The sequence below is a fragment of the Lithobates pipiens genome, unplaced genomic scaffold (genome assembly GCF_037356315.1).
Source record: "Lithobates pipiens isolate NorthernLeopardFrog02 unplaced genomic scaffold, aLitPip1_a1.2 Scaffold_16, whole genome shotgun sequence".
Classification (NCBI taxonomy): Eukaryota; Metazoa; Chordata; class Amphibia; order Anura; family Ranidae; genus Lithobates; species Lithobates pipiens.
The window spans coordinates 268,137,499-268,425,856 of NW_027507748.1; positions in this window are offsets into that span (position 1 = coordinate 268,137,499).

Below are 288,358 nucleotides of genomic sequence, written 5' to 3' on the forward strand. Positions count from 1 at the left end.
CCTGCTCTACTCTATGAGCGACTGGGTGTAAACGGACCCGGCTGTCTGTTTACACCCAACTACTTCTAATCCGATTTGCCAACACAGAAGAGGACAGATCCCCCTCCATTTTTTTAGAGCAAATCGGAGAGGAGGTAGGCAGGTATAAATAGGCCATTTACACCTGCCTGTCTATAGGAATGCATTGAGCTTTCCAGTCAGGTCCCCCTGAAAAACTGACCGACAGACTTGATCATTGGAACTCCTGACAATTTTTTTTTATTGCTGTTGGGCACTGATAAGGCTGCATTTAATGGGCACTGGTGAGGCTGCATTGATCTCTTGTATCATGTCTGCAGTCTCTGATAAACTCCTGTATCATGTCTGCAGTCTCTGATCATCTCTTGTATCATGTCTACAGTCTCTGATCATCTATTGTATCATGCCGACAGTCTCTGATCATCTCTTGTATCATGTCTGCAGTCTCTGATTATCTACTGTATCATGTCTGCAGTCTATGGTCATCTCTTGTATCATGTCTGCAGTCTCTGATTATCTCCTGTATCATGTCTGCAGTCTATGGTCATCTCTTGTATCATGTCTGCAGTCTCTGATTATCTCCTGTATCATGTCTGCAGTCTGTGGTCATCTCTTGTATCATGTCTGCAGTCTCTGATTATCTCCTGTATCATGTCTGCAGTCTATGGTCAACTCCTGTATCATGTCTGCAGTCTCTGATCGTCTCTTGTATGATGTCTGCAGTCTCTGATCGTCTCTTGTATGATGTCTGCAGTCTCTGATCATCTCCTGTATCATGTCTGCAGTCTCTGATCATCTCCTGTATCATGTCTGCAGTCTCTGATTATCTCCTGTATTATGTCTGCAGTCTATGGTCATCTCTTGTATCATGTCTGCAGTCTCTGATTGTCTCCTGTATCATGTCTGCAGTCTATGGTCATCTCTTGTATCATGTCTGCAGTCTCTGATTATCTCCTGTATTATGTCTACAGTCTATGGTCATCTCTTGTATCATGTCTGCAGTCTCTGATTGTCTCCTGTATCATGTCTGCAGTCTATGGTCATCTCTTGTATCATGTCTGCAGTCTCTGATTATCTCCTGTATCATGTCTGTCTGCAGTCTCTGATTATCTCTTGGATCATGTCTGCAGTCTCTGATCATCTCTTGTATCATGTCTGCAGTCTCTGATTGTCTCCTGTATCATGTCTGCAGTCTATGGTCATCTCTTGTATCATGTCTGCAGTCTCTAAATTATCTCCTGTATCATGTCTGCAGTCTCTGATCATCTCTTGTATCATGTCTGCAGTCTCTGATTGTCTCCTGTATCATGTCTGCAGTCTATGGCCATCTCTTGTATCGTGTCTGCAGTCTCTGATTATCTCCTGTATCATGTCTGCAGTCTCTGATTATCACCTGGATCATGTCTGCAGTCTCTGATCATCTCTTGTATCATGTCTGCAGTCTCTGATTGTCTCCTGTATCATGTCTGCAGTCTATGGTAATCTCTTGTATCATGTCTGCAGTCTCTGATCATCTCTTGTATCATGTCTGCAATGTATTCTTGCATATTTAAATCAGTTCAGTTATTGTACATGTACATGTCAACAATGTGTGTGCAGTGCTGTGCTGTTCTATAAAGCCAATTACTTTATGTAGTGTGCACTTTTGTACTTTAATTATAGAAACAGCAAAATGAGTCAGAAAAGAGTGAACTGCAGGACTATAGATTCTTTCTTCAGTGCCAGTGCAAAAAAGTCATCAGGAGAACAGCCAATAGTAGAAAGCACTTCACGTATGGAAATTGACACTACCCTCCCATCTGGTTCTGGTGCATTTGCAGAGAGAATATCTGGTAAAACAGATCCTAATGTGTCGCCACTGTCTGTTGATACCCCGCCTGAAACCAGCAGTATGTTAATTAATGACATTGGCACACATCTTGGGAAAAAATCAGTGACTACACAAAATGCTTGCTATTGGAAAGTCCATGGCAACCTCATCCTGGATATGAATTACCTTTCTCTGTTCAGAACATGACTTCCAAAAATGGAGAAACTCAGGAAATAAAGAGATACTTGTCAAAACAACATATTGACAGTTTTCCTTGGCTAGTATATTCACCTGCCAAAAAGGGATTGTTTTGCAAGTACTGTGCATTATTTGCACAACATCGGAAAGCTGGTCATAACAAAGGCATGGCCCTTGGAAAATTGGTCATGGAGCCCCTTACTAATTTTAAAAAGCTTAAGGGCAAGGATGGAGATTTGGAAGTCCATGCAAGGCTTGTTTATCACCAGGAGAGTGTATTTGAAGGAAATGCATTTTTAAAAACCTACCATGCACCGGAAAATGAAATTAATAATCAAATAAACTTGCATTGTCTTCAGAAAGTGAAAGAAAACCGAGAGCGAATTCGTCCTATCGTTGAGTCAATTATATTCTTGGGTAGGGATGAGCCGAACACCCCCCGGTTCGGTTCGCACCAGAACTTGCGAACGACCCCCGCGTTCGGCACGAACGTTAGAACCCCATTGAAGTCTATGGGACTCGAACGTTCGAATTGGAAAGTGCTAATTTTAACGGCTAATATGCAAGATAGTATGCTAAAAAGGGTTTGGCGATCTGCCTCCTGCCTCAGGGGACATGGGTCACTGCAAAAAAAAGTTTTAAAAACTACCGTTTTGGCGGGAGCACTGATTTTAATGACGATTAAAGTGAAAAAAAAAGTGAAATATTCCTTTAAATATGGTGCCTGGGGGGTGTCTATATAGTATGCCTGTGAAGTGCCACGTGTTTCCCGTGTTTAGAACAGTCCCTGCACAAAATGACATTAAACGGAAATAACACCATTTAAAACTGCTTGCGGTTTTAATGTTATATCTGGTTCCTGCAATATGGTTGAAAATCATTCAGAAAAATGGCATGGGTAGCCCTCCCTGCCCATTACCAGCCTATTTGGGTCTTGTACGCACATTAAGGGGAACCCTGTACCCATATTAAAAAAAAGGAAATGCGTGTGGCCCCCAGGCCCTATATACTCAGAACAGCAGTATACAGGCGGTGCAAACAAGACAGGGACTGTGTAGGTTTGTTGTGTTAAGTTGAATCTGTTTGTCATTTTCAACCGCTACATTTTTAAAGTGTAGCTCCAGTCAAAAAAAATATCTTTAAGCTTTTTGGAAAACATAGGGAAGGGTTATCACCCCTATATAATTTGTTTTGTCGTCCATCTTTTTTCATCTCACTTGCTGTTGTCTCCTTCCGTTTGCAAGTAGGAGATGTTTGTAAATTGGATGTTTGAAAGTAGGGGCCTGCCCTATATGCTCTGCAGAAATGGCGGAACAAGGTGTTGGTTTTGCAACAACATTGTAAGCCCTCAAAGTGACTCTTGGTGGCCGCTGGAGCGCCCTGCTGTGAACGATTATATCAAGAATTGTAATTACATGCCATTGTTGAACAGTGGTAGAAAAATTGACCTTTGGTGGTTGTGGTGCTGGTGCCACAACACTATAAGTCCTCACAGTTACTCTGGGTGGGCACAGGAAGGGGCCCTCCTGTGAAATATTATATCAAGAATTGTAATTACATGTCCCTGTTAAACAGGGGCAGAAAAATTGGGCCTTAGGCACTGGTGCCATCACACTGCAACCTCTGCCATACACTCTAGTTTTTTTGCAGGAATTAGCCCTGCTGCAAAGCATTGCATCAAAAATTGTACTTAAACGCCCCTGTTAAACAGGGGCAGAAAAATTGGGCCTTAGGCACTGGTGCCATCACACTGCAACCTCTGCCATACACTCTAGTTTTATTGCAGGAATTAGCCCTGCTGCAAAGCATTGCATCAAAAATTGTACTTAAACACCCCTGTTAAACAGGGGCAGAAAAATTGGGCCTTAGGCACTGGTGCCATCACACTGCAACCTCTGCCATACACTCTAGTTTTATTGCAGGAATTAGCCCTGCTGCAAAGCATTGCATCAAAAATTTTACTTAAACGCCCCTGTTAAACAGGGGCAGAAAAATTGGGCCTTAGGCACTGGTGCCATCACACTGCAACCTCTGCCATATACTCTAGTTTTTTTGCAGGAATTAGCCCTGCTGCAAAGCATTGCATCAAAAATTGTACTTAAACGCCCCTGTTAAACAGGGGCAGAAAAATTGGGCTGCTGGCATCACCCAGAACCAAAAATGTTCTTCCAACATATCAGCGGAGGAGGAAGAGGATAGACAATCAACATAACAGGACAGTCACTCAGCATCAGCATAGGCAGTCTTGAAGGGATGTGGTATTTCAAAAAAAATTATTCGGTTACATCAGCTTCAGGTGCTTGGTAGCTGTGGGTGATCCAAGACTGATTCATCTTGATGAAGGTCAGTCGATCAACTGATTCGGTGGACAGGCGCACCCTGTGATCGGTAACGAAGCCACCAGCAGCACTGAAGGTGCGTTCCGAAAGAACGCTGGATGCAGGACAGGCCAGTAGCTCAATTGCATACTGTGCAAGCTCTGGCCAGTGATCCATCCTCAAGACCCAGTAAGCCAGAGGATTTTCAGTGGGAAAGGTGTCCAAGTCTGACCTTGCCCCTAGGTATTCCTGCACCATGTAAATTAGACGCTGGCGATGGGTGCTGGAACCAATCATACCTTGGGGCTGCGGACTAAAAAATTGTCTGAAAGCATCAGTCAGACGGCCACCTTCTCCACCGCTCCTTCTGACTGATGCCTCAGCAACACGTTGTCCAGGACCAGGAGTTTGTGACCTCCCAGTCTCTGGGAACGCGTTGCACAGAGCTTTCTGCAAGGCCTCCCGGAGATGTCTCATCCTCTGCTCCCTCTGCGATGGCAAGATAAGGTCGGCAACCTTACCCTTGTACCGTGGATCAAGGAGAGTGGCCAGCCAGTAATGGTCCCTCTCCTTGATCCGAAGAATACGAGGATCCTTCCGCAGGCTTTGCAGGATCAGGGAGGCCATGCAGCGTAGGTTAGCTGAGGCATTCGGTCCGGAGTCCTCTGGGTCACTAAGGACAACATGATCCGCAGCTACCTCCTCCCAGCCACGTACAAGTCCACGTGTTTCTTGGGACTGTAAATCATCCCTATAAGACTGCTGCTGCTGATGCTGAGTGCCAGCCTCCACCTCCATGCTGACACAATCATCCTCCTCCTCCTCTTCCTCCTCCTCACCCTCTTCCTGTGTGATGGGTGGCACAGCAGGAACACTGTCTGGATAAAGGGGGCCTTGAGAGGCAAGGAAGTCCTCCTCTTCCTGCCTCTGTTCTGCCTCAAGTGCCCTGTCCATTATTCCACGCAGCGTATGCTCCAAGAGGTGGACAAGAGGTATAGTGTCACTGATGCATGCACTGTCACTGCTCACCATCCTTGTGGCCTCCTCAAACGGTGACAGGACAGTGCATGCATCCCTGATCATGCCCCACTGGCGTGGTGAGAAAAAACCAAGCTCTCCTGACCCTGTCCTGGTGCCGTAGTCGCACAGGTACTCATTGATGGCCCTCTGCTGCGTGTGCAGCCGCTGCAGCATGGCCAATGTTGAGTTCCATCTGGTGGGCATGTCACATATAAGGCGGTTCTTGGGCAGGTTCAACTCCTTTTGGAGCTCAGCCAGCCGAGCACAGGCATTAAATGATCGGCGGAAATGCACACAGACTCTCCTGGCCTGTTTCAGGACATCCTGTAAGCCGGGGTACCTGCCCAAGAACCGCTGCACCACCAGGTTAAGGACGTGAGCTACACAGGGCACATGGGTCAGTTGTCCCTGTCGGAGGGCGGAGAGGAGGTTGGTGCCATTGTCGCAAACCACCATTCCTGGCTTAAGCTGGCGTGGCGTCAACCACCTCTCGGCCTGCCCCTGCAGAGCTGACAAAACATCCGCCCCAGTGTGGCTCCTGTCCCCCAAACAAACCAGCGCAAGCACGGCATGGCATCGTTTTGCCTGCGTACTTGCGTAGCCCCTGCAACGCCTACGGAGCACCGCTGGTTCTGAGGACAGAGCACTGGAAGAGGCCATGGAGGAAGAAGAAGAGGAGGGGGTGGAGGAGAGAGGTGTGTCACAACCAATAGTAGCATTTTGGAGGCGTGGTGGCGGAACAACCTCCAATACTACTGCACCTTGTCCTGCATCCTTCCCAGCAGCCAGAAGAGTGACCCAATTGGCCGTGAAAGACAGGTAACGTCCCTGTCCATGCCTGCTGGACCATGAGTCAGCGGTAATATGCACCTTACCGCTGACCGCCCTGTCCAGCGAGGCAAGGACATTGCCTTCCACATGCCGGTAGAGAGCCGGAATTGCCTTCCGTGAGAAAAAGTGGCGTTTGGGGACCTGCCACTGAGGAACCGCACATTGTACAAACTCACGGAAGGGGGCCGAGTCTACCAACTGAAAAGGCAGCAGTTGAAGTGCTAGCAATTTAGCCAAGCTAGCATTCAACCGCTGGGCATGTGGATGGCTGGGAGTAAATTTCTTCCGCCGGTCCAGCAGCTGGGGCAGGGACATTTGTCTGCTATAATCGGACGTGGATGTACCACTAGCAGAGTTCCCGGAAGCACTTGGCTGTGACACACCTAATTCTACACCTTCATTCCTCTCAGAGCAGGTTTCAGAGAGGACTGAAGGTCTAGTGGGGTTGGAGATGCCAGCTGATGAGGAGCAAGGAGAGGTCCGCTTTGTTCTTTGGTGTGGGTCTTTGAGGTATGCTTGCCAACGAGCTGCATGGCAGGTCAACATATGTCTGGTCAAGCATGTGGTGCCCAAGCGGCTGATGTTTTGGCCACGTGAGATACGCTTGAGACATATGTTGCAAATAGCAGCGGTGCGATCTGATGCACTCGTCTCAAAAAAGGCCCACACCAAAGAACTTTTAGAATAACGCGCAGAGGAAGCGCTCTGCGCAGGCGGAGCTCTGCGGTGTGATTCAGTCGGTGTGCTGCCCCTAAGCTGGCCCCCGGAGGGCATCCTGCCTCGTTGGACATGTGCCTCCTCCTCCTCCTCCTCCTCCTCCCTCCTTCCAGGCACCCACGTGGAGTCAGTGCCCTCATCATCCCCTCCCTCTTCATCGCTGTAGCAAACCTGGCAGTATGCTGCAGCTTGTGGAACATGACTGCCAGATTGCTGTCCTTCTTGAGCATCCCCTCTCTCTGTGCTCACGCTACTGCCTTCCTCTAGCTGAGTGTCATCATCAGAGCCCACCAAACACTGGGCATCCTCCTGGAGCATGTACCCAACACTGTGCTCAAAGAGTTCAGGAGACTCCTCAGGAGGACGTGGTGGGTCTAGGGAAGGAGTCACTGATGATGACATTGAGAGGAGGGACGACGATGTGTTAGCAGCTGCTTTTCTACTACCCTGAGACTGGGTGAGAGAGGATGAGGAGGATGAAGAGGGCTTGGTCATCCACTCTACCAAGTCGTTGGCATGTTGCGGTTCAACATGTCCAGCTGCAGAAAAGAAGGACAAGCATGTCCCATGGCCACGTGCTGATGACAATGCACCGCGTCCCCGACCAGCACTGTTGTCTCTAGACACAGAGCCTGCTTGCCCTCTTTTATCGGCTCGCGCCTGTCTGCCTCTCCTTGCTGGCCTTCCAGACATGGTAATGGCCTGAAGGGAGTTGGGTAAAACAGTAGTTGGGTAGTTTATATTGTGCTGGAGGCACACAACACCCACTAACTCCTGCAGATGCCTTTTTTATAGAACAGCAGAGTTAAAGGGGTATATACAGATGTATACTGTGCTGTGCTGGAAGCACACACAACTTCCAATAACTCCAGCAGATGTCAATCGGGCCCAAATAGAGAACAGCTATGTAGGTGGATAATAGCGGTATGTACTGGGTACAGAGCAGGCACACAGCACGCACTATCTCCTGAGTGACACTGCTGACTGCAAGCTCTATTGTTAAAGATGGACCACTAGCTATATAGGTGAGGTGAATATCACGGTGTATACTGCGGTCAGGGCACGCAGACAATAACCAGAAAACAGCAGAGTTAAAGGGGTATATACAGATGTATACTGTGCTGTGCTGGAAGCACACACAACTTCCAATAACTCCAGCAGATGTCAATCGGGCCCAAATAGAGAACAGCTATGTAGGTGGATAATAGCGGTATGTACTGGGTACAGAGCAGGCACACAGCACGCACTATCTCCTGAGTGACACTGCTGACTGCAAGCTCTATTGTTAAAGATGGACCACTAGCTATATAGGTGAGGTGAATATCACGGTGTATACTGCGGTCAGGGCACGCAGACAATAACCAGAAAACAGCAGAGTTAAAGGGGTATATACAGATGTATACTGTGCTGTGCTGGAAGCACACACAACTTCCAATAACTCCAGCAGATGCCAATCGGGCCCAAATAGAGAACAGCTATGTAGGTGGATAATAGCGGTATGTACTGGGTACAGAGCAGGCACACAGCACGCACTATCTCCTGAGTGACACTGCTGACTGCAAGCTCTATTGTTAAAGATGGACCACTAGCTATATAGGTGAGGTGAATATCACGGTGTATACTGCGGTCAGGGCACGCAGACAATAACAAGAAAACAGCAGAGTTAAAGGGGTATATACAGATGTATACTGTGCTGTGCTGGAAGCACACACAACTTCCAATAACTCCAGCAGATGTCAATCGGGCCCAAATAGAGAACAGCTATGTAGGTGGATAATAGCGGTATGTACTGGGTACAGAGCAGGCACACAGCACGCACTATCTCCTGAGTGACACTACTGACTGCAAGCTCTATTATTAAAGCTAGATCACTAGCTATATAGGTGAGGTGAATATAGTGGTGTATACTGCGGTCAGGGCACAGACAGTAACCACTACACAAGAGCAAAATAGTAAATCAGCCAAAAACGATTGGTGTGTAACTGTGTTGAAGGTACACAGAACACCCACTGCTTCAGATGCTAACAAACACTACACGAGGCCGCCTGAAGTGTGGGGCGTGCACTACACAGTCTGAGCTATGATTGGCCACAGGCAGGATGCCTGTGGCCAACCATTGCTCTTCCCGCTACTGGCGCCGCGTTTGGCCAAGCATGCGGGGTCACAGTGCATGCTTGGCCAATCGTAAGACAGCAATGCATTGCGCCATCGCAGTGCATTGTGGGCCACACAAATTTTGCCGCGAACGGCCCAAACGTTCGGAATTCGGCGAACGCACGAACGACCGATGTTCGAGTCGAACATGCGTTCGACTCGAACACGAAGCTCATCCCTATTCTTGGGTAGACAAAATATACCTCTGCGTGGCCACCGAGATGATGGTGCTTTAATGGATGACTCCATCCCGGAGGTGAATGAAGGCAACTTTCGGGAATTGCTGAGGTACCGTGTTGCATCTGGAGACAAAGTATTAGAGAAGCACCTCCTTACTGCATCTTCTCGCGCTACATACATTTCAAAATCCACACAAAATGATATAATCGGGTGTTGTGGGGATGAAATCAGTAATATCATTGTAGCTAGAATTAAAGAGGCTTGCTATTTTTGTATAATATTTGATGAAACTACAGACATTTCCCATACTGAGCAACTTACACCGAACTTTAGATATGTCTACAATGGATCGATTCGTGAGGATTTTATAAAATTTGTAGATGCTAATGAATTTGCAACCCAGAACGAATCGGGAATGATAATTCAGAACCAAGGCTTACAGGAAAGGTTTTAGGCCAGATGGTTATCCAGCTAATTAAAGACCTCTCCGTGGACATCACTCATTGTGTTGACATTGGAACAGACAGTTGCAGTGTTATGTCTTCAGAGGTGGTTGGTGCTGTATCAGAGATTCTCCGTGTAGCACCCAACAGTTGCAGATGCCCTTGCTACAATCCATGTCTGAACAATTCAATTTCAAAGTCCTCACAAGTGTCAGCAGTTCACAATGCAGTAGCAGTGGTCAAATCAACCATTTCATTCTTTAACCAATCAGCAAAGCGTCATTTTATTTTAAAGCAGGAGTTAGGCTCTCAGCTTACCAGTCTTTGTGAAACTAGATGGGTAGAGCGCCATGATTCTCTCATAAGATTTCGAGATGGACTTGTAAAAGTGGTGAGCGTACTATCTGCAATATCTCAATGGAAATGCTCAAGCACTAGCTCAACAGCATCTACTCTCATCCATTCTCTGTGCAGTACAGAATTCATATTTTCCTTGATTTCACTCATCAGTGTTCTGAAAGTAACCCTTCCTCTGAGTTGTTTCCTTCAATCCCCAACAATTGATTTAACAAGCGCATCTGACTGACTGATACCATGGCAACCATGGAGAATATGCGATGTAACGCTGATGGCACTTTTTCCACTTTGCATATGGAGGCTACAGAATTGGCATCGGAACTTGGAGTAGAACTAAAATTGCCACATCTTGTAGGCAGGCAGGCAAGTGCACAGATTCAATTGCAATGTAGAATCAACTGAAGAATACTACAGGAAATCGTTGTATATTCCCTTGCTGGACAACATTATTAATGATTTAAAAACTCGTTTTCCAGAAAATTTGATGCAGTGTTTCCAGATTCAAATCTTGATGCCAGCAGTACTTTTTGGTAAAAAAATGGAAAGCATGGTTCCTGTGGCTGTGCAATCATTATCAAAGCGTTTCCACCCTCTTCTAGCTGATGGTAAGCAGAAGATAATGGAGACATTGCTGCAGGGAGAACTAAGTCTATGGCTTACAAAGTGGAAACGAGAGTTATCACAACATAAGGAAATTCCAAAAACAGTTCTTGAAGTGTTGGACTTGTGTGAACAGGACCTCTTCCCAACCATCAGAAGTTTACTTAGCTATTCTCCCTGTAAGTGTGGCCACAGCAGAGAGATCTTTCTCAACCCTCCGTCGTGTTAAAACATGGCTTCGTTCACGAATGGCGGAAGACCGGTTAAATGGCTTGTGTTTACTTTACATTCATAGAGATATTTCTGTGAATACTGACCGAGTTATTGAGCTGTTTGCCAAACAAGGAAAACGAAGACTTGAGCTAATTCTGTGACTTTTTCATGTTATGTAAATTACAAATAAAATGTTTCTGTGTGTGTTTGGAGACAGAGGAGAGTGATAATGTTTGGGTTCTGCTATTTGTTTTTTTACACATAATTTTATATTGTTTGTGAATATTTTGTCTGGTAATATTCTGTTATAAGTATACAAACTGCTTATGCTTTTTGTAATAATAAAGTTATATGTGGTTAAACCTATCTTGTCTGTTTGTAATGTAATAATCTAATCTGGAATGATAAAAGTATCACTGTTTTAAACAAGTTTAGGGCTGTACCATACGTTAGAGTTCTGTAAGCAACACCTTCGTTTCTGGCAGTGGCCCTCCCGAGACTTGACTCTGGATCCACCCTTGCCCTATACGCTGATGAAGTCCCACCCCCCGGGAATATACATGTGTGAAAGGGAGCTACGTCACCCGCAGCCATCTTCTTATGCTGAGTTCATGTGGTTTTATGTGATAGAACGCTTGTTCTTTGAAGAGGTAGATTGCTGCTCTCCAGGATTTTGCCCTTATGGGAAAGCCTTTTTGACCCTTTGTTAATTCAGGGGTCCTACTGTTGAGGGGAGTGACACAGAGTCTTATGGTGGAGGATACACTTTTGACATGGAATTTCAGTCTTCATTTATGCACATTGTTGACTTTATTTGGAATCCTGATTTTATATTTTCATGAACTTCTTATGAATTTATTATTGGTTTTATCGGATGACGAGATTAATCATTTTTGATAATGAGAAAAAAGTCTGACAGGGGTTATAACTCCCCCTTGCTCTGTCCAAAAAAAAAAAAAAAAAAGTTTTGCCTATAGTTCTACTTTAACTATTTCACCAAATAATGAAGGGTGCAATAGGCTTTATGTCTTTATGGACCTTGCTGTGCACACCGGTCCAAATCATTTGGTGGAGGGGCATTATAGTGTGGGGTTGTTTTTCAGGGGTTGTTCTTGGCTCCTTAGATGCAGTGAAGGGAACTCTTAAGGCGTCAGCATACTAAGACATTTTGGACAATTTAATGCTCCCAACTTTGCTGGGAACAGTTTGCAGATGGCCCCTTCCTGTTCCAACATGACTGCACACCATTGCACAAAAAAGGGCCATAAAGACATGGATGAGAGAGTTTGGGGTGGAGGAATTTGCCTGGCCTGCACAGAGTCCTGACCGCAACCTGATAAAACACCTTTGGGATGAATTAGAGCAGAGACTGCGAGCCAGGCCTTCTCGTCCACACCAGTGTCTGACCTCACAATACACTTCTGGAAGAATGGTCAAACATTCCCATAGACACACTCTTAAACCTTGTGAACAGCCTCCCCAGAAGAGTTGAAGCTGTTATAGCTGCAAAGGGTGGGCCAAATCAATATTGGACCCTACGGACTAAGACTGGGATGCCTTTAATGTTCATGTGCATATAAAGGCAGGCAGGCCCAATACACCACCCCTGTGTTTCCAACCACACACATCTAGTGCCATAGGACTGTGTGGTCCCTTGGTTGGTAAGGTGTTATCACCAAAGCAGCACTGTATCTTCCAGATTAAGGCAGTATACTACAATGAACGCTCATCTAACAGCATACTTAAAAAACCTTCATCTTTAGCAAAGGAATAGATATAGAAAACCACATAAAATGTGATAACGTTACGTTCTGTGCTGTATATAATTTCTTGTGGCTAGTAAAGAGTTTTACACATATAAAATGCATTGATTTCCATAATTTTTTAAACACGTTAACAAAAAGTATGAAACAAAATATTTGTTGCCTGTATGTGTTTTTCCAGTTTATAAATTCTTATGAGAGAAGTAATTTAGTTGTTCAATTATTATATTTAGTTTATTTCAATGTTATTAGATTTATTTTTTAGAACATACATTGGTTGCAAAATATTTATGTAAAGGAGACCTTTTGTTAATGATATTTCAATTCATGGTTACTTTGGGGGACTTTCCCTAATATATTCCTTTCTCTCTTCCATCCTGCACTGGACACATCTGCCAGTAAAGATTCCTACATGCTACACTTGTTTATATAGGAAAGTAAAATCTCCTGTACATTCAAACATTCTGTTCATCTTCATGCATAACAGACACAAGAGCTGTTATCTCCCAAGCTGTCAGGATATGGATTGTTTAAAAAGCTGAGAAATGTTTTTCAGTCATCTAGCAAGGCTGGCATCTTGCTTCCACAAAAACCCATAACATTTCCACACAAATATTATTGACACCATACCTAAGACAAGGTTACCAGATAATGGCATTCTACTTTATTTATATAAGATATAAGAGTAAAGCATATCATTTATTGTGTGATATGTATGTTTATGGTTTAGTAAAAACTAAAAAATGTCCTTGCAGGGTTTAATCTTGCCTTGGTATTAGCTATTCAGCTGCCTCTTCCAACTGTTCATAAAACAAGATAAAGAACAGTGATCTAATAAAATTAGAGGTAAACAATTGAGAAAAGCAATCTACTGTATGTACGTCAAGTTTGCATGAGCCCAGTTCCGAGCAGACCACATCAGATTTAGGTTCAATTATTTCTACCTTTTAAATTTATGGTCCAAAATATATACATGTAATATTAATCTGCATGCTTGGGCTAGAGCACACTTACCATGAAATAATACTAGGTGCAAGCTGTTTTTTTTTAATGTAAACTAACAAAAGCATGTCCATTCTTTGAGCAGGCAGAAATTCCACATTCCTGGAAAAAGGATTTAAGGGTTTCAAAGTACAGCATAAAGTAAAAAGTAGAACACAAAGTAGAACTAGCAACAGCTTGGGTTATGTAGTGTATAGTACAGGACACAGATAACAGTGATCCACAATATGATATCCCACTTATATACAGTATACCAGTGGTCTCCAAACTGCGGCCCGGGGGCCAGATGTGGCCCTTTGCTTGCCTTTATGTGGCCCTTGGGGCACTTTTTCATCCACTGATACCAACAATGGGGCATAATTCCTTCCACTGACACCATAAAAAGAGCACAACTCTTCCCACTGACACCAACAATGGGGCATAATTCCTTCTACTGACACCATAAAAAGGGTACGATTCTTCCCACTGACACCAACAATGGGGTACAATTCCTCCCACTGACACTAAGGTTAGGGCATAATTCCTTCTATTGACACTAATGATGGAGCACAGTTCCTTCCATTAAAACCAGCAATGGGACATAATTCCTTCCATTGATACCAAAGATAGGGCCTAGTTGACTCCATTTTCTACTTCCGCTAGCCCTGGTTTGGCCCCTCTAAAGTCTGAAAGACATCCAAACGGCCCTTTGTTTAGAAAGTTTGGACACCCCTGCAGTATACCATAGTAATTTCAAAACAATTTCATAGAAAATTATTTATAGCTAGCTGTGAAAACAATTGGTTTTTATTAAACCTTTTTATAAACAAGCTAGGAGATTTTTTTATACCTCATCATGTTTTAATCTGATCAAAAACTTTAGATTTATCAAAAATTATGTAGTGTGTGAGTATATTGCACATAGGCACTTTTTTTTTACATAGTAAAATATAAAATGAATTGCACAATCAAATTGTAAAGATTGCATATCTTATTGATGTAAATTAAAAAAGTGATCAGCGCAAACTATATATCAAATATTACTACAAAGATGGAAAATCCTTGTTTGATATGTAATCTACTTAATAGATAAAGTGCAATAAATCAATAATTATATCAATACTAATGGTGAATCCTAATGTAAATTGCTGCTGTGCATGCAATTATTTAGCTGCTGTGCAAAACTGTTACTGTGCAAACTACATAAATAAATTATTTGGTGAGCATGCGATTATTTAGCTGCTGTGCAAAATGCTACTGTGCAAACTACGCAAACAAATTATTTGCTGTGATGGACACCCGCTTTCCAGTCTTTTCTGTCAAACATTCTTATATCTTAAAATAACATATTTTGATTGTAATACTATTTTTCCTAACCTTAGAACGTTGTCCAATTAGTTTGTACATGTGGTCAGCTTACCAATTGCCAAAGCTCAGTGCATCAATTTTCATGATTGTTAAGTAAATGACTGTCAGTCTAGGGCACAAAGGAAGACTCACATGCAGTGACTCATACTTTTGCATTACAAGCAGTAATACAAATGTATGTGGCGCTAAGTGCAATATATATAAGTAGGTAAGGTAATAAAGCATGATGCAGGACATCCAATAGAAGGACAAGAGTCAATATGTGATAGAGGTAAAAAAAAAGGGGGGGGGGTAAAAAAGTGATTGTAAACCCATACTTTTTTGCTTAAATAACAAACATATGATACTTGCTCTGTGCAATGGTTTTTCACAGGGCAGCCCTGATCTACCTCTTCTCAGGTCCCCCCCAGAGCTCTTGGCTCCCCCCTGCCGAGTGTCCACTATAGTAAGCCACTTGCTATGGGGGCACCTGTGCGGACTCACTCCCAAGTGGTGCACACAGACATGGTTCAGCCACACCCTCGCTCACTCCTCACTGGCTGTGATTGACAGTAGCAGAAGCAAAGAGAAAGCCACTGATCTCATGCACAGAGCTGGATCAAGATTGGGCCTTTCAGAGGGCCTCTCGGAGGCTGCTGGGAGATTTTGACGTCACTTCCTGCTCAGTGAGAATGAAGCTTGGAACACACATGGAGTGGGAAATACACAGGGGAATGCACAATGGCATTCCAGACCCCGCATATATGGCTGGAACAGCTTGGTGCTAGCGTATGGGCAGATAAATATGTGAGTGCAATAGTCTTTTTATACCTAAAATAAACAAGTTTAGATATACTACACCATGACAGCCATTTATTTTCCATGAGAATTGGTCATCTGAAGAGGGTGCAGATTGATCCATAGTGCAGAGTGGTTATCCAACTATTGAATCAAAGGCACATATTCACCTGTTTCTTAACCGGTAGTCTGAAGAGGGTGCAGATTGATACATTGAGTGGTTATCCAACTAATGAACCAAAGATTGGCCACCACCTGTTTCTGGTGAGTGGCCAATCTATAAGTGGTGGTGGAATCATATATTGGTGTTATTTAGGTGCACAATTAAGAAGACTAATATATAGGAATTGGTTGATCACCCACTGTGGCGACTTATTTGGGACTTATCAGTTACTTGGAACCATTCATTGCACTGTATTGAACTTTTTCACAAAAGACATTTATTGAATGGTTTATTTATTTAACGGAAAATTGTTATATACGTTTTTTTATTTTTGTTTGTTCTCTACACATGTTCACGTTGGTAAGGTATTGTGTGCATGGTTTTGAATCCTATGGCTTAGGACACATATTTATTATTTAGTTTTTTTCATTTGAGCACATGAGCATGGATACATAATTTTTTGAAGGGCATAAATAATAGTGCCTGACACTGAATTGATAGTTGTCTACACAGTACACTGGTAGGATATTTTGTTAATAATATATACTATTGAGGTCTATGACTATATATAGTAGTGGTGGTACACCTATTTAATTTAATAGTTGGATCAGCCCATAAATACATTTCTTTCTTTATAACTCTACCCAAGAGTGGATAGGCCCCCTTTTTTTGACTGCAGCAGACACAAACGATTGGCATAACATATATGTTTGATTATTTGTGCCGGTACCCTGTATATATACTTTTACAAAAGGGAAAGTTCCTGATCGCTTATTTTTTGCTTTATAAATAAAAAATACCGAAAAAAAAAAAAAAAAAAAAAAAAAGTTTCTTAGTTTCTGTTAAAAACTTTGCGGATAAATAATCTTTCTTCATAAATTTAGTATTATTTAGTATGTATTCTACTACATTTCTTTGGCAAAAATAACCCAAATCAGTGTATATGATTTAATCTGTGTGAAAGGTATAAAGTCTACAATCTATGATATTGTATATATATTTGAAAATTGATCATTCCTGATGTACTGACTGCCTATCTCATTTCTTGAGGCCCTTAAAATTCCATGGCAGTACAAAACCCCCCAATCAACTTCTTTCTGTAAAGTAGACAGTCTAAGTTGTTTCGTAAGAGGTATGGTGAGTTTTTAAAGTTGTAATTTGTGTCACAATTTTTTTGAAAATTAAAAAATTTAATCTTTTTTTTCATACAGTTTTCATTTCAACAAGTTATGTCTCACACACAGCTTAGACATACTTAGAACTACACCTCAAAACACATTCCACTATGTCTTCTGTGCATACCACATGTGTGAGACTTTTCGACAACCTAGATCTGGCTTTCAAGGAGCATAAATTACATGTCTAATTTCCTGACTACCTATCACATTTGTGGAGGACCTGGAGCATCCAAACAGTAGAAACACCCACAAAATGTTCGGCATTTTGGAACTCAATCTAGCCGCACAGAGGGGCCCAAAATCCAAGGAGCACACTCAGGCTTTTTAAGGATCTACATTTGTATCTAGTTTCCAGGACAGTGAAAACACCCATAAAATGACCCCATTGTGGAAAGCAAACACCACAAGACATAGTGGGGCTTATTTACTAAAGCTTTAGAGTTCAAAATTCTGTCTCACTTCTGCATAGAAACCAATCAGCTTCTAGGTTTCATTCCCAAAGTTTAATTGAACAAGCTGAGGTTAGAAGCTATTTGGTTTCTATGCAGAATGGAGCCTGATTTTGCACTTTTCAGCGTTAGTAAATAAACCCCACTGAGTATTTTGAAAACCACATTTTTTTGCCATGTTTTTGGAAAATGTGTAATGAAAATGAAAATATTTTTTTTTACACAAAGTTGTCAATTTAATAAGATATTCTTCACACATAGCATTGGCAAACTTAGAATTACAATCCCAAAACACATTTGGTTATTCCTTTTGAGTATGGCGATACCACAAATGAAAATTAAAGTAGTGGGTGGTGCTGCGCTCCTAGAATTAATGTTTAAAAAAAATGTATAAAGTTGCCATAAATACAGTAAAATAAATGGATAGATATAGATGAAATCCACATGAAAATGGGCAATAAAGGTTAAAAATCTCTCACAATAAAGTGCTGCTGTTCAAAATCAATGTGCAAATAAAAGCAAACGTAATAAGCAATGCTACTGGGTGCAGTAAATAAATGTGTAAATATGCAAAATATAGGCTAAATAAATCGCCGTAAATAACATTAAATAAAAAGTCCAAAGTGAGAAGTCGGACACTCTTCAGGGTCCAGTGTGCAAAAGTGCAGATGTGGGGGTGTTTTACAGGAACACCAGGTGGTAATTCAATAATGTCCAGTGTCACTGTGACTTTAAGTGCAAGGTGTTTCTTCAGTGTCACTGACACCCGCGAATGTGCTAAATTATTACCTTACTGCTGTAAGGTAAACAGCATGTAGAGGAGAGAGGGAGGGGGAATCCCTTTGGGTTGGTGTATTCCTGTGCGTTCCTAATGGGTATGGAGCAGAGCCAGAGGGGATCGTTTCCTTTCCTTCCAGGGAATGGATATCAGGGATCGCTCTGATGCTCAATATACCAGGGTAAAGAGAGGGGATAAAGAGCCTACATTAGTGTAGTACGTTAGAATAAAAGCTTAAGTTTATTAATAAGTAAAAAACTCACATTTCAGTGTATAGATCGCACAATGTAAAAACGAGTGCCAAGCTCGTACCCGACCGTCGTTTCCGGTGTCCATATGCCTCTAGTATCCTACGCGTTACGTCAAAACACACGTGACTTCAACTGGGATAAGGCTATAGGCAATAGGATGTCCTTAAATAGGTTAGATGGAAAATTGTGTTGCCAATCGGCCATTTTCTTGGAGACCATAGTAAAACAAATGGAGCAGCCATTTTCCTAGAGATTGTCAGTTGAGCTACAATCACAGCCATTTTGTTGTGGATTCAAGCTGTTTAACATAATGGTATCAATATACTTAGAGCAGGAGTACCTACTTTTCATTTCTTCTTATACCACAAATGAGACTTTTTTATTTACTGTCTACTGAACATTGTATCTTGTGTATTATACACATCGACTAATTGTATCTAAATGTACTTGAATGGTCGCCTCTATATGAGTGGTGAGCTTAGTGTAGTGTCACCGTTAGCAGTCCATGTTCCTATAACCAAGCAAGCCTAGCCTACTGGTATGTGACTGCCCACAGGAATGCCATGTTCACTGGCCAGGAAGTAAAGACGGCTAAAGAAAGGAAGAACAAAAGAGTTCCTGTGGTTCCAGGAGTTCAGTTGTCCACTGGGCATGGCTGGGACTGGTGTCTGCAAGAACATAGTTAGCAGAATGTGCAGATCAATGGGTCAGTTCAGGCACAGGCAGAGAAACAAAAAAGCGCTGCCTATTTAAATACTAAATTAAAGTCCAATATAATGTTCCGATGTAGCAGCGATTAGCAAGTCACCACCGCGAGTCCACACACAACTGTAGATCTGTGCCCGTCACCAGATAAGTGATGCGCTTACCAGATATAAAAACAGTAACAGCCTTATTGGTATTAATCCGAAGCAGAGTGGTAGAACACATCAAATCAAGGTTCTTGCATCCAGATAACACTTAACGTAGGTATATGGCAATACCTCAGCCTTTAGAGCCTCAATGGTCAATGGTCACGTGTATCACAGGTAACAAACATCAAAGAGAAAGAGATGCCTCCATAGCGTAAAACCATTCGGATAGTTTATTAAAATAAAAATATCACACTTACATAAAATAACTTTGTGTCAGCATCGAAACAGAGCTAAACAACGCCGGCCGGCATTCAAACAAGCGTCCCGTCCTCCCCTCGTAGAGCGTGGTGGCGTCACTGCGTACCTTCCCAGACGCGTTTAGTCATAGATGACGTTATCAATGGGGAACGGGCAACGCAGCGACGCACCACCTTTTATGCCCGGACCTCGTTCTGAGATGCGAGATCCGGCCTCCAACGCCATCTTAACTGATGGCAAGAGTAACTAATATTCCCATATAATGAAAGGGAAAAGAAAAAAAGAGAGGAAAAAAAGAAAAAAAGGGTATTGCAGATCCGTACCCAATGAAAAAGGTTAGCAATAGTAGTGGTACTAAGTGATAGTCACGGAAACTTCCACCATAAATGCGATATTGGAAAAACCAGATCGTAAGTGGGGATATGAGTTCCGATATATAAATAAAAACTACATACTTATATATGTCAACAAGACAATAAAAATGTATATATATAAGTATATAGTAAATTACTACGAAGATGTGCATATGATGGGAGTACACATCACCAGAACATATAAAAATGATAATATATAAGACATGTAAATGTCGAACATATATGAAATCAGAAATATGTGTATAGAGCAAAAAAGTGTATGTGGTGCAAAAAAATCTGTAATAAATATGGAAAAGCCCTAAATTAATTATGTGAATGTATACACCTAAAAAATATGTATATGAATTATGTGAGAATTAATATAACTAAAAGGGAAAGTTGTCGGTGCTACAAACCATTACGAGCATATACCCATAATTAATAGGTATAAACCAAAATAAAAATAGGAATAGGAATAAACCAAAAGAAGAATAGAAAATAAATTAATGATATACCCATCTTACAAAGAATGTGCCCATAATTAATATATAATCCATAATTTAAATAGAAAGTGATTACCACCCCCAATTCAATTATATACTCCATTAGTAATATTTTAGGCCTATTCAGCATCTCAGAGCAGGTTTACACCAAGGAACACTAAAAATAAAGATATAAATCTACCCATAACTTATACAGTAATACTCTAAGTAAAATGATAATAATAAATGAAAATACTACACTATATATTAGAATAGAAAGAGCAGGTTCAGGAATTGTCAATAAAGGCGTTAATGTCGGTATCGATGTTCAATCCATGTGGAGTATAAGATTTTAAACAATGGATCCAAGACATTTCAAGTCTTGAGATCCCTCTCACCAAAGGGCTACCGCGCCAATGGGGCTGAAATTGATCTATTCCCAAAAATAGTGTATTTGACAAATCTTTATTATGGGCAACCAGGTAATGCTTGGACACAGAGTGCTTAGGGAACCCTATCAAAATATTGGTTATGTGTTCGTTCAGGCGCACCTGTAGTGGGCGCTTGGTCTGACCCACATACTGTAACCCACATGGGCACTGGAGCAAATAAACCACCCCCGTAGTGGAACATGTGATACAAGGTTTTATAACATGATTCTGCCCCATAGCTGTACCAACAAAAGAGGTAGTACGTCTGCGTGGGCAAGAATTTAGGGCGCAGACCCTACATCTTCCACATTTATAGAAGCCAGTCAACTGATCAAAAAAACCTTCACTCTTCTGTGGTGGATCAATGACATTAGGGGCCAGTCGATTTCGCAGTGATGAGGCACCTCTGAAGACTATTCTCGGTCTCTCTGGGACTATCTTTTTTAATACCGCATCACTGCTGACAATGTGCCAGTGCTTATTAACAAGTTGTTTGATCTTCCTTTGTTGAATAGAATAAGTAGTCACAAAGGGAACAAACCCTTGGACATTGTCAGCTCGTGGGCCTTTCTCAATAAGTAGTTCCTGTCTGTTCATACTGGTCACCATCTTAATAGTGTCAGATAAAAAATCTGGCTGGTAACCCTTCTCGAGGAACCTTGCAGTAAGAGTCTCTGCCTGAGACAGGAATTCCCCAACTTCTGAGCAATTCCGTCTCAGTCGTATATATTGGCTCTTCGGGATTGAATTAAGCCAAGGGGTGTGGTGACAGCTGTCAGTGGGGATGAAGGAATTCCTATCTGTATCCTTGAAAAACGTAGAAGTGACAAAACATTCGTCCTTCACGGTAATGACAAGGTCCAAGAAATGAATCATAGATTGGCTAGTCACATAATTAAGTCGTATGCCCCTCTCGTTCATGTTCAGAGAATCCAGGAACACATTCAAATCATGTTAGGTGTATACATTCACATAATTAATTTAGGGCTTTTCCATATTTATTACAGATTTTTTTGCACCACATACACTTTTTTGCTCTATACACATATTTCTGATTTCATATATGTTCGATATTTACATGTCTTATATATTATCATTCTTATATGTTCTGGTGATGTGTACTCCTATCATATGCACATCTTCGTAGTAATTTTTGGGTTTCATCACTATATACTTATATATATACATTTTTATTGTCTTGTTGACATATATATGTATGTAGTTTTTATTTATATATCGGAACTCATATCCCCACTTACGATCTGGTTTTTCCAATATCGCATTTATGGTGGAAGTTTCCGTGACTATCACTTAGTACCACTACTATTGCTAACCTTTGTCATTGGGTACGGATCTGCAATACCCTTTTTTTCTCTTTTTCTTTTTTTCTCTCTTTTTTTCTTTTCCCTTTCATTATATGGGAATATTAGTTACTCTTGCCATCAGTTAAGATGGCGTTGGAGGCCGGATCTCGCATCTCAGAACGAGGTCCGGGCATAAAAGGTGGTGCGTCGCTGCGTTGCCCGTTCCCCATTGATAACGTCTTCTATGACTAAACGCGTCTGGGAAGGTACGCAGTGACGCCACCACGCTCTACGAGGGGAGGACGGGACGCTTGTTTGAATGCCGGCCGGCATTGTTTAGCTCTGTTTCGATGCTGACACAAAGTTATTTTATGTAAGTGTGATATTTTTATTTTAATAAACTATCCGAATGGTTTTACGCTATGGAGGCATCTCTTTCTCTTTGATGTTTGTTACCGGTGATACACGTGACCATTGACCATTGAGGCTCTAAAGGCTGGGGTATTGCCATATACCTACGTTAAGTGTTATCTGGATGCAAGAACCTTGATTTGATGTTCTACCACTCTGCTTCGGATTAATACCAATAAGGCTGTTACTGTTTTTATATCTGGTAAGCGCATCACTTATCTGGTGACGGGCACAGATCTACAGTTGTGTGTGGACTCACGATGGTGACTTGCTAATCGCTGCTACATCGGAACATTATATTGGACTTTAATTTTTTATTTTCAATTTCCAATAATAGTTTTTATTTCACCTTGATTACCGTATATACTCGAGTATAGGCCGACCCGAATATAAGCCGAGGCCCCCAATTTACCCCCAAAAAAACTGGCAAACTTATTGACTCGTGTATAAGCCGAGGGTGAGACATGCCTGTCCATCCCTGTGTGTGTGTCCGTCCATCCCTGTGTGTCCGTCCATCCCTGTGTGTCCGTCCATCCCTGTGTGTCCGTCCATCCCTGTGTGTCCATCCATCCCTGTGTGTCCGTCCATCCATCCCTGTGTGTGTGTGTGTCCATCCATCCATCCATCCCTGTGTGTGTGTGTCTCCATCCATCCATCCATCCATCCCTGTGTGTGTGTGTCTCCATCCATCCATCCATCCATCCATCCCTGTGTGTGTGTGTCTCCATCCATCCATCCATCCCTGTGTGTGTGTGTATCCATCCATCCCTGTGTGTGTGTGTGTGTCTCCATCCATCCATCCATCCGTGTGTGTGTGTCTCCATGTGTGTGTGTGTGTGTGTGTGTGTGTGTGTGTGTGTGTGTGTGTGTGTGTGTGTCCAGCCTACCTGTGTCCCGAGCCTTTGTCCCGAGCCTCCGTCCCGTGTCATGCCTTGCCTTCGTCCCGTCCCGTCCCGTCCCGTCCTGTCCTGTCCTGTCCCGTGCCGTGCCTTGCCTTGCCTCCGTCCCGTGCCCTCTTCGTCGGCGGCCATTGTAAAATTCAAAAGCCGCGCCTCCTCCTTCGCCTGTGATAGGCGGAACACTGAATTTCCCAGCAGCCTGTGTTCCGCCTATCACGGACGTCGTATCATCCTCGTCCGTAGTACGAGGATGAGAAGATGCCCGTGATAGGCGGAACACAGGCTGCTGGGAAATTCAGTGTTCCGCCTATCACAGGCGAAGGCGGACCGGAGGCGCGGCTTTTGAATCATAGAATGGCCGCTGTCTGTCTGCTCGACACACTGATCGAGCGGGCAGACAGCGATGACTCGAGTATAAGCCGAGGGGGGCACTTTCAGCCTCAAAAAAGAGGCTGAAAATCTCGGCTTATACTCGAGTATATACGGTATATGTTTCCTACTCAAATATTTCTTTGTGATTGTTATATGCACGATAAGTGATCGTTTTTTGGCAAGTAGACATTTATTTTGTAAGAATGCCATTTAACCCTTCATTCACCTTTTATCTATGCAGTTAGTTTAAGTACATATTGCTAGTGGCGCAGCTCTCCACATTTTCTTCCATTTATTTCAGTGCTTGTATCCCACTTAGAGCTGCTGCCTATAGTTTATGTGTATTATTTATTTTCTATGTTTTAGTTATAACTAATTTATATATTTCTCTCATGTAATTTTCTCCTGAGCGCAGTTTATTATTTTTTCTATTTAAATACTACCTTGCATAAATACCAGAGGAGTAATATAGTCCAAGCAAAAGCAGAACAACTGAGTATGAAGTGCATATGACTCTTTTCTCACATCCACAACCGTTGGTGAGTGAGTGGGGACACTGAAGGGGAGCACCGCATGAAAATATTTTACACTTCATTTAAAGGAATAGCACACAGCACTACTAACAAACTGAAATTGATGTTCATTTCTGGAAGATACATGTGGCTATGGCCACATGGTTTTATCCCATAGTTTCCTCTCTTCTCTGCTAGAATGAAGGTGTTCCAGGGTTTCCACCTTTGTTGAAACTTTAACCTCCATTTCATAAATTGATTTCACTTTTGTAAGCCAATCTTTGATTGTTGGGATATTTTTGGATTTCCAGTTGGCTGGGATTAGAGCTTTGGCGGGATTGAGTCTTGTAAGAGAGTTTTTCTATTGTCGGTAAGAAAGAATGTTAATATGTAGTAAGCAACATGCTGCATTTAGTTCTAACTAAGTGCCCATGATGAGTTCTATCCACTTTTTAAACTGGGACCAGAAGGTTTGGATGAGGGTGCAATTCCACCATATATGAAGGAAGGAGCCCCTTCCTTTGTTGCATCTACAGCAAACGTCCGATTCTCCGGGAAACCATTTTTTAAGTTTTGTTGGTGTGATATACCACTGAGTGCGGATTTTATATGATATTTCTTGCATATGTAAATATAGAGAGAAAATATCAAAAGAGGTTGCAACATTTTTTTCTAATTTCTCTGTATTTACTTCTCACAAGGGGTGAGCAAAATAACTAAACATCCACATTAAAATGAAGTCTAAGGCCGCGTACACACGGGCGGATTGTCTGCCCAACTTAGTCCGCTGAACCGTGTTTCAGCGGACAATCCGCTCGTGTGTGGGCTTCAGCGGACTTTTTCAGCGGACAGTCTGATGGACTAAGTCTTTCGGAATTTCCGTAATTTTGTCCGTCCAAACTTGGTTTCAGCGGACAGTCCGCTCGTGTGTAGGCAAGTTGGACGGACTAAGTATGGCGCATGCTCAGAAAGGATTTACACGCCGAAGGTTGCATTGCAGTGTATTGGACGTCGAATTTAGTCCCGTCGTACGTGCCGTACACGTCATCGCGCAAGCTTTCGGCGGACTGTCTGCTCATCGTGTGTGGTCAAGTCCGTTCATTCAAAAGTTGAACGGACTGTCTGTCGGATTGTCTGACGAACTTAGTTGGGCAGACAATCCGCCCGTGTGTACGCGGCCTTACTTTGAAGTGACTAAATTACAATCACACAAAACTGAATCTGGTTGCAGCAGGATAATTGCCACTTAGCCATGATAAAAATATGTGCTTTAATTAGCTCCTTTTTACTTACTTAGATAATAAAGTAATACAGGTGTTTTTTTTTTAGGAAAAACAAAACCTTTTTCGGTGATATTGTCTTAAAAATTATTTTATTATTTATGCAAACCATAGACAAAAAATCTTTACAAAACATAAAAAGTTATTTTTTTTCTTTGATCAGTATAATTTAAAAAAAAAAAACAGTTACTGTAGATTAAAAAAAGTTTTTTTTTTCTTTTTCAATTAAATGGGTTTCTTTTTTTTTTTTTTAAGCAACACTAAAAAGATGAACAATATAAATGTCTAAACAATAATAGTTAAAAAAAGAAATGGAAATAAACAATAAAAAATAACCAGGAAAATAATAATTAAAGGGATTGTAAACCCTCGTGTTTTTTCACCTTAATGCATCCTATGCATTAAGGTGAAAAAACTTCTGACACTGACCGGCCCCCAGCCCCCCTGTTTTACTCACCTGAGCCCTTCGTTCCCTCGGCGGAGGCTCACTCCTCCTCTCTGCCCAGGGTTTTCGGCTCTTGATTGGATAGATAGATAGCAGCGCAGCCATTGGCTCCCGCTGCCATCAATCAAATCCTATGATGCGGGCACCGGCAACAGGGCCAAGTCTGGCATTCTTTGTCTATAAACGCAAGTGCTGGTCTCGGGAGCATGCCCACAAGGTAAACCCCCCCACCCCGGGTTTGCAAGGACAATCCACGAGAGCTGCCCCAGAAGACAATGCCACACTGCGCAAAATTAACTGCACAGTGGAGGTAAGTATGACATGTTTGTTTTCTGTTTTTTTAAACATTAAGGATAGAAGGAGAGGAATAAGGTAATTAGATGGGGTAAAATAAGGGTTAATACGGGGTTAAATAGAAACAATACATTTTTTATGTTAGGTTGTTTAACCACATGCCAACCAGCACACAAAGATGTACGTCGGCCAATGGCACGGCTGGGCAAATGAGTGTACAGGTACGTCCCCTTTAATTTACAGCATTGTGGACGCACACTCCATGACTTGATATCCACCGGGGGCCCGCGATTGTGTCACGGAGTGGCAGAATCTGGAGATGCCTTTTTAAACAAGGCATTTCCCTGTTCTGTCTAGCAACATGACAGATATCTACTGCTCCCTGTCATCAGGAGCAGTGATCTCTGTCATGTTCTAGTGAGACAATCTCCCCACAGTTAGAATCACTCCCTAGGACACACTTAACCCCTTTATCACCCTCTAGTGTTTAACCTCTTCCCTGCCATTGCATTTTTATAGCACTGATCACTGTATAAATTACAATGGTCCTAAAATAGTGTCACAGTCACGATAAAAATCGCAGATTGCTGCCATTACTAATAAAAAAAATTAATAATAAAAATGCCATGAATCTATCCCCTATTTTGTAGGCACTATAACTTTTGTGCAAACCAATCAATATACGCTTATTGTGATTTTTTTAACGTAAAATATGTAGAAGAATACATATCGGCCTAAACTGAGAAAGAAATTAGCTTTTTTATATATTTAGGGGGGGGGGGGGGGATATTTATTACAGCAAAAAGTAAAAAATGTAGCTTTTTTTAAAAATTGTCGCTCTTTCTATGTTTATAGCGCAAAAAATAAAAATGCAGAGGTGATAAAATACCACTAAAAGAAAGCTCTATTTGTGGGGAAAAAAGACGTCAATTTTGTTTGGGTGTAACGTTGCACGACCGCGCAATTGTCAGTTAAAGCGGCGCAGTGCCGTTTCGCAAAAAGTGCTCTGGTCAGGAAGGGGGTAAATCTTTCCGGGGCTGAAGTGGTTACCTGGCACCTTATGCAGACCTAAGTTCATTAATTCATTCATCTGCACTACTTCTGTCTGAACAGTGTTTAAAAGCAGCGTGTCAGGTGCTGCTTCTATAGCTGTATTTACACAGCATTTCCCAGCTATCATTTCAACTGTCAGAAATTGCCAGCAAGGGTCAGAAGGGTTGAATGAGAGGGGGTACTACACATGCCCCATGTATTTTATTGAATTTTTTGGGGGTGGATTGTAGCCAATGTCTTCAGTTGGTTACACTTAGCATGTGCCTTCAGAATTTATTTTATTGTTATCTCTACATTGGGATCAACTCAAGTTAATAATGATCTGTGCATTAACACTTATGCCGCGTACACACGATCGGAATTCTCATCGGAAAATCTCTGATGGTTATCCTGACAGAATTCCGAAGGAATTCCTCTCAAGCTGTCTTGCCTACATGCAGTCACACCAAATTCCGATCGTTTAGAATGCGGTGACGTATAACACGTACGATGGGACTAGAAAAAGGAAGTTCAATAGCCAGTAGCCAATAGCTTCCGTCTCGTAGTTGAATCTGAGCTTGCGTGATTTTTGGCGTGTTGGAATTGCATACACAGGATCGGAAGTTTTTCCATCGGGAAAATTGAGAACATGCTATCAATTTTTGGCTGGCGGAAATTCGGACAGCTAAATTCCGATGGAGCATACACACCGTGGCATTTTCCAATGAAAAGCTCACATCTGTCTTTTTCTGGCCGGAATTCCGATCGTGTGTAAGCGGCATTAGACCCCTTTCACACTGGGGTGGTGGGTCCGTTAGCGGTAAAGTGCCGCTAGTTTTAACAACGCTTTACTGCTATTATAGCAGCACTTTTCGGCCGCTAGTGGGATGCTTTTAACCCCCGCTAGGGGCTGAGGAAAGGGTTAATTGCACCCATTTTGCGGGGCTCCCGAAGTACTTTGCAGGCACTTTGGCAGTGCTGCTCATTCATTTCAATGGGCAGGGGTGGTGGAGGAGCAGTTAATACACCACTCCTGCACCACCCCAAAGAGGCTGCTTGCAGGACTTTTTTTTCTGTCCTGCAAGCGCACCGCCCCAGTGTGAAAGCACTCGAGCTTTCACACTTGGGTGGCTTGAGGGGCGCTTTTCAGGCACTATTTTTAGTAATAAAACACCTGAAAAGCTGCCCAGTATGAAAGAGGTCTTATACTCAAACAATACAGATTTTCATGTTTACACTATGATCAGTCTAAAGAATTAATATTTAGTAGTTAGGTAATCTAGGCACACAGCTAAATCCACTGCTAAAATAAATATATATTTACTGCTCTACCAACTAAAGGATTTGTAATTCCTTGCCTAATAATTATAGTTCACCCGTAATTAGCCAGTCTTATGATTTAAATACATCAGCCACACTGCACAGCCAGGCTTGTGACATACATCCTTTGTCACCTCTCTGTCTCCAACCTACTTATTGGACAAAGAATCAACTTCATCATCACCTCTGTCCAACTTACAGATGATTCAGCAAGTAAACAGTAAATCTCAAAGTTGAGCCAGGAAAGGAGTAAAGAAGGTATAGCTGAACCAGTCAGTAGCAGGGTTTCCTAACTGTGAAGTATAGCAGAGAAGGACAAAAGACAAGACTAGCTAAACAAAATTGCAAACCATTTTAAAATAAAATAGTAAACACGTGTATTTCAACTATTTCCTTGTTACCTGTTTGCCTGGAGTTCTACTTTGCAGTAATAACTTACTCTCCACGTCTTCATTTTTCCAATATTTCAATTTTTAATGGACTTGGATGTTTTGTTATTGTTTTTATTTTATCGCAATGTATATGACTTTATTTTACATTGGCTGACCATGAAACTATTATCTTGTTTAATTAAAATTCATGCATTAACGTAGCCTTAAAATTATCACCTTCTTTCAGAAATGATAGTTACCAAACTAATAAATATGATTAGTTCAAGGGCTATAACACAAGGCTTCAATGTTCCAGGTCTTATTATTCCTCTATGACTTTAACTCTAGCAAGTATTCAGTCGTTTGTAATGCAGAGAAAATGCCATGTGCTGCTGGGACTTTACTGCTTATTGTTTTCACTGACTCTGCTTCCCCTAAGAACTGGGTCTATGGATTCACGGTTTGTGATTATTATATGGAGGGCAGACAAGGGAAATATTTTTTTTATTATTATTATTCTTATGTTCTTGTTTCCTGGCCCAGAGCCTCATCATATTGATTGATACACCATTATCATTGATAAGACTGGGTTGCTTATGCCATAGCCTCTGAAAGCTAGGATGCATTGGAGAACATACTTTCCTCTCTTGAGAGGTCCTAGGACAATAGGTAGTACTAGACCCAGCAATATTAGGGCTCACTAACATTACTGATGGCATGGATAACACACCAATGCTGTCTTTTCTGAAATAGAAACAAAAATAATTGCCTATTCGTGTCTACCTTATCTCCATATTTTAGGTTTTACTTCTGTCCTGTGTCATCATTTTACAGGTAATTTCATACTTCTAGGTGTAATTATTTACAGTATCAAGTGTTAAGGGGAAAATCTGTTATCAGCTTCTCCAAGACAGATACAAAGACAAATAACTACAAAAATAAGAAAGCAAATTAAACTTTGCTGTAGTCAAAGCCAGCTCAAACTGTCAGAACATGTGTATTTATTTCAAGCTATGCATCAGCCTAGTTAAAATGCTGTATTGCCTGTCCTTTTTCACATTTAATCATATCTGTATCACAAACCAAGGACGGCATTAGAAATGTGTGGTTGCACATAATTTATCATTTTGTAATGTATTCATACTTTCATATCTTTCACTTTTATTTCAGGCAAGTTTGTGAACCTTAAGCATGTTTAAAACCTGTTTTAAAATAGACATTTCTTTAAAAATTAGTTATAAGAAAATTAACCAAATTTTTTTATTTTTATTTTTTAATGGATAATATCTTGTCAAAGTTCATTTTAACATGCATTTAGTGTTCACTGTTGCTACTACTGGGCATACAGTATCTATCTATCTATCTATCTATCTATCTATCTATCTATCTATCTATCTATCTATCTATCTATCTATCTATCTATCTATCATAATGTACCTCTACCATCATATATAAGAATATTAAAGAAGTTGTATACAATATCAAAGAGGAGTTATATAAAACTATGGGGGCAAAGACCGAGTGCTTTTATAAGGATCATATTATTTCTCTATGATTACTTTGACCAAAACGTAAATCTCTGTTTAAAACAAGATTGTGGATTGCTCAAAATAAACTTAACATCTACAGGTTTACCTTCAACAACAGTTATGCATTCCAGCCCAGAATGCATTTGCAATGAGTCATGTGTCTCAAGTCATACAATTAGAAGTGAAGACTCTATTATGGAGTGCTGTCTGTGTGTCAAATGTGTTAGACATTGCTTCTAGCTGCACCTGTTATCCACTTTGAAAGTAATGAACACATATGAGATTGCAACAAATGGTACACATTGAGCTGCTTTGCTCAGATGACCTTGGGCTTGAGTAGGTTTTCCATCAGCATGTTACAATTCTTGTGAAGACCGGGCTAGCTTTTTGCCATAAGCAGCATTTATTCTACCAAGCCATACCTATTGTTTTTCAAATAAAAGCAATAGTATTAACAATAATATTACCTTTTAATAAATATGCTAAATGTATACAGTGACAATTTTACTTATTTGACAGAAGGTTGTAGGGTAGTTTACAACCATAACACACAGATATTTTTGGCCTTCTGTATAACAACTCTTTACCTGATGAAGTGCCTGTGTGCTAGCCATATAATGTGATTTAGGTGATAAGGTTTTACAAGTACTGTGGCCAGTTGGAGTAGAAAATGCCCAGAGCCAGTGGAAGTAGATAATGTCTCAAAGTTGGTGGCCAGTGGGAGTAAAAAAAAATATATTGGGTCTAGACTCAGTAGGAGGAGGAATAGTGCCCCATCATTCGTTTTCAGTGGGAGGATCAGTTCCCCATCATTGGTGTCAGTGGAAGGAAAGGTACACCATCATTGGTGTCAGTGGGAGATTCAGTACCCCGTCATTGGTGTCAATGGAAGGAATAGTGCTCGATCATTGGTTTCAGTGGAAGGAATGAGCCCCACTATTGGTGTCAGTGAAACAAATGAGCCCCATCCTTGGTGTCTGTGGGAGGAATAGTGCTTTGTATTGGTGTGAGGAACGGTTCCCCAAAGGCTGCATACAAGCAAGCAAAGAGCCGCTTTTGGCCCACAGGCCACAGTTTGGAAATCTCCCACTGCAGCTATTGTCATTTGACAGCCAGAGCCAGCAGGTTATCTGAACAGAGGCTACATCAGTTTCTTTGACAATTTTCCATCCAGCTACTTTTTTTTAATTTTTTATGTCAAAGAATGTCAGGTGGACAGGGACTGTAAAGTTTGCTATTCAAACAGTGTATGGCCAGCTTCAGCATCTCTTTTTTTCTTTAAATTCTTTACAACTTTGCTGTCTTACAGCACTGGGACAATTGCTTGGATTTCTATCAAATTCTCTTTCTGAATAACGTTTGCATGAGATAAATCAAAGGAATTTAGCAATAGGAAATGATAGATCAAGAGGTACTGGATATGTGATATTTTCTGTCTGTGCAATACCTTCACAGGCAGAAAATCAATTTAACAAACATGTTCATATATATTTGCTGATAATCATGGGCATAGCTAGCACCCTGGGCAAGTGCCCCCTGTCTTTCATGGGTTGCCTTGGGTCCCGACCCATAACTGCCTTTGATTATTTAATTTCAAAGTTCTAGTGTATCAGTGCTAATTGCACTGCAGCCATCGGCAGGTCAGCAGTTTATATTCAAGGGGGGCTCCTACTTGGCTCTGATGTGTGATATGTCACGGCTAGGGATGAGCCTGATGTTTCGGACTATATATATATATATATATATATATATATATATATATATATATATATAATTATATATATATATATATATATATATATATATATATATATTACACAATATAAATATATATATAATATAGTTTATCCCTGTGCCAAAATGTAAAAATAAATTGGCGTGCCCCCCAAGACCCCCCCCCCCCCCCAAAATCCATACCAGGCCCTTCAGGTCTGGTATGGCTTTTAAGGGGAACCCCACTCCAAAATAAAAAAAATGGCGTGGGGGTACCTCCAAAATCCATACCAGACCCTTATCTGAGCATGCAACCTGGCAGGCCGCAAGAAAAGGGGGGGATGAGTGAGCTGCACTCCCTCCTGAACCGTACCAGGCCACATATCCTCAACATGGGGAGGGTACTTTGGGATCCCCCCAAAGCACCTTTTCCCCATGTTGATGGGGACAAGGGCCTCATCCCCACAACCCTTGCCCTTTAACAAGGGGACCCCCAGATCCCAGGTGAATGGGTATGGGGTATATTGTACCTACCAATTCCCAGAAAAAAGTGTCAAAGGAGTAAAAGTGATAGGATGCAGTTTTGGACAATTCCTTTATTAAAAAAAGTGTCCCGCAATGTCCATCCATCTTCTATCACAGCGCTGATGGTCCAGGAAAAAAATGGAAGAACTCTGCCTCCGTGACTGCCGTCTTTTTCTTTGACAGCTTTTATATAGTCAAGGGTGGGACCACCTGGTGACATAAATGGGGACCCCACCCCCCTCTGATGTCACAAGATGTCAGAGGGGGTGGGGTCACTCGGTTACGTCAGTGGATGCCTCCGCCTTTGGCTATATAAGAGCTGTCAAAGCAAAAATACAGCAGTCGCAGGGATGTCTCCCACTGAGGTGGAGATTTTCCCTTTTTTGGGACCTTCAGCACTGTGGTTGAAAATGGATGAACATAATAGAGCAACTGTCCAAAACTGTCTCCTGTGAATTCTACTTTTTTTGACACTTTTTTTGTGAATGGGTAGGGGTACAGTGTACCCCATACCCATTCACATAGGGTAGGTGGGATCTGGGGGCCCCCTTGTTAAAGGGGGCTTCCATATTCCGATAAGCCCCACCCATAGACCCCATAACCACCGGGCAAGGGTTGTGGCGATGAGGCCCTTGTCCCCATTAACATGGAGACACGGTGCTTTTGGGTGTTCCCAAAGCACCCTCCCCATGTTGAGGGCATGTGGCCTGGTACTGTTCAGGAGGGGGGCACTCTCTCATCTCCCCCTTTTCCTGTGGCCTGCCAGGTTGCTTGATCGTATAAGGGTCTGGTTTGGATTTTGTGGGGCCCCACGCCATTTTTGTAAAAACTGTGGCATAGGGTTCCCCTTAGAATTCATACCAGACCAAAACAGCCTGGTATTGATTTTGGGGGGACCCCCCATGCCCCCACACCATTTATTTTTCATTTTGGAGTGCGGGACCCTTTTTTTCTGTGATTTTTTTATGTATATTGCCGGGATCCGGCAATACATTACAGCCGTGAGCAATTTTAAATTACATTTTTTTCCTTTAGAAATGTCATTTTGCTGCAGGACTGTTATGAACATGGGAAAAATGCACTACTTTACAGGCCGACTTGGGGGACCCGCCAGGCACAATATTTAAAGGAATATTTCATTTTTATTGTTCAACTTTAAGCATCAATAAAAACCACTTCTCCTGAAAAAACCTTGGTTTTTAAAACTTTTTTTTTTGCATTGATACATGTCCCCTAGGGCAGAACCCAGGCCCAAAAACACTTTTTATGGCAATAACTTGCATATAAGCTTTTAAAATGAGAACTTTGGATTTTTAATGTGTAGTGGTTAGCACTCTCACCTAGCAATAGAAGGGTCGCTGGTTCGAATCCCAACCACAACACTACCTTCCTGGAGTTTGCATGTTCTCCCTGTGCCTGCGTGGGTTTCCTCTGGGTACTCCGCTTTCCTCCCACATCCAAAGACATCCAGGCAGGTTAATTGGCTTCTGTCCAAAATTGGCCCTAGTATATGAATGTGGACCTTGGATTGTGGTCTCCTTGAGGGTAGGGACCGATGAGAGTGTGCGATGTACAGGTATAGGGACAATTGTAGACACTCACTCAGGTTGAACTGGATGGACTGGTGTCTTTATTCAACCTTACTAACTATGTAACTATGTTGCTCATGCTCAACAACACTGTAAGCGTTCGCCCAACATTTTTGCCTGCTCGCATGTTCTGCTGTGAACCGCACCAGGTTGGGGAGTTTGGCTCATCCCTAGTCACAGCCATAGAGAAGAACTACCCTTTACTCTGAAGCGTTGAAGTATCTGAGGCCTGGAAGATTGAGAATATGGAGTAATCCAGGTATGCCTATTTTTTACTCAGATTATAGTAATTTTTTTGTGGAATGAAAATATCTATCCATCATATAAGGTATAGTGAATGTTAGACATGTGCAGAGTAAAATATTTTGTTTCGGAATTTCGTTTTCGTCCGAAAACTTAATTTATTTAGTTACTCCCGAAATTCGTTTTTATTTATTTCATTTTTCGTTCAAAAATTGCATTCGTCCGAAAATCCACATGAATTATGGTCGAATCTGTCTTTGAAGGCTCATGGTGTCTGTCGAATGTATAAAGAAGATTCGACGGAGCTAGTATATACTTTAGAACCCCTGTTAAAGTCTATGGGACTCCAACATTCAAAACCTAAAGTGCTAATTTTAAAGACTAATTTGCAAGTTACTGTCCTAAAAAGTGTTTGGGGACCCGGGTCCTGCCCCAGGGAACATGTATCAATGCAAAAAAAAGTTTTAAAAACGGCCGTTTTTTCGGGAGCAGTGATTTTAATAATGATTAAAGTGAAAAAATAAAAGTGTAATATTCCTTTAAATTTCATAGGGGGGGGGGGTTGTCTATAGTATGCCTGTGAAGGGGCTCATGTTTCTGGTGCTTAGAACTGTCCCTGCACAAAGTGTCATTTATGCAGGAAAAAAAGTCCTTTAAAATCACTCGCAGCTATTATGAATTGTCGGCTCCGTAATACAGAGAACACTCATTGAAAGTCATTGATAAAAATAAATAAATAAATAAATAAAAAAGCGTGGGGGTCCTCCAAATTCAATTACCAGGCCCTTCAGGTCTGGTATGGATATTAAGGGGAACCCTGCCTCAAATTTAAGAAAAAATTTGACGTGGGGTTCCCCCTAAATATCCATAACCAGACCCTCCAGGTCTGGTATGGATATTAAGGGGAACCCCGCGTCAAATTTAAAAAAAAATTGACGTGGGGTCCTCCTAAAAATCCATACCAGACCCTTTGTCCGAGCACGCAACCTGGCAGGCCGCAGGAAAAGAGGGGGGGACGAGAGAGCGGCCCCCTCCCTCCTGAACCGTACCAAGCCACATGCCCTCAACATTGCGAGGATGCTTTGGGGGTCTGTGACCCCTCAAAGCACCTTGTCCCCATGTTGATGAGGACAAGGGCCTCATCCCCACAACCGTGGCCGGTGGTTGTGGAGGTCTGCGGGCGGGGGGCTTATCAGAATCTGGAAGCCCCCTTTAACAAGGGGACCCCCAGATCCCGGCCCCCCCCTGTTTGAAATGGTAAGGGGGTACAAAAGTACCCCTACCATTTCACAAAGAAAGTGTAAAAAATAGCTAAATAAGACAAACACACTTTTTGAAAAATTCCTTTATTAACCACTTTCAGACCGGACCAATTTGCTGGTCAAAGACCAGACCACTTTTTGCGATTCGGCACTGCGTCGCTTTAACTGACAATTGCGCGGTCGTGCGACGTGGCTCCCAAACAAAATTGACGTCCTTTTTTTCCCACAAATAGAGCTTTCTTTTGGTGGTATTTGATCACCCCTGCGGTTTTTATTTTTTGCGCTATAAACAAAAATAGAGCGACAATTTTGAAAAAAACGCATTATTTTTTACTTTTTGTTATAATAAATATCCCCCAAAAATATATAAAAAAACATTTTTTTCCCTCAATTTAGGCCGATACATATTCTTCTACATATTTTAGGTTAAAAAAATCGCAATAAGCGATTATTGATTGGTTTGCGCAAAAGTTATAGCGTTTACAAAATAGGGATAGTTTTATAGCATTTTTATTAATAATTTTTTATTATTTTTTTTTTACTAGTAATGGCGGCGATCAGCGATTTTTATTGTGACTGCGACATTGTCGGGGACCCATCGGACATTTTTGACACATTTTTGGGACCATTGTCATTTATACAGTAATCACTGCTATATAAATGCAGTGATTCCTGTGTAAATGACACTGGCAGTGAAAGGGTTAACCAGTGGGTGGCAGTGTAGGGGTTAAGTGTTCCTTGGGGTGTGTTACTAACTGTGGGGGGTTGGGCTTTCATTTAGTGTACACTGATCTCTGCTCCAATCACATGGAGCAGAGATCAGCGTCACTAGTTGCTAGGCAGAATGGAAAAATGTTGTTTACACAGCATTTCCTCCATTCGGCCGCTCCGTGAGACGATCGCGGGGATGCCCGCGACGATCGAGTCCGCGGGTCCCGCGACCGGACTCACGGGGGTCCCGACCAGCGCGGGAGCGTGCCGCCGGCGGCGCGCTCCCGATGGCAGGGCGGCATCGAATATTGGACGTACCTGTACGCCAATATGCCTGCCCGTGCCATTCTGTCGACGTACATCGTCGTGCGCTGGTCGGGAAGTGGTTAAAAATAAAAAAAATTTAAAAAAGATTCCAGCGGTGGTAATCCACTCTTGCTATCCAGCGACGGACGGTCATCTCTCCAGCGATGGCTCATCTCATCCAGCGCAGCGTATCCATCCTTCTTCTGTCTCCACGGAGGAGACACTGCAAGGATTTCGGCGGTCTGACGTTTCTTATATACGGAGGGCGGGGCCACCCGTCACCTGACCCCGCCCCCCTATGACGCAAGGGGAAACCCAGGGTTCCCTGTGACGTATAGGTGACTCCGCACCCCTCTGATGTAACACAGGCAGGTTTCCGTTACATCAGAGGGGGGCGGGGTCACCCATACGTCACAGGGAACCCCGGGTTTCCCCTTGCGTCAGAGGGGGGCGGGGTCAGGTGACGGGTGGCCCCTCCCTCCGTATATAAGAAACGTCAGGCCGCTGGAATTTCTGAAGTGTCTCCACCGCAGAGACAGAAGAAGGATGGATACGCTGCGCTGGATGAGATGAGCCATCGCTGGAGAGATGACCGTCCGTCACTGGATAGCAAGAGTGGATTACCACCGCTGGAATCTTTTTTTTATTTTTAATAAAGGAATTTTTCAAAAGTGTGTTTGTCTTATTTAACTATTTTTTACACTTTCTTTGTGAAATGGTAGGGGTACTTTTGTTCCCCCTTACCATTTCAAACAGGGGGGGCGGGATCTGGGGGTCCCCTTGTTAAAGGGGGCTTCCAGATTCTGATAAGCCCCCCGCCCGCAGACCTCCACAACCACCGGCCACGGTTGTGGGGATGAGGCCCTTGTCCTCATCAACATGGGGACAAGGTGCTTTGAGGGGTCACAGACCCCCAAAGCATCCTCCCAATGTTGAGGGCATGTGGCCTGGTACGGTTCAGGAGGGAGGGGGGGCCGCTTTCTCGTCCCCCCTCTTTTCCTGCGGCCTGCCAGGTTGCGTGCTCGGATAAAGGGTCTGGTATGGATTTTTAGGGGGACCCCCACGTCATTTTTTTTTTAAATTTAATGCGGGGTTCCCCTTAATATCCATACCAGACCTGAAGGGTCTGGTTATGGATATTTAGGGGGAACCCCACGTCAAATTTTTTCTTAAATTTGAGGCAGGGTTCCCCTTAATATCCATACCAGACCTGAAGGGCCTGGTAATTGAATTTGGGGGACCCCCACACTTTTTTATTTATTTATTTATTTATTTTTTTATCAATGACATTCAATGAGTGTTCTCTGTATTACTGGAGCCGACAATTCAGAATAGCTGCGAGTGATTTTAAAGGACTTTTTTTCCTGCATAAATGACACTTTGTGCAGGGACAGTTCTAAGCCCCAGAAACATGAGCCCCTTCACAGGCATACTATAGACAACCCCCCCCCCCCCCCCTACGAAATTTAAAGGAATATTACACTTTTATTGTTTCACTTTAATCATTATTAAAATCACTGCTCCCGAAAAAACGGCCGTTTTTAAAACTTTTTTTTGCATTGATACATGTCCCCTGGGGCAGGACCCGGGTCCCCAAACACTTTTTAGGACAGTAACTTGCAGAATCTTTTCTCTCTGTCAAATCTTTTTTCTCTGTCGAATATTTTCTCTGTCGAATATTTTCTCTATATAATCTTGGACTAATAGAAGTAAGGTTAGGCACATTCGACCACAGGTTCTATAGACAGATTGTTATTGTCAGAGTCATGTCGAATCTCCTATTCTATATCGAACTGTTGTAACAACGAAAACGAAAATAAAGCATGTATTTATGTCGGATCTTTCGTTTTTCGGATTTTGTGCTTTCGTTATCGTTTGTCAAAACGAAAACGAAAATAGCTGAAATTCGGACGAAAATGCATTCGGACGAAAACGAATGCACATGTCTAGTGAATGTCACTGATGTTGTTGATTTTGTATGTGCTACTAAAGTGAAAAGAGGTAGGAAGTGCTTCCTCATCAGGAGAAGAATTCAAAGCCATCTGCTTTCTGAACATTGCTATATGCAGAGAACATTAGCGTGCATTTAGAAGCCTTCAAAATTATTTGTACTTTTATAGAAAGTCTGAGAGGGAATTATGCTGTAATAATCCATTTGTTTAATATACATTTTATGATCTATGTTTAACAATTTATGAGAAAGCAAGCATGCATGTAATGCTTACCTAATCTCATGGATTTGAGTTGGATCATTTTTGCCTCCTCCTCCTAATCCCTAATCATGATTTTAACCTCCCTGGTGGTATGATTAGTTCTGATTTTAGGTGCTGAAAGCGGTACAATTATTTTGCATGGAAATTTGGCATTTTAGATTGTAGGCCTGCAATTCTTATGAATAACTCTCTTAAATCTGTTCAAACCAGAGTCTAGCAGACATCCCGGGTATGATAAAATTGATAATATAATAAATAATGATAATAAATAATAATAAAAATTATTCAATAATGTAATCAAATCCAAAAACACTGAAATTTGCTCATTTGCAGAATTGTCGCTGTCATTAGATTTAGTGTTTGATGATGAATTTCCCCACAAATCGCTATCGTTCAATTCTTCAAGTGATTATAATTTATTAACGCTGCTTTCTAGTTGGTCTAAAATTACTTTTGACATAAAGGGACAGTTTTTGGTTGCTATGGGCAATCTCCAAATTCCAGGCAGAAAAAACAGTATTTATAATTTAAAAGTGCATGCAGGGCTACTGGACAGACCACTAGGGACAAAGGGGGTGTGTATTTTTTTTATACAGTACTGTAATCTGTAAGATTACAGTACTGTGTGTGTTTTGTGTGTTTTTACTTTTTTGAATTTGGCGCCGATCTCCGCTCCCATGCGCCATAACGTCGCAGGGAACGGAGCTCGGCGGCACTCGGGCACTGTGTGAATCGAGCGGAGGACAGCTCGATTACACAGCACGGAGGACATCGCTGGATCCAGGGGACAAGGTAAGTAACGTCTCCCTGTATCCAGCGATGCGATCCCGAGTCTGGCTCGGGGTTACCGCTTATGGTACTGAAATCCCAGCCCGAGCCAGACTCGGGATCACCGCCAGGGAGGTTAACTGCTGTCATGTGGTTGTCAAGTCCCACCTTGAAATTTTCAGGAAAGTCCTTTAAGAAAAAAGACTTTACTATCCTGCAAACAAATGCAGTATACAGTGAGCAGGCTCAGGTCTGACAATGCCCCCTTCAGCCCCTCCCACTGTTAGCTTAATTTGCCCACACCCATTGTTCAACTCAACTTCCTATATGGGCTGTCTTCCCTCCTCGCTTGAGTGCCCAAGGATGTCCAAGGTTTTTCAAAATCCTAGCATGGCTCCTGGTAATAATCATACACATCATATAATACTAAATCCTTGATCTGGGTGCAGAATAGTTCTGTTATTGGAGTTGAATGCTTACATAGCTTAGTAAAAATTGTTAAAGCAGTATTACACCCAAAAACTAAAAATATTAAATTGCAGTTTACCAATCTTTAACCACTTCAGCCCTGGACGGATTTACTCTCTTCCTGACCAGAGCATTTTTGCGATTCTGTACTGCATCGCTTTAGCTGACAATTGCGTGGTCATGCAACGTTTTACCCAAACATTTGGGACCATTGTCATTTATACAGCTATCAGAGCTACAAATAGCCACTGATTACTGTATAAAGGACACTGGCAGGGAAGGGGTTAAACACTAGGGAGCAATCAAGGGGTATGTCCTACGAGTGATTCTAACTGTGGGGGGTGGGCTCACTACAACATGATAGAGATCGCTGCTCCCGATTACAGGGAGCAGTAGCTCCCTGTCATGTTGGTAGGCAGAACAGAGAAATGCAGTGTTTACAAAGGCATCTCCCCAATCTGCCTCTCCTACCGCCAGAGAACATAGATTTTGCGGGACCCGCGGGCATGCTCCCCGGCAGGCGTGTGCATGTGCCCAATAGGTGGCAAGTTCAAAGAGACATAAAGGTATGCCCATTTGCCTGCCTGTGCCATTCTGCCGATGTATACAGTGGTGTGAAAAAGTGTTTGCCCCCTTCCTCATTTCCTGTTCCTTTGCATGTTTGTCACACTTAAGTGTTTCGGAACATCAAACCAATTTAAACAATAGTCAAGGACAACACAAGTAAACATAAAATGCAATTTGTAAATGAAGGTGTTTATTATTAAAGGTGAAAAAAAATCCAAACCATCATGGCCCTGTGTGAAAAAGTGATTGCCCCCTAAACCTAATAACTGGTTGGGCCACCCTTAGCAGCAACAACTGCAACCAAGCGTTTGCGATAACGTGCAATGAGGCTTTTACAGCGTCCTGGAGGAATTTTGGCCCACTCATCTTTGCAGAATTGTCCTAATTCAGTTACATTAGAGGGTTTTCGAGCATGAACGGCCTTTTTAAGGTCATACCACAACATCTCAATAGGATTCAGGTCAGGACTTTGGCTAGGCCACTCCAAAGTCTTCATTTTGTTTTTCTTCAGCCATTCGGTGGTGGACTTGCTGGTGTGTTTAGGATCATTGTCCTGCTGCAGAACCCAAGTTCGTTTCAGCTTGAGTACACGAACAGATGGTCAGACATTCTCCTTCAGGATCTCTTGGTAGACAGCAGAATTCATAGTTCCTTTTATCACGGCAAGTCTTCCAGGTCCTGAAGCAGCAAAACAGCCCCAGACCATCACACTACCACCACCATATTTTACTGTTGGTATAATGTTCTTTTTATGAAATGCAGTGTTCCTTCTACGCCAGATATACTTGGACACACACCTTCCAAAGAGTTCCACTTTTGTCTCATCGGTCCACAGAATGTTGTCCCAAAAGTCTTGGGGATCATCAAGATGTGTTGTGGAGAAATTGAGACGAGCTTTGATGTTCTTTTTGCTCAGCAGTGGTTTTCTCCTTGGAACTCTGCCATGCAGGCCATTTTTGCCCAGTCTTTTCCTGATGGTGGAGGCATGAACGCTGACCTTAACTGAGGCAAGTGAGGCCTGCAGTTCCTTGGACATTGTTGTGGGGTCTTTTGTGACCTCTTGGATGAGTCGTCGCTGCGCTCTTGGGGTAATTTTGGGCGGCCGGCCACTCCTGGGAAGGTTCACCACTGTTCCATGTCTTCGCCATTTGTGGATAATGGCTCTCACTGTGGTTCGCTGGATTCCCAAAGCTTTGGAAATGGCTTTATAACCCTTTCCAGACTGATAGATCTCAATTACTTTCTTTCTCAATTGTTCCTGAATTTCTTTGGGTCTCGGCATGATGTGTAGCTTTTAAGGATCTTCTGGTGGACCTTACTGTGTCAAGCAGCTCCTATTTAAGTGATGCCTTGATTGTGAACAGGTGTGGCAATAATCAGGCCTGGGTGTGGCTAGAGAAATTGAACTCAGGTGTGGACAACCACAGTTATAGTATGTTTTAACAAGGGGGGCAATCACTTTTTCACACAGGGCCATGATGGTTTGGATTTTTTTTCACCTTTAATAATAAACACCTTCATTTACAAATTGCATTTTGTGTTTACTTGTGTTGTCCTTGACTATTGTTTAAATTGGTTTGATGTTCCGAAACACTTAAGTGTGACAAACATGCAAAGGAACAGGAAATGAGGAATGGGGCCAACACTTTTTCACACCACTGTATGTGTGTGCGGCGGGCAAGTGGTTAAATGTGGTGGCTGCATTCATTTTCTTTTTTAATCTATTTCCCTTTTCACCTTGTGATCCAGCCAGTAACACACTTCCTGACTTAAGATGACTGCTCTATCTATGGAGGAGCAACAGTGTCACCCTTGGGCAGCAGCACTGTTAGGAGAGGGCAGTGTTAGATGGACTAGTAAATTCAGATGGACTTTATATAAGTGACTAAAAAGTAATATTTTTTGGATAAAGATTTAACTACATTTCTTGCACACAAATGAAATATTTAAATAAGACATTCACTAAGATTAAGTAAAGTGAATTGCACAGTTACTTTGCAAAGCAAACAGTCTCTACTCCTTTAATAAATCAGTCTTATTCTGTGTAAATACAACATATTAAGTACAAGCATAAGGATCACTAGGGAATCAGAGATGGTGACTAGGGGGCATACTTATTAAGAAAATTAGCTCTATTAAATCTGCTATGAGGCAGGAGTAAGACAGCTTTAACAGATCTGAAGGCTGAGACTTAGTATTATTATTATTATTATACAGGATTTATATAGCACCAACAGTTTATGCAGCGCTTTACAATATAAAAGGGAGATAATACAGTTATAACACAATAAAATACAAGAGGATTAAGAGGGCCCTGCTCAGAAGAGCTTACAATCTAATAGGGTGGGGCAGGTGGTACAAAAGGTTGTAACTGTGGGGAATGAGCTGATGGAAGTGGTAAAAGATTAGTTAGAGATGTGATAGACTTCCCTGAAGAGATGAGTTTTCAGGGATCACCTGAAGGTAGCAAGAGTAGGGGATAGCTGGATAGGCTCTGGAGAAATCCTGGAGATGAGCATGAGAGGAGGAGATGAGAGAGCTTGAGAGTAGGAGGTCTTGAGAAGAGCGGAGAGGACGATTTGGGTGATATTTGGAGACAAGATTGGTGATGTAGCTCGGGGCAGAGTTGTCAATGGCTTTGTCAGAGTTGTCAAAGGGGCAATGGAGAGGAGGAGACAGAGTTGTAGGCAGGGCCGGCGCTACCACTAGGCGAAGTAGGCAGTCGCCTAGGGCGCACTACCACCTAGGGCGCAACTACGGCCTCTGCCCAGTGTGAGCTCCTCTTCTGCTCTCTCGCCCCCCCTGTGGTGTTCCACCAGCGCCACCAATCCCCCATGTTTCCCGCTGAGCGCCCCCACCGTAGTCATCTCACAGCGCCGCCCCGGGACTCCTTTGCTCCAGCCTGTCCCTCTGGAGCGGCGCTGTGTGTCTGTGTGAGTGCAGCGGAGGGGCGGGGCTCAGCTTCGAGAGGTCGGTCAGCTGACCTCCTGCATGGAGCTGGGTTGACGGCGCTGCCTGGCCTGGTCCCGGCGGGAATATGATGGAGGCGGAGCGGATGGATGGCGCTGGTGTGGCCCCGGCGGAGCGGGTGGACGGCGCTGGTGTGGCCCCGGCGGAGCGGATGGATGGCGGCGCTGGCGTGGCCCCGGCGGAGCGGATGGATGGCGGCGCTGGTGTGGCCCCGGCGGAGCGGATGGATGGTGGCGCTGGTGTGGCCCCGGCGGAGCGGGTGGACGGCCCTGGCAGTGCGGAGGAGTCGGAGAGGCCCGGATGATGGTCGCTGAAGGAAGCATCAAAGAGCAGAGGTAAGGAGGAGAATGGATCCATTGAGCTGTATGGAGGGGGTTTGTGTGTGAGTAATGCAGGAAGTAGGAGTCAGGTAGGTCAGTGTGATGTGTGTCAGTGTCATGTCAGTGTGGTGTGTCTGTGTATGTGTCATGTCAGTGTGATGTGTATGTGTCATGCCAGTGTAATGTGTCAGTGTATGTGTCATGCCAGTGTAATGTGTCAGTGTATGTGTCATGCCAGTGTAATGTGTCAGTGTATGTGTCATGCCAGTGTAATGTGTCAGTGTATGTGTCATGCCAGTGTAATGTGTCAGTGTATGTGTCATGCCAGTGTAATGTGTCAGTGTATGTGTCATGCCAGTGTAATGTGTCTGTGTATGTGTCATGTCAGTGTGATGTGTCTGTGTATGTGTCATGTCAGTGTCAGTATATGTGTCATGTCAGTGTGATGTGTATGTGTCATGTCAGTGTGATGTGTCTGTGTATGTGTCATGTCAGTGTCAGTATATGTGTCATGTCAGTGTGATGTGTATGTGTCATGTCAGTGTGATGTGTCTGTGTATGTGTCATGTCAGTGTCAGTATATGTGTCATGTCAGTGTGATGTGTCTGTGTCATGTCAGTGTGATGTGTCTGTGTATGTGTCATGTCAGTGTGATGTGTCTGTGTATGTGTCATGTCAGTGTCAGTATATGTGTCATGCCAGTGTGATGTGTATGTGTCATGTCAGTGTGATGTGTCTGTGTATGTGTCATGTCAGTGTCAGTATATGTGTCATGTCAGTGTGATGTGTCTGTGTATGTGTCATGTCAGTGTGATGTATCTGTGTCATGTCAGTGTGATGTGTCTGTGTATGTGTCATGTCAGTGTCAGTATATGTGTCATGTCAGTGTGATGTGTCTGTGTCATGTCAGTGTGATGTGTCTGTGTATGTGTCATGTCAGTGTGATGTGTCTGTGTATGTGTCATGTCAGTGTCAGTATATGTGTCATGTCAGTGTGATGTGTCTGTGTCATGTCAGTGTGATGTGTCTGTGTATGTGTCATGTCAGTGTCAGTATATGTGTCATGTCAGTGTGATGTGTCTGTGTCATGTCAGTGTGATGTGTCTGTGTATGTGTCATGTCAGTGTCAGTATATGTGTCATGTCAGTGTGATGTGTATGTGTCATGTCAGTGTGATGTGTCTGTGTATGTGTCATGTCAGTGTCAGTATATGTGTCATGTCAGTGTGATGTGTCTGTGTCATGTCAGTGTGATGTGTCTGTGTCATGTCAGTGTGATGTGTCTGTGTCATGTCAGTGTTATGTGTCTGTGTATGTGTCATGCCAGTGTCAGTGTATGTGTCATGCCAGTGTATGTGTCATGTCAGTGTGATGTGTCTGTGTATGTGTCATGCCAGTGTAATGTGTCTGTGTATGTGTCATGTCAGTGTGATGTGTCTGTGTATGTGTCATGCCAGTGTGATGTGTCTGTGTATGTGTCATGCCAGTGTGATGTGTCTGTGTATGTGTCATGCCAGTGTGATGTGTCTGTGTATGTGTCATGCCAGTGTCAGTGTATGTGATGTGTCTGTGTCATGTCAGTGTGATGTGTCTGTGTATGTGTCATGCCAGTGTCAGTGTATGTGTCATGCCAGTGTGATGTGTCAGTGTATGTGTCATGCCAGTGTGATGTGTCAGTGTATGTGTCATGCCAGTGTGATGTGTCAGTGTATGTGTCATGCCAGTGTGATGTGTCAGTGTGATGTGTCATGTCAGTGTAATGTGTCGTGTCAGTGTAATGTGTCGTGTCAGTGTAATGTGTCGTGTCAGTGTAATGTGTCGTGTCAGTGTATGTGTCATGTCAGTGTATGCCTCAGTGTATGCGTCAGTGCCATTGTATGTGTCAGGGTATGTGTTTTCAGGGTATGTGTAGGTGTCAGCGTGATGGTCAGTGTAGGTGTCAGCGTAGGTGCCAGGTGGGTCGGTGTAGGGGTCAGTGTGATGTGAGTAGTGCAGGAAGTAGGAGTCAGGTGGATTAGTTTATGTGTGAGGGGGTCAGTGTAGGGGTCAGATAGGTCATGTGTAGCAAGGGCAGGGTAAGGTGGAGTCATGGGCGCAGCCGGGGGGGGGGGGGGCGGCAAAATTAGGTTTTCGCCTAGGGTGTCAACGATCCTTGCACCAGCCCTGGTTGTAGATGACACTGAAGGAGCTCTGTGATAAATAGGCAGAGAACCAGGATAGAGCAGAATCTCGGAGGCCAAGGGAATGTAGTTTATTGAGAAGGAGCAGATGGTCAACAGTATTAAAGACCGCAGAGAGGTCAAATATATATATATGTATATATAGATCCTGGAGTCCCACCTTTGCACATGTTCAGTCTCCGGCACCCTGTGATTGGGCAAAAGGGGTTATGTGCCGAGGCGGGACTCCAGGAGCAACCTCGATCGTTAACAGACCAGTGCTGCACATGACCCCATATGCCCAATTACAGGGTGCCGGAATCTGAACATAGCGGAGCGTGGGTGTCAGGAAGATCCTGCCAGTGAAAGACAGTCTGGGCCTTCCGTCGCACGTTCCCGTGTGCGAGCCTGCACGCCGGTACGTGCGGTGCGCACAAGAGTGTGCGCGCGGGTGTGCGCACGTGAGTGCGTGTGCGCGTGCGCCTGTTGGCACAAGTTGGGCTATTTAATTCTGTCTGTCACATTGAGATCTTGCTGTCTGATCTACAGCGTGCGAGTATCCTGACCCTGAGAACCTGCCTTCTGTGACCTCTTACCCGGCTTATCTACCTACCATCCCTGCTATCCGCCTGCACCTGATCCCGGCCTGCCTGACTACCCTTCTGTTTAATCCTCTGGTACCTCTGCTGTCTGCCTGATTACCAACCCAGCTTGTCCGACCATCCTCCTGCTTGCTCCTTTGGTACCTCCACTGACCGTCTGACCACCGATCCGGCCTGTCTGACTTCCCTGCTCTCAGCATCCTGGTTCCTGGTGCCTGTCTGCTGTCCTGCCTCCAGTTGTTGGTCCAGCTCCTGCCTGCAGTCCACCTTCAGCCTGAGTTCCTGCTTCTGAGTCCTGCTTCCAGCTGCCTACCTGCTGTTCTGTTCCAGCCTGCTGCACCCGCCTGCTGACCCAGCTCCTTCCTGGTCCCAGCCTGTCTCCTGATCCTGCTGCAGGTTCTGCTACACAGTACTTCCTCGGTTACAGACCCCTCCGCTGCTGTTGATCCTGCCAGGCACTCATTCGACTCATGACTCTTGTGCTTCCTGTATACTCTACAAGGGGCCTCGAGAGGGCCCGCAAGAGAGGTCTCTTCCTGCAGGTTGGGCTCTTCCACTAGGTACTTGACAGTATCAGACAGCATGACCAAGCCGCCCACGCAGGGAGCCTCTCCCCTGGAGGAACTTTGTTTGCATCTGGCAGGCCTTACCCAGGCTGTCAAGAGTCTCCAGGAAGGATACACTCGTCTGGAAGAAAAGGTCCTAGCACTTACTTCACCCACTACCACTCAGGGGCATCCTCTTCCATCTACTTCTGCCCCCAGCACCACTTCTCCGATAGTAGTCATGTTGCCTCCTGAACCCAGAGTTCCCACTCCTGAAAAGTTTTCCGGGGAGCGAAGTAAATTCAGGGCATTCCGGAACTCATGCGAACTGTACTTTTCCCTACAACCTCGCACCTTTTCACTTAAGGCCACCAGGGCGCCAGTACTCTACCAGGGCCCTCGAGTCTGAGCCGCAAGAGAGGTCTCGTCCTGCAGGTCGGGCTCTTCCACTAGGTACGTGACAGTGGGGGACGCAAGAAATCGAGATTGTGAGCCGCCGCTGTTGTTTTCTCCTCCTCCTCCCCACCGGACCAATGCAGAACAAAGAATAGAAGGTGAGACTCCCTCGTGCAAATGAGAGTCATGTTGCTTGCCCGGGGGGGGGGGGGGCACAGTCTGGTGAGAGGGAGCAGCCAGAGAGAAAGAGAGAGTAGAAGAGCAGCTAGAGTCATGCAGTGTAGTGGTCAGTATAGAAATACTGTAGGTAGGATAGTGTAGTGGTCAGTGTAGTGGACAGTATAGTGGTCAGTATAGTGGACAGTATATTGTAGTGGTCAATATAGTGTAGTGGTCAGTATAGTGTAGTGGACAGTATAGTGGTCAGTATAGTGTAGTGGACAGTATAATGTATTGGACAGTATAGTGTGCAATGTAAAGTGATGGGGACAATTGTAGACACTCAGGTTGAACTGGATGGACTGGTGTCTTTATTCAACTAACTTTATTTACTAACTATGTAACTATGTATAGTGGTCAGTATAGTGTAGTGGACAGTATAATGTAGTGGACAGTATAGTGGTCAGTGTAGTATAGTGGACAGTATAGTGTAGTGATCAGTATAGTGGACATTATAGTGTAGTGGACAGTGTAGTGGACAGTATAGTGTATCATTCAGTGTAGTGTAGTGAACAGTATAGTGGTCAGTGTAGTGTAGTGTAGTGGTCAGTATAGGGATCAGGTTGATTAATACTATTGTTGGAAGGGAAGGGACAGGACTCAGGGAGTGCTAAAAGTCCGCAAGTTAGGGGGTGAAAATTACTGGCCTTGCCCCAGGAGCTGACAACCCAAGCTATGCCACTGAGTGGCCATGAAAGATGCTCACAGTATAATTCAAACTCAATCCTCTGATATCCTAAGACATGTTTCCTAATTTCTATTAGGATTTCTATAACTTAATATACAGCTTCTGAGCTGCAATCCTTTTTTGGACAGTATTGTACTTCTATCATTTTCTGTTGATGATTGTAAATTACTAGATGCTTGTCTTAAGCTGGCCATAGATGGATCAAGATTTGGTTGGTTCAGCAGGGACCTGTCAAATTTTTGGATCCATCTATGGCCATTTCTGCTCCACAGAAGTCAATCTAATTATCAACTTCTACTGAACAAGAATGTTAAGAAATTTTTCTTGATCAGTGGGCTGTAGCCAGTCGAATGCAGCTCTGATCAGTGTATTCTAAGCCCTTGTACACACAGTCGGAGAATCTGTCGGAATGAGTCTTATCGGACCGTGTCGTCAGATAATCTGACTGTGTGTGGTATGCATCGGACTGATTCCGTCCGAATCTCCGTCCGACCCAATTTTCCAACATGTTGGAAATATTTCCCGACCAACTGGGCCGGACGGATCTAATCCGATCACGTGTAGAGCATTTTCATCGGACCAAGTGCCACGCATGCTCAGATCAAATTCCTACATCAAAGCTATTGGCTACTAGCCTGAATGTAGTCCCATCGTAACGAAATTACGTCATCATGTTCTGAAAGATCGGAATTTTCGCCAACTTGGCCCGACCGTGTGTATGCAACAGTTTCGGACACAATCCGTCGGACTAAATCCGACGGGCAAAATCCGACGGATTTGGTTGCCAAAATCTCTGACCGTGTGTACGTGGGCTAACAGTGACAGAGATCCCATTGTCAAAATAAAATAGCATAGTGGGGAGGACTTCTTTATTTGCCATTGACACTTAGCATTCAGTTTGGTAGTGTCCATGCCTTTGCCTTTGTACCCTCTTTCAACTCTCCCATATTAGAGTTGCACCACAAATTAAAAACTTAGATATTGTTACTTCTAGCATTCTCTCTGAGTTTCAATTGTTTAATCTCCTCCCATTAATTTCTAGATTTAAATTACAGTTCAGTTCCTGCAGTCCCTGGTGTTGGTGTCTTCTCTCATTAGCTGATTATACTAATTTTCTTAAACTGATAAGGATGCCAAAAATGACAAAAGCAACACATTTTCCACACACTTATTAATTTGTACACTAAACTTTCTGCAGTGTTTCAAGGACAGAATCCTCTGCCTGCTTTAGATACGCTTATCAATATGAAGACATACGTTAATATGCCCATCCTGTGTTTGTTTGGATGGGTCTGGCCGGTTGTTAGGGACTGGTTGGGAATATCTGGTTATACTTGATATGTATCCATTTGGCCTGATGAAGACAGCCCTGAACTTAATGAATTGGAGGGCTTTCATTCATGGAGGCTTGATGGTATATTCACTATGGAAAGCTTATCTCTGAAAGGGTACTTGAAAAGCTTCCAGCCATTGCAATCTTAATTCCAACTGACTTCATCAATATTTGCAATTGCGGCATATGCCACATGCTTAACCCATCATAGCATTCTCCCCCTTGCCTGCTTGATGCCCTTATTGGAGCAGGAAATCCAAGGGCCTCATTTCAAAGACCTATACATATTTACTGACCACATACCGGTACTGGTATACATTTCCCCCCTGTTGAAAACAAAACTGAGAAACAATTTTACAATCTGTTCAGTTGGCTTTGCTTTCTTATTTACATAGACTAACTTAACTCTTTATTTTATATCTACAGTACCCCTGTATTTTTATATAGAATCTGCCTACATAGCAGTTCCTGCTGTAGCAGATGCATATTGTACTAACTAAGTATATATTTCACCACACGTGCCAACAATACACCTAAGAAATTAGAACATAATATTATAAAATATCTAAACATTGGCACTAATATTGCCTCAAAAAGAGGAACGACCAATATTAATGCCAAAAAACAGGTAGAAAGAGGTACATTCAAATGTATTCCTAATATGTTACTGCTAATGCCCATCCATGATCCACTATGATCTAAAACCAATCATAATGTAAGTATGTCTCAATTATCTTTAGTACCAGCTTCATACAGATAATAAAATGAATGAGTGTACTAATGCCTAATTGTCTAAAAGAACTAACAATGCTAATGCATCTGATGGTGCATAAGTAACTTTGGCCCAAAATTTGTGCTAGTGTAAATCTATGTCTACCAATCTTGATATTCCACTGAGTACATGGATTTTCCTCCGCTATAATTAATTGATACATTTTCTATAATAAGGGGGATGATTGACCAAACATAGCAGTGTATTCATAACTAAACAGTAGGGTTGATTTACTTAAGGCAAATATACTGTGCACTTGCTCCAGAGTTTTCTAAATGAGGTAAAGCTTCATTTTGCAAAGAATACTCAACCACATGCAAGGAAAATAAAAAACAGCATTTTTGCTTGCACATGATTGGATAATAGAAATCAGCAAAACCTTCCGTCATTTCAGAGCTTCCCCGCAGATCTATAACAACTGCACTTGCAATGCACAGTATATATGCCTTTAGTAAATTAACCTCCCCGTCTCTCTTGTGAGATCAATCCAGCAGTTAGGATGAGATGAAAAATGAGGGCTAGTTCAAGTGATTAAATATTATGAACATAGGCACCACATTATTTTGAGGACTTTTGCGAATAAATTACACTTATACACTTTTTTGTCTCATAGGCATAAATACCCTAACATAGGAGCCATTGGTTCTCTTTCAACTGAGTTTGAGTTACTTATTGAATAGGTGAGTTTTTATGACATGATCTAAATGTATGTATTAATAAAAACTAAAAAGTGCTGTTTTTTTGTTTTTGCATAAGTTCTAATTGTTTATTCATAATTTTTCATACAGTCCTCATGCTACATATACGGCGAAACATGTTGTGGAGAATGTGGTGTTTAACAATTGCCTTCTATGTCTCTCTTTAGCTGGCAAGCATTACACCAAAGAACTAAAGAATGGGGGTAAGCATGTCCATTCACCAGAAAGCAAAAAGCAATAACTTACACTATGGTTTTAATATATAATGATAATCAAACGTGTTGTGTTATATGTACCTATAGGATGGAGCACATAAAATAACCCATCTCCTAACCAGATCAATTAAACTACACTTTGATAATTATTTCTTGATTTTAAAATAGCTGGTAGGAGTCTTGTTCAAAATGGAACCAAGTATGGGTGATTAAATACTGTGCACATAGGCACTACATTTTTATGTTTTTTCTGTGAAAAATGACTCTCTTAATGTTAATTTCATCATTTCAAATGGTTGGTGGAGTCCTTGTTCAAAATGTAGAAGATATTGAGGCACTACAATATTTCGGATGATTTTTCTTGCCAAATAAATATACTGTACTCTGTTCATTTCTAGATCTATCTGGTGGGGTCCTGTTTAAAATGAGGCCTCATAGAATTGATACATTTTCAGTGAATAAAATTACTTTGTTGACATTGACTATGTTGATGGGGGAATAAAGAGATGGTTGCAGGAAAGAAAATCACATAATCTATGGCCTGCCTTGCTATATTATTTTGGGTGCTTGGGTTTTGTACATTTATGGACATTTGGTTGTGTTAACACCATTTTTCTTTTATTTTTATACTTGACTACATACTTGCCTTTTGTCTCTGTGTGAAACTGTGGTCTATACACACACATAATAGTGTGTATGGATTAAACTGTCTCTTTTTTAGTGAATTGATACATTCTAATTTTGCATTCTTTATTATTAGTGGTATCTTGGTGCTTCTTAAAGCGGTAGTAAACCGCTGTGTGTTTTTTAGGGCCTATTTTTTCAGAACCTGCTAAATAAAGCCATAATGTGCTAGTATACATCGGATACTTGCACATTATGCAAAATCTATCTATGAACGAAAGCCCTTCCAAATGCGAGTTGTCACCGCTTACAAGGCTTCCATCTTCACCTTCTTCCTTTCGGGTTTGCAGACTCCGGGTGTGTGAGTGGCCGGAGCTGCAATGACGTTCCTTCAGAGTGCATACCCCAGCGAGATAACTAGCTGAATGTAAAGTAAATATCTCCTAAATGGTTCATGTTTAGGAGATATTTACAGTACTTATAGGTAAGTCTTATTAGAAGCTTACCTATAGGTACAAGTTATGCATTTGTGTTAATTGGACTGCATCAGGCAGTTGCTGCTAAGACCTTACTGCATCCTTTAATTCCCCCCTTCCCTTAAAAAATACACTCTGCATTATTAAAATCTCTACACCCAAAAAATTATGCACCAATACCTCAGGTTAATAAATATCAGCTTCTTAGTCACAAATACACCCCTCTGACTTGGGGTCCCTATCTGATATGACACATGCATCAGAACAGTCTAGTACCTAAAGTGTATGTAGGGCCATCTCCAACCAGTGTTCCAGTCTGTTTGCAGGCTAGTATTGTAAGTGCATGTTGAGCCATCTTCCAGATGGTCACTGATAAGCTTTGCAGCTCATCTGGTGCTTGAGATTCCACAGATCAGCAGGAAGATGTTTGGGTCACTTGTAATTCCATATAGATGGAAGGCTGTTATGTCACTTATAGTTCTACAGACATTTGGTTGGATCTCATCACCTTTCTGTACAGAACTTGAAGCTGTAGGTGTTGTTGCATCCCACCTGCTAATTAATTATGCTTGCTTCATGCCAACCTTCTGTCCAAGCTGCAAATCTACCTCTCTATTTAAACTGTGCTCAAACAGGCATCCAATGCCTGAGCAACAGGCTGTGTTCCTAGCTGGAAGTTTCTGAGTGACCTCGACTTCTGAGTAACCCTGAGTTCCAGGTTCTTGCATCAGTGCCTCCAGCAATCTGGTGGCTCTCTCATTCCCTCCTTTCTGTGTTCCTTTGTTCCCAGCTCCAGAGTGATATAAAAGATCCTTACCCCTGTGTTTCTGTGATTCTAGCAACCTAATGCTCATATTAACCTTTGTACATTCCTGTGTCCCCACTGTCATTAGTAAACGCCAGGATGCTGGTGATCCCTGTGTCCCTCAATGTTTTCACATCCAGCATTCCTAAGTTATGGATTTAAGTTACAAAGTTCTGCCTCTTTGGTTATAGACCTTGGTCCTGTATCTGACTATATTTGTCTACTGCCTGCCCTGACCTTTGGCCTGTCCCCGTTTCTGAAGTTACTTATCAATTTTTTACTTCATTCTGGTTCTTTCCCTGGTCAGATGCATCGGTGTGTCCAGGGGCTGCAACCTGAGAGCCCACATAAACCCCATCACCCTTGCAAGGTGCACTGAAGTATATCAAGTAGCTCCTTAGACTCCTCAGTCCCTTTTAAGGCTCACAGCTCTACAAACTATTGAGATGACACAAAAGATCAACAATCCCATTAGAAATAACACAAACAGTGGTTTAGCCTGAACACCAAAACTTTAATGAATGTGATTAGTAAAAGAATATGCATCAATAAAATAAAATGTACCCCTAGGTTATTAAAATGCCACTATCCAGTTACAAATTTACCTTGCTTTACTGAAGGCCCTCGCTGGCATGATACATGGAGCAGAGCAGGCTAGTAACTCAAGCACATGTTGGGTCACCTTGGTCCAGCCTGGAAACCCAATAGTTCATGAATGTGATCACTTGTATTTTATTCATGGCCTTGCCACTCCAGCTTACCCTCTGTGTGTGTCAGATGCAGGAAAAGATGAAAGCTTTCAGCTTAAGTTGAAAAAAATGATCAAACAAATGTTTTATGATAAAAATGTAAAATGCTAAACAAATGCCAATCTCTAAAAAAAAAACTGTTCCACATAATAAACATAACTTAAAAAATACTGTTGTCATGAGTGCGCATGCGCAAGGGTTCCAATATGGCCACGTAAGCCGGGAGCTCCGCGCCACGCCGCCTCTCCAGCTCTACTAGCAGGCCACCCAGCCCAGCTACCGTATCCACGCACCGCGCATCGGATTCCCCACATACTGGTGATCACCCCGATACCGCTCTGACGACTCAGAACGATCGCAGGCCTCGTGGAGGCCGAGTACCTTACCGCAAGGTGTACCAAGATGGCCGCCGGACTATAAGCACCCGCGAGGAGAAGCTTCCACCACTCCGGAGGGTCAAACGTCCGCTTTTAGAGGTACTCCCCACCCCCCTGTCCAATAAGACCCCTTGTATGCACAGAACGGGGGCCAGGAGGAACTTGCAAGGGGAGTTTAGCTCCACCACACCATCAGGGAGTCACAAGATGGCCACCGCAGCAGCTACAGCCTCTCAGCCCTCTCCACAACACCTAGAGCTGACTCCAGACCACAAATCGGTCATAGCTCCGGCTATTCTCCACTTCACATCACATCAGGGCCACACTGTCTGGGGACCCCCTCCCCTACCTCTACAGAATCACTACTCAATCAAGCCTTTGGGGACCAAGCCCTATCCCCGGCTGGCCCCCCTGCCTTAATCACCCCTGGTCCTCAGGGTCCAACCACACAAATCTCCCAGTCCTCCATGGAAGAACTGTTTATCAAGTTCTCAACACTCCTGGATAGGGGTCTCGCGGCTAACGCAGCAGCCATAACGGGGGAAATCAGGGCAGATTTGCAAAATATAGGATCCAGGATGGATGCCATGGAAGACAAAATTGAACAAACAGCGGCTATCTCCCATCAAAACACTGGGCTCATTCAAACTTTGCAAGATCAACTAGATACATCGTTCTCACACATTGACGACCTGGAAAATAGGTCCAGGAGACTGAACTTTAGAATCAGAGGCCTGCCAGAATCTATTACAGATGTTTCAACGGCAACACAAGATTTAATCCGGGCTCTTGTCCCCAACATCCCAGCAGCTCGCCTGGAACTGGACAGAGTCCACAGAGCCATGGGACCCCCCAGGAAGGACGGGTCTCCCAGGGACGTCATTGCTAAACCTCTATATTATGCTGTGAAGGAGGCGGTGATGAAACAAGCCAGAACCCTTCCGCAAATCTCCTGCCAAGGACACCCAGTGCAAATATTTGCGGACATTTCCCCAGCTACCATCCAAAGGAGAAGATCCTTGAAGCCGCTCCTGATAGCCATGGCCCAAAAAGACATCAAATATAAATGGGCCTTCCCATTTGCTGTACGATTTACACTCAAGGACCGGCCCTACTCCTTTTCCACATTTGAATCCGGAGAAAAGTTACTTCTGAAACTGAATGTAATTGCTCAAGAAATGGAAATGGAAACTGCTGCTCCCACCTCAACTTCCAACAAACGCCCTCCACCAACTGGATCCCCAAATCCACTATGGAGCAAAACCAAATCCAGAAGATCATCCAACCACGGACCCCCCTGAACTATCCATGCTTCTGTGTACTGTCTCTCCTCAGTGATTTAATTCCTGGAAGTAATTTTTCTTGGACCTTAAGGACCGAAAGGTCTCCCAGTCCTCCCTCAATGGGGGCACTGATACCATTTTGTTCCCCATAGACTAAGGGGCCATTTTTCTCCCCTATACCCAACTATTCCCCTAACGGGACTTGAGTTAAATGTATCTTCTTCCCAACAACCCCCCTCCCCTCTCTCCCCCCTCTCCCCCCCTTTTTTTTGTAAGCTATCACTGTATACTAGGGATGAGCTTCGAGTTCGAGTCGAACTCATGTTCGACTTGAACATTGCCTGTTCGCCTGTTCAGCGAACAGTGAACAATTTGGGCTGTTCGCAGCAAATTCGAAAAGCCGGAACACCCTATACAAGTCTATGGGAGAAATCTAAAGTGCTAATTTTAAAGGGTAATGTGCAAGTTATTGTCCTAAAAAGTGCTTGGGGACCCGGGTCCTGCCCTAGGGGACATGGATCAATGCAAAAAAAAGTTTTAAAAACTGACGTTTTTTCAGGAGCAGTGATTTTAATAATGATTAAAGTGAAACAATAAAAGTGTAATATTCCTTTAAATTTCGTAGCTGGGGGGTATCTATAGTATGCCTGTGAAGGGGCGCATGTTTCTGGTGCTTAGAACTGTCCCTGCACAAAGTGTCATTTGTGCAGGAAAAAAAGTCCTTTAAAATCACTCGCAGCTATTATGAATTGTCGGCTCCATAATACAGAGAACCCTCATTGAAAGTCATTGATAAAAAAAATAAAAAAATAAAAATAAAAAAGCGTGGGGGTCCTCCAAATTCAATTACCAGGCCCTTCAGGTCTGGTATGGATATTAAGGGGAACCCTGCCTCAAATTTAAGAAAAAATTTGACGTGGGGTTCCCCCTAAATATCCATAACCAGACCCTCCAGGTCTGGTATGGATATTAAGGGGAACCCCGCGTCAAATTTTAAAAAAAATTGACGTGGGGTCCTCCTAAAAATCCATACCAGACCCTCTATCCGAGCACGCAACCTGGCAGGCCGCAGGAAAAGAGGGGGGGACGAGAGGGCGGCCCCCCTCCCTCCTGAACCGTACCAGGCCACATACCCTCAACATTGGGAGGATGCTTTGGGGGTCTGTGACCCCTCAAAGCACCTTGTCCCCATGTTGATGAGGACAAGGGCCTCATCCTCACAACCCTGGCCGGTGGTTGTGAGGGTCTGCGGGCGGGGGGCTTATCAGAATCTGGAAGCCCCCTTTAACAAGGGGACCCCCAGATCCCGGCCCCCCCCTGTTTGAAATGGTAAGGGGGTACAAAAGTACCCCTACCATTTCACAAAGAAAGTGTCAAAATGGTTAAATAAGACAAACACACTATCGCCCAATCTCTTTGATTAATTGCGACATTAAAATACTGACCAAAATCCTCGCCACCCGGTTGGCAGATTTCATTAATGCATATGTGCACAGGGATCAAGTGGGTTTCATTCCAGGCAGACAGGGCCCAGATCAGATAAGGAGAACCATAGATATTATGTCAATTCTTCAAACGAACTGGGATGGTGGAGCTAAACAATCGGGCATGCTCCTCTCGCTTGACCTACAGAAGGCCTTCGATTCGGTCTCCTGGCCTTACATCTTTGCTATCCTCCCTACAAATGGGGCTTGGGACAACGTTGTATAGGCCTAATACAGGGCCTTTACTCTACTCCTACAGCGAAGATCCGAATTCAAGGCTTCTATTCTAAACCCATAGACATAAGACAAGGGACCAGGCAAGGATGCCCATTGTCCCCATTAATCTCCGCAATGGCGATCGAGACTCTTGCTATTGCTCTAAGGGCCGGTTCACACAGCGGGCGATGCGAGGCGACACGACTCGCCTCGCCTCGCTCCCGCAAGTCGCCCCCGTTCTGTACAATGGAACCGTTCTGAGAGGAGCGACTCGAGTCGCTCCGACTCAGAAAAAAGGTTCCTGTACTACTTCTGGGCGACTTCGGGGGCGACTTGCATTGACTTCTATACAGAAGTCCTCTGCAAGTCGCCGCTGAGGTCGCCGCAGGTCGCGGCGAGGCAAGTCGGAGACGCCTCGCCGCGCCTGCAGTGTGAACCGGCCCTAAGACAAAACCAGGACATAAAAGGGGTCGCATGCGGGTCTCATATTCACAAATGTGCCCTATTTGCAGACGATATCATGCTATTCATCACCTCACCCATAACTTCCTTGCCCAATCTAAACGCCCTGCTAGATATCTTCTCCAAGATGTCAGGCCTTCAAGTGAACTACAGTAAATCCCAAGCTCTCAATGTCTCCCTTACTTCCTCCACGGTGGAACTTTTAAAACAGAACTTCAATTTCCAATGGAACGATTCCTCCATTAGATACCTAGGTATAAATCTCACAGCTAAGACAGAGACCTTGTACAGTCATAACTATCCCCCAATGTACAGTAAGCTAGAAACAGATCTTCAGACTTGGTCCCAACTCCCCATATCGTGGCTAGGCAGGATACACGCTGTCAAGATGACACTATTGTCCAGATTACTATACCTGTTTAGATCTCTCCCAATCCCCATTCGTAAGGATCATATCTCAACCTTCCAAAGCAAAATCCTAAAGTTCATCTGGGGTAAGAAAGGATATAGACTAGCCCGCAATATCCTCTTTGCCCACAGAAAGAAAGGTGGATTAGGTCTGCCACACCTGTTCCGATATTACCAAGCAGCCAGACTGACACAGTTATCCGTAATTTACTCCAAATATGAGAAGCCAGACTGGATCCATATAGAGAACTTAGGCTGTCCCCACTTTTACCCTAGACTTCCTACTGTGGACCCCCCAGAAAAACAGACCCACAATCTTATCCCCAACCCTCTCGCATTCATTTAAACTGTGGGATTCCCTGCGCTATTCTGCCTCCTTGGTCTCAACAATTAAACCTCTAACTCACATTTTTAACAATCCTCGCTTCTCTCCAGGGAACAATGTATTAGCCTTCAAATGGTGGGTCGATAAGGGCCTTTATAGGATAGGACACTTCTTTACAGCAACAGGACCAATCACCTTACAATTTTGTATCAAGAAACTAAACCTCCCTAAGACCGAGATATTTCGGTTTCATCAGATTCAACATTTTCTACACTCCCTTTGCAAAGGGGACTCAAACCCCCCAACCTTTACAGAATACGAACTTTGGTGCGGTCAAGCCATGGACCAGAAAGGGGTGATCTCCTTAGTATACACATCACTCACCACTCCCAAAACAAAGGCGCCCTATATGGTTGCTTGAGAAACTGACTTTACTTTTCAATGGCCATTGGACAAATGGCATTCAATGGGGGCTAAATCCTTCCGAGGTCTGCTCAACACAAACCTTATGGAAGCAGGGACAAAAGTACTAACCAGATGGTATTGCACGCCAGCCAGAATCGCATCCATGTTCCCAACAGCTAGCCCCCTCTGCTTCAGGGGCTGCCTGCTTACAGGGACAATGTCTCATATCTGGTGGGAATTTCCAAGAATTCGCCCCTTCTGGAAGAAAGTTTTTAATCTGAGTGAAAGGCTGGTTAGTTCCACTGTCCCCAGGTCACCCACGGTAGCTCTTCTTAATGAACCCATCCCCCATCTTTCTAAACCCTCCAGCAGATTAGCCCAAATTGTACTTCTGGGAGCCAAAATTTCCATAGCCAGGAACTGGAAGGAACCAGGGGTTTCTTTTACAATAGCCAAGAGAAAGATCTCCTGGATAATGTCTCAGGAGAGGCTGGCCAGTCTGTTGGAGGACACATCTGATTTATAGCCACCTGGGAGCCCTGGGCCCGATTAATGGGCCTATCCAACTTTCCATATGTGTGAACTCCTCTTATTGAACCGTTTGCGAGTAGTGACGCTCTCCCCCTCCCTACCCTCTCTGTCCCCCCTTTTCTTTCTTTTTTCCTTTTCTCACCTTTTGTTTTCACTTTTCCTCTCTTTATCTATTCTTTGCATTAAGGTTAGTCTGGAAAGGAATATAATTATCTGTAAACGTCTCTTAGGCAATGCTTGATGGTCAGCGTGAAGAGTCCTCTGTGACTTGCTTTCGTATTTTCCACTCAGCAGAGGAGCTGATGAATATCTCATGGGCTGATAAGTTGGCAGATCAGAAGTGCTCTGGTATGAGACAGACAATTTTCTTTTATCTATGTTTTTTTTATATATATAATTTGGGGGCACCAGCCTACCCCGACACAGTGTGATCCCATTTGGGGTGTCGGGGGATCTAGGCGGCGACCCGTTTTTTTTTCATCACTCCCAGTAGTCAAGCCAGTCCTTACCAGACATATATGATTTTTTAGCAACACAGCAGCCATACAGTCCACGGTCTGATCTCACCGGTTTATACTTATTGCCTGTACTTTCTTATATGTTTTCCACGTTTTTCATGTACAAATGAGACGACAAGTCATTGTTTACTGTATGGACTTTACTCTGTAACAAATAAAAACCTTTGAAAGAAAAAAATACTGTTGTCAGGAAGCAAAATGGTTGGGTCTGGACCAGTGTTTTTCTTTTAGCACAAAAGTAGTGTTTCTGCTTTTTCTATCTTTGTTTGAGAGATTGTGGTTTTCTCATTCCTTGAAGCCCTACTCTGGTTCTGTTTTTACTTTAAAAATATTATTTGTTTTAAATGACAGACATTTCTACCTCTACTTTCACCTACAAGGTGGGATTCCTTGAAGTTACCACCTTTATGAGGCAAGCATCTAAGCTGTCAGCCTTATCTTGCCATTTTTCATAATTTTTTTTTTTTCATAGTGGCAATACAGTGATGTGCTGCATGCAAAGGGTAGTTTTGCTGTCTTAGCAACAAGTGTGTAACTTGAAGACCATCAAGTGAAAGGGTAATCACATTTTCTTATATCCTTATTTCTATATTAGTCTTACACCTATGCCCTCACACCGGTGGTTTTGCCCACCATGAGGAGATGCGGCAAAGAGATTCATGACTTCACTCCCGTAAAGCAAGGCACTTTATGCTTTATTTTTAGTTGGTGTAGTAGAGAAAAGGGAGGTGAAATATACCTCTTGAAGCAACCCTCCTCCTTCTAATACTCGATGACAGCACCACAATCCTCCTCACAGCTAGTACAACAACATTCCTATTCCTCTTTACCACCAGCACCCCAACCCTCCTCATTCTTTTTATTGCTAGAACCTTAACTTTCCTCTTTATATTCCTGCTCTGACACTTTTTGCCTCTAACTCACAGGCATGAAAGTATTAGACAAGGGGTTTTGCTGTCCCTGTAACACCAGGAAGTTCTCCTCTTCATTCTGCTTCTGTAGAGTTTTTTACATCACACAGTGTGTGCTCCTACAGAACATGAGAGGGTTCATGTTGCTAATTGCCACAGAAGCCACAGAAGCAAACAAGAAACATTTGCCATTTAAGACACATTATATGACAGTAAAAGGTAAGCTCAAAGACACGGCAGAATTGAAACCAGAAAACAGAGTTAAACCTTTGTGACTCTCAGGAGTTTTGGCCAATCACAGCCAATCTCACCCTGACCAAGAGTCTTGGCCAATGACAGCCAGCCTAACACCTATTATTTTGTCTGCAAATTACCCAGCACATTGCTAGAACTCATTACGTCAGAGAGAGTGGACCTGAACAGATTACAGATCCAGCCAGAGTTCAGTTTTATGGAAGCAAGTGGCCAAAATAGGTATTTAATACAGTTACTGTATATATGTTACTATTGTTAAATAATGTGATTAGAACTGTATACTGAACTATGTGTTCACTTGTAGCTCCTCCAAGCATTATCAAACAAAGGTTCAAGCAAACAAACATCATAGCAAGCATTCAAACAAGCAAAACTATTTCTTAAGCCTCAGATATACCTCTCTGAGAGATCATAAGGTGTCTAAAGTATTTAAAGTGAAAGTAAAGATACTGAAGAGAGAAATATATCTACCATTTTATGTAGAATGACAAGATTGAACAGTTGAACCATCATTTGTTATATTTTATTAAACACATGTTTGTACGTGCACTGCCTGCTGCTAAATTGTCAGTGTTATATATGAAGAAAAGCTGAAGTTAATAAAAAAGATATCATAGAGGCTTGGTGTGCTCTTTAAACCTACTGCTTCCATAGAATGGTGCTAGCGGAATTATAAAGTAAGAGATAGTCCTGTTTGGACTAAAAGGTCAGAGATTAAAATTCTTCTAATGCCACAGCGCATAAGGCACTTCATAGTGCTGCACCTGCCACAGCCACCACCCAGAGACTCTGTTCCAGTTTGGATGCTATACCCCAGGCATACCAAATCATTGTGGCATTTTTTTGCCTAGGCTGTTGCATGGGCTCTGAGCTGCTTAGGAGGAAAGGTCATTCTGAGGAGTCACCACCTTATGCCATTGAATAGAAATGGGGAAAGGTGACTTTGCTACCATTGTCACCGAGGTGCAGGACACAGGGCAGCACCAACTATTTCGGGATTGTGACTTGAAGGAGTAATGTTCCTGCACAGGTTTGCTGGATCATGAGCCGGTGGTCATATGGTTCAGTGACAGGAAGACATTAGTACTTGATATTGTGATGTTTATGGTTGTTAGCTTAGTGGTAGAGGCAATTTTAGTGAGTACATGCCAATCCAAACTGTGGTTTAGATCTTGTTGGCCCACTTTTATTAAACAAACTCAAAGTTCAACAGGAAAAATATTTGCCCACACAGAGTTTTCACCATTAAAACATGAAATGAAAAATAATACAGAGCAACCTGGCTCTTTTCGGCAGCACTATTGCTTAGGTCTTTAACCTTGGCTGGTCCCTCAGACCATCTCACACAGTACCTTTGTGTTTCTGAATTTCTCTCTCAGTTCCCTGGGCTCTTTCAGCTATTTCAGTCCCCTGGCCACTTTCACATACTGCACATGGGCATGAGCAGGCTTGGCCTTTTGGGCAAAAAAAATATAGCTGGGTACCTGTCACTGTTTGCAGCACAGGCCATAAACTGCAGGAAAGGGACTGGCTCTACCAGATGGAATGGAAGCAGCTGTAAATTCTGCATTTAGAATGTGTTTCCGCACTTCCGGTAAGATTGGAACCTATGCTTGTTGCTACTTAGTGTGGCCCCATACTAATTCTCTTTCCTACTTGATGTGCCATTGGGAAAGCCTTTCAAACTCCTTGTCAAGCTTTGCTCCCAATTGCTTGAGGTCGCAAAGTAGGAAAAGGAGTGAAGGCAGGTCCGGTCCAAGGGCTCCTCAGCAGGAGGTGAAGTACACAAAAGGTCAGAACCTGCAAGTTCAACAGCTGCACTAGTACACAGCTCATGTTGGTGAGCACACTTTGGCCTTTTCACTTTGGGTTCCCAGGAACCTTGTCCTGATATGGAGTACGGGTCTTTTGCTGCTGACCAGTATCATTGAAGTGCTGCTGAGCTCTTTGGTGCACTAACGTGTTTCCTCATGCACAAGGCACACAATGCACAGCTCTTTCCATTTGCTTCCCGGCAATCCAAGCTGAATCATGGAGCTCAGTGGAGTAACATGTTTTGGCACTCAGCTTGGGAGAAACATCGTTTTAGCTGCAGTTGCAGAGCAAATGTTGTTTGCTTATGTTGGAGAGGGGGAGGGTACTAAATGGCAGCACAGGGAGTAGAGAGGTGGGGCTATGATTGACTGTGATTGGCTTTATACCAGGGAAGGGGTGAGTGCTAAAGACAGTGCCAGTGTGGCAGAGGGGGGGGGGGGGGTCTATAAGCTAATCACAGTCAATCATAGTCCGCCCCATGGGTGACACAGAAAGAGGAATGACTTACTTCTGTTCTCCCAGGACTTTTCACAATACTCAGTATACTGCAACTCCAGCTCTTCCACATTTTCTCCTTTTACCAGGTCCAGTAGGTGGGGCTACAAGTAGCTGTAATTTAGCCCCACCTGCAGGACCAGGGAAGAGGAGAAAGGGGAGAAGAGCTGGAGCTGCAGTATTCTGAGCAATGGGAAAAGTCCAGGGAGAAGGAGAACACAGGTAAGCAGTGCAGAGGTGAGAGGGTCACTTACTACTGCACTCTGCACTCTGTGTCACTTTTGACCTCTGATCTCTGTAGTAACTGATGCAGAGCTCAGAAGTGACTCAGAGGTCAGAACTAAGTGAGGCCAAGTTCAGGGGTCAGTAGTAGGTGAGCAGACGTTCAAAGGTCAGTAGTGAGGCGGATTTCAGGAGTCAGTAGCAATTGAGGCAGAGTTCAGAGGTCAGTAGTAGGGGGTGAAGAGTTCAAGGGTCTGTACTAAGTGAGGCAGAGTTCAGGAGTCAGTAGTTAGTGATGTAAAGTTCTGGGGTCGAGAAAAGATTAGACCCTAGGGGCGTGACGGGTGCAGAGGGAGGAGGTTGTGCGTGTGTGAGTGAGCGGCGTCTCGCTCTCCTCTCCATGCTTCCACACTGAGCGGCGTCTCCCCCCACCAGCCCCGCCTGCTCGCGAATGGACAGCGGCTTGGGTTACGGACTTCACACCGAACGGGTGCTCTTTCCTCCCCCCGCTTGCCGTTCCGCTGTGCGGCGGAGTCCGTGATCTGGAGGCAGTGGGCGCAACTCTGGAGAAGGGGCAGTCCTTTTCCTACCTTCCGTGGAGTGGCTAGATTTGAAACTAACCCGGGACCTGAACGCTGAGACCAGAGAAGCTGAAAAGCAATCAATGGGAGATCAGGCTTTTTGCACATCCACTGCCAAAAAAGACAGGACCGGAGCAACATGCAGATGATCTCAGAGAAGGGGGTGAGAAACAGCTGAGCGAAGAGAAATCCTTTTGCCTAAATAGGGTGGTGAGTGAGTACTGTCCAGTGAATCTTGAACTGTGAATTGTGAATAAAACTGTATATGCTGCGGAAGGACGTTGAATAGCTCCTGTAACTCCCACCTTATACACCTGTTTTTTATTCCCCCCTGCCTCAACCCAGATAGTTAAACAGATTGCTCAAGAGAGAATTTGAGGAATTGGGGTTTTGTTTCTTGGCTCTCTGGAGGAGTTGCTAATTTATCTTTATTTTGAAGAGCCTGTCTGGATGCACAAGCACTGAGTGGAGCTGTTGCTGTTAGACCCACTTGGATCTGCCGGGACACTGACCCCCCCCCCAGGGGCTGACTGATGCTGAGACAGTACATTAGGCTACGGAAGTTACCTAGTAGATTAAAGCCTGTCAGTCCTTTAAAAACACTATTTTATATATTCGTTTGCTTGGCGTTTCTCCCCCGCCTCAGTTTTGATAACTAAGCCCTTTGTTTAAGAGAACAACATAAAAGAACTGCACTGTATTCACTGGAGGAGCTACTAACTTATGGTAGAGAGCTGTTTCCGTCTATAGTATTGACAACAACTGCAACTTTTTTCCCCAGGAGCGAATTTACTCTGAGGCAATATACTAGGTTATTAAATTATTACGGGATATTGGGTAAACTGGACCCAGTGATTTTTCTTTTCGAATATTAGCCCTGCATAAAGTTAAAGTCATCATGCCATCGCATCGTGCGACTAAAGCAAGCCAAGCAGCTGCGGCTGCGAAACTTGAAAAATATGCCCACAATCCTAGTCAGGGGCCTGGCCAAACCCCTCCGAAAGGTATTCAACAAGGACAGCAAAACCAAACTAATAGACTGTCAGGTGCCAAGGGCACTAGGAAAAGCCACGGGTTAAATCACCCTGGGATGGTATTGGAAGGAGCTGAAGATATGGAAAACACCCAAGGTCAGGCCATCGTTGCAATCTTGGAAGGAGTACCTGCTCCGTTTGAAGAGGGGGCTCGGGGAGGGGCGGAAGTCGAATCTGAGCCAACATTAAAAGAAGTCCTGATGACAGTCAATTCATGTAGAGAGTCCCTGGGAGGAATGAGTGCTCAACTTATCTCCATTCAGGAGGAATTATCCTATGTTAGACAGGACATCCAAAAAATCAGGAAAGGACTACAGCTTTAGAGGGCCGGATTGGTCGGGTTGAAGACGACCTAGATCCTTTGATACGGGTAGTCAAGACTATGCAAGAACAGTTAATTAAACAGGAAAACAAATTAGATGAAATGGAGAATAAGATGAGGAGGAAAAATATTCGGATAGTGGGCTTGCCAGAACACTGTGAAGGATCAGACCCTATAGCTTTTTTAGTGAAATGGTTTGGAGATATGTTTGGTCAAGATACATTTTCACCATTCTTTGCTATTGAAAGGGCACACAGAGTCCCTGCAAGACCCCCACAATCTGGTGCCCCCCCCCCCCCAAGACCAATCCTGGCCAAATTATTGTTTTACAAAGACAAAGAAACTATTACACGTAAAGCTAGAGAGATGGGCAAGATTGTATATAATGGCTCCCGAGTATCAATTTTTCCGGACTTCTCGCCAGATCTGCAAAGGAGGAGAGCTAAATTTGGGGAAGTAAAACATAAACTTCGCCAGAGGAATGTGACTTATGCTTTACTATATCCAGCAAGATTGCGATTAAATGTCCCTGGAGGGGCTATGATATTCGATAGCCCTAGAGGGGTTGAGGAGTGGTTGGAGACCCACTCTTAGAGACTATAATGCTGGTGGACTGCTAATTTCTTCCTCGGTTTTTCCCCCTCTCCCTCTCCTCTCCCTGTTTTGGGGGGGAGGGGGGGGAGAGGAAGGAGAACGCTGGGCCATTTTTTGCTGCGGGGGGGTGGAGGGAGGGGGGAGGCGATTGTTAAAGAAGATGTTTCTATTACTATTGCTGGGGGAGGGAGGGGGAGGGCAAGATAGAGAAGAGGGGGAACAGCAAGCATGTCGCCCCTTTATATGGGGGGGTTAGCGGGCTGCTCTCCCCATATGTTCGCTGTATGGTGTATACTTTGTGTTTGGAGGGTTTTGGGGGGGGGGAGGTAGAGGGGTTGGGGCGAGGGAAGGGAGCAATCCACGGTAGAATGGTGAGGAAAGTTTTTGTATGGGAAGGTGACATTAGAAGGCCCCAGGGGGTGCCTAGAGAGGCAATGAGAGAAAAGTGTGTGTTGAGCGGTGGGTGTGATTGGAGAGATGTGGGGGGGAGGGGTATAAGGGAGGGTAGATATATAGGATGTAGAAAAGGGTGGGAGAAGCACACTCTAAGAGCACTCCATAATGAATATTTAACCACAAGGAAACAATGGGTAAGAGATAACCACATAAAACTGAGTGTTAAAGATGGAGTATATGAATTTTGTAATAAGGATGATCACTATAATTAGTAATGAGTGAATCCACAGTGTTAAAAGGGGAAAGTCTTATTGTGTATTCCTGGAATGTTAGAGGTCTGGGAGATCCGAGGAAGAGGATGGCGGTTAAGTCAATAGCTGGGTCACAAGGGGTAACGTTTCTTTGTCTACAGGAGACACATTTCACAAATGCTTCTATCTCACAGTTAAGTTGGGGGGAATACCCTATTCAATATCACTCAATACACACCTCCTTCTCTAGGGGGGTTAGTACTTTGATTAAAGTAGGTACACCCTTTAATTGTCTTCAGGTTAAGATTGATGAACAGGGGAGGTATGTTTTCTTATACGGTAAGATAAAGGAAAAGGCTTTGATCTTGGCCAATATTTATATACCGCCGCCCTCTTCCATGGATATTTTATATGCATTGGTTGAGTTTGTGTTGGATAAGCCGGGGGTCCCATTGATGATAGTAGGGGATTTTAATATGGTCATTGACATAGCAATGGATAGATTCCCCAAAGGGAAGATACAACAAGGAGGTACAATAGAAAGTCGTTTTTTACAGTTTATGGGCGAAATGGGACTGAGGGACCTCTGGAGAATCCAGAATCCAACAGTCTGGTCTTTTTCGTGTCTTTCTGCCTCACATTCAACCCTGTCAAGGATAGACATGATCCTAGGAAATGATGAGGCAGTGGGATTAGTAAGTAAAATAAAATATATGCCAAGGAGCCTTTCTGACCATTCGGCAATGATGACCTCCCTGGAGAAAGAAAAGGGAAATCAGCAACGAGGGTGGAGATTTAGTCCCCTATGGTTGGAGCTGATGGGAGAACCAAAAGACTTACTTGATGCACTAAAGGAATATGTTGTTTGGAACACAGGTACGGCTTCGAAGGGGATGGTGTGGGATACATTAAAAGCCTACCTTCGAGGTCTCCTGATACAGCAGATCTCTGAAATTAAAAAACAGTCTGGGGAAAGGGAGGAATTGGCCTCAAGGAGAGTGGCGAAGTTAGAAATCCAGTATATAAATGCCCCAACACTTGATAACCAGAGACAATGGCTAAAAGCGCAGCAGGAATACCGTCATATAATGTTAGAGAAAGCTGAAAACAAATATATATTCCAGAAACAGCAAGCATTTGGAGAAGGTGAAAGGGTTGGTCGGATGCTAGCGCATTTAGTGAAAACAAACTCGACACCTTCTATGGTAACAAGGATCAGAATGGCAGAGGGTGGGATATCCACAAATAAGCTAGACATACTAGATAGATTTAGAGCTTACTATGAGGATTTATACCACTCTAACCAGGATGAGAAGGGGGAAGAAATGGACAAATTTTTTAGTGGGCTGACAATACCTCACCTCTCTAAGGAAGATAGGGATACTCTTGATGGTCCTATAACGATATAAGAGATTCGGCGCATCGTGCAGGAAATGGCAGGACAAAAAGCTCCAGGCCCAGACAGCCTCCCGGTGGAGGTTTACCGCCATCTTGGTGAGGTGTTACTGCCTGAACTGTCAAAAGTTTTTAATTGGGCACTAAAAACAGGAGAGCTTCCGTCTTCAATGATGGAATCAACCATAATAGTGGTTGCCATGGCAATTGAACCCCTGGCCATGTCCCTTAGATCAAATTTGGGGATAAAGGGATTTAAGAGAGGGGATGAGGAAGAAAAAATAGTGTTATTTGCAGATGATCTTCTCCTGCTTCTTGGAGATGTGCAGCACTCTATAGGGGAGGTAATGTATAGAATTAAAGATTTTGGACATCTTGCGGGATTAAAGATAAACTGGGAGAAATCCTGTATATTGCCCATCGACCCCCTGTATACCTTGTGAAGCTGCACATATCCAGATAGTGACACAAATGAAATACCTAGGCATATGCATCACTAAAGACCCCAAACAGTATATAGTGGACAACCTGGCCCCTTTGTTAATTAAACTCAAACATAAAACCAATATCTGGAAGAGATTACCTCTATCAGCAGCAGGCCGGTGTAACTTAATTAAAATGATAGTTTTACCACAACTTTTATATGTTCTACACAATTCTCCAGTATGGATCTACAAAAAATGGTTCTATAAGGTGGATTCCATATTTAGAGAATTGATCTGGAAAGGGGGTCAAGCACGTATTAGCTTAAAAACGTTGCAACTTCCCAGTAATGGAGGGGGAATGGCACTTCCACATCCATTTAACTATTTTCTAGCGGCCCTGCTCCCACCAGAGTGGGAGAGGGCCTAGAGGATGGAGGACGGAAAAAGAAAACCCCTTTTGAACAACGTCTGGGCAGACCGTTGGTAGTGACACTAGAGTCAGGGACCCATCTGCGAGATGTTCCTACTCTAGGGTTAATGACAAAGGTGTTGGAGGCAACCAAAAAAATATTGGGATATAGGGGATTTACGGAGTACTCCCCCCTTTGGGATAACAATAATTTAGACGAGATACAGAAAATAGGACAAATAAGGGAATGGGAAAGGTGCGGCATAAAACTTATCCACCAGATCTACCAGAACGGTAACTTGAAACAATTTCAAGAGTTAAGGGACCAGTTTGCAATTCCGAGGAAGTCTTTTTTTAGATATCTGCAGGTTAGACATGCGTTGGGAAAACAGTTTGGGGAAGAGGCAATAGAATGGTGTGAGATGCCAGTAATTAAGGATATATTACGAGTAAAATCAGAGAAAGGGTTAATATCTAAAGTCTATGTAAATTTGTGTAAGAAGACCCAGGTAAGAATGCAGGCGCAAACGAATAGGAAAAAATGGGAAGTAGATGTGGGAAGCATCTCGGAAGAGAGGATTCTTGAGTTGGCACCCTGGGTGTCCATCTCCCCCCCTCAAAAGCTTTCTCACCTATTCCTGTTGTATAGAGCATACTACACTCCCAAGAGGCTCTTTCTGTTTGGCAGAAGGCGTGATGCGGATTGCCCTAGGTGTGGAAGGACAGAGGCAGATATGATACACATGTTCTGGAGATGCCCCAAGTTATACCGGTACTGGAGAGAGTTAGTGACGATAATTAATCGAGTATTTGAGATAGTAGTAGAAGTGGAACCGATGGGGTGTGTACTGGGGTGGACTGAGGGGGTAGCGATCCCAAAGATAGTAAACTGGCGAAAATAAGGTCCCTCTTTCAAGCTAGGAAATTGATAGCCCAGAAATGGCAGTCTCCAACACCCCCTACTAGTGGAGAGTGGGTGCAGAATATGAATAGGGTTATTCTTAAGGAAAGGGTAGCTTATATAAGACAGGGCGGCATTAAAAAATTTGATAGGATCTGGAAGTTGTGGTACGAGAAAATGAACGAAGGGGTTTATATTTAAAAGGGGAAGAGTTGCTGGTCAAGAAACAGCGGGAGAAGTGGGCTTGAGTGAGTGGGGGAATTGCCAGTTAAGAAATAGTGTGAGGAGTGGGTTTGAGTGAGTGGGGGAATGAGATGAATGTGGGGAATGGCAGGGTGTAAAAGGGCTATATGTAATTTGTATGGTGTTTTGGTTTTATATGATAATGCTGTATGTTATGTTTAAATTGGGAAAGAAAAATCAATAAAGAGATAAAGTAAAAAAAAAAAGTTCTGGGGTCAGTAGTAAGTGAGGCAGAGTTCAGGAGTTAGTGGTAGGTGAGGCGGAGTTCAGGAGTTATTATTAAGTGAGGAGGAGTTCAGAACTCGGTAATAATAAATAGTCAGCTTGGCTTTTAGACTAATATGTTTCAGTTTTCTCACACCATGGGTGCAGCGCAGTGTACCCACAGTTTTCACATGGGTTTGCTGCACTTTGTCTTAGACTTCTAAAACCTATGGCGTTGATGCGCTTTCAGAAAGTTTTTGTTTTCAGAAAGCACACCAAAACCACAGGATATAATAGAAGTCTATGGCAAAGTGCAACTAACCCACATGAAAACTGCAGGTACACTGCACTGTAACCATGTAAAGCATATGACATCAGTTTGAATGCTACCTAGTGAGGGGAGGGAAGACTAAAAGCATATTTTATGGGTAGAGAATGGCTTTTGTTTATTTAAGCATGCACATTTAAGCCCCTCCCACTGTAAAACAATTTGGCCACACCCCCTGTTTACCATGGCTTTGGGGTGCATACCTTAGTGCCATAGGCTGCACACCCCTATGCTCTTCATTTGTTTGGAAAAGTACAATTCTATAGCATTTAGATCTGTTGACATTGCTACTCCTACCCGGCAATTTATACTTGTTACTGTTAAAATCAGGTATCGCATTCACAGCTACCTAAAAAGGAAAAATGTTTCCCCTAAGTATAATAATGAATCCGATTGGGGTGTTGCTGCTATAGTAAAGTCAAGAAATAAAATGTAAAAGTAAAACATTTTATTACATAATCAAATTATGTGTTGCCAGCATTCTTATATTGTCCTTGAGAATCACATAAAGCTTAACTCTCTCATTGCCACAGAAGTAGTATTTTCGTTTGCTGCAGGTGGGGTTACATACACTTCTGGCTGCTGTACTTCACAAGTCAACAATCCACTTTCAGATGGAAGTGATCCAATAGCTGTGCAGTCACCAAATTGCCTTCAGTGGACACCCTGAATGGTCACCTCCCCCTGTGTGGCCTCCCCGCCAAATTTCTTGGGCACTGCTGTCCCATCTGCTGGCCTTGGACTAGCATTACAAATATTGCCCGGTAAATGGGAAGGGGGGGGGGGAAATAAAAGTCCATTCACTAATCTGCCTTACCTAGGAAGAACCTGGAAGTGTCACTTCTGGTTGTAAGTGTCACTTTTCTCAGCCCCTGTGCCTGTGAAGAAGCAAATCTGTGCTCCATTAGCTTCAGTGGATGGCAGGGGAGACATCAAGGGTCTAATTGGCCCTTGATATCTCAGCAAAAAGAACCAGACAAAAGAAAACACTATTACATAGGGGGAATGTCAGCCAATTATGTAAAAGCAAAAAAATAACGTGAAAAAAGTGTAAAGAATTTAAATTACAGCCAAGCACTCAAACTCTTCCAAAAATGTATTGCCATCCTGTCATTATGTACATGTGTATACCGATAAAAATACATGTCTGGGACATTTAGGTACACAAACATTGATTGGGCATTGGGTTCAATGAACATCCCACAAATTAAACCAAAGTACATTCACGCATTAATAAAAGTGAGGGATTATTTCCCCTGTGGGCACATAGACAGCAACATACGGAATGTTCAATTTTTTTTTACATCTTATCCAAATCAAAACAAAACAAAAACTGGGATTTAATATTTCAGTTAGTCTATTTTGCATATTTGGAATATTTTCATATATACATAGACTCACCCATTTAAAGCTCAAAAATTAAAAAAAAATTACTATTAGCTGCCATTCACCAAAATAGCCCAATGTTTGTTTATATATGAGTAACCATTGTAAGAATATTAGATTGTAAATTGCTTTATTTTAAAATACAAAGTTATTTTTCTCTATTTATACTCGTATAGGTAGACAATAATATAAATATTTATAATAGAAAATACTAAGTTGTATAGAATTTGCTCATATGTAACATTATGATGTATGAAAATAGTGCATTATATTTTCATTAATTGATTTTATGTTTGGGAAAATAAATCAATAATTGGCTACATCTTCTTCAATTATACATCTAAATTACTCATTGCATTACATGTATTAAAGTTGTCTTAGGATTTTCTAAATCTGCTTAAAATTCTTCAAAACATTACAATTTTGTTATATGGTCAAGCATGATGTATGCCTTAATGTTCAACAATTTCAGGCTAGATGTAAAATGATTTTAATTTAGTTTGTAGAGAAAACATGATTTAAGATGTCAAGACCTTTTTAAAAGGGGTGTCTAATATTTCATTGTGGATGGTAAATGGTAATATTTATGTCCATAAACTTTACCCCCAACTGCACAATGAAAAAAACCAGACTGCTGAAAATAGTCATCACAAAGGTTATGCTAGGACTTGTCATGTTTTATATTACAGAGCAGTCCGTTTGACAAGTGATGTCCTCTTACAGCTGAGATGAGCCCAGCACCTTTAGTAGCAGCAGTAAAAATTACTATAAAAAACACCATATAAGAAAGGGTAATGATGAAATTTAACTGCTCTCTATCACACACCTGGGGTCTAGTAATCTGAAAATAGGGGGTCCAGGTGCTTTATATTTTACAGAATTGTCCTTGCTTGGAAGTTTAAGGTCCTTCCACTGAACCATAACATATTATTGTAGCCAATGCTAAATGTTCAGGCTGTGCCTTTACTGCAAGGACCATTATGTCTGCTTCACTACTTTTACCAAAAGGCAGGGATTCCCATATAAGAAAGACAGTTTGGTAACCAGTCAAGAAAATTGTTTTAATTCTATAGTTTTTATAATAAAAAATGTTTATAAACAGCTTGTGTAATGTAATTTCTACTAGACAATAAAAGTTAATTATTTCATAAGTTTATATGAATCACAACAAATTCCTGATTAATCAGTCTGCTCAATTTTAACTGTTTATGGGCCACTCACTGTCATTGTGCATGGCACACACATTAAGGTATCTTTATTTTGGCTGTTGAAAAATTTAAGAAAGAAATGCAATTGTTAAAGTTTGCATTGTTCTACTATTGTTATTTTGAGCATATCACTATTATAGTGGAGTTACGCCTGGATAAAAATAAATAAATAAAAGTCAGCAGCTACGGATACTGCAGCTGCTGACTTTTAATATATGGGCACTTACCTGTCCTGGGAGCCCGCGATGTCAGGACCCGTAGCCGACCCGCCCCTCTTAAGACTTCACAGTCTGTTTCCTACTACATATGCTTGAGTCGCATTGCACTTTTTGAATGGTCCCTTCTGACTTCTGGGACCTGTGTATCTCCCAGAAGCCAGTGTTGGGAAAGGAGGAGGGGCCAGACATTGCATAGTTCATTGCACAAGATTGCGCGATCTTTCCCCGGAAGTGGGATCGGATACCTGGATTTGACAGGTATCCGCTCCCCCTTGAAAGGTGCCAAATGTGGAAACCAGATTACATTCCTGGGTGGAACGCTGCTTTAAGTAAGCAATGTACAGGGATATCTTTACTGGCTTCACTACCATGTCTGCTGTGAAATGAAAGGCCTGAAAGCAAATAGGCCATTCTTATGTTAAGCATCCGTATTGTATTACTGACCACCAGAGGAAAGCTATTGCTCTATGCAAAGAGCCTAACAGTAGCCATCAGAATAAACCACATAGAGATATTAATCAATAGCTGTTTGATAGCTTTAAAAAAAAATGTTTATGTTTTACTTTTAAAACATTCATTTGTAGTGAATGAATGTTGCACAGGGATGGAGAATGGCGCCAAATTCAAAAAGTGAAACACACACTATACATAAAGTATACTGTAATCTTACAGATTGCATTGCTATATGAAATAATTTCACATTCCTTTTGTCCCTAGTGGTTTGTCCAGTGCCCTGTATGCAGTTTTATATTATAAAAACTGATCTTTCTGCCTGGAAACAGGAGATTGTCCATGACAACCAAAACCGTCCCTATATATAAAGTGGTTTTAGACCAGCTAGAAAACAGCAATAGTAAATTAGAATCACTCACAGAATTGAGCAATAATTATTTGTGGGGAGATCAGTCATCAAACACTGAAAAGTAATGACAGTGACAATTCTGCAACTGAGCAAATTTCAGTGTTTTTGATTTGATGACATTATTGAATAATTTGTATTATTATTATATTATTATTTGGTATAATTATTTATAGTTATTTATTATATTTATGATTTTGTTTTCCAAACTTTATCATACCTGGGATGTCTACTAGACTCTGGTTTGGACAGATTTAAGTGAGTTATTCCTAGGAATTACAGGCCTACAATATAAAACGCCACAATTTCCATGCAAAATAATGGTACCGCTTTCAGCACCAAAAATCTGAACTAATCATACCTCCAGGGAGGTTAATATGCTCTGAAAGAATACCCATTTTTTCTCCATGTTCTTTGTTCCTAAGATTTTATCCCAATTATTATCTTCTAGTAGGGATGGGCCGAACAGACCCCTGTTTGGTTTTCACCAGAACTTCCGAACACCGCGAAAGTTTGGACCCGAATTACGAACCCCATTAAAGTCAATTTGGACCCGAACAGCAAAAATCAGAAGTGCCCATTTTGAAGGATTACATGCAAGTAATTGGGCATACAATGGTTATAGGGTTCCGGGCCCTGCCCTGGGGGACATGTATCAATAAAAAAAGTTTGTAAATAATGTTAAATGAGTAATGATTTTTTTGATTTTTAAAGTGAAAGCATAAAAATAAAAAAAATCCTTCCAATATAGTGCCTGGGGCCCCCCTTAGTCTACCTGTAAAGTGGCAGATCTGTACCATGTCTAGAATCTGCTGCAGCAATAATTTCATTTATAAAGCCCAAAAAAATTAAATGTTCCCTGCAAGCTGCCTTTATTTTGCTCAGCAACAGCTGGGGAGCCATTGTGAATGATGAGGCCACAATGTAGTGCACTGGGAACAAGATTAGAGATTTTTTGGATACATTCTGGTGTCACTTTGACTTTGGATAGAAGTAACGGGCGTGTAAAAATTGGTCTTTGGGTGTCGGTGGCCCCTTCCCACTGTAACCCTATAGAGGTAATCTTGATGAAAGCAAGAATTGGCCTTGCTGTAAAAAATTGCAATGATATGCACCTGTCAAACAGATGTAGAAAAAAATGGTCTTTGGGTGTTAATTGTGCCCATGAAACCTATACCAAAAACATTTTTTCAGATGAAGTGATTGAACACCCTCAAAGCTAGGCAGCCTCAAAGTCCTGCAGAGATTCCACATCTCAAAATGACTTAATCAGTGACATTGGCATCAGGGGCTTCATAGCTGGTAATCCAGGACTGATTCATTTTTATAAAAGTCAAACGGCTACAGACTTGTCTGGCCTGCTTTAGTATATCTTTCAACCCTGGGTACTTACTTAGGAAACGATGCACCACCAAATTGAGGACAGGGCACATGTGTCAACTTTCCCTGTCTAAGGGCTGACAGGAGGTTTGAGACATTTTTGGACACCAAAATACTAGTATTAGGTTGCAGAGCTGTATTCATAGATTAGGGGTAGGTATCCTCATCCTTATAGTGCATAGAATCGAAAAAGGGAGGCATGCACACAAACCCCCCCCCCCCCCAAAAAAAACCCCAAAAACATTTTAGATGTGCTTTCAGTTTCGTTTCGTTTCCATTTTTTGACACCATCATTTCTTGCTCCAGCTGGCGTGCTGTGAACCACCTCTGGGCCTGTCCCTACAGAGCTGCAAGAATCTCTGCTTCGGTGTCCCTTAAACACACCAGCTGAAGCACTGCATGGTACCTTTTAGCCTGACTCATGGAATAGCCCTTTGAACGCCAAGAGGGTGCCTGATGTTCATAGGACAATTCTGCAGAGCAGGGTATGGAGGTGGTGGAGGAGGAGGAGGAGGGGGTAGAGCTCACAGGTCTGGCATCATCACTACCAGCTGTATGGAGATGTGGGGGCACAACAAGCTGCAGCACTGAGCCCTGTCTGGCCTCCTTTCGAGTTTCAAGCAGTGTTACCCAGTGTTCCATGAATGAAATATATCGACCCTGCCCATGCTTGCTGGACCACGTGTCAGCAGTAAGGTGTATTTTACGGCTGACTGCCTTGCCCAACAATGCCAGAACATTCTCTTCCACATGATTGTAGACTGTATTTTTTTTTCTGCTGCAGCAGATGGGGCAGAGAAATTTGCCAGCTACAGTCTACAGCTGGTAGTGTGCTGCTGACAGATGTGCTGCTAGGACCTGGGACACCCTGTGCTATACCATCATCCCTGTCAGTGGAGGCTTCTGAGAGGTATTTACTCAGTATAGCAGGGACAGACCGAAGTAGGTAAGGAGGAGGAGGAGGGACAGATTTGTGCCCCTTTTGTGTGGCTTTTAGGTGCTCTTGCCAACAGGCTTAGTGGTTGGACGGTAAATGCCTTGTTAGGCATGTGGTACCCAAATGGTTGGTGTTTTTGCCACGTTTGATGTGCCTGAGACACTGTTTACAGATAGCAAAAATGCGATCTGCTGCAGATGTGCTGCAAAAGGCCCAGACAGCTGAGCTTTGGGGAGTGGGCCGGGAGATAACAGCTGCAGAATGTGATGGAATAGGGTGGCTGCTCTCTACTCTTTCGTGATGTGGACCTCATTGGGGTTGTGCCTCCTCACCTTCAGTTTCCTCCTCTGCTCTATCTGGCACCCAAGTCGCAACAGTGACCTCATCATCATCATCATCAGCTCCTACTCCATTTTCATCTTACCACTGGAGACAACTTAGCAATACGCTGTGGCATGGGGAACATGAATGCCAATTTGTCTACCAGTGTTGCTCCCTCTCTCTAGGCTCATGTTCCTGTCATCCTCAACCTCAGAACCAACATCTGAATCCAGTAATGGCTAGGCATCATTAAGGTGCAAGTGACTGATGCTGTGGTTAAATCTCCTCAATGGCTGATGTTGGGGCTATGGCAGGAATAGATGTGGACAAGGCAGGTTTATCCACTCTGGCAACTGCAGGGGACTGCACACTTGTCTCTGCCTGCGTGACAGAGGAAGATGAGGAGGGTTTAGTAAGTCAGTCCACCACCTCCTCTGCATGCTGTGGCTGGATAGCATGGGCAAACTCACTAATCAGAGGAAATGATACCCTGCCTGAGGAGTGACCACCACACCCATCTTTGTCTGTGGACACATTCTTTGCTGGCCCCCTACAGTGCCAAGAGAACATTTGCCTCTCCTTGTTGTCCTCCCAGACATTATTGGGCTGGAAGGTGCGGTGCTTATAAGAAAATGTAAAGAGGAAATTGAAACCTGTACATAGATGCACTTTAATCAATGTAAAGAGGTGTTTGGTGCACTTTAATTTAAGTACTCAAGCTACACAGATACACTCGACGGATACACTATAATATACTGCAATATAATGCGCCAAACGTACAGTGACGCACAGAACTATATGGCATTAAACTGGCAATAACGCACGCAAAACCATATGGCGTTAAACTGGCAGTAATGCACACAAAACCATATGGCTTTAAACTGACAGTAAGGTACACAAAACGATATGGCATTAAACTGACAGTGATGCACGCAAAATGATATGGCGTTTAACTCCATATAGTTTTATGTGTTACTGCCAGTTTAACTAACAGTAAAGCACACAAAACAATATGGCGTTAAACTAGCAGTAACACACACAAAACGATATGGCGTTAAACTGGCAGTAACGACCACAGAAGTAAATGCCATTAAACTGATAGTAACGCAATAAAATAGACGTGTTCAACTACACTGACGTTATCTGAATTGTTCCTACTCTTAGCTATACACTAATGTCAAGATTATTAACATGGTCTCACTACACTACACTGAAACTATATGAGCTGTCTCTACTCTAGCTGCACACTATGCAAAGCTGAATGATGGTCCTCCTTACTACACTCACACAATCCCTAGACTGACACTAAACTAATATTCTACACTATTTTACACTATTCGAATATTCTACACTGACAATTGAAGCAAAATAACACAGTATAGCAGACTAATGGATAGTGTTGAACAGAGCCCTGTTCTATCTCTCTCCACGCCGAAATCACACTGAACATGGCTGGCATTGAAACAATACTTTTATACTGTGGGGAGGGAATGAGCCATGGTTGGATAAAGCCATGATGACAGTGTCCAATCATGACTCTGACAGCGCTCTATGCCCTGATTGGCTGAAGTTTTCACTGCTTCAGCCAATCAGGGCTTGCAATGCACTGTTCAGCGCCACAATGCATTGTGGTCAGTTTTGGGGGCCAAACAAACAGTCGAACTACCCGTTGGTTCGGCAGTTCGTCGAACGTACGAACAGCTAAAGTTCAGCCCGAACTTATGCTCGGCCCTAACCGTTCGCCCATCCCTATCTTCCAGCATGGATCATAGATTAGGGAGGCTCTTTTGAAATTTATTGTCTTTGTATTCCCCTTATGTTTCCTATTTGTGTGATTTATACTAAAATAACCTGTGATCACTGTTTCCTAAATTGCTCTGTATTTCCACATCCGTGTTCAGGTCTGTGTTTTGGTAATCAATAGGTCTATTAATGCTTTGTTTCTAGTTGGTGCCTTTAACATCTGATCCATGAAATTGTCCTGCAAGACATATAGGAACTGGCGAGCCTTAGATGAATGTGCTCTTCCTTCTGCCCAGTCTATGTCTGGATAATTAAAATCACCCATTATAATGACACTTCCCATTCTTGTCACTAATCCAAATTGTGATAGGAGGACCGCCTCTAAACTCTGGTTGACATTTATGAAATGCAAAAAAAAAATCTTCAGTATACCATACTAACGTTTGACAAAAAGATCTATAAACAGTCAAACAGCAGACTTTGTGGAAATTAATATTTGTATCATTCTCAAAACTTTTGGCCACGGCTGTATATTATTCTGAGCCTCAGGGTGCAAATTGGCAACATAATGAAGTTGATTTACTAAAATTGCTTTGATAATTGATTGCCTATAATGCCCAGCTGCACCAATTTTAGTATGGCTTTCATAGCTGTTGTTACTCTACCAGCCCCACACATTGCTGGTCTTCCTCAGCTTTGCCACACCTGATGCTTTCTTTAACCACTTCATTATTGGGCACTTAAACCCCCACCTATCCAGACCAATTTTCAGCTTTCAGCGCTGTCGCACTTTGAATGACAATTGCGCGATCATACAACACTGTACCCAAGTGTTTTCCCCCAAATAGTGCTTTCTTTCGGTGGTATTTGATCACCTGTGCAATTTCTTTTTATATATATATTTTTTTTAAAAGACCGAAATAAAAAAAAATGTAATTTTGTTTTAAAATTTTATAACGGGTAATTTTTGTCTGTCATTGATGTACGCTGATGAGGCGGCACTGATGGGCACCAATAAGTGGCACTGATTGGTGGCAGTGATGGGCACTGATTGGTTACAGTGATAAGCAGCACTTCTAGGTGACACTGATTGGCACCACTAGTGGGCATTGATAGGTGGCACTTGTGGGCATCGATGGGTGGCACTTGTGGGCATCGATGGGTGGCACTTGTGGGCACTGTCAGACTGAGGCATAATTGCCTCTTCTTTTTCGGGATCGATGTCCCTTTAAGATAAGCCGGTGATCAGCTTTTTTTTATTCCTCCGCTGTCAGTGTGAGGAGGAGAAAAACGATCACCAAGCTTTTGTTTTGATCATGTGATCAGCTGTCATTGGCTGACAGTGATCACGTGGTAAAGGGCCGGGACCGGCCCCTTTCTCAGATTGGTGATAACCCGAGTCTCATTAACTCGATGATCACAGTGCAGGGCGTGTGCAGGGAGCGTACACAGGGGATGCCGTCATATGACGGCCTCTCAGGAATTCACATCTGCACTATGGCCGTCATTCGGCCATAGCGCGGATGTCAGGTGGTTAAGGACCTTTTCATCTGCATGTTTATAAGTAGAAAAAAGGCAATTTTGTCATATGACCTTCCAAGGACAGCTTAGGTTTGGTCTGTCCTAGAAATGAATTATTTGTACTTTTGGCAGTCTATGGCATACAGAGCATTCTTTACCATCTCCATAATTTAAAGACATTAATTTTATTTATGTTCATCTTAAACTGTAAAAATGGTGATAAAGAATGCAACACAAGTACAGTAATTCCCCCTTCTAAATCATTTTGAAGGCCAAATCATGAATATGGAGAATGTTTTTTGTGCATTGCACTGCAAGGATGACATAGAATATTTGGAGAGGGTAAAAAGCAAGAAAATAAATTAATAAATGGTTTACCAATCTCTCTTAGGACTAAATGTTAGAAAAAAGAAACTCAGAGGTGATTATATTTATAAATATATCCAAGGTTAAAGTTGTTGTAAACCAGAGACATGAAATATGAACAAAGCTTATCGCACTATAGTGTGTACTTGTCTAAATCAAAGCTTTAAATCTTGTTTCTGTCTGCTCTTCCTTCCTCTGCTATCAGCATGATTCACTTCTGACAAGTTTTCCAGACACCAAGAAAAAAATTATGACAGGGGAGGGAGTTCCAGCTGATTGACAGTCTCAGCTCTGTTACTGTGTGCTGTATGAAAGGGGGGTGGGGGGTGTTCCTCACCTCTAATCAGCTCTCAGAGTGTAACTTCAGCTCTCCACCCCCTTTTTTTTGACCTCTCAGACAAGTTTTACGTTTTTGTACTTTGAATTGATGTAGAGAAGAGAAGACTGCAGATAAACAGGTACAACTTATGCAGGAGGATTTGTTTAATCCCTCTGTATCACCTGAGGACAGTCACTTCACTGGGAATATGTAAGGGTTTACAACCACTTTAATCCAAAGAATCAGTAGACGTGTTTTTCATCCATAGTACTCTAGAAAGTAAAAGGAGTTTTACTTGTGTATCAAAGAAATAAGTAGTAATGGCAAAATAAATAATTGAACTAAAAAAAAAAAATTTAAAGGTTTGGTTGACGTTCTTGCAACTAATGATGTCCACAGTTATAACTTTCTAAAAAAGTGTAGTACAATTTTTTATTAGCAATTAGCAAAGGTGCAACACTTTTGCATAAATGAAGATGATGGGCATGTATTGTATACTCTTACCGCATACTGTAATAGTTTACCTTTTCTTCCATATGATGTTATTAAAAATTGTAAGGCCTGACCAAGACTCAATTTGTATAGAATAATAAATCTCTGCATTTGAATTTCTCATCTAGATTTTTCATGCATTGAGATTTCTTGGCTGCCTGACATTTCTTTATTGATTATTGATCTAAACAGGCTTAAGATATCTGCTGTATCTTTTTCTTCTCAATCAAGGAAGTCTTTATTGACTTTCCCACTTGTCATGATCCTAGTCTACTACTCATTCATGTTTTATGATCTTAAGGAACAGATGCTTCAGGTTATCTTCATCTTCAACCAGACATGTAGTTTCATCAGCAAAAATATGTAAATCAGTCAGCCATGTTTGTTTTGTGTAAAAACGAATATAGTTATGAGGAAAATAAAAGTTTACTGGTCGTTAACCATTCTGTCTCCTATGTAAGCTGCTATGCCCATTCTTTTTCATTTGACCCAGTAATTTGCATTTAACCACTTTCAGACCGGACCATTTTGCTGGTAAATGACCAGAGGTCTTTTTACAATTTGGCACTGCGCTGCTTTAACTGGTAATTGCGCGGTCATGCAATGTTGTACCCAAACAAAATTTGCGTCCTTTTCTTCCCACAAATAGAGCTTTCTTTTGATGGTATTTGATTGCCTCTGCGATTTTTATTTTTTGCGATATAAATGGAAAAAGACCGCAAATTTTGAAAAAAAATGATATTTTCTACTTTTTGTTATTAGAAAAATCCAATAAATTCAATTTTAGTCATACATTTAGGCCAAAATGTATTCAGCCACATGTCCTTGGTAAAAAAAAAGTCAATAACTGTATATTTATTGGTTTGCGCAAAAGTTGTCACATCTACAAACTAAGGTACGTTTTCTGGAATTTACGCAGCTTTTAGTTTACGACTGCCTATCTCAGTTCTTGAGGTGCTAAAATGGCAGGGCAGTACAAAACCCCCCCAAATGACCCCATTTTGGAAAGTAGACCCCCTAAGGAAATTGATAAGTGGCATGTTGAGCCCATCGAATATTTTATTTTTTTGCCTCAAGCGATTGAATAATGACAAAAAAATATTTTTTATTTTTTTTTACACAAAGTTGTCACTAAATGATATATTGCTCACACATGCTATGGGCATATGTGAAATGACACCCCAAAATAAATTCTGCTGCTTCTCCTGAGTACGGGGATACCACACGTGTGGGATTTTTTGGGAGCCTAGCCGCGTACGGGGCCCCGAAAGCCAAGAACCGCCTTCAGGTTTTCTAAGGGCGTAAATATTTGACTTCACTCCTCACTACCTATTACAGTTTTGAAGGCCATAAAATGCCAAGATGGCACAAAACCCCCACAAATGACCCCATTTTAGAAAGTAGACACCCCAAGCTATTTGCTGAGAGGCATTTTGAGTCCATGGAATATTTTATATTTTGCCACAAGTTGCGGGAAAATTACAAACTTTAATTTTTTTTTTTTTTTTTTTCACAAAGTTGTCACTAAATGATATATTGCTCACACATGCTATGGGCATATGTGAAATGACACCCCAAAATAAATTCTGCTGCTTCTCCTGAGTACGGGGATACCACATATGTGGGACTTTTTGGGAGCCTAGCCACGTACGGGGCCCCGAAAACCAAGAACCGCCTTCAGGTTTTCTAAGGGCGTAAATATTTGACTTCACTCCTCACTACCTATTACAGTTTTGAAGGCCATAAAATGCCAAGATGGCACAAAACCCCCACAAATGACCCCATTTTAGAAAGTAGACACCCCAAGTTATTTGCTGAGAGGCATGTTGAGTCCATGGAATATTTTATATTTTGCCACAAGTTGCGGGAAAATTACAAACTTTTTTTTTTTTTTTTTTTTCACAAAGTTGTCACTAAATGATATATTGCTCACGCATGCCATGGGCATATGTGAAATGACACCCCAAAATAAATTCTGCTGCTTCTCCTGAGTACGGGGATACCACATATGTGGGACTTTTTGGGAGCCTAGCCGCGTACGGGGCCCCGAAAACCAAGCACCGCCTTCAGGCTTTCTAAGGGCGTTACAGTTTTGAAGGCCATAAAATGCCAAGATGGCACAAACCCCCCCCCCAAATGACCCCATTTTGGAAAGTAGACACCCCTAAATTTAGGGGTACACTAGTGAGACTAGGTAATAAATGGCGGGTGCCCTGAAACTATAAAAAAAATAACTAACCAACCAGCGTCACCTGTAACAGTTATATGGTGATCACTGGTGAAAGGGTTAACTAGGGGGCAATCAGGGGGCTTTATGCGGTAGTATATGGGGGTCCCTGGCGCTATAAAAAGCTGCGGCGAACCTAAATACCTACCTGCCTAACTAGCGTCACCTGTGACACTAATACAGTGATCAGAAAAACGATCGCTTATTAGGCTGGGTTCACACTGGAGCGATGTGGGAACGCCACGAATGCGCGGCGGGTTCCCGCATCACATGCCTCCCGGCGGCAGTTCACACTGCCCTATGCGAACTGCTGGGAGTGTCAGTGAAATGTTAATGACACCCCCAGATCAGTTCGCATATCGCAGTGCGATCTGCAAACTCGGATCGCATGGTGTGAACACCCATGCGATCCGATTCTGCTGCGGACCAAAAAAAGGGTCCCGTGCGAGTTTGCGGCGGGTGCGGCGGGTGCGACACGAATTCAGCCATACTATCTGTATGGCTGAACTCGAATCGCACAGAGATCGGATGTAATTTGCACTGCAGTGCGGTGCGAATCACATCCGTACTCATAAACCGCTGCAATGTGAACCCAGCCTTAGTGACACTGGCGACGGGGGGTGATCACGGGGTTAAACCTTTATTGGGGGGGTTAGGGGGGTACCTTAGAACTAAAGGAGGCTAACCCTAACTGCCCTAACAGTTATTACAGTCACAAATGACACCCGCCGGGGGATCAGGGGGTTAAACCTTTATTAGGTAATAAATGGCGGGTGCCCTGAAACTATAAAAAAATAACTAACCAACCAGCGTCACCTGTAACAGTTATATGGTGATCACTGGTGAAAGGGTTAACTAGGGGGCAATCAGGGGGCTTTATGCGGTAGTATATGGGGGTCCCTGGCGCTATAAAAAGTTGCGGCGAACCTAAATACCTACCTGCCTAACTAGCGTCACCTGTGACACTAATACAGCGATCAGAAAAATGATCGCTTATTAGGCTGGGTTCACACTGGAGCGATGCGGGAACGCCACGAATCCGCGGCGGGTTCCCGCATCGCATGCCTCCCGGCGGCAGTTCACACTGCCCTATGCGAACTGCTGGGAGTGTCAGTGAAATAATGACACCCCCAGATCAGTTCGCATATCGCAGTGCGATCTGCAAACTCGGATCGCATGGTGTGAACACCCATGCGATCCGATTCTGCTGCGGACCAAAAAAAGGGTCCCGTGCGAGTTTGCGGCGGGTGCGGCGGGTGCGACACGAATTCAGCCATACTATCTGTATGGCTGAACTCGAATCGCACAGAGATCGGATGTGATTTGCACTGCAGTGCGGTGCGAATCACATCCGTTCTCAAACCGCTGCAATGTGAACCCAGCCTTAGTGACACTGGCGACGGGGGGTGATCACGGGGTTAAACCTTTATTGGGGGGGTTAGGGGGGTACATTAGAACTAAAGGGGGCTAACCCTAACTGCCCTAACAGTTATTACAGTCACAAATGACACCAATGCAAAAAAAAAAAAAAAAAGCAATTGGTGTCACTGTGACTGGGGGGGCAGGGGTAATTGGGGGGGTGATCGGGGGGTAAAGGGGGGGTGTGAGTGTGCCTGGCATGTTCTACTGTATGTGTGGTGTGTTGGTGCAACTCACCGAACCTCTCTCCTCGGTGCCGGAACGAAAAATACCGACACGGAGGAGAGAATACATCACTTCCTCTCCTGTGTTTACATTACAGGAGAGGAAGTGATGTCACGGAGGATTTCCATTCGTCGAGAGCGATCGTGAGGGGGTGGCCATGAATGAATGGCCGCCCCCTCATCCCGGATCGCTCTCGAAGGAATGCCGACCGCCGCAGGCACCGGGGGGGGGCCCGATCGGGCCCCCCACCCGCGGGCAGGTAGGGACTTATATATACGCCCATATGCCTGCCCGTGCCATTCTGCCGACGTATATCGTCGTGCGGCGGTCGGCAAGTGGTTAAATCCTGTTTTTGTTTTTTTGGATTCATGTGGTGCTGCCTTCCAAAATTTCTATCTAAACCAGCTGTTATCTTTTGCTTACCATGTCAGTGAATGTACCATTAATAGCTGGTGTTGTGTTCGTTGATAAGGCTTCAACCTCTTTCTTTATCACCAGTGGTTCCTGAAAAGCTATTGATCCACTTGATCTTAATAGTATAATTATTCAGTGTATCCTTTTCACCTTTCCTTGATCTTCTTAGCACCATTTAACATGGACCTTTGATTGCTTTTTATTATTCCAGTTAACGGTTACTAGCTGTAAGACACATTTTTATTGCTATGATTTCTGATTCTATTTCTTTGCACTTTACTATCGCAGCATTCTCCATGTCTTGTCATAAAGCTGAAGTTCAGGCAAATAGCTAAACAGGCAAACCCTACTTTTATGTACACAGTGGGGTTTATTTACTATAGCTGGAGTGTAATGCACTGTTAAAATACATGTATGAGAGGTCTCTTGCCTGCCAAAAGATTTGTATTTTTGTCTATTTAGTTCCAGTGGTGGTTGGTGCTCAACGTTTTTGGACGACACAAACAAACTGAAAAATACTGAAAAGAAAAACCATAATAATGCAGCCTCACTTTGCCCATCAAATGCAGCCACTTGTGCCCCATCAAATGCAGCCACTGTGCCCATCATATGTAGCCACTTGTGCCCATCAAATGCAGCCACTTGTGCCTAGCATAGGCAGACACTTGTGCTTGTCAAATGCAGCCACTTGTGCCCATCATATGCAGCCACTTGTGCCCATCAAATGCAGCCACTTGTGCCCATCAAATGCAGCCACTTGTGCCCATCATATGCAGCCACTTGTGCTCATCAAATGCAGCCAACTTATGCTCATCATATGCAGCACTTGTGCTTGTCAAATGCAACCATTGTGCCATCAATTGAAGTCATTGTGCCCATCAAATGCAGACACGGTGCCCATCATATGCAGCCACTTGTGACCACCATTTGCAGCCACTTATGCCCACTATATGCAGCCACTTGTGCCCGTAAAATGCAGCCACTATGCCATCAATTGAAGACATTGTGCCCCATCAAATGCAGCCACTTGTTCCCATCATATGCAGCCACTTGTGCCATCAATTGCAGCCAATGTGCCCATCAAATGTAGACACTTGTGCCCATCATATACAGGCCCTTGTGCCCATCAATTGCAGACATTTGTGCCCATCAAATGCAAACACTTGTGCCCATCGAATGCAGCCACTGTGCCCATCATATGCAGCCTCCTGTGCTCCATCAAATGCAGACACTGTGCCCATCATATGCAGCCACTTGCGCCCATCATATGCAGCCACTTGTGCCCATCATATGCAGCCACTTTTGCCCATCAAATGCAGCCACTGTGCCATCAATTGAAGTCACTGTGCCCATCAAATGCAGCCACTTGTGCCTATCATATGCAGCCATTTGTGCCCATCAAATGCAGCCACTGTGCCATCAATTGAAGACATTGTGCCCCATCAAATGCAGCTACTTGTGCCCATCAAATGCAGCTACTGTGCCATCAATTGCAGCCATTGTGCCCATCATATGCAGCAATTTGTGCCCATCAAATGCAGCCACTTCTGCCTATCATATGCAGCCACTTGTGCCCATTATATGCAGCCACTTGTGCCCGTCAAATTCAGCCACTGTGCCATCAATTGAAGTCATTGTGCCCCGTCAAATGCAGCTATGATGCCCATCAAATGCAGCCACTTGTACCCATCAAATGCAGCCACTTGTGCCCATTATATGCAGCCACGTGTGCCATTATATGCAGCCACTTGTGCCCGTCAAGTTCAGCCACTGTGCCATCAATTTAAGTCATTGTGCCCCATCAAATGCAGCCACTTGTGCTCATCATATGCAGCCACTTGTGCCCATCATACGCAGCCATTGTGCCCATCATATGCAGCCATTGTGCCCATCAAATGCAGCCACTTGTGCCCATCAAATGCAGCCACTTGTGCTCATCAAATGCAGCCAACTTATGCTCATCATATGCAGTACTTGTGCTTGTCAAATGCAACCATTGTGCCATCAATTGAAGTCATTGTGCCCATCAAATGCAGACACGGTGCCCATCATATGCAACCACTTGTGACCACCATTTGCAGCCACTTATGCCCACTTTATGCAGCCACTTGTGCCCGTAAAATGCAGCCACTATGCCATCAATTGAAGACATTGTGCCCCATCAAATGCAGCCACTTGTGCCCATCATATGCAGCCACTTGTGCCATCAATTGCAGCCATTGTGCCCATCAAATGTAGCCACTTGTGCCCATCATATGCAGGCCCTTGTGCCCATCAATTGCAGACATTTGTGCCCATTATATGCAAACACTTGTGTCCATTGAATGCAGCCACTGTGCCCATCATATGCAGCCACTTGCGCCCATCATATGCAGCCACTTGTGCCCATCATATGCAGCCACTTTTGCCCGTCAAATGCAGCCACTGTGCCATCAATTGAAGTCACTGTGCCCATCAAATGCAGCAATGGTGCCCATTAAATGCAGCCACTAGTGCCCATCAAATGCAGCCACTTGTGCCTATCATATGCAGCCATTTGTGCCCATCAAATGCAGCCACTGTGCCATCAATTGAAGACATTGTGCCCCATCAAATGCAGCTACTTGTGCCCATCAAATGCAGCTACTGTGCCATCAATTGCTGCCATTGTGCCCATCAATTGAAGTCATTGTGCCCCATCAAATGCAGCCACTTGTGCCCATCATATGCAGGAACTTGTGTCCATCAATTGCAGACATTTGTGCCCATTATATGCAGACACTTGTGCCCATCGAATGCAGCCACTGTGCCCATCATATGCAGCCACCTGTGCTCCATCAAATGCAGACACTGTGCCCATCACATGCAGCCACGTGTGCCCATCATATGCAGCCACGTGTGCCCATCATATGCAGCCACTTTTGCTCGTCAAATGCAGCCACTGTGCCATCAGTTGAAGTCACTGTGCCCATCAAATGCAGCTATGGTGCCCATCAAATGCAGCTACTTGTGCCCATTATATGCAGCCACTTGTGCCCGTCAAATTCAGCCACTGTGCCATCAATTGAAGTCTTTGTGCCCCATCAAATGCAGCCACTTGTGCTCATCATATGCAGCCACTTGTGCCCATCATACGCAGCCATTGTGCCCATCATATGCAGCCATTGTGCCCATCATATGCAGCCACTTTTGCCCATCAAATGCAGCCATTGTGCCATCAATTGAAGTCACTGTGCCCATCAAATGCAGCCATGATGCCCATCAAATGCAGCCACTTGTGCCCATCAAATGCAGCCACCTGTGCCTATCATATGCAGCCACTTGTGCCTATCATTTGCAGCCACTTGTGCCCATTATATACAGCCACTTGTGCCCTTCAAATTCAGCCACTGTGCCATCAATTGAAGTCATTGTGCCCCATCAAATGCAGCCACTTGTGCTCATCATATGCAGCCACTTGTGCCCATCAATTGCAGCCATTGTGCCCATCAAATGCAGCCACTTGTGCCCATCATATGCAGCCACTTGTGCTCATCAATTGCAGCCGTTTGTGCCCATTATATGCAGCCACTTGTGTCCGTCAAATGCAGCCACTCGTGCCCATCAAATGCAGCCACATGTGCTGCATCATATGCAGCCACATGTGCCCATCAAATGCCACCACTGTGACCCCCACCTGCCTGCTGTCTGCCAAGCACTTACCCCATCTTAGTGGCGGGTCAGGTAGTGGGTGGTGGCGGCGAGCTGTAGACGGCTCCTGTGTCATCCATGCTTCCCCCTTCTCTCTTCATCGGTCTGCTAGGTGTTCAGTTGGGGAGCCTGTGCCATCAGCCAATCAGGTGACAGGTATTAGACCCACACTACCTGATTGGTGGAGAGGCGGTTCCGTTTTACATAGCAAATATTAATTTGCCTTTCTACCACATCTGGGTGAACTGCAAGCACAATGCTCTGTGCTCCAAAACCACCTTTTTTCGAAGCCTTTAGAGGCTATGGCTCTAGTCAGGGGTTTCAAAAAAACAGTCGCCCGGCGTTTGAAAAAGGGTTGGACACCTGAATAGGGGGTGGCAGCAGCTATACATGACTCTATCCGATAGTCATAGAGGGGGTGGCTGGAGAGAGGGGGCAGTGCCCGTACACCTTTAATGGACGGGCCATCCTGTTTAGTTCTGAGATTTGAACGTCTGTATCCGACAACACCACAGCCTGATCTATTTAGTTCCAGTGGCGGCTGGTGCTCAACTTTTTTGGGGGGCACAAACAAACTGAAAAATACTGAAAATAAAAAACATAAAAATGCAGCCTCACTGTGCCCATCAAATGCAGCCATTGTGCCCATAAAATGCAGCCACTGTGCCCCTCAATTACAGCCACTGTGCCCATCACATCATAGAAGATACCAGAGTATCAAAACCAGGACTGTCAGACTGCTCAACAGTTTTTACCCCCAGGCTGTGAGAGCCCTCAACTCCAATCCTCTTTGAAACCTCTTCTACAACCTATAAATTGTGACCAGGAACGTCTCAGGTCCCCTCTTTTTTAATCTTGAATATACACTAGACACTTTTATAAACACTTGCTGCTACAAAGACTTTTGGAAACATATAGTTTATGTACAGTTACGTAGTTTCCATATGTATATAGGTTTTTTTATTGGTGTTTTTATTCTTTGTATATTTATTTATAATTATGTTTAATTTGTATGTAGCACCGTGGCCCTGTAGGATACAACATTTTGTTCTACTGTATGTTCTTACATGTAGTAGAATGACAATAAAGCTTGTGTTGACTTTACTTGATCATATGCAGCCACGTATGCCCCATCAAATGCAGCCACTGTGCCCATCATATGCACCCACTTGTGCCCATCATATCCAGACCGTGCACCCTCCCTTAATGGACGGGCCGCCCCTGATTAGTTCTGAGATTTGAACGTACGTATCCGACAACACCACAGCCTGATGACCTGACTTTTCTCTCCTCAGTTAGGCAGCAAAGTTACATCCCCTCCCTGCCCTTTCCTGCTTGTGATGGTGAGGAAACAGAACTAGCCTGTTAAGGTGGTCTATCAAATGTATCTATGTAATCTATGTAAGCATTTACTGTTCCTTCCTCTCCTAGTTTCAGCTTCTTGTCATCCCCAGCAGGACTAAAAGTCAAGTTAAAATCAGGTAATTATGCTAGTTGGATTTAAAATATATTTAAGGACCTTTGCTAAATATGTGACTGTATTGATTGGAGCTTTTTTTATGGCATATTTTACATTTTACTTTTTTTCACTAATTGTATTGTTTTTTAAGTGCTACGTTCTTGATGTCTTCCCATAATCCAACACGTCAGACTGATTTTGTAGGCAGACAAAAATTGTATTGTCATATTCCCAAGATCCTACTTTGTTAGGTTCAAGATTATCTTTCTTTTGAAGTTTTCTATTGAGGTTTTACACTAGTAGTTACATAGTTACATAGTTAGTCAGGTTGAAAAAAGACACAAGTCCATCCAGTTCAACCAAAAAAAAAATATATATATATATATACTATATATATATATATATATATATACACACACACATACATACATATATACATATACCAGCCCATATACCCAATTCTATACCCACAGTTGATCCAGAGGAAGGCAAAAAACCCCAGCAGAGCATGATCCAATTTGCTAAAGCAGGGGAGAAAATTCCTTCCTGATCCCCCGAGAGGCAATCGGATTTTCCCCGGATCAACTTTACCTATAAATTTTAGTACCCAGTTATATTACGTACACTTAGGAAATAATCCAGGCCTTTCTTAAAGCAATCCACTGAGCTGGCCATAACCACATCTGCAGGGAATCTATTCCACATTTTCACAGCTCTTACTGTGAATGTATTTGGAGATGAAATCTCTTCTCCTCTAGACGTAAAGAGTGCCCCCTTGTCCTCTTTGTTGACTTTAAAGTGAATAACTCGACACCAAGTTCCCTATATGGACCCCTTATATATTTGTACATGTTGATCCCCCTTAATCTCCTCTTATCAAGAGTGAATAAATTCAGTTCCTCTAATCTTTCCTCATAGCTGAGTTGCTCCATGCCTCTTATCAGTTTGGTTGCCCTTCTCTGCACTTTCTCCAGTTCCCCGATATCCTTTTTGAGAACTGGTGCCCAAAACTGAACGGCATATTCCAGATGAGGTCTTACTAATGATTTGAACAGGGGCAAAATGATATCTCTCTCTCTGGAGTACATACCTCTCTTAATACAGGAAAGGACTTTGCTCGCTTTGGAAACCGCAGCTTGGCATTGCATGCTATTATTGAGCTTATGATCTACCAAAACCCCCAGATCCTTCTCCACTATGGATTCCCCCCAGTTGTACTCCCCCTAGCGTGTATGATGCATGCATATTCTTAGCCCCCAAGTGCATAACCTTACATTTCTCAACATTAAACCTCATCTGCCACATAGTCGCCAAATTAGACAGAGCATTGAGGTCTGCTTGTAAATTAGTGACATCCTGTAAGGACGTTATTGCACCGCATAGCTTGGTGTCATCTGCAAAGATGGAAATGTTGATAATCTAACTACACGATTGAAACCTTTAAATGCATCAAGAGGTTCAATATGGCTTAGGAGGCCAGTTTTTTCAGTATGAAACCAAAATCAAGAGCACAGGCACATGACCTTAAACCAATTGGAGGAAAGTTCAAAACTAACTCTAGAAAGTGTTATTTTACTATACATATATACTCAAACAAAAAAGTTAACTAAAAAGAAAAACTCAAACAAAAAAAACAAAAAAAAAATATGAATGAAAATTAAAATGGGCAGAGTTAATGGTTTGATTTTAATGAAGATAATAAGCTTTATAATATAATTCCAAAGATGTTTCCAATTGTATTTTTATTGAACCTAATTCAAAATTAATTTATGGCCATTTCACACCACATGCAGTCCAGTGCAGTTTTTTTTCTGTATCAAAAATGCATGGAAAGAAATGGCATAGTTTATACCATTGCAGTCAGTTCTAGGGCATTCCAGTTTGATTAAGTAGAGCATGCTTCATTTTTCCTGCACTGGGCTGTACTGGATCAAAAATTCACCTGAATGCATTGAAATACATAAAAAATGCACCGAACCATAGTACAGTGAAAAAACAAAAAATAAGGGAAAAAAAAGAAACGGAACAGATCTGGAGTGTGTTTTTGAGATGTCAACCAGCCCTTATAAGGTTTTCAAGTTTTGTTGCTTTAGGGAAGCACTTTAACAGGTTGTAAGTGTTATGCATTTTTATCAAATATTTTCAGGGCTTCATTCCTTTTGCATATTGCAGTCCATATTTTTCTACAACTTAGCCCCACTTCCTGGTTTTCATATTCCAGTCAATCGTACTATCTGTCTGTTCAAAAAACTGATCATAAACTGCATTTCTTGTTGGTTAGTAAACCTAAACAAGTTAACATATGCATTTGCTACCTGAATAGTTTATTTATTAATACTGTAATTATAATTCTTGAATTCCTCTCCGCCTAATTATAATTTACATTTCTTCTTTGGTTTTTATTGCTTTGTACCTTGGATCTGGTCATTAAAATAGAAGATACGAGTTGGAGCATAAATGTGCAGCTGCTGCCCATAACAACCAATCTGAATTCTTTTTTTTTTTCATAAGATAAAAAGTGATGCATGATTTGTTGCCTCTAGCAACAACTCTATTTTCAAATGTATTTTCTTTTTTTTTATGTTATACTAAATTGCTCTCCATGTGAACCTCTGATTCTGATTGTCCATTACTGGATCATTTCAGTTCACATACACTTACAAAATATTGCATTAAAGAGAAAAGTAAGTGATATGTTTAAACCCCAATCTTGAATTTCCATGCCTTTTGGAGGAACACAAGGATCAGGATATGGACCTGCTACAGTATGAAATCCTAACAAATAATAATATTGTAGTGAGCGTGTGATCTTGGGGTGAGACTCTATGCCAGTAAGGCCTCTTTCACACTGATGTCCCATTCAGGCCCGCCTGTCAGTTTTTCAGGCAGACCTGAACGGGTGCTCCATAGAGCTCTATGGAGCGTCGGATGTCAGCGGTGACATGTCCGCTGACATCCGACCCGCTCCGATCCGAAAAAGTGTAACGGAGGAAAAAGCTATTTTTCCATCCGTCTGCGGATCGGATCGGGTGAAGACGGGCACTGCGGTCCGTCGTTATCCGATCTCCCATAGGGGAGAGCGGCGCTGTGACAGGTCCGTCCCTGCGCAGTGTGCAGAGACGGAGCTGTCATCTCCCTGCTCAGCGGGGATCGGCGGAGTGATCCCCGCTGAGCAAACGGATATCCACGGGGCGGATCAGAACTGATCCGCCCTGTGTGAAAGGACCCTTACTCTATAAATACTTGCTGAAAGTTGTGTTTATGGCACACGTTTTGTTGGTAGGTATTTAAAACCTTTGCCTTTTCTGATGTATTGTTCATTTGTGTGCTCATCATTCAGGGATCAATCTATCAATCAAAAAGATCCTGCTTTAAGACAATGAGGTACAAATGTGTGCCAGAAGATAATCTTGTAGTATTTGTGCCATAATTGCTGGGGAGTGTATGCAATGGTCATAATGTTTCAGATAAATTACCGTCAATAAATTGGGGCTGATTTACTAGGTAATTAGGCTGTTCACTTCGCAAGGGTATTTGCACTTTTCATGGGAACTTTCCCTAAGTTTAGTGAATGTGGTGAAAAGTCACTTTGCAAATAATATCCAATCATGTGTAAGGAAAATTTTAAAAAAAGTTTTTTTGCTTGCATTTAATTGGGTGTTGGAATTCAACTTCACCTCATTCACTAAGCTAAATGAAAATTCCCCTGCCTTTTCACCTTTCCTTAATTTTTCATCTTAGGTAAACCAACCCCATTAAATACTGGTGGATACATTGTTTGATGTTTTCCAATTTCTTTTAAAACCATGCTTCAAGAACGTTTAACCTTACTCTTAATTCATAATTCACTTGATTTCTTTGCAAAATATTGTATAAAATAATATTCAAACTATCAGGTATAATAATGTAATCGTTCAGATAATGCCCTGTCAAAAAAAAATTCCCATTTAATTTAGAAAGTGGAGCAATTGCTAGTAAGAACTTAAACGGTGCAAGTTTTAATCACTGAAATTTTTCCAATTTCTTGGATAAATATTTTCTAGCACCGACTTATAGTGTTTAATTAATTCACCAGATCCTTTCAGTTCTAAGCAATTTGTTATAACATTGGGATATACAGTATATCTATTAGTATAGTCTTTCTAATATGTCCTTTATTATGCAACAAAATAATGAATCATGTATTTCAGTTGCTTTTAGCTGAGTCCAATTAAACAAAAATGAGCAGGTTTCATCATAACTGATGATATGACAGAGTTTGGGACAACGTATGCTCGTGAAAGTCAAGCCAGGCAGTTAATAAAAGATCATACAGCTTATAGAGAATGAAAGAAAACAAAATCATAATAGCAACGATATGTGATCCATTTGTTAATCAGAGATAAATGAGATGGGCAGACACTACAGCTGATTCATTAACTTTATACATCTCTATGGCATTTTGCACTGCAAATGCCTGCTCACATAGCAAAATGTGATCCCTGAACCTATATAGCAAAAATGTACACTACTGTTTAATGCATATGATATAGAAGTAGATTGATGCCCATGTTGAACATCTACATACTTCCTGATCAGGTGCACTGAGGAATTCGTAGTGCTCATTTACTAAAAACAAATAGGCTGTTCACTTTGCAGGGGAATGTTTATTTTTCAAGGTAAAATTCCCTTAGCTTAGGGAATGAGGTAAAACTCTGCTTACTACCATCATCCAATCATGTGCAAGCAAAAAATACTATATTAATAAACGGTGCAGCGCATAAAAAATTACACAATGTCCATATTCAGATGAAAGTAACAAATGAGAATGAATGAATATGAAGACTCCTCTGTGCTTAAACTCCCAAGACAGACAGGATACACCGGATTCCTTGTGCAAATGAGCCCACCACCGACACTTTTAGTGCTTCGTTCACCTCATTATATTGACCTCTGCAGCCACAGATAGGTCAAAAAGAGCAGTTTTCCCACTTACAAATGAATCAATAACAGGCGGGAATATTTGTTTGCTACTAAACTCAATCTTTATGGTTGGCTGAGTACCAGATATACCAGCTAGTATATCTGGTTCTCATTTTTTGGTGATTACCTTGGGTTGCTGCAAACATTAGTTCGTAAGTGGCGTGAATATTGGTTGTCTCGACTACTTTAAATGGGGAGCTTGGAGTCTTTCCAGTGGTGCATTATTGCCAGTCTGGTACTAAGGAGGATGTGAGTGACTATGATTCTAGCGGCAATTGGTATGCACTCTATACCTAGTGATAGTACTGCCACAGCTGCCTTGGGAGGTACATGTGATCCTGAGATCTTTGAGGTTAGATTAAACACTTTGGACCAAAGCGACTGGAGGTCTGGACATTTCCACAAGACATGGTGCAACGTGTCAGTTTCTTCGCAATTCCTCCAACATAGAGGCGAAGTTTGCAAGTCAAATTTAGCCTGAGGTTTTTAGGCAGTTGCGTTTATAGGCCTTTTTTGAAGGCAAAAAAATTAGTTCAGACGCCGAAGTTTCTGATGTTTCAGGTGCCAAACGCGGCTAAACGCAGTAATGTTTAGCCGCATTTCATTTGTAGACATTTTTAGTTTTTACCCATGTAAAAGAAAAAAATAAGATTTTAATTTTTTTGGGGAAACTCTTCTAAATGCAAACGTAGCAAAAACGCAGCTAAACGCGGCATGTAAATGTGGCAAAATGGATGTTTTAAACGTGGGTTACTATCTTGTCAAGTTAAATCACTCAGGAGAGGTTGTAAAAACTTCCTGTGTACATGAAGCCTAATGCCGCGTACACACGACAGGACTTAAGTCCGGCAGACTTTCGACGGAGTTCTGACAGAGTTCTGACGGACTTGGCCACACACAATCACACCAAACTCCGACGGATTCGAACGTGATGACGTACGACTGGACTCGAATAAGGAAGTTCATAGCCAGTAGCCAATAGCTGCCCTAGCGGTTTTAGTCCGTCGGAATAGCACACACACGAGCAAATTTTTCGGTAGGAACTGGGTCTGGCAGAGTTCTGGTCGAAAAATTTGAAGCATGTTCCATTTCTAAAGTCTGTCAGACTTTTGCGAATCAAAAGTCCGTTGCAGCCCACACACGATCGAATAGTCTGCCGGAATCATTCCGTCAGACTTTGGATGTTGAAAAGTCCGCTCGTGTGTACGGGTCTTTAGACTGCTTCAACCCCCCTGTAATTATTGTAATTAGTTACACGCCCAGCCAGTGCTTTCTTGTCAAGCTTGGCTCTTTGCCTTAGGCAAATGTATGTTAATGTCTCTAGCAGTCTATCTGTGTGTATTTCAAGCCTATTTCCTTCCCAGTGTCACCATGCAGCTCGATTTGCTCCTAGAGTTTTCTGTTTGTCCATTTTTACATTTGCGTTTTTTGGCAATTTGTTACCAATTGTCTGATGTGTCTTTAGCGTATCTGTCACTAATAGCTATGTGTTTCAGGGCACACCAGTCGGCTCAAATTGTACCTCCTACTGTTCAGTGATCCCAGCGCCTCAGTGCTACAAGGGATTTTTCTTTGTTTGTTGGCCAGTTGTGTCTGGTAGCAGCGGTTCCTTGAGCCAGATACACATTATACAATTTGTGTTGTTCAATTTCCTTCAGATTTACCTTCAGATATGTAGTACGAGGGCCTGCCTAATTGCATACAAGTTGAGAGTGTATATGTCTGGCCTCATATCATATGGTTTTGGGTGAGTCTGGAGAAGAGTTGTGCAGGAAGATTGGTTCTTTATGTATACATGTGGGCATGCTGTATTCTCCTTAGTTAATACCTATAGGTGCCCTTCCTGTCCTAGACTCCTTGTGTACCCTAACTAGTTGTCTGTATCCTGCATGCCTGTAAGCCCAGCACCCCATTGCTACATTATGCCCCTGCCATTCATGTGAGTCCTGTCTGAACAGTGTAGGCAGTTTATGTTATATGGTTGAAGGATAACATTGTCTGGTTACCGAATTGATAAAGGCGGGAAAAGGTGTGCAGCCTCTATAAAGAATCAAGTGTACCTGTTGGCAGGTCGTTTTAAATCCGGGTATTCAGACTATTTCCCATACTAAGGATAAAGAGAGGCTTAATGGAGACTGCCTGTGGTGCTGGAGGCCGGTCACTGGGTACCTTAAACACTATGGAACTGTAGATAATCAGGAACACATTGGAGGTCGTGTGCTACATATCAGGGAAGTGGTTAGGAAATCCAACTTGCTTTGTCCAGCATCCAGGACCTTGGAGAAGTGACTGACTCTTTCTCAGTGGGACAATTTCCACTTTGCAAAAACAGGCAGGTGGGGGTAGTATCCAAGTTGACTATGAGTCATATAGATTGGTGGATGACTCAGTTCTAGGGTTGTCAAAATCTAACTTGGACTATTCCCATCCCTAATGGCAGGGATGGAACATTGTGCATATATCACGGTCAATTTGGTTACTATGCTATCAGATTCTACTGGGTTACACCTTGTTCTGATGGATTGAGCCTGGACAGCCTCAGATGACTGGTACTGATGAGTGCTGGAGAAAGGAAGGTGTTGTGCTATGGGAAAAGGACAGAATCATGAGACAGAAATACTGGCACAGGAATGGGTCATGTCTAATGGATGCTGAGGTAGTATCCCAACTGGTCCTACAGTAAACAAAGTTAAAAATAGTTGAGGCCAGGGTACTGGTGCTGGTATAACATGTCTAATGAGGTACGGTTTTCAGCATCAGGTTAAATTGTACTTAGCAGGGTACACTACCTCAGGGAGTATATTGTACATCTTCTCTTGCCCTTGGCATGGATATAGCAGAAACATCAGGTTGTACCCCGATTACCCCTGAAAAAAGGTTTTATAACAAGCCTGACATCCCCTTACACCTACTAAACTTCCATTGGGATTCGGGGAGGAGTTAAAAGTTACATAGTTGGGTAGATAGATAACAGGATTTAAATAGTGCCAACAGTTTGTGCAGGGTGAGAATAGAAGGGCCCTGCTCAAGGGTTTATGATCTATGGGGGATAAGGGTGGTACGAAAATAATAGCTGCTGGGAATTATCTGATATAGAGCTGGCTAAGGTAACATTTTAGGGGGAGACAGGGTAGGCTTCCCTGAATAAATTTCTTTTCAGGGATCACCTAGTGGTGGACAGGATAGGAGCTGGCTGGACATATTGGGGTGGGGAGTTCTAGGGGTTCTGGAGCTGTCCTGATGTTGAGCATGGGAGGAAATCAGGATGTCTTAGGAGGTTTCTTAATGGGAAAAGTTTATTCAGGTACAGTGCTAGGGCCACAGCTTTAGTAAACTCCACCCTATTGCTGTCCTTATGTCGGTAACTATCAAGAGACTGATGTAATGGATTGTGGGCATTTAAAAGAGGACCCTAGAACTATTTTTTTCTTTTTGTTGTTTTGGGGAAAAGCCTCTAACAAAATTTGAGTAATAAAATGCAGTCAGGTTTGACTAAATTCTAAAAGTTTTTTTGGCAACAGTTGTTTTATTCTCTCCTTTTAAATATTTGTTATACCTGATTTGTACATTTTTAGTGACAGCGATCACTAATATGGGAGAGGAGTTATCTATTTTCATTTTTTTGTTCCTCTTTATCTTTATTTATTTTTTGCTAAGTTGCTGCTGCAACAGCTGCAAATTTATAATTTTTTTTCAGGACAGTTATATATTGTTCATTTGATTTTATGAATACAGATTCAATGCTCTTTGACACAAAGTGAAATGTGTGTAAGGGTTGAAGCAGCATTAAACCTGTGTTATTTTATTTTTTCTCTTCTCTCTCTTTTCTACTTTATTTGTTTCATATTCTTATCTTTAATTACATTAAATGGTGTTACCAGTCCATTAGCTGATAATTTACTTCTATATCTTTAAAAGTAAATGTATTCATCTTCTGGAACTTTTGTTTGAATAACAGAAATGAGCTGTGAATAGTAAGGCTTTACCGTTTCTGCCTGACTTAGTTTTTAAGAGTCCAGTGGGTCCTATATAATGGTTTCCTGAAACATACCATATTTCACAAAGTATCCCTGGACATCCAGATCTTATGTCTCATTGTAATTTTACATCTCCCAGTCTGTCTACTGCTTTAACCTGAGCCCTGAGAGCAGGTGTGTACCAAGGGATCTGTCAATAGCATGCAGTGTTAACTAACTCTACCTTCAAGGGCTCTAGTGGATACGGGCTGTGGCTCGGACTCCGTACCCTGTGGGGATTCCATTTTACTAGTCCACATTACACCCCTTATAAGTATTTAGCCTTAATGGCCACACCGCTGCTTCTGTCTGGCATTCCTCCAATAACTGTATACTGACGTTCTCCTTTCTTTTTTGTATTCATGCATGACTGTCTGGTGGCCCGTCCTACCACCACCTGAAGAAGCAACAAAAACCACCACGCCATATCTTGAGACAAAGGGACAATGACTAGACTGTCTGTAACTTTCCTTCACCATGCTGAACCATGCCATCTCGCAATCTGATCCAATCTTTGTAAACATCACACAGCATTCCCAAGTTATAGGACTAAAAGATGTCAGGATCCCGCCATCAATGTTGGCGTTCCGCTCTTTCATGGCAGAGGGGAGATAAAACATTACAGTACAGGCACTCATGGTTCAGATGTGAAGTCTCAAAGGCACCAGGATTTCTTTGCTGTCTCAAGTCTAGCTTGATGGATTTTGTCATGCTCAAGACCAGAAGAGAAGGTCACAGTGGTTGTGGTTAGGGAGCTGGGCCTTCTGGGCTGTTGTGGGTGGGTGCAAGATCATTAAGGGAGGGCATAAGCTCAAGAATGAACTTCAGGGCAACTGATGTGGAAATATTGAACTTCATATTTATATCAAGGGGCTTCAAGGGATGTTTTAATTAAATGACGATGCCCCGTTAGATGTATATGTGTGTATGTGTATATATATATATATATATATATATATATATATATATATATATATATATATATATATATATATATATATATATATATATATATATATATATATATATATATATGTGTGTGTGTGTGTGTGTGTGTGTGTGTGTGTGTGTCTTTTTACAGCAAGATGATGTACATAATATATTTTATGATATTACTGTGAGATATGGGCCCAGCTCACAAGACTTCTTTTTCCTGTTTCTCAAAAGCTGTTTGATGTCTTCAATAGTCAGGTGATAACTAAGTTACCCTATTGTTTATAGAGATAGCCACATCAGCAGAACTGGTTATGCTAGGACGAAAGAGGGTTGCTTACCTAACAACCATAAACATGGTAGACAGAGAGGCACCGAAGAGAGTCTAATGCTTATGTGAGAAGCATGATGGCCAACTAGGCTTCAGGTACAGCCAATCGGAATTTGATGCAACTCTGAACCAATTCAAGTAGTCCATTTTTTTTTTTTTTTGGGGATGGGTAGAGCGGGAACATAAAAATCAAAGCTCCATTGTTGTGCTCTCTCTTTGCCTCATGGTCTCGTGAAGCCTGGTCTTGTAAGAGTTCTCTCTGTAATGCACCTCCTTTACTTTCTTTGTGTGTAACTTATTTTTTCTGTAATTGTCTTTGTCCTCTGTATTTGTAACATCACTGCTTTCAAGGTTGTATTATGTACATTATATTTGATAACATCGGATCTTTCTAACGTTTAGTTTCAGTTTAAATAAATTTGATTGTTATTCTTTTTGCACAGTTATCATTCGTTTTAATTCTAAAAATAATAGCTGCGGATTTCCCCCCTCTTGCCGTGCCATAGTCACTCATGTCCTTTCAGCTGCTAGATTGCTAAGATTACTATAAGCAAGGGGGTGCGGACAAAGTTCCAAATCTCTCAGAGGCAGTTGAGATTATCCGTTTGCACTACAAGTATGAAGCTATAATCGCTACCAAGCAAGGTAACAGAAAGAGTTTTGACCCACATTGGCAATTATGGACTGATAGATTTACAGCAAAGTAAATGTTGCAATGTTCTTATTTAATAACTTCATAGAGAACCTAAGCCTTTTGTATTCTCTCCTTTACCTTTTGTAAACATGTTGTATTTACTTTAGTACCCTTTGTACAACCTTTGTATCTTTTCATTTGAAATTAATAAAAAGAATGGAACAAAAAAAGTAACAAATGTAAAAAACATTCCCCTGTGGGTGATCTATGTACAATACAAGGATTTTAACAAACAGATAATAAATTAATGTGATTGATGTTTTATTAATGTGCAGATAAAGATACCACCTTTTTAATTTTGTTTGTTTTACTGGCCAGACTGGTGAAAGCACACCTAGTTAATTTAAAGTTGGTAATTGGATCAGCTGTTTGCAACTCAAATTGGCCATCCCTTCAACATTATCCATGTATCTATCTGGCACTTAGAAAGGCTTATTTTTCTGAATGTATCTCTACTATTGGAGTCATCTATTAACATTGTGAGGCTGAGAGGCCAGGCTCCAGCTCTGTTTTCTGCAGTCTATAACATTACCTTCAGGAGGATTTCTGTGTGTTGAAGAAAAATACAGCATGGCTGTATTTTTTCACAATGCAACAAAGTCACTTCTGTTTTTGCACTACACTTCTGCTGCAGTGGTCAAGAATAAATTAAGTGTCCCTTTGACATTTCAATAAAGTTTAAAAAATAAAAAATAAACAGTACCTTGCATGGCACAAGCAGAAAAAACCACCCCATCATTTCTGACACAGAATAGACAGCAGCCATACACTGAAACAGATGGTTTTCGTGTACAAACTAAAGTGAATGAGCCTTAAATAGTCTTCAACACGCGTTCTCTGTTTCTAACACTTTCTCCACCCAAGCACAAATTCATATTACCTTTCTTACCCCTGAGTAAAAATTCCCTACTTTAAGAACTTAACACCAGTGTATAATTAGATAGATAGGTTCACTGATCGCAACTGGTAATCGCATATACAACGCCATGATAAAGCCAGACAGTAAGTTGAATCACCGTTCTCCTATTATTTGATTTGCCAAAGATATAAGATACAGAAACAGTTTTGAGCATGCCATGGGATTAATTTACTGAAGGCAAATAGACTGTTCATTTTTCAAGTGAAATTGCACTTTGCAAGGTAATTTTCCCAGGGCTCTACCTTCTTTCATAATCCAAGTATGAGCAAGCAAAAATACAGCTATTCTTTATTTTCCGTGCACATGATTGAGTTCTGCACAAAGTGAAATTGTACCACAATCACTAAGCTGGAAAATGTCCGTTCCGAATACAACTTGCCTTTTTGCCTATAGTAAATCAGCTTGACAAAGAGCACGTGCCCCAATGAGGGCCCAGAGGATCTACAATTGCTGGATGAGTGGTACCAATTTTTCAATGGCTGTGAACAAAAACTGATGCAATTAATGGTCAGGAAACAAAAAGCCAAAGCTGCGACTTTGGAAACGAAGATTGCAAATCTTAAAGAAAAGATGGAGCCATTCAAAACCAGAAATGAGTATATGGAGAGAGCGAAGAATTTACAGACCCATTTAGCTAAATATGATATTGAAATCCAAAATAAGAAAATAAAAAAATATCAAAGAGATGTTAAAGATTACGAACAAAATAAAGTATATAAGTGGCAGGAGACTTTATTGTCCACATAAGGATCTGAAGTATCAATAAATAGAGAACAGGTTCCAGCACCAGTGGTAAAAGCACAAAAAGTGCAAGAAAGTACCCCTAAAAAGAACACCAAACCTTCTGTACCCCCAAAAATTAATTACCCTCCATCCAATCCCTATCCCTACCCACCCCCTTATCCATTACAGATATAAAATAGATATGGCCCTTTGGACAACAGGCCCCCAGATTATAATTATTATGATTATAATTGTAGCCAGTATCCTCCTAGACCCCCTAGAAGGACATTTATTGGGAATTTTAGGGGGTGGCCTGGCCCTTATCAAAATCAACATCAGGGGGGGAATGGAGAGGGTGGAAAGAACCCTATCGTATCCAACCCAACTCCCCCCACTCTTCCAAAGACCAGGTAGAAAGAGAGGGAAGAGAGGAAGAGGGAGAAAGAAAAAGGAAAAGAGACAAGTGAATCAGGGCATTTTTAATTTAACGGATGCGGTTTTTAGTAAGCAGGAAATGGAGGTTTTGAATCAAGGACTGAAATATGCCCCTAATAAAGATGTGGACAAGTTTGAGGTATTTGTGGACATCAAAAAATATATTAGGAAGCTCAATATTAAGAAGCATTTTGCAAATAATATGAGTGAGAGTTCCAATGCATTAAGGACTGACTATCCTTATATACATAGTGGATTGAAGAACAATTCAGTCTTCAATCCTAAAAAAGGTACAAATCATCATATTGAAGTTTTTAAAAATATGGTACAGAGTGAAGTCAGAGATATGGAAATTAAAAAGCATGAGTCAAGTTATAGAATTTGGGAGGGAATTAAATCTTTAGAAGAAAATAAACAAATAGTCATAAGACCAGCTGACAAAGGGGTGGGGGGGCGGCTAATTGTAATGTCCCATGAATATTATTACCGAGAGATGGGAAGACTATTAGAAGATTCAACCTCCTATTTAAAACTTAAGGGGGATCCCACTCAAAAATTAAAAAGTGAACTTACTAAATGGGTGTTAGAAGGAAAAAATAAACAAATTTTAAATCAGAAAGAAGCTGAGTATCTCATTTTAAATGCTCTAAGATTCCGGCGATGTATATATTACCCAAAGTACATAAAAATAAAGATTCTCCCCCAGGCCGACCAATAATTAGTGGGATAGAGTCCCTTTTTTCTAGACTAGGGGAGTATCTAGATGGTTTCTTCAAACCACTGGTCCCCCAAAGTCCTTCATATCTTAAGGATAGTAGAGATTTCATAATCTCTTTACAAGGATTGGTTGCTGCAAAGGACATCATTATGATAACAGTGGATATCGAGTCCCTTTATACAAATATACAACATAATGATGCATTGGATGCACTTAGATGGGCATTGAATAAGGAGTCCAAATTTTAAAAAGTGCAAATAAATTTCCTAATTAAAGGTCTGAAGTTAGCTATGAATAATAACTTCTTCTGGGCAAATAATGAATATTATAACCAGACAGGAGGAGTAGCCATGGGGGCACGTTACGCTCTGAGTGTAGCAAACATTGTACTTAATAAGTGGGAATCTGAGAACATTTTCCATAACAGAAGTGGATCGTTGGTGCTCTATAAAAGATGCATCGATGATGTAATTCGGTTTCGGCAAGGTGATAAGACCAGCTTTGCTTCATTCTTAGGAACAATGAATAGGAACAAATATGGTCTAAAATTCACAGCGGAATTGAGCACTGAAGAAGTAAACTATTTGGACCTCACTATCATGAAAAAAGATGGGGGGTTCCAAACTAAAACATATTTTAAGGCCACTGACAGAAATGGCTATGTACCGACGTACAGTTGTCATCATCCCCAGTGGATCAGAACAGTCCCTAAGGGGCAATATATGAGACTCAAGCGAAATTGTGCCAACGAAGCTGATTTCCATACACAGGCGGGAATTTTGACAGAGAGATTTTTGGAAAAAGGCTATAGTTCTGAGACATTAAGTAGGGATTTAAATAAGGTGGTTAAGATGGAGAGACAATCTGTATTGGTTCCCAAGTCCAAATCCAAATTCAAGGGCGAATTAGCCTTTGTAACAGGGTTTAATAGACAATTTAGACAGAAGGTATTTTCCAAACATATTGGCCTATCCTACTGAAAGATAAAGACCTTGCGTCTACAATTCCCCATAAACCTAGATTTATCTATAGGAGGGCCCCAGGCTTGAGAAACCAAATAGCTCGGAATGTACCAGACCCCCCGAAGAAGTTGACCCCTTTTTTGGATGGATCCAGTTTTCACTTCTGCACCAGATGTCGTGCTTGCAGATTGACTAGGGGACCGGGGACACCCAAGAAGGTGTGCAATTTTCGTTCATGTGTAACAAAAGATGAATACAAGATCAAACCTCTCATTACTTGTAATTCAGATCATGTGATGTATGTATTGGAATGTCCGTGCTCTATGCAATATGTAAGTCGTACAATTAGACAATTGAAAATTAGAATTACCGAACACTTGGCAAATATTAAAAAAGGATTTCCTAATCATACTGTGTTGAGACATTTTAAACAATACCATAACACAATGATCCCTCATTGTGTAGGTTTTATGGTATTGATAAAGTCATGAAACATTGGAGAGGAACACACATGAGAAGAAAAATCTCAAAAAACAAAATTAAATGGATTTATAGATTAAAAACGCTACAACCATTGGGAATGAACATTGAACTAGATCTCAATTGTTTTTTTGTCTAATGACTAATTAAATGGGGATGGTCTAGACTTCCTCCCTGTTCATCTTCTCTATTTTTTTTCCTATACATATATTTATATATGTACATTTTGTCACGGTACTACTTACAGCACACCCTCAGGCGAGCAGGTGACACGGGGACCCCCAGTGCGTGGAATCTAAGAGTCAGTCGGTGTTTCGGCAGTGACCCTCTCACGAAGGTTTGGACTTAGCTGCGTGCTGACCCCAGGTCACGACCCCCGGGTTCACCCTGCTCGCTAGGGAAGTACCAGAAGACACTGTAAACAAGGATGGATGGATGAAGCAAGGAAAGCCAGGTAGTGAGCCAAGGTCAGGGCGGGCTGCAGACAATGTAATCAGAACAAGCCAGGTCGGTACACAGAAGATCAGATCACGAGAAGTCAGGTAAAACAGGTTACACAGGGGAGCCTCAGGAACAAACGTTGCTCAAACAACCAGTAGCAGGTTTGAAAGGGATTTAAATAGAAAAGCACATGAGGGCTGGACAGGAAGTAGCAGGAAGGAATCATATATTAGGCAACAGGTGAAGGGCGTCGACACCCATAGCTGGAGAGTGCACAGAGCTGAACACCAGACAGTGGACAACAGATGCCAGCCGACCTACTGCAGTAAAGGTGAGACACAGCTCAGCTCCGCAGCTGATCTGTGACAGTACCCCCCCCCCCCTTACGAGGCCTCCCTACACGTCTGGGGGCTGGCTTGGAGGGAAATTTCTGATGGAAACTGGTCACCAGACGTGAGGCACAGACATCAGTGGCAGGGATCCAAGACCTCTCCTCTGGACCATAGCCCTTCCAATCAATGAGATAGAATAACTTCCCCCGGGAGTACTTGGAGTCCAAAATTACTTTAATCTCATACTGATCCGAGGTATCAGCCACAGGAGCAGGGTGAGAAGAAGGGCGAGAGAAGCGATTGAGGACCAGTGGCCTGAGCAGGGAGACATGGAAGGTGTTGGGTATCCTGAGATGAGAGGGTAAACGGAGCTTGAAAGCCACTGGATTGATCTGGTGGAGAATAGGAAATGGACCAATGAAGCGAGGGCCAAATTTCATTGAGGGTACCTGGAGTCGGATGTGCTTAGTAGAGAGCGAAACTCTATCGTCAGGCAGGATCTGCCACCTTTTTATGCCTGGAAGCAGCTAGATGAAGATTCCCAGAGACTTCTTTCCAGATAGTTGAAGGACCTTTGGGTCTTGGCTGCTGCTGGTACCACAGGAGAAATGGGAACCGGAAAGGGAACAGATGGATGCTGCCCATAAACTGTGAAGAAAGGAGATTTCCCAGAACTAGCATTGGCGTGATGGTTTAAGGCAAACTCTGCCCAGGGCAAAAGGTCCACACAGTCATCTTGGTGATCAGAAATTAAGGCACGGAGAAAACGTTCTACATTTTGATTGACACGTTCCGTTTGCCCATTGGACTGGGGATGAAAGGCAGATGAAAAATCAAATTTAATCCCAAAAGAGCTGGCCAAGGCTCTCCAAAACCGAGCAGTAAATTGAACTCCTCTGTCAGAGACAATATGGGAAGGCATCCCACGAAGACGAAAGATCTCCTTTATGAAAGTTGTGGCAAGACTGGGAGCAGAAGGTAGGCCTGGGAGAGGAATCAAGTGACACATTTTGGAGAACTGATCCACCACTACCCAGATGACTGTAGAACCTGTTGAGGGAGGCAGATCTGAGATAAAGTCCATGGCAATACAACATCAAGTTACATCGGGCACTGGTAAGGGCAAAAGCAACCCAGCAGGGGCGGACGTGGAAGATTTGGAAAGTACACAAACCGAACAAGCTTGAATGTATTCCTTGACATCCTTACGAAGAGAGGGCCACCAATAATGACGCTGAAGAAGGTCACAAGTACGAAGAATGCCAAGATGTCCAGAGAACTTGGAGTCATCTGCCCAAGCAAGGAGTTTGGGACGAAGTGCAGGGGCTACAAAAGTTTTACCAGGAGGAGGCTGCGTAGACTGGAGCTGAGTGGTGGCTAGAATATGATGCGGAGGAATGATGGGACCAGTATCTAGGTGATTCTCAGAATCTGGACAAGGCATCGGCTCGAAGATTCTTGGCACCTGGATGGAAAGTAATGTTAAAATTGAAGCGGGCGAAAAAGAGGGCCCAGCGAGCTTGACGTGGGTTCAAGCATTTAGTGGATTGTAAATACTGCAGAATTTTATGATCAGTATAGATGGTAATACAATGGGGAGAACCCTCTAGAAGATTTTGCCATTCTTGAAGTGCTAGTTTTATGGCGAGTAGCTCACGGTCCCCAATGGTATAGTTTTTCTCAGCATCAGAAAACTTCTTGGAAAAGAATCCGCAAGGTTGAGACTTGCCCTGCTGAGCTTGGACTAGGACGGCTCCGACTCCTACAGAAGAGGCATCTACCTCCAAAGAAAAGGGTTTAGTAATGTCTGGGCGTAGAAGAATAGGGGCAGAGAGGAAGGCTGCCTTGAGTTTGCGGAAAGCTTCAATGGCTTCAGGGGACCAGAGCCGAGCATTTGCACCTTTGTGGGTGAGCGATGTAATAGGAGCCACCAAGGTGGAGTAGTTGCGAATGAATTGGCGGTAGTAATTGGTGAAGTCCAAAAAGCATTGGGTGGCTTTAAGACCAGAGGGCTGAGGCCACTCGGAGATGGCCCGAAGTTTGGCTGGGTCCATGAAGAGACCTTGTGACGAGATTATATAGCCCAGGAATGGAACTTGTGTTTGTTCAAATAGACACTTCTCCAATTTTGCATATAGACAATTGTCCCGTAGACGCTGTAGCACAGTTTTTACGTGAAGACGATGGGTAGGTAAGTCTGGTGAGAAAATTAGAATATCATCCAGATATACAATAACACAGACATACAGAAGGTCGCAAAAGATCTCGTTAACAGAATTTTGATTGAGGTTTTTAGAGATAATTTATATTAGTACATTAATTCATTAAGAGCGCTCCCAAAATATTATTTTGACAAAGAGCACGGTATGCACAAAACTGTTGTTGTTATTTTGTAACTTAGGCAAATCAAATAAACAATAATAATATTTTGTCACCGCTTTTGTATTTGCCACTGCTGTTTGGATTTCTGTATATAGGAGGTAGAAAGTGGATTATCTTCCTGTTGCATGGATATGGTACTGAAATGTAAAGTATGAATGCTAACAGTATACACACAGAAAAAGCCAAAGTGTTCAGTAGGCTAATCTTCCTGTTGAAGGTATCGTGAAACAATGAGCTTTGGCTAGCAAGGAAAGAAAAGTGATTTTAACAAGGAACGCTTTGTGTATTGATTGATATATATATATATATATATATATATATATATATATATATATATATATATATATATATATATATATATATATAGTCCAGAGGATCACTGCACTACTTAAAATTTTCTTTATTGAACCAAAGTTCACGGCCTACGCCCTTCTTCAGATCAAACACATCTAAAGTCAAAGTTACACACATGGCTTAAATACCATCATTTTACACATTTGGAATCAATTATGTGATTAGTATTCGATTGAATACAAATGAGATCATTAGCTTATACATCTTTATATCACAGGTGGGGAAATGGTTAGCAACGCGTAGAGCCCTCCCATATTTCAACAGAAGCCTTCAACTTGTTTAATCTGCCAAAAAGAAACATGTACGCAATGGGGGTTATTTACAAAAGGCAAATCTGCTTTGCACTGCAAGTGCACTTGGAAGTGCAGTCGCTCTAAATCTAAGGGGTAGATCTGAAATGAGTGGAAGCTCTGCTGATTTTATCATCCAATCATGTGTAAGCTAAAATGCTGTTTTTTTATTTTCCTTGCATGTCTGCCTCGGTCTAGAGCAACTTTACTTTCAAGTGCACTTTCAGTGCTAAGTGAATTTTCCTTTCGTAAATAACCCCCAATGCATCACTATCTGGCCATCACATCGAATGAATTATCACATAAATAAACAAATATAAATCCAGATCTGTATTCCACCGTTTACGGGCAATAATATCAAGAAAATGAATCCAATGTACCTCTCGCTTTTTTAGAATGGATTCTCGGTTACCACCCTTCCTATTCTTATTAATTCCCTCCAGTACCATGAATTTTAATTGCTATCGGTTGCCTGTCATCGGGAACATCAATCTCTGTCATGTCAGTGGTTGTCCATCCCTCTACAGTTAGAATACAATGAGGGAACACACTTAATCCCTTGATCCCCCCTGGTGTTTAACCCTTTTCCAGCCAATGACATTTATACAGTAATCAGTGGCTATTTTTAGTTCTGATCGCTGTATAAATGTCAATGGTCCCAAAATAGTGTCAAAAGTGTCCGACCTGTCCACCGCAATGTCACAGTCACTGCTATTACTAATGAAAACAAATGATAATTAAAAGTCCATAATTCTATCCCCCATTTTGTAGACACTATAACTTTTGCACAAATCAATCAATATACACCTATTGCAATTTCTTTCTACCAAAAATATGTAGACGAACACATATTAGCCTAAACTGAGGAAGAAATTATTATTTTTTTATATATTTTGGGATATTTATTATAGCAGAATGTACATTTTTATTTTTTCATAATTGTTGGTCTTATTTTATTTTGTTTATAGCGCAAAAAATAAAAAACGCAGAGGTGATCAAATACCACCAAAAGAAAGCTCTATTTGTAGGAAAAAAAAAAAAAAGTTTGGGTACAGCGTCGCACAACTACGCAATGTCAGTTAAAGCAACATAGTGCCAAATTGTAAAAAGGGCTCTGGTCAGGAAGGGGATAAAACCTTCCAGGGCTGAAGTGGTTAAATTTAAGAAGATACTGTGCTTAGACCAAAATACCAAAAACATATTTTTAAAAACATTATTAATAAGAGTAAGCAGTGATTCTGCTGTGAGATATTGGCACAGAATACATAAATTGAACATACATAAGGTCACACTAAATAATGATAATACCACCAGGACTGAAACAAATATACCCATACAATAACCTCTAAAACAGAGATAAATATGATTGGATATATTTCACATAAAGTTCAAGTGAATGCACATCAAATGAAGTCTAAGTGAATGAACAAAAAAAATTCTATAAATAAAAAAAGTCAAAATTAATGATGGAAAATTAAATGATATGTGCTCTTCAAAAAAATGTTCAAAATGTTCCAAAAAGTTAGTGCATGTAATAAGAAGTCTTTCACCCTTAAAAAATTCCAGCTGTGACACCGCCACCAAACAGTAAAGATGCAGGCTTACCAACTTTTTATGAACTTCAGGTTAAATAAAGGTCTTCGATGAGAAGGCGAGCTCTGACGAGAAGACCCCCGAAGACGGAAGAAGACCCCCAGAGTTGTGCAATAAACTATTTTAAACCTTGTGTGTTGTGTTTTTTTAAAACTTTTTTCCACAGGTGAATGGGTAGGGGTATATTGTACCTCATACTCATTCACATAGGGTGGGGGTCCGGGATCCGGGTGCCCCCTTATTAAAGGGGGCTTCCGGATTCCAATAAGCCCCCCGCCTGCAGACCCCGACAACCAACGGCCAGGGTTGTCGGGAAGAGGCCCTTATCCTCATCAACATGGGGACAAGGTGCTTTGGGGTGGGAGGGTCGTGCGGCCCCCCTTCCCCAAGGCACCCCCCATGTTGAGGGCACGTGGCCTGGTACGGCTCAGGAGGGGGGGCGCTCGTTCGTCCCCACCCCCTTTCCTGGCTGGCCGGGTAGCATGCTCAGATAAGGGTTTGATGTGGACCTGGGGGGGACTCCCCCGCCGATTTTTCGACGTAGGGGTTCCCCTTTAAGTCCATACCAGGTGACAGGCCAGCGACGCCTCCTTTGCTGGCCCCGGCTACCTGGAGACGCGCTCAAAATGAGCTGACTTTTCTCCGGACGGGAAAAGTCTGTTTATTTCAAAAGTGCGGAGGACTGGCACACACACGGGCAGATTGTCTGCCGAAATGCGAGTCCGGCGGAACTTTTGGGTAAAAAAAGTCCGCCGGAGTCCACACACGGCGGGATTGTCCGGCGGACTTGAGTTCCTCTGGACTTTTCCACCGGACTGTTTGATCGTGTGTACGAGGCATTTATGAGACGTTTCCTTTACCGGTACTAGTAGACACTACAGTTGATTTGTGTCAGGACCTCTTCTCTTTGTTGAGTTACTTTGGTCCTCTTACACGACCTCTTTGACACAAATCTTCTGCAAATGTAACTCACTGTCATTGTATCCCTTGTATACTTCCTATTTTGCATGTGTATGTATAGTTGGAAGCTGCCTTTCTTATTTTCTGAAATAAAAAATTTGTCTATACAACCCAGGCCAGGATCTTCCTGAGGCATAGACAAAAGATCCCCTCCAAGACAGGATATTGCACAGTAATGGTCATCCAGATATCACTTCTAGATATCTCTCCCATAGGTTAGCCCCCAGAACATGAAATATAATGTTCCACATGATGTAAAACCCTTATTTATTTATAAAACAAGATTGCACTTACATCAAATGTAAAAAAATGCTTAAGTGATCCTTGCCGGCCAGCATAAAGCAATCCAACCTGCACTTCTGGGAAATGGGGACATGCAAAGACGTCAGCACCCTGCTCATCCCCGCAGGTTTCATCAAAGGTGACCTTGTTGGGGAGCGCTATGCTATGCCATCGCTCTATAAACACAATATGTGTGACCAAGCTTTGCTCTGGGTTGGGGACAGATCGTTATTATACAAAACCAAATCTCCATCTTGAACAACTCAAAATTTACACTCCAGACAGAATTTATGACCAGATGACCAGCTCTACTCTTTTATATCTTACTATGCACCCAATCGAGGACAGGCACAATTCTTTGAGTACATGTTCCAGAAGCTGGAACCCTTGCTTGAGGGCACAATTGTAGTTGGGGGGATTCCAACATGGCCTTTGACTCAGTACTTGACAAAAACTGCCCGCCGGGAGCCTAAACAACTCATCCTCCCAAACAAAGCCTCAGAGTAGCTAGGCTCATTCACTAACAAAAATGGATATCTGGGGAGAACTCAATCCAAAAAAAGTGAGACTTCACGCCCTTTTTTACACCCACACCAATCCTTTTCCAGAATTGACTACATTTTCTTGTTCACGTTACACATACCCCTAGCGCACAAATCATTCAAGAGACTCAGTGTGGTCAGACTGCTCTATAGTTTTCTTTCTTTTAAAAAGACCCCAAGGCCTTTGAGGAAACAGTCATTGGAGGCTTAATGAATCAATCCTTAGTGACACGTTAGAACTAATGAAGTTGAGAGAGCCATCAATGACTATTTCCTCCTAAATTACATAAATGGAGCAACCCCATGGGGTGGGTATGCAACTATCGCTGTAACCATATTACTGATAAATAATGACCTGAAGATATTAACCAAGATTCTAGCAGACAGAGTTTCTTCCTTCATAAGCTTATACATTCACAAAGACCAGGTTGGATTCATCCCGGGCAGACAAGGTCCAGATCAGATGAGACGGGCAATATACATTATTTTGCTGTTGCGCTCAGAATGGGATGGGGGCAATCACAAGAAGGACTTATTTTATCTATAGACTTGCAAAAGGCCTTTGACTTTATCTCCTGCCCTTATCTATTTAATATCTTACAACGCTAGGAGTTCAGCCAGAACTTCACTAACATTCTACAAGCATTATACTTGTTTCCCAAAGCCTGTGTAAGGGCCATTTATGATTTCCAAAGGGATAAGGCAGGGTTGCCCCCCATTCCTCTTGATTTCCAACAATAGCGATCAAAACTTTAGCAATTGGAATAAAGAGCCACCCGGATATCCATGTTTTTTTTTGGCCAAAACACAAACAAATGTGCACTCTTTGCAGATGACCTGCTCCTCTTCATCACATCGATACTTGTCTCACTACCAAATGTCTGCCGACCATTGAATGACTTTGAAAAAATCTCGGGACTCATTGTCAACATGTCAAAATCACAGGCCCTCAACATAAATCTTAGTCTCCCAGTTAAAAAGCTACTTTCTTTTTCTTGGAATGAAAATAACATTCCTTAAGGGGTGCACCTACCACATAGAATAGATCAAATATGCAACCAACTAACCAACTACCCACCATTATTTAAAAAATCGGAATCAGATTGCACCCATAAATCCTATAATACCTTTTTCGATCCTTACCCATACCTATTAAAACAAACCACCTGTGATGCTTCCAAGCAAAAATTATTGGCTTTTTCTGGGGTTCGAAGACTAGCTAAGGGGAGGGCAAATCTCACAATTCCTACACTCCATTTGGTGAGCCAAACCTTTACCACCCAGCATCACACCATATGAATGCTGGTGCGGCCAGATTACGGAGCAGAGGGAAGGCATTTCAATGATATATGAGTCACTTTCAGTAGTGCACACTAAAACAAGCTATACGTTGGCCTGGGAGCAAAATCTCCAATAGAAATGGGAGTTGAATGAATGGCACAGAGCAATAACATGGTCAAACCGAGGTATACTTAACACGTCCCTGATGGAGGCAGACTTAAAAGTTCTAACAAGACTAGCAAAATTGTATCCATCAACCCCCCTATGTTTCAGAGGGTGCATACATATAGGATCCATGGTCCACATATGGTGGGAATGTCCAAAGCTAAGGGAATTCTGAGATAGAATTTTTATGATAATCAGAAAGACCACTGGTCTGTCCATTCCTCACATAGCATTGCTGAACTTTCCAGTCGAAAAGACCACTAAAGTAAGAGGAGCCTCATTCACTCCATCCTCCTGGGAGCCAAACTGACGATAGCGAAAGCATGGAAAAAGCCCACTGTTTTAAGTACCCAGGCCAAACAAAAATATTATGGATCATGGCCCAGGAAAAGATGGTCAGTATCCTTCAAGACACAGTTGAAAAATTTAAGGCCACCTGGGAACCATGGGCTGACTACATGCACATATCCCTAACACCTTTGTAGGACCTGATCAAAATTTGTTAAGAGTAGCATTGCAGCAGGACTTCCTATTCTTCTTTTTTTCATCATTCTCTCCACCTGATCTATTCCTACCCTTTCTCTTTTCCACCCTTCTTTTCTCCTCTTTCCATCCTTTTCGTACTTTCACCACATATAGCGGGCTACTTAGTTCAGAAGATAACATACCCTCCAGGACTAGTTAAAAAACACATAACAGAGCCCACCTTGATGGGGAACAAGACAGTCATCCAATGCACAAGGGGCGAGAGCGTAATGAACGGAACACTGTTCCATAGGGTATGTCTAGACTTAACATCCCAGCTGGAAGTCTACGGGACACATACTTCAAATGGCCATACCTTCCGTTATAAGAATAAAGATGCTGTATCGTTAAGTGATTGAAATTTCCTAACTAGTAACATGCTTTACCACCTACCCAATGTACGAATGTTCCTAACTAGGGATGAGCTTCGAGTTCGAGTCAAACTCATTTTCGACTCGAACATTGTCTGTTCGCCTGTTTAGCGAACAGTGAACAATTTGGGCTGTTCGCTGCAAATTCGAAAAGCCGGAACACCCAGTACAAGTCTATGGGAGAAATCTAAAGTGCTAATTTTAAAGGCTAATATGCAAGTTACTGTCCTAAAAAGTGTTTGGGGACCCAGGCCCTGCCCCAGGGGACATGGATCAATGCAAAAGAAAGTTTTAAAAACTGCCGTTTTTTTCAGGAGCAGCGATTTTAATAATGATTAAATTGAAACAATAAAAGTGTAATATTCCTTTAAATTTCATACCTGGGGGTGTCTATAGTATGCCTGTGAAGGGGCGCATGCTTCCCGTGCTTAGAACTGTCCCTGCACAAAGTGTCATTTCGCAAGGAAAAAAAGTCTTTTAAAATCACTTTCCATTGTCGGCTCCCACAATACAGAGAACACTCAATGAGTATCAAAAGTGAAAAGTGGTCCTGCACAAATCTACCAAAAATCCTATATAAAGTGCTACGTGCTAATGAACAATATAAAAAATAATTAAATATATAGAAAGCAGGCAAAAAACAAAGTCCATATGATGGATATCAAAGTCTTGTTCACTGGCACCAATTGGGAAAAGAGCAGGCAAAAACGGTACTTATAAAAACTCGGAACTGCTTTCTATATATTTCATTATTTTTTTTATATTATTCATTAGCACGTAGCACTTTATATAGGATTTTTGGTAGATTTGCGCAGGAACACTTTTCACTTTTGATTTTCGTCTGGTAGTTTTGTGTAATGTAATCAGGTTCAGCTGCAGTTTCTAGCACCTTATTGTGATACTTGCACGTGCACTTATTTATTGTATTATTTATTTTATGCATTATTTATTTATTTTCTATATTGATTTTTTATATATGAGGTATATTTACCCTGTTGTTTATTGATCAGCTTGACCTGTAAATACCCTGTTTACCCTAAAATAAGACCTAGTGTGATTGTCGGTGATAGCTGCAATAAAAGGGCTTATTTTTGAGGAAACAGAGTAGGGCTTATTTGGGTGGTAGGGCTTATATTGCAGCCAACACCGACAATTACGCTAGGTCTTATTTTAGGGGAAACAGGGTAGTAGTGCGAAGGCCTTTTTCTCACTAACACTCAACGAGTGTTCTCTGTATTAGCCGACAATTCATTCATTGAATCCCCTAAATTCAATTACCAGGCCCTTCAGGTCTGGATATTAAGGGGAACCCTGCATCAAATTAACAAAAAAATAATTGACGTGGGGTCCCCCTAAAAATCCATACCAGACCCTTTATCCGACCACGCAACCTGGCAGGCTGCAGGAAAAGAGGGGGAACGAGAGAGCGCCCCCCTCCTGAACCGTACCAGGCCACAAGCCCTCAACATTGGGAGGATGCTTTGGGGGTCCGTGACCCCTTAAAGCACCATGTCCCCATGTTGATGGGGACAAGGGCCTCATCCCCACAACCCTGGCCGGTGGTTGTGGGGGTCTGCGAGCTGGGGCTTATCAGAATCTGGAAGCCCCCTTTAACAAGGGATCCCCCAGATCCCGGCCCCCCCTGTTTGAAATGGTAAGGGGGTACAAAAGTACCCCTACCATTTCACAAAGAAAGTGTAAAAATGGTTAAATAAGACAAGCACACTTTTGAAAAATTCCTTTATTAAAAATAAAAAAAAGATTCCAGTGGTGCTAATACACTCTTGATATCCAGCGATGGATGATCATCTCTCTGGGGTCCAGCGATGGCTGATCTGATCCAGCGACGGATGGTTTTCAGTCCAGCGCTGTCCATACATGCATCCGTCTTCTGTCTCCACTGCTGAGACACTGCGGGGATCCCAGCGCGGATGTTTCTTATATTAGGAGGGCGGGCCACCCGTCACCTGACCCCGCTCCCTCTGACGCTGGGGGGATTGGCTGATCAGCTGGCTCTGCTCCCCATGCTCATAAATTTAATTCCCACAAGGGGGCCACACGCCTGGTGGGTCCCGGTGCTCACTGAGGGATGGGCGGTCACCCACCCATCACTCCTTTCCTCCCCATAAACTGGCATCTCTGCAGCAGTGTCAGAGGATGCCAGACCACCCACAGCAGTCATGGTAATGTGAGGTGACAGGTCTGCCAGGTTTGCTGCTTTTACTTGTTATTTTACTTTCTTTGGTCAGTGTTTTCTATCACGGGCAGCGTTCTGCCCAGCATTTCTGTCATACCGTTCTGCCCAGCATTTCAGTCAGAGTGTTCAGTCCAGCATTTCTGTCATAGCGTTCTGTCCAGCGTTTCTATCATAGCGTTCTGTCCAGCGTTTCTGTCATAGCGTTCTGTCCAGCATTTCTGTTATAGCGTTCTGTCCAGCGTTTCTGTCATAGTGTTCTGTCCAGCATTTCTGTCATAGCATTCTGCCCAGCATTTCGGTCATAGCGTTCAGTCCAGCATTTCTGTCATAGCGTTCTGTCCAGCATTTCTATCTTAGCATTCTGTCATGGCGTTCTGTCCAGCGTTTCTGTCATAGTGTTCTGTCCAGCATTTCTGTCATAGCATTCTGCTGAGCATTTCGGTCATAGCGTTCAGTCCAGCATTTCTGTCATAGCGTTCTGTCCAGCTTTTCTATCATAGCATTCTGTCATGGCGTTCTGTCCAGCGTTTCTGTCATAGCGTTCTGTCCAGCATTTCTGTCATAGCGTTCTGTCTAGCATTTCTGTCATAGCGTTCTGTCCAGCATTTCTGTCATAGCGTTCTGCCCAGCATTTAGGTCATAGCGTTTAGTCCAGCATTTCTGTCATAGCGTTCTGTCCAGCATTTCTGTCATAGCGATCTGCCCAGCATTTCTGTCATATAGTTCTGTCCAGCGTTTCTATCATAGCGTTCTGTCCAGCGTTTCTGTCATAGCGTTCTGTCCAGGATTTCTGTCATGGCGTTCTGTCCAGCATTTCTGTCATAGCGTTATGTCCAGAATTTCTGTCTTAGCGTTCTGTCCAGTGTTTCTGTCATGGCGTTCTTTCCAGCGTTTCTGTCATAACGTTCTGTCCAGCATTTCTGTCATAGCGTTCTGTCCAGCATTTCTGTCATAGCGTTCTGTCTAGCATTTCTGTCATAGCGCTCTGTCCAGCATGGCGGTCATAGTGTTTCTGCTCCTGGATTCCTATTACAGCATTCTGCCCCGGCATGTCTGTCATAGCGTTTCTGCCCCTGGATTTCTGTCATAGCGTTTCTGTCCGTAGATTTCTGTCATAGCGTTTCTGCCCCCGGATTTCTGTCATAGTATTTCTGCCCCTGGATTTCTATCATAGTGTTTCTGCCCCTGGATTTCTGTCATAGTGTTTCTGCCCCTGGATTTCTGTCATAGTGTTTCTGCCCCTGGATTTCTATCATAGCATTCCGCTCAGCATGTCTGTCATAGGATTCTGCCCCAGGATTTCAGTCATAGCGTTCTGCCCCGGCATGTCTGTCATAGTGTTCTGCCCAGCATGTCTGTCATAGCGTTCTGCCCAGCATGTCTGTCATAGCATTATGCCCTTCATTTCTGTCTTAGTGTTCTGCCCAGCATGTCTGATTTAGCATTCTGCCCGAGGATTTCTGTCATAGCGTTTCTTTCCTTAAATCTTTTATTTATTTTTTTATAGAAAAATACCAAAACAGAATAGAACAGAAGAAACACATCTTTTCTTAATATTTGGAGGTACATATAATGATAATATCGACCGTTCAAACATATATATCGAATTAATATCGCTCCTCTAAATCCCATAATTTCAATCCTTAGTGTAATATATAATATACCTCACCACCATTCCCATCAATCAATTCTTTTATTCTATCTCTCCATAACTAAATGTCTATACCATTAAATTATATCCTGTTACTACGAATGTCCCAGTACTTCTTGCCTCAAATTTTCCCCTCATTTAACACCCCAAAACACATAAAGAAGAAAAAAAAAGAACCCGGAGGTGGCGAGTGCACTCCCGTCCCCATGCTACTCAATCTCAAGTGAAATCCCTTTACACTGTTAATCTAAATGGTACCTTTTAAATTAACTTTATTTAGTCTGCCCTATCACTTTCAAACAGGGTCTGTCCCTCATTGGAAAAAATATATATATTCCAAGGTGTCCAAGTTTTAATATATAGTTCCTTTTGATGGCGTTTTGTGCAGATTAATTCCTCCATTTTTTTAATTTCCTCTACTTCATTAAACCACATACCAATAGATAGTGCTTGTGTAGATTTCCAGCATAAAGGAATACATGCCTTAGCAGCGATAAAAAGATGACAGAGAACAGATTTTTTATATTTTCTGCTTGGTATGTTAGCTACATGAAGCAGAAAAAGAGCTGGGTCATTTGGAATTAAGTATTCCATAAAGTTTTGAGCTATTTGTCAGATCTTCTTCCAGAAATGTTCTAATTTGGGCATGCCCATAGTAGGTGAAGGATTGTTCCCCTATCCTCTTGACACCACCAACACTGCTCCGATAACGAGGGATATATCTTTTGAAGTTTTACAGGCGTTTGATACCATCTGGTAACCACTTTAAAATGTGTGTCTTGTATGCTGGTACTTATAATAGTCCCATGTATAAGACTAATAATGTTTTGCTGTTGGCGTGCTGTAAACTCATGCTCAATATCCGATTCCCATTCCCTAAGGCATGGTAGGTGGTAATTCTCCGATGGTGTGATCATTAGTTTATATACAGCCGATAGTGCATGTAGCATTACCCCCTTTTCTGTACAATAGGTCTCAAACCTAGCCTGATTTTCACTGAAACTATCTGGGGGGGGGGGGAGCACAGATCTTAGAAAATGGGTCAGCTGTAGGGATCTACAATGATCTAATCTATATCTTCCTGTTTTATCCATAAGTCATTGACGGCCATTTATTATTCGACCTGAAATGAGATACCCGAAAATGAACATTTTGTCTTATTAAATAAAAAACTGAATCTTGGATTCCTGGAGGGAACACTGGGTTCCCCAGGAATGAGTACAGTAGGAAGTATGTTGACGTAAGAGAGTATTTTGTAAAGAGTGTCCTACATATCCGCACGGTTAATCCTACCGTCTGATTTTTTTTTATATCATTTGACATTAACGAGTGGCACCATGGTGCGCTAGTGAGTAAGATACTACTCTGAGATTGTTCCAGTCTTGGCCATAGTTTAGTTTTTTGATGTCAGTTCCAATTAATTCGCCTCGTTAAATGTATTGCCAGGCCGCCACAAGTTTTAGGGTATGAAAGCTGTTTTCTATTCAATCTCGGTCATTTATGAGCCCAGATAAATTCAGAGATCATTGTTGCCACCTGATCAAAATATTTAGAGGGAATATAGATCGGTAATGCTTGCAGAGGATATAAGAATTTGGGAAGAACACACATCTTAATGATGTTACACCTCCCTATCCATGAATGTAATCCCAGATTCCATTTATTAAGTAGTGCCCTTGTATCTTTTAACAGGGGCGGAAAATTTAGTTTGAATATTTGGGACATTTTGGGGGGTATATTTGTCCCCAAATATCTCAACGCAGTTGTAGTCCACTTAAATTGAAAGTTACTTTGAAATTTTTCAAGCTTAGGATTTCTGTCATAGCTTTTCTGCCTCAGGGTTGCTGTCATAGCGTTTCTGCTCCAGGATTTCTGTCAGTGTCCGCCCTAGGTTTTCTGTCACAGGGTTCCACCCCAGCATTTCTGTCAGTGTCCCAGACCAGCATTTCTGTCACAGTGTTCCGCCCCAGCATGCTGTCCAGCATTTCTGTTACAGCATCTGCCCCAGGGTTTCTGTTATAGCATTTTCTGGCCCAGGATGTCTACCATAGCGTTCTATCCCAGCATTTCCGTCATAAGCGTTCAGCCTGGCATTTCCGTCTTTGCGTTCTGCCCCAGCATTTCTGTCAATGCGTTCTGCCTCAGAATTTCTGTCATTGTGTCTCTACCTCAGCATCTCTGTTTTTTGCGTCTCTGCCCCAGTATTTCTGTCATAGTGTTCTGCCCCAGCATTTCTGTCATGGCGTGCATTTATGCATAGTGTTCTGCCCAGCTTTTTCTGGCTCGGCGTTTCAGTCTCAGTATTTCTGGCTCGCCGTTCAGTCTCTGTATTCTGGCTCGGCCTTCAGTCTTAGCATTTCGGTCATAGCTTTCTGCCCCAGGATTTCTGTCATTGCATTTCAGTCTCAGCGTGGTTTGTCATTGCATTTCTGGCCAGGATTTCTGCCGTTGCATTGCTGTCTAAGCTTTCTGTCATAGCGTTTCTGCCCCAGGATTTCTATCATTGCATTTCTGCCTCAGCGTTTCAGTCTTAGTATTGCTGTCATTGCGTTTCTGCCCTGGTTTTCTGTCACTACAGTGCTGCATCAGCATTAAGTTTCAGCATTTCTGTCATGGCATTTTTTTCTGCCATGGCGTTTTGTCATGGTGTTTCTGTCATAGTGTTTCTGTCATAGTTTTTCTGTCATAGCGTTTCTGCCTCAGAGTTTCTCAGAGGGGCGTTGTTCACTTATGGCATACTCTGGTAGTTTTCGTCTTCGTTGATTGTCATGTCTCATCATATCTGTGTTCATGTTTGTACCTGGGTCAGTTAGCTAGGGCTCACACATCAGGATTTGTCACATCTACAGCTCCATACGGGCTGAGGTTTCGTTTGTTAATTGATTGTTGTCCATAATCTTTTTGCCCGTATACCATACGTCATGCGATGCATGTTCATTCACCACATCTATACAACTACCCACCACGGCCTGTGGGTACACTAGCCCTGAGTTTTTCAGTTAATTACCTGTCTCTGCGCTGCAGGTTACTGGGGTTCACGTACCACTTACACGAGGGTGGGGGGGTCCGTTGTCAGGTTCATTTACATGTAGTGGTCTTGACATTTATGCTCATGTTTTATTCTTAGGTAGGCAGAGAGGGGCTTCAGTCCCTTTGGGTATGTCTTTATCATTCCATGGGACTATTTCCCCAGGATGGAGTCTGGCCCTCCTTCCTCGGTTCAGGATTCTGACTCGGCTGTTAGGTCTCAGGATGAAGCATGACTCGATGGTATCCGGTGGGACCAGTGTCCTGTGTCTGGCATGGTTTCTCCATGTTTGACAATGTTATTGCCATGGTGCATGGGCCTTATCTGCTTACTCCATCACATCCATCAGGTATCCAACATTTCACACTCCTGCTTGTGGTCTTTTTTGGCACTCGCCCACTCACTTCCCCAGATCAAGTATGGGTAGGCCAGGGATTGGGGGCAGGTCACTGAGCTTTTTCACTGGTGTTCGTTGAAGTATTTCGATCTTCTCGGCCATCATTTGCAGGGGTTCCTCGAGCCAGGCCTTGTTCCTTTTCCCCCACGTATACTCTCATTTCACAAGCAGTTCATTCTCGGGTCTGGGTGTCTCGGGCATCAGGCTCAATCCAATCTTTCACAGGATGCTCAGTTGGGTTTGTGGTGGTTTTGCAGGTTCTATAGGGGGTTCCTTCTCATCACCAAGTCAGGAAGTCACCCTGACGTATGGGTGACCCTGCCCCCTCTGATCTAACGCAGGTTTCCGTTACATCAGAGAGGGGCAGGGCCACCCACACATCATTGGGGAAGCCAGGCTTCCCCGCTTGCGTCAGAGGGGGCGGTATGGATTTTTAGGGGGGACCCCACATTATTATTTTTTTAATTTGATGCGGGGCTCCCCTTAATGTCCATACCAAACATGAAGGGCCTGGTAATTGAATCTGCGGGAACACCACGCTTTTTATTTTTTTATCAATGACTTTCAATGAGTTTTCTCTTTATAGGAGCCGACAATTCATTATAGCCGCGAGTGATTTTAAATGACTTTTTTTCCTGCAGAAATGACACTTTGTGCAGGGACAGTTCTAAGCGCGGGAAACATGCGTCCCTTCACAAGCATACTATAGACACCCCCCAGGTACAAAATTTAAAGGAATATTACACTTTTATTGTTTCACGTTAAGCATTATTAAAATCACTGCTCCCGAAAAAACAACCATTTTTAAAGCTTTTTTTGCATTGATACATGTCCCCTGGGGCCGGACCCAGGTCCCACAAACACTTTTTAGGACAGTAACTTGCATATTAGCCTTTAAACAGGGTGTTCCACGGATTTTCGAATTTGCCGCGAACACCCCAAATTGTTCACTGTTCGCCGAACAGGCAATGTTCAAGTTAAACATGAGTTTGACTTGAACTCAAAGCTCATCCGTTGTCATGAGGTGCCATGTTGAACTTCCAATGAGAGTAATAACACCAAATTTAACACACCTACTCCCCATTCACACCTGAGACCTTGTAACACTAATGAGTCACATGACAACAGGGAGGAAGGGTCATTTTCACTTAGGGGTGTACTCACTTTTGTTGCCAGCGGTTTAGACATTAATGGCTTATTTTGAGGGGACAGCAAATTTACACTGTTATACAAGCTGTACACTCACTACTTTACATTGTAGCAAAGTGTCAGTGTTGTCACATGAAAAGATACAATAAAATATTTGCAAAAATGTGAAGGGTGTACTCACTTTTGTGAGATACTGTACTAGGTACATGATCCTATGCAGGAGAATCGCCTTGCCGCCGTATATCTACAGTATATTGTCGGCAAGTGGTTAAAATGCATATAGAAAAAATACACCTTTAATTTACATCATTACATGCATTATATAGAAACATTTATATAAGGATGCAATTGACCATTGTGCCCTATTACATTCCACTGAATGTATATATACAATTCCTCCTTTAACCAGACTATAATATCTAAATGTATATATTACTCTCTTTTTTTTATAAAATTGGCACATTTTAGGGTATTGTTGGATTAATAATTTGTGACAGATTGAGGAGTATACGTTGATTTTATCTTCTATTTACAGATCTATTCACATTTGGGGCACCATATTATCAAAGTTGGATGGATATGCCCCTGTTTCTACCAAAAAGAGAGTGCGCTTGATGGTTTAGGAGCAGGGGCAGACTGACCATTTGGGCGCTTGGGCACTGCCCGAGGGCCCCATGCCACCAAGGGGCCCCATCAGGGTTGCCAACCTCAATAAAACCAGGGACAGTATGTAAAATCTATTTTTTTTTAAATCCCAAGATTATAGCTGCCCCACCTCTCCAGTACCTTTCAGTGTGTGTATGTGTAATCTGTGTGTGTATACAGTATGTGTGTGTGTGTATACTGTGTGGCCCCGTAATCTATTGCCTGGGGGTCCCATAATCTCCTATTGCCTGGGGGCCCCATAATCTTCTCCTATTGCCCGAGAGCCCCATAATCTTCTCCTATTGCCCGGGGGCCCCATAATCTCCTATTGCCCGGGGGCCCCATGAGTTGTCAGTCCGCCCCTGTTTAGGAGATGACACAGTGATAAATCACATCTTTATTACCTCTTTATGGTATAATTTTAAATAGGCAAACCTCTGTGTTTTTTGTACATAATTCTCTATGTCAGGGTGACATTTAACAGTCTAGGGAAGGCCTAAACCAGCCTTTTTCAACTAGGGTTCCTCCAGAGGTTGCCAAAGGTTCCTTGAGCAATAGACAATTCCTGCCTCTCAGATAAAAAAAAAGCACTATCAACAATGATCTTTTTAGCTATTCTGTAAGGGGGTTATTCCCAGGGACCACAAATGTAAAACCTGGTACACACAGGCAGTTTTTTTTTGTTCAACTCAGTGGGCTGAACGAAAAAAAAAATTAAAAGAACTTGTGATGAGCTCTGCTGTACTAACTTTGTGATGTTAGTACAGCAATCTTCTCACTGAGCTATTGTGTGTGGACAAGGGTACCGCTCCCCCCCCCACTGGTTTTCCAGCATGCCAGTTCAACAAAAGCTCAGAGAGCCGATATTTGGCCCTTGTGTACCAGCCTTAATGGGGTTGTAAAGCTTTTTTTTTTTTTTTTTTTATTACGTTCCTTTAAGCTAGTGCATTGTTGGTTAACTTTCCTTTTCCTTCGATTTCTCTTCTAAATGTTTTTTTTTTTCTTTTTCTGAATTTCTCACTTCCTGTTTCTCCTCAGTAAACTTCACACCACCATGCGAGCAGTGTTTAATCAGCCAGAACAGCTTACTGAACAGCTTACTGAGGAGAAACAGGAAGTGAGAAATTCAGACAAAGAAAACAAAGAAAAAAAACATTTAGAAGGGAAATCGAAGGAAAAGGTAACTGAACCAACAATGCACTAGCTTAAAGGAACCTATTTAGAAAAAAACAAACCTTTACAACCCCTTTAAGGAGTATTCTTCCCAGTGACCATGAGCTGTAGATATAGTAATTATTAGCAGAGACCTGCAACATTTTCAAGGCTTTCTCCATGTTTAAGAGATTGTGAAAGGCTGGCCTAAACCCTTTATGCTACAACAAATAAAAAGCGTACAGTATATTCTGAATAAGATTATAATTGATTAGTGCTTCTGGAACTATGGCCAAGTTACATGGATGTCCCCGTTTCTGCTGGGGAGATCTTGATGGCAGATGAAGATGACAGGGTGGTCAATCAAAATCTTTAAGTATGTATTTCTATATGTTTAAAATGAATGTAAACAAAATATGTATATTGTTTTGTGTACAGTATGTATTTTAATGATTGCTTTTATTTTTTAACACTCCTATCATTTTCCTGAAGAAGCAGTAACATTTGATAGCCTCACACATGGAGAGCGCCTTCCATCTTTTCCACGTACTCCACATAATCTGTATATTTATCTGTATACAGATAAATATGTATATTTAAAATCATGTACCTTGGAGTTATCATTTTCTGTTACGAGTAGCAAATAAGTAGGGGGTTATATAGATAAGGGATACAACTGAAACAGCCTCAGGTGGCTATATGTTTTTATAATTCATATAATTTTAATTGTAACATATGTTCAATAAAAATGTATGAATTTAGGAACTGCATTATGTGGTGGGTACATCAAAAGTTAATTTAAGATACCTATCGGTTGTTATTTCTTGATATTTCTGATGTGGTACCCATGGATTTGTATGGGCTAATTTTCATATAAGAAATGCTCATCAACTATAAAAATCCAATAAGACTTGGCTTTCCTTCAATACTTAAAAAACTGTTCTTCATAATACTCATCTTTTGCTAAATCAGGTGCCCAAGAACAGGTAACATACAAGTTCTGTATCAAAATATTGCATTGCCAAGATCTTGGTGCCAAAACTGCTTTATCAAAAAAAATAAAAACAAGTTAAAAATAGAAACGTGGGGTTATTCTGCAGGGCTCTTATTGTGAGCTATAAGAATATAGATGCAAAGACAGCAAGAAACGTAAGCAATTTGTCCACATAAAAATGATTTCTGAAACTCAGAGATCCATATAGATCAATAAAATGTGATGCACCCATGTGGAGGTTGTGTCTTATTTACATTCACTGACTCCATGGAAGATGTATTCAAAATAAATTCAATTAGTTTTAGCTTTGCATTTATAGAAAAGGCATGATATAATCTTGAGATATGTGTTACTAGCTCTTTAGTTTGAACAGAAGCCCTGAACTACCAGATAGACATGATTGTCCTTAATGTCATTTGACAGATAACCTAGAAGCTACTGCTTTGAACCTAGTGTGACATTGACTCCACATATCTGTTTAATCTTTGAGGCACCCTCTTTATGGCATCAGGTCAATTAGGGGAACTTCTATGTTCTTTGTACATAATCCCCTGTGTGTATGTGACATCCAACAGTCTTGGAAAGGTCTAAAACTCTTTATCCTACAATATATAAAAAGGGTACAATATATCCCGTATAAGATTATAATTGTTCACTGCTCATGGGACTATGAGAATGATTCTGGTCAGACAAAATACTATAGGCTATGAAAAGAGCACATAATAAAGACACTATTAAGCTTAAATACAGTGTACTTTTAATGAGTATATCTTTCTGTTATTGTAATGTTGTTTTTATGTGTTTTTGTATTTGCTGTCCCATATTAACAATATTATATTCTATATGCACGTGTATAGATTTTACCTCCTGTGTCTTTATAAATGGAAATGTGGTTAGCATATCTAAACCTAAAACCTTCTAGGTTAAAGTAAAAACAGGTTTCCGGTTCAATTAGATATAGTTTGTAAAACAACAAACGTTACTGTAGGAAAAGTACAAATTTTATTTTGCAGTCTGTCATTTGTATTTAAAAGACTTTGCTAAAAACCAAGGGGAAGTTTATTTTACAAATGAAATTAAGATTTTTTTTAATGTTAATTACAATTTTGAATGCAGCATTACAAAAAAACTAGGAAACAATTATAAATATGATTTCATACAAACGGTAAAAAAAAAAAAAAAAGATACATTATTTAATAGTAAAAAGAAAAAGCTGGAGACAATAGTGCTAATTATAGACCTGTGCGGTTAGTTTCGTTCCGCATAAATATTATTATTATTATAAATAATTTTTCATTATTCAGAGAATCGGATATATATCCAAATAACCGAACTACAGTATAAACAAAGTTTACCAAATGCTCCGAATAACAAAATTCATCTGAACTACCAATTTCTAATGAAGATTAAAAAGACTGTGGGGGTCATTAACAAAGATGAATGCGCTGCGCTGGTTCATACCTTAATTGGTGCTGGGGATAAATCATTAATTGAGCGTGTGAACCAGTGCACTCATATGCGCAACACCAATAATAATATGTCATTGATAATAGCGCACACCATATCATTAAGAGTCCCACACTGTTAAGAATCACAGGGGCAACACAACTTCCAGCGTGACTTTGGGAGTAACTTGGACACGACTTGAGTATGAAACACAGCATGACTTGGGGCGACTTCAACACTACTTGGGGCGGCTTAAAACACGACTTTAAGTCGCCCCCAGACCAGGCGACTTTAATTTTAAATAAAAAACCAGCATGGGTTCCCCTCCAAGAGCATACCAGGCCCTTAGGTTTGGTATGGATATTAATGGGAACCCCGCGCCAAAATGTAACAAAAAATGGTGTGGGGGTCCCACTCAAAATTCATACCAGACCCTTATCCGAGCACGCAACCTGGCAGGCCACAGGAAAAGAGGGGGGGCGAGAGAGCGCCCCCCCTCCTGAACCATACCAGGCCACATGCCCTCAACATTGGGAGGGTGCTTTGGGGGTAGCCCGGTGGTTGTGGGGGTCTGCGGGTGGGGGCTTATCAGAATATGGAAGCCCCGTTTAACAAGGGGACCCCAGATCCCACCCTCCCTGTGTGAAATGGTAAGGGGGTACTTAACCCTACCATTTAACAAAAAAATGTTAAAAATGACAAGAGACCATTTTTGACAATTCCTTTATTTTAAGTCTTCTTCTTTATATCTTCTTTGGGTCTTCTTCCTTCCTTCATCCTTCGGTTTCTTTCTCCATCTTCTTCCTCTGATCCTATGCTTCTTGCGCCAGTGTTCTCGCCTGGCGTCTTCTTCCCTGATTCGTTCTTGGGCTCCGCATCAATGGGATGTTCCCGCTGTGTGATGCTTCTCTTCTTCTGACACTTCTTATATAACGGAGGGCAGTCCACCCGGTGACCCTGCCCCCCTCTGACGCACGGTTCCGTTATAGAAGTGTCAGAAGAAGAGAAGCCTCACACAGCGGGAGCCTCCCATTGATGTGGAGTGGCCCAAGAACAAAGTGGGGAAGAAGACGGCGTGGAGGAAGATGCCAGACAAGAACATCAGAGCAAGAAGCAGAGGATCGGAGGAAGAAGCAGAGGAAGAAGAAGATGGAGGAAGAAACCGAAGGATGAAGGAAGGAAAAAGGAAGAAGACCCAAAGAAGATGGAAAGAAGAAGACTTTAAATAAAGGAATTGTCAAAAACGGGTCTCTTGTCATTTTTAAATTTTTTTACACTTTTTTTGTGAAATGATAGGGGTACTTTTGTACCGCCTTACCATTTCACACAGGGGGGTGGGATCTGGGGCCCCCTTATTAAAGGGGCCTCCACATTCTGATAAGCCCCCCGCCCACAGACCCCCACAACCACCGGGCAAAGGTTGTGGGGATGAGGCCCTTGTCCCCAACAACATGGGGACAAGGTGCTTTGGGGGGCTCAGATAAGGGTCTGGTATGGATTTTGAGTGGGGCCCACACGCCATTTTTTTTAAAATTGGCGTGGGGTTCCCCTTAATATCCATACCAGACCTGAAGGGCCTGTTTGGAATTTCGGGGGACCCCCACGCATTTTTTTCTTAATGCTGTTTTTAACAATGACCGTTTATGTGTATTGCCTGCTCATCCCTAATGCTAACATGACCTGTGTGCAAATATCCTTAAAAAAAACATAAAAGTGAACCACCGTAAAAAAAAAGTCAAGTTTAGAGGTGCACCCGTTCAACCTATGAAAATGCATTTACGTTGATTGACATTGAATAAGATTTTGCCGGCGCAGTGAACTAAAGCATTTGAACGTACGCAAATGCCGCTTGTGCATGCTCAGTGCATAAATTGACCTCATGCAGTTCTAAGTGTACTTGCAGGCGCAGCAGGCTTGTTCAGAAAAAGTTGATTTCTCATTCTATTTTGGCCATATTTGTTACTTGGGCAAGTATTACTATACTTCCTCACATCACCCACATCACCCCCATAATATTGGCACTTCCAGCTTCTTTAAACTTTTAGTTGAAGAATGCGTGCGCCATGTCTATAATGGCGCACCGATCGCCAGCTCCCGTGCGCTGAGAATATTGTAGTAAATGGGGAATTGCGCTGTGTTTTGTAAATTAAAAAAAAGCCATTGTGTATCAGCATGCGCCACAACTCATGGCACAAAGTGCTTGCAAATCAGCCCCAATGTGTGTTATTAGAATACCATTTCAAAATAATGCTGTTTTTGTTAAGCCAAAGGTCATTTAAAGAGTCATTGTAATCATTTGATCACAATGCCACATTCAAATAAAGAAAAATGCAAAATTTATCGATTCGAACGTTTAGAATCAAAACAATCAGTAAATTCAAAGAAAATTCTAAAAAAGACATCAAACTAATTCTGAATATGAATCCCAAATATGGATTGAATGAATTAACTTAATTTAATGAAACAAAATAACTAGATTAAAAAAATTGTAATATTTAAAATATTAAGAAAGACTTTTTTTTTCTGAAATGTGACATAGCAACATTTTTGACTAGTTGCTCTTATTGTAGTTACTGTAAATGCAACTAACACAGTCATCATATTTTTCAACATATAGTAGAGATCAAGGTGTGTTCATGTTGACATAGCACTGATTACTTTTTTAAAAGGGCCCTCCACATACAGACCAGAACTGTTAAGCTGGGTGCACGCTATGAGAAAATTGGGCGAATGATCAGCTGGGTTTGTTCGATGTTTCACAGCAAGTCAGAACTGAGGAAGGAAACAAAATGTACAAAAATTCTTGAACAACAAAAACTTTTCTTTTTGTTGTTTATTGTTTCTGATCATGCGCAGTCTTTCGTATCTGATTTTTCTCTTATGAAAACTGAGTGAAAGCAAATACACATTTAATGAAAATCATTCATTCTGTCCTTGTGCCAGAACAATTTTGGACTTTGTCCATTCAGAAATTTTCATTTGCACAGTCTGAATCAGATGTCAAAAGTTGCGTACACACTATACGAAAATCGAATGATCGTGCCTTGTACAGAATTTTGCTTCCGATTTTCTTATAGTGTATACCCAACTTTAGTGTCAAGCTAACAGTGAACCCTAGCAGATAAAGTCCACTAGAGAGAGCTCAGGGAGCTACATAAATTAAGTTATAGAGGATGCATCTTGTCCATCCTTATTCAATTAGTTAAAGACTCCTAAACAGTGAACCCGCTTGTGCCTGAAAATCTAGTGTTGTCCTTGTGCCTAAAATCTGCTCATGCTTAGATTAAGACACATTTCACTAGATATTTGGCAAAGAAAGATTTCTATTCGATGCAAATGTATTCTAAAGTCTAATGCAACGGAAGAAAAACTATTAAAATGCAGATATTATATCCAAACTCTATTGTCACAGTGTTTGTGAACAAAATGAAAAAGCAACTCACTGAGGCATTGTAAGAAATCACTGGGGGAGTATTCTGAAAAATAAAATATACTACAAAAACGACTTAAAAATGACAACTGTAGAACAGACCCAGGGGACAATATACGGTACATACATTTATATAATCTTTAAATATAAAATAATAGATGACAATGGATTCTCAGAGTACTGGGGGTTAACAGGTCAGCACAGCAGAATCCACCTGCTTTGAGGCAATACTTTGACTGAAAGTTTAGATCAAGTCATCTGATAAGGAATAAACCACTGTTCTCTTGTGTGGAGAAAGTTCAGACCTCTGTTCAAAATAGGCCTTTAACCCCTTCACACCTAAGCTTTTTGTAGACACTTGTTGTTTACAAGTTAAAATCAGTGTTTTTTAGACATGTGCATTCGTTTTCGTCCGAATGCATTTTCGTCCGAATTTCAGCTATTTTCGTTTTCGTTTTGACAAACGATAACGAAAGCACAAAATCCGAAAAACGAAAGATCCGACATAAATAAATGCTTTATTTTCGTTTTCATTGTTACAACAGTTCGATATAGAATAGGAGATTCGACATGACTCTGACGATAACAATCTGTCTATAGAACCTGTGGTCGAATGTGCTTAACCTTACCTCTATTAGTCCAAGATTATATAGAGAAAATATTCGACAGAGAAAAAAGATTTGACAGAGAGAAAAGATTCTGCAAGTTACTGTCCTAAAAAGTGTTTGGGGACCCGGGTCCTGCCCCAGGGGACATGTATCAATGCAAAAAAAAGTTTTAAAAACGGCCGTTTTTTCGGGAGCAGTGATTTTAATAATGATTAAAGTGAAACAATAAAAGTGTAATATTCCTTTAAATTTCGTAGGGGGGGGGGTTGTCTATAGTATGCCTGTGAAGGGGCGCATGTTTCCCGTGCTTAGAATTGTCCCTGCACAAAGTGTCATTTATGCAGGAAAAAAAGTCCTTTAAAATCACTCGCAGCTATAATGAATTGTCGGCTCCCGTAATACAGAGAACACTCATTGAAAGTCATTGATAAAAAAATAAATAAATAAATTAAAAAAAAAGCGTGGGGGTCCCCCAAATTCAATTTCCAGGCCCTTCAGGTCTGGTATGGATATTAAGGGGAACCCTGCCTCAAATTTAAGAAAAAATTTGACGTGGGGTTCCCCCTAAATATCCATAACCAGACCCTTCAGGTCTGGTATGGATATTAAGGGGAACCCCGCATCAAATTTAAAAAAAAATTGACATGGGGTTCCCCCTAAAAATCCATACCAGACCCTTTATCCGAGCACGCAACCTGGCAGGCCGCAGGAAAAGAGGGGGGGACGAGAGAGCGGCCCCCCCTCCCTCCTGAACCGTACCAGGCCACATGCCCTCAACATTGGGAGGATGCTTTGGGGGTCCGTGACCCCTCAAAGCACCTTGTCCCCATGTTGATGAGGACAAGGGCCTCATCCCCACAACCCTGGCCGGTGGTTGTGGAGGTCTGCGGGCGGGGGGCTTATCAGAATCTGGAAGCCCCCTTTAACAAGGGGACCCCCAGATCCCGGCCCCCCCCCTGTTTGAAATGGTAAGGGGGTACAAAAGTACCCCTACCATTTCACAAAGAAAGTGTAAAAAATGGTTAAATAAAACAAACAAACTTTTGAAAAATTCCTTTATTAAAAATAAAAAAAAGATTCCAGCGGCGGTAATCCACTCTTGCTATCCAGCGACGGACGGTCAGCTCTCCATCGATGTCTAATGTCATCCAGCGCAGCGCAGCATCCTTCTTCTGTCTCCGTGGAGGAGACACTACAGACATTCCGGCGGCTTGACGTTTCTTATATAGGGTGGGCGGGGCCACCCGTCACCTGACCCCGCCCCCCTCTGACGCAAGGGGAAACCCGGGGTTCCCTGTGACGTAGGGGTGACCCGCACCCCTCTGATGTAACACAGGCAGGTTTCCGTTACATCAGAGGGGGGCGGGGTCACCCATACGTCACGGGGAACCCCGGGTTTCCCCTTGCGTCAGAGGGGGGCGGGGTCAGGTGACGGGTGGCCCCACCCTCCGTATATAAGAAACGTCAGCGCCGGAATGCCTCCAGTGTCTCCGTGGAGGAGACAGAAGAAGGATGCTGCGCTGCGCTGGATGACATTAGACATCGATGGAGAGCTGACCGTCCGTCGCTGGATAGCAAGAGTGGATTACCGCCGCTGGAATCTTTTTTTATTTTTAATAAAGGAATTTTTAAAAAGTGTGTTTGTTTTATTTAAACATTTTTTACACTTTCTTTGTGAAATGGTAGGGGTACTTTTGTACCCCCTTACCATTTCAAACAGGGGGGGGGCCGGGATCTGGGGGTCCCCTTGTTAAAGGGGGCTTCCAGATTCTGATAAGCCCCCCGCCCGCAGACCTCCACAACCACCGGCCAGGGTTGTGGGGATGAGGCCCTTGTCCTCATCAACATGGGGACAAGGTGCTTTGAGGGGTCACGGACCCCCAAAGCATCCTCCCAATGTTGAGGGCATGTGGCCTGGTACGGTTCAGGAGGGAGGGGGGGCCGCTTTCTCGTCCCCCCCTCTTTTCCTGCGGCCTGCCAGGTTGCGTGCTCGGATAAAGGGTCTGGTATGGATTTTTAGGGGGAACCCCACATCAATTTTTTTTTTAATTTGACGCGGGGTTCCCCTTAATATCCATACCAGACCTGAAGGGTCTGGTTATGGATATTTAGGGGGAACCCCACGTCAAATTTTTTCTTAAATTTGAGGCAGGGTTCTCCTTAATATCCATACCAGACCTGAAGGGCCTGGTAATTGAATTTGGGGGACCCCCACGCTTTTTTTTTTATTTATTTATTTATTTATTTTTTTATCAATGACTTTCAATGAGTGTTCTCTGTATTACGGGAGCCGACAATTCATTATAGCTGCGAGTGATTTTAAAGGACTTTTTTTCCTGCATAAATGACACTTTGTGCAGGGACAATTCTAAGCACGGGAAACATGCGCCCCTTCACAGGCATACTATAGACAACCCCCCCCTACGAAATTTAAAGGAATATTACACTTTTATTGTTTCACTTTAATCATTATTAAAATCACTGCTCCCGAAAAAACGGCCGTTTTTAAAACTTTTTTTTGCATTGATACATGTCCCCTGGGGCAGGACCCGGGTCCCCAAACACTTTTTAGGACAGTAACTTGCAAATTAGCCTTTAAAATTAGCACTTTAGATTTTGAACGTTGGAGTCCCATAGACTTTAATAGGGTTCTAAAGTATGCTATATAGTTAGCTCCGTCGAATCTTCTTTATACATTCGACAGACACCATAAGCCTTCCAAGACAGATTCGACCGTAATTCATGTGGATTTTCGGACGAATGCAATTTTTGAACGAAAAACGAAATAAATAAAAACGAATTTCGGGAGTAACTAAATAAATTAAGTTTTCAGACGAAAACGAAATTCCGAAACGAAATATTTTACTCTGCACATGTCTAGTGTTTTTTTTGCTAGAGAATGACTTAGAACCCCCAAATATTATATATATTTTCTTAGCACCCTAGAGAATAAAATAGCACCTGTTGCAATATTTTAGCAGTTTTTCAAATGCAATTTTTTGTATAATGTGAAAGATGATGTTACTCCAAGTAAATAGATAACATGTCATGCTTTAAAATCACGCCCTTGTGGAATGGCGATGAACGACGGTACTTAAAAATCTCCATAAGCAGGCTTTAAAAAAATGTAATAGTTACCTGTTTAGAGTTACAAAGGAGTTCTAGCGTTAGAATTATTGCTCTTACTCTAACGATCACAGCGATATCTCACTTGTGTGGTTTGAACACTGTTTACATTTGAGCACGGAGGGATGGGGAGCTTTAAAAAAAAAATTCAACTTTTTTTTGATTTTTTTTACACTGTCCCTTTAATTTATAATTTTTTTTAATACTTTTATTGCTGTCACAAGGAATGTACACATCACTTGTGACAGTACTAGGCAGTGGCAGGTACTCTTTATGGGGCGATCTGGGGCCTATAAGACCACAAATCCCTCCTTTGCACTTGAAAGCACTGAAAACGCCAAGTTTGGCTGTTTTCAATACTGCCATTTATTTAAAATCTGGCGCCTTTTAGCCCTTGTACACATGGTCGGAGATTCCGACGGAATGTGTCCTATCGGACCGTTTTGTTGGATATTTCGACTGTGTGTGGTCTCCATCGGACTGTTTCAACTTTTCCAACTTGCCGGTAAAATTTTCCGACAAAATGCTCTGATCGGACATACTCCTATCATGTGTAGCCTACTCCGACGGACAAAGTGCCACGCATGCTCAGATCAAATTCCTAGACCAAAGCTATTGGCTACTAGCCTGAACGTAGTCTCGTCGTAACGAAATAATGTCATCACGTTATGTACAATCGGATTTTCCGACAACTTTGTCCGACCGTGTGTATGCAACAGTTTCGGACAAAATCCGTTGGAACAAAATCCAACGGATTTGGTTGTCAGAATGTCCGACCGTGTGTACAAGGGCTAAGACTTTAGTTAACCAGAAGTGATGTCATGACACTGCTTCCAAGTTAGATCCGAGAGCCGATTCCAGTGTTCTGTCAAAAGAGCCAACTCATCAAAATCTCCAATTACGTCACTTCGGGTGACTCTCCAGCAGCAGTAATTGCAGATTTTGATAACTTGGCTGTTTTCACAGAACACCGGCAGTGTCTACACTATGATACATGATGAGTTGGCTGTTTTGACAGAAAACTGGGTAAGGAGCAAAAAAGTTGTCACCGCCTCGGAGGCCATTATGTTGTTGGTTACTTGTGGGCAGACTAACAAGACTCACCCAAGCTCTATAGCATGATTGTAGAATGATGAGCTTGAATAACGGTGCTCAGGCTTGTTGTGTCCCGTAAACTTTAAAATAGCAAGAAATGCCTGCAACTCAATTGCTTCTTCCTAAATCTTTAACACTAACAGCCAAAATGCTATGAGGAAGGCTTCAGCCGAAACATGTTAGCACTTTAGATGTTGCACTGCTGTTAGTGCTCAATAAAGCTAGCGTGCAGCTTTTGTGCCCGCAGGGCCGCGCAGCGTGGTGATTGTGGCTGCATTGTATTGCTAGAACACGGTGCGACCCCGATCTGTGTAAAGAAACGTTGCCGCAGCTCTTTAACCATGTTATCAGCTGTGTCCAATCACAGCCAGTCACATGTAAACACGGATATGCCAGTAATCGGATCTCCTCTCCTTACACTGAAAGAGTATGAGGAGAGGAGAGCCAAACAGCGGCATCTCCTCACAGGGGGACAGCTAGGGAAGTAATCTGGGCACATTGTAATCAGTGCCCTGATTACAATATATAAAGTGTAAAAATACAGTGCCCACCAATGCCAGCATGCAGTGCCCACCAATGCCAGTGATCAGAGCCCACCAGTGGCAGCAATCAGTGCCCACACTGCCCACAAGTGGCACAAAACAGTGCCCATTAGCCATGGCAGTCATTGCTGGCAATTATAGTGCCACCTATCAGTGCTGCCCATCAATGCCCATCTCTGCTGTCCATCAATACCCATCAGTGCCACCCATCAATGCCCATCAGTTCCAATCTGTACCGCCTATCCATGCCGCCTATCCGTGCCCACCAGTGCCACCCATCAGTGCCCACCATTGCCGCCTATCAGTGCCCACCAGTGCTGCCTATTAGTGCCCATCAGTGCCACCTAACAGAGCCCATCAGTGCCGCCTATCAGTGCTCATCAGTGCCACATATTAGTGCCACCTATCAATGCTCATAAGTGCGGCATATTAGTGCCTCCTCATCTGTGAATAAATAGTCCTGCGCAAATCTACCAAAAGAGTCCTTTAAAAGTGCTAAGTGCTAGTGAATAGAAAATATAATATATCTAAAAAATATATATATAGAGCAAAAATATAAAAGTCCATATAGTGTAGTAAACAGGCACAAATGATGAAAAAATGGTGTGAATGGTCCCAGGTGGGATAAGGATAACAATGAATGTGAAATAAGGAAACCCCCTTTTGTACAACAAAATAGGGGCTACCCTGAGACACCTAGAAGGTATGATCCACCTTACAATGACCAATATATTACACCTACATCTCATTATAATCAAACTAATGGGGGTAATTATATTCAACATACCCCAAAGAAAGGATGGAAGAAACCTTTTAAAAAGTTTTAGAAACCTTATAACAATTGGCACCATAATCAAAGGGATAATAGAAGACCTTCACAACATTATGATTATCAAGGAAGGAGGGATAGAAGTCCTGTGTCTACATATAATAGATTTGAACCTATTAGGCCGCGTACACACGGGCGGATTGTCTGCCCAACTTAGTCCGCTGAACCGTGTTTCAGCGGACAATCCGCTCGAGTGTGGGCTTCAGCGGACTTTTTCAGCGGACAGTCTGACGGACTAAGACTTTCGGAATTTCCGTAATTTTGTCCGTCCAAACTTGGTTTCAGCGGACAGTCCGCTCGTGAGTAGAAGTTGGACGGACTAAGTATGGCGCATGCTCAGAAAGGATTTACACGCCGAAGGTTGCATTGCAGTGTATTGGACGTCGTATTTCTAGTCCCGTCGTACGTGCTGTACACGTCATCGTGCAAGCTTTCAGCGGACTGTCTGTTCATCGTGTGTGGTCAAGTCCGTTCATTCAAAAGTTGAACGGACTGTCTGTCGGATTGTCTGACGAACTTAGTTGGGCAGACAATCCGCCCGTGTGTACGCGGCCTTAGGAATTATCCTGAGGAGCCTTACTATGAGCAATCTTATTATCAGCATTCACGAGACACACAGGATCATTTTTTAGATCGAGACAGGAGAGATCGCTCTCCCAGAAGACCACAGGAGACATACCGAAGGAGAGAATCCCCCCCAAGGAGACCCCCGCATAAGCCGTATCACTCCCCCATAAGAAGAATGGAAAGCGTCAGAGTGTGGGACAGCCCAGAAAGAAGAGAGGCTGTAGAGCGGGAAAGAGAATCCAAACGCAAAAGAGAGTGATTGGCGAAGGAGTTATCAATCTGAGTGATACCTCTATCTCTCCTGAGGAACTTGCTGTTCTTGACAAAGGCCTTAAACATGCCCCTATTAAAAATCTTAACAAGTTTGACACTTATATAGGGATTCAAAAATTTATTAGGAAAATTAACATCAAAAAATATATTATGAATAACCCTATTAAGTCCACCTATGAGACATCTAGTAAACAAAATTTAATACAACATAGTACATTACGTAACAATTCGGTATTTAATCCACAGTTGGCCAATAATCAGCACATTGAAGTTTTTAAAAAATTGGTGCTTGATGATTTAGAAGCCCTACGGATTAAAAAGGTGTTTGATCCAGTACATTTCAAGAAAGGTATCAAATCACTGGCACAAAGAAAGGATATTGTTATTCGGCCGGCAGATAAGGGAGGTGCAGTCCAATGAAGCATACTCATGCGAATTGGATCGACAATTGCAAGATGGAGACACATATATTAAATTATTAGGCAATCCTACCCTCAAATACAAAAAGGAATTGGAGCAATTAGTTCATCTAGGAAGCAATATGTCTATCCTCAATAAGAAAGAAAGTAAATACCTTATTCCTGAATCTTGTAGAATACCTATAATTTATATTATTCCAAAGATTCATAAGAATAGAGAAAAGCCACCTGGTAGACCGATTGTGAATAGCATTGAGTCACTTACATCCAGAATGGGAGAGTACTTGGATTTTTATATTCAACCAGCAATACAGAAAACTACTGCATATTTGAAGAATACTAAGCATACATTACAGCTATTGGAAACCGTTTCAGTGTTAGAAGGAAGAACTATTTTGGCCACGGCAGATGTGTCATCTCTATATACTATTGTAGCACATCATGAAGTGTGCACTGCCATAAAATGGCTTTTGAGAACCTATACGACACTGGAATGTAAACAAAGAAAGTTTCTGATTAAGTGCCTCGATTTTTGTCTGAAACATAATTATTTTTGGCACAACCAAACATATTACAGACAAGCTATTGGTATAGCTATGGGTGCCAAATTTGCCCCCAGTGTGGCCAATGCCTTTATTACACATTGGGAGGAGTATGCTGTATACAAAAATATGCCTGCAGAGCTGACACTTTATAAAAGATATATCGATGATGTTATCATCGTTTGGAATGGTAGTTCAGACGCATTAGAAAAATATCTGTGTGGTTTGAATAACAACGATAAGAATATTCATTTAGAATGGAAAATTGATGATAAGTCGATTAATTTTTTAGATTTAAATATCTCCCTTGAAAGAAATGCATTTATTACCAAAACTCATTTCAAAAGCGTTGATGCTAATAGCTATCTCTCTATAAATAGCTGTCATTTTAAACCTTGGTTGTATAACATACCCAAAGGACAATTGGTCAGAATAAGGAGAAATTGTACTAAGGTTGACGATTACCTGGAACAAGCTAACCTTGTAGCTGCTAGATTTAAGGAAAAGGGATATGAAGACTCTCAAATTAAAATGGAAATCAAACAAGTGAAGAGATTGGATAGAAATATGATGCTCCGACAGAAAAATAAAGATAAAAGGTTTAATTATGAGTTCCCTTCCCTAATATTGGACTATAATGTACAGCATAAAGAAGTATCTAGATTGGTCCGGCGTCATTGGCATGTCCTGAAAAAAGATAGGAATTTGGGAAGCATTTTACCAGATAAGCCGAATATTATTTACAAGAGGGCTCCCACTTTGAGGGATATTATTGCAAAATCAGTGGTAGAACCACCACCCAGAAAGGGATATACTTTTTTTACGGGGAAAGGTTTCAACCCATGCAGAAACTGTTTTGCGTGTCGACAGTCAAAAAAATTTCAAAACAAAAGAATTGAATTTGCATCTACTACTACTGGACAACCATACACTATCCGTGATTTTATAGGATGTCATACCGAGGGAGTTGTATATTGCTTGCAATGTAGCTGTAATTTACAGTACATAGGAAGAACCAAGAGAGCTTTGAGAGTCAGACTAAAAGAGCATATACAAAATATTCTTAAAGGTTTTCCCAAGCATAGTGTCTCTAGACATTTTGACCAGGTGCATAATAGGGACCATTCCCACTTACAATTTTGGGGTATAGAGAGATACAATCCATCGTGGAGAGGCAGCCATAAAATCAGAACGATTAGCCGAAAACAATCCATGTGGATATACACTATGAGATCTTCCCACTGATGGTCTCAATGTGGACTTTGATTTAAACTGTTTCTTAAGTAATTTTTAATTGAATAGGTACATATATATATTTTTTAATTTTTTTAATATATATTGTGATTTTTATAATATATTACTCTACTGGCTTGTGATCCTTTTGTATTTATCGCATATATATATTTTCTATATGTAAAGTCCTACTTCATTTTCGGTATGCGATTTTACATGTAGTGATTTACCAGTTTTATATACGTTTCCACGTCTTGACACAGATGTCACTCTAATGACTTTTACTATTTTTATTTTTCATTTACCGACGTTGTAAGGTTTTTTATTATTTTTTAATTCCTTAGGCAGATATTGCCACTGTTCAAGTAATTTTCTTCAGCTACGCTTTATAAATTTTTCTTGCTGAGCTATAATTTATCTTTGTTTATGGCCATATATTATTGATGTATTAAGATCTATACACATATATATATTCATTTGCTGGCGGTTTTAAATTATTATGTTGAGTTGTTAGGTGGTGCATGGGGAATGCTATATCCTCCTTGTTGCCATTTTTCTTATTATTGCTATATCTTTTTTTCCCTTTGATCATTTGTTTGTATTTATGTTTTTGCTGAGAGCACCAAGATGGCGTAACTTATACTTCCGGTTATGTTCAACCGGAGTAGCAAGATGGCTGAATCAACATTTCCGGTCCACATTTGTCTATTTCCTGAATACCATTACCAAAATGGCCAATTTGGCACTTCCGGTGTGGTTATATATAAGGAGTTATACAGCGGCTAATCACAATCCCCTGAAGAAGTCACGTGTTGACGCAACACGTAGGGAGTGGCCGTACGTTGTACCGGAAGTGAAGTAGGACTGGCGGAAGACGCCGTATCTCCATTTTACTTCTTGTGCTGTTGTTTATTTTGCTTAATGTGAGAGTCTGATACTTATTTCTTCTATTAAAACGTTATTTTTTAACCCAATACTACACTATCAGAGCCTTCCCTCTCTCTCCATGTTTTTTATTATTTATTTGAGCCGCATACTTCTGTGAACGTCTTCCTGGCTACTACAGTATAGTTTACATGCATTATATGGCCCCCTTGTGGCCCGGTGTGGAGAACATCGCTTTTTAGCTTACTGCAGTGGAGGACCCCCCTGGTGGCTGGAGACAAGGAGTGAAGTTGGCCAGTTTCTTTCCGATGTGCCTGTTTCTTGTATTGTGAGGTGAGAGTTCTGAGAGCCTATAATCCTGGAATTTTACTACTGCTTTCATCCACCATTTTTTTCCACCATTTTTTCATCATTTGTGCCTGTTTACTACACTATATGGACTTTTATATTTTTGCTCTATATATATATATATTTTAGATATATTATATTTTCTATTCACTAGCACTTAGCACTTTTAAAGGACTCTTTTGGTAGATTTGCGCAGGACTATTTATTCACTGTAATTTTGCTGGGTAGTTTGTGTACACTATCAGGTTCAGCTGCATTTCTTGCACCTTATGTTTGCATGTGCACATTTTTGATCATTTATTTATATTTTCTATATGTTGTTTTCTTATTGATTTATTGAAGAAGTATTTTTAACCCTGTTTTTGGATTAGTAGCGCGAAGGCCTATTTTCCCTACTTACTGCCTCCTCATCTGTGCTGCCTCATCAGTGCCCATAAGTGCCACCTCATCAATGCCCACCAGTTCATCCTATCAGTGCCCATCTATGCCGCCTCATCAGCCACATCAGTGAATGTGAAAAATTACTTAGTTACAAAATTTACTTACAGAAAAAAAGTAAAATAACTTTTTTTCCCCAAATTTTTGGTCTGTTTTTTGTAAAAAGTAAAAAAAAAAAAAAACCAGCAGTGATTAAATACCATCAAAATAAAGCTCTATTTGTGTGAAGAAAATGAAAAAAAAAATTGTTTGGGTATAGTGTAGCACAACTGCGCAATTGTTATTCAAAGTGCGACAGCACTGAAAGCAGAAAAATGGCTTGGGCAGGAAGGGAGTGCTCGGTAGGCAAGTGGTTAAAGAAGAGTCAATCAAGTTGCAGGAATTTCTTGCTCATCGAAATCTGCAATTACTACTGCTGGAAAGTCACTGTGACGTAATTGTAGATTTTGATGACTTAGCTCTTTTGACAGAGACACCCCAAACAATGCACCACCATTGTTTTGGGTGCCAGCTGCTTGCTCGGGCCTCCTAGTGGGATTGGAAAACCCAGGCAAGCCAAGGTGGGAGGTGGGGGAAGTCCCCTCCCACTGCTTGAAATAACTGCTGAGCAGCTGTTTAGCCACATTGGTTGTTATTACAAGAAAGTTGACCTTTGCTCCAACAAACAGTTCTGGGGTGATGCCTGTAGCTAAAGGCATCACCCTGGGTAAAACCCCTTGAATCTGAAGGCTGCATAGTTGCGTTACATTGGCATCATAGGAGTTAAAACCAAGTGGTATTGAGACATAGGAAAAACATATTAACTGTAAACCATGGGCTAGATAGAAGACTTTCACATGTATTCAACTAATAAATAAAAAAGGAAATATATACAAAACTACAATACATTTCCTTTAAGGTTACCTTAGGGGGTGATATGAGAACTCATTATGAACTCTGTCTGAGATCCCCTCTCTTCTGGAAGGTATTTATCATGTTTATGTATCTTTAGTCTGCAAAGTGAGTTTGTGGCAAACAATAGCATGACCCGCATTTGGAAAGATGTTTCACAACTGCGTCTCTCCTGTACAAATCTGATCATTTATAGCTTGTCTGCAGAACATTTAAAAAATCAGTACATCACTGGTTGTGTATTAATGTAGAAAGTGATTTAAAGAGGATTGTGAGGAATATTTCAATAATACCTGGGTGCGCTGGGTACGTCAGACTTTAAATTTATTTTGAAAAATAAAATAGTTGCAATTGCATAGTTTGCACAAAAGATACACTTTCACATAAAGTTAATTTCTTAGTATACTGTTGGAGTAGCTTAAAATAGAACTAAACTTCGCTTCCAACTTCGCCTCTACTCAAACTACATATTGCATGCTGTCAAAATGTAACTCCTAAGGTATTTAAAATATTTGCATTCCTGAGTTCCTGCAACTATTTCTGCAAAGCTGCACATGCACAGTCGCTGCAGCATTCTTGGCACTATCTCTACCCATTAATAAGTGCAGAGCACATATGATGTAATCTAGAGGAAGCCAAGAGAAGATCTTGCAGAGAAATGCACATCTGTTTATAGCTCTCCCCATGAAGATGGCATGTGACGTGGATATTAATATGGCAATAGAGAAATTCAAAGAGAGGCTTGGTAAAGCATGAGCAAGCAGGCGTCAGGATAAGATGGGTCAATCATAAGATGCTCAAGATGGCACTAGCTTTGGGAGGAGGGACAGCTGTGTGGCTTGCAGGCTTGTTTATTGTTAAAGTGGTTCTAAAGGCTAGGCATTTTTTACCTTAATGTGTGCCCCATATTAAGGTAAAAAATGTCTCTTTATTTGTTTTGCCCCCTCCCCCCATTGTATACTTACCTGAGCCCAATCTTGATCTAGCGCTGTGTGAGCAGAGAGACAGCCTCTGCAGACAGCAGAGGCAGTAGCGAGAGCCATTGGCTCCTGCTGCTGTCAATAAAATCCTGTGAGCGGAGAGTGGGGGTGGGGTTGAGCTGCACTGTGTGTGTCAATAGACACACAACGCCCAGCTTGGGAGAGAGCCTGCAGGTGTGTTCCCACTTCCTATGGTATTGCACCAAGAAGTACACCACCTTCTCCAATGCACCTCTTCTTGCATTACCCCCATCTGCCATAGCTGTGATTACCTTACCTAAATCTGTCTCCACCTCACTGCAGACATAGCTACAGGGGGAAAACAGCCAATGGACAATGGCTGGCCATCCTTACACAAGTTGACTTTGGCTTTCCTTTTGTTCCAAAGCTGCCATTTTTATGCTGACACATTAGAGGATACTTTTAATGTACAGTTGTATGCATCAAACCCCCCCCCCCCCCCAGCCCACCTTGCCAGCACTTCTGCTATTTCTATCATTAAATGTAAGCAACCCCCATTATTTAAAACATCTGCAAGGCCTAAAATGAAGTGCGGAGGTCCTCCATACTAAGTGATTTGTTTTTTAATACATAATTTAGCATGTAGAAGTGTATTGTTTAAATGTATCTTTTTCAGTTGTGATTTTTTTTTTACTTAGTTATTTTTCAATCTAACATCATACCTACCTAGCTGAAGCATACAAAAGAATGGATAGCAATGAAACATTCGAGCAACTTAAAAAAAAAAGTCCTGAGCCTAAACACAACCTAGTTCCTATGCAAAAAGGTTAAAAAAAAACAGGCAAAGCTGTGCTTGGTAAAAAACAAACGCAAAGAGAAGCAGCACATAAGGGCTAAAATTGTAGACAGCCTGCTTTGTGTAAAACATGCCACTGCATTGCAAGATAAGGCTGCCAGCTCTGACATTTGTCTCAAATTGGTGAGGAATTCAACCTTGTAGGTGAGCGTTGAGATAAAAATGTTTCTGATGTTAGCATAGACAGAACCAGATTAGGGCATCCAATTGAAATAGAAAGTAGAGATGAGCCTGTTTAGCATGAGCCAGGCATCATTTATAGCAGCAGTATTTCGTTTTATTCTTCTGCTTCTATATATGAAAGCTTCCCACTGTCATTGGTTCCTAAGGAATCTGCAGGTTCTTGCAACCAGAATGTGCCTAAGAATCACTGAAATCACAGGGAATAATCCCTGTCCCCTTTAACTTAAGAGGCTGGGATAGCACACACATGGCCATATTTGGTCAATGATATCACTACTACCCCTGCCCCTTCCCTTTAACAGCAGATGACAGCTTGGGGAGCTGTCATTTGGCTAGTGCTACTCTAAGGATTGTTTTTTTTCTCCCAGTGACTCAGTAGATGTCAGCCATCAAGATTGACTCCTCCTAGTGATTGACAGTCACTAGGATGAACCAAAAAGGAGGCTGCCACAACCAGGCCGGTCCGCAAGCTGTTGGGGGGTTGCCATGACAACGCATTTCGCAGGCATGCCCTTTGCCAAGCCCTCAACAGCTTACAGATCAGCCTAGTTGTGGTAGCCTGTTCCCCCTAGTGACCTGTACATCCTGCCACTTCACTTCTGCTGTGCCAGCTTGTTTAGCATGATGCTGCAAACCTTCCTTCCTGGTCAGCACCTGGATACTCCCAGTGAGGAATGCCTGCTCAACCGATCTTCCATCTCGACCATGACAATTGGTAATGGTACCGCTCGCATGTTATTGACTGGATGGCATCTTTTTATGACTAATAATTTTATGGCCTAATAAATGTACTTATGAGTTTATGGAGAAGCCCTGCTGAGCGTTTTCTTCCTTTCATGGATCTCGCGATGAAAGTTTTATTGATTTTCACTGACCAAGGGTCCTGAATGCTGTTAACCGGAGTATGTAATCTTTCCACATGACCACAGTTCAGATGCCAAGAAAGGCAGTGTTGGTAACTGGTTGCTATAGATAGAATTGACCACATAGTTCTATATTTTCTCAGATTGCAAACGACCTAAGTTCAAGTTAAACCGATGATTGGCCTGAATCTGAAGCTCCCATTAAAAACCGTGGCTTACTGCCCTGCTGTGAAAATATATTACCAATTGGCCTTCAGTGAGCATGTGTGCATGAAAGTAACCCTAATAATTCTATTTTTTTTTCATCCAGACATGTTCACATATATGTACAATGCTAAGGTGAATAGTACAAGCAAATTGATTATAATTAATAGTCCAATGTACTTTTAGCCTGCCTTCTGGCAAAAAAAGAAGAAATCAAAAAAAAAAAAGAAAAAAACATAAAGTTGAGTAATTCTTTACCCAGCCTTTCTTTTTTCCTCTCTATCTTCTCCCCTCCCTTTCCCTCTCCTTGTCTCTCTTCACTTCTCTTTTTATCCCCTCTCCCCTTGCACCTCTCTATAACTCCATTTTCTCCCCTCACCCAGACTCCTACCATTTGCGCATAAAATAAAACCCCAAAAAAAAAAATAAAACACCATGAGGACCATGTTGTTTTTAGCCCAAAATCACAAGCCCTAAATGCAGCCCAAAGTCTGCTCTTATGCTCAACTAAATATTGCTCATAAAAAAAAGGGGGGGGGGGGCACAGCTAAGTGTCTAAGCCACAATACCACAGAGGCCAAAAAATGCTGTGTTGGTAAGTGGTTGCTATAGATAGGAATGACCACATAGTTCTATATTTTCTCCAATTGCGAACAGCCTGGGTTTGGGTCAAACTCATAGTTGACCTGAACCTGAAGCCCCCATTAAAAACCCTGGCTCACTGCCCTGCTGTGAAAATGAACCCTAATAATTCTAAAGATGAACCATGTAAAAATATCTGGCATCACACAACATATTCAAACACGTGATCTGTTTAGCACACCGTCACTTGGCAACTCTTTATTCTGTGATTTCCCCTGCCCAAGAAATTAAAATATCCAACTGTTGTTTATGAAAAATATATGTGTGAAAGGACATGGCACATGCTGATACCTGCATGTATGTGCTCTGTCATTAAAAACGCTGCTCTACTCCCCTGGGGCCTACCAAAAGAGGGTAGTGCATTCCTCTAAATCTATGTTGAACAAGCACTATGATACTGTGATACTGTGATGTTACTTTTTGTTACTTTTTTAAGTACAATACTTATACTTTATTTTTAATTCTTTAGTTAAATGATGTTCACAGCTATCTGAGGTGCTGCATCATCATTTTAATTTAATCTTCTGTTTTATCTCTATCTCAGGAACACAAAGCTGCAAAAGATTCACAGAGGAAGGTAATTTGTTACAGTCCTGCATGAGAACATTCTCATAATATAACTTTGCTGTTAGGGTTATAGTCTGAGAGGGGCTTAGGATAGGACATCACTCTCAGCTCAGGGATCTCTGCACCAAAAGTTAACAGTACCAATCTTCCAGTATCAAAAGCTAATGTATGATAAGTTTATGACTTATGCCAAGATGGAAGGCCAATAAGTGATTACTGATTTTTCAGGTGTGATAAATTTATTAAAATTGAATGTAGCAAAAACAGTCAAACCAATTTTAAGAAGCCTAAAATGAAGACCATTCCCAAACTGCAGGAACACAACAACATGGGAAATTAAGAAAAACATACTTAAATATAATCACTTTTCAGTTTCATTCTTTGAAGCCAAAATGACATTTTTTCTGTTATAATTCAATCTGTTTTTTTTTTATGCAGACATTATTTTTGTTCTACATTTTTCATGTATGCATGGAAAATGACTAATCTGTCTTGATTTTGCTTTCAAATCATGGATTCTTTTTCAATTAACCTCAAAAACACCAATGAAAGTTGATAGCAGTACAATCATAATAGGATATACAGCATAAAAGCCCTTTGAAGTGCTTTAGTTTAGAAGATTTAATGATAAAGGTCAGAAGCAGTTTCACTATTAATTTAAGCACCCACAATTAATGTTAGCTTGAGCTGATGAATTTTAGAGGCTTAAAAACGAAGTTGGTATTGTCTATCGAGTTTAAAAACAGAAAAAATTAGAAGAAGTAAAACAGTATTTAAAGCGGTGTTCCACCCAAAAAATTTACTTTAAAGAAATCAACAGCATTATCCATCAGCATCAACATTTGGAAAAAAATAAATTTGTATCCCCTGCTTCAGCGCTGGTGCTATTGCATTCTGCCACTTCCTCTATGTGGCACTTCATATGATTTCCCTTGGCACCTGTGCTCGCTAATGCTCCTGGGAGATGTGTGTCGGCCTTTTCCAGGAGTCAGCGGCAAGGTTAGGTTGCCATAACATCGGGGTGGGCACTTCCGATGCCGCCGCCCAATGTGATGCCAATCAGAGAGGCTTCCCCCGCTGTGTGCGCATGTGTGAGATTGGGCGGTGCATGCTGGTTAATTCAGCAGCACCATATCCCGAAAGATCTTCCTTGCGGGCTTGCACAAGAAGAAGAAATATAAGGATTGTTTTTATATAAAAACTATAGCAGTGTAAGATAGAAGACTAATGTGTGTCACACAATAATAGTATGCTTATAATAGATGGATTTAAAATGGCTAGATGTAATTGGAACTCTGCTTTAATATACCAGGCAATTCTTATGTGAATGCATGACATGACATAATGACATAATGCTAACTTATCAGCGCTGTTGTCACTGAACATCATCATATTGCATAAAAATGTAATAGTAAAAAATTATCAAACAAATGTTTGGGCTAAGTTTCTTTGTTTTATAACCTACTGCAAATTCAAAAAATTTGAGTTTAACATGCATGCATCTGTGTTTACACTTAATTACACATTGTAGATCAGTCTTTTTCAACCAGGGTGCCTTGAGGTTTCTTCAGAGGTGCCTTGGCAAAATGCCTAAAAATTGCCAAAAAATTTATACAAGCCAGCAGGTGGATCAAACCTGCCTTTTAGTTACACAAATCCACAGGTTTTTATTGTGCACCATTTCAACCTTCTAGCCACCGTCATCCTAACAACCAGTGATGCCATCAGTGTTGATCACCTACACAGCATTCTTGTTTGAACCTCCCCTGTCCCTCTCTGTCGACACTGGGGTCACATTAGCTGAGTGATGGAAAGAAACTGAGGGGGAGGAGAAACCCTGGAATACCAGTCGGTACTGGTTTGCAAAAGTGTATTTGCTTCGTAAGAATAAATCACCTCTAATGTTGGGTGATCTTTGTGTGCCGATACTGCCTCATCATGCAACATTTTTTAGAATAGTTTTTTACAATTTAGAATGGGGTGCCTTGAAGCTGTCCATAATTTTAAAGGGTGCTTTGAGACTGACCATAATTTCAAATGGTGCCTTGACTGAAAAAAGGTTCAGAAACACTGCTGTGGATGATACATTGTAGGTCTTGCCTGTTTTGTCTGTGCCCCATCAGTGATATAATCTATTACATAGTCAACAGAAGTATGTATTAAAAATAACTGCAGCTGGGATAAAAACATGAGTAAATATATTTTTTGCATTTACTTTATTAGGGAAGACCATGGGCTTTAGAGAAATAGCAACCAACTCCGTAAAATCACTTTCTGTTTTGGGGCATACAAAACTTTATCAAGCAATGAGATGCAGATAAAGTTAAAGAGCAAAATTGCTACCCCTCTATCTGAATAAATAACTACAAGCATATCTACATTATACAAATAACAAATGAGACACTTAAAATCTACAGATATTAATCTCCACTTAAAGCCACTATTTCTCTCAAGGGTTCCTTTTTTTGTTTTCAAACGATTTTATTATGAAAGTACAGGCAATTCGTCACAGAGAATACCAGTTACAAAAATAGCATTAATGGATACAAGGTCAATAGTTATACTGTAGTTGGTGTCCCAACAGAATGGACAAAGAACATCCAAGTTTACCTATCCTACAAGCAGGAAAGTGTTATTTGAAGAATAATACTACAGGCCAGGTGGGGCACAGAGGCGTCATCAAAAAGACCTCCATGAGGCATCTCCGGGAACAAATAGGGTCATAGAATAACCAACATTAAAAGAAACAAAGAAAAAGAAAACCCAACAAAAAGATAGAAAAAAAAAAACGAAGAAGAATAATAATAGAATGCCTTCGATGCACTAGATCAGTAGTTCAACCAAGCCATGATGTTAGCTGTGTTCCGTAGGCTCCAAAACCAACGTCATGCCAGCCCTTCTTCCAGTGCGGGAGGGGACCCTCTTTGCATATAATATAGCCTTGAGACCCATCACCCGTGTGGGTCATGGGTCCTCCAGCCTGGATGTAAGGAGGAGAGCCACCCATCCACTCCACTTCCCATCAAATACTGGCATGGAGTCTAAGAGAGTATGGTGAATGCGCTCCATTAGTCTAATGGACTCCATGCGGTGAATAACCTGTGACCATGGTACCAAGGGGCTCTTCCAATTCAGCGCTACCGCCCACTGAATGGCGCTAAAGAGAGTATGGATCAGTCTCTGCTGTAGACGGGGGCTCCTGGGATATCAGCATAGAGAACACACATCTGGTACGAAAGTGTAATAACCGTGCCAGTGATCCTCTCAACCAATACTGAGGTCTTGGCCCAGATATGTTCCAAGGCTTTACACTCCCAAAAAATGTGAAGGAGCGTGCCTCTACTCTGACATCCCCTAAAGCAGGAGGCCGACACCAAAGGAAACATCCTATGCAGACGGTCAGGGGAGTAATATCACCTGGTATGAAGCTTAAGGGCCGATTCCTTAGTGGAAACAGAGCGAGTACATTTGTGCATATTGTCAACCATAACCTCCCAGTCCTCTACAGAAAATTCCTGAGCCACCTCCGCCTCCCAGCCCAACATTGCCACAGACTTAGGGGCCACTTTGAACTCATTAAGGTGTCTGTATAGAGCTGAGATGGTGCTCCTATCCCTGGCTGCTTCCCCACATAGTCCCTCAAATGGCGTCCTCCCAGCCCCTCTTAGTTCCTGGAACAAAGTGGAGTAAAAGTGTCTTATCTGGAGAAACTGATAGTGGGCTGACCTATCTAGATCATGTGTTTGTTGTAAATATGCAAAGGAGCAGAAATTGGAGTTCTGTAGTAAGGAGTCTAGTCGCGTAAGGCCTCGTGCAGTCCACCTACTAAAGGATGTTTCTGAACGGAAGGCTGGGGGGAACCTAGGCTCCCCTATAAATGAAGACAAGAGGGGGACCCTGGATCCAAGTTGAAATTTCTGCCCATATAGGGCCCAAAGGTAGAGAGCCTGACCCACTATGCCATTCAGTGGGGAGATTTCCTTATGGGATATAGATTTGGACCATAGTATCCCTGGGAGGTAATATGGGGCAATTGAGGCGCCCTCGAAGCGCAACCACGGTATTGGAGCTGGATCCATATGCCATTGCACAGTCTGTATCAGTCCCGAGGCCAAGAAATATTTCCATAGGTCCGGACACCCCAGACCACCCAAGTGTCTGGGTCTATATAATAGCGAGCGATTCAGTCGGGGCTTTTTCTTTTGCCAGATAAAAGAAAGTAAGTGTGCCTGGACTTCTTGTAGGGTGGAGCGGGGGACATATATCGGTAGGGAACGAAACAAAAATAGAAGTTTTGGGAGAATGGACATTTTTACCGCTTGGATGCGCCCTAAAAATGAAATATGATAGGTGGACCATTGGTTAAGGAGGGATTTAATGGAAGAGAATGCCTGCGGGTAATAAGGGAGTACAGCAGCTTGAGTGTCGGGGTAAGCTTAATACCTAAACATTGGAGAGAGTTATGGTTCCACAAAAATTTGTAGGAGTCCTTAAGGGATTCTAAAAGGGGAGAGGGGAGGTGAATAGGCATGGCCGAACATTTAGCCGGATTGACCCCTAATCCAGAGGCACTGTGAAAAGAGGATAGGGAGGCGAATAGATTGGGTAGGGAGATAAGGGGGTCGGATAAGAACAAAAGAACATCATCAGCGTATAGACTGACCTTAAATTCCTGGTCCCCTTTCATATGTTAGGGTTATCCAAAATGGATCTCGTCAGGGGTTCCATAGCCAGGGCAAATAAAAGTGGAGAGAGGGGACACCCCTGCCTCGTGCCCTGACCCAAGGGGAAATACGCAGAACTAGCACCCGGGATCCTAATGCTCGTGTGGGGGTGATGGTACAGGGCCCGAAAGCCATGAACAAACTCCCCCTGAAAGCCAAACTTAGTCAAGACAGCCTCCAAGTATGACCAGAGGACGCTGTCAAAGGCCTTATTTATATCCAGACTCAGCATCAGGACCCCGCGGGAGCCAGCATCCGCATCTTGGATAATATTGGAGGCCAAACGGATATTGTCAGTAATTTGTCTCGAGGGTATAAAGCCCGTTTGTTCCGGAGAGACAAGGGAGGTGATGATCGAGGCTAGGCGGTCTGCTAAAATTCTCCCAAAAATTTTTAGATCGTTGTTGATAACGGAGATAGGTCTAAAATTTTGAGGTTGGGTGAGGTCCTTCCCTGGCTTCGGGATGAGTGACAGGCTAGCTAGGAGCATCTCCTCTGGAAAATGCTGCCCCCTTAAGATAAAGTTATAGAGCTTGGTCAGTTTAGGGAGTAGGGAATCCGCAAATTTCTTATAGTAGGTCGCCGAAAAACCGTCGGGACCAGGGATTTTAGCAGGCTTGAGGGAAGAGATGTCCGAAGCCACCTCTTCCGTCGTGCAAGGGACATTAAGGGTCAGTAGTTGTTCAGGGGATAGGCAAGGGAGCCGTAGGGGGTCTAACTAGGACTGTGGGGGGACTCAGGGAGGGGAACTAGGAGCCGCATACACCTGTTGGTAGAAGGAGGTGAAAATTTACAATACCTCCCTGGGGTGGGAGGTAAGGTTACCATCCCTGCTCCTCAATTTGTATACGTGGGTGGGCTGGGAGTGTTGCTTGAGCTTCCTAGCAAAGAACGTAGAGGCAGAATTGTTGTTTAAAAGGAACCGAGCTTTGGCCCATCTAAGGGATTTTTCAGCGTGTTCTGACAAAATAGTGTCCAGGGTCCTCCGCTTGTCATTAATCTGGATTAACACATCCTGGGATGGAGAATGGCTATGTTGATGGTAAAGTTTATGGAGGTCTAAGGTGAGCTGTCGGGCTTCAAGCGCTTTCTGTCTTTTTCTGATCGTGGAGATCTCTATCAGGTGTCCCCTCATAACCGCCTTATGGGCTATCCAAAGGGTAGTAGGGGCAATGTCCTCAATGTTGTTTAGTCTAAAGTATTCCGCGAGGCGTTCCGCCAATTGCTCTCGCACCATAGGGTCCGTAAGGAGAGAGTCATTAATGCGCCAGGACCGGTCAGCATATGGAAGGCCTATACTAGAGAGATCGCAGGAAACAATGTGATGGTCCGACCATGGGCAAATATGTATGTTAGAGGAGGTAGAGTTCGCAAGCAAAATGGGGGTGCAGAATAGGTAGTCCAAACGCGAGTATGTGTCGTGGGGGTGGGAGAAAAACATATATTCCCTGGAGCCTATACTATGCGCCCTCCATACGTCAGAGAGCTGTTGGTCTTTTAGTGCAGTCAGGAGAGATCTGGGAAATGCGTTACTGGCCTGGCTATCACTCGACCTATCTAGCTTTGAATGAGCCACCAGGTTGAAATCCCCCCCTATGAACATGTGAGAGGAGTGAAATTTTTCCAGAACTTGGAAAAAGCTCTTAAAAAAGGTAGCCTGTGCAGAGTTGGGGGCATACACAGAGGCCAGGGTCAGGGACTTGCCCTGTATAGAGCCCTGAACTATAACAAACCTACTAAGTGGGTCGATATAAGACTGTTGAACCTGGAACAATACTTTGTTTTTTATAAATATGGCCGCCCCTCTGGTCCTGGACTCATAAGTCGAGTAAAAACATTGTTTGTAGGATTTGTCAAAATAGGAGGGATGGTTATTAGTGGAGAAGTGAGTCTCCTGTAAGAGGAGGATCTCCGCCCCTAAGGACTTGTAAGACCTAAAGGCCTTTCTCCTTTTTTGTGGGGAATTAAATCCCTTGACATTGTGAGTTATAATTTTAACCACTTGCCGCCCGCCCTATAGGCAATTGTCGGCGGCAAAGTGGTTTCATAATCCTGACCGGACGTCATATGATGTGATCAGGATTATGAGCCGCTGCGCGCCCCCGGGGGCGCGCATCGCGGCGATCGTTGTTGCGGGGTGTCAGTCTGACACCCGGCAACTACGATCTCGGTAAAGAGTCTCCGACGGAGACTCTTTACCATGTGATCAGCCATGTCCAATCACGGCTGATCACAGTGTAAATGGGAAGAGCCGGTGATCGGCTTTCCCTCACTCGCATCTGTCAGACGCGAGTAGAGGAGAGCCGATCGGCTGCTCCTCTGACAGGGGGGGTCTGTGCTGATCGATTATCAGCACAGCCCCCCCGAGGATGCCCACACTGGACCACCAGGGACGCCACCAGACCACCAGGGAAAAGGTAATAAAGGTCATAATCCTCCCTAGACCACCAGGGATGCCAGTCAGCACAATGGGTGCCAATCAGTGCCCATAATGGATGCCAATCAGTGCCCACAATGGGCATCACTGATTGGCATGCATTATTGTTTGGCACTGATTGGCATCCATTACTATAGTATAACACCGATGCCGCCTATGAGTGCCCACCTGTGCTGCCTATGAGTGCCCACCTGTGCCGCCTGAGTGCCCACATGTGCCGCCTATGAGTGCCCACCTGTGCCGCCTATGAGTGCCCACCTGTGCCGCCTATCCATGCCCACCTGTGCCGCCTATCCATGCCCATCCGTGCCGCCCATCCATGCCAGCTATCAGTGCCAATTTGTTCCACCTATCAGTGTCCGTCCGTGTCGCCCATCCGTGTAGCCCATCCGTGTCGCCCATCAGTGCCGCCTATCAGTGCCACTTCATTGGTGCCACATTGGTGCCCATCAGTGCCGCCTTATCAGTGCCCATCAGTGTAGCCCCATCAGTGCCCATCAGTGAAGGAGAACATGTACTTATTTACAAAGTTTTGAAACTGAAACAAAAAAAAACATTTTTTTTTTCAAAATTTTCGGTATTTTTTTATTTGTAGCGCAAAAAATAAAAACCGTAGAGGTGATCAAATACCACCAAAAGAAAGCTCTATTTGTGGGAAAAAAATTATAAAAATTTCATTTGGGTACAGTGTAGCATGACCGTGCAATTGTCATTCAAAGTGCGACAGCGCTGAAAGCTCAAAATTGGTCTGGGCAGGAAGGTGTTTAAGTGCCTGGTATTGAAGTGGTTAAGACCCATGAGTCATCCATTGAAAAAAGTTTACAGGATAAGGGGAGCTCAGTCCAAGAGGGGTGCCCACATACAACATCAGCAATATAACACTAGAGAAGACAGCATCATTAATAGAGCGGAGAGCAGCAGCACCCTCACTAACAATCATTAACAGTGCAAAATTAGCAGCATGAGTAGGAAAGTAAAAAAAAAATGGCATCAAGGCAGTAGAGAAAAAAATAAAACAAAAACAGAAACTCATAGAGAACAGAAAGTGAAAATACTTTAGCAACCTGAAAAATGTGCCTAAAAGCGACACTATACAGTCTTGGGGGGTGGGGGGAGAAAGGCTCCCCTCTACCCAAAGAAAAAAAATAACCTGGACCAAATGGTCCAAACCTCCAACCCCGCGAGTCCAGCAGCGTATCCTTGCAATTAAGGATCCAGGCGATAATACCTGCCAGCGGTCTAGCATCCTGGGCAGCGTAGAGTCCTGGGGGAGCCCGCCGGGCTCAACGGGAATGGAGTCAGGGGGGCAGGCCAGTGTGCGGAGCAAAGAAGCGACTTCCAAGCCGGAGACTTTCTACGATGTCTAGCATGTCGGGAGAGAACATGTAGAGAGCCACCAAGGGTCGAACAAGTTGTCAGGTTCGGCGGTCCCTTCTGGGGGGAGGGGTGGCCCAGATGGCGGAGTAGCGTGGAGTTGATGGCAGTCGTGGTAAGGCGGCGGCATCTAAAAGGCCCAGCTTGACCAGAAGCTCCTTTCCCTCGGCGGGAGTAAGCACAGTGTAAGTCGTGCCGTTATGCGGGACTTGCAACTTAAATGGGAATCCCCATCTGTAGCGGATCCTTGCAGACTGTAGCACTGTAGTGACCTCTTTCATTCTTCTACGTTTATCCAACGTGGTAGGAGAGATATCTGGGTAGATTTGTATGGGTGCATTCTCCAGACGCAAATTTGGGGTATTTCTCGAAGCCCGCAGCACATCCTCTTTTACCAGGAAGTCCTTTAGACACAGAACTATGTCTCTCGGGGGCTTCTCGGGGGGTGGGGGGGCGCAGGGCCCTGTGGATCCTGTCACAGGCGAAGGCCGTAAGCGGAGCCTCAGGGAGCAATGTGTGGAACAGCTTTTGGACCGTAGACAAAAGATCCGTCACTGACTCGGGGACCCCTCGCACCCTAAGATTGTTGCGTCTGTTCCTATTGTCCAAATCTTCAATGTGCGCTTGGAGCTGGGAAACCGTTTCTGACAAGACTTCGTGGTCTTTACGAAGGTCCGAGCAGGCCAAAGAAAGTTTGTCGTGCTTAGTCTCCAGCAAATCCGTTCGGGAACCCAGGGCCGCAATCTCCAAAGAGAGAGTATTGGTAGACTTGTGCAGCTCCGACTGAAATTTCTGTGCCAGCTTGTCATACATCATTGTAAGGCTGTCATCAAGATCAGCTTTAGTCAGGTGTAAAGAGTACACACTTTCCACCAAGGAGTGTGCTGGGGAGTTCGCCGCAGCCCGTGGAGGAGTCTGTGCCTGCTTCGTTTGGGCGCCATCTTGAGCCATCCCGCTCTGTTCCCGCGCTCGTAGCAGATAGGTCGTCAGGGATTTCTGAGCCGGCGTGCTACGGCGATGTTTGGGTCCCGGCATGCGCTAAGTGTTCCGCCGAGGGTGCGGAGTGAAATCGGGCCAAAAATCTGTGCTGGAAGCCCCGGGGAAGTGCTTGTAGTCTCCGTGCTTCACGGAGCTCTCAGCCTGTGCGTCCTATCTCTTGCGCGCCGCGCATTGCGCCCCCCTCAAGGGTTCCTTTTATGTTAGACTCCTCCTCTATCCAGAGATGAATAGTCTAAAGGTTCTAATGGGAAAATGTATTGGATTTCTAAGCATAGGGCCTCATGCCCCATTTAGCCATTTAGCCTGGTGCATGAGATCCTTATGATTTGGTGTGAGTGGAAGGCAGAGGGGCATTGTCCAGCTTCGCAGCAGATAGCCCATAAAACTCTATGAGAGGCTGAAAGCTGATGTGGATGGATGGTGCACTGAGTGGTGCTAGCATTTGGACTAGAAAGCACCCTGGATTAAAAGCCCAGAAGACAGTCTGCTTGCTTTGCGGGCATTTGTTTCTGGTTACTTGCTGTCCTATACCAATACCACTCAGAGCACCATCCAGCTTCAGCAGTTTTCAGCCTCTCATAGAATTCTACAAGCTGCTAGGCTGGACAGTGCTCCCGTGCCATTCGGCCATAACAAAGCAATTTTTTTCAGCTGCTGTGTACTTTAACAACTGCTGTGAGTGCATTTCTCCTGATTCAAATCATCCTTATCCCATAATGGATAGTGAGGGGTGCTACAAATGGGCTTAAGTAATGTTTTTAACTGTTTTTGAAACTGGAAGGCTTGTTAATATACAAGTTATCTGTTTTTTTAAACCCAGCAGCCAGAATTAATTGTTATCTGCGTCTACCCTACTTAAAAGAAATATGAAGTGAACACTGTAGATCGGAAGTGATAGCACATGAAGTTTATTGCAGCAAACATACTTCACTTAACATTGCATGTAGTGAATCTCAATATTTGTATAGTACATTCCAAAGACACTTACATCATAGAAAACCATGGAACGCACAGGACAAGAATAGGTAGAACAGTCAGTACACATTGGGAGCTACTTGCTCATGATAAAGTTCAATGAAGGTAAATACATTAAAGTAATTCTACATTAACTTTAAACATCCAGTCATATTGCATCACATTTTAAAGGAATAGAATCTGTGGAAAATAATCTCACTGTATTCTAGCATTGCAAGTTTCTCTATTGATTTGAGGGGCTAAAAAACTAAACAAGTACAGAATGTTCACTTAGGAAAATAAATGTTCAGAGAGCTTTGAGAATAAAGTGAAGCTGTGTTGACTTTAACCATCAAATCATGCGCAAGGGAAAAAAAAAAATAAATAAATAAATTTTTATTGAGTAAGTAAATGATTCACTTTATTCACTTAGCTAAATGAACAGTCCATATTCCATTACTAAATCAACTCCTATTTCCAAGTTAAGCATCTCACTGCTAGAAAGAGCTAATAAACACACTTCTGGCACCTCAATACTATCCGCCAAAAGCTGTCCAGACTTGCCTGTCTCCACTTTTTTACTGTCCTGAAAGCTTTCACTGAATATGTAAGTAGTACTTTACGCTTTTTCAGTTTTAGTTCTTACATTTCTCTTTAAAACCAATGGTGATGATAATGGTAATGGTGATGATGATAATGATGATCACAATTATGAGGATGATGATGATAATGAACTTATTTTATTATGGTTTGTGGTTATGGTTTGTGCTTTTAATATGAATTTCCCTGCTAGTTATCTTAAATCACATTAAAAAAAAAAAGAAAAAAAAAACAATATTGAATGCAAAAATGTAGTAACCAAGCTAAAAGCCTCCTCTATGTCATAAAATAAAAATGCAATACTTGTGTCTGTTTATAGCGCATTGTTGTTGACTGCTGGTTTAACTTACTAAGAGCAATGTAGAAGAGGACAGCAGCTGTGTGCAAGGAGTTTACCTCTTGAGGTGTTTGGTTTTAATCAATGCTGCTTATAGATGTGTTTATCAGCATTATTCTACTGAGATATATGGCATGTTAAAAATGCTAGACATTGTAGATTAAATAAACATATAGAAAAAGACTTAGCTAACACAAACATTGCAGTGTTAGGCTCGGTTCACACAGGGGGCGATGCGAGGCGACACGACTTGCCTCGCCGCGACCTGCCGCGACCTCAGCGGCGACTTGCAAATGACTTATGTATAGAAGTCAATGCAAGTCGCCTCGAGGTCGCCCAAAAGTAGTACAGGAACCTTTTTTCTAAGTCGGAGCGACTCGAGGCGCTCCTCTTAGAACGGTTCCGTAGTACAGAACGGGGGCGACTTGTCAGGTCGCGGCACGGCAAGTCGTGTCGCCTCGCGTCGCCCCCTGTGTGAACGGAGCCTTACTCCTGTCTGTGATTCATAATGTTAATGTAACTAATGAATGGTTAAAAGTAGTATACTGTATAGTACAAAAAAAAAACAACCATCTATGTAATGTGAAATTAACCACTTCGCACCCACGCTATAGCCGAAAGACGGCTACAGCATGGGTACTAATTGCCGGGAGGGCGTCCCTGGACATCCTCCTGTGTACTCTCTGCCAGCGTGCCCTCGAGGGTGCTCATCTGGGAAAATCTGTGTTGGCCGTGTCCTTTGGACATGGCCAATCACAGATCGATGTAAATGGGCAATCACATTAGCTGTTTACAGCACGATCATAGCTGCCAATGAGAGATGATCTCAAATGTAAACATATGAGATCATCTCTCATTGCCGGTGTCCTGTCTCTCCCTCCTCACACAGAGAAAGCGTGTGAGGAGGGAGAGCGATCTATGATTTTGTCAATGAGAGTTAGTTAGTGTTACACAGTGTTACAGTGACCATCAGTGCCATCTGCCAGCCCCATCTGTCAGAGCAATCTGCCAGTGCCAGCCCCATCTGCCAGTGCCATCTGCCAGTGCCAGCCCCATCTGCCAGAGCCATCTGTCATCAGTGCCATCTCTCAGTGCCACCTGTCATCAGTGTCACCTGCCACATCAGTGTCACCTGTGATCAGTGCCACCTGTTAGTTTCACTTGCTAGTGTCATTTGCCACATCAGTGTCACCTGTCAGTGTCATCTGCCACATCAGTGTCACATACCAGTGCAATTTGTGATCACTAAGAATGTCACAAAGGTTATATTCAGCCGAGGAGGCATGCAATATTCTTGCGGCCGACGAGAGCAACGGGGAGCTCTCCACTTCAGATTCCTCCTCATATTCAGATTCTGAATCTGACGTGGACTACGAGCCTGTCCTAAGCAGTGGTACAATGACAGCCTCAGAGGAGGAAGATGAGAGTCCGCCCGTCAGATGAAGGCGTACTGGTGAGGAGCCAGTACCATCCACCAGCCCCGCAGAGCCAAACAACAGCACCACAGTGCCATCCACCAGCACCACAGTACCTCGGCAAAGGCCAAGTACCAGTGGGGTGTCACCTCAGCCTCAAAGGGTTAGGTCCCATGCCAGCCTTCCCTATTTTCTTCAGTACCCCTTGTGGCTTTCTCCTAATTCAGGAGAAGCTAACGTTCCCCCTTTCACTGCCCACCCAGGAGTCCAGGTGGATACAGAAAATTTTTCCCCGATAGACTTGTTCCATTTAATTTTTACTGAGGACATGCTTGCATCGATTGTGGCCCAGTGCAACCTATATGCACAACAATTTATAACAAGTAATCCAACGTCTTCTTATGCCCATCCCTACGAGTGGAGAGCCCTAACAGTGGAGGAGTTTAAAAAAATTTTGGGCCTCACCTTCTGTATGGGACTAACCAAAAAAAATGAATTACGTGCATATTAGTCATCCCGCCCATCTACCACATGCCCATCTTTTTCCTCAATAATGCCCAGGACCATTATGAGATTCCTACACTATAACGATAATACCCAGTGCCCTCCCCAAAATGACCCAAATTTTGATAAGCTTTACAAAATTTGGCCGCTAATAAATTATTTTTCTGAGATCTTCCCCCAGTTGTTTACCCCAGACCAACACATATGTGTGGATGAGTCCCTTATCAAATTTTCTGTCAGGCTGGGCATAAAACAATTTATTGCCTCCAAAAGGGCCTGCTATGGGGTGAAGATGTATAAATTGCGCGACCGAGCCACAGGGTATACATATTCCTTAATGCTTATACGAAGGGAAGGACACCCAGCTACATCCCCCTAATTGCCCAGAATACATTGGATCGAGTGGGAAAGTCATTTGGGAACTCATAAACCCACTCCTGGAGAAAGGCTACCATCTGTATGTGGATAACTTTTATACAAGTTTAGCCCTGTTCCGCAACCTTCACAGAAAGAACACTCCAGCATGCGGCACCGTGAGGACGAACCGGAAGGGCTTTCCTTAAAGCCTCGTCAACCAAAAGTTAAGAAAAGGGTAAGTGATGAGTTTACGGAACGAGGAGATTCTGGCTGTGAAGTGGAGGGACAGAAGGCATGTATACATGCTTTCTTCGATCCACAACAATGCATTCGTTGAGATCACCAGGAGGAATGGCCCAATACAAAAGCCAACATGTATCCATGAATACAACCTGTTCATGGGGGGTGTCGACTTCAACGACCAGATGCTCGAACCCTACCTTTCCACAAGAAGAACATACCAGTGGTATAAAAAAGTTTCAATTTATTTCTTTAATTTGGCCATATACAACACCTATGTAATCTATCGCAAATCCAATGAAAGACCCAAACCCTTCCTTGGCTACCAGGAGGAAATCACCACTGCCCTTATATACCCGAACAGCCCACCAGAAAACATTCAATCCGATGTGATTTGCAGACTCTCTGAATGCTACTTTCCTGATAAAGTCCCTCTCAGAAAAAATGCCGGTTGTGCACAAAACGAGGATTGAGAAGAGACACCACTTATCATTGTGCCCAATGTCCTTCCCAACCAGTGAATTATTAGTGAAGTATAGTAAACATAACCCTTACTTCCTGCATTTACCTTCACACCCCTTATGCCTCTGCTTGCTCTGTAACTGACCCTGGCTTGTTATTCGACCACACTTCTGCCTACTGATTCTGTTTATGCCTCTGCCTGACCTGGAACTGACTCTGGACTGTTATTCGACCACGCTTCTGCCTACCGATTCTGTACATACCTCTGCCTGATCTGGAACTGATCCTGGACTGTTTGGCCATGCCTCTTGCCTGCCTCTTGGACTGATCTTGTACCCTGCCAGTGTACTAGTGGGATTCATAACAGGGGTCTCACATATGTGAGGGGCTCCAGAATAGTTTTTCTGGATGAAGAAAACAATTTCATTTGTTTTCTCATTCCTAGATTAGGGTCTGGAGACTCGGAGGCTTCAAAGAGATTTGGGTGGGAAAAGCCTCTACCCCTGTCCCCATTCTGTCCTGAACAAGGCCCTACTTCTGCCTGCTGCCTGTAGGGCCTATGCCATCATGCCTCTGCCTCTCGCATGAACGGACCACACCACATGGATGGACCAGGTTCCTGCCTACTACCAGGACCAATATTTTGGCACTGCTGACAATCTCTGCCTGCACTGACCCTGGACTGTATATGGACAGTATGCCTGCCTGCTGCCTGGAAAACTGTGTTCACTTTTGCTGACCAAATCCCTGCCTGCTGCCTGGACCAGTGCTATCATCCTGTGGACAACTGCGCTACTAAAACCACAGGTAATCTTTTGTTTACTCTTTTCTCAGCAGAATGTATTTTTGGGTGTATTTCTTGGTATGTGCATGCTATGTGTCCCTGGAACACCTGATGGTGTTCCTTACATGTTGGGCCTCTGTATGTGGCCAGGCTGTGTAAAGGTCTCACACATTTGGTATTGCCATACTCAGGAGGAGTAGCAGAACGTATTTTGAGGTGTCATTTTTGCTATGTACATGCTATGTGTTGGAAATATCTTATAAATGGACAACTTTGCGTAAAAAAAAATCATTTTCCTTTTTTTACCACATATTCTCAAAACTTTGGGAAAAAATTAACTGTTCAAAAGACTCATTATGCCTCATAGATTATACGTTGGGGTGTTAGCTTTCCAAAATGGGGTCACCTTGTGGGCATTTCCATTGTGCTGGTGCTCCAGGGCCTTCAAAATATAATAGGTGGATGAGAAATGAGATGTGTAATTTATGCTCCTAGAACGCCTGATGTTGCTATTTCAATATTGGGCCTCTGTATGTGGCCAGGCTGTGTAAAAGTCTCACACATGTGGTATCGTAATACTCAGGAGGAGTAGCAGAATGTATTTTGGGGTCATTTGTGGTATACACATGCCATGTGAGAGAAATAACTTATTACAATGAAAATTTTGTGAAAAAAAATCTTAATTTTGCTAAGAATTGTGGGAAAAAAATTACATCAAAAACCTCACCATGCATCTTACTAAATACCTTGGAATGTCTACTTTCAAAAAAGGGGCCATTTGGGGGTATTTATACTTTCCTGGCTTGTTCGGTCGCAAGAAATGAGATAGGCCACCAGTTTAAGTGCCCAGTAGACAATTTTGTAAATATTTTATTATATCTTTTCATGTGACAACACTGAAGAAATTACACTTTGCTACAATGTAAAGTAGTGAGTGTACAGCTTGTATAACAGTGTAAATTTGCCGTCCCCTCAAAATACAGTTGCAATAAAAAGTATGTGAACCCTTTTGGAATTATATGGATTTCTGCACAAATTGGTCATGAAATGTGATCTGATCTTCACCTAAGTCACAACAATAGAACACCAGCAATTGGGGTAGGTTTAGGTGTACACTGTGCAGGTGGCATAATACACCGACTGTAATTGCTACAGCTGCCTGTGGTTTAGGACCAGCAGAACACCAGCAATTGAGGTAGCTTTAGGTGCACACTGTGCAGATGACACATTATACCAACTGTAATTACTGCAGCTGCCTGTGCTATAGGATTAGCAGAACACCAGCAATTGGGGTAGCTTGAGGTGTACACTGTGCAGGTGGCACAATACACTGACTGTAATTGCTGCAGCAGCTGCCTGTGGTATAGGATCAGCAGAACACCAGCAATTGGAGTAAATTTAGGTGTACACTGTGCAGGTGGAACAATATACCGACTGTAATTGCTACAGCTGCCTTTGGTATAGGACCAGCAGAACACCAGCAATTGGAGTAGCTTTAGGTGCACACTGTGCAGGTGGCACAATACACTGACTATAATTGCTGCAGCAGCTGCCTGTGGTATAGGATAAGCAGAACACCAGCAATTGGGGTAGCTTTAGGTGTACACTGTGCAGGTGGCACAATACACCGACTGTAATTGCAACAGCTTCAAATTAAATTCAAAGACACTGTCTCTCTGTCTATCTCTCGACACCAACGCAACACACTACACAAGGCTGCAATGCACTGCGAAGCCGCAGTGAATTATGGGCCTTGATGAGCCACTTGAATTTGTCGCGAATGGCCCATAATGTTCGCAATTCACCGAATGGTCGAACAGCCGATGTTCGAGTCAAACATGGGTTTGACGCAAACATGCAGCTCATCCCTACAAGAGACGTTTGGTTGAAGTTATTGCTGCCAAAGGAGGTTCAACCAGTTATTAAATCCAAGGGTTCACATACTTTTCCCACGTGCACTGTGAATGTTTACATGGTGTGTTCAATAAAAACATGGCAACATTTAATTCTTTGTGTGTTATTAGTTTAAGCAGACTGTAATTGTCTATTGTTGTGACTTAGATGAAGATCAGATCACATTTTATGACCAATTTGTGCAGAAATCCATATCATTCCAAAAGGGTTCAAATACTTTTTATTGCAACTGTAACTGAACATACAGCCATTTGTTGTTAGCCTTCTGCAATAGCCAGCTATAGGTGTGAGCAGGTGGCATCTTTTTGTATCACAGTTTGTGTTTTTTGTTCAGGCATCTCACTGACACCCGTGCTGCCATTGTGCTGGGTGTTCAGTGTGCTCCTGTATCTTTAAGAAGGGGTGGCTCCCCTTCAGTCCATCTGCTTTCACCTATCCATCAGAATGCATGTGCCTCCCCTGTGTGGACATTTATAAGTTAGTGTTAGGTACCACAAATACTGGGGTGCCTTGGTGGGGCTCTGTGGCTTACGCATAGAGATGGCCTTGCGGTTTGCCCGGCGGTCGGTTTGTGGTGAACTTTGCTCGTTCGAGATTCGCCAAACCTATTTGTTTACATTGTGAAGAACTTTGGCCCATGACACATCCATCATGGGGTACAGGACAGCCAATTGAGAAATTTCAGCACATGGACATACCCCCTACCTTATAAATAGACTTGATCTGGCGGCCATTTTACATTCTGTCTTTTGTCAGTGTAGGGAAAGGACGCTGTGTGGAGCAGGGACAGTCAGTCTAATCACTAGCTATTACAATTAGGTCCACAAAAGTCCTTTTAAGAACTGATATAGGTGTACAGTATATAGGGTTGTAATACACTTATAATATACTTTCTTTCAAATATAGAAAGCATATTATAGTGCACTGCTGTACTGCTGAGTGCTGACCGATTCTGCAGCTGTCTTTTCTCAGTGTAGGGAGGGACAGTTTGGTGTTTGGAGCAGGGACAGTCTGCAATTCACTAGCTACTAGGTCCACAAAGGTCCTTTTAAGGACTGGTATAGGTGTACAGTATATAGGGTTGTAATACACGTATAATATACTTTTTTTCAAATATGGAAAGCATATTAACCACTTAAGGACCGCCTCATGCCGATGTACGTCGGCAGAATGGCACGGCTGGGCAGAATCACGCAGATGTACGTGATTCTTTAAGTGCCCAGCTGCGCTCCCGACCCGGTCCTGAACTCCGGACCCAATCGCCGCTGGTGTCCCGCGATCGGGTCACAGAGTTGAAGAACGAGGAGAGGCCTGTGTAAACAAACCTCTCCCCGTGCTTCCCTGTGTGGCTGTCATGATCGTCTCTTCCCTTTTATAGGAAAGGACGATTAGTGACGTCACATGCCAGGCCACGCCCCCCTACGATAAAAAAAAAACATAACATCATACATAACACCACACTGCCCCCTAGTGGTTAACTCCTTCACTGCCAGTGGCATTTACACAGGAATCAATGCATTTAAATAGCATTGATTTCTGTATATCTGACAATGGTCCCAAAAATGTGTCAAAAATGTCCGATGCGTCTGCCATAATGTCGCAGTCACAATAAAAATCGCTGATCACCGCCATTACTAGTAAAAAAAATATTAACAAAAATGCTATAAAACTATACCCTATTTTGTAAATGCTATAACTTTTGCGCAAACCAATCAATAATCGCTAATTGCGATTTTTTTTACCAAAAATATGTAGAAGAATACGTATCGGCCTAAACTGAGGGAAAAAAATGTTTTTTATATACTTTTTGGGGATATTTATTATAGCAAAACGTAAAAAATATAGCATTTTTTTCAAAATTACCGCTCTATTTTTGTTTATAGCGTAAAAAAAAAAAATTTTGTTTGGGGGGCAAGTCGCACGACCGCGCAATTGTCAGTTAAAGCGACGCAGTGCTGAATCGCAAAAAAGGGCCTGGTCCTTTGGCTGCAAATTGGTCCGGGGCTTAAGTGGTTATAGTGCACTGCATGCAGTGCTGACCGATTCTGCAGCTGTCGTTTCTAAGTGTAGGGAGGGACAGTTTGGTGTTTGGAGCAGGGACAGTCTGCAATTCACTAGCTACTAGCTAGCTACTATTAGGTCCACAAAGGTCCTGATTGAAGCGGGGTGTTATATACCTTCTTCCACATACATACTGCATTTCTCTAGAGACTTTTGCCACAGGGTCATTTAAAAAATGACAGGCAGAGGAAGAGGCAGGCCCTTCCGCAGGGGTGGTAAGGGTAGGGCAGGAACAACAGGCTTGAGCCAAAGTGGCAAATTGCAGAAGGTGCCTGCGATTACGTCAAAGGACGCACCAGACTTAATTGAGTGGCTCGCTCAGCCTTACTCTTCTGTACCCTCCTCATCCTCTCGATCTGCACCCTCTTCTTCACTCTCTGCTGTGTGCACCCCCAAAGACACTACCACCAACACCACCATATACCTTCCACTTGAGTCACAGGAATTCTTTTCTGATCCATCTGGCGCTCCCAGGACGCCGACACAGTGTGGGCTTTTTTTTAACGCGTCCGCTGCTGACAATAGTGTTGCCATCTGCAGCCTTTTCAGTCAACGCATACGTCGCGGTAAGCCCAACACTCACCTAGGGATGACCGCCTTAAGAAGGCACATGAACTACCATCACCGAGCCCAGTGGGAGCAACGGAACCCACAAAGCCACACTCCAGGCTCTCCCCGTTCAGCCTCGTCTTCTACTTCTCCTTCTCCTCCTCCTCTCTCCTCACAATTGTCCTCCGGTCCACCTTCCATCATGCCGTCCTCACGTTTTTCTGGAAAAAGGCAGGCTTCTGTGGGCCAAATGTTCAAGTGTAAAAAAATGATGACGCCGGATAACCCTCTTGCCCAACAGTTGACGGCTGGCTTGTCAGAACTGATAGCCCGCCAACTACTGCCATATAAACTGGTGGACTCGGAGGCCTTTCAAAAATTTGTGGCCATTGGAACACCACAATGGAAGGTCCCAGGGAGGAAGTATTTCTCACAGAAGGGCTTCCCAGAGCTATATTGCCATGTTCAGCGGCAAGTGAATGTATCTCTGGCACACAGTGTCGGTGCCAAAATCTTTTGACGGCCGTCAAGCATGTAACCTGTGGCACCCGTGTAGATTTGGTTTTACCGCTACGGATTGCATGTAGGCCTGCCTCTTCTTCTCCTTCTCCTACTCCATCCTCCCTCTCCTCCTCGGCTGACTCCTCTTTTTCTGCTGCTAGCGTCTCTTCCGCTGCACTGCCCAAGATCCCCAGAACCTATTCTACATGCCAGGTGAGACGTTTCCATGCTGTGCTGCGTCTGTTGTGCCTGGAAGCCAAGAGCCACACTGGCCCTGCACTCCTTTCAGCTTTGCATTCACAGGCAGATCAGTGGCTAACACCGCTCAATTTGACAGTTGGTAAAGTGGTGTGTGACAATGGTGCCAATCTGCTTAGCGCATTGAAACAGGGCAAAATTGCACACGTGCCATGTATGTCACACGTCTTACACTTGGTCATGCAGCGATTCGTTGTCAAATACCCTGGGGTCCAGGACATCCTGCGGTAGGCAAGGAAAATCTTGGCCCATCTCAGAAGATTATACATGGCCATGGCTCGCCTTGCTGACATTCAGCGGTGACACAATCTGCCGGTCAGACGTCTTATTTGCGATTGCCTGGCGCGATGGAACTCAACCTTTTACATGCTTGATAGGCTGCTCCAGCAAAAACGTGCAGTTAACGACTACCTGTACGAACTCTGTGGCAGAACAGGTTCTGGGAGCTTGTTTTTTTTCCCCGCGCCAGTGGCTGCTCTTGCGCAACGCATGCAGACTTATGCGGCCATTTGATGAGATCACAAAACTGGTCAGTTGCAGCCATGGCGCCATCAGTGACATTGTACCTTATGCCTTCTTTATGGAGCATGCATTGCGTCATGTCATTGATCAAGCCATGGAGGAGCAGGAGCAGGAAGATGAGGAAGTCGCAATGCTGGATGAATTCCCAGGAGGGGCTACTCTATCTGAGACAAGTCATCAACAGGAGTCTGAAGAGTAGTCAGAGGAGGATGGTGCCGGGGCGGATGAGGAGGAGCAAGAAGAGCATGCTTTAAACCTTTCTGGGATCCCTGTTGTTGTCCGTGGATGGGGAGAGGAGAACGAGGAGGAAGACATTATCCTGGATGATGAGCAGGAGCCTGGCCACCACACCGCTTCCAGTTTAGTGCATATGGGGGCCTTCATGCTCCAGTGTTTTAACAGAGACCCCTTATAAAAAGCATAAAGGTCAAGGACCAGTACTGGGTGGCAACGTACAAACACAAAATGGTGGTAATGTTACCACCATCACAGAGGGCTGTCAGAATGTAGCACTTACATGCCTTGCTTCGAGAAATGCTGCATTCTGCTTTTGCATGCGCTGGCAGAGGAGGAATTCCCACTCCCAGAGAAAGAGTTGCGGGTACCAATCCAACAGCGCCTGCAAGAAGAGGGCGGTTTGAAGATGTGTTGGTGACTTCTGATATGAGATCATTCTTTCAGCCGACCCATTGACAGGTCTCATCCGGATCCAGCATCAGGGAAGGCCTAGACCGACAGGTGTCCAACTACATCGGGTTAACGGCCGATGTGGACGCTCTAAGGAGTGATGAACCCCTGGACTACTGGGTGGGCAGGCTTGACCTCTGGCCAGAGCTTGCCCAATTTGCAATGGAACGGTTGGCTTGCCCCTCGTCCAGTGTCCTGTCCGAAAGGACGTTCAATGCAACACCGATAAGCGCACTCGCCTAGCTCGCGATAGTGTTGACTACCTCACATTTATAAAAATGAATGAGGCATGGATCTCGGAGTAATTCATCACATGTTACCAGTAGACCATGTATATGCATAACTCTATGAACGATTTATTTAATCTAGCACACAGACCTTTTTTCTACCTTTGGCTCACTTCCTTGTACAAAAAAAGCACACCGTACTATATGCCCTTACCCTCCGGTTTGAAGAGGTTGAGCGGTTTCATATTTTTGGGTCCCGCAGCGAGTTGCTGGTATCAGTGCTGGTGTCAGTGCTCTCTATCACAGTGCTGGTGTCAGTGCTCTCTATCACGGTGCTGGTGTCAGTGCTCTCTATCTCGGTGCTGGTGTGGCCTCAGTGCTCTCTATCACGGTGTTGGTGTCAGTGGTCACTATCACGGTGCTGGTGTCAGTGCTCTCTATCTCGGTGCTGGTGTGGTCTCAGTGCTCTCTATCATGGGGTTGGTGTCAGTGCTCTCACGGTGCTGGTGTCAGTGTTCTCTATCACGGTGCTGGTGTCAGTGCTCTCTATCTCGGTGCTGGTGTCAGTGCTATGTATCACGGTGCTGGTGTCAGTGCTCAGTCTCTATCGCTGTGCTGGTTTCAGACAGGAGGGATATAGCAGCGGAGAAGCCAATCAGCAGGCAGCGCCAGCACCATGGCTGAGGATCGGCACTGGACTGGCACCTCCGGAACCACCGCAGTGGAGCCCTGCATAGGTGGGTGTAAGGGCCAGGCAGAGGGAGGGGCTCAAGCACAGGTTGGCACACTGGGACACTGGCACAGGACTGCGCTGTCCTGACTGTGGTACTGATCATCTCTTGCACCCCCTTTATAACCTGCCCTGACCTTGCCTCTCATTCATTCATTGTTCTGATCCTTAGTTGCTTTTTTGCACATATTTTGCGTCTTCATGCGATTATTGGTTGAATATATTTCTGATCCCTGGTTGCTCTGATCCTTAGTTGTTTTTTGCACATATTTTGCACATGTTTGCACAGTCTGTTCTGAACTAGCACATTGTTGAATACAAACAACATTTTTCACCATTTTGCATACCTAAATGAATGTTTAAATGTTTTTAGTATCCACCCATAGTAGGCTGATACGTATAAGATAACTTAACCACTTTCAGACCGGACCATTTTGCTGGTAAATGACCAGAGGTCTTTTTACACTTTGGCACTGCGCTGCTTTAACTGGTAATTGCGCGGTCATGCAATGTTGTACCCAAACAAAATTTGCGTCCTTTTCTTCCCACAAATAGAGCTTTCTTTTGATGGTATTTGATTGCCTCTGCGATTTTTATTTTTTGCGATATAAACGTAAAAAGACCGCAAATTTTGAAAAAAAATGATATTTTCTACTTTTTGTTATTAGAAAAATCCAATAAACTCAATTTTAGTCATACATTTAGGCCAAAATGTATTCAGCCACATGTCTTTGGTAAAAAAAAAGTCAATAATTGTATATTTATTGGTTTGCGCAAAAGTTGTCACATCTACAAACTAAGGTACGTTTTCTGGAATTTACGCAGCTTTTAGTTTACGACTGCCTATCTCATTTCTTGAGGTGCTAAAATGGCAGGGCAGTACAAAACCCCCCCAAATGACCCCATTTTGGAAAGTAGACCCCCTAAGGAAATTGATAAGAGGCATGTTGAGCCCATTGAATATTTTATTTTTTTGCCTCAAGCGATTGAATAATGACAAAAAAAAAAATGTTTTTCTTTTTTTTACACAAAGTTGTCACTAAATGATATATTGCTCACACATGCTATGGGCGTATGTGAAATGACACCCCAAAATAAATTCTGCTGCTTCTCCTGAGTATGGGGATACCACATATGTGGGACTTTTTGGGAGCCTAGCCGCGTACGGGGCCCCGAAAACCAAGCACCGCCTTCAGGCTTTCTAAGGGCGTAAATTTTTGAGTTCACTTCTCACTACCTATTACAGTTTTGAAGGCCATAAAATGCCAATATGGCACAAAACCCCCACAAATGACCCCATTTTAGAAAGTAGACACCCCAAGCTATTTGCTGAGAGGCATGTTGAGTTCATGGAATATTTTATATTTTGCCACAAGTTGCGGGAAAATTACAAACTTTTTTTTTTTTTTTTCACAAAGTTGTCACTAAATGATATATTGCTCACGCATGCCATGGGCATATGTGAAATGACACCCCAAAATAAATTCTGCTGTTTCTCCTGAGTACGGGGATACCACATATGTGGGACTTTTTGGGAGCCTAGCCGCGTACGGGGCCCCGAAAACCAAGCACCGCCTTCAGGCTTTCTAAGGGCGTTACAGTTTTGAAGGCCATAAAATGCCAAGATGGCACAAACCCCCCCCAAATGACCCCATTTTGGAAAGTAGACACCCCTAAATTTAGGGGTACACTAGTGAGACTAGGTAATAAATGGCGGGTGCCCTGAAACTATAAAAAAATAACTAACCAACCAGCGTCACCTGTAACAGTTATATGGTGATCACTGGTGAAAGGGTTAACTAGGGGGCAATTAGGGGGCTTTATGCGGTAGTATATGGGGGTCCCTGGCGCTATAAAAAGCTGCAGCGAACCTAAATACCTACCTGCCTAACTAGCGTCACCTGTGACACTAATACACCGATCAGAAAAACGATCGCTTATTAGGCTGGGTTCACACTGGAGCGATGCGGGAACGCCACGAATGCGCGGCGGGTTCCCGCATCGCATGCCTCCCGGTGGCAGTTCACACTGCCCTATGCGAACTGCTGGGAGTGTCAGTGAAATGTTAATGACACCCCCAGATCAGTTCGCATATCGCAGTGCGATCTGCAAACTCGGATCGCATGGTGTGAACACCCATGCGATCCGATTCTGCTGCGGGCCAAAAAAAGGGTCCCGTGCGAATTTGCGGCGGGTGCGGCGGGTGCGGCGAATGGCTGAACTCGAATCGCACAGAGATCGGATGTGATTTGCACTGCAGTGCGGTGCGAATCACATCCGTTCTCATAAACCGCTGCAATGTGAACCCAGCCTTAGTGACACTGGCGACGGGGGGTGATCACGGGGTTAAACCTTTATTGGGGGGGTTAGGGGGGTACCTTAGAACTAAAGGGGGCTAACCCTAACTGCCCTAACAGTTATTAGTCACAAATGACACCCGCCGGGTGATCAGGGGGTTAAACCTTTATTAGGTAATAAATGGCGGGTGCCCTGAAACTATAAAAAAATAACTAACCAACCAGCGTCACCTGTAACAGTTATATGGTGATCACTGGTGAAAGGGTTAACTAGGGGGCAATCAGGGGGCTTTATGCGGTAGTATATGGGGGTCCCTGGCGCTATAAAAAGCTGCGGCGAACCTAAATACCTACCTGCCTAACTAGCGTCACCTGTGACACTAATACGGCGATCAGAAAAATGATCGCTTATTAGGCTGGGTTCACACTGGAGCGATGCGGAAACGCCACTAATCCGCGGCGGGTTCCCGCATCGCATGCCTCCCGGCGGCAGTTCACACTGCCCTATGCGAACTGCTGGGAGTGTCAGTGAAATGTTACTGACACCCCCAGATCAGTTCGCATATCGCAGTGCGATCTGCAAACTCGGATCGCATGGTGTGAACACCCATGCGATCCGATTCTGCTGCGGGCCAAAAAAAGGGTCCCGTGCGAATTTGCGGCGGGTGTGGCGGGTGCGGCGGGTGCGGCGAATGGCTGAACTCGAATCGCACAGAGATCGGATGTGATTTGCACTGCAGTGCGGTGCGAATCACATTCGTTCTCATAAACCGCTGCAATGTGAACCCAGCCTTAGTGACACTGGCGACGGGGGGTGATCACGGGGTTAAACCTTTATTGGGGGGGTTAGGGGGGTACATTAGAACTAAAGGGGGCTAACTCTAACTGCCCTAACAGTTATTACAGTCACAAATGACACCAATGCAAAAAAAAAAAAAAAATGACATTGGTGTCACTGTGACTGGGGGGCAGGGGTAATTGGGGGGGTGATCGGGGGGTAAAGGGGGGGTGTGAGTGTGCCTGGCATGTTCTACTGTGTGTGTAGAGTGTTGGTGCAACTCACCGATCCGCTCTCCTCCGTGTCGGAACGAAAAATACCGACACGGAGGAGAGAATACATCACTTCCTCTCCTGTGTTTACATTACAGGAGAGGAAGTGATGTCACCGGGGATTTCTATTCGTCGGGAGCGATCGCGAGGGGGTGGCCATGAATGAATGGCCGCCCCCTCGTCCCGGATCGCTCCCGGACGAAAACCGACCGCCGCAGGCACCGGGCGGGGGCCCGATCGGGCCCCCGACCCGCGGGAGGCAAGTATGTCCTTATGCCTGCCCGTGCCATTCTACCGACGTACATCGGCGTGCGGCGGTCGGCAACTGGTTAATATCCACTTTGATTATAATTATGATGGAACACGAATGTTGATTCCACATTGATCACACACATTTTTCAATTAGGATAAAATTATATTAGGAAATCTTTGCACGCTACTGCCAACAGTTTTTTCTTTTTATATAAAAAATTAAACACCAGGTTTTGATAGGTTAACTTATCACATCACTGATAGGGTTTAGCGCCATAACCTTTTTATTCTACACTTCTCATTCATAGCCTTCATGCGCTCCTGAATTGTCAAAATTTCACAGATAAAAAAAGAATGCTTGTCGTTGTCAATCCCAGATTCACTTAATACTTTTATTATGTCAGTGTCCATGTTGTGGGACTATGTGTGCACAGCTAGTAAGTATTTTGTGGCTGAAAATATGACCTGGAGGTTTTTTAAGGTTTACCTGCCATTAAAGTCAATGGGGTCAGCCGCAATTGCGGTTTACAAACTTTTGGCCATGTTCGCAGTTCGCATTCGCGAAAAGTTCTATCGGAAGTTCGTCCATCACTATCCCTAACACCCCCCCCCCCCCCCAACTGTCTTGTTTTCCAAGCTAGGACCTGCTGGGAGCAGCTAATAAGCAAATCCTTCAACATTTCTTATGCCGTGTACATACGTACACAACAATCCGCCAGACTTTATAACAAACGGACTTGGCCACACACAGACGCTCCGAAAGTCCGGCAATTTCTAACACGATGACGTACAGCACGTACGACGGGACTAGAAAAAGGAAGTTCAATAGCCAGTAGCCAATAGCTTCCTTCCTTGTACTTGCTTCAGAGCATGCGTCATTCTTAGTCCACCGGACTAGCACACTGACGAACGGATTGTCCGGCGGCCAAATTTTCAGTCAAAACTACTTTCTAAGTCTGCCGGACTTTACGATGAAAAGTCCGCTGGAGCCCACACGTGATCAAATTGTCCGGCATACTGTGGTCTGGTGGACCTAGACCGCCGGACAATTTGATCATGTGTACGCGGCATTATAGCATCTAGAATGGTGATTCCAAGACACAAGGGTTCCGAGAGCACATCCAACCTAAAGGAATAGGTCACTGAATACCCAAATTGATAACATTCTATATATGGGATGTACCTTATTCCTGGAAGAAGATCATTAGCAATCTCTCACTGACCTGAAGAAACATACCTTTACCTACCTCCAGGTGACACTAACAAAGTTCTTCACTCCTCCTTCCCCTTTAATCCTTTACTTACCCCAACCAGTCTGTTTGTTTCTCCTTCCTCACACTTTTCTCCTTCTCCATCTTTCTCTTCCCCTTTTTTTTTCTTTTTCTCTCTTCCTCCTTATCTTCAACTCCATGTTTCAATACTCTCATTAACCACCCCCCCCCTTTCTTACTGGCTTACGCCTCAACCCCGTATACCTTTCTAAGGGCTGGCTAAATTTACTAATTGTCAACAACAGCTAGGCTTAACCACTCTGGGAAAAGTTCATATTATTTAGATCCCTATTCTTAATTTGATTTATAAGAGGTTCTGTAACATGCCTGGACTAAGCGTCAATTTTGTTTCTTTGTGTTTCTTTGTGTACAAGTATACTAATTTTCATTGAATACTCTTTTATCTAAACCCTTATTGTATACTCTACCTGACATACAATGTGATGCATAGATTTTCTTTTTCTTTCCTCCTGTATTATTCTCTTTTTAATTTTGTGTTTTATGTTTGTAAACATGGTTAAAATGAACAGATTGAAATAAAAACTCAATAATAATAATAATTGTTATTATTATTATTAATGATAGTGCTACTACTACTAATGGTAATAAAAAAACAGGAAAATCTCTCTGATATCTATATAAAAAAAACAAAAAACGTATATGCGCAAAGAATATATTATATAAAATATACAAATATATATACTGGTACGTATATATACAGTATCTCACAAAAGTGAGTACGCCCCTCACATTTTTGTAAATATTTTTTTCTACCTTTTCATGTGAGAACACCGAAGAAATGATACTTTGCTACAATGTAAAGTAGTGAGTGTACAGCTTGTATAGCAGTGTAAATTTGCTGCCCACTCAAAATAACTCAACACACAGCCATTAATGTCTAAACCGCTGGCAACAAAAGTGGTAACACCCCTAAGTGAAAATGTCCAAATTGGGCCCAAAGTGTCAATGTTTTGTGTGGCCACCATTATTTTCCAGCACTGCCTTAACCCACTTGGGCATGGAGTTCACCAGAGCTTCACATGTTGCCACTGGAGTCCTCTTCCACTCCTCCATGAGCACATCACGGAGCTGGTGGATGTTAGAGACCTTGTGTTCCTCCACTTTCCATTTAAGGATGCCCCACAGAGGCTCAATGGGGTTTAGGTCTGGAGACATGCTTGGCCAGTCCATCACCTTTACCCTCAGCTTCTTTAGCAAGGCAGTGGTCATCTTGGAGTTGTGTTAGGGGTCATTATTATGCTGGAATACTGCCCTGCGGCCAAGTCTCCGAAGGGAGGGGATCATGCTCTTCTTCAGTATGTCACAGTACATATTGGCATTCATGGTTCCCTCAATGAACTGTTGCTCCCCAATGACAGCAGCACTCCTGCAGCCTCAGACCATGACACTCCCACCACCATGCTTGACTGTAGGCAAGACACACTTGTCTTTGTACTCACTTGGATGCCACCACATGCTTGATACCATCTGAATCAAATAAGTTTATCTTGGCCTCATCAGACAACAGGACATGGTTCCAGTAATCCATGTCCTTAGTCTGCTTGTCTTCAGCAAACTGTTTGCTGGCTTTCTTGTGCATCATCTTTAGAAGGCTTCCTTCTGGGATGACAGCCATGCAGACCAATTTGATGCAGTGTGTGGCATATGGTCTGAGCACTGACAGGCTGACCCTCCCCCCCCCCATTCCTTCAACCTCTGCAGCAATGCTGGCAGCACTCATAATTCTATTTCCCAAAGACAATATCTGGATATGACGCTGACCACGTGCACTCAACTTCTTTGGTCGACCATGGCGAGGCCTGTTCTGAGTGGAACCTGTCCTGTTAAACCGCTGTATGGTCTTGGCCACCATGCTGCAGCTCAGTTTCAGGGTCTTGGCAATCTTCTTATAGCCTAGGCCATTTTTATGTAGAGCAACAATTCTTTTTTTTTCAGATCCTCAGAGAGTTCTTTGCCATGAGGTACATGTTGAACTTGCAATGACAAGTATGAGAGAGTGAGAGTGATAACAACAAATTTAACACACCTGCTCCCCATTCACACCTGCGACTTTGTAACTCTAACAAGTGACATGACACCGGGGAGGGAAAATGGCTAATTAGGTCCAAATTTGGACATTTTCATTTAGGGGTGTATGCACTTTTGTTCCCAGCAGTTTAGACATTAATGGCTGTTGAGTTATTTTGAGTGGACAGCAAATTCACACTATTATTCAAGCTGTACACTCACTACTTTACATTGTAGCAAAGTGTAATTTTTTTCAGTGTTGTCACATGAAAAGATATAATAAAATATTTACAAAAATGTGAGGAGTGTACTCATTTTTGTGTATATATATATATATATATATATATATATAGGAATGCATATATTAAAAAAATAAAAAATAAAAAGTCATAAATGTATTTATTTTTTCAATATGTATTATAAAAAATATTGTAAAGATCAGTACAGCATGAATTCATGCATGTACATTATGTGTGCTATATTAAGTATTTATTAAAGATAAGCGTAACCCTCTATTTGGTTACTAAAAAATTGGAGTACTTAAGGAATCATCTATGAAACAGTTTGAGTCGATTTCTAGATTTAACCCTTAGATGCCAGGGTTTTAAGATATTATATCCATTGAGATTCTTTTTGACTGGGAGTTTTACCTTTGTTACCCCCTCCCATTGTTCTTTATACTTTTCTATGCCCAAAAAAACTCATAATTTTGGGGTCTCTATTATGACAAAGTGAAAAAGTGCAATGTGCTTGGATAAGTTATGTTTCATAAAACCCATTGTAATATTATAAGTATGTTCCTTCATTCATACATGCAGAGTCCCAGTTATTTATTGTGCACCCAAAATACATAAAGATTGTGCACATCCACCAGGAAGACCGATAGTAAATGGTATACAATCAGTAACAGAACAAGTTGGCCAGTGTATAGACACAGTTTTGCAGCCAGAGATACAGAAATCACAAGCTTATTTAAAGGATCCTAAACATATTTTAAGATTACTACAGGAAATTAAAGACACAGAAAATATCACTTGGATAATAGTTGACGTGGAATCTCTATACATAATTTTTGAACATAAAGAAGCAATACAAACAACACAGTGGGCATCGAGGAAGAACAGCCCATTGGAAAATAAACAAAAAAGATACATTGTAAAATGCTTGCATTTCTGCCTGAAACATAGTTACTTTTGGTATGATGGAAGAACATTATAAACAAAATTAGAGAGTATCGATGGGAGCAAAGTTTTATTTATGGCACGGGGGGAGCAAGTCAGGTTCCAGAAAAAAACCACGGAATTGATCCTATACCATCGATTTATCACGATATTGTGATAATATGGAAAGGAGATAAAAACAAACTAATGACATTCATAGAGAAATTGAATAATAATCAGAAAAATATTGTATTGCTTGGGAAATCAACCCTCATCATATAAACTTTCTTGCTATAAATGTGGAAGAAAAAAAATCTTAACTTACACACATTTTACAGATAAAAATAGCTATTAAACCCATGATAGCTATCACCAAAAATCATTGGTTACCAAATATCCCTAAGAGGCAACTAGGTAGACTGAAAATAAACTGTATGAAAGGTGAGGATTTCTTGCAACAAGCAAACAAAATAGGATCCATGTTCATTAAAAAAGGCTACAAAAGAGATTACATGGAGGAACAGATAAAACCAGTACAGAAAGTGAATAGACACAGTTTACCCAAAGAAAAAGAACAGAAGGAAGGTGAAAAAGACAAATATTTCTCCCTGGCTATTATACTAGATTATAAAACGAAATATAAAAACTGTAAAAAAAATCATAAAAACACACTAGCCAGTATTGAAATCAGATAAACATGTAGGCGCAATTCTACCTACAAGACCCAAGTTCATTTCTAAAAAGGCACCAAACTTAAGAAGCAAAATAGTGATAAATATTATACAGTAGATCCACCAAAAACTCAAGGATTATCATTCTTTCACAAGCTGTTTCTTTGTATGCGGACAATGTTACAGTTGCACAAGAGTAAAAAACACTCAAGAAAGAAGAAAAACATTTATGTCAAATGGTAAGGTAAAACAGTACAAAATCAATGACTACATAACATGCCAGATGGAAGGAGTGATATAAGTTAGACATGTACAATTTGTTTCGGTCCAAATACAATGTCGGAATAATTTTTGGTGATTCAGAGATTTGGATGTTTCCGAATCTTCAAATTAAATAGTAATGAATTTCATTGAAATTTGTTAAAGTTTATTTCGTTTATTAATTTTCAAAGGAATTCCAAATTTTCAGAACTATTTGAATTCAGATTGGTCAAAAAAAGGTCAACCGATTTGAATTCTGTATGAAGAATAGCTGGTTGTTAAGCAGCGGGTCGGGAAGCTGGCTGCCACATCCTTAACAATCAATGACTCCCCAGCTGTCAGCTGTCAGTTTGGGGTCCCGCCCACAATCCATACCAGGCCCTTCAGGTTTGCTATAGATTTTATAGGGAACCCCACCCCAACATTTAAAAAAATGGCATGGTGCCCCACAAAATCTATTCCAGACACTTATCTTAGCATGCAGCACGACAGGCCAGGAAAAGGGGGGACAAGCAAGCACCCCCCTCCTGAACCATACCAGACCACATGCCCGCAACATAGGGACAGCGCAAAGAACCTTTTCCCCATGTTGATGGGGACAAGGACCTTTTCCCCACAGCCCAGGGTGGTGGCTGTGGGGGTCTGTAGGTGGGCTTATCGGAATCTGGAAGCCCCCTGTTTTATTTTTTAATAAAAGACTTATTAAAAATGTGTGTACTGTTTTAATTTAACTTTGTACACTTTTTTGGTGAATATGTAGGAGTACTATGCACCCCATATTCATTCCCTTGGGGGGGCAGGATCTGGTGGTTTGTTGAAGGGGGTTTCCAGACTCTGATAAGCCCCTACCCGCAGACCCCAACAACCACTGCCCAGGGTTGTGGAGAAGAGGATCTTGTTCCCATCAACATGGGGACAGGGTGCTCTGGGGGGGGGGGGTAAACATTTGTTTACATTTTAGCTCTCAGCGGGGAAGCTCACTGACAACTAATGAGTCATCAATTGTTAACCAGATCCCGCCCAGCCAACAGAAAAATGATGGGCGGGCAATAGTTCAGTTATCCTGATCAGGCGTCATATGATGTCTTTCAGGATGCACCACTAGTGCACGCAGCGCGACGATTGGGGATGAGGCGTGTCCCTCAGACACAGCCCATCCCTGATCAGGGTAAAAAGCCAATGAAATTGGCTGTTTACCCTGTAATTGGCTGTGTTCAATCACAGCCAGTTACAACTATAAACACAAGAGCGGTTACTAGCTATTTCTTGCTTCTTCTCTTCACACATCATGATCATGAGAGATGGAGAAACAGATAACTGTGAGTTACTGTCACTGTGCTGTTTTAAACACAATTACTGTGCACCACAGCCCCCCCCCCCAATAAAAGAGAACCTGTCAGATCAGTGGATCTGTCATACAGCCCACCTAGATCTGTCACACAGCCCATCAGTGGATCTGTCGAAACAACCCCTTAGTGCCACCATCAGTGGATCTGTCATACAGTCCATTGGTGCCACCATCAGTGGATCTGTCACGCAGCCCCATCAGTGGATCTCTCACACAGCCCCATCAGTGGATCTGTCAGTGCAGCCCATTAGTGCAGCCTCATCGGTGTCACCCATTACAGAGCCAACATCACTGCCATCCATTAGCAGTGTACCTATCACAGCTTCACATCAGTCACATCAGCCACCATGTCCAAAATATATTTTACATCTGAGGAAGCACATCCTTACTATGTTGGGTGATGAGAGCAGCATGAAGTTCTCACTATCTGATACTGATTCGGAATATGAGCCAGTAGTAGATCAGGGACCGAATCAGAGGAGGCAACAGTCCCTCTTAAAAGATTAAGAAGATCAGAAGACCTGCCTGCCAACAGAGCTAGACCCCAGGAAGTAAGGCCTACTATTAGTGCTGGAATAACGCATCATACTGAAATAATCCAGGTCCAAACCACCTACAAACCAATCTTCTATATGCCCTGGCAAACCCATTATGGCTGCCTTCCAGCTCTGGGTCCGCTACAACCCCCCCCCCCCCCCCTTCACCACACAGCCAGGTATGCAAATCCTTACTCAATCTTTCTGAATTTGATTATTTGAATTTTTTTCCCTAAAGATTGCAGTGTTGCATCATGTTTCATTGGTGACGTCTTACAGTGGAGGAATTAAAATTGTTTTTGGGCCTTACATTTAATATGGAGCTTACAAAGAAAAATGAATTGCATGCCTACTGGTACACCAATCCTGTCCCTCACATGCCGATTCATTATGCTGTCATATCTAGGACACGCTATGACATAATCATGCGCTTCCTGAATTTCAATGACAACTCACAGTGCCCTCCCTGAGATCATCCCAAACATGATAAATTATATAAAATACACCCATTAATACATTTTATTAAATATGTGATTTGCTGAAATGTATGTTCCAGATCAGAACATTTGTGTGGATGTATCCCTTATCTACTTCACTGGCTGGCTGCAATTCAAACAATATATTCCCAGTAAGAGCACCAGGTGCAGATTGAAACTAAGCAAACTTTGCGAAAGAGATACAGGATATGTATACGCCTTCTGTGTGTACAAATGCAAAGACTCCCAGATCTAGTCCCCTGAGTGCCCAACATACATTGGAACCAGCGGAAAATTGGCTTGGAATTGTCTTACCTCCTGTTCAAAAAAGGCTATTGTATATACGTAGATAATTATTATACCAGTTTGCCCCTTTTTCACCACCTTTACCATGAAAAAACCTTGGCCTGCCATACCACCATAATAAATAGGAAGGGCTTCCCACAATCTTTAGTGACAAGGCTACAAAGGGGGGAATCTGCAAGTTTGAGGAATAAGGAAGTGTTGGCCGTGAAGTAGAGGGACAAGACATCCTGTGCACCATCCACAATGACACCTTGGTGGAGATTAATGAAAGATGCAGCCCCATTGTAAAGCCAAACTATGAAGAAAAAATAATGAAAAGTGTATCAAATTAAATAATGCAAAACATCCAAGTAATCTCAGTTCAGTAACAAATGCTCACGAGAAAGTTCAAAAGAGTGAAGCATAGGCAACAATATCCGTGCTCGAATATCAATCCGATTTGCATGGTGACCATTGATATAGTCAGTACAGCAACAGGTGAATCACCACAGTGCTCCTCCACCATATACTCAAAGTGGATGTTTACCAGAGAGAGTGTACTCTCAATTATAAGAGTCACAAGCACAGTGTAACAAGGTATCCCTTAGGATAAAGCCCCTTTTTGGGTGAAGAGACTCTCTCATATGGAATAATGGTCAATCAATCCAACATAGCATGGGTAGAAAAAATAAACAATCCCATAGTGTGATACTCCTCTGCTGCCACTTCCAACAATGTCTTCTTTCTGCTCGAGTGTCTCGACTAGCTTGTCTCACATATGTGAGGGGCTTCGGAATAGTGTTCTGCGTAGAGAAAAACTGTTTTTGGTTTTCTTTGGGTTTTGTAGTTCCCAGAACTGGGTCTGGAGACTGGAGGCTTCAAAGAGATTTGGGTGGGAGAAGCCTGTACCTCTGTTCCCATTCTTTCCTGACAGAGGCCCAATGCTTGATGTTCGTTCCTGCTGCCTGGACCAATACTTTGGCTGTGCTGACCATATTGCTGCCTGTAGTGACCCAAGACTTTATGGATCATGTTCCTTCCTGATGCCTAGATCAATACTTTGGCTGTACTGACCATATCTCTGCCTGCTGCCTGTACCGACTATGGACAGTGTTGCTGCCTGGAAATTTTCTTTTTGCTGCTGCTGACCATGTTTCTGCCTGTTACCTAGACCAATGCTTTGGCTGTGCTGACAGTATCTCTGCCTGCTGCCGGCACTGACTATACTGTTTATACAGTATTCCTTCCTGCTGCCTGGACTATTTCCTTTGCTGTCACTGGCCACATCCCTGCCTGCCACCTAAGCTGATGCTCTCCTCTCTGGATCACTGCACTACTAAATTCACAGGTATTCTTTTTCTGGTTTCTATTTTTTCTGGTGCTTCCAGGGATTTCAAAAGTGTGACGGGTGGTATTTGGTCCCAGTTAGGTTTGCCAAATTCCTACCATCCTACCCTTGTTTCAGAGGATGTGGCGAAAGAGGCACCCACGCACATATATGGTGGATGTGTCCAACGGTGCAACGCTTCTGGGCGACAATATTCCAAATGGCCTCAGCCCTGCTTTGAGAAACTCTCGATCCTGACCCCTCTCTTGCCATATTGAACTACTCCCCACAGGACAATACTAGGGTGCAATTACATCTTCTCCTTCAACTTACTACTGCAGCCAAGCAAATGATAGTGAGAGCTTGGAAGACTCCAACCTTGAATATCATTGAAATGAAGAATAGGGTCACCCAGGCGATGATACACAGTAAAATTGAAACTACAATTCTGGACAAAGTTCCCCAGCGCCTCAAAATCTGGCATCCATGGATAGATCAGTTTCTGCCTCCTTATTTTTATAAACATCTCCTTGAGCCTTAACCTTTCACCTCACACTTATGAGACCGACTCCGAGCGTCTCATGTCCATACGAGCCACCTGGCCACTACCCTCTCCTCCTACCCTTTACCACATCTAACCTTCCTCCCCTTCCCCCTTTCTTTCTCACGTCTTATCTTCCCTCCTCCCCCCCAATCCTTCTCTCAACCCAATACACACCAACGGTAGCAAAGTTTGCTATACACAATATGTAACACTTACTATTACCCCCTCTCCCCATGCAGAGTACCAACTTAAACAAATTTGTTTGTGTTAACGGGCCTTTGCCCCCAACAATATTTCAAACAGTGATATCAATCTGACTATACAAAAGTGTTTGTTATCCTAAGTTATGTACCCCATACTTCAGTATGCCACCGCTAACCTAACTCATTTGAATATACTCTGTTCAATGTACTTTTCCTATGCCAAACTGAAAGTATCAGTTATTGTTATTTGATTGTTACCAATAACATTTTTGAAAAGAAAAACTGTGATAGGGAGCCAGGAAATTAGATGTAATTTATGTCCCTAGAACACAGTGTTACTTGGATGGTGGGTCTCTATTTGTGGCCAGGCTGTATAAAAGTCTTACACATGTGGTATCGCCATACTCAAAAGGAGTAGCAGAATGTATTTTGGGGTGTAATTTTTGCTGTGTACATGCTATGTGTCAGAATATCATATAAATTGACAACTTTGTATTAAAAAAAATACATTTTCATTTTCTTTCCAAATTTTGCAAAAACGTGTGGAAAAAAATGACACGTTCAAAAGACTCATAATGCCTCATAGAATATATGCTGGGGTGTTTGCTTTCCAAAATTTGGTAATTTTGTGAGATTTTCCATTGTCCAGGTGCTCCAGGGCCTTTCAAAGTGTGATAGGTAGTCAGAAATTAGATGTATAATTAATGCTCCTAGAATGCCTTAATGTGCTACTTGGTTGTTGGGCCTCTATATGTGGCCAGGCTGTGTGAAAGTCTCCCACATGTGGTATCGCCAAAAAAAAAAAATCTTAATTTTCCCAACTTTCGATGGTCTACTTTTCAAAAAGGGGTAATTTAATACTGTATTGATATTTCAGGGCCTCAAGAAGTGAAATAGAGTACTTGCTACATTTTATAATAGAAACTAAAAGTGTTTGTTTTTTTTGCAAAAGTTTCGCCTTTTTTTTGCTTATATCGCAAAAAAATAAAAAACACAGTGGTGATTAAATACCACTAAGAGAAAGCTCTATTTGTGTGAAAGAGATTCTAAAAATGTTGTTTTTACAGTATAGGTACAGTGTAGCATGGCTGAGTAATTGTCATTCAAATTGGAAGAGAATTGAAAGCTGAAATTGGTCTTGAAGGAAAAAGTAAAAGTGCTTTGTATTGAAGTGGTTAAGGACGCGGTGGCCAGATTTCTGGCTTGCCGATCAACAACCAGCTTTTCTTAACACAGAATGTGAATCAGTCAATACTTTTTTGACCAATCGGAATTCGAATTGTTCCATAAATTTGGAATTTGTTAGAAATAGCAAAAGGAAATTTAACGAAAAACAAAATGAAACCAAACAAATTCTGAAATTAATCAAAGAAAGGAAATTAGTAACATAGTGAATCTATTTGAAACAAAACACATTTTTCTGTTCTACAGAATATATATATCTGTCTAATATATGTGATAGAATGGCCATGCAGGAAGCAATATGCGGGGTGCACAGAAAGAACAAAATGAAGGATCATACTTATAATTAGAGTTATTATGAGCACCCCCCCCCCCCCCGATAAAGTTTGTGCCAGAACTTTCAAACATCACAAAAGTTCGGACCTGAACCCTAAAGGTCTATGGGACCCAAACTTGAAAAATTAAAAGTGCCCATTTTGAAGGCTTATATGCAAGTTCTTGGCCATAAAAAGGGTATTGGGGCCTGGGTACTGCTCGGGGGACATGTATCAATGTAAAATATTTTTTTTTAAAGATCATCTTTACAGGAGTAGTGAATTTAATGATGCTTAAAGTGAAACAATAAAAATAAAAAAATCCTTTAAATATAGTGACTAGGGGGGTCCCCTTAGTCTGCCTGTATTGACGCATCTGTACTGTGTATAGAACCTGCTGCAGTAAGACTGACATTTATAAAGAAAAATAAATTGCATTTAAATTACCGGCAATACAATACCATTGCCGGCAATAGAAAGATGTAAAAAAATAATCCATACCAAGAACTTTCTACAGCATTTGTAACTCCTCAATAAAGACAATGAAACATTGCAGTGGAAGACAGAAACCTTTGCAGACTTAGACAGCTTTGAAAGCACTTACATATTTGGATCATCACCATAAAGGACAGATGATAAATAAAAAGCATTCTTAAATCTACCCTGAAGGGAAGGTAAACTACAGAATGAAAAAGCTGTGTTTTGTATCCTGAATGATCTGAAAAAAAAAAAAAACAATAATAGATATAATAAATGTTTTTTTATAACATAAGGTGTCTTTGAAAACGTGCATGTAGTAGCAGGATCTGTAACCATGTGTTCACTGGATACAACAGATTATCAATTACGGTAATGGTGTGAGTGACCCTGGTACCATTATTTTATCACAGTGATCACAGTTACAGTAATAAGCAAGGTTGTTATTCATGATGCCTTGCTTACTACCATGTGATCTCTATAATTGATCACAGTAATCGCATGGTACCAGGGCTAACCGCGGCAGCCCTGTACCATGTGATAGCTGTGACCAATAACAGCATCACAGTAGTAAACAAGATTTCACGAATTAAACCTTTGTAACAGTGTTAAAGGTTGGTCATTACAGTGAACATCGTTGTAATAAGCAATCAGAGTGATTGGGGAAAAAAGTCCCCAATCAGCCCCCAGAGTAGTACAATGTCATTATATTGACACCATACTGCTCAAATTATATATATATATATATATATATATATATATATATATATATATATATATATATATATATATATATATAATATTGGGGGTGCAACGGATAAAAAAAACTCACAGATCAGATCATTCCTCGGATTAGAGTCACGGATCGGATAATTTTTCGGATCAGCAAATAATAGTTGAATTTGCAAAAACCTGTGAAAATTCCACCACCATATAGTCCCCACTGTAATATCCACAATCTCCCACACTGTAATATCCACAATCTCTCCCACTGTAATATCCACGTACTCTCCCCCACTGTAATATCCACGTCATCTCCCCTACTGTAATGTTGGCTGAGTATGGCCGGGTATGGCTGAGCATGGCTGGGTACAGCTGGGTATCACAGTGTATGGCTGAGTATTACCAAGTATTACAGAATATGGCTGGGTATCACCAAGTATGGCAGAGTATGGCTGGGTATGGCAGAGTATGGATGGGTATGGCAGGGTATTCAGAGTATTGGCAGGGTGTTGCAGGGTACTGGCAGGGTATTGGTAGAGTATGGATGGATGTGACTGCAATTGTCACAGAGCAGCGCTGTGGGCACTACAGATCCAGCCCACAGCGCTGCTTCCATCCGATCTCTCCCTCCACTGTACAGATCAGTACACAGAGGGGAGAAAGGAACCGGTGTCATGACATGATGCCGGTTTGTTTACAAGTGATCGCTCCGTCACTTGATGGAGCGATCATATTGTAAATGGCCGAAGTGTGTACCATGATGGCTGCCGCTCTGGAGCTAGGCCAGAGCCATGGCCTTTCCTAAGGCCGAGGCAGTGGAGCGCTCAGAGGCAGCGGAGCGATCCGAGGAGCGCGGGGCATGCCGATCTGAACATGGATCGGTGGCGATCCGTTGCACCCCTAATATATATATATTTTATCACTGTATGTCAGCACAACCAGCCGTTATCTCTGATCACCGCCACAGCAGTACAATGTCACCAGACCAGTGCTGCCAGTCAGTATCCCTAATCACTTCTGTCCACTCACAGTGTCCCTAATCTCCGCATGGGATCCTGAAACTATCAATTCACTATACCGCTCTGCGGTATTTACCGCAAAACGCTGAAAACGCTTGGTAAATAGCCAGTGTTAATCTCAATTCACAGAAAAATAAATGTAATGCCTGCAGTTATTAAGTAGTGGTCGAGGCATGCAGTTTTTAAGGCATGGGTATTGGTTGTTAAGAAACGGGCAGCTGCCGGCTGACAGCTGAATGTAACTGTAAAAGAATTACTGGCATTAAAAAATCAGGAAAAAAATGGCATGGGGTCCTCCCCAATCCACAACAAGAGTTTGAAATATTTGGGCAAGTAAGGAACTTTAACTTTACATCTATAACTGTGACAAAACAGAGAAATTAAACATTTCACTGTCCCCTCAGGAGGTCTCCCACTTCCAATCAATCTTCTCTTGTAGATGCTAACAACATACTATCAATTACTTACAAACTCGTATCCCTATTTCTCTTCCACTCCTTGCAGATCTGAACTATAAACCCCTTTTATGCAAGAGCCATACTTGTCCTATGATACAGTCTTATGATAAACCATATTTTTCTTATTTTGGGCACAAAAATATTATAAAAATGGATATACTAGCTAAACTTCTTCATGCATAATATAAACACCACCATTTGCAATTGTATTTGACAACAAAAAAAAACATGTATTAAAGTTTGGGCGCTATGGCACATATCTGTAAGAGCGGCGATGATGTGAAATTCCCTTCCACAGGTGGAGGTAACAGCGGGGAGCAATCGATAGATTAAAAAAACTATTAGATAAGCACCTGAACGACCATGGATATACAATGTATTACTGACATATAATCACACACATAGGTTGAACTTGATGGACTTGTGTCTTTTTTCAACCTCACCTACTATGTAACTATATGGCAATTATTTACCCCATTCTGGGACAAAATCTTTTAGTTATACTATAAATTGTTTGGGGATAAGATTCCTAATACTTCACAGAACACACTTTTATCCATTCTACCAGGCTCCTATAAATAGAATAAGAAAGGTTTACTCCACCACTATTTAACAGCGGCCTGTTATATATAGAAACTGGCATAAACCGAGCACCCCCTCTTTCATTGACTGAGCTTATGAGATTGATTCCTTGAGCTACATAGAACAGATGGTCTCCTGGGAAAATGGCAAATCAGAAATTTACACAATCACATGGCCTGTGTGAAATTATTTCAGACACTCTTCAAAATTTGTTACACACTGTATTTTAATTGAGTCACTTTCCTCTACTGTTGTGCAATGGATCCAATCCCTGGCAGTAATACAGATGATCCAGGGTGATGGATGCTTGGCCAGGGGGCCTCCTGGCAAGATACCCTCTTCATGGTGAGGACATGTGACCTGGTTCAAAGGGGAGGCTGCACAGTCCCACTAGGATGTATGCACGGATAAGGGTCTGGTATAGATTTTGGAGGGCACTCCATGCTTTTTTTTTGTTTTTTGTGTGGGATTCCTCTTGACATGCATACCGAACCCTCATTAAAGATAAGGGCAGCTATATATTTTGAGGGGGAACTCAATTACTTTTTTGCATCTATCAGCTATACCGAACCCTTTCTATTATAAGGGTCTGGTATAGATGAATGCAATCCATGAACGTGTGTTTATAAACAGAACAAAGCAGCCAGGAACTGTCATTTATTAGGAATTAAAAGGACATTTTTGTTCAACTGTAAATGTCAGTTTTACTGTCACAAGTTGTATACATCGCTCAGATGTCCATCTTCAGAGGCAGGTTCAGGCCATCCCCCCAAGCAAGTTATTTAAAGGAATTTTGCGTTTTTAATAATTCACTTCACACATTATTAATATTTTTGCTCCCTGTCTCATGGGCTTTTTAATATGTTTTTGTATTGGTACATGTCTTCCAGGGCACTGCCCAGCTCCCCATGCCCTTTGTTTTGCCTGTTAGCTTAGAAAATGGCCATTACTACTTTCTAAGGTCAGTCTTCTATTAATTTCAATGGGGTTCATTTAGATTTGGAATCTGAACTTCAGTAAGGTTCACTGATTGTACTGTGAACTGAAGCCATGTACATTCAGCACATCACTAATGCTGTATAGGGGAGTTACGGCAGTATTTTTTGGTAGTTCTGAACAAAACAGCTATGATTTAACTGAAACAAATTGCAGGTGCATCTTACGGACATAGGAAGATGATGATAGGCAGAAAATAAATAAAGCAGAAGACAATGGATTTTGTTTTAAAACATTACTGCCATGACATGAGACTAATTGTATAAATGGCACAAAATCACATTTAGTCTCACTATGTTTTCTAAACGATAATATCAGATTTACCCCCATAGCAGAGACCTGCTAGGGTGATAAAATCATGCCAACCACAAACTATATACAGACATGGTTTTCAGCTAATCATAAACAAATAAAACTTAGAGAAGATTAATTTACTTTACTTTTATGCCATCTATGCATTTGTAATTCATAAATATTCTGCCGCTTAAACCAACTTTGACTTCTTGAGTCATTTGTATTAGTATTAGGGATGCTATCTCTTTAGCTTATATGTATTACAATATGTTTACACAAGCCGTATATCTTCTTAATGTATGAATAGACATAGCATGTGAAATGCAACATGATTGTTTTACATATGTCACATGCGGTCTTCTAAACTGCTGTAATGCTATTGCTTGCTCTTATCTCATGCTCAGGAGACCTGCCATTTTTATGTGCTCCAGCTGAGGCCTTAGAAACATTAATACCCAAAGGACAAGACAAGGTTACTGAGGAATTAATGATTTTTTTCCTGCTGATTTGTGTGGTCTTTTTGTTAGCTATCAACCTATGAATAAACTTTTTGTTTTGCGAAAAGCATTATTTAAAGGCATTTATTGTTTTGTAAAATATTAGTAAATGATGAGGAATTGCAATTTAAATACAAGTTGGCTGCTTACTTACTTATAAAGCTTCTTGCTCTAAATTCTTTATGGAACATAGGAAAACATTTGGGTGAATGTTTGACTAACATAATAACACAAATAGTACATATAGTAATAAGTCATTACAAATAATGGGATTTTATAGGTGGCAACTAAATAGAATACATAGTAAATGCTTAAAATATACTTTATTACAATATGTATCAATCATTACAAATATAGTAAAAATTCTTTTTAGGGTAGATAGATGCTTGTAACAAATCTCTTTTTACATAAGTCTGTGACCTATACCATCAGATAAACGTATTTCATTACATTTTTCTGTGACAAAATATAATTGTATATGGAATTGTAGCAAGTAGTCTCTTCAATGCATCTTGAAGAAGAAATGCTACGTGACAAGAATGTGTCATGCCCACTCAAGGAGAATGCATGGTGTCAAAGATCACAAGGTTGAGACAGCCACAGTTGTCTGCCTCTCCTGCAGTCCACTTATGCCCCTGCTTGGGCAATAAGGAAGGACCAAGTACCCCCTAGTTAAAGTCAGATTGAACAACCTGAAGAGGAGGAGGCAGGGGGGATTACACAGAGGGGTGCCAACAAAATCCACCAGAGCCTGAAAGCAAATTGATCGACCTCAGTCACTCATGAAATAGCATACTCACACAAGATTATTGTTCCGCACCTCACGGGTTAAAAAAAGCTAACCTTCATGTGGCTGTGTCTACCAGGCAACTCAATTAAATAAGTTTGTCTGATAGTATGGAATATTTCACAGACTTATGCACAAGGCATTCGTTACAAGGATCTATGTACCCTAAAAATAATGTCTTTTTACAATATTTGAAAGATTGATTCAACTTGTAATAAAATATCTTTTAAGCATTTATTATGTGTTCTGTTTAGTTGGCACCTATAAAATCCCATTATTTATAATAAATTATTTATATGGTAATTATATTGGGGATGAGGTACCCAAGTGACTTCCCATCAACCTTCATATATCAATATTTTACCCATAGTGTTGGTATCCTATAAGTATTAAAGGAAATCTATAGCGAATGATAAGATAACCTTCCGTTCTGTAAATGCTGGTTTCCCACATGACATGCTTATGGAACAGTTTTAGCACTTAGTAAATGTTTAAAGACACAGGGGCAGACTTATTAAAGTGATAATAAAGTCTTGTTTTTTTTTTGTTTTTGTTTTTTTAAATAACATGTTATACTTACCTGATCTGTGGAATGGTTTTGCACAGAGCAACCCAGATCCCTCTCAGGTCCCCTGCTTGTACTTCTGTCCCCTCCTTCCTGCTCAGTGCCCCCCAGAGCAAGCAGCTTGATCTGGGGCACCAAACAGGCTTGCTCTAGAGCCGCCGCTCTGCATGACCAGTCACACACAGAGCCGTGGCTGGGCTTCATTCCCTCCTTCTCCTGATTGGCTCACTGGATGTGATTGACAACCAATGTCTCCCACTGCTGTCTCAGCCAATGAGGAGGAAGAGACCCGGAAGGCTTAGGTAAGTATTGGGGGGGGCTGGAAGGACTGCTGAACACAAAAGGTTATTTACCTACATGCATAAAATGCATGTAGGTAAAAAAACTTTGAGCCTTTACAACCACTTTAATTTCACACTGAAAATATGTATGTTTTGCCTTTAAGGCATGCATGAATTAAAAGCATTTATGGAGATAAATAGCTGCAACCCAGAATTTGCAATCAATTCTAGATTTAATTATCCACTAAGTCCATCAATTCCAGCTCCACAAGAAGGCAGTCTGTGTGGTCAGAGGATGACAGAATAGGATCAGTTAAAAAATTAACACACCAGAATTAGGATCTTTATTAAAAAAAAAAAAAAAAAATTGTTTTCAACAGAGACCAATGAGATTAAAATATTACAATCATGTGGCTTTTAAAGATCCTTATTCTTGTGTTAAAGCTTTGGAAATTGAGCTTAAGGAGTGGAATGGAGCAAATATCATGATGGTAAGTTGTATGATTTACTATTATTATAAGTGATTTTAGAACTACTTAGAAAAAAATAAAAATAATAAAAAGCAAAGTCATTTTCTAGAACTTTAACAGGTTCTCAATTTATTATAAACAATATTCTCAAGTTTTGTGCTGACATTACTGATAATTCATGCATCTTTATAAATGTTAATACTTTTATAAAGAATGAATTGAAATTTTGGGTTTACTAGCTTAAAATTAAAATGCATATTAAGGTAATGAATCTTTATTTACAAATGTTAGAATGTTATACTTTAAGTCTTTTAAATTCATTAAACATTCAAAACAGAAAATGAACAGCCATTAATGCCATTACATAAAAATCTAACCAATAAATGATAATTAAACTTAAAAGATTATCCCTCAGGCTACAAAAGGGCCTGTGATTCAGCTTTACATAGCAAAGCACCCTGGTTGCTGCTGCAACAAAAGGATTTTCAGATCTTGTGATCAGTAAAAATCTTGCAGTTATCCTGTGGGAAATTGAGTCAATGTGGTATAAATGCTGGTCATGCCCTGGTTGTTCCAACATGGAAATCTTTTAGTCCAGAAATGTTGTGAGATATTGCGTGTTTAAGCTTTACTGAAAATGAAACATGTACACTTTCACCATGTTTTTACATTTTGAATTATATCGAAAATAAGCTAATGACTGTAATTATATTACAAACAGATAAACCACGTGCTGGAAATAATTTAAATGGAAAAGTTCACTATATCAATCTTGTTCTAGGTAGTAATAATAATAACAACAATTGCAAAATATATTGCTGAAAAAAAATCACATAAGGTAGCTAATTTCATAAGTCTATACATACCAGTTAGATATGACTTTTCTTGAACCAAATACAGTAACTGAAAAAATCCACTACCATTTGCCCCACATATTAAGCTAAATTATAAACTTCCTTGGCAGAAAAAGCTAGGGGCTATTGCATACAAGAATTTAGGTGTATAATCATTTTTTACATAAGGTTTAGGATGCAGTGATTGAAAGTGGAGGGATGCACAAGGGAACATGTGGTAGAAAGAGTGGAAGGTTCACCTTTGGAAACATTAGGCAAGTAATTGATAAAATCAAGTACTCATCCTCTATGACAGGTATAGGACTAGCTGCTATCGTTTTTTCTATTTAACAAATACAGTGAACATTACTTCCACTTGGATTTCCATTTGAGAAAAGGAAAAACAAATGTGCAGCAAATGACTGTAAATAAAACCAGATGCAACAAACATGAGCAAAGGGGCTCTTACCTGTTGCCAATGACCAAGCGGGCAAAGGTGGTAATTGATCAGAGAACCAATCATTCCCTGTGTAGGCAGGCTATGGAGGAGTTTTTTTTTCCTTGTGCACGGGTCTTGTATACCTTTTAATGTGAATGTAGCTCTTATATTTCTCCTAAATAAACATTGTAAATGGAGAGAACTATTCGTTTTCAATTTATATTTGGAAAATACATCTTTGCCCACCTGCAGAGTGGAGGAGATAGAGTAGTGCTATTGCAGTTATATTTTAAAGGGAAGGGGAGCTAATAGGACCTACTGTGTAGTGGGGGAGAAAAGGTGGTGCTATTATATATATCACCTTAAAGGGGAAAGGTGCAGTATGGACCTATGGCAACCAGGTCCCACCATTCAGGGTGAAAGTCCATCTTATTTATAAATTGGGAAAAGAACACGGATTGGTGGTGTGTGCGTCAATATTTTATATGCAGGATTTAGGTGGAGCAGCATATCACTGAGGACTGAGGAGCACACTGCATGCTTTTGGTTCACATTTTAAAAAGGAACAGTATTGATGACTGCTAGTTCTCAAAACAGCCTGGATATTCTCCACACATGGGAGAAAGTCCTCTGACTTGCTTTTACAGAAGACCAAAAAAAGATCCTCTTATTTGCTCATAAAGCCTCCGTCTGCAATAAATATCAAGCAATATCCTGCAAGATTGTGACCAGGTGGCATAGGATGTCGTAAGTCCTGGCCAAACTCTTTAACTCTTTCCACAATAGAGTGTCTTGTGTTGGCACTGCAGTGCCCATACAGGTTCCTTCTTACACATCTTCTGGGACTGCCCTGCATTACAACCCTCCTGGTAACCAGTTTAGATTATTAAGCATCTTAAAGGTTTTTCCATGTTTGATAACCTTACAGCTGTATTTCTTAATCTTACACATATGTTCTGAAAGTGGTACAAGAAATATATGCTGATTCACCTATTGAATGCTGCTAGGGCGTGTATTCCTAGCTCCTGGATAAGCCCAAAGCCACCACCATCTTTGAGACAATAGTTTGACTGAATGTATGACATTAAGCAGTCGAAGACAAGATTTCCAACCAAAACAAAAAACAGTACTATTGGAAAGAATCTAAATGCTCTACTGAAAACAAGCAAATGCTCTAAGAGTCTAGTTTCTTTCAATGCCAGTACTGGCATCTCTATTACTTTGGTTACCTGTAGAGATCTGTAGGTTACCTATATTCGCCTGAGTTCATGGTGAGTCTTTTTTGTTTTTGCTCTTCCTCCCTCTCTGGCCTACCCTCTTTCTTTCTATCACTAAACTTCACTTTGCCTTTTAAACTGGGCAATCTGTCCAAGCATTTCCTACTTCTTTAAAATTCAATAAAACTTGAGTGGCTTTACTGAACACAGTGGGTCAATATGACTATCTGTTTTTGTACCATCTACCATACTGTTATATTATGTGCAGTTATTCTATGTTCTCTGTTCAGATGACCAAGTACCTTCTGCTGTATTGTATTGTCAGGGCTGGGCTCAGCCCTTCCTTTTCAAAGCTGGCCAGTCAGCTGTTGGCTAATTGCCAGCTCCTTTCTCTCCACAGTGACTCACCTGTTGATGATATCCTGCTCATCAGTCCTGCCTACTTAAGCCATCCAGTCCAGATGATGTCTGCCAGTGGAAAACCCAGGAATTTAACCTGTTTATGATGGAATTCACACTTTTCCTATTTACAATAGAGATTGTTCTCTCTAATGCCTTGTACACACGGTCGGACATTCCGACCACAAAATCTGTCAGATATTTTCAGACGGATTTTGTCCGAAATTGTCTTGCATACACACTCCGTCCAATCGTTCAGAATGAGGCGACGTTCATTGCTTATGACGGGACTATGTAGAGGCCAGTAGCCAATAGCTTTCGACTCATAATTTTTTCTGAGCATGCGTGGCACTTTGTCCGTCGAAATTCTCTACAAACGATCGGAAAAAGTCTGATCGGATTTTGTTGTTGGAAAATTTTAGATCCAGCTCTCAAACTTTTTCCATCGGAATTTCCGACGGAAAAAGTCTGATAGAGCCCACACATGATCGGATTTTCCGACAACATAATCTGATCTGACTTTTTCCGTCGGAATTTCCAACCGTGTGTACAGGGCATTCGTTTATGAAGCACTGTCATTTCCACTGCTGGCTTTTTGATGGACCCAGAGAAACTTTAAGCAGTCCTACAGTGGCCCATGACCTGTGGGTTTATGTCCTCTGCATCGTTTTCTTGGCTCTCAACTATTATCGGAAGTTTATTCGTAACTTCTCGTCTCTGGTCAAGCCCCTGACCGATATGACTAGAAAGGACGGTAACCCATAGAGATGGCCTCCGAAGTCCATTAAGGCCTTTGAGAGTCTCAAGGCTGCCTTTGTTTCTGCTCCTGTGTTGGCACATACTGATCCTTCATTACCTTTTATCCTTGAGGTTGATGCTTCTGAGACTGGAGTTGGTGCCCTTCTGTCTCAACGTCCTACCTCTGAGAGAGCTATGCATGCTTGTGGCTACTTTTCCAAGAAATTGTCACCTGCTGAGTGCAATTACGAGATTGGTGACCGAGAGTATGTTAACGATCATTTTAGCGCTGAAAGAATGGAGACAATCTCCTTGAAGGTACCTCTATGCCAGTTCTCATTCTTACTGACCATAAGAATCTCACATACTTGTCTGAGGCTAAACACCTCTCTCCCAAAAGGGCACAATGGGCTCTTTTCTTGTCTAGTTTCAATTATATTGTCTCATTCTTTCCCGGTACTAACAATGTAAGGGCGCTTTGTCACAACAATTGTCCTCCACTTCCAAGATGGAGTCGGTTCCGGTTACTGTGATTCTTCCTGATCGTATTCTGGCTACGGTTCGCACCAGTCTCACTTCTCCTTTGGATGACAACATTTTTGCCACTCAGGTCCATGCTTCTTCTGGAAACCTTGTGACTGCTGCTTTGTTCCAGAGAGTCTCCATACTGTGGTGCTCCAGACTTACCATTTTCTCATGGCTGCCGCCACCCTGGGAAGAATAAACTCTTTTGGGCCATTTTCCAACAATTCTGGTGGCCTAGTCTATGTGCTGATTTAACCGCCTTCATAGCTGCCTGTTCCGTGTGTGCTCAGAGTAAGACTCCATGATACCTTCCAGTGGGATTCCTACAACATATACCCAATAGAGAGAGGCCCTGGACCCACCTGTCTATGGATTTCATTGTGGAGTTACTCAACTCCCAGGGCAACACAGTTATCCTTTTGGTGGTTGACCGGTTCTTGGAAATGTCCCATTATATTCCACTTAAGAAGTTGTCCACTTCTAAGGAACTGGTTTCCAATTTTACTGGGGAGATCTTTTGCTTACATGGGCTACCCAAGGTGATTGTCTCGCACAGGGGTAGTTAGTTTGTGTCCGGATTCTGACGACCCTTTTTTGCACAGTTTGGAATTCAGCTTGCTTTATCCTCTGCATATCACCCGCAGTTTAATGGGGCTGCAGAACGAACCATACAGTACCTAGTGCATTGGAAAGGGTACGATCTGGAGGAATGGTCTTGGGTCTCATCCTCGGTTGTACCTACCCCTGTCCTCCTCTGCACAAATGTTTTTCCCTCAATCCTGGTGGTCCTACGAGGGGGAGGGGCCATTTAGGAGGGGGTACTGTCAGGGCTAGGCTCAGCTCTTCCTTCTCAAAGCTGGCTGCTCAGCTGTCGGCTAATTACCAGCTCCTTTCTCTCCACAGTGATTCACCTGATATGCTGCTCATTAGTCCTGCCTACTTAAGCCATCCATCCCAAATGATCTCTGCCTTTGCCTTGGTCACATCTCTAGAGACGGTCTCCTGTGTTCCTTTTAAAGACTTGCTTGGCTGACATTCCTTCTGGCTCCAGATCCTGCTTGCTGTTCTACTACAGTCATCTCTAGCTCCCTGATGTTTTGGCTTGTCTGACCATCCGTTCTGGTTCCTGAACTCTGGCTATGTTTTGACTACGTTTACTCTGTTTACCTTTTTATTATTATTAAATAAGTGCGATTTAACTGTACTTCTGTCTCTGTCTGATTCATGGTTTCTGACATGTATGCACTTTTCTCTGTTTGGACCCTTTAGAATTTTTAATGTGACCAATGTTTGTTTCTTCCTGATTTGGTAAACCCTCACTTAGATAAAGAATGTTTAAGAAAAGGGGGACAGCATCATATAATTCTAAAGAGTGGGATTATTATAATTTTCATGTACCTATTGGTATAATGCCAGTGATGTATGTTTTCACTAAGTTAATCATTTGTTTATTGAGCATATGTTATGTTTTCAAAACATAAAAACTGCTTTTAATTTTTGTTTGGTTGATTCATTTTTTTTTTTTAGAAAACCACAGAAAGTGCTCACATTTATTTAGTTCATATATTTTGGCAATTTAGTGCAGGAGGATATTTTTAAAATAACTTTTACAAAAAAAAAAAAAACTGTGAGGCAGTCTTTGGCCAAGATTCTGTGATTTTCTCTATGTAACTGAACCATTTTGATAATCAAGTTAAATTGTCTGTTGTGATACACCGTTAGTAATTAGCCAATAGGAAATTCTGAATCTTGCAGACATTTGGTTTGAATATGTACCTGCAGATTTTTAATTTACAGAGACTCATACAATTCTTAAAACACAATTGCCTTTTTTACTGGAATAAATGGATCTTTGCAAATCAGATAAATCTAAATGTAAACTTTCAGACAAATCTAAAATTTGAAAATAACTTAGTCACCTAATTCAATTATCACTATACACCATTAAGCATGCCTGCTACACACCAGTCAAGCAATCTGTTCTTTCAATGGTCAGATCGGTTTGACATTTCCACCCAGTGATAAATCAGAGATGAACAGAGATAAACCAACTTTATGCATCCCTAGCTCATAACCAGCTAAAAGGGACCAACCCAATTTAAGACTTGGTTCACAAAAGTGTGATTTCAGATGTGACTTGAGTCACACAGATTTGCATGACAAGGGAAATAACATTATTTTCAATGGTGTCGATTGACATCAATGCAACTCAGTACAGAGCAATTTTGGAAAAGGTTCCTGTACTACTTTGGTGTGACTCCAGTCTGATTTTGGCCCCATAGAATATACAAACCTTATCAAAGATGCCAATAAGTTGCATCCAAGTAGTACTACATTAATCACTCTGAAAAATCTGATCAAAACCCTATTACAGCACTATGAACCTAAATTTAATAGTTTACATAGCATCACTGAGCTATGTTTACTTGAAAACAGTACCGTAAATATAGACACAAACTGTAATACAAATAGAGTACAAAAGAATGGTTGCTTACAATAATCTAGAAGTAGACTCTTTTTTTAATTACCATGCTGTTCTAAGGGAAAAAGACTTGCACATTCAAAGGCATTAGATATTCAATCAATGAAGATTAACTTGCCTAAGGTAAGACGGTTTTTACATTCATAAGGAAGTCAAATATGATTATGCATATGAAGAAATTCTACAGAGATGAGTAGAGTATAATATATGATAATTATTTGAAAGGATATACTTACTCACTGATTTACATATCTAGAGGAGCAGACAAAGATTGCAAAATGCAAAAAGGTAAAGATATTCAGAGTTGAATGGTCCAAGAAAAAAACTCTAGAAACATAGTGATAAGATAAACTGTGTATTATAAACATCATGTATAATCATTCATATTAGTACAATATTTATTGAATAAATCAAATATATGTATTCTGCAACATATGAATTCAAAGTAATTTACATAATTCAAATGGGAGAAGAAAGGTCATGAAGGTTGTTTGATACTAAACACCTAGGGCTTGAATCCATTTGGTGTGAAGTGCTTTAAGAATGACTGCTAATGGGATTTAGGCAAATGTCTTGTTCACTAACTAGTTGAAAAGTTTGGATCTTAAAGTGAGCCTATCATTTGTGTTCTCGTATCACTACAAACAAGTAGTACAGATTATTATTATTTTTGGGTCTTCAGACAGAACTGCTGTGAAAACGCTTCTGACAATCATTGCCCCTCCTTCCCTCATAAAAGTTATTTTATTGATTACACTGCATGCAATCTCTGAATAGGGGGCAGTTTAAAGCGGAGGTTCACATAAAAATGGAACCTGGGCTTTTCTGAACCCTCCCCCCCCTCCTGTGTCACATTTGGCACCTTTTAGGGGGAGGGGGTGCAGATACCTGTATAATACAGGTATTTGTACCAACTTCCGGGAATAGAAGTCACGACCCCCCCACACTGTCTCCTGGGAAGCACAGAGGTCCCAGGAGATAGCGGAGACCAGTTAGAATGTGCAGCATGACTCATGCAGTAGGGAACTGGGAAGTGAAGCCGCAATACTTCACTTCCTGATTCCTGCACAAGGATAGCGGCGGCAGCTACTGAGAGCCTAGCGATTGTTCAGCTTCGGCTGCCGACATTGCCGGACCCTGGGACAGGTAATTGTCCATTTATTAAAAGTCAGCAGCTGCAGTATTTGTAGCTGCTGGCTTTTATTTATTTTTTTAGGTGGACCTCCTCTTTAAAGAATGAAATGATCCTTCTCCCTTCACAGATCATGTTCTATGCAGTATAAACAATGAAAGTTTGAAAGAAGACCTAAAGCTATTAACCATCACAGAAGTTCAAGAAGAGGATAGGCATCCCTGCACAGAAGATTATGGGTAAGTTAGGTCACTAGAGTTGTAGAGTTTTTTTTTAGCTAAACTATAGCTTTAAAGCTTTTTAAATCAAACCTAATGTTTGGTGTTTTGAATTCACTAAATCATAAGTAACAGGTATTCTGTTTTTATAGCATTAATTATGTACCAAATATTTACTTATTTTTTTGGAAAAATGTGTTTAGAACAAGATTGGCTACATGAAATTATAACTCTTTTGGCAAGAAAAAGAGTAAACATACATGTATTTAACTTGAGCATTAAGCTGCTATCCCAAGGGCTGTACCGTGTTATAAGGGCGCATAAAGGACTGGTACCCGGTAGCAGGTGGGTAAAAAAGAGATATACCAAGAGCATGGTTGAAAACATTATAGGTATTAAGCAAGTAAGTGTATACATTTGTTGCCTACAGAGGCAGAAGCAGGTCTGGATATACATCACCGCAGCATGCATAGTTCTGCTGTTAGGGAGGAGGACAAGTAAAGGGATTAGTGGAGAGTCGCACAGTTCACATTGTGAGGCACATCTCCACTTTGGGCCAACAGAGCCCAATGTAGAAAAAAATAAAAGTAAACATTAAAAAGAAGAGCAACAGCATCCTCATAGAACTCAGGGAGCAAACTTGAGTGGAATGTCCATGAGGGACAAAGGTTGAGAGGGGCCCCAATGTTTCTGAGTCACCCTCTGAGCAGAAGGGACTTGCAAGTTCCACTTAATAAAATAGGTCAAATATAGAGAGCAAAGTGAATCTACGCTGCCTTAAAGAGGTATACAATTCCCAGGGCAATGGGTAGGTGCAGCTGGTATCCCAGTGCTACTCCTACAAGGAGATAAAGCAAGCAGAGCTTCCTAGATCAATCGTGCCCATGTTTCCGCAGGGCATGTTCCATCCAATCCAGCAAGTCAGAGGCCACAGCAGGGTTGCCAAAAAAATGGGTTTCATCATTGGCTGCCACCTGCAGTTGAGCAGGGAAAATATAGTGTAGGTATCATAACATCCCAAAAACTATACACACCTCAAATATCGCCACCTATGTGTGTCAACACTGCGTCAGCCCCCACCCTCCCCCAGCTGCCACTTGTATATATATCGCTCAATCAATCAGAAGGAAGATATAACCTCACACCTTCACTGTGTCAAATTACTATCACCTTGTGGCGCTAAATATGTAAGGTCGGTCCCCCTGTAAACACTTCCAAAAATATCTAATGACAGTGTACAGAAGGGACTTTCCAATCTTTGTTCAATTTATCTCAAACAAAATATAAATATATATGCGAAAAGAGAAAAAAAAACAAGCATAAAAAATCAAATGACCTTAAATCACTCAATAAGTGTATGTGCAAAAGTAAATACTATTAAATAGCACATTAAATTGTGTCCATATCCCTTAACCACTTGCCGACCGCCTCACGCCGATGTACGTCGGCAGAATGGCACGGGCAGGCATAAGCACGTACATGTACGTGATTTGCCTCCCGCGGGTCGGGGGCCCGATCGGGCCCCCGCCCGGTGCCTGCGGCGGTCGGTTTTCGTTCGGGAGCGATCCCGGACGAGGGGACGGCCATTCATTCATGGCCACCCCCTCGCGATCGCTCCCGACGAATGGAAATCCTCGGTGACATCACTTCCTCTCCTGTAATGTAAACACAGGAGAGGAAGTGATGTATTCTCTCCTCCGTGTCGGTATTTTTCGTTCCGACACGGAGGAGAGCGGATCAGTGAGTTGCACCAACACATCCCACACACAGTAGAACATGCCAGGCACACTCACACCCCCCCTTTACCCCCCGATCACCCCCCCAATTACCCCTGCCCCCCCAGTCACAGTGACACCAATGTCATTTTTTTTTTTTTTTTTTTTTTTTTTTGCATTGGTGTCATTTGTGACTGTAATAACTGTTAGGGCAGTTAGGGTTAGCCCCCTTTAGTTCTAATGTACCCCCCTAACCCCCCCAATAAAGGTTTAACCCCGTGATCACCCCCCGTCGCCAGTGTCACTAAGGCTGGGTTCACATTGCAGCGGTTTATGAGAACGAATGTGATTCGCACCGCACTGCAGTGCAAATCACATCCGATCTCTGTGCGATTCGAGTTCAGCCATTCGCCGCACCCGCCGCACCCGCCACACCCGCCGCACCCGCCGCAAATTCGCACGGGACCCTTTTTTTGGCCCGCAGCAGAATCGGATCGCATGGGTGTTCACACCATGCGATCCGAGTTTGCAGATCGCACTGCGATATGCGAACTGATCTGGGGGTGTCAGTAACATTTCACTGACACTCCCAGCAGTTCGCATAGGGCAGTGTGAACTGCCGCCGGGAGGCATGCGATGCGGGAACCCGCCGCGGATTCGCGGCGTTTCCGCATCGCTCCAGTGTGAACCCAGCCTAATAAGCGATCATTTTTCTGATCGCTGTATTAGTGTCACAGGTGACGCTAGTTAGGCAGGTAGGTATTTAGGTTCGCCGCAGCTTTTTATAGCGCTAGGGACCCCCATATACTACCGCATAAAGCCCCCTGATTGCCCCCTAGTTAACCCTTTCACCAGTGATCACCATATAACTGTTACAGGTGACGCTGGTTGGTTAGTTATTTTTTTATAGTTTCAGGGCACCCGCCATTTATTACCTAATAAAGGTTTAACCCCCTGATCACCCGGCAGGTGTCATTTGTGACTAATAACTGTTAGGGCAGTTAGGGTTAGCCCCCTTTAGTTCTAAGGTACCCCCCTAACCCCCCCAATAAAGGTTTAACCCCGTGATCACCCCCCGTCGCCAGTGTCACTAAGGCTGGGTTCACATTGCAGCGGTTTATGAGAACGGATGTGATTCGCACCGCACTGCAGTGCAAATCACATCCGATCTCTGTGCGATTCGAGTTCAGCTATACAGATAGTATGGCTGAATTCGTGTCGCACCCGCCGCACCCGCCGCAAACTCGCACGGGACCCTTTTTTTGGTCCGCAGCAGAATCGGATCGCATGGGTGTTCACACCATGCGATCCAAGTTTGCAGATCGCACTGCGATATGCGAACTGATCTGGGGGTGTCATTAACATTTCACTGACACTCCCAGCAGTTCGCATAGGGCAGTGTGAACTGCCGCCGGGAGGCATGCGATGCGGGAACCCGCCGCGCATTCGTGGCGTTCCCGCATCGCTCCAGTGTGAACCCAGCCTAATAAGCGATCGTTTTTCTGATCGCTGTATTAGTGTCACAGGTGACGCTAGTTAGGCAGGTAGGTATTTAGGTTCGCCGCAGCTTTTTATAGCGCCAGGGACCCCCATATACTACCGCATAAAGCCCCCTGATTGCCCCCTAGTTAACCCTTTCACCAGTGATCACCATATAACTGTTACAGGTGACGCTGGTTGGTTAGTTATTTTTTTATAGTTTCAGGGCACCCGCCATTTATTACCTAGTCTCACTAGTGTACCCCTAAATTTAGGGGTGTCTACTTTCTAAAATGGGGTCATTTGGGGGGGGGGGTTTGTGCCATCTTGGCATTTTATGGCCTTCAAAACTGTAACGCCCTTAGAAAGCCTGAAGGCGGTGCTTGGTTTTTGGGGCCCCGTACGCGGCTAGGCTCCCAAAAAGTCCCACATATGTGGTATCCCCGTACTCAGGAGAAGCAGCAGAATTTATTTTGGGGTGTCATTTCACATATGCCCATGGCATGCGTGAGCAATATATCATTTAGTGACAACTTTGTGAAAAAAAAAAAAAGTTTGTAATTTTCCCGCAACTTGTGGCAAAATATAAAATATTCCATGGACTCAACATGCCTCTCAGCAAATAGCTTGGGGTGTCTACTTTCTAAAATGGGGTCATTTGTGGGGGTTTTGTGCCATCTTGGCATTTTATGGCCTTCAAAACTGTAATAGGTAGTGAGAAGTGAACTCAAAAAATTACGCCCTTAGAAAGCCTGAAGGCGGTGCTTGGTTTTCGGGGCCCCGTACGCGGCTAGGCTCCCAAAAAGTCCCACATATGTGGTATCCCCGTACTCAGGAGAAGCAGCAGAATTTATTTTGGGGTGTCATTTCACATATGCCCATGGCATGCATGAGCAATATATCATTTAGTGACAACTTTGTGAAAAAAAAAAAAAAAAAAAAAAAGTTTGTAATTTTCCCGCAACTTGTGGCAAAATATAAAATATTCCATGGACTCAACATGCCTCTCAGCAAATAGCTTGGGGTGTCTACTTTCTAAAATGGGGTCATTTGTGGGGGTTTTGTGCCATCTTGGCATTTTATGGCCTTCAAAACTGTAATAGGTAGTGAGGCGTGAAATCAAAAATTTACGCCCTTAGAAAGCCTGAAGGCGGTGCTTGGTTTTCGGGGCCCTGTACGCGGCTAGGCTCCCAAAAAGTCCCACATATGTGGTATCCCCGTACTCAGGAGAAGCAGCAGAATTTATTTTGGGGTGTCATTTCACATACGCCCATAGCATGTGTGAGCAATATATCATTTAGTGACAACTTTGTGTAAAAAAAAAAAAAAAAATTTTTTTTTGTCATTATTCAATCGCTTGAGGCAAAAAAATAAAATATTCAATGGGCTCAACATGCCTCTTATCAATTTCCTTAGGGGGTCTACTTTCCAAAATGGGGTCATTTGGGGGGGTTTTGTACTGCCCTGTCATTTTAGCACCTCAAGAAATGAGATAGGCAGTCGTAAACTAAAAGCTGCGTAAATTCCAGAAAACGTACCTTAGTTTGTAGATGTGACAACTTTTGCGCAAACCAATAAATATACAATTATTGACTTTTTTTTTACCAAAGACATGTGGCTGAATACATTTTGGCCTAAATGTATGACTAAAATTGAGTTTATTGGATTTTTCTAATAACAAAAAGTAGAAAATATCATTTTTTTTCAAAATTTGCGGTCTTTTTACGTTTATATCGCAAAAAATAAAAATCGCAGAGGCAATCAAATACCATCAAAAGAAAGCTCTATTTGTGGGAAGAAAAGGACGCAAATTTTGTTTGGGTACAACATTGCATGACCGCGCAATTACCAGTTAAAGCAGCGCAGTGCCAAAGTGTAAAAAGACCTCTGGTCATTTACCAGCAAAATGGTCCGGTCTGAAAGTGGTTAAAGAGCACAGTATATTCAAAAAAATGTGCAAATGTGTATACCACAACTTCACATGTGTTTTTAGCATAAAAAGAAAAAAACAATTATTTGTATATAAAAAAACTATTTTTTATAAAAAAGCAGAAAAAATAAGTCCTCCAATAGAAGTGTCCCAAAAAAGAGCAATAAATAGTGATGAAATAAAAAATCAGCACACCCTTCTCCTGTGTGCTTTCTTATGAGTGTCCCCAAACGATGAAAATCCTTCACCACACCAACAGTGACCCCCTATAGATGGAGCACTCACCAGATGGATTGCCTAGCACTCTCGCACCAGGCTCAACAAGCGTTTCAAATTACTTAATTGAGGATCACAGATGTCCGGCACACAGTATTCAGAGAGTATTAATTCCTCTTTGCAGATTCCAATAGAAATATTTCCCCAAGTTCCTCAAAAAGAAAAACAGAGGCTTCCCATGGTGTAATACTATAAAACAACTTTAATAACACACTTAAAAGCCACTGGGTAATGCACTCACATGTTAAAAAACTTGTAACAAGCACTTCAAAGTCACTGCAATACTTCACATCAGCAAAACTTCACTCTAAGGCATTGGTGGTTACAGTGGATACTGGTTACAGTAGCAGTGTCAGTGATATCTCTCACCCCTCCTCCTGCTGTATGGTACCCTACAGCCAGACTCTCAGTGACACTCTCCCTCCAGTCCTGTTCCTTGTGTTAGAGGCACACACATACTCCGCCTTGTTTGCAGAGTAGGTTCAATCAATAGTTGCCAGATAGCCACGCCCCCGACATGTTTCGTCATAGGACTTATTCATGGGGTTGGCTATCTGGATCTCAGTACCTCCTTTTATTCTAATGGCAACTATCACATAATAGGCGAGTCTTTCGGTCACGCCCACTCTTCGCCCAATGACTCCCAATCATCTAACCCCTCCAATCCAACTATTCCGATCCACCCACTAAAGTCCCCGAGCCAATCCGGTGACGATCCATCCGAGGGGTTACGAGTAGGCATCTTTATCACGCTACCGCTCGTATGCATCCGATAGCGCTTGCGCAGACGCCACTGTCATCCCCACTCACCAGACCTAAAACACCCAACATCGCGCCATCACGCCTGCTCCAACATCTCACTCCACCTCCTATTGCGGGATCCGGTGTCACGATCTAATCATCCACTCGCGCATGCGCAGACACCGCCCCCCTCCTTAGCCATCGGACGGTACTCCAGCCCCTCGTTCTACCCATTGCGAGAGCCAACGATATCAGGGCCGAATGCGCCATAACCACGCATGCGTCAACCTGACGCCCTATCCACCATACAGCAGACAGGACATCAGCGACGCCCGTCCCCCCACCCATTCAGATCCCTCCTCAGGCATCCGAAATGCTGATCCGGTGTCACCGCACACGCGCACACTAGACAACAGTCCCACATCAACGTCTCGCACTCAGCAGCGCATCAAACTCCCTCCCACACACAGCTCTCACATATTCCACCCAAACCAGCAAGGGGAGTAGTGATGCCGACATATCAATCAGGCATCACTAATACAGTACTATACAATTATGAGATGTCTCCTCCCCCCATAAAGGTGGCTAATACAGAACATAAACTATCCTTTCCAGGGGCTTTTTTAATAGAGGTCGGTAGGAGAACACTAGTCATCACAACATACCTCTCATCTACCTCTCCCCATTATTATACACACAATATCTCTGTGTCACCATCGCCTTAAAGTTTACACAGTGAACATCATACCATTTATGTCATGCAGTCCTAGGTGCCACTAACATTAAATAAATGTACATCTCATCCTTATCTAAAAATTAAAAATTAAACAACTAAAAAATTAAATTAAAAATTAAACATTAATTAAACATTAACATTTTATATACAAATAATTGTTTTTTTCTTTTTATGCTAAAAACACATGTGAAGTTGTGGTATACACATTTGCACATTTTTTTGAATATACTGTGCTCTTTAAGGGATATGGACACAATTTAATGTGCTATTTAATAGTATTTACTTTTGCACATACACTTATTGAGTGATTTAAGGTCATTTGATTTTTTATGCTTGTTTTTTTTCTCTTTTCGCATATATATTTATATTTTGTTTGAGATAAATTGAACAAAGATTGGAAAGTCCCTTCTGTACACTGTCATTAGATATTTTTGGAAGTGTTTACAGGGGGACCGACCTTAGGTATCATAACATCACCTGAACAGCTTCTTTACCTCTACCACGATAAAAATGCACTGATCACTGTATAAATGACACTGGAAGGGGTGGGGTTAACACTAGGGGGCGATCACGGGATTAATTGTTGCCTAGGGAGGTGTCTCTAACTGTCAAGGGAACAGAGTGACTGGGAGTAGAGAGAGATCGCTGTTCGCTGTTCCGATCAATAGGAACAGCTCTCTGCCACTCTTCATAGCGATCGCAGGTGGCCGGCAGACAATGAGTCCGCCAGACCCGCGGACAAGCTCCCGTGGCACACGTGCCCACTGTACCACATGCACAGATCAATGTACAGGTTTGTGCAGCCGAGTTGCCTTGATGCAGTCTATATACGGAAGATGGTCTGCAGGTGGTTAAAAGAAAAAAGTGCAAGAACAATGTGCACCTAACCCCTATTACATACTATCACTCACATACTGTAAACTATATCCCCCTGATCCCCATAGTAAAAATAAAAGGCAAAGACTGGTTTGGCCTGTTTCCTGTCTTGCCATTGGCTAGTTTATACTTTATCATCTGTGGCCTCTTTATGCTTGTAGTAAAACAGCTGCCTGTGCGATGTATCTCCATAAAATTTTGGCCTAGTCTTGCTCATTAAAAAATTTCTGTCACCAAAAAATATTTCTTCTGCTTTATCATTTGCAATCTCTTAATCCTTGTAATAAAATGCCTGTACCTTGTCAAAAATACATTTTAACCCACTGTTGCCCATTAACCACTTGCTTACTTGGCACCTAAACCCCCCTCCTGCCCAGACCAATTTTCAGCTTTTATCACTGTCACTCTTTGAATAACGATTGCGCGATCATACAACACTGTACCTAAATGAAAATTTTAGCATTTTTTTCCCACAAATAGAGCTTCTTTTGGTGGTATTTGATAACCTGAGAGACCTGTAAAAGGTCGTCCAATAGTAGCAGGCATTGGTTCACTCCTAGAGAGATTAGGTGAATGGGTAGATCAGTATTTGCAACCTCTAGTCTAGGGACAAGATTGCCGGGCTATATAAAAGATACAGCATCAATCCTAAAGCACATAAATTAAGTCCAATGGGCAGAGCATTTTTTGTGGGTTACCTTAGACATTAAAGAGGAAGTAAACCCTGATGGGTTTACTTCCTCTTTTTTTCCCTGCAAAGGTAAAGCATAATGGACTACTATGCATCGCATAGTAGCTCATTATGTGTCACTTACCTGACACAGGAGCCAGCGAAGTCGCCGCTGTCACCTGTAGTCCGCCGCATCCATCTTGGTTGTGGCGTCTCTCGCAGCTCCGACGAATGACAGCGGAGAAGCCGCGATGACGTCACTCCCGCGCATGCGCACGGGAGTCGCGTCTCGGAGCTCCGACGCTGCCATTCGGCGGAGCCGCGATGACGTCACTCCCGCGCATGCGCACGGGAGTCGACAAATTAGGCAAATCCATTCTTGGACTTGCCGCATTTAGTGCGCCTGCGCGCCGCTGTCTACGGCGCATGCGCCGTAGACAGCGGTGCCCATTTTCGGGCAAATATCTCCTAAACCATATAGGTTTAGGAGATATTACTTGGACCTACAGGTAAGCCTTAATCTAGGCTTACCTGTAGGTCAAAGTTGTTTGGAAGGGTTTACTTCCATTTTAAGTCTCTCTATTCATGCATACCACATCATCTTGCTTTGGATGCACTACAATAGCACCTGTCCATATATAGCTTTTATGATCCCCAGCTCAAAGAATTCATCATTATGGCTGTCACCTGTTTATTACAACACAATTACTTTTTCTTTCACGATTCCTTCTATGTACAATGCTGTGGAACCTCCATGGGAGCAAAATTTTCTCCTTCGTTGGCTAACTTGTACATGGGATGGGGGGAAGAATGTTTTCTTTTTTCACATCTCAACATCTATGCACCCCACATCCATTGGTATGGGCAATACATAGATGACCTGATCTTAATTTGGGACCACACTGATTCCTCTTTAACTTCTTTTGTCTCATACCTCAACAATAACAGCCTTAATCTTGAATTCTCTTATGCGAGCAACATGACATCGTGATTGATTTTCTAGATATCACACTCAGGGGTGACCCCAGCACTGGTCTTATAAATACTGAAACTTTCCACAAACCTACTGCTGGAAATTCCTTACTTCTGGCCTCTAGCTGTCATCCACCCCCTACTATTTGTTCCATTCAGGTGGGTGAGTTTATTAGAGCTAAGCGCAACTGCTCTACCCCAGAAAGTTTTCAGCTAGAATGTTCTAACATCTCAAAACAATTAAGGGATAGAGGCTATCAGAAGTATCAATAGAGCCATTACATTACCTCAGAGAAGGACAGGAACAATCTAGTACACAATAGAGAGACATCCCCTTGCTCTCTAAAATATATACAACATAAAAAGAATAAGGACAGGAGTTCCCTTACCTTTGTCACCACTTTTTTCAGAGAGTTTAATCAGATCAAACAGATTGTTAATAAACATCTTCCCATTCTTTATGATGACAAGGACCTAATAGATGTGTTGTCTAAAGGGTGCAATTTCTCTTGCCGTCGTGCTCCAACTTTAGGTAGCTCTTTGTCGCCCAGTCTACATCAATCCACCACTATTTCCAAAACGTGGCTCAGTATTAAAGGCTCGTATAGTTATGGTTTGAATACTTGTAGGTATTGTGACAAACATAATAAGAATCACAAGTCTTTCACCTCACACCATAATAATAAGGTTTTTCCTATTAAGGACTTTATAAATTGTAGTACTCAATATGTAGTCTACGTGATAGAATGTGATGTTTGTAAATTACAATATGTAGGATGCACCACTAGGCCCCTTCGCATGAGGATTAGCAAACATTATAATGGAGCAGCATATAGTAATGAGAGAAGGTTATCCAATGTATCTAAACACTTCAAATTTACACATGATGGTAACATGGACTCCTTCTCTTTCTCTGCAGTTCAAAAAATCAAAATTACATTTTTCTTTTTTGATCCTACCATAAATTGAATCTCTCTTTTTTTTGATCCTGCCATGAACTAATTCCTCTTTTTGATCCTGACATAAATTCATTCCCTCTCTTTTTGATCCTGCCATAAATTGTATCCCTCTTCTCTGATCCTGCCATAAATTAAATTTTTCTTTTTTGATCCTGCCATAAATTGAATCCCTCTCCTTTTGATCCTGCCATAAACTTAATTCCTCTTTTTGATCCTGCCATAAATTGAATCCCTTTCTTTCTGATCCTGCCACAAATTACATCCCTCTTATATGATCCTGCCATAATTTGAATTTTTCTTTTTTGATCCTGCCATAAATTGAATCCCTCTCTTTTTGATCCTGCCATAAATTGCATCTCTCTTCTCTGATCCTGCCATAAATTGAATTTTTCTTTTTTGATTCTGCTTTAAATTTAATCCCTCTCTTTTTGATCCTGCCATAAATTGAATTTCTCTTTTTGATCCTGCCATAAATTCAATCCCTCTCTTTGTGATCCTGCCATAAATTCTATCCCTCTTCTCTGATCCTGCGATAAATTGAATTTTTATTTTTTGATCCTGCCATAAATTGAATCCCTCTCCCTTTAATCCTGCCATAAATTGCATCTCCTCTGATTCTGCCATTTGAATTTTTCTTTTTTGAACCTACCATAAATTGAATACCGCTCTTTTTGATCCTGTCATAAATGCTTGACTTTACTTTGTGGTGTTATCACTAAAAGGAAGAAAAAAAATAAAAATAAATTTACTTGAACATAAGTCTGCATTTTCATCTTCTTCTAAGGAATACATTTTTTCCTTGAAGCAATAGGGTCTTAATATTTTATGTAGCATTTTTTCTACACACTTCTTGGCTCAACAAATTAACTTTTTATATTGCCTTTTTTTTCTCTGCCCCTTCTCATGTTGGCTAAAAACAAGTGTAGTCACTAACCACTTGAATAATTGGTGGTATCAATTAAATATGCTAATTTTCTATGACACTAACCTGATGGGCCAATGGAGTTTGCATATGTGTATGTGAGTATATATATATATTTTTTTTGTCATATCTGTTTAAACCAGCTACGACTAAGGCTATTGCCAAAACGCACAAATTACAAGAAAAACACTGCTCTATCTCCAGTAAACCAGCTGACACACTAAACGTGGAAATCTAAGTAGGATCAATTATAAAGAAAAGTGGCGCACTAAATAAAATAATAACTGTGCAAACATCTACACAAAAATGATAAACTTATGTATAAGTATGGGTGACCCCTAAAACAGTTCAATATGTGTGTATACGTTACACGTGAAGAAATAATGCAAACAAAATAAATCAACAAAAGTCCTTCTATAAAATGTCCATAGAAGGGATGAACAACAGTCACCCCTTTTCTTGCGTGAAAAGTGAATGGCAAAAAGTCTTTCAGGGAATCCAAAAAAGTGCACAATACACCATTATGTAAATACCACCACCTGGAACAAATTCAAGGCTTACCAGATGCCTCTGACCCAAACAGGCATAAGCCCGAAGGATCGAAACAGCTTTGATATGAATTGATTGAATGGTCTCCAAGGAACCGTGAGGTATGGACCTGGTTAGTGTAAAAACTCCTCCAAATCAAACTCGTCAAAATGTCAGAATATCCTCCAATTAGAAGAGCAGACCACATTCCACAAAAACGATCATACGGGATAGAAAGATGGAACTGACATAGCGTTATTCCGTAAAACTCATAATTTTATTAATTAAACAGTATCACACTTACATTGCTGTAGTTGACATAGCGCTTTTTTCAAAATGGTTACAGCAGTGAGGTTTTCCCGACGCATTTCACCGCCTTGGACGCCGTCTGGGGTATCTCCCCACTGCTGTGGTACTCACTTTTATGTGCTTAAGTGTCCAATGGGCCGGAATTTCTCAATTGTGTGTCACCGCAATTCAATTCCGGTCCAAAATGGCGGCCACGCGTGCGTTCCAAGCCTCGCTCTGGGCCGACAATATACCCACAGTTTTCACTTTATTTGGCACCCACAATATATATATATAAAGTAATGGGCTTCATGTGTGGTTTAAAAGTATGCTATTAGTATTCATATGCTAGGCAATATGCCAACACAGACAGGACATATTACCGTATAAAAGCCGAGACCCAAAAGTGTGTATAATCAACCATCGACGTCACTTCCGGGCGCCATAAGCTGGAATGCAATCACGCTCACCGGAAGTGACGCCGCCGCCATTTTGACCACCGCTTGGACCGCAAATACACAGCCCACAAAGCGGAAGTTATACAATACAGCGGAACCAAAACAGGGGAAATCTAAACACCTCCCACATTTGGAACAACACTACAATTACAATTCCAAGTAATACCTAATCCCAATTACTTGTACCTTCCATCATATATAGATATGGCAGATCTCTATGTAAACAGAGAAATTCAGGCCCCTTTTGTACACATCGCATGAAAATTAATACATAATATAATTAAACATCCAATAAATTGTCCAATAAGACAAAAAATTAAAAAATTAAAAAATAAAAACTTTACATGAATATGTAATAAAAAAAAATCATTCATGCAATGAAAGATAATAAAAATTATTTTTAACTTGCAGTGAAATTGGAAGGCCATAATGAACCCATATGGCGAAATTATATTTGAAACATACGTTACAACCTTAGTCAATATTTAATAAACGTTCAGGAGAGTACGAGACAGAGATACACATCGGACAAATATGCAATATTGGGGCATAAATGTACCCAAAACCCAACAAAAATGTACATTATGTTTAAAACAAATATGCATTAGGCTATCCATTCCTGTTCTAATCAAGCTTCATTTATGAAAGCGTTCATGTCCCACTCTACATTTAAACCGTACGGAGAGTAGGACCAGAGCTCATATATCCAGTATGTCTCTAAACGAGACACCCCTTTTGTCATAGCGCCCCCCCTCCAAGGAGCCATGTACTTATCTATGGCCAAAAACTGGGTACCCTGTGGATTGCTGCCGTGGCATTCCTTATAATGTCTAGGGACAGTGTGTTTGGTGTCCCTTGCTTTAATTAAAGCAATATGTTCCCCCACTCTAATAGAAAACGTCCTAGTGGTTCATCCTACATATTGCTTCCCGCAAGGACAGGTGATTAAATAAACCACATAGCGAGAACCACAAGTGCAGAATGTTTTAATGTTGTAATTTTTATTTGTAACAGTGGATCTGAATTGTGTAGTCTTGTTTCTGCCCACTGTGTTATGCACACATACCACACACTTTTTGCATGGAAAAAAACCTGTAAGATTGTGAAAAAAGGAAGGCCTTATGGGTGGGTTGACAATATTAGGTGCAATGGTGCTCCTTAGAGCAGGAGCCCCTTTGAAGAGTACCCTCGCTCTATCCGGCAGCTTAGACCCCAATACTGGATCGTTTCTGAGAATATCCCAGTGTTTATTTATTATGGCTCTAATCTGTCCATGTTGCATCGAGAAGAAGGTTAACAAGGCCCATTTGTAGCTCTCATTAGGTTCCTGTGGGGGCTTGATGGGCAAAAGTGAATCCCTACTAGTTAATAAGACCCTCTTTGACTCAGATTCCAAGACAGCATTATCATACCCTTTATCCCTAAACCGTTGTTTTAGGATTTCTGCTTGTGTCATGAAGTTGTCAGTCCGGATGCAGTTCCTACGGAACCTAAGGAATTGGCTGCGAGGAACTGAGCCCAGCCAGGACTTGTGATGGCAGCTATCCACAGGGATGAAACCATTACGGTCCGTGGGCTTAAAATGCATCTTGAATTCAAACTTATTATTAATGAGTTCGATTTCCAAATCTAGGAAAATGATTTTACTGGTGCTCATTTCATAAGTTAATACTATACCTCTATCATTAGTGTTTAAGAGATCAATTTTTTTTTTTAAAGATTCAGACGACCCGCTCCACAGGAGGAGGATGTCGTCTATGTAGCGTGCCCAGAACACCAGTGATGGGTTACGTTGGGCATAGACGGCATCCTCCTCCCACTGGGCCATGAAAAGATTCGCAAGACTGGGGGCAAACTTGGCCCCCATATCTACCCCATGTTGTTGTGAATTGAAAAGTCCATTGAACCAGAAATAGCTGTGTTCCGTAGCAAACTGTAAAAGTTCCATAAGGTAGTCACATTGGAAGTCAGCTAAAGAGTGTTCTTGTTCAAGGAAATAACGTACTGCCCCAGCCCCCTTTTCATGGGGTATGCACGTATATAACGAGGCCACGTCAGCAGTGGCAATAATACAAGTAAAAATCAATATACCGACCCACACGTGAGGGTATTGAGTTGATCCCACTAACTATAGGTCTACCAGGGAGATTAACCGGATCCTTGTGAATTTTAGGTAGATAATATATTATCGGTATCCGGGGAGAAGCAGGAACTAAGAAGGATTTCTCCTTATTGTTAAGAATCCCTAATTCATGGCCTCTATTCACAAGTGCTTCAAGTTGTTTTTTATATAAATTGGTAGGGTTATTTGGGAGGGTTTTATATGTGCCCGGTTCACTTAAAATTCTGTACATCTCTGTCTCATACTGTCCAGCACCTAAAATTACAATTCCACCCCCCTTATCAGCAGGGCGTATAATCACATCCTTGCGGTCACATAAGGATTTAAACCCCTCCTTAGGGAATGGTAAACAATGTTCCTGTTTAACTGACAATTTGTCCAGATCTTTAAGCACCAAATCCCTAAAGGTTTTAACCGCTGGGGCAATTGGTACTGGGGGTGCAAACAGGGAAGGGTTAGACAGTCCTGAATGGACCATTCCCAAAGTGGACACAGAATAATCAGTTCTAAATGGATTAGTGATTAGATAACGTTGAATGTTAATTTTACGTATGTATTTGTGCAAGTCAATAAAAGTATTAAATTTGTTCAATTTCCTTGGAGGGGCATATTTTAACCCCTTATCAAGAACGGACATTTCCTCATGAGTAAATACCTTAGTACTGAGATTGAAAATGCCCTGACCAACTAGGTTCTTCTTCTCTTTCCTCCTCTGTACTCTCCTTCCCGCCCAACATCCTCTCTTGTGTCTTGGCAAAACGCATCAGAGGGAAAAAAAGGATTACCGATCTTCTGTTTACATCACGTGATCAGCTGTCATTGGCTGACAGCTGATCACATGGTAAGGGGCTGGGATTGGCCCCTTACTCGGATCTATGATCACCCAAGTCTCATTGACTCGGGTGATCGCAGTGTGCACCACGCGCGCTCTTCAAGGGGGTGTGGAGAGCCTGCAAAGAGGAGGACGTCAATAGACGTCCTCCCGGCAAAGCAGATCCACGCTGTAGCCATCATTTGGCGATAGTGCGGATCTGAAGCAGTTAAAACTGTCCTGCAACTGGCACAGTGCTGTATTATCTGCAGTCTCTTCATTTTTAACCACTTGAGGATTTTAAACCTTCACTCTTCACCCTTCTGCTAAAATCAGCAATTAGCAGTCAATAATTACTTTGCATTTCTGTAATCCACGACAATCAATGGTTTTGTTCATAAGCAAAGCCAACCCTAACTGTGCTGTTAATACTAACCGTGATGTTAACCTAACTCTGCCCCTTTCATTTCTAACAAAGCCATGTAATCACTAAGTCAGTTCTGACATGGTGATAATATGGTTTTGTAGATAAACAAAGCCATGTCACAGACACGGTTTTGTTTATTTTTTTGTTTATGGTTTTGTTTAGCTGCCATCGTATTTATTTCTATGTGCACTTTATGTTTTTTTTATATTTTCGAAAATAGAAATATCACACAAATTGATAAGAAACCAAACTATATTATGTGTGCATTCAAAGTCATGGATTGCAGCAGACAGATGCAGTCAGAAGAGTAAGTCTTGCTAGATAATTTCAGGGTGGCCCTTTTTGCAGGTATAGCTGTAAAGCATAAGGCTCGGTTCACACAGGGGCGACTCAGATCCGACTTCAGGTTGCCCCTAGTCGCCTCAGGTCAGACAACATTTAAAAATCAATGTAAGTGAATGAGAGCCATCTTAATGCATGCTACTGAAGTCGCTCCGACTTCAAAAGAAGTTCCTGTACTACTTCAATCCGACTTGTAGGCGACTTGTACCCATTGATTTCAATGGAGGTTGCCTCCAAGTCGGATCTCTGTATATACAGAGGCGACTTTGACAGAATTATTAGCTCTGAAGGGGGAACTCCATGCCAAATGTATGCCCCCTCCGAGAGCATACCAGGCCCTTAGGTCTGGTATGGATTCCAAGGGGAACCCCCTACGCCGGAAAACGGCATGGGGGTCCCCCCCCAGATCCATACCAGACCCTTATCCAAGCACGCTACCCGGCTGGCCAGGAAAGGGGGTGGGGACGAGCGGGTGGCCCCCCTCCTGAGCCGTACCAGTGCCCTCAACATGGGGGGTGCCTTGGGGGAGGGGGGGCGTGCGCCCCCCCCAACCCCAAAGCACCTTGTCCCCATGTTGATGAGGACAAGGGCCTCTTCCCGACAACCCTGGCCGTTGGTTGTCGGGGTCTGCGGGCGGGGGGCTTATCGGAATCCGGGAGCCCCCTTTAATAAGGGGCCCCCGGATACCGGCCCCCCACCCTATGTGAATGAGTATGGGGTACAATGTACCCTACCCATTCACCTGTAAAATAAAGTACAAAAAAAAACACAACACACAAGATAAAATAGTTTATTGCACAGCTCCGGGGGTCTTCCGTCTTCGGGGGTCTTCTCGCCGGACTCCTCCGCTATCTTCTTCTAGCTCTTTTGCTAGCGGAGGAGCCCGGCTTTCTTCCTCGCCGCCGCCCTCTTCTTCCGACTTCGGGGGTCTTGTCCCCCTCTTCGGTTCTTCTGCCGGGCCACCGCGCCTTCTTATAGCTCTTTTACAGGCGGTGGCCCGGTCTTCTGTCGTCGTCGCCGCCGCCTTCCGTTCTTCTTCTTCTTCTCCTGGAGATGTTGACTCAACGTTCTCTCCGGCCGCAATGCCAGGGGCGCGCTGCGTGGCGACTTATATAGGGACAAGGGGCGGGGTCATCGGTTGATGTCACATGGGTTGATGTCACATGGTGACTCCATCCCCTTACGATGTCACAGTCCCGGAGGATGCTGGGACTGTCGCCATGTGACATCAACCCATGTGACATCAACCGATGACCCCGCCCCTTGTCCTTATATAAGTCGCCGCGCAGCGCGTCCCTGGCATTGCGGCCGGGGAGAGCGTTGAGTCAACATCTCCAGGAGAAGAAGAAGAACGGAAGGCAGCGGCGGCGACAGAAGACCGGGCCACCGCCTGTAAAAGAGCTATAAGAAGGCGCGGTGGCCCGGCAGAAGAACCGAAGAGGGGGACAAGACCCCCGAAGTCGGAAGAAGAGGGCGGCGGCGAGGAAGAAAGCCGGGCTCCTCCGCTAGCAAAAGAGCTAGAAGAAGATAGCGGAGGAGTCCGGCGAGAAGACCCCCGAAGACGGAAGACCCCCGGAGCTGTGCAATAAACTATTTTATTTTGTGTGTTGTGTTTTTTTTTGTACTTTATTTTACAGGTGAATGGGTAGGGGTACATTGTACCCCTACTCATTCACATAGGGTGGGGGGCCAGTATCCGGGGGCCCCCTTATTAAAGGGGGCTCCCGGATTCCGATAAGCCTCCACCCGCAGACCCCGACAACCAACGGCCAGGGTTGTCGGGATGAGGCCCTTGTCCTCATCAACAAGGGGACAAGGTGCTTTGGGGTGGGGGGGCCGCACGCCCCCCCCCCCAAGGCACCCCCCATGTTGAGGGCACCCGGCCTGGTACGGCTCAGGAGGGGGAGGCTGCCCGCTCGTCCCCACCCCCTTTCCTGGCCGGCCGGGTAGCGGGATAGCTCGGATAAGGGTCTGGTATGGATCTGGGGGGGACCCCCACGCCGTTTTTCCAGCGTAGGGGGTTCCCCTTGGAATCCATACCAGACCTAAGGGCCTGGTATGCTCTCGGAGGGGGAACCCACTCCAAATTTTTTTCATAAATTTGGCGTGGAGTTCCCCCTTCAGAGCTCATTCTCTGATTGGCCACGGCAAAAGTCGCCTGGCCTGGGGCGATTTGTAAGTCGCCCCCAGGTCGTGTCTAAGTTGTGTTCAAGTCGTCTCCAAGTTGCCTCACAAAGTCGTCCTGAAGTCGTGTCGCCCCTGTGTGAACCGAGCCTTAAGTGCCTATACTGTTTAGAATCCGCTATTACCCTGTCTCACCCACTCTGCACATCTTCAGTTGCTGTCTATTTTTAGGCATTGCTGAGTTTGTAGAGGCCAATCTGCTGACAGCCTTAAAGCGGAATGAAACCCTTCTATCGTTTACAGTCATGGAAGCTGCTTCTGTTTGTTCTGCAACTGCTATCGTGCTGCACATCTGATCAGTTATGACACCAGCCATTTGATGGTCTGACAATTTTGTTGGGGACACAAGCAAATGTGACAGTTTGCAATTCTGGCATTCCAGGAATGTAACTGTTTTTGTTAAACCATTAAATTTATGGGTTTAGTTCCGTTTTATGAATTACCGCTGTTCAGGGGCTCTGGGCTTCAGCAAAATGGCAGCCTCCAGCAATGCACAGTACACACTCATTTTGGTAGCATAATTATTAATGTGGAATGTATGTTCCTTGCTAAAGAACATTTGTTTTTATCAATTTGTTATGGGTAAAGTTCTGCTTTAAGAATTAGAAAATTGTAAAAATAATATGTCTTAATTATTCATATACTTAGTTAGAGCAAAATATATATTTGTTAAATAAAAGTGTTTTCATATTTGTGATACATTTTTTTGTTAAGCTTGAAACCTAATGAAGGGCCAGGGTTAGTGGCAAAAAAAACAGCATTTTAGCTTGCACATGATTGGATGATAAAATCAGCAGAGCTTTCACTCATTTCAGATCTACCCCTTAGATTTATGCCGCGTACACACGACTGGACTTTCCGGCAGACTAGGTCCGACGGTCTTCCTGGCTGACTTTTGGCTGAGTTCCCACGGACCTTCCGAACGAACAGACTTGCCCACACACGAACGGACTAAGCCTGTACAAAAGTCTGTTCATTTTGAATGTGATGATGTAAGACGGGACTAAAAGGAACTTCAATAGCCAGTAGCCAACAGCTTCCCTTGCATCATATTTGGTCCATTGAACCAGAATACTGATGAATGGTCTTCTCGATAGGAATTGAGTCCTCGGACAGATTTCAAACGTATTCTATTTCTAGGTCCATCAGACCATTTTTCATGTGAAAAACAATCGGATTAGCCCACACACGATCAAATTGTCCGATGGACTGATTCTGTCACACCTAGTCTGCCGGAAAGTCCGGTCGTGTGTACGCTGCATTAGAGCGACTGCACTTCCAAGTGCACTTTCAGTGCAAAGTGGATTTGCCTTTTGTAAATAACCCCCATTGCTCACTGCTCGACATGAACATCGGGCTCATCCCTACTCAAAATGTCCATAATCACTGCCACACCAGTTATATTGTCCCTGATCTTCGCCACACCAGTCATATTGTCCCTAATTTAAAAAAATCACTATGGGGGTTATCTACAAAAGGCAAATCCACTTGTAAGTGCACTCCTAGTGCAAGTGCACTTGGATGTGCAGTCGCTGTAAATCTGAGGGGTAGATCTGAAATGAGGGGAGGCTCTTTTCTTTTCTCTTTTCTGATTTTATCATCCAATCATGTGCAAGCTAAAATGCTTTTTTTTATTTTCCTTGCATGTCCCCCTCGGATCTACAGTGACTGCACTTCCAAGTGCACTTTCAGTGCACTTGTAGTGAAAAGTAGATTTGCCTTTCGTAAATAACCCCCTGTTCCTCTTATTAAATACCTTGTATTGTCTACTTTTCAAAAAAGGGTTAATTTGGTGGGTTTTTGTACTGTACTGGAATTTTAAGGCCTCAAGAAATTAGGTTTTCAGTACATCAGGACTAATCAATTTTTAAATCTATATATACCATAGTTTGTAGACTATACATTTCACAAAGACTAAATAATATATTACTAATAAATAAATAAAATAAATAAGAATAATTATTTTTGTTCTCCTTTAAAAAGAAATAATACATTGGACCAATTATCTACTTATTTATTTTGAGGCTCTATTACTGAATCTACCCAAAGTTCATATGTTTATTCTAAAACTGGCCAGGTCAGTCTAGAGAGAAGTCGAGAAGTCCATCAGAACTGCATCAGAACTGGTGCTTTAGGATAACCCAATGTTCTCACAACTTCAATCATTCCTCGACTCCAACAAATTAGTTTATTAACTCTCTCTGATGTGTACATTGATGGCAATTTGTGTACATTTGATAAAATACAGACCGTATGTTACCTTTCCTGAGCATACGTTTATAGATATCTACAATTATGACACATTCTAAACACCCAGTTTGAGAATTGAGATGTTTGTATATTCACCTTCCCCAAGGGGTAGGCCTGAGAAGTGGTATCTAGGTTCTTGAAACAGGTTATTAAAATACTAACTTCCCTAATTTCCATCCCTATCCCCTGCTCCCTAGAGGTCGCCCTTCTTGATATACTAGATAAAAAAAATTTGGCCATGGTACACTAACCTTTTTGAAAGAAACATTATTTCTGATAGCACTTAAAGGGATGAAGTCCACTGCTCCTTCTATATTCTTATGTTTAAATGTAATTAATCACATGATCCCATATGAAACCATTATCTATACAAACCTAAACTGTTCTTATAAATAATATAAAGTTTGGGATGTCTGCTGTAATTCCACTCTTACACTAAATAGTACTTATAAATAATCTGGTTATGGAACCCCTTGGGAATTATAGTATTATTCCCCAAGGTCAACCATGAGTCAATGAGACTGTAGAGACAATGGTTTGCTTGTTTTTTTTTTTTTTTTTAGTTTTACTAACATTGTGGCTGTTTGTTGTCACATTGCAGATATAAGCAAAAGCTTTAACATTTCTATGTAAAACTGAACATTCTGTATGTGTAAACAGTTAAAAAAAATGAATTCACATATTTTTTTTAGATTCATTTATGTTACAAGAATTGTAACCTGGATTCATGGACAATGACATGCTCCTGATAACACTTCCTCCAGCTCTCTGCCAGTACTAAGGTATAGGATTTCAATTGGAGAGCTTGAGAAGTGTCAGTGGACTTATGCCATGTACACATGATAGGACATTCCAACAACAAAACCGTGGATTTTTTTCCAAAGGATGTTGGCTCAAACTTGTCTTGCATACACACGGTCACACAAAAGTTGTCGGACATTTCGAACGTCAAGAACGCGGTGACGTACAACATGTACAATGGGACTATAAAAAGGAAGTTCAATAGTCAGTGCGCCACCCTTTGGGCTCCTTCTGCTAATCTCGTGTTAGTAGAAGTTTGCTAAGAGACGATTCGCACTTTTCAGCCTCGTGCTTTTCAGTTTCTTACTGCTTGTCAGTTTGTGCTTGTGGGTTCGTATCTGTTCTTCAGTGCATGTTGTCAGTTCCTTCCTGTCTTTCAGAGTGTTCTATTTAATAGTTCGTATCTGTTTTTCGGTGCGTTCTTGTCCACTCGTTTTCTAGCCATGTTATGGTTACGTACTCATCGTAGAGTTCGGGCTGTGAGTTTGGGCTGTGCAAGGGCTTGATGTTGGAGTTCTTGCTTTGACTCTAGTCCAGTCCATGAACAGGGCGAGTAGGAGTTCATGGACGAAGAATTTGTTGCTCCAGCACAAAGACATAACTAGAAATCACAGGGCCCATAGAAAAATGTTGTATGCCCCCCCCACAATTTTTTTTTATTAATGCCATTGAACAACAGATTACCACGCCCATGTGGCACAGTACCCAGGCAACAGCTTATATTCATTTCGAACAACAAAGTATGCAGTATACTATATGCAGCCTCTAAAGGACACACATTGCTGACCTCCATTGCCTTCTAACCAATTTCTGTTCTGATTAAACTTCTGTGTAAATACAAGAAAAATAGGGGAGAAATAACACAGCAATGATGAACAGTGGCCCTAATGGTAGTTTGATCAAGTTTATTCTTAAGGTCTAAGGAACATCTGCACCCTTGAACCTGGCATTGCTCCCCTCTCTTTGTGCCAAACATATGACAGTCTCCAACTCCCTTCCTACCTCTTGTCCAGACTCCAGAGCCTCCTCAAGTGCCGAAAACAATGTCCCTTCACAGGCCTGTTCGAGAGTTCTGCCCCGCCCACTCTGCTCCTGCCCACTCTGCTCTCTGCTTCTGCCTCTTGCTGTATGCAGCTGCATGTGTCTGGACAGGGCCGGACTCACGAGGCCAGGGAGGTAAACTTATATTCCTCATCCTAACCCGGGGTGGATCCAGAGTCTAGTCTCTAGACACTGACAGAAAATATGTTTTTTGGGGGCAATTTATTGGGGCAATGGCTGATGTTTTCACTTCAATCATCACGCCACCATGGTTGGTATGGTGCCAGGATGATTGAAAACAAATCATTTCTATTATTACATTGTTATATAAAATTAAATAGTTCAACTCACCATAATGCAGAATCAATGGGAGCCCCGAGTGTGTCACTTGCCACCGTCGCCTACCATCAAATGCAGATTGTCACTTGTCACATATTGCAGATTGTAACTTGCCACAAGTTGCAGATTGTCACTTGCTGCAAGTTGAGCATTGTCCACTTGCCACGTCACCTGCCACAAGTTATGGATTGTCACTTGCCACAAGTTGCGGATTGTCCACTTGCCACATTACCTACCACACATTGCGGATTGTCCACTTGCCAGGTCACCTGCCACAAGTTGCAGATTGTCACTTGCCACGTCACCTGCCACACGTTGCAAATTGTCCACTTGCCACGTTACCTGCCACCCACTGCGGATTGTCCACTTGCCACATCACCTGCCACGTCACCTGCCACACATTGCGGATTACCCCCAAAAGCCCCTTGTCCCCATGTTGATGGGGACAAAGGCCTCATCTCCACAGCCCTTGCCCAGTGGTTGTGGGGGTCTGTGGGTGGGGGGTAGGGATGAGCTTTGAGTTAAAATCGAACTCATGTTCAACTTAAACATTGCCTGTTTGCCTTTTCGGCGAACAGTGAACAATTTGTGTTTGCGGCAAATTCGAAAAGCCGCAGAACACCCTGTACAAGTCTATGGGAGAAATCTAAAGTGCTAATTTTAAAGGCTAATATGCAAGTTACTGTCCTAAAAAGTGTTTGGGGACCTGGGTCCTGCCCCAGGGACATGTATCAATGCAAAAAAAAAGTTTTAAAAACTACAGTTTTTTCGGGAGCAGTGATTTTAATAATGCTTAAAGTGAAACAATAAAAGTGTAATATTCCTTTAAATTTAATACCTGGGGGGTGTCTATTAAGATGCCTGTAAAGGGGAACATGTTTCCCCTGCTTAGAACTGTCCCTGCAGGAAAAAAAGTCATTTAAAATCACTCACGGCTATAATGAATTGTCGATTGTTGATTGTAATACAGAGAACAGTCATTGAAAGTCATTGATAAAAATAAAATAAAACAAAAGCGTGGTGTTCCCCCAAATTCAATTACCAGGCCTTTTTAGGTCTGGTATGGGTATTAAGGGGAACCCTGCTTCAAATAAAAAAAAACTGACATGGGGTTCCCCCTAAATATCCATACCAGACCCTTCAGGTCTGGTATGGATTTTAAGGGGAACTCCATGACAAATTTTTAAAAAAATGGCGTGGAGTTCCCCGTAAAAATCCATACCAGACCCTTTATCTGCGCACACAATCTGGCAGGCCGCAGGAAAAGAGGGGGGGCGACAGAGCGCCCCCCTCCTGAACCGTACCAGGCCACATGCCCTCAACATTGAGAGGATGCTTTGGGGGTTTGTGACCCCTCAAAGCACCTTGTCCCCATGTTGATAAGGACAAGGGCCTCATCCCCACAACCCTAGCCGGTGGTTGTGGGGGTCTGCGGGCGGGGGCTTATCAGAATCTGGAAGCCCACTTTAACAAAGGGACCCCCAGATCCCAGCCCCCCCTGTTTGAAATGGTAAGGGGGTACAAAAGTACCCCTACCATTTCACAAAGAACGTGTAAAAGAATGTTAAAAAAGACAAACACACTTTTGAAAAAGTCCTTTATTAAAAAAAAAAAAAGATTCCAGTTGTGGTAATCCACTCTTGCTATCCAGCGATGGCTGATCTGATCCAGAGAGGGGTGATCTCTTCCTCCAGTCCAGCGCAGAGCAGTCCATCCATCCTCTGTCTCCACTGGCGGAGACACTGCAGGGATCCCAGCAGCCTGAAATTTCTTATATGAGGAGGGCGGGGCCACTCGTCACCTGACCCCGCCCCCTTCTGATGCAGGGGGGAAAGCCTGGCTTCCCAATGACGTGTGGGTGACCCCGCCTCCCTCTGATGTAACGCAGGTTTCCGTTACGTTTCCATATTTTTTTAAATTTTGGTGTGGGGTTCCCCTTAAAATCCATATCAGACCTGAAGGGTCTGGTATGGATTTTGAGGGGACTCCTACGTCATTTTTTTATTTGGTGCAGGGTTCCCCTTAATATCCATACCAGACCTGAAGGGCCTGGTATGGAATTTGTGGGACCCCCAGGCAATTTTTTTTCTAAAAAAATTTTTCTTAATGCTAATGCTAACATGACCTGTGTGCAATGCAAATAGCCTTAAAAAAACCCATAGAAGACGTACAACATTAGAATCCTACTATAGCTTGTAATTTTGGTCTGGTAATGGACTATGGGGGATCCCATCCCGTTTTTTCAATGACTTTTATCTATATTGGCGGGACCGACAATTCATTATAGCCACTAGTACTTTTAAATGACTTTTTTTCTTTCGAAATGTCATTTTGTGCAGGGACTGTTCTAAAAATGCGCCACTTTACAGGCATACTATAGACACCCCCCAGTACAAAATGTAAAGATATATTTTACTTTTATTATTTCACTTTACGCATTATTAAAATCACTGCTCCTGAAAAAACAGCAGCTTTAAAAAAAAAAAAAAAAAAATCATTGATACATGTCCTCTGGGGCACTTGGACTTGCATATAAGCCTTTAAAATGAACACTTTAGATTTTTCATATTAATGTCCCATAGACTTTAACAGTGTTCAGAATTTACTCCGAACACCGTATATTGTTGTGGCTCGCAGAACATCCGAACAACCAAAGTTTGGCCTGAACTTATGCTCGGGCTAAACTGTTCACCCATCCCTACTCTCGGTCTCTCGAGTCCTGGACCGTATTGTGTGTCCTATTAAATAGACTCTTCAGACTACCAATTTTGCCTGTCAAATAGTTGACATCTGCCCTGGGGTACAAAGGCTTCACCAATTTCAACTGTTTCTCCAATTTTGCCTTCCTCTTTAGTTTGTTATGACCCCTAATAAATGTTTTCATTTTGTTTTGAGAAATACTTGGTTATGTGTTTTACTTCAAAAAGTACAGTTTGTGAGTAGGCAGGTACATTTCACAAATACAATGTCAAATTAACAAGGGACACAATAAATACAAGATTATAATGGTGTTGTGGTAACTTGACACACAAAACGACAAAAAAATATTATGGAGATCACTATAAGAAAAAAAAAAATTCAGGAGATCTTGAGAAAAAAACAAACAAAAACAAAGATTATTCAGGAGATCACGAGAAATAATAAGAAAACAGTTTGTCAGAACTCTGTGTGAATATCAGTAGCAAAGCAACTTCATTATTCTAGCATTATAAGGAAGAAGAGAATGCGCTGCATATCAAAAAAATACCATAAACAGTGAAAAATGCTAAATTTGAAATTGAACAAAATTGATGGACAGTTCCTGCTGCAACTTAAAGTGCGATACACACAATAAACAATAAATAAAGAAAAAAAGCTGTGCTAAAACCTACAAAATATATGTGAATATTAAATACCGATTTCATAAATAAAATCCATACTGAAAAATCAAAATACACTGATTAGAACAATGATCCTACTGTGACATTAGTTGTTTCTTTGTAGTTAAGTTGTGTAGTTCTTTTAATTAGATTATTGAAATGCTGTCAGTGTGCACCATGTATGATTAAATTGTGTCAACCTATCAAATTTAGACTGTAGGATGATTTCCATTTTATGAATGTAGTGTATATAATCTATCCACTTGTTTATAGTTGGTGTTATAGTAGCTCTTCAATGTCAAGGTATTACGGTGCGAGGTAATGTAGCATCTTAAAAAGAGGTTCTAAACCTCCAGAAAAAAAAACTGCAAGACAAAGGCATAATGAGCTAGTATGCATCGCATACTAGCTCATTATGAAATACTTACCTTAGAACGATGCCCTGCAGTGCCCCCACACTCCACTCCCACGGCTGACATCTTTCACTGGAGTTACTTCCAGTTCCTCTGGACTCTGGGGCTGGGATTAGCTGGAGCCGCGATGATGTCCCTCCCATGAATGTGCATGGAAGCCGTCAGTCACGGCATGAGCCCTGAAAAAACAGCACCAGCAGTCTGTTTCTTCAGTGCATATGTGCAGATGACATTGGCAGCAATGCATATAGTGAATATCTCCCAAACTGTGCAAGTTTAGGAGATATTTACAGCACCTGCAGGTAAGCCTTATTATAGACTTACCAGAAAGTACAAGTGGTGCAACAGAGTTTACAACCACTTTAAGAGCATCATAGTAAGATGCTGTGTAGGGCCCATCTCTGTGTAGGAGGTATGTACCTGCAGAATATGGGGTATAACACCCTGTTATTTGCCTATTCACTCTAAAAGGATTATGTTCGACTAGGTTTGTATTTTATAACATGGCTAAAAGAAATGTGTCAGTGTTCTTCCTTATTGCATCTCCAGTATAAAGGCGGCACAGTGGTGTAGTGGTTAGCACTCTCGCCTAGCAGTAAAAATGGTCACTGGTTTAAATCCCAATGACACTACCTGCCTGGAGTTTGCATGTTCTCTCTGTGCCTGCATGGGTTTCCTTCAGGTACTCCGGTTTCCTCCCACAATCCAAAGACATGCAGGTAGGTTAATTGGCTTCTGTCCAAAATTGGCCCTAGTATATGAATGGGGACCTTGGATTGTGGGCTCCTTGAGGGTGGGGACCAATGTGAGTGTGCAATGTACAGGAATAGGGACAATTGTAGACACTCACTCGGGTTGAACTGGATGGACTGTTGTCTTTATTGAACCTTACTAACTATGTAACTATATGGAAAGTATGTGTGCGTAAATTTGATGCAAAAGTGTTTGGGTCTTGTACCAGAAAGATAGAATTGTGTCATTTATTTCTTGCATTGAAAGAATATTTGTTTGCTTAGGTACATATGTCTTGCCATATGTCATCTCATGTCAGAGTATTGGGCTTTTCCTATTATTGTTTTAAAGGTGAGTTTTAGAGCATCCACTGTTTCTCCAAGAATGGAGTAAACCCATAAAATGTTGTGATTTTGTTGGCCTTTTACTGTTCTATTCTAAGCATTGCATAGTCCTGACCCATGTACTTTGATCGCCATACTTTACAAGCTATGATATCCTAAACTTAGCTAAACTAAATAATTTGGGCAGATTTTCATGGCCTAAATAAATGTTAAAGGTAGTCAGGATATCAGTTTTTTTTTAAATGTTTAGTATTAATCATTATTTTTATGCTAGACTAGATAAAGGAATAATCAAAAACCATTATAATGAAGCTCTGTCTCATAAAAAATGATACAAAATGAATTTGGGTCCAGTGTTGCAAGATGAGTAACTATCAGCCAAACTATCACAGAACCGAAAACTGAAAATTGGCTTGGTAATAAAGGGTATATACAGGCTAGTACTCAATTGCTTAAAGGAGTGCAGTCATGTATATTTATTTTGGACAAATTATGAGAGTTTTTAGGTATGTATTCTTTTCACAATAGTAAATGTTAGTTGACTATTGCTCACAAGTAGTAATAAATTTGCATCTGTTATAAAGTGTCTTGGCTTCAGAGTTTGCTATTTGAATTCTGTATACGTTTTCAATATAAGTGGCTTTTTGTGGAATGTGGCTGTACCATTCAAGGCTTGTTTTATCATCGTCTGCCACCTTAATGTTGATCTATATCCCTTTTGAAACAGTTGTGATATATCACAAATAGAAAGTATTGCTTGTAAAGGTGCTTTTTTTATATTCTGACATCTAATATTTTTGCCCCACAATTTTAGGCTGAAATACTCTCTACTGAGATACCTTATTGAAAATGACAATCTGATGACAGATTGAACACATACAATATGTATGAAGTAGCATCTTTGGTTCCAGAGTGCTCTTGATTTTTTAAAATTCACAAACATGACAAGTGAAATTAAATGCTTAACTGAGTTATAATTGTCTTGAAGTACATAAGGGATTTTGTGTATGTCAATTTGTGTTGGTTTGATGTTTATTAACCTCCCTGGTGGTACGATTATTTCGGATTTTAGGTGCTAAAAGCGGTACAATTATTTTACATGAAAATTTGGTGTTTTATATTGTAGTCCTGTAATTCTTAGGAATAACTCTCTTAAATCTGTCCAAACCAGAGTCTAGCAGACATCCCAGGTGTAATTAATTTTGAAAAATAAAATCATAAATTATAATATAATAAATAACTATAAATAATTGTACCAAATAATAATATAACAATAATAAAAATGATTCAATAATGTAATCAAATCAAAAACACTGAAATTTGCTCAGTTGCAGAATTGTCACTGTCATTACTTTTCAATATTTGATGACGGATCTCCCCACAAATCGCTGTCGCTCAATTCTGTGAGTGATTCTAATTTATTATCGCTGTTTTCTAGCTGGTCTAAAATAATTTTTGATGTAAAGGGACAGTTTTGGTTGCTATGGACAATCTCCAGTTTCCAGGCATAAAGAACAGTTTTTATAATATAAAACTGCATGCAGGACACTGGACAGACCACTAGGGACAAAGGGGATGTGAAATATTTACATACAGCAATGTAATCTGTAAGATTACATTATACTGTATGTATACTGTGTGTTTCACTTTTTGAATTTGGCGCCGATCTCCGTCCCCGTGCGTCGCAACGCTCACAGGGAACGGAGATCGGCTCCGTGATAGATCGAGCGAGCCATGTCTCGCTCGTACAGCGGGGAGACAACGCTGGATCCGAGGGAGAAGGTAAGTAAACCTCCTCCTGGATCCAGCGATGCAGTCCCGAGTCTGGCTCGGGGTTACCGCTAATGGTACAAAAATTACACCCCGAGCCAGACTCGGGAAGACCGTCAAGGGGGTTAATCTTTTTCTTTTTTTAAAACACTGGTAATGCTAGAAACACAGTCCTTCTCACAACAGCTTTCCTGGAATCTCTTTGGGACTTAACCACCTCTTCTCATTGGTTGGTAATGTTCATCACTGGTGTTTTCTAATGTTGTTGTTGTTTGTTGTTTGGTTTAAATAAAATGTTTATACTGTATGTTTTGCATATTTCTTTCAACATGATATGTAATTTATATATTATGACACTAGTTTATTTAATTTATTTAATACTTTATTAGACAATCAATTGTATCATTTTCTGGCCTTGTTTCTAGGGGAAAATGTATTATTATTGTTTACATCCTCAGGCTGTGCTCTTGTGGTTTGGTTTACAACCTTTTTATTTCTAGTGTGTTATGGTATCCTGGATCAGGACTAAATCATCAGGCTAAATGCCCTTCTTGATGTAACATGTCTATATATTTACAAAATATTTGAGAAGGTTGAATAACGTCAATCCAGTTAAACCTGTCCATATGCCTGTATATTGTGTTCACTGAGAAACACATGTAAAGTTTTCTGAATTCATCTATAATCCCTGCTGGTATGACTAACTGTGGAAGGCTGTTCCATACATTTACCTCTCTAACAGTAAAGAACCCCTTATGCAGTTTAGAAATTAAACCACTTCTCATCCCATGTCATAGGCCCCATATTTTTTAGAGACCTTAGATGAAACAGTTACCTTCCAATGCTACCTACACCTTAGGATTGGTGACCTAAACTAAATGCCCCAGATGTTGCCAAACCAGAGTTTTATACAATGGTAGAATTTCTTTTATCTCTTTTTATCGCTTGAGTAAATAGCCATTTTAAAGCATGATAATAATCTGCTAGCCTTGTTTGCTGTAGCTTGGTAATGCATGATAGAGTCGGTGATCTACTAGGACTCCCAGATTCTTTTCTTTCCTTGTTTCCTCCAGGGGTTCTCCCCCTAGTGAGTAACCTACATGCATATTTTAGCTCCCAAGTCTGTTACATTATATTTTTCAAAATTGAACCTTATCTGCCATATAGCTGCCTACTCTTCTATTGTATCTAAGTTTTCCTGAAAGCTGCTTTATCCTGATGCAAAGTTCACTCTGCTTAGCTTTGTATCATCAACAAACACTGAGATTGAACTATTTATTCCAGCTCTGCATTGTTTATTACAAGTTAAACAGAATTTGTCCTAGGACAGAGCCCTGGGGCATACAGCTCTCAACACAAGACCATTCAGAATATGAGAAATGTATCACTACTCTCTGGATGCACTCCTGCATCCAGTTTTATATCCATGTACATACATATTCATCAATGTTACTAAACCTTAATTAGTAAATGAATCTCTCCTCAGGTATATTTTGCCTTAACAAAATCTAGGTATACTATGTCCTTCCTTCATCCAAATCACTGCTCACTTCTTCATAAAATGTTACAAGGTTGGTGTGGTTTGAGTTGAAGTTAGCTATTACTAATGATACCATGCTTGCTGGTGTCGATTTTTGCATGCTGACACTAAAACAAATAAGAGTGGAACAGCACAATCCAGAAAAAGTTGAAAATGATGCTTATGCTTGTTACTATTGGGATTTAGCAACAAGCATATATATATATATATATATATATATATATATATATATATATATATATATATATATATATATATATATATATATATATATATACATATATATATACATATATATATATATATATATATATACATATACATATAGATAGATAGATGGATAGATAGATAGATACAGTAGATAGATAGATAGAGATATTGTCAATTGTCCTCCTTTTTTGTTCTTTCTTTTTTAAATTTATCATTTTGGAACTTTTGTGATAAAATGATGCTCTTTGACTGGGGTGCAGTTATCAACAACATTATAGTGAAAATACCAAACCTGAATCAGACTTATTTTCTGTATTTTCTGGTCTTAGAAAACTGTTGGAAAGAAAGATAGCCTTACATTGGCACTCTAGGACCTTTGAATAATATATAAAGAAAGGTTACAACCCAGAAAGGTCTTAAAGTACAGATTTTTCCCAACATTTTTAAGGATTTTAAAGTGAAATCGGAAGAGAGTCTATCCAGGTACTCAAAAAATATAATGATCGTTGTTAATGTCTGATTATAAACAAAAAATGGAGAGCACTGACATGGAGATCCAAAAAATGCAGATATCTATGAATAGTTTTCATGCTCATCCAAAATACGGGGAAACAAACAGGATAACTAGGGGTTGGGACTTTAAATGAAGCAATCCTGTTTGTTTCAATTAGATAGGGATGGAGGCAACTGACTGGTCACCGCCTCATTTAAAGTCCCAACGTTTTCTTTTTCTTCTAAAAAAAATTAGGGATGGAAGTGTGCTTGTTTATATCACTTTAGGTCTGATTAATACCCAATTATATCATGTAATAATTAGATCCCCCTCCTTCCACCGGGCTAATCACCATGGGATGGGGCCCTTTTTTACCTCCCATCCCCATTTTAAATAGGCTAATATCCCTGGCAGTTGCATGTGTCACATGTTTTAGATAGGAGCAGTTGCTCCGTCACCTTGGGAGCTGCGAGGCGTAGCGTGGGTCTTCCTCCTCCCCTCCCTATAGGGTGGGTGGACCGCCCTGCTCTACGCATCGACGTCACACCTTATGTGATGGAACTGCTGCACCATGTCTTTGTTTCCGCCGCTTTCTATCGCTTTTTACATCCAGCAGCCAGGTGGAGGAACATTTTGGCACTGTTTTGTTTGGGGGCGGTTCCGCCCTGCTGCAGCTGCCTATCCTCCATAGTGCACGCCTACGTGACGTTGTTGGGTGTGGTAGACTAGCCCTTATAACCCTTTCTGGGGTAGATTGACTCACATGGTGGTTCCAGCTTTTTATCTGCACACCTTGTGGATCACTCAACACTGAAGTGTTTATTAGGTAAATTGATCTTACTTTTTCACCATTGATTATGCTGCACTCTCATTTTTTCTTACCTAATCTCTTTGGTTGATATGGTTTCTTAATATTTTTTATATTCTATGTACTTTACCTTTTCAGTCATTCCAACTTTCTACTCTCACTAACTTAACCTCACCTATAAACTCATTAGCATCTCATTATCCTATCCTTTACCAAGTTTAGGACAGATAACCTATTGTACCACATAATATGAGTTTCCAACCTATTTTACAATCTCTCTTTTGTTTTTAGCACACATGGTCATTGTTGACCATTATTAATTTTTAATTTCCTTTCTTGGAAACCATCCTTGTCCAGTCCTGGTCTGCCTTAATCACCTCAGCTCCCACCAGTGATACCCCTATGGGGTTATTCTAAATCATGTTGGCACATTGCCACTGCATAGATACAGATAATGTAAGTACTTTTTGAGAGTGGTTTTGGGGGGTTTATCCTAGGCAATATTACTTCAAATTACTTTATTTTAATCTCCTCTTTTCCGTGACAGGGTCAGATCTTCTTGTTACTATTATATTGCAGCATTCAGCTTTCCACGTGCATGCTCCTGAAGAGTGGATGAATCCACAAAATGCATAGAGATACTATATGCCATGTTTTATGCCAACTATATGTTTTACTTATTCAATGATCGCTTGTAACATGTGATTTGTATTTTTAGTGGTCAATTGTTATTGCTGTATGTTTATCCATTGAATGGAATATATTGGTTTTCTTGGTGTTCTCATGATTACCCTCATCCAACTTACCACTGATTTTCCAATAAATTTAAATGTTTTACACCTGCCTGCGTCATTTAAAATCTCAACTGAGGTTACCCGGTCACCGCCTCATTTAAAGTCCCAACATTCTCTTTTTCTTCCAAAATATGGGGAACATGAAAATAAACTGAAAGCAGACTTGGAACCTTAAAAAAAAATTCTTATGAAAAAAGATAAAAAGTTTCAATGTGATAAATTAGCCTTTTTAGAAGGTTCAATGTATAGGTGGAAAAAAAACAAAAACAAATCCCCTTGGGAATGGGATTTTAAAAGTGACTGGAAACAGTGGAATATATAAAAAATATAAGGTTTATTTAGTACAAACATTCATGCGTAAAAAATAAGCCATGTGAAATATACAAATCCAATTAGAATATAAATTAAATACATATAAAAAATGACTTTTTGTAAGACCCAATGAATGTTTCTGGCTTGATGTCCTTCTTCGGGAGATTTACAAACGTATAGAGCAAAAATGTCTAATGAAAAAACATATTGTATTAGTATATAAAATAAAGCATACATATATTCTGTTCAGCAAATACAGTATACAGGGGCAATTGGAATGAGGACAAACAGATCTTACATCAATGAAGACTTTGCATGGTATCCCATATGACAAGAAAATGATGTACAGCTAATATTAAAAAGTTCTCTCCCAATCCCAAATGGCCAGTGAGTCCCAGCGAGAGTCCCGCACAGTCTCTAAGGAAGTGCAGTCTAGAGATCTAAAAATAGTGGCAAATAAATTATGTACATTCAAAAACCAACTAAAAGAATATCTTTCAGGGTTTAATTGAAAAGTAAGCACAAACCTACCCAGATTTAAGAATCAAAACAGAGAGTTAGTAACCCAAAAGGTCCAGCCATATAAAAAATTGCATCCCAATATGGAAAGAGGATCAAAGTCATCCTGTAATCCAAGGGGTTTGCCTATGGATGAAAAATAAATAGCTGACATGAATGCTCAAAAGTAAATACTAAAGCAACAACATAAGGGTAAATGGATGGCAAAGCAATTTATCTAGTTATTTTTATAGCAAGGAGTACGGGGGTATACTTCCATGGTGCATGCCGTCGCAGCTAGTAAACACTTGCTGCTAGACTGTTTAAGTACGGGACCAGAATGCCCAATCATGCGTAGTAATGCTCCAGGGCGGGATGACATAATCGCAATGGGGAAAAGTTAACAACGCAAGTAGATTGCACGCACCAATATGTACTGGCATAGTGTTGCCAAGACAACACTCCAGCACAATCACACAGAAACATTGTGAAACAATCACGAAGAAGCAATGCGTGGAGCATATAGGAAACAAAAATAGCAGATCTCGCATGCACAACATTGTAAAGGGAAACCCACAGATAATTGTATCCAGAAGACGTCAAAAATAATGCCCCAATTGGGAAAATGAGGGGCTTCCTGCAGGAGAAGTGCATGGCACCACCCCAAAAGGGGAGTGATGCCCTGCGCTAAGCGTGCACTGACGCAGCTCCACAGAAAAGCCATGAATAAACCAGGATATCACCGCCAAACAAGTGCCTGGTACATCCCAGGGTGCTCTGGGTGGGAGACACTGAGGCCGCGTACACACGCGGGGACTGTTCGCCCAACTTTGTCCGTCAAACAGTTTCAGCAAACAGTCCGCTCAAAATTAGCATGGACGGACATGGCCACACACGACGAACGAACAGTTTGCTGAAACCGTGCGTGATGACGTGAACGGCACGTACGACGGGACGAAAAATACGACGTCCTATACACTGCATTATAACTTTCGGCGTGTAAATCCTTTCTGAGCATGCGCGGAACTTAGTTTGACGAACAAGCCTACACACGAGGGGACTGTTCGCTGAAACAAAGTTTCAGCGGACAGTTTTTCGGAAATTCCGAAAAACCTTGTTCAGCGGACTGTTCGCTGAAACTGTCCGCTGAAAGCCCACACACGAGCGGACTGTCCGCCGAAACACTGTTCAGCGGACAAAGTTGGGCGAACAGTCCCCGCGTGTGTACGCGGCCTCAGGAATGAAAAAGGGGAGAATTGCAATATAAAACGGTGTCATGTGGGATACAACAGAACCCCCATAGTAGACCAAACATGAGCATACACAAAAGATAAATGAGATAAAAGGGGCACAGAAGAGAAGGAAAGAGCAAAAAATCTAAAAGCCCCGAACATATCAATGGAATAATGAAGCAAGATTTTTTGAACAAAACTTCTTAAAAGTAAATCCTATCTTCTATAGGGTAGATATTATAGGGAAAAGCGTAGAAGAACAGGACATCATTTGAGAAATGATGTCTAGTATTTTCATTCTTCCCAACCTCCTGAGACAAAGCCTTCCAAAAATGAGCGATAACTTATTACATCATTAAGACCCGGGGCTGATGTGGCATTCAAAATTGCAATCCATCTGGTTTCTCGCTGCAGCAGGATCCTATTCTCCCCCCCCCCCGAATATTAGGGTGTATTCTGTCCAATAAAAGAAATTAAATTTTAGGGATTCTACTATCATGAATATCTCTTACATGGCAGCCTAGGGGAAGTTCAGGACAAGACTTTCTCATATGTATAATGTGTCGTGACGCTCTTTTCTGGAATGGTTGTTTGTTTTTGCCCACATAAAATGCACAGCATTGGCACACCAACATGTAGACAACACCTATGGTTTTACAATTTAGGTAGTGGACTGGTTTATGCACCTCACCATTAGGCAAGATTATGTTTTCACCGGTGTACTTATATTGGCACAAATTGCAACCACCACAGTTTTGAATATTGTGTTTCTTTTCCATGTATAGGTGGGATTCATCCTCTCAGAGATAATCTCATACACAGTCACAAAATGGATATTCCAACACAAATCACTCACTATATTAGCCGGTGAGTCAGAGCTCAACTAGCAGACAAATAGTAATTTAAAGTCCATAGAAGACATATGAAGGAGGATGGTAAGCTTGATAGGAGAAAAAACATGTGCAGTCACCAGCAGCTCTTTAATGGATATGGGATCCCCTCAAGACATGTAAACAATAAAGGAGGGTGCCATATAAGTATATGTCAAACATAAACCACAATTTATTCTGAAAACACATCTAAAAACATTGTATACTGAACACAGGGCTGGTGTAAGAGAACTATTGGAATGCGTCCAATGCACACACGGGCGACCGCTTATTCCAAGATGGGCCAATGCACATTGGGGTGCTCGACGGACTGTGCTCCCGAGCGGGAGCACGTCCCTAGCCCCAATTGGTTCCAGACGATCTATTTAAAGGGTGACCTGACTCCTGATCAATGCTGACTGGTCTTCAGCTGTTTCCTGAAACCCTGAATCCTGTTTGATACCTGTTGCTGAACTTGGCTTTCCTTGACCAGGCTTTTGGACGCTGTTACATTCCTGATTACTGGTTCTTGATGCCGGCTTCCTTCTGACCTTGCTACTGTCTAATGTCTTGGTACCCTGCTGTCTGCCTGCTGCTGAGTCCGGCTATCCTAGTGACCTCGCTCCTGTTCCTTGCTTGACTCAATGCTTTCTCCGAGTGCCTGTGCTGGCTGCCCTTCATCCCAGCTCCATTGGGTCCAGTGTACTTCTGTCTCCAGACTACAGGAAGTTCAGGCAACCATGTATTCGGAACCTACAAGCCCGTTGGAGTTCCCCTTTAACCTCGGCTGATCTATCCAGCATCATTCCAGTTCCTGACCTGATGTTCTGCCAGAATCACTGTGTCTACAACTCCTGCCACAAGCTTTGCAAGCAAAACTTACAGGCACTCGTATTCCACCTGACCCTAGCCACCATTTGTTCCACTCTCAGTGGGGCCTGGGCTGGAGATACAAGAAAGGCTGACCTCATCATTTTAGTCTCCTAACAGGTGCGTGACAACTGGTAGCATAGAGCAGCTTTCTGGATGGACTGGAGAGTAGCTGCAATAGCGCACCCTCAGAAGCGTCCGGAGCTCTAACACAAGCCACTGTCAGTGTGTCCACAGATTGGTAGAACAGGTGGGGGGCAGGCCGAAACATGTTTCTGAGGCCCTGCCTCCATCAGGCTGTTTTCAGAATAAACTGCAGTTTATATTTGACATATACTGATCTGGCACCCTCCTTTATTGCTTACAAAATAGATAGTTGTTTAATAATTCTTTACATCACTCTATTTCAGACTCTTCACTATCATCACAAACTTCTTTATAGAACTAAGAATAAAAGTAAAAATCTTTGAAAAAGGCACCAAATACTGTGCACGAATATCCCGATACAATTTTGGTCCCCCATTATGGATAGGGTTGGGCGAACGATTCAGCCCAAATATAAGTTCAGGCTGAATTTTCGTTGTTCAGACATTTGGCTGTGACTCACCTAGCCAGGAACCAAGGCTTTTGGAGGGGACTGAATGCGAGCCTCTTGCCCAAAGATTATGGTCACACTGATCCATTGGCGTCATATTTCAGGACTTAGGAAGTGTTATACTGATGGAAACACTCAAGCGGAGTGTGGGGGGGATAGGTTCCATCACATTGTTGGCAAGCAGTGGGATGCTTCCTGCAGTCTGGGACATCCAAACCTCCACGTGGATCCAAGGTTTGGATAGCAGGAGAGGAGCAGAGGAGGAGAGGTACAGATACCAGCTGCCATGGAAGAGGAATTCAGAAGGAGTTTGCGAGAGATTCAGCAACAGCACAGAGGACCAGTATCAGAGCAGGTCCTGCTGGGATGATTTGATTCTATTCACTGCGAACCCTGGAAGGAAGCGCTAGCCCATGAGCAGTTTCACCAGGGAAAAGTTTTCCCCCTCCAATCAGGAAAGGTACTATAGTATGTTTTTAGGAGAAAAAATGCACAAGGAGCAGACAGCTAAATTAAGCAGGCTGGTCTGGGCAAAGATGAACCTGGATGAGAGTTACAGAGCCCTCCGGTGGCATGTATCCCAAGCATGTCCCTGAATATCGGATGACAGCCCAACGGAAGGCTTAAGCGACGGCGGCCTGGGACTGTTGTATGTGAAACTGACAGGGGACTCTAACTGGACTCTAACTTTTGGAGTGGCGGTTGGACGAAATAATGGATTTCAAAAAAGGGCTACTGAACGTCTCGGAAGTGCACTGGGCACTGGAAGATATAGAGTTTCTGGCAGTTCAGCAATGGAGCTGGAGATTGCCTACAGACAGCTGCTAGACTCTGCTCAGTGCCAGGGCTGGACTCCCTTTGCCTGGGACTATCAGGAAATACCTGTTGACAACTCTGAAATCCTGGCTGAAGAGTCAGCAATTTGGCAGAGTGTGCTTTGCCAACCTGCCCCCACAGCTATGGACGTGGAGGTCTTATGGCAGATGCAGCAAGTGCTTACTGACCTTGATGATCCTGCTTCTGCAGGGGATGATCTTGGATGGAGGAATGTGCCCATCCAACAGCATGCCAGAGAATCAGCAGTGGAAAATTTGGAGATTGCCATCCACAAAGCTGAAGTACTGACAACAGGGCAGAGCTCTGCTAACCTCTGCCCAGCACTGATGGCATCTTCTGGGTTCCATGGACAGGAGATGGTGAACCTCTATCCCCAGACACCAGTTGCAGAGACAGGGGATTTGATAGACTTTTCTGCTGAGCAAAAAACAATCAGTTTAGCCCCCAGCAGAAGAGCTGGTATTAGGGCCAAACTTCACTGTACTCTGCCCAGCACCAACAGCAGTATCTGTGGAGAAAGTTGTCTTTCCTCCCCAGCAAAGATCAGTGCACCTGGGAGACAGTAACAGCAACAGGGCAGAGTGCTATCAAACTGTGCCCAGCACTGGCAACAACTGTGGAGTTCCAGGGAGCTGGGGCAGTCGGCTCATCTCTCCAGCCACAGATTACAGAATGTATGGACTTAATGGACTGTTCATCAGAGGATGTTATAGATTGTGCAAGTACTTGCAGCAGGACAGAGTACTACAGACCTCTGCTCCACACCCATGGCAGTTTCAGAGGCCCAAGGTGAGAAGGTGATGGTTCCTCTCTCCCAGTGGATTTCAGAGATGCAGGGAGGAGAAGCAGCCATTTTCCCTCTCCAACAAGGGTTCGTGCACCTGGGAGACAATACCAGTGAAAGGGATTTCCAACAGCAGACGCCACCCAAGAATGATGACACCAACCCAGCTGAAGCGCTGGCAACGGGGCAGAGTGCTACCAACCTCTGCCCAGTACTGGTACTGGCTGTAGAGTTCTAGGGAGCTGGGGCTGTGCCCCCCCCCAACAGTAAGCTGGAGTGGATGATATGAGGTCCTCAGCTGAAGTGCTAACAGGGCAAAATGCTACTGGCCCCTACACACAACTGCAGCTTGAGCTGATATCGGTGGATGGAACTTTAGTCTCCACTTGTATACCCCAGGGATTCTGGGCAGTCGGCCCAGATCCCCAACAGCTTGATGAAGTGAGCCCAGTCACCCTGTCTTCTCTCCAGTGGCTGAAAAGACTCCAGGGAGAAGGGTCAGTCCAGGCCTCTTTCCAGTGGCAGATATGTTCTCTGAGAGAGGCAGAGGTTGGCTGGATGAGGAATACTCTGTTTGGAACAATTTGTTTTGGGTACTGTGTGGATACCAGCATTAGAGGACTGGAACCACTGACTAACTTCGGAGTCAACCCGTCTGAGGTCTCCTTCTGTGTTAGTCTCCTGCCGAAAGGGGAGAAATGTGAAAGACCTAGCCGGGACCAAGGCTTTTGGAGGGGACTGAATGCGAGCCTCTTTTAGCCCACCGATTATGGGCCCTGTCATTTGGGGGAATGAGGCTCTTTGTGAGCTGTATGCCTGGGGATCCCTGAAGTGGTGCTACTTGGATTCGGGTCCATTTCCCCCCCAAGACACACAGGCTCTTTATATGTATTTGCCATATTAGCAATAGTGACTGAATCACACTGTTGGGAAACAAACTGTTAGATGCTAATGTCATGAACTCCAGCCACCTGTCCGTTGCGTAAATTAATCTAGTCTGGCTTGTAAGAGTATTCCACACATTGTTGTTTGTGCTAATTAAACCTGTGTTTATGTTTATGGTAATGTGTATTGAATAGTCAGTCAGTGAGCTAGGAGACATAAAATCTTACCCTGAAAAGTTTATCTCCCAGGCAACTAGTCTGGGTCAATGATTAGTAGACATGTGCAGACTGAAATATTTCCTTTCAGAATTTAGTTTTCGTCCGAAAAATAAATGTATTTAGTTACTCCCGAAATTCATTTTTACTTATTTAGTTTTCCGTAAAAAAAATTGCATTAGTCCGAAAATCCAAATGAATTAAGGTTGAATCTGTCATTGAAGGCTTATGGTGCCTGTTGAATGTTTAAAGAAGATTTGACGGAGCAGCGAAACTTACTGTATGATGCTGCAATCATACATTCCTGGTTGAATATTTCGACTACAAGCTATAGTAGGATTCTAATGTTGTACGTCTTCTATGGGTTTTTTAAGGCTATTTGCATTGCACACAAGTCATGTTAGCATTAGCATTAATAAAAAAAATTAAGAAAAAAAAATGCGTGGGGGTCCCCCAAAATTCCATACCAGGCCCTTCGGGTCCCCCAGATCTAGGCCTCTCCCCCTGTGTGAAATTGTAAGGGCCTACCATTTCACCAAAAAAGTGACAAAAGTGTTTAATAAAAGACCTGTCAAAGACCGTCCCTTGTCATTTTTAAGTCTTCTTTCATCTTCTTTCTTCTGGTCTTCTTCCTTCTTCTTTTCTTCATCCTTCGGTTTCTTCCTCCATCTTCTTCTTCCTCCAATCCTCTTCTTCCTCTGATCCGCTTCTTCTTGCACCGGTGTTCTCGTCCAGCATCTTCCTCCACGGCGCCATTTTTTTTGGCACGGGGTTCCCCTTAATATCCATACCAGACCTGAAGGGCCTGGTATGCTCTTGAAGGGGAACCCATGCCGTTTTTTTTTTTTACATTAACGTCGTGTTGTAAGTCGCGATGTAAGTCGCGCTGTGATTCACACTCAAGTCGTGTCCAAGTTGCCTTGCCTCCCAAGGTCGTGCTGGAAGTCGTGTTACCCCTATGTGAATGGACTGTTTTGATACAAGTTCAATAGACACAGATTGTTATTGTCAGAGTCACGTCAAATCTCCTATCTGTATCAAACTGTGTCAAAACGAAAATGAAAATAAAGCATTTATTTATGTCGGATCTTTCGTTTTTTGGACTCTGTGCTTTTGTTATCGTTTGTCAAAACCATAACGAAAATACCTGAAATTTGGATGAAAATGCATTCGGACGACAACAAATGCACATGTCTAATGATTAGATAATTAGCTCATGCTAATTAGGTTAGGTTTTAGTCATCCTGCTGTATATATTTGTGGAAGATCTCAAATAAAAGTCTATTCCTGATGTACTCCAAGACTGGTGTTGGCTAGATCTTGGGGGTTCCTATAGCCAGATCCATTGGTGTTGTGTTCCAGGACTTAGGAAGCGGTATACTGATGGGAACACTCAAGTGGAGTGTGGGGGGGGGGGGATAGGTTCCATCACATTGGTGAACAGCCAAACAGGTCGTTCGACCATTTGTTTGGCCCCCCCGAACCAACCACAATGCATTACGGCACTCAATGAACAGTGCATTGCAAGCCCTGATTGGCTGAAGTAGTGAAAGCTTCAGCCAATCAGGGCACAGAGCACTGTCAGAGTCATGATTGGACATTGTGATCTTGACTTTATCTAATCATGGCTCATTCCTGCCCCACCGTATAAAAGTATTCTTAAAATGGCAGACATTTTTAGTGTGATTCATGGAGAGAGATAGAACAGGGCTCTGTTCACTGCTATTAGGTAGTTAGTGTGCTATACTGTGCTATTTTGCTTCAATTGTCAGTGTAGAATATTAGTTTAGTGTCAGTCTAGGAATAGGGCAAGTGTAGTGAGGAGGACCATCATTCAGCTTTGTATAGTGCGAGAGTGTCACTGAGTTTGTGTGCACCTAGAGTTTCACAGCTCAGATTTCACTGTAGTGTAGTGAGACCGTGTCATTCATAAATACATTTGTGTAGAGTAGGGACAGCTCAGATAGTTTCAGTGTAGTGTAGCGAGACCATGTCAGTAAACTTTACGTTAGTGTAAAGCTAGAGTAGGGACACTTCAGATAGCGTCAGTGTTGAACACCGTCTATTTGATTGCGTTACTGCCAGTTTAACGCTATTTACTTCAGTTTAATACCATATAGTTCTGTGTGCGTTACTGCCAGTTTAACGCCATATAGTTCTGTGCTCCACTGTACACTTGGCGCATTATATTGCAGTATATTATAATGTATCTGTGAAGCGTGTCTGTGTAGTGTGAGTACTCAAATGAAAGTGCAACAAACACCTCTTTATATTGATTAAAGTGTATTTACTTACAGATTTCAACTTCTTCTTTACATTTCCTTATAAGCACTGCCCCCTCCCTCCCAATAATGTCCGGGAGGACAAAAAGGAGAGGCAGACATTCTCTTGGCACTGTAAGGGGGCCACAGGCAAAGGTGGACATGGTGGTCAGTCCTCAGGCAGGGCATCATTTCCTCTGTTTAGTGAGTTTGTCCGTGCTATCCAGCCACAGCATGTAGAGGAGATGGTGGACTGGCTTACTAAACCTTCCTCATCCTCCTCATCCTCTGTCATGCAAGCAGAGACAAGTGTGAAGTCCCCTGCAGTTGCCAGAGTGGATAAACCTGCCTCCATATCCACATCTATTCCTGCCATAGCCCCAACATCAGCCATTGAGGAGTCAGCTGAGTTATTTGACCACAGCATCAGCCACTTGCTCCTTGATGATGCCCCAGTCATTACTGGATTCACATGTTGATTCTGAGGTTGAGAATGACAGGAACAAGAGCCTAGAGAGAGGGAGGAACACTGGTAGACAAATTAGCATTCATATTCCCCAAGCCGCAGCGTATTTACAAATTGTCTTCAGTGGTAATGATGAAGATGGAGGAGATGGAGATGATGATGATGTTGATGAGGTCACTGATGTGACTTGGGTGCCAGATAGAGCAGTGGAGGAAACTGAAGGTGAGGCAGCATAACCCCAAGGAGGCCAACATCAAGAAAGAGTAGAGAGCAGCTAATCTATTCCATCACATTCTGCAGCTGTTATCTCCCAGCCCACTCCCCAAAGCTCAGCTGACTGGGCCTTTTTCAGTACATCTGCAGCAGATTGCATATTTGCTATCTGTAAACAGTGTCTTAGGCACATCAAACGTGGCAAAAAAACAACCATTTGGGTACCACATGCTTAACAAGGCATTTAATGTCCAACCACTCAGCCCGTTGGCAAAAGCACCTAAAAGCCACACAAAAGGGGCACAAATCTGTCCCTCTTCCTCCTGGTCCTCCATCTTACCCACTTTAGTCTGCCCCTGCTATACCGAGTCATTACCCCTCAGCAGCCTCCTCTGATGGAGTAGTACAGGCCAGGGTGTCCCAGGTCCTAACAGCACATTTGCCAGCAGCACACCACCAGCTGTAGACTGTAGCTGGCAAATTTCTCTGCCCCATCTGCTGCAGCGGAAAAAATACAGTCCCTGACACCCGCATGCCCAGCATCTAAATGCAAGTTTGTCAAAGCTGTTGGCTCTCCAACTTCTGCCTTTTAGCCTGGTGGATTCTGCCCCCTTCTGTGAATTTGCACAATGTGCTGCACCACAATTGCAGGTTTCCAGCCACTACTACTTTTCACGTAAAGCTGTTCCCTCTCTCTACCTTCACACAGAAGGGAATGTTCTGGCATTGTTGGGCAAGGCAGTCAGCCATAAAATCCACCTTACTGCTGACACATGGTCCAGCAAGCATGGACAGGGATGATATAGTTAGTTCACAGCACACTGGGTAATGCTGCTTGCAACTCGAAAGGATGCAGGACAGGGATTGGTGCTGCAGCTTGTTGTGCCCCCATGTCTACATACAGCTGGTGGTGATGATGCCAGACCTGTGACCTCTACCCCCTCCTCCTCTGCCACCTCCATGCCCTCCTCTGCGGAATTGTCCTATGAACATCAGCTACCCCCTAAGCGTTCAAAGGGCTATTCCCAGAGTCAGGCTAAAAGGTGCCATACAGTGCTTCAGCTGGTGTGTTTAGGGCACTCGAACAACACTGGAGCAGAGATTCTTGCAACTCTGCAGGGACAAGCCCAGAGGTGGTTCACACCACACCAACTAGAACCAGGAATGGTGGTGTGTGATAATGGCTCAAACCTCCTGTCTGCCCTTAGACAGGGAAAGTTGACACATGTGCCATGCCTGGCACATGTCCTCAATTTGGTGGTACAGCGTCTCCTAAATATGTACCCAGGGTTGCAAGATGTGCAAAAACTGGTCAGAAGAGTCTGTAGCCATTTCAGGAGGTCATACACAGCCAGTGCTCGGGTGGCTGAAATTCAGCGGGAAATCCACCTGTCTGTAAACTGCCTGATTTGTGACATGCCCACCAGGTGGAACTTTGTCAATGCTGCAGTGGCTATATATGCAGCAGAGGGCTGTCAATGAGTACCTGTGGGAATACTGCAGGACGTCAGGATCAGGCCGCCTCAGTGTTTTTTCCACCACGCCAATGGCTGATCATTAAGGATGCCTGCACTGTATAGTCACTATTTGAGAAGGCCACAAGGATGGTGAGCCGTGACAGTGCATGCATCAGTGACACAATCCCTGTTGTGTTCCTAATGAAGTCAATCTGAAAGCAATAGCTTTCCAGCCCCAGGACCCTTGGGAGTAGTATGTGGCTGGAAGGAGGAAGTTCCAGACGCTGTCATCCTGAGTGACCCGGAGGAGTCTAATTCTTAAGTTTTGGCAAATTTGAGGCACATGGGCAACCTCATGCTTCAAAGCCTGTGAAAGGACCAAAGAATATGTGGCATAAAGGAGAAGGATGATTACTGGTTGGCAACCCTCCTTGACCACCGTTATAAGGGGTAGGTTTCAGAACTCATCCAGTCCCCACAGAGAGTGCAGAAGATAAAATCTCTTGAGTGAAAAGGAAAGTAAAGAGGATTTTATTGAATATGCAATAAAATTGCAATATATTGCAATAATGCAAGATATTGTCCTAAAAAGGGTTTGGGGACCTGGCTCCTGCCCCAGGGGACATGGGTCAATGCCAAAATTGTTTTTAAAAACGGCCGTTTTTTCGGGAGCAGTGATTTTAATGAGGATTAAAGTGAAAAAAAAGTGAAATATTCCTTTAAATATCGTGCCGGGGGGTGTCTATAATATGCCTGTGAAATGGCATGTTTCCTGTGTTTAGAACAGTCCCTGCACAAAATGACATTTAACAGAAAAAAAGTCATTTAAAACTGCTTGCGGTTTTAATGTAATATCTGGTTCCGGCAATATGGATGAAAATCATTGAGAAAAATGGCATGGGTAGCCCCCCCTGCCCATTACCAGCCCCTTTGGGTCTTGTACGGATTTTAAGGGGAACCCTGTACCCAAATAAAAAAAAAGGAAAGGCGTGGGGCCCCAAGGCCCTATATACTCAGAACAGCAGTATACAGGCAGTGCAAACAAGACAGGGACTGTGTAGGTTTGTTGTGTTAAGTAGAATCTGTTTGTAATTTTGAACTGGTACATTTTGAAAGTGTAGCTCCAGTCAAAAAATCTATTTTTAAACTTTTTGGAAAACATGGGAAGAGTTATCACCCCTGTATATTTTTTTGCCGTCTGTCTTTTTTCATCTCACTTCCTGTTGTCTCCTTCCATTTGCAAGTAGGAGACGTTTGAAAGTTGGATGTTTGAAAGTAGGGGCCTGCCATATATGCTCTGCAGAAATGGGGGCCTAAGGTGTTGGTGTTGCCACAACACTGTAAGCCCTCAAGGTGACTCTTGGTGGGTGCTGGAGCCCCCTGCTGTGAACGATTATATCAATAATTGTAATTACATGCCATTGTTGAACAGTGGTAGAAAAATTGGGCTTTTGGTGGTTGTGGTGGTGGTGCTGGTGCCACAACACTATAAGCCCTCACAGTTACTCTCGGTGGGCGCAGGAATGGGCCCTGTTGTGAAATATTATATCAAGAATTGTAATTGCATGCCCCTGTTAAACAGGGGCTGAAAAACTGGGCCTTAGGCACTGGTGCTGGTGCCATGACACTGCAACCTCTCCCATATACTCTAGTTGTAGTGCAGGAATGAGCCCTGCTGCAAAGCATTGCATCAAAATTGTATTACATGCCCCGGTTAAACAGGGGCTGAAAAATTGGGCCTATACACTGCAACCTCTACCATATACTCTAGTTGGAGTGCAGGAATGAGCCCTGCTGCAAAGCATTGCATCAAAAATTGTATTACATGCCCCTGTTAAACAAAGGCTGAAAATTTGGGCCTTAGGCACTGGTGCTGGTGCCACAACACTGAAACCTCTCCCATATGCTCTATTTGGAGTGCAGGAATGAGCCCTGCTGCAAAGCATTGCATTAAAAATTGTAATTACATGCCCCTGTTAAACAGGGGTTGAAAAATTGGGCCTTAGGCACTGGTGCCACGACATTGCAACCTCTCCCATATACTCTATTTAGAGTGCAGGAATGAGCCCTGCTGCAAAGCATTGCATCAAAAATTTTAATTACACGCCCCTGTTAAACAGGGGCGGAAAAATTGGGCTGGTGGCATCACCCATAACCAAAAATGTTCTTCCAAGATATCAGCGGAGGAGGAAGAGGATAGTCAGTCAACATAACAGGACAGTCACTCAGCATCAGCATAGGTAGTCTTGAAGGGATGTGACATTTCAAAAAAAATTATTCGGTTACATCAGCTTCAGGTGCTTGGTAGCTAGTGGTGATCCAAGACTGATTCATCTTTATGAAGGTCAGTCGATCAACCGAGTCGGTGGACAGGTGCACCCTGTGATCGGTTACAAAGCCACCAGCAGCACTGAAGGTGCGTTCTGAAAGAACGCTGGATGCAGGACAGGCCAGTAGCTCAATTGCATACTGTGCAAGCTCTGGCCAGTGATCCATCCTCGAGACCCAGTAAGCCAGAGGATTTTCGGTGGGAAAGGTGTCCAAGTCTGACCTTGCCCCTAGGTATTCCTGCACCTTGTAAATCAGATGCTGGCAATGGTTGCTGGAACCGATTATACTTTGGGGCTACGGACTAAAAAATTGTCTGAACGCATCGGTCAGACGGCCACCTTCTCTACCACTCCTTCTGTGACTGACCGAAGCCTCAGCAACACGTTGTCCAGGACCAGGAGTTTGTAACCTCCCAGTCTCTGGGAACGCATTGCACAGACCTTTCTGCAAGGCCTCCCAGAGATGTCTCATCCTCTGCTCCCTCTGCGACGGCAAGATAAGGTCCGCAACCTTACCCTTGTTCCATGGATCAAGGAGATCAAGGAGAGTGTCTATCCGGTAATGGTCCCTCTCCTTGATCCGAAGAATACGAGGATCCTTCTGCAGGCTTTGCAGGATCAAGGAGGCCATGTAGCATAGGTTAGCTGAGGCATTCGGTCCGGAGTCCTCCGGGTCACTAAGGACAACATGATCTGCAGCCACCTCCTCCCAGCCACGTACAAGTCCACGGGTTTCCTGGGACCGTAAATCATCTATACAAGACTGCTGCTGCTGATGCTGAGTGCCAGGCTCCACCTCCATGCTGACACAATCCTCCTCCTCCTCTTCCTGTGTGATGGGTGGGACAGCAGGAACACTGTCTGGATAAAGTGGGCCTTGAGAAGCAAGGAAGTCCTCCTCTTCCTGCCTCTGTTCTGCCTCAAGTGCCCTGTCCATTATTCCATGCAGTCACTGATGCATGCACCGTCATTGCTCACCATCCTTGTGGCCTCCTCAAACGGTGACAGGGCAGTGCATGCATCACTGATCATGCCCCACTGGCGTGGTGATAAAAAACTGAGCTCCCTGACCCTGTCCTGGTGCCGTAGTCACACAGGTACTCATTGATGGCCCTCTGCTGCGTGTGCAGCCGCTGAAGCATGGCCAACATTGAGTTCCACCTGGTGGGCGTGTTCCATATAAGGCAGTTCTTGGGCAGGTTCAACTCCTTTTGGAGCTCAGCCAGCCGTGCACTGGCATTAAATGATTGGTGGAAATGCACACAGACTTTCCTGGCCTGCTTCAGGACATCCTGTAAGCCCGGGTACCTACCCAAGAACCGCTGCACCACCAGGTTAAGGACGTGAGCCACACAGGGCACATGGGTCAGTTGTCCCTGTCGGAGGGCAGAGTGGAGGTTGGTGCCATTGTCGCAAACCAACATTCCTGGCTTAAGCTGGCGTGGCATCAACCACCTCTCGGCCTGCCCCTGCAGAGCTGACAAAATATCCGCCCCAGTGTGGCTCCTGTCCCCCAAACAAACCAGCGCAAGCACGGCATGGCATCTTTTTGCCTGCGTACTTGCGTAGCCCCTTTAACGCCTACAGAGCACCGCTGGTTCTGAGGACAGAGCCCTGGAAGAGGCCATGGAGGAAGAAGAAGAGGAGGGGGTGGAGGAGAGAGGTGTGTCACAACCAGTAGTAGCATTTTGGAGGCATGGTGGCGGAACAACCTCCAACACTACTGCACCTTGTCCTGCATCCTTCCCAGCTGCCAGAAGAGTGACCCAATGGGCCGTGAAAGATAGGTAACGTCCCTGTCCATGCCTGCTGGACCATGAGTCAGTGGTAATATGCACCTTACCGCTGACCGCCCTGTCCAGCGAGGCAAGGATATTGCCTTCCACATGCCGGTAGAGAGCCGGAATCACCTTCCGTGAGAAAAAGTGGCATTTGGGGACCTGCCACTGAGGAACCGCACATTGCACAAACTCACAGAAGGGGGCCGAGTCTACTAGCTGAAAAGGCAGCAGTTGAAGTGCTAGCAATTTAGCCAATCTAGCATTCAACCGCTGGGCATGTGGTTGGCTGGGAGTGAACTTCTTTCGATGGTCCAGCAGCTGAGGCAGGGAAATTTGACTGCTACAATCGGACGTGGGTGTACTGCTAGCAGAGTGCCCGCAAGTACTTGGCTGTGACACACCTAATTCTACATCTTCATTCCTCTCAGTGCAGGTTTCAGAGAGGACTGAAGGTCTAGTGGGGTTGGAGATCCCAGCTGATGAGGAGCAAGGAGAGGTCCGCTTTGTTCTTTGGTGTGGGTCTTTAAGGTACGCTTGCCAACGAGCTGCATGGCAGGTCAACATATGTCTGGTCAGGCATGTGGTGCCCAAGCGGCTAATGTTTTGGCCACGCGAGATACGCTTGAGACATATGTTGCAAATAGCAGCGGTGCGATCTGATGCACTCGTCTCAAAAAAGGCCCACACCAAAGAACTTTTGAAATAACATGCAGAGGCAGCTCCCTGCACAGGCGGAGTTCTGCAGTGTGATTCACTCGGTGTGCTGCCCCTAAGCTGGCCCCTGGAGGGCATCCTGCCTCGTTGGAGATGTGCCTCCTCCTCCTCTCTCCTATCAGGCACCCATGTGGAGTCAGTGACCTCATCATCCCCTCCCTCTTCATCATTGGAGCAAACCTGGCAGTATGCTGCATCTGGTGGAACATGACTGCCAGATTGCTGTCCTTCTTGAGCATCCCCTCTCTCTGCGCTCACGCTACTGCCTTCCTCTAGGTGAGTATCATCATCAGAGCCTTCAAAACACTGGTCATCCTCCTGGAGCATGTACCCAACACTGTGCTCAAACAGTTCAGGGGACTCCTCAGGAGGACATGGTGGGTCTAGGGAGGGAGTGACTGATGATGACATTGAGACGAGGGAAGAGGATGCATTGGCAGCTGCTTTGCTAGTACCCTGAGCCTGGGTGAGAGAGGATGAGGCATGATGTGGCTCAACACATCCAGCTACAGAAAATAAGGACAAGCATGTCCCATGGCCATGTGCTGATGACGATGCACCGTGTCCACGACCAGCACTGTTGTCTCTAGACCAGCAATAAAGGGTAGATACAGGTGTATACTGTGCTGTGCTGGAAGCACACAACTCCCACTAACTGCTGCAGATGGCTCTATTAGAGAACACCAGCAATAAAGGGTGGATACAGGTGTATACTGCGCTGGAGGCACACGACACCCACTAACTCCTGCAGATGCCTTTATTATAGAACACCAGCAATAAAGGGTAGATACAGGTGTATATTGTGCTGTGCTGGAGGCACACAGCACCCACTAACTCCTGCAGATGGCTGTATTAGAGAACACTAGCAATAAAGGGTAGATACAGGTGTATATTGTGATGTGCTGGAGGCACACAACACCCACTAACTCCTGCAGATGGCTCCATTAGAGAACAGCAATAAAGGGTAGATACAGGTGTATACTTCGCTGGAGGCACACAACACCCACTAAATCCTGCAGATGGCTCTATTAGAGAACAGCAATAAAGGGTAGATACAGGTGTATACTGCGTTGGCGGCACACAACACCCACTAACTCCTGCAGACGCCAGAACACACTACACAAGGCTGCCGTGCTGGCAGCCTTATATAGTGTGGGGCGTGTACTAAACCCCCTGATCTATAATTAGCCACGGGCATCCTGCTGCCGGCGCTGTGATTGGCCAAGCATGCGGGGTCACAGTGCATGCTTGGCCAATCATGAACCAGCAATGCACTGTGATGGTGCAGTGCATTGTGGGCCATGAGCACCACACGAATTTGGCGCAAACGGCCCACAGAGTTTTGGCTTTGCCGAACGGGCGAACAGCTGGTGTTCGAGTCGAACATGCATTTGACTCGAACACCAAGCTCATCCCTATTAAAGATACTGGTGGCCCATGGCTCTGAAAATTGCATCTGAACTGTATCTGAATTTGTATCTGAACCGCTGATCAGCTGCTTTGGAAATTCACAGTGAAAACAAAGGGGAAATTTGCACCGGAAATGTGTGAGCGGAGCCATAGTGTTTACACAAAACGGTTTACTTTAACTTTGCCTTGACTATACTTGGGATTATTTTCTGAGAGTTTTCTCTTTTTTTTCCACCATATTCACTAGGAGAGTAAATCTGGGAGAAAATAAATAATAAACACAGTTGACCCCTTTCTACTTTAGTTCAAATGCAACAACATAAACACTTTAAGTATATAAGGATAGTGTGACAGACCTAGCCGGGACAGAGGCTTTTGGACTGAATGCTAGCCTCTTGATTCTGATTATGGGCCATAGATTATAAGGGAACAATACTCTTTGCGAGGTGAATGGGAAATCTAGTCTGATCTGTACTAATCGGACTCAATCTTTTATATATGTATATATTGTATATTGTCTCATTTTGTTGTGGACTCTTTGCTGTGATCGTTTGGAGTGTGGCTGTATTCCAATGTTCTTTTGTGTCTGTCTGCCTTGGATATTATGGGATGTTTATCTCTATGGAGGGAGGGGGGATTCCTCCAGCAGCCCCCCTGCTGATAAGACTGTTCACTGATGAGATGTTGAACATGCCTGACCTGTGTGTCTACTGTCATTGGACAGTTTAATCCGCCCTCTTTTCCAAGGGTGGGGGAAAAGAGTCTCTGAGTTATTTTATCTGTTGTGTCCATGTGTGATAATAAATGAGTTTGTTGTTTGCCACTCTACACTGGTGTTGTCTGGTGACTGGGTGAGCTAAGGGGTCTGGACAGAGGAAGCATAGGCGGCGGACAGAGACCTGTTTGAGGACAGGGGTTCGTCACAGATAGTAACTGTGAGAATAAAATATTAACAATAAATTAAAGCAACTAAAAATATTAGTGGCAGAGGAGGGGCCAAAGGAGGGTTCAGCAGAGGAGGACGAGCCAGAGAAATAAGATGATGGGTCAATGTAGTAAAGATCAAAAGATAGTGGATGATTGTGCAGGGACAAAGGAGGAGATGGGGGTCAATAAGAATAAGGTAGAGTGTGGGCCAACTGAAAGGGAGCAGAGGAGGAGTAGCGACCAAAAAAGGAGTGAGAGAAAGGAGGAAGGGAGGCCAAAGGAAAAGGAGGATAGTGAGTCCAATAATTGGCAGTGTTAGGTAGGAAATTATGGAGATGGGCTATTGTGAAGCATGTGTTGGGTAGAAATAGGGAGAGTTTGTGGCAAGATGGTGAGGGTGGGTGGGAATAGTGGACCTGGGATGGTTTCAGGAAAGGTGGATGTGATTTGTTTCAGAATGGGAGTATTGTTTTAGGGTGGATGAAGTCTTGGTAAGATTGAGGAAGGATGTGAGGGTCAAGGTAGACAAGTAATGAGGAGGTGAAGGAGTGTGAAGTTTGGGGAGTTTCTATACAAATTTGTGCAGGATTGTGATCTTGAGAAGATGCTTTTTGTTGTTGAACTGTTGTTATTTGTTGTTTTGCCACCGTTATTAGTTGCTGCATGTTTGCATGATGTTCTTGGTGCCCTTCATTGAAAAGCAGCAAGATTCCCTGCAAGTATTGTGTTGAGCAACATGTTGGATATTCACTTTGGAGCCCTGCCTTAACTCTCTGAGAATCACCTGCTGGAGCACAAGTTTCCATGGCAAATCAGGAGATTCTGTTGCAAAGGAACCAAAGAAAAATAATTATTAGTCAGCACCGTGCACCTAAAAATCACTTTAAGGTCATCACAGAGGACAAGGGGGCATGCTACGTCTATAGGAAAATGTATTTAATCTCCAAATACTTAAAAGTTTCTTCACAGAATAGCTGTGAAATGCCAAGCTGTGGTTTTCAAAGAGAGAAAAGTCCTTTCTTGTATGGCTCCAGGGAGAGAGATATCATTTTGGCCATGTACAAATCATTAGTAAGACCTCATCTTGAATATGTGGTTTAGTTTTGGGCACCAGTTCTCAAAAAGGATATTGGGGAACTGGAGAAAGTGCAGAGAAGGGCAACCAAACTTGTAAGAGGCATGGAGGAGTTCAGCTATGAGGAAGGATTAGAGAAACTAAATCTATTCAAACTTGAGAAGAGGAGATTAAGGGGGTATATGATCAACATGTACAAATACATAAGTGGTCCATATAGTGAAGTTGATGTTTAGTTATTCACTTTAAGGTCATTACAGAGGACAAGGGGGCATGCTTTACGTATAGAGGAAAAAACCATTCATTTCCAATTACGCAAAGGTTTCTTCACAGTAATAGTTGTGAAAATGTGGAATAGACCTCCTCAAGAGCTGGTTCTGGCCAGCTCAGTAGATTGCTTCAAACAAGGCCTGGATTATTTCCTAAATGAACATAATATAACTGGATACTAACATTTATAGGTAAATTTGATCCAGGGAATATCCAATTGAATCCTAGGAGATCAGGAAGGAATTTTTTCCCCTGCTGGAGCAAATTGAATCATGCTTTGCTGTTTTTTTTTGCCTTCCTCTGGATCAACTGTGGGTATAAGATTGTGTATAAGGCATTGTATGAGTTTTAGTTGAACTAGACGGGCTTGTAACTTTTTTCAACCTGACTAACTATGTAACTATGTGATAAATCAAACACTGGGATAAATAGGTAGCACATACTCTCTGTCCTAAATTCCCTGCACTTGTTTCACACACCATAGAATAACATATTTTCCAATTGCACTCCTTATTGATACTACATCGGCTTAGCTGCCATGATTTACCATCACTTCTTGGTCACAGACAGCAAAAAAGAAATCTGACATGGGTTCTGGCCTTCTTTGACCATTCATTTCCAATTACGCAAAGGTTTCTTCACAGTAATAGTTGTGAAAATGTGGAATAGACCTCCTCAAGAGCTGGTTCTGGCCAGCTCAGTAGATTGCTTCAAACAAGGCCTGGATTATTTCCTAAATGAACATAATATAACTGGATACTAACATTTATAGGTAAATTTGATCCAGGGAATATCCAATTGAATCCTAGGAGATCAGGAAGGAATTTTTTCCCCTGCTGGAGCAAATTGAATCATGCTTTGCTGTTTTTTTTTGCCTTCCTCTGGATCAACTGTGGGTATAAGATTGTGTATAAGGCATTGTATGAGTTTTAGTTGAACTAGACGGGCTTGTAACTTTTTTCAACCTGACTAACTATGTAACTATGTGATAAATCAAACACTGGGATAAATAGGTAGCACATACTCTCTGTCCTAAATTCCCTGCACTTGTTTCACACACCATAGAATAACATATTTTCCAATTGCACTCCTTATTGATACTACATCGGCTTAGCTGCCATGATTTACCATCACTTCTTGGTCACAGACAGCAAAAAAGAAATCTGACATGGGTTCTGGCCTTCTTTGACTCTAATTAAAAGTGTTGTTTTTATTTAAGTCTGTGTTGGTAATGGAAAGTTTCCACCTTTCCTGAGTGTCAACTCAACATTGTCTACTAGATAGTAATGTGGTGAAATCTTTTTAACAAAGCTCCAGAAAGCAGTAAAAAACAGACAGTGAATCTAAACCTTACACATTCTGTCCCAAGGAAAATAGGCCTGACATATACTTTAGGTGTGGTTTGCTTTGAGCCTGTAGTTTTACATACCCTAACGTTAGATACAGAGGCAGGCAAGCTATTTTGAGGATCTGTTGTACAACAATATTAACTTGACTCACAAAGTGTGTATAAAAGAGAGTTATGCCCTTATCAAGAATCTTCCTTACACTGGATTTACTATTCTGACAACTTACTCCCAGTGTCTTTACCTTACAGACAAAGAAGCCTGAATATACAAGGCCCTCCCAGTGGCAAACAAATGTGCGGGCTTTGTTCTGCTTGAGAAGTAGTGATTCCAGCTTTTGGAACCTCTAGGCTCCCAGGAAGATCCCTCTTTCTTTGGCCTAAAAGAGGGATGATTTGAGAGCCCAGAGTTAATGTTGAATCATCTCGATCTTAATGTAAAGTCTGGTCTAATCTAGAGCTCAGAAGTGCAGGAACGTTGCAGTTGAATGCCTTTTATAAAACTCGTGTTGAATAGTTATAAGTGAGATTATTCCCAACTTCTTTTGTGTGTTAATAGGCTGTATGTAATGAATCCACTTCAGCCTTGGAAGATTTGGCTTTAACTGACAATTTGCGCGGTTGCGCTGCGCTGTACCCAAAAAAAATTGAGATCCTTTTTTCCCACAAACAGAGATTTCTTTTGGTGGTATTTGATCATCTCTGCGGATTTTTTTTTTTGCGCTATAAACAAAAAAAGAGAGACAATTTTTAAAGAAACACAATATTTTATACTTTTTGCTATAATAAATATCCCTAATTTGTTTTAAAAAAGCTATTTTTTTCACAGTTCAGGCCGATATGTATTCTTCAACATATTTTTGGTAATACAAATTGCAATAAGCATATATTTATTGGTTTGCGCAAAATTTCTAGCGTCTACAAAATAGGGGATACATTTATGGAATTTTTATTATTATTATTTTTTTACTAGTAATGGCAGCGATCTGCAATTTTTATTGTGACTGCGACATTATGGAGGATACATCGGACACTTTTGACACATTTTTGGGATGATTGACAATTATGCAGAGATCAGTGCTATAAAAATGCACTGATTACTGTATAAATGTCACTCACAGGGAAGGGGTTAACACTAGGGGGCGATCAAGGCATTAACTGTGTTCCCTGACTGTGTGTTCTAACTGTAGGAGGAGGGGACTGACTAGAGGGGGTGACAGATCGTGGTACCTAGCTATTAGGAACTCCCAATCTGTCTCTCCTCACAGAACAGAGATTTGTGTGTTTACACTTACACATACCTGTTCTGCCTCTCGTGCCCACGATCGCTTGTGGCCGGCAGTCATCGTGACTGTCGGCCACAAGCATGGGCATCCCCGCAGTGCAGCCAGCAATGCACGCGCCTGCTGTCTTACTTTAAGGAGCCAACTTATAGCCACGAGGGCTAGAGGGAAAGTGCTGACCTGCCACCGTAACATGACGGCTGAATTCCAGGGATGATATACAGTATTTTGCATACTTACATTAAACCAACTTGGCACAATATATAGTAAGTATGCATATATGATACCCAATTGGCCTCTGTGGAAGCTGTAAAGCACTGCAGTAGCTACAAGGAACTACAGTATTAGAATCAGTCTTTTGAACTGAATACACCTAGTTTGTAGATGAAAATGTTTGTCCACATCAGCCCTGTGAGTGTACAGGGGCACATGTTCCAATGCATACAGCTGAATCAAATCAAGATTGTATTTGTGATACAGCCTCACATATTCCTACTAATAGATGATGTTTTCCCATTTTTAATAAGTTACACATGATTATAGATTCTTCTCCAAAAAGGACACTTGGTCTTGTCTACAAAAAACTATTTACACTGACATATCAGTAAATAGACCACTCCAACCATTTGGCAATCTATTCCTGGCCATTCTTCCTTACATATACATTGACAATCCTACATGAAACTCAGGAAAAAGTACCTGTCCTATGCACATCCTGCTTATGAGTCATGATTCTGGTCCATATAGTGACTTTGTGTGAGCTGATCTGGAAAAAGTTTAGCTTGTCTGAGATTATTTTGTGGTCTAGGCCCTACATATCTAGCAAACATGGGGTCATCTGTGAGGAGATACCACAGCTTCTGTAGGATGGTGTACAATTGAACATATTGCTTAGAATATTATAGGATTGAGACTGGGCAGACCAAGAGCGGATACAGAGCCTAGTCTCGGGAGAAGCACTGCCAGAAAATTCTGCGGGCAATTTGTCGGGGCAATGGCTGGTGTTGGCGCTTCAATTATGCCGACATGGTTGATATGGTGTCAGGATGATTGAATGATTGATTATTTCTATTATTCCATTGTAATATAAAATTAAATAATTCATATCACGATAATGTAGAATCAGTGGGAGCCCTGTGCGTGTCACTTACTACCGTCGCCTGTCACCAGATGCAGTGTGTCACTTGCCACCATTGGCTGCCACCAAATGCAGATTGTTACTTGCCATGTCACTTGACACATCCCCTGAAACCAGATGAGGATTGTCACTTGGCAGTGTCACCTGCCACAAGATCCACAGACAGGTAAAAAGGCTCAGTGAAAAATTGTAATGTCGACTAAATGTCCTGTTAATTTTTTGGGTAGAGACATGTTGCACGCTCTTGATATTTCTGTCGGACCAATGGAGGGAGGTCTCAAAGCCCATCGTCTGTGTGAAAAACAAATCACAGCCATGGATAATGATACACTGGTACAGCCTGGATGTGAAAACTGAGGCCGCGTACACACGGGCGGACTGTTCGCCCAACTTTGTCCGCTGAACAGTGTTTGGGCGGACAGTCCGCTCGTGTGTGGGCTTTCAGCGGACAGTTTCAGCGGACAGTTTGACGGACAAGGTTTTTCGGAATTTCCGAAAAACTGTCCGCTGAAACCTTGTTTCAGCGAACAGTCCGCTCGTGTGTAGGCTTGTTCGTCAAACAAAGTTCCGCGCATGCTCAGAAAGGATTTTCACGCCGAAAGTTATAATGCAGTGTATAGGACGTCGTATTTTTCGTCCCGTCGTACGTGCCGTTCACGTCATCGCGCACGGTTTCAGCAAACTGTTCGTTCGTCGTGTGTGGCCATGTCCGTCCATGCTAATTTTGAGCGGACTGTTTGCCGAAACTGTTGGACGGACAAAGTTGGGCGAACAGTCCCCGCGTGTGTACGCGGCCTGAGGGATTAAATATACCCAAAACCTTGGCAGAAATAATTGAAGAAGAGCCTGGGAGGAAAGGGTATAAGGTCCAGACAAATCTCCATTGCACCATGTACTACAGAAAGACCTCTGGGCCCAATAAGTCCCATGAGAATCAGATAATGAGGCTCACTAACACTCTGAAGCGCTCTTAAAATACCTGTACTGTGATAAGGAAGGAAATAGCGTGGCTACTTGTTTCCTACCACAGCCTAGTCTGAAAATATATTTTTATATTTTTAATAAGTTACACATGATTATAGATTCTTCTCCAAAAAGGACACTTGGTCTTGTCTACAAAAAACTATTTACACTGACATATCAGTAAATAGACCACTCCAACCATTTGGCAATCTATTCCTGGCCATTCTTCCTTACATATACATTGACAATCCTACATGAAACTCAGGAAAAAGTACCTGTCCTATGCACATCCTGCTTATGAGTCATGATTCTGGTCCATATAGTGACTTTGTGTGAGCTGATCTGGAAAAAGTTTAGCTTGTCTGAGATTATTTTGTGGTCTAGGCCCTACATATCTAGCAAACATGGGGTCATCTGTGAGGAGATACCACAGCTTCTGTAGGATGGTGTACAATTGAACATATTGCTTAGAATATTATAGGATTGAGACTGGGCAGACCAAGAGCGGATACAGAGCCTAGTCTCGGGAGAAGCACTGCCAGAAAATTCTGCGGGCAATTTGTCGGGGCAATGGCTGGTGTTGGCGCTTCAATTATGCCGACATGGTTGATATGGTGTCAGGATGATTGAATGATTGATTATTTCTATTATTCCATTGTAATATAAAATTAAATAATTCATATCACGATAATGCAGAATCAATGGGAGCCCTGTGCGTGTCACTTACTACCGTCGCCTGTCACCAGATGCAGTGTGTCACTTGCCACCATTGGCTGCCACCAAATGCAGATTGTTACTTGCCATGTCACTTGACACATCCCCTGAAACCAGATGAGGATTGTCACTTGGCAGTGTCACCTGCCACAAGATCCACAGACAGGTAAAAAGGCTCAGTGAAAAATTGTAATGTCGACTAAATGTCCTGTTAATTTTTTGGGTAGAGACATGTTGCACGCTCTTGATATTTCTGTCGGACCAATGGAGGGAGGTCTCAAAGCCCATCGTCTGTGTGAAAAACAAATCACAGCCATGGATAATGATACACTGGTACAGCCTGGATGTGAAAACTGAGGCCGCGTACACACGGGCGGACTGTTCGCCCAACTTTGTCCGCTGAACAGTGTTTGGGCGGACAGTCCGCTCGTGTGTGGGCTTTCAGCGGACAGTTTCAGCGGACAGTTTGACGGACAAGGTTTTTCGGAATTTCCGAAAAACTGTCTGCTGAAACCTTGTTTCAGCGAACAGTCCGCTCGTGTGTAGGCTTGTTCGTCAAACAAAGTTCCGCGCATGCTCAGAAAGGATTTTCACGCTGAAAGTTATAATGCAGTGTATAGGACGTCGTATTTTTCGTCCCGTCGTACGTGCCGTTCACGTCATCGCGCACGGTTTCAGCAAACTGTTCGTTCGTCGTGTGTGGCCATGTCCGTCCATGCTAATTTTGAGCGGACTGTTTGCCGAAACTGTTGGATGGACAAAGTTGGGCGAACAGTCCCCGCGTGTGTACGCGGCCTGAGGGATTAAATATACCCAAAACCTTGGCAGAAATAATTGAAGAAGAGCCTGGGAGGAAAGGGTATAAGGTCCAGACAAATCTCCATTGCACCATGTACTACAGAAAGACCTCTGGGCCCATCAAGTCCCATGAGAATCAGATAATGAGGCTCACTAACACTCTGAAGCGCTCTTAAAATACCTGTACTGTGATAAGGAAGGAAATAGCGTGGCTACTTGTTTCCTACCACAGCCTAGTCTGAAAATATAAAGGCAGGATACTGTACCTCATGGCATGAGATAGGAGAACTTATCACGGACTGGGTCCAACTGACAGATGAGGAACCAAAATCCTGTGGGATTTGAAGGTACAAATTAGCGTGGTTTGTTGAGTGTACACCCAGCACTCACATGATTCAAATATGTGACAAGACAGTGACTGACACTTTTAACCCAAGAGGAAGAGGATGCCCTAAAAGACGTCCCCAAATTTCTTGTGGTCAAAAGGAAAGACGGATGTGGGGCTAATTAAAACAGCCAGTGTAGTCCAAATAACCCCCCACAATGAGGCCTCACCAAAAACAATATCCACTGAGGAAAGACACTGAGGAGTAGACCACTTGAATTATTAAAAAAAGGTGTCATCATTGAATGCCCAAATTCACCATCCAACATGCCCTTGTTCCCAGTTAGGAAGCAGAAGGGAGGGAAAGATGGGTGGAGACTCGTGCAGGATTTACAGGCGGCCAATAGGGCCATATTACCGAGGGTCCCGGTGGTCCCAGACCAGCATGTCCTCCTGAACGACCTCCACCCAGAGAACAAGGTATTTTCTGTCATCGTTATCAGCAGTGCTTTCTTTTCCATTCCCTTACACAAAGACAGTCAGTTTTGGTTTGTATTTACGGACAAGGAAAAAAGTACAGATACACCAGGCTACCCCAGGGATATTGTGAAAGTCCAACTATGTTCTCACAAGAAATGTCCAATAATTTTTCTCAGTTTGTACCTCCCAGTGGGAGGCAAATTCTCTTTTATGTGGATGACATTCTGGTAGCGGCTCCTTCGGAGTGACAATGTAAAATTGACACCTTGGCTCTGATGCATTTCCTCGTAGAACAAGGTCACAAGGTCAGCAAAGACAAATTACAACTGTTGAAAGAAAAGGTGAAATACTTGGGTTATAGTTTATCTCAAGAAGGCAGACATTTGGATGAGATCCGAAAAGAGGCCATTCTTAAGGCCCCCAAACCACGTACCAAAAAAGAAATGTAATTTCTTGGCATGGCAAATTTCTGTAGAGCATGGATAGCAAATTATGTTAGGGAGGTGGCGCCTCTTTCTGATCTCATCTATGGTTCACTAATGTCTGCAAAAGATTCCATCCAGTGAAATGTGCAAGCAGATGATGCATTTACGAAGGTAAAGCACCTCATTGTGGGTCCCTCTGTGCTTGGCCTTCACAATTACAGTAAAACCCTTTATAAAACTGTAGATTGTAAGAAAGGGTACATGACTTCTGTTCTCACACAGGTTTATGGGGACAAGCACAAACCCATTGCATTCTATTCAACTAAATTAGATCCAGTGTCCTGAAGTTTGCCCCACTGTGTACAAGCTGTAGTAGCAGCCTCATTGGCCATACTGTCCTCTGCACTGTTCCACACCCTTGTACTTAAGTTCCCACATGTCATTTCAGTAATCTTACTACAAGACAATATCTCCTATTTATCTCCAGCCAGGCAACTATAATGTATGACTACTCTTCTGGGACAGCCGCACATTACAATCGAGAGGTGTACCACATTGAACCCTGCCGCATGCAACACCTAGGATCCACATGATTTTATAGCTCAAATTGATGAACGGGTACTCCCTAGGAAGGATCTCACTGATGTTCCCTTTCCAGATGCTGACATTACATTTTTTGTTGATGGGTCTTGTAAAAAGGACGATAAAGGGGTAAATCAAACGACTTACGCTATAGTAATTCATGACCAGGTCATTGAAGCCAGAACCCTTTCCAGTTCCTACTCTGCACAAGAAGCTGAAATTATTGCCCTATCCAGGGCATGTAGCCTAGGGGAATGGGAAAAAAATGTACACAGACAGCCAATACGCTTTCTCTACTATACACATATTTGCCCAGCAATGGAAAAATAGGGGTATGATTACGTCCACAGGTAAACCAATCTCACATAGAGCTCTTGTCCTTGCCCTTCTAGAAAATGTACAAAAACCAGCACAAGTGGCTATTTGTAAATGTACAGCACACAGAAATGGAACAGATCCAATTATTCTAGTTAATGCACTAGCAGACAAGACTGCAAAGGAAGCTACTGAAGGAGAGCAAAAAACACACATATACTATACAGGTCCCCAAGAAAATGATGAGGTATGGAAAGCTATTGATAAAACATGGTTATCAGAAATGCAGAAAACATCACCAGCAGGTGAAAAACAAAAGTGGTTATCTAAAGGGGCAACAATGGTCAATGGTATATACACAAGTACAGAAGGTAAACCCATCTTACCCACATCAATATTTAGATATGCTGCATTATTGAGCCATGGGCCAGCCCATATCTCAAAAGGAGGGATGGTACAGGTGATCAACAAGGTGTTCATAACATATTGGTTTACAAACTACTCTAGAAATTGTTGTCTCACATGTCCGCTTTGTAACAGATACCATGCACAAGGTGCCCCCAGACCCTTAAGGGGTAATTTCCCACAACCCCCTTATCCCCTTCACACAATATGGATTTTATTGAATTGAACAAATATGAGAATAAAAAGTACGGTCTGATTATTGTTGGGTTCAGTGTTTGCCAATGGAATTGTTGAGCACAAGAATTACCCCTACTGCTAAAGGACTAACACCGTATGAAATGCTTTATGGTAAACCTTATTATATTCCACAACTCAGAGCATTCACTCAAGATGATGAGGAAATGGACTATGAACTGGCAAATTATATGAGGAAGTTGCTAACAACTAAAGAACTCCTATGCACAGGATCAGGATGGGCACTAGTTGCGTGCAATATAGCATTTGCTTCTGTCCTCTTTCTAATAATAAAGTACCATCATCCCAGACAGCTAAGCAGATATCAAAGAACGTTGCTCTTTCCAGGTCACACTGTATCATACATTTTTATTTATACATATTTTACATTATGTAAGATATGAAGCCATCCAATTCCTGTCTGGTACCAGTTCAGATTAAAAAAATATCATTGATGTACCTGTGCCACATAAGTATGTGGCACAGGTACTTCGACATGGTCTTACCCCTAGAAAAGAGTTTGCTCTCCCAACCTCCCAGATACAAATTGGTGTAAGAAGGAACACAAGATGTGCCTATTGCCACCTCTACATCTGGGGGAAGGTAGATTCACCAAAAGAAACCAAAAAATTCTGGCACGTGTATAGCATAATAATTTCAAAATAAAATATTGTATGGTGTGTGGGACCGAGGGGGATTGAGATATATAAAGCTTCCACATATATAGTGACCAGCCATGCAGGGTCCTGAATATTGTTTTACATTTTGGGTTTGTCAGGGAATGCAGGGATGTTGAACATAAATAAATTCAAATGGGTCCTTGTACCTTGATAATAGGTCTCTCTGATAATATCATAAAATTCTTATTGATATTTTGTTGGTAATGATGCATCCATGTGCCTGTACCAATCACATTGTAGTGTGTAGAAAACCATTTTGATCCATCACCACCACATACCCCACCCCATTTATCAGATGGCTTGATGGTTATTCGCCAATTGTTTTTTAAAGCTTTAAGATCCTTGTATTGAGCAGACATCCAGTTACTGGGAGCTCCTTCTAAGCTAGTAAGTTTCCCTATATTATAAGCAGTTTTTACAGAAAGGCCAAAATATGACCATTGGTTTGTAAACAAGGAAAGGTTCCACATGTCTTTTTATATATAGGCAGTGTGACAAACAGCCTCTGTCAGTTGTGGATGGAGTGTACCTGCCCCATAGGATTTTGCAGTTCATGAGGTAAATAGGTGGCAGTGGAAGATTTGTAGCAGGATGCAGAGGGTTAATCACGGACCACACCTTGTTCCTCAACTGGGGTATAATTTGTCTTTCCCTGTGTTAATGGGGGGCTGCTGGGAATGGACACAAGCATACTGGGAGGTAACATGTCTGCAGGTCTGAAGCAGATCCAGTAAGGTCTATTTATTAGCCAATAGGTTTGATAACTGTTTTTTGATGGACTTTTGTTTTGGACGCTGATGCTTACCCCTGTGACAGAATCTTCTTGCTTTGCTTTAAATGCTGACCAATAAACACTTAAACCTACATGGGGCATGGATTTTGTGCAAGCTCTCCGCTGGAAGCTGAACCCCACAGCATATATTGCGGTGATGGTGAATAACCACATCAATCGTTCTAAAATCAAGGGACTGGTGGAATGATTCTTATCCCACAACTCAATGAGATCACATAGGGCCCTGAAATTATTTATTGAAAAGTTCTTCCAAATGTCCAAACCCTCCTTAGTGAGTCTAGATGGGTGTTGTTCCTTATCATATAAGACCTTCAAGGTAATCTTTCTCACAGATAAATAAATATCTTTAATGCCATCAAATTAGTCTAAAATGCTATAGGGACAGAAACCCCAATTGTAATACAGCTACCCCATCTCTAGTTAGGACATGGAAAGATATATTAATCATTTGAAGTTCATCATGCCCTATGTTCTCTTTAATAAAAAAAAAGTCATATTTACCCATCTTATTTTGCTCCTAATTGAAGAGAGCTCTGGAGGTGGAGTATAAGTAAAAACTTTGGGTATTGTAGCAGTGTCCAAAATAGGGTCACAGTTATTCCCTATATGTATGTGAACGCTGTGAGCTTCTGTAATCAATAAACATCACCCCTATAAAACCTTTACTAGCTGATACCACTAATCCAGACTCCTATACAAGGCTGCAATATAATAATATTGTAAAATGGTATAGTGCTTATTAGATCATGGATATAACATTATATTATGATAATATTGTAAAATGGTATAGTGCTCATTAGATCATGGATATAACATTATATTATTGCACCAAATAAACATCCCTCGTTTCCTCTTCCACTCAGCCATCAAATGGTAATTATCTCCAAATGATAAGAGATCAGCAACATAGAAATCATCCAACTAGGCGGCCACCCCTCTGGGAACCATCCCCTCTAAAATACGTGTGTGAACTTTATAATATTGTTTTATATGATAGCTGAAAGTTGTAATTCAGTTATAGACATTTTAAAGGATAATAGGCAAGCTATTGTCAAAAAGGGCATGTTGAGCTGGGCACTGCCATGGGGCACGTGTACATGTCAAACAAAGGCCATTCCTCATGAATGACCTCCTCATTCCTCATGAGATGACCTATGATACCCAAAATTCTCCTTAGGAGAAATTTAAAAAACCTTTACTGCTGCTGGCATGGCAGGTGCCACCAAGTAGAGGGGAGGAGGATCTGTGAATGTCCATTCTCTAATATCCCCCTTCATGCTAATGACCCTAAATCGACACGTAAAATGTCACTTCCATGGTTTCCTGATGCCATTGTTCCCAGCAAGTATGTCTGGGTGAGAATAATGGAGTGTGATATGCACTTCAATAGATTCATTGGAGGGAACCCTTTTTTTCACACAAATAGAGCTTTTCTTTTGGTGGTATTTAATCACTAGTGGGGTTTTTATTTGTTGTGCTATAAATAAAAAAAGACTGTACATTTTGTGAAAAAATGCCTTTTTCTTTGTTTCTGTCACAATTATTAATTGTGTAATTAGTATTTTTTCTTCATAAATGTTGGCCAAAATTTATACTGTTACACATCTTTGGTAAAAAATAACCAAAATTAATGTATATTATTTGGTCTTTGTGAACTTGTGAATTATAGAGTCTACAAACTATAGTGCCAATCACTGAAAATTGTTCACATCTGATCAGGCCTTAGTACATCAGGTGAAACTCATTTCTTGAGACACTAACAAGTCAGGAAAGTACAAATACCCCCCAAATGACTCCCTTTTTAGATAGTAGACATTAAAAGGTGTTAAGTAATTAGCATGGTGAGTTTTTTTAAGTTGCAATTTTTTCCCACAATGAAGATTTTTATTTTTTATTTTTTTACAAAATTGTCATATTATCAGGTTATTTCTCACACACAGCATATGCATACCACAAATTACACCCAAAAATACATTCTGCTACTCTTCTCGAGTATGGCAATACCACATGTGTGAGACATTCACACAGCCTGGCCACATACAAAGGCCCAAAATTGAAGTAGCACCTTCAGGCGTTCTACAAGCATAAATGACACATCTCATTTCCCAACCACCTATTACACTTTTGAAGGCCCTTGAACCCAGGACAATGGAATTGCCCACAAAATGTATAATATGGGAGGCATAATGAGTCTTTTGAATTGTTCATTTTTTTCCAGAAGTTTTTGGAAAATGTGGAAAAAAAATGAAAACTTATTTTTTTTTTTTTACCCAAAGTTGTCAATTTATAAGATATTTCTAACACATTGCATGTATATAGAAAAAATGACACCCCAAAATACATTCTGCTACTCTTTCCGAGTATGGGGATAACATATGTGTGAGACTTTTACACAGCCTAGCCACATACAGAGGCTCAACATTGAAGTAGTACCTTCACGCATTCTAGGAGCATTAATTACGCATTTCATTTCATTCCTACCTATCACACTTTTGAAGGTCCTTGAGCCAAATGGACAATGAAATTAACCACAAAATGACCCCATTTTGGAAATAAAACACCCCAATGTATATCCTATGAGGCATGGGCTGAAAATAGGTACTCAGGTACTCTGATGGGCTGCAGATGGGTACTCAGGTACTCTGATGGGCTGGAGACAGGTACTCAGGTAAATTGATGACCTGCAGACAGGTACTCTGATGGGCTGGTGACAGGTACTCGGTTACTCTGATGGGCTACAGATAAGCACTCGGATACTCTGATGGACTGGTGACTGGTATTCAAGTACTCTGAAGGGTAGCGACAGGTACTCAAGTACTCGGTACTCATATGAACTGTGACAGGTACTCATATGGACTGCGACAGGTACTCATATGGACTGTGACAGGTACTCTGGTACTCATATGGACTGTGACAGGTACTCAGGTGCTCATATGGACTGTGACAGGTACTCAAGTGCTCATATGGACTGTGACAGGTTCTCGGGTACTCAGATGAACTGTGACAGGTACTCATGTACTCGGGTACTCAGATGAACCGTGACAGGTATTCGGGTACTCATATGGACTGTGACAGGTACTCGGGTACTCAGATGAACTGTAACAGGTACTCGGGTACTCAGATGAACTGTGACAGGTACTCGGGTACTCAGTTGGACTCTGACAGGTACTTTGATGGTCTGTGACAGGCACTTTGTTGGGTGATGACAGATACTTTGATGGGTGTTGACAGGTACTTTCATGGGTGGTGACAGGTCCTCTTTATTGGGGGGGCAATTGGGGTTATTGGTGTACACAGTAATTGGTAATGAGATGGTACCACAATCTCCTTCTCACACGCAATTGGTGTGTGAGGAAGAGAACCCAGTAACATCTCGTTACCACTCTGTATTTACATTTAGTGATCGGCTGTGAAAGGATCACAGCCAATCATGTGGTAAACAGCCACCGGCCAATGGCTTCCCGGGAACACGCTGACACCGATGTCCACATGGAACGCACTCGCAATTGTGCTTATACTCCATGCAAAGTCGGACGGTACCATCTGTGATCGGCCGTGACTTCATCACTGCCGATCATGTGGTAAACAGCCATGCCCAATGGCTGTTCACTAGTGCTGCACAATTAATCGTTAAAAAATCGTGATCTCGATTCAACCCCTCTGGAGAGGCGACTCGGTGTACATCTTGCGGCATGTATGCGTTCCTTGATCATCTGATCGAGGGTGAATACTGCTGTGCAAAATGTAAGCACATTGTTTCCCTGGAAGCCCAGGTTCTGAATCTGGGGAAGCAACTGTCAGCACTGAGAGGCCCCTCCACCCTAAATGAGAACCAGGATAGTACAAGGCAGGTGCCGGCAGGGGCCAGCACAGAGGTGGGTGGAGACAAGGAGGTGCAGGCAGTAGCAGAGAGTAGATGGGTGACAGTCAGGAAGGGTAGAGGGGCAAGTGCCAGGGAGGCCGATCCAGGGCTGGAGCATCCCAATAAGTACGCTCCATTGAGTGACATTGGTGATCCCAGTCAGGGACCAGCACTGCTGGAGCTGAGGGATTCTCCTAGCTGCCAGGAGAAGAACTCCTCCAGTGAGAGTGGGGGGGAGAGAAGGGAAAGGAAAGACAGATTCTGGTGGTAGGGGACTCAATTCTTAGGAGGACAGAGAGGCCAATCTGTAACAACAACCTGAAGTGCCGAACTGTATGTTGTCTGCCGGGCGCTCGGGTTTGGCACATCACGGATCTGGTAGACAGATTACTGGGAGGGGCTGGGGAAGACCCAGCTGTCATGGTGCACGTTGGCACCAATGACAAAGTCAGAGGCAGATGGAGTGTCCTAAAGAATGATTTTAGGGACTTGGGAGCTAAGTTGAGGAAAAGGACCTCCAAGGTAGTATTCTGAGGAATACTACCAGTACATCGAGCCACACCAGAAAGGAAGAGGGAGATTAGGGAAGTAAACAAGTGGCTCAAAAGCTGGCGTAGTAAGGAGGGGTTTGGGTTCCTGGAGGACTGGGACGACTTCTCAGTCCACAACCGGTACTATAGAAGGGATGGACTGCACCTAAATGAGGAGGGTGCAGATCAGCTGGGATTGAGGATGGCCAAAAAGTTAGAGGGTTTTTTAAACTAGGTGATGGGGGGGTGGGTTCAGAGATAGAGATAGTCAGCGTGGAGCATATTCCAGAGGGTAATATTAGGGGCATTAGTGGTGGGGTAACCGAAGCACATAAACCCAAGGTAAATATAGTAGCAAGTCCTAGTTGTAATCTTGGAACACCCAAGAGGATAGTGTGTGACCGGTCAAAATATATTAATACATTAAAATGTTTGTTTACCAATGCCAGAAGTCTGCCAAGCAAAATAGGCGAGTTGGAAGCTCTGGTGCATCAGGAGAGCTATGATGTAATCGGTATTGCTGAAACTTGGCTTCATTCCTCACATGACTGGGCTATTAATATTCCTGGCTATGCACTCTTTCGGAAAGACAGAGTAAAAAGGAAAGGTGGAGGGGTCTGTCTGTATGTGAGAAATAATCTCAAAGCAAGTGAGATAGAGGACCTGGTGGGCGGAGAGTGTGATGAGTCTGAGGCATTATGGGTAGAACTGCATACAGATGCGCGTAGTTCAAAGTTAATCATTGGAGTTTGTTATAGACCACCCAATGTTAATGAGGAGGTGGAGACTCAGCTCCTTGCACAGATAGAAAGGGCTGCAAGGGCTGGGACAGTGATAATAATGGGGGATTTTAACTACCCAGAAATTGACTGGGGTAATGGCACTGCTGGGACAGTTAAAGGGCAAAAATTTGTAAACCTATTACAGGACAATTTTATGGTACAGTTTATTGAGGCCCCAACTAGGAATGATGCTCTGTTGGACCTGGTAATCTCAAACCATGCAGAACGTATTACTAATGTTCAGATAAAGGAACATCTGGGTAGCAGTGACCATAACATGATTTCATTTGATGTTAGCTGTAAGCAAAAATCACATACGGGAAAGATAAAAACACTTAATTTCAAGAGAGCTAATTTTCCAAGGATGAGGGCTGCTCTCCAGGACTTAGACTGGGAGAGAATATTGGCACCAATGGGCACAGAACAGAAATGGGAATTCTTCAAAAAGCTTGTTTGTGATCTCACGGCAAAGTATATTCCCATGGGCAATACGTTTAAAAGGTTAAAAATAAAGCCGATGTGGCTCACGGCCAAAGTTAAAAAAGCTATAAACTATAAAAAAGAGCTTTCAAAAAATATAAAAATGAAGGAACACTAGTGTCATTTAAATGTTACAAGGAATTTAACAGAATATGTAAAAAGGAAATCAAGGATGCAAAAATTCAAAATGAAAGACAGATTGCAAAAGACAGTAGGACAAACCCCAAAAAATTCTTCAAATATATTAATAGTAAAAAGGTTAAGTCTAAGCATGTAGGCCCTTTGCAAAATAATCTGGAGTGGGTGACTGGGGACAAAGAGAAGGCTAACTTATTAAATACTTTCTTCAGCTCTGTGTATACAAATTAGCATGGGGGAGCTCATGTCCACAATGGGGGTGGTACTGACGCAGCCCCTAATCCACAATGGCTCATAAGTGATATGGTCCAGAAATATTTGGACAGAATAAAGGTGGAGAAAGCACCTGGACCTGATGGCATCCACCCACGGATCCTAAAAGAATTGAGCTCTGTAATTTCAAAGCCATTGTATCTAATTTTTAGGGACTCATTAATGACAGGAATAGTACCACTGGATTGGCGCAGGGCCAATGTGGTGCCTATATTTAAAAAGGGAACAAAGTCTTTACCAAGTAATTATAGACCCGTTAGTTTAACTTCTATAGTTGGGAAGATACTGGAGGGATTAATAAAAGATGAGTTCTTGCAGGAAAAAAATATTTTGAGCAACAGACAGCATGGATTCATGAAAGACAGGAGTTGTCAGACAAACTGATTTCTTTTTATGAGGTGGTAAGTAAAACCTTGGACAGAGGGGTGGCGGTGGACGTGATATATTTGGATTTTGCAAAAGCATTCGATACTGTTCCGCACACACGGCTCATGTGTAAGGTAAAGTCTACAGGTTTGGAAACATCAGTTTGTAGATGGATAGAAAACTGGCTAAAAGACAGAATTCAGAGAGTAGTGGTTAATGATTCTTACTCTGAATGGTCTAAGGTTATGAGTGGTGTACCCCAAGGTTCAGTGCTGGGACCCTTACTTTTTAATATCTTTATAAATTATATTGGGCCTGGAATCAAGAGTAACATTTCCGTCTTTGCAGATGACACCAAGCTATGTGGTGCAATAACGTCCTTACAGGATGTCACCAATTTACAAGCAGACCTCAATGCTCTGTCTAATTGGGCGACTATGTGGCAGATGAGGTTTAATGTTGAGAAATGTAAGGTTATGCACTTGGGGGCTAAGAATATGCATGCATCATACACGCTAGGGGGAGTACAACTGGGGGAATCCATAGTGGAGAAGGATCTGGGGGTTTTGGTAGATCATAAGCTCAATAATAGCATGCAATGCCAAGCTGCGGTTTCCAAAGCGAGCAAAGTCCTTTCCTGTATTAAGAGAGGTATGTACTCCAGAGAGAGAGATATCATTTTGCCCCTGTTCAAATCATTAGTAAGACCTCATCTGGAATATGCCGTTCAGTTTTGGGCACCAGTTCTCAAAAAGGATATCAGGGAACTGGAGAAAGTGCAGAGAAGGGCAACCAAACTGATAAGAGGCATGGAGCAACTCAGCTATGAGGAAAGATTAGAGGAACTGAATTTATTCACTCTTGATAAGAGGAGATTAAGGGGGGATTTGATCAACATGTACAAATATATAAGGGGTCCATATAGGGAACTTGGTGTCGAGTTATTCACTTTAAAGTCAACAAAGAGGACAAGGGGGCACTCTTTACGTCTAGAGGAGAAGAGATTTCATCTCCAAATACGGAAAGGTTTCTTCACAGTAAGAGCTGTGAAAATGTGGAATAGACTCCCTGCAGAGGTGGTTATGGCCAGCTCAGTGGATTGCTTTAAGAAAGGCCTGGATTATTTCCTAAGTGTACGTAATATAACTGGGTACTAAAATTTATAGGTAAAGTTGATCCGGGGAAAATCCGATTGCCTCTCGGGGATCAGGAAGGAATTTTTTCCCCTGCTTTAGCAAATTGGATCATGCTCTGCTGGGGTTTTTTGCCTTCCTCTGGATCAACTGTGGGTATAGAATTGGGTATATGGGCTGGTATATGTATGTGTGTATATATGTGTATGTATATGTATGTTTATGTGTATATATATATATATATATATATATATATATATGTGTGTGTATATGTATGTATATGTGTATATGTGTATATATGTATAGTATATTTTATTTTATTTATTTTTATTTATTTATTTTTTGGTTGAACTGGATGGACTTGTGTCTTTTTTCAACCTGACTAACTATGTAACTATGTAACTATGATCTCTATTACAGAGTTTGCCAATTCTTTAATATAACAAGTGGAGAGACTTATCTGCTTACACAGCTGTCTAAAGAAAACATCCGGGCAGTCTGCCACGTTTTTAAAATGAAACATTGTAACTAACTCTTCCTTCTTACGACGGGACTACGTTCAGGCTAGTAGCCAGTAGCTTTGGTCTAGGAATTTGATCTGAGCATGCGTGGCACTTTGTCCGTCGGAGTAGGCTACACATGATCGGAGTATGTCCGATCGGAGCATTTTGTCGGAAAATTTTACCGGCAAGTTGGAAAAGTTGGTCCGTCGGATATTCCGACAGAAACAGTCCGATGGAGACCACACACAGTCGGAATATCCAACAAAACGGTCCGATAGGACACATTTAATCGGAATCTCCGTCCGTGTGTACAAGGGCTAAAACAATGGGGATTTGGGGATTCATTCCTCAATGTCATGCACGCGATATATTCCTCACCATTGGCTCAGGTGCATCTGCAGGGATTTTACTTAGAATCTTTCCCCATTTCTAGAGGCACAAGACAGGGCTACCCACTCTCCCCATTGATTTTTGCCATAGCGATCGAGTCTCTGGCAATAGCTATTAGAACTAATCCAAACATCCAAGGGATTCAATGTGGATCTCGATGCCACAAATGCGCATTGTTCGCTGATGACATTTTACTCTTTGTTTCCTCCCCACTAACCTCTCTTCCCAACATATGTCACTTCCTAGATGAATTTGGGGCGGCTTCAGGCCCCAAGGTCAATTACAATAAATCTCAAGCCATCAACATTAACATCCCAGATTCTCTAGCGCAAAATCAAATAGATGGTGCTGCGCTCCCTTAAACCAATAAACTAAATAAATTATTCCATAAAGTGCTAGCCAATAAATACATAAACTATCTGTGAATAGATTCTGATTACCGTGACCAATCGTGATCAGTGATTAAAGTGACTAGTGCAACCAAACATTCCAATAAAAAAAAAATATATATATATATATATATATATATATATATATGCAAAAACAAAGAACATATATAAAATCGCATAAACCAAAGCAAAATCGCATAAAATCACACGGTGATAGTGATGGATGCAAATAAATAAACTATCTCACAAAGTGTAAATACAAACATATAAAATCGCATCAGCCAAAGGAAAATCGCATAAAACCATGCAGTGATAGTGATAAATGCGAGTAGGTAAAATATCTCACAGAGTGTATATAAAAATAATAGAACCACTTAACTTAACTAACTTAACCACTTGCCGACCGCCGCACGACGATGTACGTCGACAGAATGGCACGGGCAGGCATAAGGGCTTACATGTACGTCCTTGCCTGCCCGCCGGTCGGGGGCCCGATCGGGCCCCCGCCCAGTGCCTGCGGCGGTCGGTATTCGTTCGGGAGCGATCCCGGACGAGGGGACGGCCATTCATTCATGGCCACCCCCTCGCGATCGCTCCCGACTAATGAAAATGTCCCGTGACATCACTTCCTCTCCCGTAATGTAAACACAGGAGAGGAAGTGATGTATTCTCTCCTCCGTGTCGGTATTTTTCGTTTCGGCACCGAGGAGAGAGGTTCGGTGAGTTGCACCAACACACCACACATACAGTAGAACATGCCAGGCACACTCACACCCCCCCTTTACCCCCCAATCACCCCCCAATTACCCCTGCTCCCCCAGTCACAGTGACACCAATTGCTTTTTTTTTTTTTTTGCATTGGTGTCATTTGTGACTGTAATAACTGTTAGGGCAGTTAGGGTTAGCCCCCTTTAGTTCTAATGTGCCCCCCTAACCCCCCCCCAATAAAGGTTTAACCCCGTGATCACCCCCCGTCGCCAGTGTCACTAAGGCTGGGTTCACATTGCAGCGGTTTATGAGAACGAATGTGATTCGCACCGCACTGCAGTGCAGATCACATCCGATCTCTGTGCGATTCGAGTTCAGCCATACAGATAGTATGGCTGAATTCGTGTCACACCCGCCGCACCCGCCGCACCCGCCGCACCCGCCGCAAATTCGTACGGGACCCTTTTTTTGGCCCGCAGCAGAATCGGATCGCATGGGTGTTCACACCATGCGATCCGAGTTTGCAGATCGCACTGCGATATGCGAACTGATCTGGGGGTGTCATTAACATTTCACTGACACTCCCAGCAGTTCGCATAGGGCAGTGTGAACTGCCGCCGGGAGGCATGCGATGCGGGAACCCGCCGCGGATTCATGGCGTTCCCGCATCGCTCCAGTGTGAACCCAGCCTAATAAGCGATAGTTTTTCTGATCGCTGTATTAGTGTCACAGGTGACGCTAGTTAGGCAGGTAGGTATTTAGGTTCGCCGCAGCTTTTTATAGCGCCAGGGACCCCCATATACTACCGCATAAAGCCCCCTGATTGCCCCCTAGTTAACCCTTTCACCAGTGATCACCATATAACTGTTACAGGTGACGCTGGTTGGTTAGTTATTTTTTTATAGTTTCAGGGCACCTGCCATTTATTACCTAGTCTCACTAGTGTACCCCTAAATTTAGGGGTGTCTACTTTCCAAAATGGGGTCATTTGGGGGGGGGTTTGTGCCATCTTGGCATTTTATGGCCTTCAAAACTGTAACGCCCTTAGAAAGCCTGAAGGCGGTGCTTGGTTTTCGGGGTCCCGTACGCGGCTAGGCTCCCAAAAAGTCCCACATATGTGGTATCCCCGTACTCAGGAGAAGCAGCAGAATTTATTTTGGGGTGTCATTTCACATATGCCCATGGCATGCGTGAGCAATATATCATTTAGTGACAACTTTGTGAAAAAAAAAAAAAAAAGTTTGTAATTTTCCCGCAACTTGTGGCAAAATATAAAATATTCCATGGGATCAACATGCCTCTCAGCAAATAGCTTGGGGTGTCTACTTTCTAAAATGGGGTCATTTGTGGGGGTTTTGTGCCATCTTGGCATTTTATGGCCTTCAAAACTGTAATAGGTAGTGAGGAGTGAAGTCAAATATTTACGCCCTTAGAAAACCTGAAGGCGGTTCTTGGTTTTCGGGGCCCCGTACGCGGCTAGGCTCCCAAAAAGTCCCACATATGTGGTATCCCCGTACTCAGGAGAAGCAGCAGAATTTATTTTGGGGTGTCATTTCACATATGCCCATAGCATGTGTGAGCAATATATCATTTAGTGACAACTTTGTGAAAAAAAAAATAAAAAAAATTAAAATTTGTAATTTTCCCGCAACTTATGGCAAAATATAAAATATTCCATGGACTCAAAATGCCTCTCAGCAAATAGCTTGGGGTGTCTACTTTCTAAAATGGGGTCATTTGTGGGGGTTTTGTGCCATCTTGGCATTTTATGGCCTTCAAAACTGTAATAGGTAGTGAGAAGTGAAATCAAAAATTTACGCCCTTAGAAAGCCTGAAGGCGGTGCTTGGTTTTCGGGGCCCCGTATGCGGCTAGGCTCCCAAAAAGTCCCACATATGTGGTATCCCCGTACTCAGGAGAAGCAGCAGAATTTATTTTGGGGTGTCATTTCACATATGCCCATAGCATGTGTGAGCAATATATCATTTAGTCACAACTTTGTGTAAAAGTCATTATTCAATCGCTTGAGGCAAAAAAATTAAATATTCAATGGGCTCAACATGCCACTTATCAATTTCCTTAGGGTGTCTACTTTCCAAAATGGGGTCATTTGGGGGGGTTTTGTACTGCCCTGCCATTTTAGCACCTCAAGAAATGAGATAGGCAGTCGTAAACTAAAAGCTGCGTAAATTCCAGAAAACGTACCTTAGTTTGTAGATGTGACAACTTTTGCGCAAACCAATAAATATACAATTATTGACTTTTTTTTTACCAAAGACATGTGGCTGAATACATTTTGGCCTAAATGTATGACTAAAATTGAGTTTATTGGATTTTTCTAATAACAAAAAGTAGAAAATATCATTTTTTTTCAAAATTTGCGGTCTTTTTACGTTTATATCACAAAAAATAAAAATCGCAGAGGCAATCAAATACCATCAAAAGAAAGCTCTATTTGTGGGAAGAAAAGGACGTAAATTTTGTTTGGGTACAACATTGCATGACCGCGCAATTACCAGTTAAAGCAGTGCAGTGCCAAATTGTAAAAAGACCTCTGGTCATTTACCAGCAAAATGGTCCGGTCTGAAGGTGGTTAATAGTAGTGAATCACTCAGACAATCATGACTTCACATGACGATACGCGTCGGAAGGAAGCGTTTGTGGATACCGGAAGTCACGTCTGAGAAACGAAAAGAAATACTTAACTGCATATCTGGCGTTTTTAAACTGATTGTTTGTGAGTACCTCTCCATTGTTTGAGTTTTGATCAATAAAAAGTGTATACATACTTCACTATTTGGAGCCCTCCTGTTTCCCTTTCTGTGAGATCTTGCCAGTTTGACACCCTGATGTGGGGATAAGACCTCCCAGTTCGAATTAAGGGTACACCGCTGTTACCATCCTAGACCCTGGTCTCTATATGCTGTTCACCTTACAGCAGTAAGAGACACCAGAGTGTGCACAGTTTGCGTTGTATTGCACTTGCTACTACGAGAAGCACCTTATGGATTTTCTGCCACTTTTTACTTATTCTGCAGTTTGAGAGACTTATTCATTTTTGCACTGAGTGATTCACTACTATTAAGTTTGGTTCTATTATTTTTATATACACTCTGTGAGATATTTTACCTACTCGCATTTATCACTATCACTGTATGGTTTTATGCGATTTTCCTTTGGCTGATTTGATTTTATATGTTTGTATTTACACTTTGTGAGATAGTTTATTTATTTGCATCCATCACTATCACCGTGTGATTTTATGTGATTTTGCTTTGGTTTATGCGATTTTATATATGTTCTTTGTTTTTGCACATATACAGTGGTGTGAAAAAGTGTTTGCCCCCTTCCTCATTTCCTGTCCCTTTGCATGTTTGTCACACTTAAGTGTTTCGGAACATCAAACCAATTTAAACAATAGTCAAGGACAACACAAGTAAACACAAAATGCAATTTGTAAATGAAGGTGTTTATTATTAAAGGTGAAAAAAAATCCAAACCATCATGGCCCTGTGTGAAAAAGTGATTGCCCCCCTTGTTAAAACATACTATAACTGCGGTTGTCCACACCTGAGTTCAATTTCTCTAGCCACACCCAGGCCTGATTATTGCCACACCTGTTCACAATCAAGGCATCACTTAAATAGGAGCTGCTTGACACAGTAAGGTCCACCAGAAGATCCTTAAAAGCTACACATCGTGCCGAGACCCAAAGAAATTCAGGAACAATTGAGAAAGAAAGTAATTGAGATCTATCAGTCTGGAAAGGGTTATAAAGCCATTTCCAAAGCTTTGGGAATCCAGCGAACCACAGTGAGAGCCATTATCCACAAATGGAGAAGACATGGAACAGTGGTGAACCTTCCCAGGAGTGGCCGGCCTCCCAAAATTACCCCAAGAGCGCAGCGACGACTCATCCAAGAGGTCACAAAAGACCCCACAACAACGTCCAAGGAACTGCAGGCCTCACTTGCCTCAGTTAAGGTCAGCGTTCATGCCTCCACCATCAGGAAAAGACTGGGCAAAAATGGCCTGCATGGCAGAGTTCCAAGGAGAAAACCACTGCTGAGCAAAAAGAACATCAAAGCTCGTCTCAATTTCTCCACAACACATCTTGATGATCCCCAAGACTTTTGGGACAACATTCTGTGGACCGATGAGACAAAAGTGGAACTCTTTGGAAGGTGTGTGTCCAAGTATATCTGGCGTAGAAGGAACACTGCATTTCATAAAAAGAACATTATACCAACAGTAAAATATGGTGGTGGTAGTGTGATGGTCTGGGGCTGTTTTGCTGCTTCAGGACCTGGAAGACTTGCCGTGATAAAAGGAACTATGAATTCTGCTGTCTACCAAGAGATCCTGAAGGAGAATGTCCGACCATCTGTTCGTGTACTCAAGCTGAAACGAACTTGGGTTCTGCAGCAGGACAATGATCCTAAACACACCAGCAAGTCCACCACCGAATGGCTGAAGAAAAACAAAATGAAGACTTTGGAGTGGCCTAGCCAAAGTCCTGACCTGAATCCTATTGAGATGTTGTGGTATGACCTTAAAAAGGCCGTTCATGCTCGAAAACTCTCTAATGTAACTGAATTAGGACAATTCTGCAAAGATGAGTGGGCCAAAATTCCTCCAGGACGCTGTAAAAGCCTCATTGCACGTTATCGCAAACGCTTGGTTGCAGTTGTTGCTGCTAAGGGTGGCCCAACCAGTTATTAGGTTTAGGGGGCAATCACTTTTTCACACAGGGCCATGATGGTTTGGATTTTTTTTCACCTTTAATAATAAACACCTTCATTTACAAATTGCATTTTGTGTTTACTTGTGTTGTCCTTGACTATTGTTTAAATTGGTTTGATGTTCCGAAACACTTAAGTGTGACAAACATGCAAAGGGACAGGAAATGAGGAAGGGGGCAAACACTTTTTCACACCACTGTATATATATATTTTTTTATTGGAATGTTTGCTTGCACTGGTCACTTTAATCACTGATCACGATTGGTCACGGTAATCAGAATCTATTCACAGATAGTTTATGTATTTATTGGCTAGCACTTTATGGAATAATTTATTTAGTTTATTGGTTTAAGGGAGCGCAGCACCATCTATTTGATTTTGCGCTATATGTTTCAGTGGTAGGGTTTATACCTCTGTCGGTGTTCTGCTGCAACCCTAATCGAGTTTTAATGGATTTTATTTACGATAGCGCAGGGATACCTCTTTTATCATCCCAGATTCTCTGCTCACCAGGCTTGGGGATTAAGCTGACCCCAGGATTGAACTCCTCCATCAAGCAAACTACCCGTCACTTTTTAAAAAACTGGAGGACAACCTGTCCTGGTGGTCCCGGCTCTCCTTATCCTGGTTGGGCAGAATTAATACAATAAAAATGACCCTACTCCCTCGCATCTTATACTATTTAGAGCCCTCCCAATCCCTGTAGACAAAACCCAACTGAAACAGTTTCAAGCCAAGCTCATCAAATACATCTGAGGCAAAAGGGGACACAGGCTTTCAAAAGCAGTCCTTTACAGGACAAGAGAAGAGGGGGGATTATGCCTCCCCAATCTGCTATGGTACTTCCAAGCAGCTCAACTGTCTCAAATCTCGGCGGTCTATTCACGCTGGGAACAATCTGACTGGATTAATTTCAAAAGACAGGTAGTCCCTTTTCACACATTGGACTATCTCCAGGAAACTTAGATCTTCAATTCTTTCCCCGACACTTTCACACTTTCACACTCATTTGCCCTTTAGGATGGCCTTAAAAGCAACAACCAACTGACTTCCCGCAGAACCACTACAGCACTTATTCCAAAATCCAGCATTCCCCCCGGGCCTAAACATAACATAACAGCCTTCAAGTGGTGGCTAGACAAAGGGCTTTATAGAATAGGACACTTCCTTAGATTTCTGGGCCCACATTCCAAAGCATTCTGTATCAGTACCCTAGACATGCCATTATCCAAATTCTTTAGATTCTCCCAGATCTCAAACTTCCTGCATAAACGTTGCAAAATGCTCCCCAATGGGCCTCAAATAACTGCATATGAACAATGGTGTGGTCAGGCCGATGAGTAGAGGGAGAAATCTCAGTGATTTACAAGGCATTATCCTCCGTGCGCTCCAAGGCTCCCTACATGCTGACCTGGGAGGAGGATCTATCCCACTAGTGAAAGTTGGAAACCTGGCACAGGAACTTTTCTTAATCTTTCTAGGGCATCCTCAACTCCAGCCTCATAGAAGCAATTATAAAAGTGATATCTAGATTGTACCCAGTTCCATCGAAATATCCAAAATATTCTCATCATCATCACCCTCTGTTTTCAGGGATGTGACCTAAGGGGCGATATGCACCATGTGTGGTGGGCATGCCCCAGAACCTTCTGGTCCAAAATTTCCTCTTGGATTCGCAAAATCCCCACAATCTCCATCCAAATGTCCCCCTAATCATGCTTCTTAACTTTCCAGTGCAGGAAGACCTCCAAAAGTACACAGCACCTCTTGTATTTATTATCCTAGGAGCCAGACTTATTCTGGCCAAAGCTTGGAAAAGACCATCTGTCTCGACTCTACTAGCGAAAAGAAAGATCTCTTTGAACTAAGAGAAGATGTCAAGTGTACTCCTGGACCACACCGAAAAATTTAAACAGATATGGGAACTCTGGGCAACCTTTGCAGGAGTTTCCCTTTAGCCATGACTTTGAGATTGACTAGCGAACACTCACTCTCCCTCAGTCGTCCTCTACTCGTCTCTGTATCCTTTTTCACGTTTTCCTTTTCCTCTTCCTCTCTTTCCCTTCTTCATTTTGGTAATTGTCCGTAGCCTCTTCCTAAATGGGCCTAGCCAAAGCCAGGGTTCAGTCTCACCAGAACTGGATACGACACATTTCTTTGTGCAAATAAGCTATATTGTAACCAGTGATGTAAGTAATTCAGTTAAAATAAACTGAGTTACTTAACGCAGTTACTTTAGAGTGTAACGAGTAATCTAGCTGATTACTCTTCCCCTCATGGTAACTCAGTTCCCATTACTTGGGTGGCGTTACTGCAATTACATCTACCGCCGGGAGGCCCGCTGTGGCCGCTCTGCCTGGATGTTTGTTTTGCTGTGGGGAGGAGGGCTTTCGCCCGCTGAGAAGAGGCTGAGACTCAGAGAGACTGTCTGGACCTCCCCATCCCACCCTGCCTATCCAGAGAGAGAGAATGTAGGGAGGCGGGGCGGACTGTCAGCTGACTAGCTGGCACCAATCGAGTGAAGGGGAGGGTCTCTCTCTCTTCCCATGAGGAAAGGCATCCCTGGAGGCATTCAAGTAAGTGACTGTCTGACAATTCGAATTGCAGTGCAATCGATCCATTCCAAGTCCACCACCACCTCTGCTTCTTACTGATCCCATGCCTTCCCACCCACCATCACTTCTACAACAGAGGTGATGGGGGGATATGGTAGGGATGAGATCAGCGGTGGGGGGGGATGGGATCAGTAAGAGGCAGAGGTGGTGGTGGGAGAGGATGGCACCACCACCAATGCCACCCCCCAAGTAACACTGCTGCCTGCTACCCCCCCAGGTACACTACCGCTGCCACCCCCCCAAGTACTGTACACCACCACCACTGCCACCTCCCCAAGTACACCACCACCACTGCCACCCCCCAAGTACCACCGCTGCCACCTCTCAAGTACCACAGCTGCCACCCCTCAAGTACCACTGCTGCCACCCCTGTCACAGTTACTTTGTTGAGTAACTAATTACTTTTCCAATATAGTAACCGAGTTACTAACACAATTACTTTTTGGGAGAAGTAATTTGTAACTTAACTAATTGCTTTTCTAAAGTAAGATGACCAACACTGATGGTAACCGGTAACCTAGATATTCATATCCTTAGTGACATTTAGTGTTTCTGAAGTAGTCTCTCAGACAATGGGCTTGACATCCCACATTTGCATTGCTTCCCATTAACATTAATCGCTCTCAGGCCTAGTCATAAGTCTTTACAAATTGGAGCAACACATAGTAAACAACCGGGCAGGTGGGTTGGGGTGCCGGGAACCCTGACCACAGCATGATCCCAATCGGGTGGCGGAGCTTCCCCCCTTTCCCGCCTGGACATTCCCCCCTCTGATGTGTTTAGTTGCTAGACAACATGTAGGCATTAATTTATAGATAACGCTATTTGCTATATACAGCAAGACAAGTTTGTCATTTGTGAATGTATAATGTACAACCCTCCTTGACTCATTAGATAGCCAACCAACCATGTTGGTTGCTGTGGGGCTTTTGGCCCTCTTTGTATTTTTGTATTTCTGTATCTGTTTATTGAATTTTCTTGAAAATAAAAATATTGAAATGAAAATGCTGATTGCACTAGACATGTTACATATCACCATCCCCGTCGGAGTCAGAGGAATAATTCTAGGTCCATAAATCATGGTTACCTTTAACCACTTGCCTACTGGGCACTTTTACCCCCTTACTGCCCCCTTCAGCTTTCAACTGAATGACAATGAATGGCATTGATAAGTGGCACTGATGGATACTGGTAGGTGGCACTGATAGGTGAGACTGATGAGTGGGCACTGATTGGCAGCACTGGTGGGCACAGATTGGCACCGCTGGTGGCACTGTTGGGACTGCACTGATAATAAGGACACTGATAATCAGTGCCCTGAGTATAAGTGTACATGTCCCAGTTACACAAGCTGGTTATCGGCTCAGAGTGCCGATAACCGGCTTCTGTTTACATCCGTGATCAGCTATGATTGGACACAGCTGATCACGTGGTAAAGAGCCCCTGATAAAATTTATATGGGCTAATGCCAGATCCAAATTAAAATAACAACATTACAACAATCGAAAACTAAAGCAGGGATGACACTTCCAGATATATACAGTATTTATATTACCTGGCACGGCAGTTAAAACAGCTACAGACATGGATAAGACAGGAAAGAGCAAAAGGAGTAGAAAAATACCTATTGGAAATACTCCAGGTAGAGTATTTAGTGGTAGGATTGGAAGCACAAACAGCAAGGTTACTTGAAATTAAGATCCCTATGTTTACAATGGCATGAGTGGTGTGGAAAGAAGCCTAAGTGAATAGTAGGGTTTAGGGATATTTCCCAGGAAAATTCCATCTGGAATAACCCAGCATTTGAGCTGCTGAGAGAAAATCCAGATGGAAACTTCTGGAAACAGAAAGGTGCAATTGTATTAGAACAGTTGTATGAACATGGAACTATACGAACATTTGAATACCCGAATCAACAACATGATTTAGCACATACATTTTATAAATATTTTAAATTAAGACACGCCTTGCAGGTGCAGTGTGGCAAGCAGAAACTGAAGACAAGACAAGAAGTCACAGAGGCCGAAGGGACTCATATCAATATTGTTCTCATTTTTATTATGAGCTAAAATAGGCAGAGAACCATTGACATTAAGGTCTTGTGCACACTATCAGTTTTTCTGCTGAGTTTTTCCTTCAGATTTACCAAAACCATATAATGAGGTCAAACCTTAGGAGTTTCAATGTGTATGCAATCAGGCAGGCCCTTGCACTACATTGTTTTGGTAAACCGGAAGGAAAAACCCAGCATAAAAACTGATAGTGTGTATGGGGCTTAAGAGATAAATGGCAGGTTTTGATCCCAGAAATGCAAGCAAGCCAATGTCTAGGAAAGATACGATGTTGATCTAAATTAGGTTAGGTAAAAAAGCTGGTTTCATCCATATTAGCATGTTGTGTGATACGGTCAAATCTAACCAAGTATTCTCATCAATATAAAAACCAGTGAAAGTGATGGCACAAAGTGCCCGTGAAGAAATAAATATAAACTGGATAATGGATTCATGCTTAGTGAATATGTGGAGGGATGAAGAGAGAAGGGAAAGAGGGGAAGGGGGGAGGGAAAGGGAGGTGATGGAGGAGGGGCAAAAAATGGGGGGAGAGGGAACGGGGAGGAAGCCAGGAAGGGGGAAGGGGGAGGGGGTGGGGAAGGAGGAATATAAGGGAGAAGGAATCAAGGGAAGAGGAATATAGAGGAAAGGGAATAAAGAAAAAAGAAAAAAAGGGAAAGGAAAGGGAAGAAAAGAGAGAAGAAGTTAGGGTGGAAAAAATAAAAGGATGTGAAAAAAATGTGAAACAAATTTTGAAAGTGAAGTGCATGGAGAAAAGTGAAGGGGAGGTAGAGTGAATTCAGGATCATAACTGCATGCAAACAAGTGAGACCTAACAGTCCGTAAATGTGACCACATGATTAAAACGATTATATATGCAGTGTAAATCAATAAAATTCAAGGCAGACAACCATCAACCACAGAGAAAAATAAATATTGCAGTGAAATTCATGCGTTGAATGAATGTGAGTGCAGAAGGTGAAGAGTGCTGACGTGCATGGAAATGGTGGAAAAGACTGAAGGGGGTGAAATAAGGATGGTGTTGAAGTGATCTTATTGCTGTTTGACCTACCATACACTTGTTAAAGAATTTTTCAGGGTTTGGCCCGAGGGAAAAAAAATTCAACGGCGCTATACACTAGTAACATTACCAGCCTGCATGGATGTATTTGGTTATAAGAGAGATGAGCGTATATAGATCGCGTTGGTTGCTATAGTTGTTTAAACTGTCCATAGCCATGTTGGGTTTTTTTTGGTACCGGTGATGGTGGCAGGTTTGAGGATTGTTGTGACAAAACTGATTCTAACGGAGTGATTTATGATATTGAGAATAATGGGGCATAGAGAACTAATAACAGGATTAAAATAAATGGGTGATGCAGAAGTGTTGTCTAGGGTTGCTAAGATTTATTTCAACTGTATTAGGCTGTATCTCTCATAGCAACTAGCTGTAGAAGATGGTAATCTCAGACCTCTTCCCAGTCCTCCTCATCAAACTTCTGCCATTTAATTTTAACCACTTCCTGACCGGCACACGCCGATGTACGACGACAGAATGGCACAGACAGGCAGATGGGCATACAGGTACGTCCCTTTCAATTTTTCTGCCGTGCCAGGCAGTGCACACGTGCCAGACGGCACCTCCGTGAGTCTGATCGTGCGTCCAGATGACTCAATCGTCGTGGGGATACCTGCAATCTTCTCATGGGGAGGAAAAACAGGGAGATGCTAATGTAAATAAGCCTCTCCCCATTCACTCCCTGTGATTGGAGCAGAGATCAGTGACATGTCATACACAGCCACACCCCCCACAGTTAGAAACACTCCCCAGGGCTCACTTAACCCATACACTGCCACCTAGTGGTTAACCCCTTCACTGCCAGTGTCATTTACACAGGAATCAGTGCATTTGTACAGCACTGTTTGCTGTATAAAATGACAATGGTCCTAAAAAAAGTGAAAAAAAAAGGTCCGATGTGTCTGCCATAATGTCGCAGTCATGATAAAAATTACTGATCGCCGCCATTACTAGTAAAAAAACTTTTGCGCAAACCAATCAATAAACATTGAGATTTTTTTTACCAAGAATATGTAGAAGAATATGTATTGGCCTAAACTGAGGAAAAAAATATTTTTTATATATTTATTATAGCAAAATGTAAAAAATAATGTGTTTTTTTCAAAATTGTCACTCTTTTTTTGTTTATAGCTCAAAAAATAAAAAAACGCAGGTGTGATCAAATACCACCAAAAGAAAGCTCTATTTGTGGGAAAAAAAGGACGTCAATTTTGTTTGGGAGCCACGTCGCACGACCGCAAAATTGTCAGTTAAAGCAACGCAGTGCCGAATCGCAAAAAGTGGTGTGGTCTTTGGCCAGCAATATGGTCTGGGGCTTAAGTGGTTAAGGGGTTTCACACCATTATGGACCAAAGGCATTAGAGCTTTCTATATTTCAAACAGGGGTTTAGCTAGGAAAGCATCTCTCAGCAGTAATTCTAGGTTGTTCACAAGTAGGTGTAGTGTGTCAATGGCGCACTGGGAATTGTAGGCATGACAGAGTTGCAGGTATCTGAAGAAGAGTAAGTTGGGGAGAACACATTGTTGTTTAAGCTTATCAGCAGTGGCTAAAAAGTCCCTTTCGTAGATGTTATCAAGGTATTTAATGCTGGTTGACGCCTATATAGAGGGATAGACGGAAATTCAGGGTGTTTTGGATTAAACTATGTGGGGACTGATAAAAGGAAAGGAAGCCTGTGGCCATGACAGAAACTGAGTATGCTGCCTCTAGAACCACCAAGGCATGAGATTCATCAGAAACGACCCAGTAAGAAGGGCTGCTATAAAGTAGGTGTATAGATCCAGGCATGCAAAGCCTTCTTGAGTCCAAGGTCTATAAAGAGGTTTTGGACACACAATATTAAGGCTTGCCATATATTTAAACAACCTCACCTTTTATACTTTACCAAACAGTTGGATAATATATTACATTTAATTATGTGTGGTTTTTACTGACATTTTGAGGTTCATAAATCGTTGCCCTAATATTTTGTGAGATACAAGATTGAAACTACCACATTTTTTTAAGGTGTCTGCTTTTAGAAATGTATAATGTTTAGAGGGTTTATGTAATCTTCAGGCCTAAAATGAAATCCAACCAGATTTGATCATCTTTAGCTAAAAGAAAGTCCAGTCATTTGACAAATGGTTCACTATTCATTCATTTTACCAATGAGAGAGAAGTCCAGGAAGAGCATATATCAAAACCTTTTTAACACTCACTAAAGAATCATGCATGAGATATACCTCTAATTATAAACATTTTGAGCACCATTTCAGAGGAACTGGAGATATTCCACATATACCAACAATATTGGTAATAAAATTACAAATTTTTCATGCATACTATCAGTGCACAAGTTAAAATACATAGGCTTCCATATTTAAAATTAGTTTATGTCTATCAGTTCTGAGCGCCAGTAGTTGCTAGCAGCATTTTTTTTATTTTTTTTTTAAACACAACGGTTATCTGCCACTCCTATAGTAAATAAGCTCTACTGTTTAATGTTCCAGGTCTATATGCTTTCATGGGCTGCATTAAAAAGTACCAAAAAACCTGTTTAAAGCGGAGTTCCGCCCACATATTTTTTTTGTTCTTTTCGGCACCCCCCTTGTATGCGATAATATACATTAACGCATGTATATATATATATATATATATATATATATATATATATATATATATATATATATATATATTTCGAACCCGTTCCCAGTAAAAAAAAAAAAATTATAATTTACTTACCTTATTTTTGTCTTCCTGAGCTGTTCCATCTTGACTGTGGTCATGTAAAGCCCACTAGGACTCTCTTTCGGTACTCTCTTTGGCTACCCAGCATGCACCTCCCGATCTCGCGCATGCGCAGTGTAAGCCAGGCGTAGCGCTGACAGTGTGTAGATCTGCATTTGATCGTGTCATTTCCTGTTTTGAAAGAGTGCAATGCTATCTTTTGCCCACTGACTCCTGGGAAATGATGACACACATCTCCCAGGAGCACAGGCACCACAAGATATGACGTAAATCACCACAGCCCAGAAGTGGCAGATTAGAAGGGACCCCATGGTAAGAATGCAGACAGAGTAAGTAAAAGAAAAAATTTGGGCCAAATGTTGTTCATGCAG